Here is a 288,358-nt window from a genome sequence, read left to right as displayed (position 1 = left end):
TGAAATTTCGTTTCAATTTTGTTATTATTGGTTCATTTCGATAAAAACATTAAAATTCAGATTTTGTAAAAAAATAACGGCTCTTAAAAATGTCAACTGTTTTTTCGAGTGACTTTCGTCATCCAAAATTCACTAATTTGATAATTACAGCGCAAATAAAAAATAGTGAAAAATAGGCCTTTAAAATCTTGACATAGAAACGGTTTTTGTGCTAAATTTTCTGTAAAATAAAAATTTTTTTAATGTTTGAGAAATTAAATTAAAGCTTAAGCAGCTGGGCAAAACTCTATAAAAATAAAATTTCTTTCGAAATTTTTCTAGTTAAAAAAAACTGAAAAAATAAAACAACGGAAAAATTTGATTTTCCCTAAAGTTCGAATGCTTGGTATTCCGAAGGTACATAAAGTACAGAATCAAACCGCATCTTTGTTTGAAGTCCCCATCTTTTCAGAACGGAAGTTATAATAAAAAAAAACTTGGATAAAAAAAGATTTCGTGAAAATTTGTTAAAATCCCTGGAACTCGGAAATCCTTGAGATATGGCACCCAGTCCTGAACAAATGTTTTACCCATTTTCGAACCTCTAACGAATGGTATATGTTATTGTGTACCTTTCAAAACCACCCTGTATTAATAATGTACCCTCTTTTAAAACAAAATCAATTTTTTCAGATTAAAAATATATTCATTATATATTGAAAATTTATTGAGTTGTAAATTTTCGGTAATACTATATTGTTATGGTCACCAAGTACACATTTTTAATATTTTTTAAAAAAGGGAAATCTGTAATTTCTCTAACACATTCAACAGTTGTTCAAGAGTAATATTGTATACTTGCAAGCATAAGTATAAATATGCATATAAAGAGTATAAAAAAATGTTTTTATTTACTAACTGAATAATGACTACAAATTGTTTCTAAAATTTGGGACTTTCTTTTAAAGGAATAGTTTAAAGATGATGGATTGTGTGTCGTCAAATGTAACTACAAACTTAATTTTTTTATTTACGTAGCTATAGTAAACATTCAGTTTCAATTATTTCCTGTAATTTAAAGCAAACATTAAAACAAGCGTCGCCTAAACATATGCAATGTACAAAGAACAATATTAAAATTAAATTTATTACGAAAAAATCTTATTAAGTTAATAATAATTTATGGATTAATAAATTTTCATAAGAAATAAATAATAAATTTTAAAATTTTAATAATTTATTTTCGAAGGAATATTGTAAGCATGTATGATTCTATTGAAAAATATTAAATATAGAAACTTTAAGCTCATAAAATTTTCTCACGAAATTTTCATTATTAAAGCATTTTCTATTAAAGTACAGAAGGATATTAAAAATTAAAATAATTTTGTAATTTATTAATATTTATAAATTGAGAAAAGATAAAATATTAAACGTACATATATATATAATATACATATACTCGTATACATTGTACCAAAGCATAAATTAATAAGAAGCTAAAATAGAAATTTACCTATCGCTCAATATTTAATCAATATATATTTTTTTTTTTGGTTTATAATAAACAAAATATTTTAATATTCCGTGAGTATATCTAGTGTAGTGATATTAAGTGTTCAGGTACGTGAGTGTGTTCATATTTATTTTAATAACAATATTTTTTTTGTGTTTTTCGAAAAATCGCTTATAATATTTTACCTTAAAATTTATTTTATATACAAAATTTTTATTATGCTACAGAAATAATTCTTCATATATGCCAAGGGAAAAGAAAAGTAAATATCAAAAAAAAATTACTTTGATTAAAATTAAGTAATAAAAAAAAAACTTAATATACTCTTGGAATTCCATGCATGTGTGAAGGTACGGGCAATAAAAGAAAGTGAAGGTGAAAAAACAAAAAGAAAAAAAAAACTATTTTCTTTGAAATCATATTTTTTTCTCACTTCATATTAGTTTTTATTTAATTTACCTGTAGAGGTGTTTTTTGCATTTTACTCCAAAACTTATTCAAAATTCTGTAAGAATACCTTAATATTTGCGAATTGTTTTATTTTAAAATTTCAAATATGTACTCGTATGTTCAAAATGTATACAAAGTCGGCCGGTAAAATATCTACTTGCACTGAATACCTAGTAAACTTGGGCACTGTTTAAAATTTTTATCGTTTACACTTTCATAGTGTAATTGTTTGTTTTCTTGATAAAAATCCGAACTTTCAACAATTTTTTTTTCAAGAGGTATATTTTTGTTAAAACTGTTTGGTTAAATATTAAGTATAATAAACTGCAAGGGTATCATCAAATTGTACAACTTTCATAAATTACACGAAAGTTACCAAAAGATTACTATTCAATATTTATTACTATCCCTACTAATATTAGGGGAGAAGCGCTTTTTTTTAATAAAAATGTATTTTTCTAGCTTTTTTGGGGACCGTACTAGCACAGCTTTATCTAATTGTACCATGCTCTAGCTCTTCTAGATGTACCCGTACCTTTTAACACTTTAGAAGTAGCTATATATATATATAATGTAAAATGGGATGATTTTTGAAGAGTTATGCGAAATATGAATAAAATAAAGAATTAGAAAGGTCAGAGAGGTCCGTGGAAGTCTGATGACCAGAAGGTCATTAGATGGATGCTTGCCGGAATATTGCCATATTTTTCTTTTTTTAGATTATTTTTAAAAATATTTTCTTATTTTGTTTTATAAGCGCCTTAAGAGAAGTGACTGTATGTATACTAAAACTACAATTATATGTATATGCCCCAAACACAAAAATTTTTTAATAAAGTTGGGTCAAACCAATGATTTGTATAGTAGTACTTTTCCCTTCAACAATATTAGTAAAAATACTGCTTTAAATACAATCTATGTATACCTATCACACTATTAAAATTATTTTCATTCATATACAAAACTATTTCTAGGATTGCATATATTTAGGATGAACGATCTATTCAGTCTTTGAAATAAAGCAAAAATTAATACATAGTGGGGTTAACATAATGCTCAATTTTAAGGGTTAATTGTGTGAGTTGAGAAAAATAATTATATTTTTTAATGTCATGGAATTTGCCGTTAGCTTTTTGTGTTTATAGAAATTTGAAAAAGCTTGCGGTTTCGGAAATACAAGGTGTCAAAAATTCAAATTTTACAAATTTCAAGAGGCGATAATTTGAAAGGGGGTGGAGATAGAAAAAAATTTTCTTCTAACAAAATGAACTATTTATTAATGTCTAAAAGTTCCTAAAATTTTAAGCTTCTACAGGCTGGGGTTTAGAAGAAAAATGAAATCAAAAATTTGAAGAAAAAAAAAAACTTTATACAACGGTAAATTTGAACGGCCATTTTGTTTTTCTAAAGTTTAACTATAGTATACCGCGCTAGTGGAAGCAAGCCGCTGCCTTTCTGCGTTTGCAAAATTTCAAAAATGCTTATGGTTTCATTGCAACAAATAGTTAAAAAAGGCAATTTTTTGGGTTTTGGGGGGGTATAACTTCTAAAGGGGGGGAGATAGATAAAAATTTTGTTCTACGGAAATAAATTTCTAGTAAAGATCTATATACGTACAATTTCAATTTCAGCTTTCTATCTTCAAGGGTGTAGAAGTTTTGTAAACAGACACACGGACAGACGGACGGACGGACAGAGTGAAACTAGTAAGCACTTTTTTTCAAAATTTTTTTGGAAAAGTGCTAAAAAGCAACAACAAGCAATATTTAAATTGACTTTTTATTAGTAATTTCTCAACTAAGTTTATTTTCCGTGTTAGTCTAATAAAATTAGAAGTCATGTGGCTTTTTAAAATTTTGTTAATAAATTATAGCTAAAATGGATTTGAAAATCAAGTACACACACACATACTTATTAGAGATGTATACTACATGTATGTTGTATAATATGTGTGTATTTAAATACAAATCGAATGACCTGATGAAAACTTTTTTTTTCTGTTATTTTATTTATTGTTTTATTTTTTTTTTCATATAAAAATATTATAAACAAAAAGGCTTTTTATTTATCAACAAGTTATTATAATTGTATTTTGCAAATTTTGAATTTAATTTTTATTAAACTTATTTTATATATACACTTACATAAACAAAAAACTTTTTTTTTAGAAATTTTTTTAGATTTGATTGTAAAACATGAATATTTTGTTATTCTCATTCTATAAATACGCATAATTTTCTACTATTTGAACTAAGAGATCAGACGTAGTTTGTTGAGTAAGCATAAAATGGTAAATGACGTATTCACTAGAACAGTAATATTATATTTTCCGATTAAATTATTAATAAACACGATATAAACAACTGTACATGTAAATTCTCACTTGAAATTCTCAATCCTTCGCTAAAGAGAATTCTACTGAGTTCCTATAAATGTTTTAATAGGAAAAATCAATTGTTAATGAATAATGAACACACATTCTAAATCCTTTTTCTTGAAATTTCCCAAATCAAGATAAAAGAGATTATAGAAAAATTTAAAATAATTGAAATTTATTACACACTCACTTCGCGTGTTTCATTTGAACATTTATTAGTAGTTTTTGCTGTTTAGGTTTTCATAATAATAACAATTTTGTTTTACAATATATGAAAAACTATTCAAATAACATATGTATATATCACAAAAATATTTCATTAAATTTTTGCACTTATTTTAAAAATAATTCGTTTATTTCTGTATTTAATTAGAATTAATATTGTCGTAATTAAAGAGAAATAGAATTTAACAGTAAATATTTTTAAATTTTTTTATACTAAGAGTGTGTGTACGTATGTATAAAGAATATTAGTATGTTTATGTGCAACCTATATACATACTCTTACTATAATATCAAATTCATACGTCGTGGCGTCTATGAATACCTAAATATTTGCTATACAAAAATTGTCTTCTATTATTATGGTAAATTATGTATACAATAATATTTTTGTCGTAACATTTTCATTATAAAAGTAGAACTATTTAAGCTAAACCATATAAATTTTTTGTTTAGAAGAAAAATTACATAACTTACTATAAGCCTTATCCTTTTTTCATTTCAGAGGTGAAATAAAACTCAATTTTTTACTAAGAAATTTGAATGGAGAATTTGTGAGACAAAATTTGTGTCTAGTATTAAAGTAATAAATTTTTAATTTCAATTTAATTATCTTAATTAAAATAATGAGCAAAAATTATTTTTAGTTACTTTATATGTATAACATTTCAATTGATTTTATTAAAGTTATAAAAACAATTCTTATATTTAATATTTAAGTTATATAATTTCTCATTTACACTTTCTTTACATTTTTTACACTATCATGAAATTGAATTCAACTCTCAATTTGTTTCAGTTTTCCTACCACTATAGTTATATATTTATTTATTTCACGTAATTCATTAAAATAATTTATAGACATAAATTATAATTGTAATTAAATAATATTTTTTACATAATTATATTATAATATATAGGTGTGTACACTTATTGTTGAACAGAAATCGGGATTAAAATGTGAAGAGTAATTGAAAAATAGTTAAGTAGCTATGAATGATGGGATTTGAGACTTTTCCATTTCTTTTACCCAAATATTTAATATTCAAATTTAATCGGATTCAATAATGATACTTAAAATTACTGATTTTTTTGTTCCTGAATATTTGTTCTAAAAATTCAAGTTAGGTGTTTTTTAAATGGAGAAAAATTTATTATTTTTTTTTTTCGTTTTTTTTTTTTCAACGATAACATTACAAAAATTGTAGACAAAATAAATCCAATAAATAAATTTTTATATAATCTACCATACTACATACCATATACATGATGTATGTATGTATATATATACACATAATACACACATACATATATACACATTTTTTTCCTTTTGTAATCCATTTAGATTTATTTATTTTGCGTTATCATAAATTTTTTCAATTCATGAAATTAAACGAAAAAAAAAAGTTTTAAAGGATCCTAACGATAAAAGAAAATGTTTGGACTAGTCATCTAATCCCTTATGTAAATTTTATTTTACGCTTTCATATCAGAATAAAAGTATATTATATAGGTAAGTAAAACTCTATATTTTATTAAAATGAATAAAAGCAATAACGAGAATAAAAAAAAAAGAATAATGAGAAAAATTTCATAATAAACTTTTTCAAATATTTTTAGAATTTTTTTTTTTTTACAAAACTCTACAATATTCAATTTTAAATGTCACTGAAATATCAATTTCCTTCCTTTGAAAAAATTTTTTACGAAAATGTTAAAATTTTAACAAATTATTTTCTAAAAAAATTTTCTCCTCATTTAGATTTACGAAGCATAAATTTTAGGAAAAATGTAACTATTGTTGCAATTTTCACTGAAATTTGTTTCAAGTATCTATATGGGATAACTATTTCTTTTACATAAAGAAGTTAGCTGTGACACTAGAATGCGTTCACTAGTTCTTTTATGTATGACCAGTTTAGTGCTTATGGCATATAATTCTGAATAGGCTAACACTTTTACAACACTATACCAAAATTTTCTAATTTGTTTTAACAATCATTATTCGATTGTCGCAGGTTATAGACCCTGTGTTGTCGCAAAAAAAACTTTTGAACATACGCGACATTTTTGGCTTATCAATTTTATAAATAAGAAAAACTTTTAAATATGATGTACCCATTTCATTATTACGTCATAAAAAATTACCAATTGGTCCAATTGGACCTATTGGTCATTTTTATATCGAATCTTGTATTATGGACAATGATTATCAGTAATTTGAAACAAATAATATTTATGGTTTGAAATTCATTGTACCACCTGCCATACGACAACCGCAATCACGTCATATAATGATTCAAAAAAAAGTAAAAACAAGTGCGTAATAAAATTAAATTTCAACACCATTCATATACTGAAATCACAGAAATACAATCAAATAAAATAAATAATTCAAATAAATAAAGTTCTCCAAAGCTTCTCTAAAACCAAATATATTAAGTTCTCGGGATATGATATTTTTGGTTCCAGAAATTTATGTCGTAACTCGAATTTTTGGTTTGAGGTGGTAAAAAAAAAAACTGGTACCAAAATGTGAATTAGACAAACTATTTATAATATAATTCACCTGTTTATTTTAAAAAAATGTAACAAACTTAAAAAAAACAACAAAATATAATAAGGCAACCAAAAAAATTCAATTTTGTAACAAAAATAAATATAAAATAAAATTCGATTAAATTGAAGTGTTTTTTTTCTTTTTTATCCTACTTCGCTCCTGGGCGGAGCATAGGGCTAATACATGATATTGTAGATAACAATTACCCATTTTTTTGCGTCATTGAGTTTACTAATTAGGTGAAAATTCTACCGTACCGTCTGATTAAGTTAATATGTATATAACTTCAATTCATATTTTTAACTATCGACTAGTATTTTTAACTAGAAAGAGTTCATTGTCGATCTTTGTGCTTTAGACTTGCCTTATAACTAAATTCGGCATAGATTTTTATCTTCCTGTCAAAAAAAAAATTTTATCATCGTATCAGGAACCATGTCGTAAAACCGAATAAAAATTGTCCAAATTTATATCATGTTGTAACTGAAAATGTTCTATTAGAAAATTACGAGTCTCGAGGACTTAGCTTACAACACAAATTTTTCATACCAAACAAAAAAATCATCAAATATTTTCAAGTTCTAATTTCAATATGGTGTAATACCTAACTTATGGAGTAGTAGACTCGTCATCCAATAGTAAATCAATTTTAAAATTAAAATTAAATTAATCTTAAAAAAAATAACGTAAATGATATTATTGAAAATCGATTTTCACTTGCAATTAAATGCTATTATATAAAATAACTATATATATATATAAATTAATTTACCCACCATAAATTTAAAAATCCATTTTTGTAATTCAATAAATCTTTTCAATTCCTTCCTTCTTAAATTTTGTATTTCAATATAATATTGGAAAATTTATTAAATGCAATTTGTTGGAAAAATTTAAATACGTAATTTTTATTGTAAAAATTTTAATTTAATTTGAAGCAGTTGTTTAATATATTATATAACTAGTATTATTTGAACTATATTCTATTATATTATAACATATTATGTAATTTAATTGTTGAAAATAAAAAATCTTTAAAAATTTTCTTAAAATTTAATAGAACATTTATTTTTATGCATAAATAATTAAAAAAATTTTAAATTAAAATAACAGTTAAAAATATTTTATAAACTTTTAATAAAATTCAAGGATATTTTAAATAAAACATACAAGTATATACATATATAAATATTATATCCATATAAAACATCCTTATCCAAATAGAAAAATATTTTGTGTGTTTGTAATTTTTTTATATCGCACTTTTAAATTTAAAACTTTTTAATTTAAATTTTTATTATTAAACAATTTTGATATTTTCAATTTGAATTCTTAACAAATTTGTACTTAATAAAATATATTTAATTAATCACAATAAATTTACAATTTTTATTATTAAAACATTTTAATTTTAAATTTGAAATTAAAAACAAAAAAATTATTTTATTCACATTTTTTTTCCACATATTTTTACACAAATATCCTTACACTACATATTTATTTTACAAAATTTAAATATATTATATTATTATTTTTGTTGTTTTTTGTTTGTTTCACATTATTTGGATTTTTCACGAAAAGCTGGCAATTATTTAATATAGAATTATGTTAAAATATTTTATGAAAATTTATAAAACTCATTAATATTTTTTTATAAAATTTATAAAACAAAAATCATTATAAAATTTTTTATTTCTCAAAAGTACGAACATATTATTATTTTAAATATGAAAAATTTTTTTTTATTAAAAATAAAATGCCACGCAAGTACCGAACATTTGAAAAGTTCAAATTATTCTGATTGAAACTTTAATTTTTCATTCTTATTTATAGGTGTATATACATATTATATACTAAACATAACCATAAAGTATAAAAGAAGGAAAATTTTTTTTTTACTCCAAAAATTTCCTAATACATTTTCTTCTATTCTATAATATTTTGTTCAGATTTTCATTCATTTAGTATAGAATAAAAATTTCGTAAGTATACTCAGTTCATACGTTTATAATTTTTTGTAATTACTTAAATTATGAATATTTTATGCGACAATAATCGACTTTATCCGATAACTTCAAATTTTATACTGATAATAAGGAAATCTAAAAGATATCCTTAAAAATATAATAATAATAAAAATAGAAGAAAAAAAATTTTTTTGTTTTTGTTTTTTTAATTTCAATACAAAATTGATAAGGATGCAATTGAATTAAAATTGATCATACAAAAAATGCCGGTAACTTTCATAATATTTAAATTTTTCATTTTAGAACAATAGTAATAATTTGTTTTTGTTCAAACATAGCATTCAATTTCTATTTCAACTAAAATTAAATTGAATCACTTCCCCTTTTCAATAACAAAAAAAAGCGCATGTCATTTTAATTTTTATTTTTTTTTTGGTTTTTGTTTTGGTTCCTACAATCGCTAGTATTTGTTGGTTTAATTTATTTTAACAAAATTCATTCATAACAATATTATGAATGTTATTTTAAATACGTCGTTCGTTTACATATGATTTTTAATTGAAATATATGATTTATAAAAATTTTATGAAAATGTTAGCTAGGAACATTGATAATGTTAGCTAGAGAAATGTAAATAAAGTATTTTGAGCGAGGAGGGTCTGCCGTGTATACCTCTTTCGGCTGAACTTTAAATCTGAATTTATTTTAGTCATTTAACGGATTGATTATAGTTTTTGAGATATGTATTTTAGGTCTGCGAGACTGGACTTTTAATACAAACCAAATTTACATTCATGGTAATATCAAGAGAAATAATTAAATTACTTTCTTTGAAATTTAATATTTCAACTTCGGTTGTTAAGAAGATGAACCAGCATATTTTTTCAAAGAGATCAAAAATCACCAAAGGGAGCCATTTTTTATATGTTGCGCTTTTTGTCGAAATTTGAATGCCGAACTTTTCAAGGAAATTGAAAGACACAAAGTAGAGCTCTACTAAGAAAAAAAATGTACAAATTTCTAAATTTATTAACTAGAAGCTTGGAAACTTCTTTAAAATTTAAAAAAGTGCTTATGGAATATTTTCATAACCCTGTGTATCACTTTCGTCAATCCACATAATAGAACTAGCAGTTGATTTTTTACTGATCACTTCAAATTTTTAATCAGAATAATAATTGAAAAAAAAATGGAAGTTCGATTTTAACACTTTTCTTAAAACTTTTATTTTTATAAATTCTTTCATGTTTAGTACCTGAAAACAAAGTAGTGTAGTTTCTAGTGTACTCAAGTCCATCGAGGCTTATAACTTATTATTTTTTAAAGCGACCTGGTATCAGAAACTTTTTCCGCAGCAAGCGCAGCACTGATAATCAACAACTCTGATAAACACGGTTCATAATGAGGATTGGTATGAGCATATTGAAAGTCTTAGCATTACTTTATTGCGGTCCTACCTTAGTATTCGAATATTATGCTTTTAAACTCGTTCGATGTTTTCAAAAAGATTAACCACATTAGTGTTGATATGAAGCTTATATGGCAATGTGTAAATAATAATATAAGAGTGCAAATTAATAATTTGAATTATATGAACGCAACACGTTTCAAGGTATTACAAATATATTCAACGTATTTACAAATGTATTTTAATTTAAAAATTCAATTAGCTTCACAAATATTGTTACACATCGCCCTAGAAAAAACTTTATCTCCTACAGAAATATCAAATAAATTAATTGCTTAATTTCCCAAACAAAATTCAAATTTAAAATTATGAAAAGCAAGTGAAAGGTCTTTCATACATTTTCATACACAAAAAATTACAAAAAATAGAATGAAAAATAGTCATAAAATTCTTATTCAAATTATATACGATAAAAAAAAGAATTAGACCTAAAAATAATTTTATTAAAACATTTTAACCAATTTTCATAATTTTTATTTTTACAATCTAAACCAAATCATAAAAGGACTTTACCTTCGTTACTTCTCTTATGTGTTTAATCAGAAGTAGTATATGTAGTAGAATAAAAGTAGTAGAAACTTACATATATAAATAAAGGGTGTGAAATCATTACACATTCAATAAATGCAGTACACATACAACAAATTCTAGCCACATAAAAAATCAAAAAAACCGCTTGGAAAATGAGATTTCTCTCAATTTATAATTATAATATAATATAAGCTAAGCACATTTCCAAGAATCTCTTAGTTCATTTTTAAATAAGATTAAATAAGATTTTTATTGTCTTTTATTTACATATATCGTAATTTGAATCATATAATTTAATATACAATATCGGGAACACATGACTGCTGAAGCGAAATCGAAACGCTTCTATGACTAAAATGTCAAACATTAATATTCTTTAATTATTACTAATCAATAAATTTATCATATAATATCGAAATTGTCCCTAAAAAATTATTTTTTCAAAGTCTCATTCAAATTTTATTCTATAGGCTTTTTTGAGTAGTTTATTTTACAAATCATACGTATATGATATTAACTTTGTTCAAAATTAATCTGTGGCAATCCATTTTACACTTTTGTTTTAGTAATCAATCACTTGATAAAGAGCATAAAATATGCCAATGCCGTCCATATTATTATGTAATCATATACCACAGATATTTACACAATGAGTTGTTAAAAAACCCGTAATGTATGAAAATTCTTTGACATTTTTATACCCGTACGAACGTATGTTCGAAGGATATACTAAATTTGACTTACCGTTTGTAACGCTAAGAAATAACGGTCTTAGATATAGACTCAAGTGTATGTTTTTGATCAGCATCAAATTCTGAGTTGATTTAGATTTGTCTGTCTGTCCGTCCGTCCGCCCGCCCGTCCCAACGATAAATCAAAAGCTAACTGAGATATGTTCACCAAATTTTCACAAATGATTTATTGTAGTAAGTGCCAGAACCCTATTCAAATTGGACACGATCGGGCTACTGGTTCGGGTAGGACCAATGTGTCTCATAAAAGACTTTGAAATAACTTGGCTCCTTCTGGTACCTGCCATACAACTTCAAAAGTTATTTGACTATATCTCAGAAACTATTAAAGCCGATGTTCTTGATAAAATTCGTTAAAATTTCTTGGCTCTTTCTGGTAGCTGCCGTACAACTTCAATAGCAGTTTGGCACACACAGTATCACAGAGTTGACAAGGTCAACTCTATTTTTTTTCGTTTATTAACATAGTTGCAGAAAGTTAATTTTTTCGTCTGGATAAAATTACATTTTAATGTTCGTGATCAATATTAATAAAATCATTATATTTGTTAATCAATAGAAAATCGTAAAAATAAAGTAATTAACATTTTTTTTCGCCATTAAATCAGTATACAATAGAAAAATTGAAAGATTAAAATATTTATTGTGAAAAAAAGAATTAAAAAATTTTAAATATCAAGACGCCATTCAAGTGGAAGTCGCCTTATTAAAAAATTGAATTTGCCATAAAATGAAAGTACGAGTTCAATTAAAATTGTATTATAAAATTTTTATACTACTTTTTAGCATAACATAAATGGAAAATGCAATTAGCAATTTTGAACGCTAGTTAGCACATGGGTGGCGTATTTCTTAGTGTTTAACGTGTGCAATATTTTTATATAGTATTAAAAATTTAATTATGAAATTTATAAAAATAAACTTGATCGTGTAATGAATTTATTGAAAATTTGTTAAATGTTACATTTTTTCTTTTAAAACGTGATTAGCATAACGGCTGATAACCGAAAAGAAATATATAAGAAGAGTCTGCCTTTATCTTACTTTGTTTTTGATTCTTTAAAAAATTAAAAAAATAACTTTTATTAATTTAAATGGCACTAAAGATTGAAAATTTCACGTTTATGAGACTGTTTCTCAGAACCCATATGTGTAAGAGCACATGATTTAAACAATATTTAAGATTTTTCCAGCAGTTCAATATTTTCCCACATTAAATGCACTCTGAATTGCTTGTTATAAATTTCGTAATTCTTCAAAACTTCTTCTAAATGCAAATATATTTATTACAATGCCAATATTTAATTTATATTGTATATGTGTACATCGAAATACATATTTGCAAAGTTATAATTATATTTCAATAAAAATATGTTAATCCTAACGTGCGAAACTATTGAAAATAAAAAAACACTTAATTATTCTATTTCCTTTAAACTCTGACCACATATTACTTTAATTCTATATACCGACAACAATATAGTAAAAGAAAAATTTTTAAAGTTTTAGAAAAAAAAGTGAGAGAAAACTTTAATTGTAGTACTTTCAAATTATTTTAAAAATTAGTACTCACATATCATATACAAGACCGACAATTCAACATCATTAGTAACTCTATTAAAATAACAAATCTATTCATTCAATAATTAATACCATATGGCATCTAGTTTGCACATATCTATATTGAAATACAAATATAGAGTAGTAAACCAATTATTATTAAATATTCTCTTGATTAATACAAGATGATTCATAAGATCTCAACATAAGTACCGTTCAAAGGTCTTAACATATCATAAAGGAAAGTCAAAAATTTTATCCAAGTAAAGTTGAGTCAAACCAATGGTTTGTATTGTAGCACTTTTCCCTTCAACAAGTGAAAATACTGCTTTAAATACAGGCTACGTATACCACACACTAAATTAAAATTATTTTCATTTATATAGGTAAGAAACTATTTCTAGGATTGCATATATTTGGGATGAATGATTTATGCAGTCTTTGAAATAAAACAAAAATAAATTCAAAGAGGGCTTAACATAATTCTCGATTTTAAGGGTTAATTGGGTGAGCTAAGAAAAATAATTATATTTTTTAATGTCATGGAATTTACTGTCAGCGTTTTGCGTTTATAGAAATTTGAAAAGGTTTGCGGTTTCGGAAATATAAGCCGCCAAAAATTCAAATTTTACAAATTTCAAGAGGAGTTGGAAAAAAAATTTCTTCTAACAAAATAAACTATCTATTGATTACTGTCTAAAAGCTGCTAAAATTTCAGGTTCCTACAACCATCTAGAAAAAAAACGTCATCAAAAATTTATAGGTAACGGATTTTAGATAACGACAAATTTTAAAGGCAATTTTGTTTTTTTAGAGTTTAACTATAGTATGCCGCGGTAGGAGAAGCAACTTAGTGCCTTTCTGTGTTTACAAAATTTGAAAAATAGTTATGGTTTCACTGCAACAAATTAAAATTATTACAGCGTATTTTTATTCTTTGTCATATGTAGTGTAATTCCAAATCGGATGCATTCTTTGTTGATGAAATTTTCAGGTATGTAAGCGCATTCATTGTATTCCATTTTTCTCTTAAATATATTTACATTCTTCTTTTCACTTCTTTCGTTTGTCATCATCAATTGTCAGTTCATTCCTTAAATGTTAACTGGTTTTCTTATTTGTTATTAATGTAGATTGCTATTGTTTAAAATAATACTATTGGATAAATTGCATTTGTTTTTATATATATCAATAGATATAAAAAAAATAAACTGGTAATACAATAAAAAATATAATTCAATTATTTAGTCTTCGCTCTTTATTTAATATGCTTTTTGTACGAGCACAATAAATAAATTTTTACGTTTATAATACCAAAAATTTCAAAATGAAGTGAAGATAAAAAGTTGCATGCACCTATGTTTGCCCATACCAACCAACAATCTTTAAATAATATAAGTAATAGGATTTTTTTATGATTTTCTCAATAGAAAATAATAGAGCACATCTAATTCAGATTTGTGAATGCCAATGCAAAATTGAAATAAAAATATTCTGGAATAGCCAACCAAAATTTTCAACATCGCCTCAATAATTTAAAAAGAATAAATAAAAATAAGTTGCTTTTGAGCTTTGTGAGCGGAAATTAAAACATATCCAAACTTTAGTAAAATTATAAAATACTAATTTATTATTCAAAAGAAAAAAAATGTATGTAAACCAAGAAATATTGGAAAATTCATTGCCATTTTAAATTTCTCATAGATAGTAAGAAATATTTTGGTTTTAATTTTCCGAAGCGCCACGATTATCTTTTATTTATATTTTGTTATTGATACAAATCGATTTCATTTTGTTTATCCCACAAGTGAAAACAATATTGAAAAATCTATAGACAATATTATTTTCTGCGCTTAAACGCTTGAATAATTTATTTATTAGTTTTCCAATTATAATTTTACACGATTTAGTTGCTTTTTCCCTTAACAATAGTTGATTTTCTCATATTTACCTAGTCTTAAATTCAATTAAAGTAAAACGAGTATAAATTGAATTGATTTGACAAACTTTAGGATGTCAATGCATAATGTTAATTAAATTAATGAAATTTAATTAATATCTTGAAATTATTTAGTTACCAACCGAAATTGAATATGTTATAATACACGGTTTCGTTTTAATTGTACTTAAGTCAAAATTGTAATTCCTCAAATAATTTTAAGCAAATTTTGCTCAAAAAGTTAGACAAGAAATATTCTTACATGTTGGTATAAAATGTTCAAGCTGCTAGTTGATCTAGTCAAACTTAGACCGTAATTTAAGTAACGACTGTAAAAATAATTTTTTTGGAATGAATTAAAAACCTTGTGAAATTTTACAACCCTAGAAAATTTGTTTTAAACTTGATAGTCAAATTGAAAGTTAGTTAGGCTTTCAAAACATGTAGATACTGTTTGATTGTACTTAAGAATGTCTACTATAAGTTGCAAACAAAAATATAAATATATTTTAATGTACTCGTACCTCTATGCACATAGTTAAAATGTTGTTTTTAGCATTGTAAACGAAGGAGCAAATTTGTATAAGCCTTCAACAAAGGTCACATCATTCAAAAGAAATTTTACAACTGAAAGCAAAAAATTTTTAACTTAATTTATTTATTATTTCGCCTTTGGCTATAATTTTTAATTGAATAAAATGCATTTAATAGGTGACAATATTAAAAATAAGTGAAATTTTTTGTATTCAAGTTAATTCAAGTGAAATTTATTTAACTAATATGATTATTGTACTCAAAAACTCAATCATCACATCAAATAGTTTTAAATGAATACAAAAATGTTAGTAATATGTATACATACACATGTGTATGTTCATATACAGTTTTTATAAATTATGAATTAGTAAGTTTGAAATTTCAAGGAAAGAAAAAGGCTTTTTCATTTTAATGCTATACACTCATACAATATTGGTACTAATACTATGTTATTAGGAGTATTTGTTTCAAAATTGAACATTCTAATTTTATTTGTTTTGCCTCAGGTATCTGCAAAACGAATTATATTGAATTAATTTTTTTTTTCTAAAATAATATTTACATTATAGTGTACTTACATCTTTCGCAATCATTGTCTCGACCATGTACTCTCCGAATTTTTTGATTCTTAATATTTTATCCTCTTTACTTCGTGAGCTTTCAATCGATATTGGCGCTAAGGAGTGGACTTGCCTCTTTTCATATTGTTGTGGGAGTTGTTCTGGCGTTTGTGGCACTGGAACAATCTGTGCCACTTTTGGTGAGGGAGTCTTACTTAAGTTTATTTTTCGTGGCATTTCAGGAGTATTTGGGTAATGGGGTCTTAAGCGGTATACAAATTTATAAAATTATTTAATTTGTTTTTAAAATATTCAAAAAAATTGAGAACTTACGAAAGAGTTGGAGAATTAAGAAGCACATTGGCAAATTCGCCCAAATCTTCTTCGATTGTGTCGTTAAATGTGGAGGCATCAACAACATTTAAATTAATATTATGTGCTGTTAGCAAATGTTTTTTGAGGCAAGAGTTCCTGTTACCACTTTTTCTCCAGCATTTTTTCTTGTTTTCTCTCACGCACAGCAAGCAAAAATATATATCTTCCATGGGGTCACCTTTCTTTTGCCCCACATACTTCCACATTAAGGATCTTTTGTTTTTTTTTATGTATAAATCACAAAACTGAAAGTAAATGTTAAATAAATTAAAATTTATAATTTAAGAAATACTTACATCACTTTCTTGGAGTTTACTCATTCTGAAAGAAATAAATGTACATAATTAGATGAGATTATATAAAGATAGGTGAAATGTGCTTTTTTGGAAAGCTGTATTAATATGCTAACAAATTTTTGAATAATTTTTACAATTTGAAAATTGTTGTTTCTTTTTAATAAAAAGTTGAAAAGAAAAATAAAAATATCGCACATTGGGAAAAATAACGGCATAATTTTCTGTATTATTTTGTTACAGAGAAGCTTTATATATTAATGAGTATGTATACTCGAGTGTATATTATGTTATTGTTTTTGCAAATGTGCGATTTGAGTTTGGTAAAGGAAAGAAAGAATTATGTATTGGCATGTATGTATTAATGTCGAAGTCAATAATTAATATGTGTATATTTATGTATATGATTGATGTTATCAGTATGTATAATATGTATTATAATTACTCTATTTAATCCTATAATGATCTACTCAATGATCTGTATAAATAAGGAATATTGCGTGAATATAAATTTTATACTCATATAGGTATAAATTTTATACTCATACATTTCCTAGAGTATACACCTGTAGATCATTAAATTTAAAGATGGAGAGTAATTAGAAATTATTTTTTTTTTTTTATTTGTAAAATTTAATATTTTTAAAATGAAATTTTACTTTATTTTAATTAAATTAGTATAATTTAAAGTATTACTTACTTTATAGATGTTTTTTGTTTTTTCAAATGTTTTCCTGAATTCCTTTTGAAAATGTTGCTGTTTTTTTTTTAAAAGCACAAAATTCACAAAATTCACTAAAATACTTTTTTGTATTATTAATTTTTAACTATTTTTAACTTATTAAGTTATTATTATTATTATTATTTTGAATTTTAATTTAATTTTTTTGATTAACAAAAAAATTTTTTTTAATTCGCTAACTGAAAAATTTACAATTTCAAACTTTTTTAGCAAAGCTTTAAATGGTTGTTATTTTGTTGTTATGGTTACATAAGGAAGGAGTAATAGGGTTGCTTAATTAATAAAGTTCAAAAAAAATTCATCAGTATATGGTATAGAGTCATTCATATAGAGTCATGATATGTACGAATGAGTTACAAATTCAGTTATAAATTCATTAATTTGAAAGCATAAATGAAATATTCTTTAAAAGGTAAAAAGTTATAAAATATGTTAAAAATAAATTAAGGGGTTAGAAAAATAAGGAGTTAAGTGACATTTTTCTTAAAAATAGTTTTTTGGCAGCTTTAGTCTTTTTAAAAAATTACGCATCTTTTACACAAGTCCGTTTTTCGAAATATCAAGTGTATGCCACTCATATGTTAGTAGTAGTTAGTAGTAACTCTTATGTTTCCTATACTGAGTTTATGAGAAGTTTTAAATATTAACTATGAATAAATAACGGTGATTCATCTTTAATTACTTTAGTATCTCTTCTTTCTAATAATTTATTACATGTAGAATTTTTGATTAGCTTGATATATGTACATATATACTTATGTGAGTTTGATGTACCATTCGATATCACTTCCTCCATATTATGTAGATTTTGTATGTTTGTACATATATATAAAATTTTCTCTGCCCTTTCTCAAATTCTACCGTATTAAGTCAAAAACAAGTAAAAACGTTTCAGTCGGTATAAACCGATTGAATTATACCCTGCACCTTTCGTTATTGTGTAGCAATTACTCGAACCTGTGAGATCATTCTATAGAAACTTCACGGACATGTCTGACCTATAATTGGACATCCGACTGCCAAGTTTCATCAATCTGACCTTATAATTTTTCAAAATATTTAAAATTAGCTTTTGGAGTTGTATGGTAAGTACCTAAACCTGTCAAGCAATTCCATCAAAACTTCACAAATATATCTGATCTATAATCGGACACACAACTGCCAAGTTTCATGAATCTGACTTTATTATTTTTCCAAATATTAAGAATAAGCTTTTAGACTTGTATGGGATCTACTCGAACCTGTTAAGAAATTCCACCACAACTTCAGAAATATGTCTGACCCATAATTGGACACATGACTGCCAAGTTTCATGAATCTGACTTTATTATTTTTCCAAATATTAAGAATAAGCTTTTAGACTTGTATGGGAGCTACTCGAACCTGTCAAGCAATCGCACCAAAACTTTAGAAATATGTCTGACCCATAATTGGACACACGACTGCGAAGTCTCATGAATTTGACTTTATTATTTTTCCAAATATTTAAAATAAGCTTTTGGGGTTGTATGGCAAGTACCTAAACCTGTCAAGCAATTCCATCAAAACTTCACAAATATATCTGATCTATAATCGGACACACAACTGCCAAGTTTCATGAATCTGACTTTATTATTTTTCCAAATATTAAGAATAAGCTTTTAGACTTGTATGGGATCTACTCGAACCTGTCAAGCAATCCCACCAAAACTTTAGAAATATGTTTGACCTATAATTGGACACACGACTGCCAAGTCTCATGAATTTGACTTTATTATTTTTCCAAATATTTAAAATAAGCTTTTAGACTTGTATGGAAGCTACTCGAACCTGTCAAGCAAAAAATCATTTTCTTTTTTTTTTTCTAATTTCTGCAATTTGTTTCAAAATTGAACATTCTAATTTTATTTGTTTTGCCTCAGGTATCTGCAAAACGAATTATATTGAATTAATTTTTTTTTTCTAAAATAATATTTACATTATAGTGTACTTACATCTTTCGCAATCATTGTCTCGACCATGTACTCTCCGAATTTTTTGATTCTTAATATTTTATCCTCTTTACTTCGTGAGCTTTCAATCGATATTGGCGCTAAGGAGTGGACTTGCCTCTTTTCATATTGTTGTGGGAGTTGTTCTGGCGTTTGTGGCACTGGAACAATCTGTGCCACTTTTGGTGAGGGAGTCTTACTTAAGTTTATTTTTCGTGGCATTTCAGGAGTATTTGGGTAATGGGGTCTTAAGCGGTATACAAATTTATAAAATTATTTAATTTGTTTTTAAAATATTCAAAAAAATTGAGAACTTACGAAAGAGTTGGAGAATTAGGAAGCACATTGGCAAATTCGCCCAAATCTTCTTCGATTGTGTCGTTAAATGTGGAGGCATCAACAACATTTAAATTAATATTATGTGCTGTTAGCAAATGTTTTTTGAGGCAAGAGTTCCTGTTACCACTTTTTCTCCAGCATTTTTTCTTGTTTTCTCTCACGCACAGCAAGCAAAAATATATATCTTCCATGGGGTCACCTTTCTTTTGCCCCACATACTTCCACATTAAGGATCTTTTGTTTTTTTTTATGTATAAATCACAAAACTGAAAGTAAATGTTAAATAAATTAAAATTTATAATTTAAGAAATACTTACATCACTTTCTTGGAGTTTACTCATTCTGAAAGAAATAAATGTACATAATTAGATGAGATTATATAAAGATAGGTGAAATGTGCTTTTTTGGAAAGCTGTATTAATATGCTAACAAATTTTTGAATAATTTTTACAATTTGAAAATTGTTGTTTCTTTTTAATAAAAAGTTGAAAAGAAAAATAAAAATATCGCACATTGGGAAAAATAACGGCATAATTTTCTGTATTATTTTGTTACAGAGAAGCTTTATATATTAATGAGTATGTATACTCGAGTGTATATTATGTTATTGTTTTTGCAAATGTGCGATTTGAGTTTGGTAAAGGAAAGAAAGAATTATGTATTGGCATGTATGTATTAATGTCGAAGTCAATAATTAATATGTGTATATTTATGTATATGATTGATGTTATCAGTATGTATAATATGTATTATAATTACTCTATTTAATCCTATAATGATCTACTCAATGATCTGTATAAATAAGGAATATTGCGTGAATATAAATTTTATACTCATATAGGTATAAATTTTATACTCATACATTTCCTAGAGTATACACCTGTAGATCATTAAATTTAAAGATGGAGAGTAATTAGAAATTATTTTTTTTTTTTTATTTGTAAAATTTAATATTTTTAAAATGAAATTTTACTTTATTTTAATTAAATTAGTATAATTTAAAGTATTACTTACTTTATAGATGTTTTTTGTTTTTTCAAATGTTTTCCTGAATTCCTTTTGAAAATGTTGCTGTTTTTTTTTTAAAAGCACAAAATTCACAAAATTCACTAAAATACTTTTTTGTATTATTAATTTTTAACTATTTTTAACTTATTAAGTTATTATTATTATTATTATTTTGAATTTTAATTTAATTTTTTTGATTAACAAAAAAATTTTTTTTAATTCGCTAACTGAAAAATTTACAATTTCAAACTTTTTTAGCAAAGCTTTAAATGGTTGTTATTTTGTTGTTATGGTTACATAAGGAAGGAGTAATAGGGTTGCTTAATTAATAAAGTTCAAAAAAAATTCATCAGTATATGGTATAGAGTCATTCATATAGAGTCATGATATGTACGAATGAGTTACAAATTCAGTTATAAATTCATTAATTTGAAAGCATAAATGAAATATTCTTTAAAAGGTAAAAAGTTATAAAATATGTTAAAAATAAATTAAGGGGTTAGAAAAATAAGGAGTTAAGTGACATTTTTCTTAAAAATAGTTTTTTGGCAGCTTTAGTCTTTTTAAAAAATTACGCATCTTTTACACAAGTCCGTTTTTCGAAATATCAAGTGTATGCCACTCATATGTTAGTAGTAGTTAGTAGTAACTCTTATGTTTCCTATACTGAGTTTATGAGAAGTTTTAAATATTAACTATGAATAAATAACGGTGATTCATCTTTAATTACTTTAGTATCTCTTCTTTCTAATAATTTATTACATGTAGAATTTTTGATTAGCTTGATATGTATATGTATATACTTATGTGAGTTTGATGTACAATTCGATATCACTTCCTCCATATTATGTAGATTCTTGTATGTTTGTACATACATATATATATAAAATTTCAAATTCTACCGTATTAAGTCAAAAAAAAAGGAGAGCGACTTTTTTTTCGCCGCGGAAAATATCAGAATTGATATAGAAAACAAATATATTAAATAAAAAATAGCCAAAATTCCTCTTTTACGGCAGTCGGTTTCCATGTGTGTGCGCCATTAAAAAAAAAATACAATTGATTTCGCCGTTCCGGATTAAAAATATTATTTCTCCTCCGAAAACTATTGGAAATTGTTAATTGCATAAGTGTCTCTATTACTAACAACATAACCATATTGGTTTTTATATAAATACCGTTTATATAAATATCGTATTTGTGTCTTTATATAAATACTAGGAGGATCTTTTTTTCAATTATGCAGTCTTTATTACTAATAAACTCTAACCCTTACTAACTCTCCACTATTTTCTTTTCTCTTCTTCTTCTTCTTTGCCTTTTCCCACCTATCTGGGGTCGGCCCTCCTAGTACGCAATCGCCAGGTTGTTCTATTTTGGGTTGTCAATTGCTCTAGTTCGTCTCGTTGCATTTCCTTTGTTATATTGGATAACCATGTAGCCAGTGGGCGACCTCTTCCTTTGGGTTTCGTTGGAATGTTAAGCACCTTTTTAACAATGTGATCTTCTGATCTTCTCATAACATGGCCATACCATCGAAGACGCGTTTCTCTAAGTTTTTCGCTTATGGGTGCAACCTTGAAACTGCCCCTGACGTGAATATTTTTAACTTTATCCAGCCTTGTAACTCCGCCTGCCCATCTAAGCATTCTCATTTCATTTGTGCTCATCTTTTGTTCATGAGTTTTCTTTATTGTCCAGCATTCCGAACCGTACATCATAGTAGGTCTTACCACAGATTTGTATATTTTACCCTTAGTTCTGATTGGCATTCTTGCATCGCACATTACTCCAGATACAAATCGCCACTTCAGCCAGGCACTGTTGATTCTACTGGTAACATCGTCATCAATCTCAGCTTTTGATTGAAGCACTGAACCAAGATACTTGAAACGATCAACCTTGTTCACCATATCTCCTTGAATGTAAATTTCTTGCTCGCTTTCTTCTCCGTTTTCTACATCTTTTTCAAATTTACAAACCATGAATTCTGTTTTGCTCCTACTGATTCGTAAACCATTATTTTCCAAAGCTTTTACCCATTTGTCAAAATTTTCTTGTAGTTTTCCTACATTATCAGCAGCAAGAACAACATCATCTGCATATAATATGCACCATGGTGTCGGCATCTGTATTTCCTTGGTAAGATAGTCCATTACGAGATTGAATAGAAACGGGCTTATAGCCGAGCCTTGGTGTACTCTACTTATACCTGCATCACTCCTTATTTTCGTACTTATTTCTGCATACATGTCCCTTAATATATTGATGTAAACTTCAGGTATATTATGGGCCCTAGCTGCTTGCCACACAAGTCTCCTCGGAACTCGGTCAAAAGCCTTTTCAAGATCTATAAATAGAAGATATAAATTTTCATTGTTCGATCGATGTTTTTGATTTTCCTGGCACGAAACCAAATTGATTTTCTGTGACTGCTGTTATTTGCGAAAGTCTGTTGTTTATAATTCGCTCCCATATTTTCAAAGTGTGTGACGTAAGTTTTATTGCTCTATAATTTCCGCATTCGCCCACATCTCCCTTATTCTTGTAAAACGGAATAAGAAAACTGTTTCGCCAACTGTTTGGAATTTTGCCTGTCTCTATGATGGTATTAAATAATTTAGTTAGCCATGCAGTGCCTACTGCACCAATCTCATTCCAGATTTCAGCCGGTATCTCGTCTGGACCAATCGCTTTGTGGTTTTTCATTTTCATAACAGCTATTTCGACTTCTGCCTTTGAAATCTGTTCTATTGGTCCATATACTGGTGTCATTTCCTGCAGCTCTTCACTTGGGAATTCTTGATTTAGGAGACTCTCGTAGTATTCACGCCAACGTAGGTTAATATCCTCATTAGATGTTAGGATGCGCCCACTTTCATCTTTTATGTATTTGCTTCTTTTTATATCTATAGTTGATCGATGTCTATTTTTGACTATTTTGTAGATCTGATTTTTATTTGATGCACTATCAATATTTTCATAAAACTCATTTCTGGACTTGGCCTTGGATTCGGCAACTTTTCTTTTGGCGAGAGTTTTAGCTGCTTTATATTCTTGCAAATCCTCTTCAGATTTTGTCCTTTGCCATTTTTTAAACAACCTCTTTTTCGTTTTTAATATAACTTTTATTTCTTCATTCCACCAAGTGGTGTCCTTGTTAGTACTGATTCCACCTTTTGCAACTCCTAAGCTTTTCCTCGCCTCATTGACACAAAAGCTCTCAAAATTCGACCACATCTCCTCTGCGTTCTGATCACCTTCCATATTTCCGGAGAGATACCGTTCTGTTTTTTCTATTAAAACCCTTCCCTCTAGATTCTTTAATTTTTTCCATTTGATTCTCGCCGTCTTATCTGATGTTGTTCGGAAAGGTTTTACTAGTTTAAATACAGATACTAGTAATCTATGTTGATTTGTTAAAGCTTCTCCTGGTATAACCTTGCAATCGGTGAAACTTTTTACAAGCTTTCTATCGGCTAATATAAAATCTATTTGAGTCGAGGTTTTTCCACTTTTATATGTTATGAGATGCTCATCCTTCTTTTTGAAGAACGTGTTTATAATAGCAAAATTATGGGATATAGCGAAATTAAGAATATCTTCTCCTTGGGCATTCAAGGAACCGTATCCAAAACAACCATGGATTTCTTTATACGTGTCACTAGTTGCGCCAACATGACCATTTAGATCACCTCCAACATATTTCGCCTCTTCTATAGGGATCCCCTGTAAAAGACCATTGAAGTCTTCCCAAAATTCCTGCTTCTCTTCATTTGAGCTTCCCGACTGTGGTGCATATGCGGATACTATATTTATAGGAGATTGGTTTTCCACTGCAAGTTTGATTGACATAAGGCGGTCAGTTTTTCTTTCTACTTTTATTAGCCTTTCCTGAAATATTTTATCAATAATAATAGCGACACCATTTCTTTTGCTTTCACAGCCTTAGTATATGAGCTGATACCCATTCCCAATATCTCGTGACTTAGACCCCTTCCATTTCGTTTCTTGTAGACAGCATATATTTATTTCACGTTCCTTAAGGACGGAACTTAGTTCGTTACTACGTCCCGTAAGAGATCCTACGTTCCATGTAGCCAATCTAATTTTAGATATTTTATTTTGCAACTTTTCAATTTTGTTCGAAATTTTGTTGTTGTTTTTTCTCTTTTTTCCAAATAATATTTTTGCGTTTCTCTTATTTTCATTTCTTGCATTTATTTCTTTTTCAGAACCGTCGCTTTTGGGGGACGCCCTAGTATTTACAACTTTCTTTATTTTGGCTTGTTTCATTTTTCTTTTTGTACTGGAGAAAATGTATTGGCTTTAAATTTTTTTTTTTCTAAATTTTCTTTTCTCTTCTGTTCTCATCATATTATGATGATACTGCTTGTTTCAACATCGAATTGTTTTTTTCTGGCAATGCTATGACTTTAGAACTGGTAAAGAAACTTAAAAAATATTGAAATGCCTCCAAATATTTAACCTTTAATTAAAAATGTTGTTTAAAATCAAGGCATAATTGTCATAAATCTATTAAAATTCCGCCACAACTGCATGTAAAAGGCAGCGCAAAAATTAAAATACTTATAATTACATGCATGAATAATAACAGTAGGAAGATCACCATTTTAAGATATAATTATTTTCTTAATCGCACTCAGATTATTCATATTACGCATTTTAATTAATAGTTTGACTTCAGTTTTTTTTCTCTTTCTTTGTAAATAACCATAATGTAAATGATATGTAATTGAATATTGAAATCGAAATTTTATTCAAATTATCCTTTTATTTTTAAAACATAAAATTACCATAAACTAGATCTTATTTGCAACATTATTGAAAAAGTATTTACTAAAAAAGAAAGTTTTATTACAAAATTAATTAATTTATATAATTAAAAACTAAATGGAATGTGATTATGGTAATTACAAAGCGGCAAATTCCAGTTTGCAGAAAAGAGTTTTTGTTTTGCTTAAAAACGTAGCATCTAAATTTTTCTTATCTAAGAGACTATAAACACTAAAAATTAAATTATTGTGCTTTTATTAAATTATTTTTACTATTTTATACAGAAATTAAAAATATGCATTCATAAAGTCTCTCTACAAATTATACAACTTAATTAGTTCTGAATTTGTAAATAATTTTTGGGAATTGCAAAAAATAATTACAGTTTTGCAAAAATTAATGCCTTGTAGAACATCATATGGCCCCTCTTATTGATACAGTCGTGTAAGTCAGTTTTGATTTCCATAATGTTTCGATTAACAAAAACTTTTACAGATTCATAGGTAAAACACATGAAAGAGAAAGATGAGGGAAAATACTAGCTCTTTTATTGTGCACGAAGCTTTTATGCAGTAAAAAATTTACTATTTACTTTTTAAAATCGCTTTGATAGCAATTCGACAATAAATTCGAAAAGTCATGGATTGGAAGAGGGTCAACAGTCTAATGGCCAGCAAGATAAATCGACTTCGATACTTCCCTGCTCCAAGTCCTAAATTTTATACAGGCATCAGTTGGAAAACCTCGTTTTGCCTACTCATAAGGGCCTATACGATGGTATATAACAGTACACTTTGATAGGAGACACTCAATAAATTTGTTGCACTTTACAAAAATTGCTTAATTTGATTAATTTGATTTGATTTGTGTACCATAGCCTATATGATTGAAGAACCATTTGGAAAATTTTTACATTGCTGCTGTTCAAATTTTGGTTGCAATTTAAAAATTCACAAACATTACTTAAGGATCAAATGCATCATAACGTAACCATTATCTTAAAACGTAAAGGATGGCAAACATTTTACCCATAAGAACTTGAATAAAAGTCTATTTACTTTAAATTTTTAATAATTATGCAATATCTACAATATCACTGTACCATTATAGCTAACTTCACTCAAAAAATTTAATATTTTTTTGTAAAGTAAAAAATTATTGCACATATCCGTTTCAATTTAAGTATGTCAAGTGTTAAATTTACCCTTATGTATAGTTCAAACAATTTAATAAAAAATTTTACTTTAAATATTTAACAAAATTCACTTTTAATATTCAGTGTCCATGTACTCGAAAAACAATACAACAAATGCAAGACAGAAAACTGGAAATCAAAAAATGTGCATTCGAATAAAAATTTCTAATATATTTTTTATATTATAATATTAAAATTATGGTATACAAATACAAACGATCCATTTTTATTTTATGAACTTCAATTATTAATTAATTGGAAAATTTTTCATTCATTTACTAAAGCTAAGTTATTTTTTTACCGTATATGAAATAACAGTAGGAAAAGTATGAAATTTCATACTTTTATAGCCTCCTTTAGTTCAAAAATGGTGATTTATAAAAATTTTTCTTATATTTCTTTTGCATACCACTGATATTTATTCATATAACAAAATTTAGTTGCAGCTACACTGCTACACTGCATCTAACTTAAAAAATTTTGGATTATTAAACACATTCGATTTACTAAATGTCGTGTTTTAAATTATTATACTTTGTTCATATTTTACGAATCAATAAAAACATAATCATTTAAAGAAAGTTCGTTTTATTTCATTCGAATTGAATTATATCAACAAATCAGAATGTTTGACCAATTTAATTTTAAAATATTTTCTATTCAACGAAATATTCCACTAGACAGTCAAACGTTTTTCAAAATGATAATATATTTTAAAATATTCAAACGGAATAGAAAACAAAATTACAATTAAAAAAAAATATTGCCTCCAACCAAATGGTATTATAGTGCACACTATAAAGTCACCATAAAGATTATGTATAGCTCTAAACCATGTATGAATCAAGTTCAATATTGAAATCAAAATTTCGTGAAAGTTTTCTTTTTTTTCTCATTTTATTTTAACTTTTAACAATATTATTTCATTTAATAGCGATAAACAAGATTTCACAATGTGTAAATATCTAACAGGATAAAAATAAAGCTAGTATGTATTTTGAATATATAGCGCCGAAGCCTTTTAAAGCATTCGCAACTTATAATATATTTGCTATGGCAAATATATGTAGATTTGTTCATATTGAACAGATATGTTCACATATGAGCCTATGTACGTGCATAAGAAATATTATAAAAAACAAAAAAGATTCTTAGTTTTACAAGCATCTATATTATAGCATATAGATAAACATATTATAAGTAGATACAACAAAATGAGAGGAAAAATAAAATTACCAAGGTAATGATGCACTTTTAACTGGTTCGACTACTTTTGATTTTAGTTTTTATTTTACAATATATTTGTTGATATATCTTGTATTTACGTGCGGAATTAATTAAATTTTAAATATAAAAATAAAAGTAAATATTTGCGGATCGTTGCGCGTTGATTTTTAGTTTATGATATTGAAATAAAAAATATATTAAAAGTTAACTTATTAATTTTATCCGAAGCTTAATTCTGCAAAAATTACAAATGAAATATTCACTTCAACTAAAAAGAAAAAAGCATTACCGTATACAAGTCAAATATCAAAGCTTTCGCGAAACTCTAGAACTTGGCCCGGCACTACAGGTGCTTGTACGTTGTATGGTCCAGAATCCTAAAGTCTATTCAAAAACTCTCCTGAAATATTTTATGCGGGTCAAATGCTGAAGCTTGAATGGCATTAAAAAGTTGAAAATCATATTGCTTCGTTCTGTGAATTCAGGAAACCTGAATTATTTAAAGAATACAAAAATCAGCTCTTAAAATTTAACATTAACTTGCTACAATTTTGAATTTAAATTAACTTTCTCTAATAATCTCTTAAATTTAATTCTCTAACGCAAATTAGAAGTTTCATTTCTCCATTAGAAATCCAACGTTCACATACAACTTAAAGTTTGTTTTTGTCCAACAATTTCTATTATATTTGATTTTATCGACAAAAAAGTGAAATATTTCCTATATTCCGTTATTTTTTTGGCCTAAAACCAAAATCTAATTTTTTCCAGTGCAAGAGCGGCCTAACCCACATATGAAGGCTGCTGAGCCCCTTATTTTAGATATTCATTAAATTTCTCTTTCAAAAATAGCTTCATAAAATAGAAAATTTTATTAGGTTAAAAAACGAAATAGTTTTTTTGTTTTTTCAGGAATTTGTGAAATTTCACGAATTATTCGATTTTGAAGCACCAGATTTAAACTGCAAGTGAACTATTGCAAGATATACTGGAATACAAAAACACACATTTCCGCAATTTATAATAATTTACAATTTAGGTAAAATTCAAAACTGTAACAATTACGATACGCCAATCTGCGCATCATTCACATTAGCTAATTCACATTTTTGTTTGCCCAATAATTTTATAATGCTATGGAGCAAAAACAAAATTATATTTACATATACATACCAACATTAAAAGTTATTTAACAACACTTAGAATCCTTTTTTTTTTTGAATTTTAAATAAAAAATTTAAAACAAGTATTCAATAGCCGTGCCTTCATTGTATTTAAATTTAAATCATATAGTACAAACCCATTCATTTATGACAGTATAACATATTTAAACTTTTAAATTTATTAAGGGTCATAAATGCTCAAATGTATGTAAATATGCACCATATATTTATATTTACAATTTTTTAAAACGTAAGACATGAAATCCTTTCTCCAAGCAAACAAAAACTCAATTTAAACATTGTACGCAAATTTTTGTATCTTATTATCCTCAATAAACATGTAATTTGCAAATAATAACAATTACTATTATTTAAAGTATGAATGTGTGTATTTATTTAAAATTTATCAGATTATAAAATGCTAGAAAAATGCAAAAACAAATTAAAACAACAAAAATAACAAAGAAAAAATAAAAAGTGGTTAAAAAGTTGAGTTTTTCTTCTCTTACAGTTGATTGTGTTCGTAATTTTATTTTTATTTTTCTTTCTTTTTTCTAATAGAAAATTATATTTAGTAGAAAATTTGTGTCAGACAGTATTTTCGCGCATGAATTGACCTACAAAATCAGAACTCTTATAAAGACATGATTCAAATAGCACAGCTTCCATTTAATAAAAATCCATTGAACGTTATTGTTATCGTATAAAAATTAAAAGAAAATTCAAAATAAGAAAAAATTTCCATTTAAGAAAATTTTTAAGATTTTTAATTGTTTTAAAAACAAAAATTATCGTAAAAATCATAAAATGCCGGTAATAAAAAAGTGAAGAAGAAAAAAATAAAAAATTCTTTTAACAAAAGGGAAATTTTGTGATTTTACCATTGAAAATCTTTACGAGTAGAGAAGAAGTAATGTAATCCTTTACATTGTTAAAACGAAAATTTGATTTCAAAATATAAATTTAATAAGTGTCTTAAAATAACAACTTCTTCTGCAATAAAAGTTTAAACAAAAAAAAAAAATAATTTTAAATTTTAAATTATAAATAATGCCTAAATATATAAAATTTTCTCAAGGGACTTTAAGAACATTATTAATTATTTTTACGATATTATTTTATACAACAATTTTTATATACACAATAACATCAGTGCCATCAGTTAAAGCTACATCATCAATTAAGAAAAAAAATTTAGAAATATCAAATACAGCAATAATTTCTGATTTGAGTACAACAACAAATTTAAATGATACAATTCGTCAACCACCAGACAATTATTTGATAACAAATCAAAAGGAATGTTTAAAATCTCGGAATTTTTTATCATGTTTAAAATATCGTGCTTCAAAATTTATATGGTCATTGGCAACAAATCGATATAAATATTTTGATTCATCAAATAGTAGATCCTTAATTAATATAAATAAAAATAATTATAATGATGAAAATTTCAATGATGATGATGACAATGATGATGATGATGATTTAAGTACAGGCAGAAATGAAAAAACTTATAATAATTCAATTGTTAACAAGAAAAACTTTCAAATGAAATTTGTATATTTGAATACACCAAGTGATTTAGAATTATTTGAGGAAACTAGAACATTTCAAGGTAATATATTATAATTATAACAGTTATGTGTATAATATTATAAATATTCAATATTTGTATGCGACACAAAGGAGTTATTACATATATATTTACAATTTAATCCTCCCGTATTAGAGAGGGTATGAGCCACTCAAGCACTAGTTTTCTAGTATCTTAACTGCATATATACAGAAACGCATTCACACAATACAATTTGTGGTTTTATTTTCAAATTGAGTTCCTGCTATACATTAGACTAACCGCATAAATTTTCTTGAACTCATTGTTTATATATACTATATTTATACATTATATGTTTTAGCCTTTTTACAAGAATAAGCGTAAGCAAACTATTTAGGAAAACTCTATAAGGAAAAGTTTAAATGAAGGCACTCTTTATTAAAATAACTCATATAAGTATGTGATCAAGAATTTTTATCGAAAATGTAAAAAAGAAAAATGCTTTTCTTACAAATAAAATTATTCAATCTGTGGCTATAGGGCAAAACATTTCAAACATTCTTTGTCTTTCTTTTAGATACTTTACATAAACGACAAATTAAAGCCAAACTAAAAGTGAACGAAAGATAAATTGCAATAATCGAATAAATAATAAAGACATGTAGGCACTATAGGCACATTCTAAAACGTAAAATTTTTTTGCATAGATGCGACAGTAATACTACATCATATGCTTTGTTATGCTTTCCTCTTCTTGAGATTTCGAGATTTTATATCAAAATATAAGATAGCAAATTAATGAACTCACATAAATTTACAAATAAATTTTGACAATTATCCAATAGGATACGCCGTTTCCACAAATTTTAAACATCATCTTGATTATGATTACTAAGATGAAAATTAATTTTCCTTTCATGCAGTTTTGAACTTTAGACGGATGCAATGAGCGTATCACGGTTTTTTTTAATTACTCACCCCTACATGTCAAATAACTTCTTTTTTCTGCCGGTATTCCAAAATATCAAAATTTTTGAAATATCGGCAATATACAAATGCATGTTCTTTAGTAATAGAAAAATTACATGCTTGTAATTTGAAAATATTTGAAAAAAATTTAAAATGTGAAAAAGTACCACATTTAGATTTAGTAACTAACTTGGAATATTGCTTTAAAATATTCTTAAAATAATTTAATATTCTGTATAGAACAAAATTTCAGATACGACACAAAATTTTTAATTCTTAACGAAAAAAAATACTAATATACTTTTTACGGGTGTCACACTTTGTAGCAGTAAAATAATGTTAAGATTTTCAAATAAAAACTATTATTAATTTTACGCTCAAACATACATTTGAAACATACACTACTCACAGTTTCAATTATTCCAAATATTTTCAATTTTTAATATAAAAACTTTCTACTAAATATTTTTAAGTTAAATTTATTTTTAAGGTGACGGTGAAATATCAAAGGCGGTAAAATTTGTTAAACGTGCTATTCAAACATTCGTACAACATCATGGTTTACAAGTTTCACTGGATAGTCTTGGTGGATTTCAAGTATCCAGAGGTGGAAAAAATTTTATAACAGGTAATAAAATAAAATGAAAATCAATATGAAAATATTTACAATTTTGCAAAAAAAAATTAAGAATATTTATTAATTTTTATATTCCTTACTATATGCATATAAATATATAAGAAAACTTTCAGAAGCCAAATACGGAATATTTTATTATTTTTTTCATTTTATTATAATCTCTCTTTTTGTTTACTTTCAATTTTGCTGTACATCTCTGTTTATCTAAATTTTTATCATAAACATTTAAAATAAATGCATTACTTAAAGTCATGAGTATAAAATTCAATTACAATTCATGAGTATAAAATTTTGTTACAACTAAGTAAATTAATATTTTTTACCAATTTTATACCATTTTACCAAAATTTGAAATCTTGCCCTACTTAATTCAATAATACCAAATGCGTACCGCATAGCCATATTTCATAAAGAGAGAAAACATTAAGTATAGATTTCTTAAGAAATATTCAATTGCTTGTAATATTTTTGGTAAAAATTTTTTTGAAATTTTTAAAAGATCCTCAAATATTATATTCGCGACTATTCGGCTTTTCTGTTTTAAGATCTAATTATTTTATCATACACAATTATTAAGTATAAATGCTTTTCCAATATCTTCCCATCCTCTTTAAGAGTGAAACACATTTTTCTATTGTCAGCTACCACATTAATAATTTTATGAATTTAATTTTTTTAGATTACATCCGCTATTCTTATATTCGAAATTGGATTTGAAATATCCTGTCAAATATTACGAGTATCATATAGTTATTACATTATACATACATGAGAATTACCTTCATATCAAGTTCAAATTTATGGCAGAATTTTCTTTTTTTATTTATATCGTAGCTAAAAAAAATTGGAATAATAATGGTAATAAATAAATTCAAAAAATAAAATGCGCTACCATAAGTTTTCTACCCATTAATTATATTAAAATTTTTAAAAGTAAATGACATGTATATGAAAATGTATAATCACATTTATTTATACATACAAGTTTTATTAACTATTCTATTTAAACAAATAATGTAGTTAACGCCAGTAGACCATTTATGTAGGTATTTTAAAATTTAGTTTAATGGTATCATACCATAAAAAGTATATTATATTATATGAACTATGAATTTATTGCACTCTCTACCTATTGGAATAGAAAAGAAAATGAAAAATATGAATGATTTTCTCACAACATTCACAATCGGTTGAAAAACAACTCTTCTTCTTGTTCAGCAACATTTTTTTCAATTAAAAAGAAAAGTGGACTGTAATTTCCTCAACACTATATAAAATAAATAGAAAAGAAAAAAAAATGTAATAAAAATTTTTAATACAAAACAGGAGTCTCTTTATCAAAATCAGGTTTTCATTAAAAATTTCAACAATATTACCTACAGGCAGGCTAAATTCAAGTTTAAAATATTAGCAAAAATTTTAAACAAGTTTAATAATAACGATTCATGAATCATGGTTATGTTTCAAATGAAATTTAGAAGATAGTGAGCTAATGACTAAATTATGCAAAACATAGAAAGTGAACACAGTTAATATTGTTGCAGAATTAATTTCTGATACACATAACTACCATTTTTCGATTTTAAAATTAGTTATATATAGCCTATAGATTATTCTTCAGGACAAGCAATTAAAATCATCTTAGCTATTCTTTTATTGACCTTATTGATCTCTCTAAGTGATTTTACTTTTCTCTAAATTATTTTTAAAACATTATTGTAATTAAATTTTATACTCAAATAATTTTGGAGAATTTGTCAAAAACAGCATAACACAGCATTGCAATATAATTGCAGTTAAACTGCTTTTGACAAAATGCCTAAGATTATAATAAATTTATTTTTTTAATTATTTTTAATTAAGAATTTAATCCATTAATTCTTTTTATACGAAAAAAAAGTTTTAATAACAACTTATTAAGAAATTATTGTATCCATGCATGTATTCACATACCTTCAGCCACACAGTTTTAATTTTTAGTAAAAAAATCCATTATTTTAGTTTACAAAATATAATTGCAAGTCAAGCATACAAAAATCAATATGTATCAAATGTATAGTATGTACCTAATGCTATTTGTTATTGTAATACTATTGTTGATTGCCTAAGTTGCCTATTATGTAAGACTTATAAATATGCTATTGCAATTGAATGTTTTAAAATCAAAAAATTAAAAATTTAATTTTTAAAAAAAATTTATAAAATTTTTTTAGTACTTAAAAATTAATTTTCAAACACTATACTTACATTTAATTTGATCGTGGCACAAAAAGTATTTGTCAAGGTTCATTCATTACTCACTTTTAGTCTCACAAAATGTCAATTACATTTTTGGTTCACCAATGTTTTAACAACTTTCAATACTTATATTCATAGTTAAAAATTTATTTCACCTCTTTTGATGCATCTTTGTTCGTACATTCTAATTCGCAGTTTTAATTAAAATGTTTATTCACCAATTTTTTTTCTCTTTTTTTTTAAATTATTATATATGTATTATTATTCTATTTAATTACTTTATTTTCTACTTTATTTATTTTATAAATAAAATTTATTTATATTTCATTTTCTTTATTATTTTAAAATTACAATCAACTAACTACCTTATCACTTCTAAAAACTGAAACTTCAAATTTGATACCTCCCTGGAATGCTAACATTATAATATTTTAAATAATATACGTATGTATGTATGTACATATTAAAATAAATCACAATATAACACTGTTATGTACATACATTTATCAACAAGATGTAATTTACAACTTTTTAATGCTTAAAGGTCGTGGTCACAATCATAAGGAAGTGAAAAAAAGATTAAAATTCGCCATCCTGTTACCAATTATAATTTTAATAAAACTATTTCATTTTAAATTGACTGTTATACCGTTACTATTTTTAATGAACGGTCTTAACTTACTCTTAATTGCTGGTGGTACATATATTTTGTATTATTTAAAACATCATACAATATGTAAAATTAAACCACATTTATTGGAATCCCATTCACATGTATGGAATGAGGTACCATCGGGTAAGTATATTTAATGAAATATATCATAATAATAATTATTATACATACATAAATATTTATGTTTGTTAAGTAAAAGAAGATCTATACATAATTTATACATTTACTTTCAATACTTTTATAATATTAATGTATTACTTTATAAATTATGTATGTATGTATTATAATTTGAAATTTTACAAGGAAATTTTTACGATTTAAAAAAAACTGGGACTTAATATTTGAATAAATCTAAATTCATGTAAAATTTTTTTTTATATTTAACTAATTTAAGAATTAATGTAAACAATATTAATTATACTTACCCGTAAATAAAATATATGTATGTAATACCACCAGCAAAAATATAAAATTATACAAAGCCGATTACAATTTCATTATAACTTAAGCGATACGATTGTCAAAATTAAAGCCTTCTAAGCATTAAAAAATCATTAACTATAATATAAAATTTTATTTAAATATTAATTTGAATAGTTTAAGCACCAATAATTTTTATTACAACAAAAAAAAAATATATACCTATTTTTAAAGAATATCGTGGACATAAAAAAACTCGAAAGAAATTAAAATGGTTGATTTTATTCCCGCTGATAATATTGGGAAAAATAGCATCATTAAAAATGTCAATGGTTGTATTGATGTTTACAGTAATTGGCGCTCAATTAGCACTTGCTGGTGGTTTTGCATTTATTATATATTGGCTTAAGCATACTTATTTATGTAAAATCAATCCGAAATGGGCTGAAAATGTATCAGGACCAACTTGGGATGAAGAAAAAGGTAAATTTGGATAATTATACAAAATAATGTTTAATCATAAATTACATATAGAGATTCAGCAATTAAAAATAAAATGATGAATTATTTGCATTTTGCAAGTTATTAATTCAATTTTCTTTTATTTTTCACCTCAATAGAAGAAAGCATTTATATTATAAATTTAGAGCATTTTTTATAACATTACAAATTTATTCAAATTGAAATTAATAACATTATTGCTTAACAGTCAAAAATTTTTTAAATATTTTTAATAATAATATTTTTTTAATTAAATTGATTTGTGATTTTTTATACTTTGATGTGAGGTGCTGAATTTAACGTAATTGTATTTAGTACAGGTACACAGAAACAACAGAATTAAATTATACAGACAACATTTAATCTTTTCATTACTTATATAATAATAAATTTGTTATTAAAATAATCTTAGATTTTATAGCGCCTATCAAAACATTGAGCAAGTTTGGTTCTAGTATACCGTTATATTTTTCTGATTATTTTGCTTTTACATATAATTTACAAAAATGCAAATGAATTCCTATGAGATATAAATGTGTATGTGTTGATATAACTTCCTCATTTTGAATTTTAAAATAGTAGAACTCGCAGAATATAGTAGATAAAATATTTTTAAACCAATTTTTTAAAAATAAAGACATACTTTAAAATTTCTAAATCCATACGTAGTATTATTGTTATACGCAAGAAATGTACATAGTTATGAAAATTATATATAAATATAGTTCTTAGTGCGGTATAAAAGAAACAATTCTCAATTTACTACTTAGCTTCCTTATTTATATAAATGTAATAATAATTAATATTCCTGATTAAAATCAACTTGAAATAATAAAAAATTAAAAGCAAAAAATTATGTTATCAAATATAGGTCATTTTCGACGTAGTTTTAATGGGCGGACTTATTTGTCACCGAAAGGTAAGGTACCTTCGGAATTTAAAATTTGTATTTATATATTTATAGATAAGTATGAATATACATAATCTATTTACAAACACTTAGCTATTCCAGAACATTTCTATAAAAGCAATAATTCCCTTTTAATCTTACATAAAAGGTCTGGTGCTATGCTTAAAATATTTAATATTTATTGAACCCCATAATAAACTGGTAATTAATATACAATATTCCCGGTTTTAATATCTTAAAAATTTCCTTAATTTTACAAATAAAATTCATAATATAATAATATTTTACTTTTAATTATTATATTTTTTTGTAACTTTATTTTTTTTAATGAAAAATTATATTTTCATTTTGAACAGATTATTCATCATTTGGTTACCCTGGATCTGATTCAAGCAGTCCTTTTGTTTTAGGTAACAAAGATTGGGCAAGTTCCAAGGCATACAATGCGTACAACTATTTGGATACTATAAGTCGACCAATTTAATTTAATTAAATTAAAAAATACAAAATTGTACTTATCGAATGTCTTATTTAAAACAAAGATTATGTAATTAGTTATTTAGCGAATGTGTATAACTTTAGGTGTAGGTTTGTCATAAAGATCTTTTCCTAAATTTTTTGAAGCACTTAACTCTCTTCTAACTTTTGACTGTAATCACAACATAGCGTATATTATACAATAACAGTTAATATAAAGTAATCAGTTCGAAATTCATATACTTTTTATTCACAAACGAAAAATTTTAAAAAAAGGAAATATTTTATTACAAAATTCGCGAAACCTTCTTTAACCTTCGAAATATCACGTATGTTGCGAGAACCCTTCTTCCAAGTTTGATGAATAAATATTAATGTAAATTTTAAGCCGTAAGCTGCAAAACTGCCATTGGCACAAAAGTTATTTATTTTCAACTTTTATAAACCTTCAACTTTCCCTCTTTTTTAGAGTTAATTCCACAAAGTTATTTAAAAATTTCAAAGCAACACACAAATCACTACTTTTCAATAAAACCTGCAACTACCTACCTATTATTCTAAAAATCCTTTTCATTTCTCCTAAAAATCACTTTTTATCTATAATCAATTTGTTATACTGTTATAAATCAAAATTAAAGAGAGTTTGTCATTAACGTAATTTAAAAAATAAACTAAAGCCATTTTTTATTTTCATATATGGTGTTTGTAAATTTAAATTATTTTTACTTGTTTTATATAGATTATTTTTTAACCAAAAAAAATTATTAATTAAGGAATTTTAGTTGGTATTAAGTAGTAGGTTTTAACTTAATATTAAAATTTTTACGAGGTTCTAAATATAAGCGTTTTTTGGTGAATGCACTTAATGTTAGTTTTATATTGTAGGTATTGTGAATGTTAGTTTAAGTTATTTATTTTGTGATCGAATGAATTTTATACAGATATTATTTTTAATAAAAATAAAAAAGCATTAAATTTTATAAAAATTTGAACTATTTTTACTTTTTTAAATTTGCAAAGATTAAAAAAAATTTTAAACCAATTTAAACACAAGTTTGTTATTAATTTTTAATTACATATTTTTTATTGGCCTCTAGTATGTTTTACGCAGCGAAGTAGATGTATTAAAAGTAGATGTAGGTGCGTATGTAGATTTTACAAAAACTCCATAATATTTCGCATTGTTTCGTTTTAGTTTCCGTCTTAAGACAAATAGGACATTCAAATAAAACTCTTTAACAACTATGTCTTACATACTTCAGATTGGCCAATGTCATAAAATCAAAACGGTTCGATATTTTTAACTTTTCACTTTTTTTTATCCTTAAAAGTCCAGTGAACAACTTCCCAAACTCTAAAATTTTTTTAATCAAACCCATTTCTGCTATTTTTTACCTTGATTTCTGCTGTTATTTAAAGTTTTTAAAAAAATTTTATTTGAATATTTCGCGGATTTTTCGTAAAATCTTTCAATCCCAGAAATAGTTTCTGAACTCAAACACCTATTTTTAAACACACTTTTTATTTAATTTTTATTTAATGTAGAAATATACCAAAAAATGGTTAATTTATTATTATAGTATGTTGAATAAGTACATACATATTTTTCGTTTATACATTTATATTTTAATATTCAGAATTAAGCGGAGCAGAATACTCGAAATTAATAAAAAAATTGTACCATTTTTTGTCTGTGGTACCAAGATTTTGCTTTCTCTGTACAATATTTTGAAATTCAATCAATGGCAGCTCTGCTCCTTCGTGTAAATAAAAGATTTAACCCTTTCCGATTCGGCAAGATATTATAGAATTCAGATTATTTCAGACTGTAAAATCGATCAAAGTCATCGATATCAACCTTTTTTATCGTGTTTATTGCTATATAATCTGTATAAATATTTGATTTTTCCTTAAAAATATTTCTCAGTCGCTTATACTTAACCCCATCATTCATTCCACAAAGAGATCTTCTTCCACCACTAGACCACTAAAAAACCATTAATTTAAAAATATTAAAAATATATAAAAACCCTAAAAATAGAAGCCCACAACCTCTTGTAAAAATAAAGTCACATTTATGCAAGGTAATGTGTCGGCTATTTGAGACTAATCGAAAGAATTTATTTGGAAATCCAATTTTTATATAACAACATAATATCAAGACTGATAGCTAATATGAACAAATATATTTAAAATAAATCCATTTTGATATACTTACAATGAATCCCGATACAATTCCAACAAATTTTGTAACTCCAGCACTGCAAGATGTATCGCAAATATAGTTTGGTATTTTTGCCATGGTTTAAATGTGTCAAAATTCATAAATATTGGAAACTTCGATTTCATAGTACATTTATATTGGTTTTGTTTTTTAAATAAACAGCCAGCGCCATTTAAAAATTAAAATACTATATATTTGTAATTTGTTTCAAGTTTCCTTATCTATGATCGGAATCACCATATTCACCATATTCAAATCTTTATTGTTATTGTAATTGCTGAATTTACAGCTTCTAGTAATAATAATTTATAAATTTTGTAAAACAGAAAGGTTTGGATATTTGCTAAATATTCGTATTGTACAAAAAATAACTTTGTATTAATTTCTAAACAAGAGCTCCGAAAATAAAATTATTGTTTCAAACCAAGAAAATGAAAAACATGTGGAATGGAATCTTGGAATCGAGGCAGAAGTAATTCATTATGGAGTTATATGTAGTTCATTAAATTCCTATCTAGAATCATCTATATTGAGTTATGATATAACCAAATACGAATGTATATCAGCATAGTTTGTTCTACAAACTAAACTACAAAAAAAATTTAAAAATGTTTGAACATTTAACATTTATTCTACTTAAATACTGTAAAATAATATAAATGAAGTTGCTTAACTGTTAAAATATAAAGAATTTTTAAAAGTATTTTTTTGTGTAATTAGTAGAATAAAATATTTTTTTTATAATAAATCGTTTTTGGTATTACAGCCATAAATTTTATTTTGCTACGGCAACACAGTTCGATGTCATATCTGAAATTGTCAATTGCGTTGATTAATCAAAAATGAAATACATTACAGACTATCATTTGACTTTTATATTACTTGTACATTTTTTATAGATTTACTTTTTATTCAATTCGAAGAAAATTAAAGTAGAATTGGAAAAAAAAATAAAAAGTTTTTAGATACGAATTTTTATTAATATTCTATCAGCTATAATGTCCCAAACTGGTGCATCTGTAGCTCTTCAGTCAAATTGTACAAAAGTGTTTATTCCAAGAGACTATTCCGAAGGGACTGCAGTGAAATTTCATACGAGGCTGCCGAGTGAATTAGAAGGATTAGTAAGTAATGAAATCTTAATGATAAAAAGCACCTTTTCCATATTGCTGTAAAGAACTAGTTAAAACTAAGGTACAATATAGAATACATTAGATAAATGAGAGGACTCTAGACAAAAAGTTTTACGTATTTCTTGAATATTTGAACAAGATTTTAAATTTTGCTGAATTTTTTCAACTAATTATTAAAAAAATTTAGTTTAAAATTAAGTTTATTGTTTAAAATGCTTAAATTTAAATGAAAAAATTATTTTGTATAACAAAGATTTAAATCAATAATATTCGTACATCATGTATGTATATTATACATATATATGTATGAAAATTGGATACATACTCTGTTATCTACGAGATATTAATTGGGTCATCTACCTATTGTATTTAATTTACATTAAACAATTATGTTTACTGAAGTTTTCTAAATTGTATAAATGATTTTTCAATTGCATTTCTTTCGCCTATGAAAGTTTCTAAACAAAATTAAAAAAAAACAAAAATAAATAACCAGTCTATTTACTAAAATAGACTGGTAAAAAGAAAAAAGTCTAATAATGGCCTCAAAATATTTTCACATAAAACACCAAGTTTCTTATTAATACCAAGTGCACATTGTTTACAAACATTTATTGTTTGATTATTATTAATTTTAGATTGAAAGGCATGTCTTTGAAGCAACAATAACTAAAATGAATGAATTTTTTGCTGAGGCTGAGAAAGGATCATGCAGCACATATTGTGAAGGTTGTCTAGCTTGTATTACGGCATATTTGGTATATATATGCACTGAAACACATTACGAGAAGGTAATTTAATGTTCTTTTTAATTACTTTAAATAACAAAAGTATTATTTTAGACTTTACGAAAAATATCAAAATTTATTGCTTCCCAGAATGAAAGAGTATACAATCCAAAGGGCCTACAAATAACTGATCCGACATTCCGCGGTCTTAGAGTTATAGAAATATCTATTTTAGATCGTCCCGGTCGAACGTGACTTCCGCTTTCTCACTCCACAGAAGAATTTTTCATGTAAAGTGGCATAATTTATATTGAATTTTTTTTTTTTTTTGAGGACACCGTTGATTAATATTTTTAAAAAAATTTAATTCTGCATTATGACAAACGGGTGCCTTTAAAATAATAATATATTTATATGTATACTTATTTATTTTGAGTTCAATTTTTAAATTGAATTATAAGTTCTGCAATATAAAATTTATTTACAAAATTTTAGGGTTTTATAAAAAAAAAAAAATGAAATCAGGGTTATTTTAAAAGTTATAAATATTATAAAATGTACAACAAATATGTTACAAATGTACAATATAATTTTGAAAATGGTTTGTTTATTCTAACTACTAAACTTCTTGTAATTTATATAGATTCAAATCTATTGAATAAAGTAGGTATTTTTTATTAGCTTATCTTAATTGAAAAAAATTGAATTCGAATTCCGTTAGATTTTTGTTTTAGCATCGAAGAAAATATTTTAAATTAGAATTACGGACCGCGAAAATTGTGGAGTATAACACAAATATAAATTTAGTTATATTTAAATTATTCAATGCTGATAAACTAAAATTAAATTTAAATAATTGTAAAGTTTTTTGCTTATATTATAGAAAATTTGCTTTCGACAAGTCTTTAGTTCATATCTTTTCTTTGTTTTTTTTTTAAATTAAGGAAATTATGTATTGTTATTTTTAAATATTCAAATTTACTTTTCAAAAGAGAAAAAAATAAATGCTTCGGTACGTTGAAAGCTTTTTGAGCTCGTGTAATTAAGTAAAGAAATTTCTTCTGATTTATAATTAAAAACAATAATTTAATAAATAATACATTGGCTTTAGCTTGCTTATATTTTTTAGTGATTTAATAAAGTCGAAAGCAAATATATAAAATATTAGTGTCTTTTATAATAAAGGAACAAGTAAAACTATTACATATTAATATCAACCATCAAACAAGATCTTTAACTTTTAAATAGACACTGCAAGTTACTTACATAAATGTTAACGTTCTTGCATATACTTTTTATGCGACATATTATAAAAACATTATTCAAAATAATTTTAAAATAAAGTTGGAATCGTAATGTCATTCCAGTACATTATACTGCATGTGTACATATTTGTTATCAAGAAGAAAGTATGTAATTGCATTTGAAGGATAAAGCATACAATAACAAAATAAGGAATTAATAAAAAAAAAACCATGTTATAAACATTCATATATATTGTGTTTAAAATTTTAGATTAATTTATAAAGTAGGTAATATTTAATAAATTTATTGAATGTGTTTATTTTATATTATTATTGCAGGTTACTTCAAAATAATTAATTCCCCAAAGAATTCAAACTAAATTCTATCACAATTAATAAATTTGTATAGAAAAGAAATTGGGTAATGTGTTTGACCCAGAAATATGAATGAATTGGACGAGAAACTGAATTTGTTATTTTCAATAAATATTAATTTAAAATTATTGTTTCGTAAAAGATGAGCAAATTAAAATCTCTGCGCGATAAATATAAGTTAATAGGAACAAGAAATCAGATTGATAAAATAGTTCAAAAAGAATATTTTTCAGATGTATTGCGTACTATTTGAAATGATCAAGAGGAATTAACCTATACTGAAATTTTAAGGTGATTTTTTCCTTTTTGTTTGTCTAAATACCGGAGAAATAAAAAACGCAATAGGATTAGGGTTAAATGTGAAAAATAAAGATATTCACATATTGTGTACATCTTAAGTTTCAATAGTCATTCTGAATTTATTAAAAAAATTTTAACCAAATGATCCCGAATAAGTTATACAGAATAAAGAAAATAATTATAACCTACATATACACTAAGTCCTCGAGATACGACATTTTTGGTTCCAGAAATTTATGTCGTAACTCGAATTGTCGTTTGAGGAGGGAAAAAATGTATGGAAACAAAAAGTGAACTAGACAAACTGTTGTATAAAATAATTGATCATTTTTTTTAAAAAAGGTAACAAAGTTTGAAAAAAACAACAAAATATAATAACAAAACCAAAAAAATTCAATGATGTAACAAAAATAAATAAAATAAAATCTAAATAAGTTGATATTTTATCACTTCAATTCGTATTCATAACTACTAACTAGAATTTTTAACTAGAAAAAGTTGATTGTTGAAGTATGTGCTTTAGTCTCGTCTTATAACTAAATTCGGTATAGATTTTTATTCAAAAAACAGTAAAATCTGTCAAAAAAACAAATTTTTTTTTAAATTTTTCAATATCGTATTAGGAACAATGTCGTAAGCCGAATAAAAATGATCAAAATTTATATCATGTCGTAACTCGAAATGTGGTATTAGAAGATGTATCTCGAGGACTTAGTGTATTGCATATTTAAGCTCGGGAATACATAGTATATAATTCATTCAAGAAGAAGACATCCAATACAAATTTATCATCGCAAGTTATAACAAATTTTTTAAGTTTTCTACTGTTTTATTACTTACTTTTAAAGATTGAAAGTGAAAATATAAAAATTATTTTCAGAGAATGCTGCGTAGAAATGTTATAAAAAGATTTATCAAATAATGAAGCTATGTAAAGAAATAAATATTTCAAAATTAAGGAGTAGAAACGATAATCGACAAGGAATTTGGAACGTTTTAGAAAATTTTCAAAATTTAAATAAAAATCCGAGAATGTTTATATTTAGTTACTTGTATATTTACTTTCTATTTTGTTCACATATTATTTTAAAATAAAAAAAAATGAAATAATCATGTGACATTATAAATATTTTACTTGTTAACTAAAAAATCTGTTTTATGTAATCAAAATTTTTTTATCGGTTATTTGAATGTCTAAATTTAATATTTTTTTGACTATGCATGTTATATTAACTATAATAGATATTTTTAAGTTATATTGATTTTCTTTTTGATATCCGTTTCAAATAATGATTTTTTTATTTTAAAATTTGCTTTATGTAAGTACACAGATTTGCAATAGGAATTTATTTAAAGTGTTCTATTATATTTTATTAATTCATTATTATAAAAAAAAAAATGTGTTTAAATTTTATAATAAACACATAGATTTAACATAAATTTTGTTGTTTTAAAAATATAAATAATGGAGTTTGATAATTTTAATTAAATATCGTATTTGCATTCAACTTTGTATTACAAAATAAGTTTTATGAACTAAAAATTAGGGCATTATATATAAATAAGATGATTTATAAAATTAACGTTTAAGCAAATTTAACTGAAGCATTGTATGATCTTGTTACACACATAACTTTTAAAGGATTACATAATATGTAAATGTTAATCAGTTTTTTTTTATATAAGAGAAATTTAATTTAATATTAAAACAAAATTGGAATGTTTATTAATCTTATTATAAATTTGAAATGAATAACATTATTGTTGTAATTATAAATAGCTCGTTAAATTGGGAAATTCAATGCTTAATTATTTCAATATTAATTCCAAAATTTAATAGAAATATACAAATGATATACAAATGATCTTCCAATTGTTCCAATTCAAAACTTTTTTGCAATTGTGTACGAAACTTAATTGAACGTATGTTAGAGTATAAAATTGAATTTTTTTGATAAATCTTTTATATATAAGAGCTACTGCATTGAAAGCAACTGTTCGTAATATAGTTGGTCACCATAATTATTAATAGTGTTGAATGCATTTCTTGGTTGATAATTTAAATAATAACATTACCATAAATAAATATAAATTCAAAATTTAGAATCATATTCGTACTTAACATAAGTATCTTTTTTATATAGTATAGCAAAAAAAAATAAGTTTTTTTTTTTGTTAAATAACATGTTAACAAGAATTATAATGAAATATACTTAATATATATATGTATATTTGTAGTAATATTATTAATTTTTTTTATAAATAAGTAAATTTATTTAAGAATTTATATAATCTACATTTTTTAGCTACAAATAATTTTTTTCTTTTATTTTTATTAATTTATTTATTCTTAAAAGGGATGATTTTTTTTTTCTGTTTTTATTGCTAAAAGTTTCACATAAGTATATTTTTTATTTAGATTTATTTTTTTTAATATAAGTTTTTTTTTTATATTTAATGTGTTATGTTTTTTTTCTTTTGTTAAACTTTAATTAATATAAGGACGATACGATTTCAAAAATTTCATTTTTACTAAGTACATTAATTTTTATTTTTATTTTTTTTTGTATTAAAAGCTTATAAACTACATTGAAGATATTTTATATTATATGTTCAATTAGTTGTTTATCGATTCAAAATTTTGAAAATTTTGTTAGGTAATTAATTTTTATAATTTTATTATATTGATTGAATTTTTTACTTGCAATAAATAAATTTAAAATATTATTGAAATTTTTATAGAAGAATCTATAAATACATAATTATAATAATTTTTTTAAAATGTATATGTAGATATAAATATTTAAGAGCACAAAAAATAACAAACATATATTTTTGATTAATAAAAGTCAATGTTATCAAATTAATGACCAGTTTTGGACAGAATTGCAATCTTGTAAAATGACACTAGATTCTTTGAAAGTTTTCATGTAAGTGTAAAATTCAAATGTAATAATAATTTGTATAATTCAAAAATTTTGAAGCTATTTTATAATTTATTTTATAATTAATATTTAACATAAGCTAATATTCAACGTAAGCTAATATTGTACAAAGTGATAATGTTATTATAAATGAGCTTTTAATTTGATCTAGGAATATTCGAAAATCAAATTTGTTAAAATTCAAATATTACAAATATTTGTTATTTTTTATGATCTTAAATGGTAACATATATTTTTGTTTATACTAGAATAAGTATACATTTGTTTATACATAAAATTTTAAAAATTTACTAGTTTAAATTAATTGAAATGAGGAATTTATGTAAAAGAATTATTATTTAAGATTTAGAATAGAAGTAACAAAAAAATTTTCCTACTTTTATATATGAATTGTGATTTTTAAAATTTTAAGTACAGCTGTATAAAAGTCATAATAAAAACAAATATAAAATAAAAAATTCGAAAATTCAATATTTAATTATTTGGTCAATACATTGATGAATTTGAAGAATATAATAATAGGATGCATGAACTCTTAGAGTGAAATAAAGCATAAAAATAATTTAATATGTGCTTCTGGTTGTTTAAAGAAATTATTTTAATATTTATTGTAAAAGTGAAAATATTTTAATATTTTTAATGTGAACCTATTTGTGAACCTATTCTTTTATTTCTTATACTGTTTCATAATTCTCCATAAATTTTTGTGGGTATTTTACAAAATATCCCCAAAACAAGCAACTAAAAATGAAATTTCATATTGCAATTAAAATTTTTTTAACAACAAAACTCTAAATTTCAAAATATTATTTAAAATTGCAAAACATATTTTTTATATGTAATTAATTTTTGTTTAAATAAAAATTATATACCTACTTAATATTATAATTTAATATAGTAAATAAAAATTAAAATAAAATTGTATAATAACTTAGTGTATTATTTTATCTAAATTGTTAATATTATTTTCAAAAATACTTTTTCTAAAATATACAAATTTCGTTAACTTTCCTATTCATAAAGGAATAGATAAGTCTTATACAGGACATTATATGCATTTGCATATACATTAACTCATTATATACTCACTATATATAGAATTAGGTATATTTAAATAGATTTGTAATGAATATTTAATTTAAGAATAAATTTTTTTTAAGACTATTGCTTTGAAATTTTGAAACTATATAATTATATATTTCATACATTAACTATGTATAATAGTATATATACTTAAGTATATAACATACATTTTTTTCTTAGAGATTTTTAGAGAATGTTTTTCATATACTCGTAGTTATATAGCTAATATAATATTAGATTATCTATTTAAATTGAAGTCCATCCTATATATAATGCATAAGTTTCAATAGAATTTTAATTGTAATTTAATTTTAATGAATGAGCATAATTCTATATAAACAATCTCAAATTATAATTTTTTTTGTTTTTTTTTTTTTATTAATTAGAATAGTTTATTTAAATGATAAATTTGAGTTTTTTCATTATATTTATACTATAGTATAATTGTATAATTTATTTAAATTTTTCTTAAAATTTATTTATATTTATAGATTTTATTGATTTTTAATAACTCTAATTAATTGTTGGTTTTTGTGCTAGAAACATTTACAAAAATTTTACAATTTTTTTTTTGTTATTTCATATAATAACTATGTAATTTGGTTTTGTTATTTTTTATTTTATCTTTACTATAAATTTTGCAATATTTTAAATTTAAAAATAAAAAAAAAATGCAATAAATAATTTTTGTTTAAATTTTTCCTTCTATTTTTTTATAATTATAATTTCAATACTTTTAATATTAAATATTTTATTTAAATAAATTATTTTTTAAAGTTTTTCTTACATTATTTTTATTTTAAAATATTTCATATACATTTTTTTTTATTTATATATTTTATGTATTGTTTAAAATTAATTAATCAATTTTTATAAATCATTTTCAGTTTTTATTAATAATATTTTAATTTTTGTGTTATGATCTTAAAAATTATATTATTTTTATATCCTTTACACTTATACATAACATTATTAAATAAGTTATGTTTTTAGATATATTACTATATAATATGTTTGTATGTACATTTAACATATTTGTAATAAAATATATTCACAAGCATAATATAATTTTTTAAAAGATTTTCTCCCGAAATAGGGATAAAATTCTATACCAGACCCAAAAAAGAAAAATAAAAAATAAAATACTAATATTTCATAAAAAAAAATAAAAACAACAAAAAAAAAACAAGAAATATGAAAATATGAATAAAAAAAAATACTAAAGGGAAAGCTTAATAAATAAAAACACAAAAAAAAAAACAAAAATAAAGAATCCTTGGTATACATTTCTTTTATTTTTTTCTATATTTTGTTTTTTTTTGTCTTTATTTTGTCTTTATTATATTATTATTATTATTATCCTTAATTCAAAATTTTATCCTGTGATTTATGTCACAAAAGTGAAAAGAATTTTGATTTCTTTTTAACTTTTTCTGATTTCGGTTCACTTGAAGAATTTTTACCACTTGAAGTTGTTGTTGCTGCTGATTGTTGTGTTCCACCACCACTAATACCGCCGACGCCACCGCCACTACCAATTATTTCATCACATTCAAATGATTTTGTTTCATTATCTGGTGTTTTTAAAACCCTTTTATTACCAGCTGTAATTGTAGATGATGTTGAACTACTATTACCAGCACCACCAACTATACCAGTATTACTATTATTTGTTGTTGTATATGATTCTTGCATACTTGTACTATGCAATGATTTTGATAATTTTGATCGTACTGCCTTACCAAGTGCTGTTGTCTTTTTAATACTACTAAAACGAGAACGATGATGTTCTGGTGTTGGTGGATCACCATCTTGACTATGTTGACAATTTAATGTTACTGATGTAAATTCAATATCCTTTATCTCTTCTTCTTTGCATGCTATATGTATATATATATATATATATATATATATAATGTAATTAATATTTATTTAATTTTATGTATATAAAATTGTTATGTATATTAGTTATTGTTTAATTTTGATAATATTATAATATAATTTTTCATCATCATTTTAAATAGGAAATAAATTGATGTAGAAAAGAAAGAAAAAGCAATAATTATAAAAGAAAATTAATGTTATTATAAATGAGAAAATTTACAAATAAAATTTATTAGTGTTAATTTAAAATAAATAACAATATAATATGTAAAAAAAAAAATATAAAATTAACAAGTTAATTAAATTGGCTTATGCCATATATCTAGTGATTAAATGTGTTTTAATCGATTATTACACTTTGATATTTAAATTTAAAAATTATAATATAATATAAATGTTTTTTTCGTAATTTACACTCTATAAATTGTCCTCAATTAATTTAAATTTCCTACAAAATTAAACATAAAGATTGAAATTTTGTTATATATTTGATCTAAAGTCGGCAAATTCAAATTATCGGAGCATCAAATTACAACGAAAGTGCCGTTAATGTAAATATGTTTGATCCTCTCTCTATTTTTAAATAAACGAAAATAAATGTACAGTATTTCGGAAAAATTTACCCCAATAGAGAGTTGTTGATTTATAATTTATTTTATCGTAAATTACAAAAACCATTTAAATTAAAAAATTATTTTTTACCACTTAACATTTACATATAGTTTATTAATTAGTTTTTACTCCCATAGAACAAAATTTTTACTCGAATTACCATTACAAATTCTCTTCATTACCCTTTCCTACTTTTTTTCAGTATAGAAAACGCAAAAAATTATATATTTATTGGAAAATTAAATGAAAATATGCTCATAAAACTTTTAATGTTATGAAATTTTTATCATAAGTCAAATCAAATCTAAAAATATTCCTATATTACTTAATGCTTTTGATTTCTTACAATTTCGGAATTAATTCTTTTTTTCTTATAGTAAAAATATATCACATTTGATTGATGGTAAATGTCCCTTTATATGATAAAATTCATTCCTACATCAAATAGATCTATATTTTTAGATAATTTATGTATAAAGAAACTTACATAATATATACAATAGGTTATATATTATTTATGACTGTATAAGAAATTTCATAACTCGAATATTCTGCCACTTAATTAATGAGGAAAATATTCTTGAATATTTTTGAAATTTTTGCAAACTAAAGAGGCAGAATATAAAATTAATGATTAATATTTCACGATTTACGAACCAATAAAAATAAATATTATAATTTAATATTTTTTTTTCTTATATAAGCTTATGTTATAATTTTATTATTATATGAGCACAATATTTTTCATACAGATTATAATTATAAATGAGTAACTTCGAAATGAGTAAAATGAGTAAATTCGAACTCAACGACAATTTGTTTTATTAAACAATATTTTTCTTATATTAATAATATTTCAAATTGACGCTATAATCCTACTTTATACAATATATATTTCTTATTCTTTTTTCAATATATCTTACCAGAAAACTCTTCAACAGGTCTATCAATTGTATCATCATCGATCCATGTTAAACCCATTTCAACTTTTTCAGCTAAATCTTGCCAATTACTACGATTTTCTAATGTACCTTCATATAATGGTTTCATCCAAGGGAATGTATCACAAAGAACACGATATAATGGTAAACAGATTAAATCAATAAAACCAACTTGCATTTTTGGTAATTCATCCTTACGTTCTCTATTTATTTTTATAAAAAAAAATTATGAAAAAATTATTTTAATAAATTCATAAGAAAATAAAATTTTAATTAAAATTTAATTAAAATATAAAATAACTTTAATTTATTTTAAAATATTGTTATACAAAATTTATGTGTCTGTATAATATTGGTGTTATCGAGATTTTATTTTCATATTTAAATCAAAGAAAGAAAAATTGCTTAATGAGAAAATAATATTGTAAAATTGAAATTTTATTTTATATAAAAATTAATTAATTTTGTATGCTTTTCGTTTTATATTCATTAAAAATCTTTTTATAATAATTAAAATATTAATAACAAAAATTATTCTTCATTATACAAAAGTATAATTGGGTAGTCTCTAAAGTATTGATCATCATGATTGTCAATCATGTTATTGTAAAGTAGGTTGGCTAATTGAACTATTTAATATTTTTAATTGTGGGAATTTTTAACTGGGGCAAAAATGTTACTTTTATACATTCGCATAGTGATGCATATTATCATGCATATTGAATTGTCAAATCATGCATATTAAATTGTCTTGCATGTAAATCGTAGTAATAAACTGATACTGCTGGTCAAAGTAGAAAAAATAATTTAAAAATTTAACAAAAAAAATGCTTCCATTTAATAACTTTGAAAATTTACTATGAAAAAACTTTAATACTATTATGAGAATGGAAGATTCCGCCGTAACATGTTGTGGTGTTTTCAGTGCTTTAAAAATTCCTAACAGAATGCTTTACTAATGCAATTCTATTTATACTTTAAAATGCTTTCTCTGACAGAAAAACTTTTTATTCACACATATTAAAAAAATACAGTGGTCTTATTATTTAATTCGATTTTCGTATTCGGAAAAATGGTAAGGTAATACCAAACAATTTGTATGGTACTACCTTTCCACCTCTGCTAAAAACGAATTACTCGTACATAGTATGGCCCCAGTCTTAAATGTACAAAAAGAACTTCGCTTTAAAATATTTAATTCCCCTTTAAAAAATTTAAAATACTTTTACATAAAATATTTTTAAAAAACATATTGCGATTTCGAAGATTTAAATTAAAATTTTTGAATAAAATTTTGTATTTAAAATCCTTTTAAATTTAGTATCCTAGTGGGATGACCCTAGTGGGATTTCAGTGGGAGTCCTTTAAATTTTTACTAAAAATTACTTTAAATTTTTAAACAGAAATTTATTCGAAACTGCTGATTCTGAATTATGTAAAATTTTAGCTTATTGTCATAGATTAAAGTAATTCTAAAATTACTAAAGATAGTCTGTACTTCAATTCAAAATCGGACTTAAAGTACATTTCATAAAATACAAAAATCAATAAACTTTTAATAAAAAATAATAAAATTTTTTATATTTGCGTGTTAAATAAATGTTTTTACAAGTATACCTATGTATATGAGTGTAGGTATGTTTATTAAAATTGAACACAAGGAATAAAAACAATAAAAGATCTTAATATTTTTCTAAATGATATCTTTATATATATATATAATAACTAATAGAATATACAGAAATAAAAAAAATAATAAGTAAAATTAATAATTTTTGTAAATAATGAGTAATTGTTTACATGATATTAAAAGGTCAAAAATATTTTCTATTTTAATAATAGCGACATGGTACTCGTATATAACAAAAAGTCTTTTATTATCGATTTATTATATTGTCATCCTTCATCTTAGTTAGATACTGTATAATACATGTATGCATCTATGTATATAGAATTAAATGTACATAAGTACTAGTATATATATACATAAAGCAAAAATAGATTCTTTGTAAGAATTTTGATCCTTTTATTTTTATTTTTGAACAATATAATCGAAAGTCAATAAAAATAAAAAAAATTTGTAGAAATGTAATAAAAAAAAATATTCGAATAAAAATTATAATTTTTTCATATAAAAATATGTACATATAAAATTATAGAAGGTTTCTTTCTATTTTGCTATTTTTAAATATTCTTATATCGCTGTATGTACATGTATAGCTATATTTGACAATATAACCCGTTTTAAAGAGAAACTTTTCTATATAAAAGGTTTTAAGAGATTTTTCTTATTTAACTGGGAAAATAAATTCTCAATTAAATAAAGGAAAATATTTTAAATAATGTAAATTAAATATTTCAGGTCATCGTGTTTCCGATTCCATGTCGTATGGTTAAGACTTACGAATTTGAAATTTTTAATTTTATCATGAAATATCCTACAGCAGGGATGGCAAATAGGGTTTGATCAAAGTGCCAAAATTTGGGGAAATTTATTGTCACACTTTTTCCCGTGCCAGCACAGTACCAAGTACAGGTATGGTTAGGTAAATACAATATTATGACAAGTTGTAATAATATTTATTTATACATATTATAGTTCAAGGTATAAAAATTAATAAATACAGATAGAAAAAATATTAATTTAATTTTTTATCAGAAACTTTTTGTTTCATATTACTTGCAAGAGTTTTTATGTCGGGCTGGTACATTGTTGACTGCAGAGTAATACATGCTGCCGAATCTTCCTCTGTTAATCTGTTTCTAGTCTTTGAATGTACATGATTCAAAACGGAAAAAAGACTTTCGCAAGAGTAAGTGGAAGAGAAAATCGTTAACAACGAGATTGCTAATTTTTTGACAGAATAAAAGGTATCTGGCATACTATTCCAAGCTTCTAAAATTTTACTTTCCATGAAACATTCTGATTCCACATTTTGGGATCGATGGCTTTCTAAATCTTCAACAAGCTTCCGCATATTCACAAATTTATTTACCCAAATTGGATTGGATTGCAGATCAATAATTTGCATTTCTAAATTATCTAATCGCATCCAATTAAGGAGGTTATTGTCACAATCTTGCATATCAAATAAATCTGGGTAATTAATAATTTTTAAAATATTTTCGATTCTTTTAAAATCGAGAAATCTTTGTGCAAACTGTTGCTTAATAGAAACAAGAATATTTGTAAATTCATAGGTGATTTCGCTATTAGGAAATTATCATTTTTAGGAAATTTTTCATTCAATCAATTTTTCAACGAGTTTTTAGATTTTTTATTAGAAAAAAAATCTATATAAAAATTTGTCGAGGCACAACTATAACGTGCCATCAAATTTTTTTTCCGTGCCAAGTTTGGCACGCGTGCCCTTTAATTGCCATCCATGTCCTACAGCTCACATTTTATAAAAATTATTTTTGTAAAATATAGTGTTGTGATAATCGCAACTTTATTAATAATTTAAATAAAAATATTGTCTTTTTATAGGAAACTAAATTTCATATTCCTTGTATACAAATTTCCCCCATATTAATTTCACACTACGTTGGTGTGATGGTGAATTATAAAAGCACAATTTTATAATTCGTTCTTTCAAATAATGCTGATTTTATTATACGACAGTTAATACCCTCTAGGCCGAAAAATTAAAATGGAATTATAATGGGCTGAAGTTGTAATTATAGAGAACTGGTCACAAATAAAGTTCTTTTACAGGTTTGAATTTGTTCTGATTTAAAGTAAAATTTTATTAATTTTAATATTTACGATAGTTTTTTTATTAAAATATTTTATGATATTAGGGTTGGACACTTTACATAATTAAAACAATTTTTTAATAAGGATGACAAAACAAAGGCATATTAAGTATCAAATCTGTGGACGGGCTTTGTTGTCACTATATGATAAGTAAGAGCTAATATTAAATTTAAAATTGAAGGCAAATTTTCAATTTTACGCTTTATGTACATGTATTAAGTTAAACCGCTATAAGATGAGTTCCCGCAAGCTGAGCTTCTCCATAACGCTAGCATATTTACATATATTTTTATTTTTCATGCCCCAATTAACGTTAAGTTTCTCTATAGTACACAAATTAATTTTGTTGCAAAATAAAGGTCTGACTGTATAAACTGTCTGACTGTATTCCCGAATACTTATTAAAGTTTAAAAATAACAGTATTATGTATAACATTGACACAATAATGAAATTTATTATTATTAATTATGCTCTATAAATTTTATAGAATACTTTTATTATACAAATTTATGCAAATATATACATTTGTGTTATATACATACATTATCTTATTTGTATATGTACATATAACTTAGTCTCTTTTGAATATTATAACATACATATATATATGTATATATATTAATAAAATTAACTTGTTTTTTTGTTCAAATTACCTGTCCATCATAGCAACTGGTTGTGTATTTAATTGTAATTTTTCTAAATCACCCTGATCAAAAAATTCATCAGCAACCATTTTAGCAACACGATGTTGAACTTCCCATGGTTTTGCGATAGCGCTAACATCGCATGCTGTCATCATCATTCCACATAATACTTTTTTTTTTTTTTTTATTATTAATATTTTTTTTATTGTGATTTTATGATTTTTCAATTATTTTCATATACAAAATATACAATATATGTACATGTTGTGTATGTGTTTGTGGTCGTGTATAGTTTAATTTTTGTTGAATTTTTGATCATCGTGAAAATGAAAGCAATTTGTTTTGGTCCAGGAATATGAAAGGAAAAAAAAAATAGAAAAATATTGAAAAATTTGTTTAATTTTATTAAAAACAAGAAAACAAATGGACAAGAAAAATTTACATTGTAGTTGTTGTTTTTTATGAATTTTGTAACTTTTTTTTTGAATAATTTAGCGATGTAAAAATATTGACCATAATAAAATTTTAATAATGGTGTCACCGCATTGTTTATTCCTTTTGTTTTTTTTCTCATTTCTTTTTTATTATTTAAAATTGAAATCAAATTGTTTGTAATTTAAATATAGATTTTTTTGTTATTTTATCCCCTCCATTTAGAAAATTAAATTTAAATTTGAAATATTTGGTTTTTCGTTTTTTTATTGTAAATATTGAAATCAACGTTTCTTTTGTGGCAACTAGCTATGTAATGTGTAAGTATGCTTAGTACATATTTACTAATTTCAATTTAATTTATTTATTTTGTCCTTTTATCATAATTTAATATTATTCTAATTCAGAAAATCTTTTATTCATTTCTAGTTATAAGAAAAACAAAACAAAATATGTGGGAGTTTTCCTCTATATTACAACGATAAAAACTTCTCTATAGTTAACATTAAGATTATTAAAACTTTGCATTCAATGCTTGATAATTTTTATTTTAAGTAATATATAGTAAAATTGATAAATTCTCTTAGTCTCAGAATGGCTAATTATTTTATAAATGGCTAGATAGAATAAAAATTGCATACTTCTAGGGAACTGCATAATGTTGCATATTTTTACAAAGTAATTTTTAAATTCAAAATCTAGTTCATTCTAAAATAAATTTGAATTTTATTAAATTAGGGCTGTAATTAAAATATTTTAGTAGAGAAAAATATTTTATTTTAAAATCTATTGAGCCACCAAATGCACTATTTAAAATTTAATTTCTTCTACTTTAGCTTTCAATATCATTTTAAACTTATATTTGATTTTAATTTTATCATAATTTTCTAGTTCATTAAATTGTAATGTTTTAAAAAATTCAATTTTTTATACTTACATTCTTTTTTCTCTTGACTTTGCCAATCAAATTCACCATTTTCTACTAATTCGAGGAATGCATTACGTTTCTTAAAATACATTGCCAAATCAGTTGATAATATTGCTTTTTCTACAACATTCATGACCCTCTTATAATCTTCTGGTGATAGTGCCTTTAAAAAACAAAAAAATAAAATACATAAAATTTTTATATTAAAATTTTTTTTAAATAAAAATTAATTGAGAATTAAAATTTTAATTGTTCAATTCCTTTAAGGGTATTGTAATATCAGCAAGATAGAGTTTACAGATTGTTTGATATATAAATTTGTCTTAAATGTGCATTCTTATTGTAGGTTTTATAGAACCCATTGTATCTTGACCCATTCTTAATTACACTAAATTCTCAATTTTGAATTTAATATAGCTGAGTACTAAGGAGTGGCACAGTAATGAAATTTTGAAAAAATTATTAAAGATAACACTATTGAAAATTTAAATTATTACAAATTTTCAGAAATTCAATAGTGCAGACACGTAACGTAATGAATATGCAATATCCATTTGGGAAATCTATAAAAGCAAAACAGTTCATAAGATCAAATTGCGCTGCTAATAATAATTTTATCGTATTACTTTCAAGTTAGCAAAATTTATGAACAAACTTGATTTTCAAGATTTGTTTATGAAGGCACAGATTTCACTATAAATTGCAATGCACTGTGTTTATTAAAAGGTCTGTTATAAGAAATTAGAATATAAAGAATTGTTTTGATCCAACATTACAAACATAATCTTAATAATGACCTTAGTAAGAATAGGTTTTTGGAATAAAAACTAGAATTAGCTATTTGTTTATTTAAAATCAATTTTTAATTACAAGGCTGTCAACTGCACAAATAGTTTTTATAAGTCCAATTTGAAATATTTGGAATCATTATTTATTTTATTTACATTAATCGACAAATTTTTTGATTAGAATTTACAATATTTAAAATATTTATATAAGATTATAAATTTTGTGCCAATTTTGATAAATTTGATAATTTTTACATATGAGTTTAAATCATCTTTCCTCTCAATATAATTAATATTTTCAATGGCCACAGGAAATTTTAATTCGGTTTTATATTTAAAATTTTAATTCGGAAATTTTAATTAAATTGCTAACAAAACATTTTGATTACATTGGCAAGTACGAGGATTTTTCTGGAGGTGATTTAAAAAAAAAAAACTGTGTATAAGCTTTCTATGTCCGATTCGAAGTCTAGTTATTGTACTTGAGTTTTTTCTTGGGAGCAAATTAATCTTTTCCCAAGGCTTTACGCTAAATTTAAAAGTTTTTAATTTATTATTATTTATGTTAGCAAATTAAAATTCTTTTTGTTCTCGTATCATTTTGTTAATTAAAAATTTCGTATTAAAATTATGAAAAATATTAAATTCTGAGTGTGGAGTTTTTAATAAAGCGTTTTTGGCTAATTTATCAGCTGTTAAAAAATTAGAATTACATAAACTTTTAGCCACAAATTAAAATTTTTCCACAATCTAATGTCATAAATAAAATATATAAATTTTTTTACATAAAAATAATAACTTTATTTCATATAAGTGAAGATTGCTATAAGGGTAAGTTTTTGAACGAAAAGTTGATTATAAATGAAGGTGATGAAGATGAATGATTTTATACTCTAAATTTGATTTACCGTTTGTAACGCTAAGAAATAATGGTCTGAGATATAAACTTAAATGTCTGTTTTTGATGAGCGTCGAATTCTGAGTTGATTTAGCTCTGTCTGTCTGTCCGTCCCAGCAATAACTCAAAAACTAATTGAGCTAAGTTCACCAAATTTTCACAAATCATTTATTGCAGTAAGTGCCAGAACACTATTTACATTGTACATAATCGGGGAACTGGTTCGGGTAGCTGCCATACAACTTCAATAGTATGGCACACACAGTATTTTGAAAAGCACTGTACTTAAAGTCATAATCTGTCCCATAGTCAGTTATTGCATATTTATTCGCACACAGGATAACAAATTCGAACGGGTATCACAGAGTTGACAAAGTATCTCTGTATTTTTTCTCGTTTACTTTAAAATTATCTTAGAATTTAAAAAGGTTAATTATCTTAAGAAGATAAGATCAGAAATATTTTGCATATTATAATGTCTAGATGTGAGACAAAATCAAAATTCTATAAGACCAAAACCATCTACATTATAACCATCTAACCTTGACACAATAGAATTTTATGCGTGTGTACTACTTCAACATTTTTTATGTAAAAAAAAAAAAAATACGCAAATGTGTGAAATAAAAAAAAAAATTTTGTTGCATAAAATTTACCCTAATTTTGAAAATTTTTGCAAAAAAAAAAAAACGGAAATATCTGAAAGAGAACACATATATACACACATACATGATAATAGGGTATAAGATAAGTTGGAAGAACGGAAATAAAAAAATAAGAGCACATTTTTGCTTCATTTTTAATTTTTTATCAAGTTTTGTATTGCTTTCACTTAATTTCCAAAGGTATTTTTGTTATACCTTTAGGTTCCTTTTGGTTTTTCCATTGAAATTCATTTATGCTTCATTGTTCTTTGTTATCTTGTTCCATTTGTGGGTTTGAGTGTTTATTATTACTTTTGTTTTGTTTTTATTTTTTTTAAACCATTTATACCATATTTTTTGTTGACCACATCCTTTTTTTTTTTTTTGGTTCTTATTTGAAATCATATACTTGGTTATTTCCTCCGTATAGGGGTAGTATATTATATTATATACCTATAATTTTGTTATCCTCAAATAAAACCACTTTTGACAGTGTTATGCAAGTACATATAACATCAAAATTTCAAGTACCTATATACACATATACATTTAGTTAAGAGAGTCTTTCTATCTCTTTATAGTGTTAATAATTCATTTGATATAATTAAAAAATGTCACGTTCAGGCTTAATGGTTTTGCAGTTTTGACTTTGGTACCAAAGTAACAAAACAAAAAAAAAAAGTAAAGGTAAAATTGAGGGTGATTTTGTTTTTTTTTTTATTTTTTTTCAAATTCTTGGTCTCTTTTGTTTTTCTAAATTATATTTTACACCTTAAAGTTTCTTGATTCTATACAAGTGTGCATATAAATAAGTTTTTAAGGTAACCTTTTTTTAATAGGGTAAAAGTTTTTAGTTTAAACTGTCTAGTAAATTTTTTTTTTTGCAAAAGGATCAGAAAAATGTGTTTTAAGAAACTTTTGTTTTTTGTTTTTTTTTATTATTTACTTAAGTGTTATGTTGCCTTTTTTAGCACTTTTCCAAAAATTTTTTGAAAAAAAGTGCTTATTAGTTTCACTCTGTCCGTCCGTCCGTCCGTCCGTCTGTCCGTGTGTCTGTTTACAAAACTTCTACATTCTTAAAGATAGAAAGCTGAAATTTAATACGTGCATAGATCTTTAATAGAAACTTATTTTCGTAGAACAAAATTTTTACCTATCTCCCCCCCTCTAGAAGTTATACCCCCCCAAAGCCACAAAAATGGCCCATTTTAACTATTTGTTGCAATGAAACCATAAGCATTTTTGAAATTTTGCAAACGCAGAAAGGCAGCGGCTTGCTTTCCCTAGCGCATTATACTATAGCTAAACTTTAGAAAAACAAAATGGCCGTTCAAATTTACCGTTATCTAAAGTCCTTTTTTTCCAAATTTTTGATGTCGTTTTTCTCCTATACCCCAGCCTGCAGAAGCTTGAAATTTTAGGGGCTTTTAGACATTAACAAATAGTTCATTTCGTTAGAAAAAAATTTTTTTCCATCTCCACCCCCTCTCAAGTTATCGCCTCTTGAAATTTGTAAAATTTGAATTTTTGACACCTTATATTTCCGAAACCGCAAGCTTTTTCAAATTTCTATAAACGCAAAAAGCTAACGGTGAATTCCATGACATTAAAAAATATAATTATTTTTCTTAACTCACACAATTAACCCTTAAAATCGACCATTATGCTAACCCCACTTTATATTTATTTTTGCTTTATTTCAAACACTGCATATATGCGTCATCCTAAATATATGCAATCCTAGAAATAGTTTTGTGTATGAATGAAAATAATTTTAATAATGTGGTGGATATACATAGTTTGTTTTTAAAAGCAGTATTTTCACTTGTTGAAGGGAAAAGTGCTACAATACAAACCATTGGTTTGACCCAACTTTATTTTCATATAAAAAGGATAATTTGTGCACTAGTATAAAATCACTGTTGGGTTTTACATAGCGCAGGATTAAATATATTTTAATTTTAAAGTATATATTCGGGTATCTATACGGAATTAAATTAAAAAAACAATTTCGTTATAATTTGGTAATATTAAGTTGAAAAATATTATTTGCCTCTTCATATTTAAGCGTACACACTTTCATACATTAATCTTTTTAAAGAATAATGTTTTCTTGTTTCTTTGTTCCATTAATACTCTTTTTTTGTTATATAAGAAAAATTGAATTAAATATGAAAAAAATTTAAGAAAATTTTATACAAAAGCATTTGTGAAAATTTACTGTGTTTGTCAGTATAATAAAGTTGGATCAAACCAATGATTTGTATTGTAGCACTTTTCTCTTCAACAAGTTTTCACAAATAATCTATGCGCTACCTCATTAAAATTACTTTCATTTACATACCAACAAATTTCAGAGATTGCATACAATTAGAATGAGACAAAAAAAAATTTAAGTGGGCTCTAACATAATGCTCGAATTTAAGGGTTAATTGCGCAAGTTAAGAAAAAAATTATATTTTTTAATTGCATGGCATTTATTGTTAGCCCTTTGCAATTATAGAAATTTAAAAAATGTTATAAGTTTCGAAAATATAAGGAGCTAAAAATTCAAATTGGAGAGAGCGTGGAGCTGAAAGAAAATTTTCTTCTAACGAAATAAACAATTTATAGTGTCCAAAAGCTTTTAAAAGTCCAGGCTCTTACAACCTTCGGTCTAGACAAAAAACTATTTCAAAAATTTGGAAAAAACGGGTTATAGATAAGGATAAATTTTAAGGGCCATTTTGTTTTTTTAAAGTTCAAGTATTTTATGCTGCGGTAGAAGAAACCAGCCACTGTTTTTCTGCATTTTCAAAATTTAAAAAATGTTTTTAGTTTCGCTGCCAAAAATAGTTGAAAATTGACATTTTGAGAGATCTTTGAGTTATAACTTTTAAGAGAAGGGGGGACAGTTAAAAACTCATCTTTCTATAAAAATTTAGATTTCCATCTTCAATGATGTAGAAGTTTTATAAACATGTTCACGAACGAACGGACGGACAGATTAGCACTTTTTTCCAAATCTTTTTTTGGAAAAGTGCTATGAAGCAAGTAAATGAAGCAAGTCTATTTTAAAAATGTTTCAAATAGCTTATCATATTGAACTTTAACTGTGTATGCTGCTAAAATATTTAAAATATAAGAAAATCTAATAGTTTAAAAATAATGGCTGGTGGCAATACTTTATTTTGAAATACAAAATTAGTCTACATGGCACTAAACAGGTTATTATCGCGAATTTGATTTACTTCGACCATGGTACGGATTGATCTACTTTTGGGATATATCAGAGCTCGAGAACTGCACTTTCTAGAGGGTCTGTTTTACCATTTTGAAGAAAATATTCAACCACTTTACATGAAATTTCAAATATGAGCTATGCTCGGCCATTCGCAAAACCTCCTAACTTTTGGAAGAAATCAAGCATCAGCAACTGCACGTTTAATACGGCCCAAATATACATTTTTGCGTATACAAAGAGAAATAATCAACCGATTCTTCGTGTTAAAACAATGAACATGTAAATTTTTTGGAAAGATCAGGGCTCGAAAACTGATCTGCTGGCCGATTTTACATTTTTCACCATATCTACGGGACGATTTGATGGAATTTCTTGAAATCTGATATTTGAATTCTGGTTGTTTTCCAAACTAATTGGTGAGCATTTCAGGGAATTCGGGTAGCACAAAGCGAAACTCTGCTAAAAGTCAAATTTACATTTTTCTAGGTATGTTAACTATAATCTTACTAATGCCCCGAAAATTAGAATGAAGTATTTAACAGACATTTTAATAATATTCTGTAAAACTTTTACTTAACTAGGCAATACACAATGCGGTCGGTTATGTGCTAACCACATCAGATTTTTTGTTTTGAAAAACTGAGATAGAAAATATAGAAAGCTTCTATACTTTATTCAAAACTATAAATTAAAAAGCTAAAATAGTATAAAGGGACGACAGTACTGAAACCAGATTTCTAATTAATTTGATCAATTTTACAAAAAATGCGTTTGTAAGGTTATTTACAACTTGGAAGGAGCAAAATCTTGCTAAAAACGAAAATATAACGTATTTCTTAGAATATCTAAGAATTATATAGTTAAGATTTTTTTCCAATAACATTTAAATGATGACTAACAATTAATTATAAGGAACAGTAGAAATGCAAATTAGAAGAAGAAAATTGTTCTAAATAGACCATACATTTGAAGAGGATCGAAAATATTTAATTGAAGTGAAATTCTAAAATTGAATACACAGAAAACATGAAAAATCAAAAGAAGTTTTAAAACAGCAACTATTGAGCCAATGGAAAAAAATTATACATTACGAAAAATTATAATAGATTAGCGGAACTTTAACTCATCTGGGAAGTCTAAATTCCTCTTAATTTTCTCCTATCATTTCGCAGTATAACCAGTGAATACTTTTTTAATACCATTTTATTAAAATAAAATACTTTAAGTGCATATCATAAATAAAACTGCTGAGAAATGTAGCAAAAAAAGTTTACGTATGTAAAAATTAATCTTAAAATGTTACTGCACCCATTCGCTAAAACTCATTCATTTATTCTTTCTGGCTATTAGAGCTTGAATTTACAGTTTTAATTATTGTGAATTTTAATAAACAAACTGACAATTACAATTTTTAGGAAAAAAAAAGTTTTTTTAGAAGTTCTTGTTGAAGAAATTTTGAAACAAGCATAATGTTACTAAAATTTGAAGTTTTTTTGCAGTACAATAAACTTTGATAGAAATATTGTTTGTATTAACATAATTATAAATAAAGAAACTTTCTAATATTGTTCCTCTTACACTTGCACAGCTATGCTGTACATAATATTTCTAGTTTTCAAATTTTTATTGAGAGAAAATGTTAAAAAGATAGTTAAATCAAATAAAATACGTCCTGGCAATTTGCTCCCGGCACCTTTTTTTCGAAACTCAAATCTACTTCAAAATTTTTCGTTTAATTTACGAGAAGTTCAGCTATAAATTATTAATGTAAAAGTATTTCAAATTTTTTTTTGTTTGATTATTTCAATATAATTCGATTAATTTGTTATTTTATTTTCCTCCTATGGGGTTTATATGCGTATGTGTATGTACATATTTCAATAATTTCTAATTTTCTGATATTATATAATAAATAATGTCTAACATTTATAATTTGATATTAACTTAGTATTAATATTTAATACAATTTATTCAAGTAAAATTATTAAAACAAAAAAAAATTGTTAGCACATATAATAGAAAACGCAAATCAAAAGTTAAAATAAATATTTGAAAAGTTTTACTGTGAAATCTCTTTCGTCTCTTCTCTTGTGCCTCCAAACAGAATAGGAATTTAGAAATATTTTGCGAAATTATTCCTCTAACTATAATGTTAAGGAGAAAAAAAAGCTGTTAAAATGTCAAAAAAATTTTCATCAGTGCTTTCTAGGAGATGTACTTAGGTTATGAGGAGATGTACCTAGGTTAAATTGTAGTGCTAAATTTCAGTATTAATTGAACTTTTAGTGTTGGTTAACATGAAGAAACTTTGGTACAAAAAAAATACTGAAAATTGAGATAATAGGTTTTCTTTAAAATGCTTAATACCCATCTGCAGCCCACTCAACATCAAAACGCAGCCCATCATTCTCTTTACAAGAAAAAACAATATTCGAATGTGACCATTAAAATTTGAAAATTTTTTTTCAATAAAGTTTTAAGAACTCAATCATAAATAATATAGATATAGGTACATAAAATTCCCTACATATTTATTGTTTATCAAAGTAAAAACATCCATAAAATCTGTTGAAAATGTCATTTCTTCTTGTATATGCAAATAATATAAGAAATTCAAGTGGTCTATTCTCATACTCACATAGTACATATTTGCATACAACCCACAAAAGTTTGCCGACTATGGGCTTAACCAAATCAAATTTTTCTTCATCAATTTTTGTTTCACATATGTTAATGGTAATAACAATGTCAAGAGCATTGCCACGATTATAAATAAGTGAAACGATATAAGTGAGTGTCATACAATTAACAAGGTCTATTAATTTAATATTGTCACATTTTTTAAACACATTCCTTGCATTCATAGTCATATATAAATGACTTAATACTAAGTTTAGTTCAATTTCATATAGATTTATTACGTTTTTTCCGCTATTCGAAACTAAAACCAATCTTTCTAATGTCACTCCTCTATTATAGTGAAAAACAGAAAAAATAAAAGGATCAAAATGATGATATACATTTATATGTATTAATTATATCGCTACTATTACATGTAATAATTAGAAAAAATTAGATTTACTAGGTTGTAACAATAATCAATGAATTTGAAGCCTGGGACGTAAAAGTTTATAGAAAAAAATTATTTACATTCAACATGACACCATAAAATAATTGAGATTTTTGTTTTATTTCACTTATCAAAAAAATATGTAAGAGTAAATTGTATACACTACATACACTACAATATTAATTTATATATAGTATATTACATTACTTGTACTTATCATTATAATGTGTACATACATATATTTTCCATATACATATTAGTACATGTAAATATGTAAAATTTAATGGAACTAAATGTTTAACATACACCAGTTGTGAACAAGAGTAAAAATATTATTAAAATATACACATTATATAATGGGGTGGGTAAAAGTTAATCTAGTATGGTGAATAAATGTTTTTATTTTGTCATATAACCATTACCGTTCTACATATTATACGTTATAATATTAAAACTAAAGAATTTTATTCTATCGGGTAACATGTATGTAAATATTTAACAAAATAATGTTAAAAAAGGTTAATGTAAAAATAAATAAGAATTTTTTTTTCTTCTTTTTTTTTGCTATTTTATTTTCTGTTTGGTAATGTCGTAGGGAGCAAAATTTGTATGCTCTTAGAAAACAAATAAAGTAAATACGAAATTATTATAAAAATTTATGTGACAAATTATCTGATAATAAAATTGCATAATGCACATTTTATATTTTATTATTAAATAAATATTGATTCACAAACACATTTAATTAAAAGAAAAAATTGAATGTTAACAACAAGGAAAAACTCTGTTAGTGGAATTATTTTAGCTGTCCTCTGATTTTGTAAAAATGAATTAAATTTTAATATGAAGCAAATAATTTTGAACTAGTACAATTTTATTAACGCCATTTGAGTTAAATTATTTCTGTATTCGTATAAGTGAAAAAACTTTACAGTTATAATTTTAATTCTAGAATTTCGGATTCTATTAATGGAAAGGGGCACCGGCGACTAATATGGCATACTATATTTACTTAGACAATATTTACAGTATAAAGTTAATTATTATTCCAATTTTAATAAAGACTTCAACAGACAGCTTGAGAAATTCCATTGATCCTCTGGCAACCTTAAGTGAAATGTGTATGCTGCATAGAAATTATAATCTCATAAGTTTATTTCAAAAATATTTTATAAAACTTTGTGAGAAAATCTTTATACGAAATTGAAAATTATGAATTTTGTTTTTTCATAAAATTTTATATAAACGTTTTATTTCATACATACGTACAAATACTGTATTATTGAGCTTTAAAAATTTAAAGGGTACATTATTGGTATAAAGGTAACATACACTAACCTAAATTTAAACCTACCTATGCATTTATTTTATATTGGCAAGAAAGTAAAAATAACAAAATTTTAATTTAATAAAATTCTTAAAATATTTTACATACTTATAGTTACATTTCATTCTTCAAAACTTATTGTTATGTAAAAATTTGAAAAATCTATAAAATTTAATTAAAATATTTTGGAAATTTTCAAAAATCCTTTTTATTTTAAATTTAAAATAGAAGTTTTGGAAATAAGTACAAAAATATAACGAGACTATTGATTGTTCTCGCTTTCATAAAATTTATATGCAAGCCATATGGGCTTGGAATAAGAGAACGTAAATAACGTAATGTACTCATGTAAAAAAAAATTAAATTAAAAATTAACTTTATTTTTCAACAATAATTAAAACAAAACCAAAAATTTTGAAAATATAATCCTGCAAATTGTCCTTACACGCGTAAAGAAATTTTTATACCACATAACATTGATTTCATCCTAAATATATGCAATTTTTTTCAAAATTGAAATTTACTTTTTATAATTCGCTCGAAATATTTTAAAAGAGGATTTTTATCGGCCCTAATGTTAATTAAAAAATAGTGCTTGAAATTTAATAAAATACTTTTATTTTTGCTTTAATTATTAAATTTTTTTTATAGCTACAATATTATGATAAAAAATATTCGGGAATAATTGCGATTTTAATGTAGAATGTAGAGGAAAGTACAAAATAAGCAAAAGTTTCCTCCCTCATTTTTTTGAGGAAAAACAAAAACCCTATATATAAGTGAATAATTAATCAAAAACTGTAATAGATGTACGTATAAATTGTCAAATTTTTATACATAAATATATATACATAATAGAAAATGAAGTCTCTATATACTATAATAAGATTTGTAAATTAGAAAAAGCCTTAATTTTTTTTCTTCGTATATGATTAATGACCACTTTTTATACCTTTAATAACGTAATATAATTTATGTATATATATGTATATATATAAGTATACATAATTCTAATCTTTACATAAATATGTTATCCTCAAGATATTAAAAATTGTACTTTTATAATATTTTGTTATTTTAATGATTTCATCTTTTTAGTACCCTATAATAAAGTAATATTAATTTCCATAAGAAGAAATTTTTGTTAGGAATATATTAATGGGCAAAAAATAAATTTTATTAAACATACACTTTTATACAAATATTACTTAAATTATATTATAATTTACAACCATGTTTAAGTGCTTATATAGTGGACAATATAAAGAGAAAAATCAAGAAATTGTAAGAGTAACATTTTGACTTAAAATTGTTTTTATTGTTTCAACATTAAATTTTATTATGAGAGTAAAACTCTACAATTTTCACTGAAATAAGTATTACACTTGGAGATTAAATGTAATTTTAAGCTTTCTTAATATTAATTATAAAATCTTTTTTGATTTTTCTTTAAATATTAAGAAAATTTTATTAAATAATTCTGATTAACTTATCATAATATATCTTCATATTTTCTAATGGTTTTATTTCAACAAATTTCAAAAATATTACAAAAATTTCTGAAATTATTCACAAGGAAATAAAAATTGATCTGACAAAAACTTATACATTAAATATGATATAAAAAACTTTTGAATTCTAAAATATATTTGAATAAAACTACTTCTGATATAAGCTCTAGTTATCCGATTTCACCGTATATCCTTGAAGTTCAAAATAACTACATTTAATTAAAATACTTGAACAAAATTCACCTACAAAATTTTCATAAAATTAATTTTATCTTAAAAGTTCTAAAGTAAATATAAGATGCTTATTTTAGAATGTATACAATACGAAAATATCCATATAGAACATAAGTGATAAAATTAAGAAAATTTTTGGACAAGACAAGATTATGAAAATATCTTCTAAATTCTTACATAAAATTTTAAGAAAGTGGTAAATTTCTAGTTAATGTTTGTATAAATTGGACTCTTGGTAGAGGATAATTTTCTGGAGCTTGAAATCTATTCGTTAGTTTCATTGATTAAAATCCAAAAATATGTTAACCTTCAAGATATTTCGTATATTCGTGATCTAAATTGTAATATTGATTCTTAGTCAACACTTGTAAGTTGTAAGCTTGACCAGCTTTCATGTTTCCTAAAAATTTTTTTAGTTAGTTTTAAAATTAAAAATTAAAATATTTAATGTCATAAAAATTCTTAAATTATTTATATAACTAAGATGTGATCGAAAATTAAAATGTGGCGTTCAATATAAATTGAGTTGCGAATACCTGATTTTCTTGAAAAGTTATTCTCGGCCTGTTAAAATATTAGATGAAGCCTATAACTTGATATATACCTCAAAAGTTAATCAATAATTTATTTATTTTTACAACCATAAAATTAAGAGATCATGAAAATTTTTTAAGTCAGAATTGAGATGCATAAGGTCAGACTGAGCGACAAACTCACATTCTATGATAAAAATAATGTCTTGATGCTTCCATAATATCAAGCAATATATTTCCGTGTTGAAAATTTAATATATGTATCATCATAATACCTCCATTATTAAAAATGAATAGTGCACAAATAGTATTCAAAAGTTGGAAAATGTACAATATTTATTTATTTTTCCATATTTTTATAGTAAAGTGTCCTTTTTAATAACTTTTCATTATTTTACATTTTCGTCCTTCAAATAAAAAGTTAGCAAAATTATCAAACATTAATAAATTTTTTCTTAATTTAAAAACCTTAATAAAATTCATAACATTATTTCACTTGATAAAAAGTGTATGTCATAAATGATTACATTACTCATTTCAATTAGAATATTTTTATAAATTTCGAATTTTATTAATTCCTAAAGCTAATAATCATAAATAAAATATTCAATTTAATAAAAAATTTCCTTAATAAATTTCTACCGTATACACATAATAATGTTATAAAAGCATCAACGGAAAGAAAACAAAAAAAAATTTATTGACCAACACAAACAAACGCAATAATGTTTATAATATTTATGTATATACTCGTATGCATAGGTAGACGTTAGTTTTATATATAATCCTTTTTGATAAATTATGGTTTTATTTTAATATTAAAGAATCGATATAAAATAAAATTATTCTTCTTTTATACGTTTTTACTTTATAAATATAAATAAAAAATTTTCTTTATATACATGTATGTATATACCGTAATATTTTACCGCAAATTGAGTGTGTGAATATGTAATGAGTAATATTGCCGTTACCGCGTATAAATAATAAAAAATTTCATTTACCTGAAATATATTATTTCCTTCGGAATTTAATATCATAACACATTGATCGAAATGATGATGTTCCATTGTTGATGTTGTATATAATATTGCTAGAGGACTTTCAGTTTTTGTTTGAAATGCATTATTTGTACCACGATGATCTAAATCATGACAGAAACATGCAACTAATAAACCTAAAATTTCTAAATCTGTCATAAAACGTTCCATTTTTCCAGTTTTCATCATTGCAAACATTGTTTGAGCAACATTTAATGCATGACGCCAATTATGATATTTTACGGGACGATAATTTTTTCGTACACTCAATACCCAACGGCATAATACCTAAAATAATAATAATAATAACAGTAATAAAAAATAAGTAAAAATAAATTTAAAAATATTAATACAAAAATTTTATTTTGAAAATGTAAAAGCAATTATTATTAATTTTCGATTTTTCCAAGAAATTAAGGATATAAAACAAAAATTGAATTATAATAAATTTAATTTAGAAAATTTTTGTGAATTGTACAACTTATTATCCCTTTATAGTTAATTTTTTTTTATACCCTGCAACTTTGATATGTTGTTTGTAACTACTTGAAGGAGTCATTTGCGTTATATATATAATCTAGCTCAGTGTTCTGAGCTTAAAATTCTGTGTTAATTAGGATCTGCGTTAATTCCGCCCGTCTGATCGCACACTGTTTAAAAAAACAAATAACGCAAACAATACCAAACTTTCACAAACTGTTTCTTTTCTGGCAAAGGCCGAACCCAATTGTGACTAGACGAATTCCGCCAACGGGATCGGGTAGATGCTATAATACTCCAAAAACTAATCAAATTTAAATTTATAAAACTTGACAGTCGTGTGCCCATTTACAGATCGCACATATCCCTGAAGTTTATGTGGAATGGCTGGTTTAATACCGATGCACAATAATAAAGTTAGATTCATGATATTTGACAATTATTTGTCTAATTATGGCCCAGACGTATCTTTAAAGATTTTTGTGGAATTGCTAGACAAGTTCAAGTAATCATACTATACAACTATGAAAGCTGATTCTAAATATTTCAATGAGAAAATTTTATACTGTCAAGATGCAGGGTATAATTCCGTCAGTTCATATCGACTGAAAAGTTTATGCTTGTTGTATTTTCAGTCGGAATAACTTGAATAGTAATGAAAATATATTTCGAAAACTTTTTTTTAAAATAAAATTTAAAAAGAACTGGAAAGAACAATTTTTTTTCATTTTTGCTTTGAATTTAAATTTTTTTTTGTGAAATAATTTTTACAATATTTTATTCGAAAAACTTTTAGTTATAGCTATTAGTGCTCTTGTATTTTCAAGCGAATTAAAGGACTTTATGAAGAATATAAAAAAATTTATACTTACGTCATAAGGTATGTGAAATTGTTGAACTAAATTGCATTGAAGGAACATTCTTATTGCAGCTCTACATGTATCATCTTCATTGAGATCAAAATCTGTGTGAATATGAAAAAAACAAGAACCAATAATAATTTCAATTGTAAGTTAACAATTCATTTTCTGATAACTATTAAGTAAGTAGTTAAATACGAAAAAAAATAATGATGTCGTCATTCTTATTATGTTCGTTCATTGTTCTTATTTTCAGTTTTTGGTGGCTTTAAGAAAAAACTTACTACAATTGGCGATATAGAAATGATTCAAAAGAATGATTAAATTAATTTGATTTAGTTTTTTCTTAAAACGACGAATTTTTATTCATTTGCAAATTAGAGAAAAATTATTCATGTTTATGTCAGCAACTTAGAGGTAGATCTACGAAAATTTTATATTTTAATATTTTAATGCTCTTGAAATTTGCATTTGTGGTACTGAGTACGCATAAAAAGAGCGCATTTAAAACATTATTGTAGATTTAATAAGAAATGATAACGGTAGCAAAAAAGTTGTCCCAATATATTGCTCTAACTTCAACATCTTCCAAGCTGCTTGGAATTGTGGATATTTGTCAGATAGAATTTTTTTAAATCTAATTTTTTTTTTAATATTCTAAAACTAGCTTCAGTTTTAAAAGAGCAGAAATTGCAATGAACTGTCGCCCAAGAGTTTTAACTTCAATAATTCTTTAACTATATAAAATAATAAAATAGAAATTTTAAAACGCATTGTTACCCGTATTTACTTACCGATAAACTTAAAACTATATAAATTATACACTTCAGCTGATCTTATTGTATCCGAAACTAATTTTGATGTTTGTTCAGGTGTTGCTGTTGCATGATATGATAAACATTCTAATGCAACTTTTTGTTTTGCCATTAACTTACACGCATTTTCATACATTTGAGTATTATGTATACCAAGACCACAAAATATTGCAAAAGCTTCAAAAATTGAAACATCTGAATCAGTAAATGGTAATCCATTGCCCTGAAATTAAATAAAAGATTAATATTAAATAAATTTAGCATTACTGCTTCAAAAATTTCATAATATCAAAATACATGAAAAATTTCATATGTCAAAAATAATTGCCTACAGGGTGAAAATTAAAAAGGGCGTTAATTTAATGGTCAAATTTGACGAGTTGTGGTAAATAATTTTATTATTTTTATGGCATGGAATTTACTGTTAGCTTTGTCGTGTTATGGAAATTTGGAAAACTCTTAAATGCGTGGAAATAATTTCTTCAAGGAAAAGAATAGCCTGTAACACAACTAAAATAGTTATTTTTACTACAAAAATAATAATAACAAGCTATTAAATTTTTCTTTTTTTTACTTAGAAGACTTCAGTCTCTTAGTTACTATTTTCATTGGAACAATGCATTTACTATCCAAAACAGTATAACAATATTGAAGAAGAATGTTGCTCTCTTGAAGTTTCCTTTTCTATTCTAAATGGCAAAAATCCATTATTCTTATATGATATGAAGTTATTATTATGCTCTCCTTTGTCTTATATAAAAAATATTTCTAGGCACTATTGTTTTATAGCCTGAAGGCTACGTAAAAAACTTGAATTGAATTCAACTTTTTATAGCATCTTCCTCTTTATAAATTTAAAGAAGCATTTTCTTAATGAAATTAGCTTTTTTTGTTTGTTAATAGGTTATAGTTTCTTGGTTTATATAATAAAAACACAAATTTAAAATGAACATTTACAGATTTCGCCACTTAGTTTATTTAAAAATATATTTTATATAGCCTATGTTTCCTCATTAAAACCAGTAAACAAGGTATTGAAACTATATTATTTATTTTACATTAAATTCGTTTGTAAAATACAGACGGATATAGACGGTTTGTAAAATACAGTCTAAATTGACGGATTGGCAGAGGCCAACTTAAAGACTCAAGTCATCACACTCATAAAAACTTTCTGTGACATGCTACAGTAGAAACACCTTTTAAGTGGCATTTAACACACAAGTGAACCAATGTTTACTAGTCAATGCTTCGCAATACTGTTTAATATGCTAAGCTATCTCATCTTTATCATGAAGATGCACATGTTATCCGAATTTGTGCTAGTGATATATCCCAGTCTGCAATATGCTAGGCGGAATCCAACTCACAAGAATCACCTAGTTCTTTTAAGAGACGGCTAGAAATGAAGAGGTTTTCTTGTCTGATTTCCAGCACTCGATCCTCCTGTTCCATTTGCTTCGGCCCAAACATTTTCATATAACAACCCAAGAAATCATAAAAAGGTTTTTATAAATAAGGAAAGCATGATCATAGAATTATAAAGTTATTTTATATGAATTTCGAAAATTAAACAGAAATTCTTTACAAGTTCGAAATCAAAATTGTGTTATTAATAGAAGAATAATGACCTGCGAATTTCGAATGTTATAAGAAACCAAATTATATTAGTCATAAAACCAATAAGCGATCAGATTAATGTCTGAACTTTATGAAAAAATCATTTTGTAGTTGGTCCATTGAAAAAGAAATTTTCATATGTTATTTTTTTCCTGTAATTCAATGTAAATTACAATAAGGTTTCTATTAATGCTTTCTATTTAATTTTACATATAGACAAAAAATAAAAATAAGCGAGACTTGCAAAATTAACTAAGAACTATTGAAACGAAAAACTAAAAATATTTTTATCATAAAATATGAATTAAAATTTATCTATCTGAAAAATTTTCTCTTTTATTGTACGCTAATTGCAATATTTTACATTTTATTCTTAAAAAATTTTATATATTATATACGTTATGCTAAACCGGTGTACATCCATTAAAAAAACCAAAAAAACCAATATGAAATATTAAAGAGAAATAAAAATTAAAGAAATAAAGAGCAAAAAAACAAAAACACAGGATACTAAAAATAAAATATCGCGGTTCCGCAAATTTTCTTCTATATTATTTTTTCACGAATAATATACACAATTATTATGTACATAAATATACATAAACGTAAAACCGCAGTTTCATACACACACAACACCAATATTTTTTCTATAATAGATATGACAGGGTGTATTTAATATAAAAACTTCTCAAGGATAAAATAATTTTTATACTCGAAAATAAATTAAAGAATTTTCTCTAAAAATATAAAAAGAAAAAGAATAATGAGAAACAAGAAAAACAAAAAAAACCAGAATAAAACTTAAACTAAAATAAATTATAAAATGACGTGGCAAGATAACCGGTTTCACATCTCTATATTTTTAAAAGAAAAATTAAGAATACCTAGAAGAAAACCAACAAAGAAAAATATTATAAAAGTGAAGAAAATAAAAGAAATTTGAATGAAAAATTGGTTTGCAAAGTAGCACATTTGTAAGTAACATTGTTGTTGTACAAAACAACACTTCCAATAAAACCAGCCTATGTGATATGCAGCATTATTTAAGATAAGTAGTTATGTACGTTTACTCTGACTGACTTAGCGTGGATGACTTTGGTACGGAAAATAAATGTCAAATCTAAATTATCCAAAAGATTCACTTAATTGATACCCTGGCCAGTGAATAAACATTAGTTTTCTTAAATTTCTTTCTTCTATTTGTTCCCATATTTTCTATTTGTTCCCATATCCCATTTTTTCAGTAGTTTACATGAAAATAACATTGGCCGTATATAAGCGAACTCCGTTTTATTTTTAATTTTATTTCTGAACTGTGAGTTCAATGGAGTCACGGAATTGAATATGTAATGTTTGCTGTTATAATAAAGCCAGTTAGAAGCAAGTATTTTTTTAACAGTAAAATTTAATTATTCTCTTAATTGCATAATTTTTTCATTTACTGACTACACTTAAGAGAAAACGAAATTAAAAGTGCCATTATCCTTAATAAATGGTTAAATTTTTCTGAAGTGCGCTTTCTCATAAAAATTTGTTTTGATAAAAGGCTGAAATTATATTAGTACAGACATTGTCGTTTCAGATGGACAAAGTGAAACTAATAAAAAACCATTTTTTCAATGTGCTATAAAATGTAACAAGCATCTATTTTGAAAAAAACTCTTTTTTATACCCGTACGAACGTATGTTCGAAGGGTATACTAAATTTGCCTTACCGTTTGTAACGCTAAGAAATAACGGTGTTAGATATAGACTCAAGTGTATGTTTTTGATCAGCGTCAAATTCTGAGTTGATTTAGCTTTGTCTGTCCGTCCGTCCGTCCGTCCGTCCGTCCGTCCGAACGATAACTCAAAAACTAATTGAGCTAAGTTCACCAAATTTTCACAAATGATTTATTGTAGTAAGTGCCAGAACCCTATTTAAATTGGACGTGATCGGGGTACCGGTTCGGGTAGCTGCCATACAACTTCAAAATTTATTTGGCTATATCTCAGAAACTATAAAAGTTGTGGTATTGAAATTTCACACAAACGAATATGTTAGTAGGGCCAATGTGTCTCATAAAAGTCGTTGAAATTACTTGGCTCCTTCTGGTACCTGCCATACAACTTCAAAAGTTATTTGACTATATTTCAGAAACTATTGAAGCTATGGTATTGAAATTTCACACAAACGAATACATTAATAGGGCCAATGTGTGTCATAAAAGTCGTTGAAATTACTTGGCTCCTTCTGGTACCTGCCATACAACTTCAAAAGTTATTTGACTATATTTCAGAAACTATTGAAGCTATGGTATTGAAATTTCACAAAAACGAATATATTAGTAGGGCCAATGTGTCTCATAAAAGTCGTTGAAATTACTTGGCTCCTTCTGGTACCTGCCATACAACTTCAAAAGTTATTTGACTATATTTCAGAAACTATTAAAGCTATGGTATTGAAATTTCACACGAACGAATATATTAGTAGGGCCAATGTGTCTCACAAAAGTTGTTGAAATTACTTGGCTCCTTCTGGTACCTGCCATACAACTTCAAAAGTTATTTGGCTATATCTCAGAAACTATAAAAGCTGTGATATTGAGATTTCACACAAGTGAATATATTAGTAGGGCCGATGTGCTTAATAAAATTCGCTAAAATTTCTTGGCTCTTTCTGGTAGCTGCCATACAACTTCAATAGTAGTTTGGCACAACCAGTATTTTGAAAAACACATAGTACTGAAATTTTGCATAAATTAATATGGTAATACGGCAATTTAAAGTCATAGTCTGCCCCATAGTTAGTTATGGCACATTAGTTATTCGCACATAGGACAACAAATTCGTACGGGTATCACAGAGTTGACAAAGTCAATTCTACTTTTTTTCTCGTTTTTCTCTAATTTCTTTAAAAAACAAAAAACAACAAAGAAAAGGATGTGCATATTTATGTACACATATGTATTTATATATACTGAGTATATGTATATGAAGACATCCTTATTTATTTATACACTTTTGCTACCTATACTACTGATCCCAAGGTAGTTTTTATAAAATTATGTTTATAGATTTTTAATGAGCCTTCATTTCCTTACGTACCCACTTTGCAATTACAACACATCGACTATAATTTACAATTATTATTATTATCACTATTTAATTTTCTATATGTAAATATATATATAACATGAACTTATATACACACATCCTTACAGTGAAAAAGGAGGTATAGTAAAATATAAGAATGTATAAATTGTTTATTGGTGTTTTGTGTTGTGTTTTGTGAAAATTTTTTTTTAATGAAAAATGAACAACACAAAAGAGAAAAGAAAGAAAATTTTGAATTTATGTGATAATTGTGTTGTGTGAATTTTTCACATTAAAAAGTTTAAGAGCGCGACGAAATGTATAAGTATTTTTTTTTTATCTTAAATTTGTCATAAGTATTAAGTTTTTCATTCAATTTTTCTTTTTCTTTATTATTGTTTTTAAGCAGGAAAAAAATAATGAAAACTTTTAAAAATATTTTTTCATTAAATTGTTTTCGAATATTCCCAATTGAGTTTGAATATGGAGAAAGAAAATTAAAATAGCTAAATATAGAATTGATAATAAAATATTATAAAATTAAATAATTACAAAAATAAAAATATTTCGAAGGACTCTGTTAGAGTTTTTGTAGTGCTACACTATAAAAAATTTAAAGTTCATAGTTTGAGCTTTAAAATTACAATTCTGGAAGTAAGCAACAGAGACTGGGGTTTAAATTTTTTCTATGAGACAAAAAAAATCGGAATACCATATACTGTAGCTTACTGTGTTATTTACAGGGATTATTGAGAATATTATGATCGTCTGAAATTAAACATCTGTATACAAAAACATCAGTATTAATAATTTTAATATTTAATCCTTTAAACTTTCATATGCTTCTTTCCACAATTTGGAATTGAACGTTAGTCCTTCTTGAATGAAAAGCCAATATTCAATGCAAATCCAATACTCAATGTGTTTTTCTTTGTATACTAAAAAAATTTTTTAATTTCCTGTAAAAGTTGCTTTTTTATATTTAATTGATTTTATTTTCCAGTTAGCAATATAAATATCATGTTTTTTGAAGTTTTTTCCATTCAAATGGTGAAAAACAAACAATACACGCTTTGCTTTAATATATGCAAATGCAGGGAAAGTAGTCAACATACGGAATATGATAGAGCTCAAGGGAGGTTCAGATTGGGTCAGATTACGAAAATTGTCTCGCTATAGAGGTAAAAATATGAACAGAATTTACAAAATTAATAAAATTTATTAAATCTTTCTTTATGGTACTCGTATTTATTTTAAAATTTTAAGCTGCAATCGCAAGACCAAAGACAAATTTTGAACTCAATTTGAACTTGTCGATTTGATCAATAAAGTAATGCAAATTAATTTTTTCGGATTATTTCCTTTAAATTGGCCAAAATTTGTGGAAAAGTTGATCAAAATTAAATTATTCTTCCAAAAATTTACATAGAACAACATGTTGATCCAATTGAATTTTTATTGCCATTCTTAGTTACAAAGTTGGGTCGAAATATGTATTTTGAATCAAAACGATTTTTCCTAAAATAAGCGCTAATATAATTAAAAAACTAATTTACCAATATTCCTTGAATAGTTCACTGAAGTAAAATTTTTAAATTGAAAAAATTTATATTGAAGGACATAAAGTCAAAAATTTTATTAGAGGGTATGGAAGCAATGTAAGAATGAACAAGTCTACAATAAGTTGTTCATAATTATTATGAAAATAAAAAGCTCCATCAATCTTATTAAATTATTTTACATGCAGCTGCTATCCGAAATATAAAATTTATTAAGGTACATTTGTATATTGTACATACATATATAAATTTTTGTTATTATATACAAAACTGAAAATATTTCAACATATGAGATCATCGTATTAAATAATTAGTTTTCTTACTAAAGTTTGTTATGATTGTTGTGAAAAATTCTTCAATTTGCTTCTAATGATTCTTTATATTGCTTAAGAGCGTACTCAATATGAGGGCAAAATCCTAAATATTTTGAAAAATATCCAACACTTTTATATGAAAATCTTAATTTGTAAGAGAACAATTAACAAAGTTGGGTCAAACCAATGGTTTGTATTGTAGCACTTTTCCCTTAAACAAGTGAAAATACTGCTTTTAAATACTGTCTATGTGTACCTACCACACTATTAAAATTATTTTCATTAATATACGAAACTATTTCTATGATTGCATATATTTAGGATGAACGATTTATGCAGTCTTTGAAATAGAGCAAAAATTAATGTGAAGAGGGGTTAATATAAAGAGAGGACGGACGGACAGTGTGAAACTAATAAGCGCTTTTTTTCAAAAATTTTTTGGAAAAGTGCTAAAAATTAATAACCGAAATAAAAGAGAAAAATTAATGGAATAAATTGATGAAATTAAGAGTGAAACAACAATTTAAAGATTTTAGTCGTTTATCTCTTTCATTTATTCGTTATTATATTCTCATTATTTATTCGATTTTACTCGCCTCTTTCTCTCGAATGAAAGTACTTTAAAGATTAACTCAAAAAGCAATTATTTAATACCGCTAAAAATTAAATAATCAAGAATGTCATTTTTGCAGATTGGTTGAAAATGCACCACTGTATTCGTATTAATAGTCGAACTAGTTTTAAAATTCTAATTGAATATTCAATTAAAGTTAGAAATAAAGTTTTCAATTACAGAAAAAAATTCTGCCGAAATCAATTCAATGGAAATAAAATTGGTTAAAATGAATTAAGGAATGCTGAACAGTCAGTTTTGTATAACAACATGGAGATAAACTTTCAAAGTTATACCATATAAATTTATCTGAATTTCAATGTGAGCAATCAACATATTTTATTTAAATATATAAAAATTTTAATATTAGTAAATAATTACCTTATTAATTAGTTGTGCTACACCGACAACAATTTTCTTTGCATTAACAATTGGCATACATAGTATTGCTTTTGTACTATCAATTTCACAATCACTCTGTATTTGATTATGTTCACGTACCCATTCTCTAACATCTGCAATATTTAATGTTTGTCCAGTTGATGCAACACATTGTGCTATTTGAGCTAATGTAGAATTATTTAAATCATCAACAGATGGTCGTGATACATTTGCTGCCTGATTTTCTCTACCCAATTCAAATAATACAGTAAAACGTGCTCTGGTCTTTTTCTAAATTATTAAAATAAAATAAAAGGTTAATAAAACAATAAACAGAAAGTAAACATAAAATAATTTTAATAAATAAATTAATTAAATTTTTATAAATTCAATATACCTGATTTTCAATTATTTCTTCAACTTTAACATTTTTACTTGGTCTCCTCGTTAGAGCTCCTTGATTACTAGGCTTTTCAATAATTTTCTCTAAATGACTCTATTGTAAAATGGAAATGATGTGAAAATAAAAAATTAAAGAATGTTATTTTTTTCTAAAACGTTTTTAATTAAAGATTTATTTAAATATACCAACAAGTGCTTTATTGTTGAAATTTAATTTCATATGTATATGTATAAAACTAAAGCGCACTGACGAGGTGAAAATTGTTAACTACTTTTATTTTACAAAAATTTAATTTTGTAGAATAAGGTGTATTTGCATATTTGAAAATTGCAAAGGTTTGTGTCATGGAAAACTATTTCGTTGCCACATGATTTCTAATATTATGAGTTCATACAGCCTAATATTGTGAAGTCCACTACAATTGTTTGAAATTTTTTTATATCCTGAGCTAGAATTTCTCTTATTACTTATTGCGATACTTTTAAATAGGTATTCAAAGAAGACACTGAAAAACAAAGTGAAAAACCAAGAAATAAAATAATCATTTAATAGGGCTAACGAGAAATGAGAAATTATTCTGTCTCCGATTGAGAGGTAAATATAAGTTAATCGTATAAAATTTAGGATTTAAAATATATCACAAAAATTAGTTTGATTTTCAAAATTAATGAAGAGATTTAGAATAACAAATTAACGCCAACATTGTTTAAGTATAAGTTTTCTCCTTTCCCTTCTTTTAATACGTATTCGAATCTAAATGGCATTTAATTTCCAAAAACTGTGCATTAATTTTTATGTGAAATTGTGAAGATAAGTTTTGAATAAAAAACTTATTTAGTACCTCCAAGTATACGTGTATTTTAAGTTATTGGTCATCTGCAAAACTAAACTGTGTAACTAAACTTTACAAACTTAAGGATTATATGTAAGGACAATGAAAAGTTTCACTTAACTAATTTAACATAATATTCATTCAAATTAAAAATTCGAAAATTTTAAATTTGTTAAGTAACCATTTTTCACCAATATTTCCAAATAAATTGCAAATTGCATTACTTAAGAATTCATTGAACACACTGTAATTATTATTGTATAATACTTTTCAGAGCATTTATATACGGAATTTTATTCATTTATATAGTTCTTTGTAAACAAAAAACATAATGTCAAGGAATATTCTCTTATACAAACCATATATATTACATCATATAAACACATACATATAATATATATAATACATAATGTATGTGCTTGTGTTGTCAACACTCTTCAAATAAAACAAAAGCCATATTCATAAAAATTATAAATTGAAATGAAAATAAAAGATGTCCTTTGGTATTATAAACATCCCCATAATACACATACATACATACATATTAATGGGTACGTATGTATTATATGAATATATATACAAATATGTGTAATGTATAAACAACATTATAACTATTAAAATACGGTTATATAATAAAAAAAAATTTATTTGATCACAAGTGAATTGCAATATAATTTGGATAAAAAAATAATTTAAAAATTAAAATGAGAATGCATTTTTGAATTTTTCTAATTTATTTTTGGTTTTTTCTCTTCTTACTTCTCTTATAAAATATAGATGTATGTACAGAGAGCTGAAGTTTGTTTGATGATGTAATTTTAAATTTCCCTAGAGAAATAATTTTAAGAAACCATTTTGTATAATTTTATTTTCTCTCTCTCAATTTTTGTTTTTTATTTATCATGATTGAAATTTGTATTTAAATGTTTTTTTTTTTTAAATTTTTAAGAAAAAATTTTGTTCTATTTAATATACATGTTTGTATTATAATATATGCATACATATTTATAATATTCCAATAATTTTAAAACTGTGTACATCGTACATAGTAGTATGATGGTTGAGAAGACCATGGTGAATAGAAAGGTTATGGTTACAGAACACAATATACATAATATACATTACATATGTGAATACAAAATTTAAAAGAATCACAAAATTAATCCCCACCGCCGAGGTATGCACATCAGTAAGTATTTGAAATATTTATACAGGGCGAAAAAAGATATAGTTGACCGTGTCAACTCTGTGACACATCTACGAATAAATGATTTTAAATGCCGCAGATAATTGACATTCAGTTTCATACTACTGTATTTTATGATAGTTACCTCATAAATCCACAGAATTAAAATGAGTTATACTTAAAATGATAACTACCTCACCGAATTCCTGTGCTCAAAATTTCATTTTTGTAGCTAAGAGTTTTTGGGGTATAAAGAAACATCTCATCAAATTGTTTGGCAGCTACCGCAAGCATTCTAGAATTTCAACGACTTTTATCAAACATAACCGCTCTAATAAAATATTTGCTTCTGCGAAATTTCAATACTATAGCATCTATAAGATGTAGCCAAATAAATTTTGAACTTGTATTGTAGATACCCGAACCACTACCTGGATCATATCCAATTTAAAAAGGATTCCGGCATTTACTACTAAACATATGTGTGAAAATTTGAAAGCTTAGTTTGAATTAGTTTTTGATTTATTGTTGAGGCGGACGGACAGACATGGTCAAATCGATCCAGAACTCAACGCTGATCAAAAACATACATTTATATCTATATATCAGAACACTATTTTTTAGCGTTACAAACGGTAAGGCGAATTAATTATATTCCTCGAACATACGGGTATAAAAATAATTGTAAAATTAATTCCACTATTACTTTAGTACATGTATGCTTTATAATACGTATATATGTATGTAGACACAATTTTTATACCTTAAAATTTTGGCAAGAATTCCCATATTAATTTATTTTTCTTCTTTGTAAATTAATTCCTGAAAAATTTTTTCTGTTTAAAATTATAATTTTCACTTTATCGGCTTCCATTTATATTATGCAGTATTAATAATATATTTAAAACTGGAACATTCAATTAACAGATGTGAATTCAACCATATTTAGAACAGAAATAATATTTAATGCTTTTTATCGGCTTGTTTGGGAATATTTCTCAAAGTGACCATTAAAATTGATAATTTGAATATTTAAATTGAAAAAAATCTTATATAACATCTTTCATATTACAATGACTATTGCAATTCAATTTGACTATTACAGAATCAGTTGGTAACTAAATAGAATAACATAATTTAGCTTATACTTATATTGATAAGTTTTGCACTCGGGGTGCGAAGAAATTTCAGGTATTTTTGTCATTACGTTTGTTTATGGATGGTGTTATGTGTTGGAATAATGTTATAATCAACTTATACATTCCCCATATGATAGTTAATTCCTATAGGCCACAAGTATGTAAAGAATTTAAACAAAAATCGATAAAAAATATTATTTTTCTTCGTACGTATACAAAAGTGGTTAGGGTTCATTCGATTCTCTTGGAAACATTTTTCGTTTTGGTCCTTTAGAAATTTAAAAAATCCCCGATCTAAGAATCAAATATGTAATAATTTATTATATAGAAATCCTTATTTAGTAAATCTTTATAATTTTCATATCCTTAGTTTTACTTTTTGACTTTCTTGTCTTTCTTTTAAGTTAATTTTCAAATATCCAGGAAATGTTCCAGACATATAGTTTTTCTCTTCATTCCAAACTGATTTTTTCTTTTATTTTTTCTTCAGAAAATATTAGGGTCAACTGTTTTTCATTTTACGTTTTCTGAATAAATTTCATTTTTAGGAGAGAAAAAAAAATTAAATGATTTTATTGCATATTTATTCAATTCTAAATAGAATATATGGAATTTATCTATCTATTGAACAATATTTTATATATAAATGTGTAATATTACATACCATGTATAAATATATATATATATATATATATATATTTTACATGTATAATAAATTCAAACGAGATATTTCCAGACAATAAATTACATAACGTCATGTAAGTTGGTGTGTTACTTGTGTTCGTTCTATTTTCTTCTATGCGAAAATTTTTTTTTCATTCTTGATTTGTTCTCAAAGAAAATAAAAGAGAAGAGAAGAATTTTTCAAAATACTTGGAAAATTTTTATATAGAACATTTGTTTTTCATTTTTGTTTTTCTTCTACTCATTTTCATTGTAACTTTAATTTTTTGCATTTATTTTTGATTTTTTAAGTTATTTCAGTTATTTTCTTTCTTTTTTTTTGCTCTATGTTTTTGACATTTTTAATGCAAGAACGTGATCTTTATGATAAGATATAAATTAGCTTTTTCAAACAATAAGACAATTTTTTTGTTTTACAATGTGAAATTTATAGGAAATCAAGTCGAATAAGCGCACATACATACAAGTTTTCAATACAGAAAAAATGATTCTTTTCGAGTTCCTTTTGGATTATATTTAAAAAAATTTTTTAAAAAGAAGACTTAGGTCTGAATTTACTATAAGTTTTTCAGTTACTTTGCTAAACTACTGATTTATTAAGTCATGTAAATTTAAGCTTTCCGAAAATTTTTTAAAATTATGATTAGCAGGATTAATATGTTTCTTACATACAGAGTATTCCCTACAGCGATGAATTCGCGTTTATCGCTGTGTAGATTTTTGTTATTAAGAAGGAAAATTGGTCCACAACAGGTCTATATCGCAACCGGTTTAGAAGGTAGCAACTCTTAAATGCATTTTTTTTTTTGCTAATTTGTGTAGTGTGCAAACGTATATATCTTTGTTTGTGTTAGATAGAATGGTACATTTAGACATATACTAAAGAGAGGTAGTGCTATATGATAAATGGACAATGAAATTCATAATGCTCTTAGTTCAGATATCTGAAAGCGTTTAAAAATAAATTTTTGAAAAAATTTTCACTCATTTTATATGGCAACTATCAAAAATTTCCTTATATTTAGATCAAGCTTTCTGATTCTAATTCAAGATAATAATAGTTTTTTGCGTATCTGTTACGTTCAATAAAATATAAAATGTGTTTATTAAAAACTGATTGAATCGAAAATAAAATTTTAGGTTGTTTTCTTTTATAATTTTCTTAAAATTAAAAGTCTTTTAGTTATTTCCTTTAGAGGTCTAGAATCTGACAGCTACCGAGTGATCTCTTTTGAAGAATCAAGCTGACTATGAATTGAAATGAAGTGAAATTCAAATAAAATTAAAAAAATTGCATATTTATAGGATATTGTGAACAAATATTGTTAAAGTATTTTTTGTAAAAACACCCTAAATAATATTTGAAAGAAAGTTTCCGGTATTGATGGTCATAAGAATAATAGTAGCGGGTTCAGTGGAACAATTTTGATATTAGTTACTCAATGACATACCGTTAAACCGATAAAATCGCCTGCATCAGTGATTTTAAATAATTTTTATTAATTTTTTTTATTGTATTATTTCATTCAAATACATTACTTCATTTATCTTATTAATTTAACATGCAAGGGTGCCAACGTTTCCATACTAATGTCACGCCACGCTGTTGAATTTAACTTTAAATATCCAAATCCAATAGAAACCTAATACGTTTAAAGAATAACACAATTGTTATAATTATTTATTTATTTAAAAAAAAATATACGATATTTTCAATGATTTCATAAATATTAAAAGGATTCCAAGAGGAACACATTTTTTTTCTTTTTCAATTCCTAAAAAACCGATCGATTGTAATATCCTTATGGAAAAGGATACCTATAATAAGAAACGCACGTTTTACTATTTACTTTTTTTTATTTTCTCTATAATTTATGATTCGTATTGAAACAGAATTTATATTTTAGCGTAAATTAACGTTGAATATTAAATATGATAATAAAATTATTGATCCTTATTTTATATCCCGTTTGTAATTATTTAAGCATTGTAAAAGAACAAATCTTTCAAAGTTGAAATTTTAAATGAATACTTATTTTTCTATTTTATATATGTGCACATTAAAAATTAATAGGTTAAAAATATTAAATGCATGTATGTGTGTATGTTCGTGAACGGAAAATTAAGTCACAACAACCCACTAACAGAAAATTCTTGTAATTCTTGTGATTTAAATTTTAATCTTCCAGTTACCACTGTGGTACTTGTGTCAAAAATCGTGTTTTGATGTCTAATCTATAAACGTCTACACATGATTTATTTAAAAGAATAGAATAAACACTTAATCATATTCCAAAATATCAAAAGGATTTTTAATTAAAGCTGGGTTACAATAGATGCCGATTTACAATAGTTTTACCATCAACAGATTCATGAGAAATATTTTAAACGATCGGGAAATTTTTGTAATTTCATATTTTCTTCAATTTCATTTTTCATATCTCATACCTAAAATTTATATAAATCGAATTCTTAAATATTTTTAATAATTTATCAGATATGATATCGATTATGGTGTTGGTCTTCTTAAAAAAACAAAACAAAAACAAAATGAAAGAGAAAAACAGAAATAAAATAAGAAAATAAAAAATCAAACTTTAATGTGTATCTTCTGATACCCACTGAATTACTTTTATAGTGATCTAAAGAATATGCTGAATGAATTTCAATAGCATAATAAACAACTTGATTCCTTATTTATTTAATTCTTAATTTTAATTTTGCGGAAAATTTCCCGTTTATATCCAATGGTATGTATATAATCAATCGATCCTTATCCGAGGTTTATATTTTATCTTATTTATTTATGAGAACGTCTATTAAGGGGATGTTTATTATTTTAATAGGAACAAATATTATAAAATTTTCTTAAAAGAATATAATCAAGGTTATATAAAATTCTCATTATATTTATGTACATATATATATACATATATATGTATATATGATTCGAATTTAAAGGTTCAATAAAATTGAATGCATGAGTATTAAAAATATTTCAGGATTCCTTTTTAATTATTAATTAATTTTGTAAATATTTTTTTAAATTTTTATTTTTAATGGTTTTAAGTAGAAGGAAGAATATTATTTTCATATATGTACGTGAACATTGGATGTACATTAAATTTATATACAATTATAAATAAATCTACTCAATGTTCTTACAAAATTATCAAAATTTTAAAACACGTATGTGGCATTTATCGTATTTGTATCTTAAAATATAAAGATTTATACACGCTTAAAACGGAACCTCCAATGCTATAAGCCAGTCGTAAATCAAGTTAGGTTAAAATTGAAGTTATACAAAAATTGTTTTTTTTTTTTGTTTTTTGTAAGGGAAACATTTGTTTTCATTTGCAATGTTTAAAAATTTTTCAAAATATACAAGTATCCCAAAAATTATTTATGCATGAGGAAATTTTCGTGTTGTACTTATAATTGCAAGCTGTAAATTTTATAAAAATAAAAAAATATTTCTATATTCCTTTCAATTTAAAAAAATGATTGACGTAAGTATTTATTTTAAGCAAAAAAAATTTGTGTAATTGTTGGAGATAACTTAATACATCCCAATTTTATACTATACGGAATGACAATGGCCCTGTTTATAAAGCATGTATGTTTGAAACATATTTAAGTGAGGTCTGACAAAAAATTTTAGATTCGTCTTCTCAGAGCTCCGACTTTAAATTATAAGGAACCTGTATTATGTAGAACACCAACTACCACAAGAAATTAGTAGACTTACCCAAGATATTTGAGACTTCATTTTAAGTACATCTAAAACAATTGAAATTCCAGTTTTCAGAAACTTAAAAGAACCGTTTCCGAAAAGAATTCAAAAGGTTATATACTTCAAGGTTGCATACACTTTGTTAGTTATTGTAATTTTACTTTAATTTTAATTAAAATATTAAATTTAATTAATAATTTTAACTAATAAAATTCTTATAAAAATTTTTTCAATTTTAATAATTTTCTGGGATGTATTTAGAAATAAAAATCAATTGAAAAGACCATTTTGGATACAACAAACACACACGAAAGACAATTTGGATACAACAAACGCGAAAGAGACTTGAACTTGCTGCTCAAAAATATAAGAATTTTATGTGCTGTTCAAAATTGGTTTTGTCATTTGCACGTGACAATGAATTAAAAATTAAATATGAAAAACATTTTAGAAGTTTTCAAAATTTCTATAAGAACAAAAGCTAATTATCTCAATTATTTCTTAAATGAACCTTTGAATTCGACCATCATTACTAGCACTTCTTTTAATTTTTTTCTCATTCCCTAAAAGTATGCAATTTTTTTCAAAATATAATCATGGAATATTAATGAAGTAATTTAAGTTAACACATTATGAGCGGTTCGAGTACTAGTACCCGCTTGTGAAAAATGAGAACTAATCCTATTATAGGCAATATGGATGTAGAAATTTATTCTAAGCATTTTTTTATTCTTATATTTTTTTCAAAAACTAGTTATTTTTTGAGTGTTAACCGGATCTGGTTCGATTTATTTATTTCACATTTTTAAATATAAATACGGTTTTTGATTGAATAATGTTGAATATTTCAAGTATGTATTAAAATTTGATATAAAATAATAGTCTTTCTTCCTAAACATAATAAAAGAGTAATTTAATACAATTGAATCGCAAATTTTTGAATTTTTCAATTGAATTTGTGATAGCTCTATTCGAGATGATACTTATAACATATTTGATTTCCTATCTAGTATATTATGAATTAAATAAAAGATTACTCATAACAAAATAATATTTTGTTTCTCAATTGTTCAAATTTTATTTCAATTCCAACAAACACTATTATATTCAAAACTGAAAACCCAAACTAATAAAATATTTGAACACAAATCCTTGAAAAATAATAAAATATTTCAGAAACATGTACCTAAATTATTCATAAATTTTCACAAAATATCAAATCAAAAATTAATTTTAAACTTTATTTAAATTGAAAATTTTTCTCTTTAAAAAAATTTTATATTAAATTTTTGATTCGTCTTTCCGATGATGCAGTAAATACAGTAAAACCTGCAAATATTTTATAATTGGGATGTAATATGAAAATTGACTAATTGACGTTATTCGAGTAATTGACATACATGCAACTTCAAAGAAAATTTCATTAATTCTTCATTCCGATCACAAAAATTTTTTCATAAACAAAATCTTATTTGTTTGAATATTTATAGTACGCAGCTAGTTGCCTATTTCAATAACAATTCTCCAAATATTACAAGAAATTATTGAAAAATTGATATAAACATTGTAAAATTGTTATTTGAAGCAATTGGAGTGATTATATACAATTAACTGGCAATTCTCATGCAACTCATGGAATCAAAATTTCATAATTTGATCGTGGAGTTGATTGTATGAAACTATTGTCAGCTGATTGCCGTTCCTTACTATTAAGCTACCAAAAAATTTCTATGGCTCATACTTTGTATTCTGATGCTCGAAATTATTCCAAAATCAGCATTTCTTAGCGTACAATAGTTCAACAGCAAAATGAAATAATATATTAACCTTTATTATAGAAATTTTGAATTCAGGCCTTGTACAATAGAAGAAATACTAATTGAGAGTTTCTTCCTTTGTACAAGGATGCAAAACAAACACTGTTTTAAAGATCAATGTGCAATTTTAAGTATGTTATTGCCACTCAAAAGCTTATTTCAACTTTTATTCATTAAAATTGAAATATTTAATATGAAACGTGAGAGTGCATTCAAAACACTTGTGCACAATATTTTTATGCCATAGTGCTTTTCTTTTTGAATTTTCTAAAGAAAACTCAAGAGCATTAACAAAAATATTATTGAAAATTGTATTTTATTTTTTTATTTTGAATCTTTGTAGTTTGTTCAATACCTTAAAAGTTAATCTATATTTAATATACATATATTTATATGTATATTATATTTTTTACTTATTTACAAAAAAATGTCATTCAAGTTGGAAAAAAAAAGGAATAAATTTTTTTTATTTTTCGAAAATAATAAAAGTCATAATAATTTTTTTTTTGTTATTTACAAACAAAAAAAGGGATGTGAGAAGAGAAAAAAATAATATTTTAAAAAAAATTTTTTAAAAATAATTTTTTACCTTTTCAAAGAAAAGTACTTTTTTAAGATAATCCTTAAAGGAGGAACTGTAATCAAACTGAAAAATTTAATAAGTACACATGTGCAAAATACTGTAGAAATTTTTAATATGAAAATTATTATGAAAATGAACGTCTGCCTGTACCTACATGAACACATAAAAATCTTATTTTTTTTTCAATTTTGTATTTTATGTCAGTCAAATGTTGCATTTCTAAAATTGCAATTTTCTTTCAAATATGAATTCCTTTCGAATAAAATATGCTACCTTAGCTGATCTTATTTTAACTTATAATTCTAAAACTTCGACTTAATTTACTTTACAATTTAAAGTACGTATATGTAAACTATAAAAATTTAATAAAATTATATTCTTACCGCTTCACAACAATCCAAATCTACTAAAAACACAGCACATCTTTCACATTTTAATAATTCTCTAGCTTCCGTCATTATTTTTGTAACTAAACATTCTAAATTATTTTGTTCTTCGAAAATACTTCGAGCTAAATTTAATAAAATTTGATTACGACGATATTCCTGTACGGACATTTCAAATAATTGAGCATTTTGTATTCCAATACCACAGAATGTTAAATATCTTCGGAAAATTTCAACATCATGGTCATTGAATTCTGTTGAGCCTGAAATTTAAAATTATTTTTTAAATACATGTATGTATGCTATAACAGGTATGTATGAGTGTATATGTGAATAGAAAATTTAATAACATTTTTACAAAATATAATCTAAATCGTTGCAATCATTTTTCTTGGAAAAAATATTTAGCTATAATATGTTCATGTAAATATTTGACTATATTTTGTCATTCTCGGAAACGTGAATAACTTTATTAACTTTCATAATATTTCAATCTCATAATAAATGTGTTCCGTCGCTATTTGGTATGAATTTTTATTTTATTTTTCATTAATTTTAAAAATATTTTTCGCCTTGAAAATTTAATTAGCATTGACTTAAAAAACTAAGGAATAATAAATAAGAAAAAAATTTAAGACAAAATAAGCATGGTGAGATCAGAAGATTGCTATGTTTATAAAAATAATTAAGGCTAAATGTCTTTATTTTCTATTTTGATTGGAACTTAATTAGGTGAAACAAATGAATTAAAGTAGTGTGTTATTGAAAAAGAAACAAAAAGAAAATACAGTAAATTTTACCAAATATACATGAGGTGAATTATAGAGTATAGACAAAGAGAGAACATATTTATGAAATGTGAGATAATTTTGCTCTCATTAAAAATAAAATTTCGCTCAAATATTTAAATGTGTGAAAAATTTTAAAGTTTATGTAATATTTAAAATACGAGATAAGATAAAATAAATGTTTGGGCTGCGAACGCGGCGCAGCTTTTTGCTCCTTTTGTTTATGAGTGCTCCGATGCTCTACTGCTCAATAAAATACTCCGATTGGTAAATTATGGAGACTTAGAGCTCTTTTTTAATAATGAGTAAACATACACAACGTCTAATAAAAAAATTTAACCAAAAACACAAAAATGACCTACTAAATTTATAAGCAACATTGGAACGTGTTTCGAAATATGTTCCGTCGTACAGCTTTATTTATATATCTTGAAGATATCTTAATAATCGAATGTATACTATTTCCAGATAGAAGTATATGTGTGAGTGGCTTTTAGATGGATGTATAACGAATTAGATTAATAATCTAAAAACTGAATCTCGCAGTAAATTAAGTATAGTTAAGTGACAGAATAATAATTTACATGGAATGTTACAGTATTTTATAGCATTACAATATCTGGTAGACGGGTTCCCTTTTGAAAAATTAAATACGTTAACGTTAAAATCGACTACTCTGTGAAATTATAAAACCTTAATTTAGTACATATCATCCACTAGAGCATGTACCAATTTTCTTCCAACAGTCTGTGTGTTTTGTAGACGCTCATTTAAAAACAAACCATGTTAGAGATATAAAAATTTCAACAGAAGGATATTTTGGTTGCATATACAGATCGATGTTTTGCAGGAGAAACGTTTATAATGTTCTGATATAAATCTCAGAAAAAACACAAAAAAAAACGGTCATGGAACATTTTGTCTAAAAAGTCTCGAAATGCTTTTTTTTAAAAAGATTTCACTCATTAATCTTTTAAAAATTGTTTTTATAAAACTTTAAGATCCGAAAAGGTTTTATAATTGATCTGTTAAATTTTAACTGCGAGAAATTTGGAAATCTAATATCAACTAATGATTAAGTTTTTATAGAAATTAAATATTTCAATAAAAAATTTAATTTAGTATAAATTAAAACGTGCGAATATTTTACTCTAAAGTTCACTTTTACTCAATTTCCTGTTAATGAAATTTTAAAAATGAAATTTTGTAATCTATACGACTATACCATTTACTAACATTTATGTATGTATGTGTAAGTGTAAATTTTAAATTTTAATATTATTAATTTTTAGCACGCTTCAAAAGGTTTCATATTTAATGCATTTTTTATGAAATTTTAACACTAACCATAATTCATGGTCTTGTTATAATAAATTACAATTAATTTTGTGGTCGTAATAAATTCAAAATATTTAAATTTAATACACATGATATACGCATAACATTGTTAAGAGATTTAATATGACAATAAAATCAAATGAGATTAAATTTATAACTCCCATAGGTAAATTTTTTTTTAATTAAAATTCATTTAAATAAATATAAAAGGACTAGGATCGTGCATTGTTTTTAATAGTATGAATAATTTTATTTAGATGAAAAACAGTAGTACATAGTTTTTCTTTAATTGTATTTTTGATGTTAGAAAAATATTACGGTGTTCTCGGAATTTTACTTAATGCATTATGCAGTGCGAAGATAAACCCAAGGGAGTCATATATAAAAAAACAATACTCGTATTAACGTATGTGGATGTAAATTTTCGGAAAAATGTCAATGTTTTAATAATTGATAGTGTTAAGGTAAGAAAACGATATTAATCTTAATATTAAATTCAAGGATTTTGCTTAAAATTTGCTATTATTTACACTATTTCTCTGTTTAATTTCCTTGAATTATGCACCATTTACATGGAAATTTCATTGTATCTCATCACTTTTACACACATTAAATACTAACTAAACACTGTCGGATATGCAAGCATAAACCGTTAACTGGAATACATACATACATTATGCACATATATTAATCAATAGTAAAAATCATTATACATACATATATACTTACCATTAGTTTTATTAATAATTTGTGCTACACCAATAACATCACCTTCATAATTACAAATTGGCATACATAATATAGCATGAGTTTTATAACCAGTTTTCAAATCTATTTCACAATTAAATCTAGCATCTTTATATGCTTCTTTTATATTAATCATTTCTTTGGTTTCTGCAACTGTACCAGCAATACCAACACCAAAGGGAATTATAATTTCTTCGGTTCGTGCTTTTTTAACTGCTTCACTAAGTGCTAAAAATAAAAAAAAATTTGAAAAAAAAGTGTAGGTAATTAATGAAGTTTTATATTTTTTATTGTACGAGAAATTTATTATTTTAAATTAGAATTAAACGGTATACGAAATTTCAATGTATTGTTGAGCTTTTGAACGGTCATTTGAGAAAATGTGTAAAATTCTAGTCAAGTTGCCACATTTTAGTTAAAAAAAGGTTCAATTGACAAAGCAAATCATTTTTCGATTTATTTATATTTACAATATTTCTGATACAATAATTGATCGAATAAGGAAATGTGCTTGTTTTTTGTCAGTAAAGATTTTTTTTCAAAATAACGTAACTATAAAAACTTACTAGAGACTTATTATGTCTATGAGCTTAATTACGATATCTAAAAGCACAAACAAAAAATAAATTTTATCAACAATTTCTAGTACCGTATGGGTTCGCCGTATGTACTATGGGTCTATATGCAATATAGTTCAGTAAACAGTACTTTAACATAATACTATCCTTTAAGCAATCAAAAATGTTTTTGCCTGTTTCAATCAAATATTTTCAATTGCAATTCCAAATTATTTAAATTCTAAATGCACCATTTGTTTTTGAACCCTTGATTTTTCATTTTAAATATTTTATATAAGTTTGAAATATCTGTCTTCTTTGGAACGGAGCCATAAGCAAAAAGGTTTTAACAAGAAGAAATTAAAAAATCATTAAAATCCCGGCACCTTGCAGAGCTTTGAAATTTTACATCTAGCGCTAAATAACAATTTTTCCATTTCAATTTTTTATGCCCATAAACGATGGTATATACATTAAGGCGAGAAATACTGAATAACCCTGAATTATCACACACTTTTATCAAATAAACATCCTTTACCGCTTTAGTGGCAATAAAAAAAAAATATAATATGTAAACATTTAGAAATTTTATATACAGAAAATTACTGAACTGAAAAGGAAGTGTTTCGTTGTACATAGGCAAATTGATTTGCAAATGAACTGAAAATGAAGGAAAAAACTAAGTTATTTAATTTAACGTTATAGAAACACGTTCATTCCTAATTAATTGTCCCTTACAATGTTTTACTTTTTATCAAATTAAACCCCAATTAATTGCTTTTCCATGTAAAATAAATTATTTTAAGTGAACATTAAAGCATTTTTTTTTACTTTTATATTGAAAGGAAAACAAACGTTATTGTAATTAAATTATACACAGAAAAGAGAGTAGGCACAATATAGCAAGTTGAATATAAGGGGCAAGAATGTTACAAAGATAGAACAAGTTGTTGTTTAATATAAATAATTCTGTTGATAATTTTTTAAAATTGATTGAGTTGAGAATTATTTTGTCTATGCTACTACTTAAAATTGGCGATAATAACCAGAAGCGATTTAAGAAGATAATAGGGTTGGGCAAGAATTAGGCATTCTGTGAAGATATTGTAATGCTCTCGTTCGTAAGAGAAAGGAAATGCCGGGGAAGTTGAAGTACGCCGGGCATCATAAGATTCTCGGGTTATTAGGAAGTCGAGTCTTGAGCGGTTGTTGTAAAACATGACCTGCACTCAGCCAGAGGTCACAATAGACCCTTAGACTATTAAAATAAAAGAGTATAAATGAAATAATAAAGGAAAATGTGAAAAGGCAAAAGTAAGAATGTTAAAGTAATTTTATTTCTGTACTTTTATTGTTAATTGTATTTAAATTTTGGTGTAAGTATTTTAATTTAAAAAAAATGAATTTCAAGTACATACTTTTATGTCTATGATTTTGTTTCCAAAGAAAATCACCTAATAATTTTTAATTTTTCTCTGTTTAACAAAAGCAAAAATATTTAAGAAGGTTAACTGTAAAAATGAAATTATAAAAATGTTTTCATAAACGAAATTTACATAAAAATTTTCAAAATTATGAAAAGTCTAATCACCCATTAAATTTTATTAAATGAATTTTCTTAAGACTTTTTCACTCCATTTTCTTTACAATTTTTATTAAAAACGATATGAAATTTCATTGTTATTTAATTTTTTTTTTTGTTTCAATTCAGTGGTGGTGAACGTTTCAATTGATTAGTCCCATTGAAGGAATTATTTTGAAATTAGATTATTACCATTAAACTTTAATCAAAATTGTACTTAAAAAAATAAACTGACTTTAGCAGTAATTTTAAGATTCCAGTCAGAATATTTCACTGTATTCGAATCAATCCTAAGAAATCTGTTGTGTCAAAAATTTTCCGTATTTTATAAATGAAACGAATGATCTTTTGGGGTTAATATTATTTTATATTAAAGGTCCTCACGTAACTATACATCGATAAAAAGTAATATTAAAAAAAATTCTCGTATTGAAAAAGTCAAATTGCAAATCACAAAAATTACAAATGACTTCAATATTGATTGGTTTCTAGTGGTTCATTTCCAGAAATGTTTAATAGAAAAAATGTTATAAAAACAAGTTAACTAATAATTTTTTAGCAAAATGTTGGTCGACTTTATTATAGTTAAATTTTGTTTTGAAACTCTTATTTTTCTAGCCCTTTTTTCGCAATTCTTAAATAACGATCGTATTGTAAATAATATGGGAGGCTATTTGATGGCATCGAATTTCGGATATCGAGCTTTCCATTCTAGAAAAGCGTAAATAAACTATTTTTAGAGAAATGTCGGTCTGTGTGTGAACACGTGTATTCCTAGTTTCCCTCAACCGATTTTAATGAAATTTTAGAAGTTATCTTATTTCGGCTGTGTCATGAATTGGCAGGCCCGAGGCCTGCCAGGAACTGAACCTCTTTCTGGCCCAACTTTACATTTTTGTACAAATAAAGAGAAATTATAAATTTTTCTTTGTTATTTAATATTTAAATTTGGGGTGTTAAAACAATCAACCTATAAATTTTTTGGAAAAATCAGGTCTCGAAAACCGAATAAGGGTGGATTTCACATTTTTTATCACATCTATGGAGCTAACTGACAAAATTTCTTGAAGTTCAATATTTGAGTTCTACTTCTTACCGAAACTAATTGATGAAGCTTTCAGTTAATTCCGACATAGCACAAAGCGAAACTCTACTAAGAGCCAAAATTTACGTTTTTCTAGACATGTTAACTAAAAGCTAATTAGTGTCCTTAAAATTTTAAAAAATTATTTAAAACGCATTTTCATAATCTTCTGTTCACACTTTCACTTAATTCGGCAATATACATTGCAGTCGGTTATGTGCTGATCACATCAAATTTTTTTCTTAAACGGTATAAACCCTGTAGATGTTCATTTTTTTTTAAGTTGGAAATTTACACCTAATTCTATTATCAAAATACCGAAAATACAATATTTTTCTATTCAACTAAACTTTAATTTTTATAATATTAAAAGTTATTAAAATAAATAGATGCGAATCAACCATAAAAAAAAGCCAACATAAAAAATTTATGTGCATATGTATGTACATATACACTTGTTCCCTGATAATACAACTGTATTTATGTAAGTATATGTATGTACATAATATGTAGTATGTGTAAAATGAAATGACTAAAAAATAACAAAAATGACTTTATTAAAAGTCTTAAGCGGCAATTTGACCAAAAAAAAAACAAAAAACCGGGACAATAAAAAAAATTATACCGGTAGGTAGGTACCTACGTCGTTTTCTCAAATTTAATTTAATTTTGTACTCAAATAATCATAAGTTTAATACCATTTCTATTTACATTACTATATGAATGTATATGAATGTGTTCATGTGTTATGAATGTGAATATTTTAATATCAAAACATCTTCTATATAGAAATGGTTTACCAGATGTGACCTAAATTTTCTCTTAAATTATTAAAATCAAAAGAAAGCAAAAAAAAAAAAAAACAAAACAAGAAATCACCAAAATCATGAAAAATCCTTCTGTAATCGCACATTTTATATTACAATTTTCTGCTGAATACGTAAAACTTACATTATCTTATATAACTACAATAATAATATAATTTTTGTATATCCAAAATATTAAAAATGTATATGTATGTGTGTGTGTATGATTGCTTTAACATATAAGTAGAAATGTAGGTATTCTATATTTAAATGGAATATTATTATATTAAGGTATGTGTGTAATGATAATAGAGCCAAAATTAACTCTAGGAAAAAATAAAAATATAAAAACAAGTAAAAACGTTTTAGTCGACCTTAACTGACTGAATTTATATACCCTACATCAGGATAATCTGATATAATAAAATCAAAACCCGGATCCTTTCGTCGTTCATAAACTATTAATAAGCTCTTCCTTACCAAATTTTATAGAGTTACCTTTAAAGCTATTATAAAGAAAATTTTAGAAAATGTGTGGGCTTTTATTCAGAAATCACCGCTGATGTATCACAAATTTCATTCAGCTAAACCTTTTTCTTTTTCAAATGTTTGAAAATAGTAATTAAGGTTTTATAGCAGCTAACTGAAGCTGTTGTTCGAATTGGTACAATTAAAATAGTAGCCGTCCTTTGCAGAATACGAAAAGTTTCTGAAAATTTAAAATAGTAAAGATACAATTCCTTCTTGTGACCTCTTACAAATCTTCAACGAAAGTTAATATACTTCCAACTAAGGTGTCGGGTATAGAAAAAAAGATCAAAACCTTGAATTAAAGAGTAAGAGTAAAAATAAAATGAAAAAAAAAAAAAACAAAAGAGTAAAAATTGCAATTTTTCTTTTTCAATGTTTCATTTCCATTTCGTTTCATATTATGCCATTTTTTTTTTTCTTTTTCTACCAAAACAAAAGACGCAATCTTTGCTTTACACCGCATTTTACGAGAAAGGGATTTTGTTTTTTTTTTTTTTTTTAACTTTCAATCCAATTTTTTCTCCAATATAATTTTTTTCTCATGTTTTTTACACAAACGCACACACATAAATTTTATTCTTTGTTTTTTTCTCTCTTTTCAAATTTTTTTTTTTTGTTTTGTTTTTCGCATTTTATATTATATTTTTGCCTAAATTCAATTTATATTATCTTTTTACACCACATATGTACATTGTATAAGTATGTACATACTATTATTCACGAAAAAATAAAAATAAATAAAAATGGAAGCCACAAAGTAAATAACGATGGCATTCTACTGGTTAGAAAATAATCTTGATGGTTAAGCTTAAAACTGTTTAAATTAATGCGTGAATTTTATACGGTACCATATATGTGAGTATAGACAATATAAAATGATACACAGATGTACAATGGCTTGTGTGCACATATCTGTACAATAGCATATATGCGGCTAGAGAGCACCTACCTATTATAGTTCTCCGAACATTTTGAATAGATAAAGATCGAAATCAAAAGATTTTTAGTAAATTAATATTAAAGTTTTTATTTGGTTTAAAAATAAATAAATTATAAAACTTGATTTTCAGAGAATTAAGTTCGAAATTAAGATCTAAATCTTAATATTAAGACTATACTACTGCTAATTTGTTTTAAATTAATAAAATTATATCTGCTCCTAAGCAGACCCCAAAACCAAAAAAACCAAGGAGGGATTTGAAATGGATTCAGTTTTGTATAAAACCTCAGATTATTATATAGAGTAAAACGGTTAACTATACTATATCATTACCATAGTAGAAATCTAGCATAATGTTGTATTGGAAGGGCATATAATAATTTTTCCTTTCCATTTGTAAAACTAAGAAATAGCTGGCTCATATATTCATCAATACATTCAGCCAGCGAGTCTATCCGTTTGCACTACCGTCCCAATGATAGTTCAGAACCTATATTAAGTTAAGTTCATCAAATTTTCACAAAAAATTTATTATAAGAAATTCCAAAACACTATTTGAATTTTATGTGATCGAAGCAATTGTTTGGGTAAGCTGCTCTACAATTTCAAAAGTTATTCGATTTTGTTTTAGAATTCATAGAAGTTATTGCAAATTGAAATTTTCGCACAAGCAAACAATATTATTAGGACTTCTATAACTTAAAAACTATAGACACTATATAGTGCTGAAATTTGGTCATTATTTTCGGTAAAAATCTTTGTGGTCTTATGAGTTAATGTGGTAAGTGCTATATATACACAAAAAGGGCACTGTGTATTAGAAAACAAAAAGTTTAACTTCAATAAAACAGTACTAGAATCGCCGTGCAACTATTAAAATCATTAATTTGTATGGGTATAACAGATTTGACACAGCCTACTCTAACATTTCTCGTTTACAGTGTAATGGAAATGTATTAATAGAATTTTAATTTAATAGCTTATTAAACTACAAAAAGTTCAAATTCGTAATGAAATAAAAAAATTACTATTTGATTAAAAATTATTGCTAGTTTTTTAACAACCAATACTATCTGTGGTTACGAATTTGGTTAGTTGCTGCTCGTTACCACAGAAACATATTTGTATTTATATTTGTACTTTGCTTAAATATGTAAATGAATAAATTTTTTATATTTATACTTTTATGTGTGTACCTTCACATATATGTTAAGAATTTAAAGTACGATGAATTTTAATAAGATCATTTGAGAATAAAAAAACAAAACAAAATAACAAAAAAGCAACATTTTATTTTCTTTATTTTTAGATTCGAAAGGATAATAAAATAAAAGATTAGAATTCACTTTAATTTGAATGAAATAATAAATATTGAAAATGCCTTTAGGACTAAGTAAAATATATATTTTACAAATTATATGTGTGTGTACGTGTGTATCACATACACATAGTTGTATATAAATTTATGCAAAGAATATAAATGTGTACTTAATATGTACACATGTGGACTAAATAAAAAAAGAAAAAAGAGTTTTTTTGTTCATATGAATTTGATTTTCTTTTAATTAAAACGTAAATTTTATTACAAACATAAAATCGATAATAAAATTAAAAATTCTTTAAAATTTTCCTTCTAAAAAAAAACTTTTAAATTTTTATTTTCATTTTTATTTTTAAATTGATTTTTCAAATGATTTTAAGTTTAGTATCAAATTTGTAAAAAGTTCAGTATGCGGTATATGAAATTGTAGTTATGATCATTTGATTCAAGGATTTAATGTTTGATCTTTGATGCTATAAATGCAAAAACATGCTTATTTGCTTTGAGCGCATGCAAAAAGACAACAAATACTATATACGTGGGAGTAGCAACAGTAGCTATATGTGTGTATAGCTAATGAAATTATTATCTGAAAATTGCATACTTTTAGGGTACACATAAAAATTCTGAATATTGCAACAAAGAATGTTTCGAAATTTTCCAGTAGCAAAAGCTAGTAAGGTGATATTTTCATTATAGACCTGTTTTGGACAATGTTGAGGTTAATTATAAAAAAATTAATTTGAACAAATATGTTGTGTTAGCAAATAATCACGCAATAGGTTTTAAGAAAAAAATAAATCTGAAAATTGTGTTCCGAAAGGCAAATTCAATATTCAATGTATTTTGGAAAAGATTAAAGATATTCGGGAAAGATTAAGGAAATTTTAAGTGAATGTATTTTCATCTACAATTTGCGAATTCGAATTCGAAATAAAATTATATTCTAAACTCGACAAAGTTGTCATTTCTTTGTGTTCTTTGGACCTATGAATAACTTCAACTTGATTAATGCTATTTTTAAAAACTTGTCAAATTTGATTTGAAAAATTAGGTTTGAAGTGAGCCTTTTAGTGCACGGAAAAAATTCTATTATTTGAAATTTGATTATTTTTGAAGCCAAATTCGATACATTGTTCAAATTTTTTCAGAGTATGTAGATTTAAATATACAATTTTAAAGAATTCTAATTAATAACCAAATACGGGATTACCAAACTTGATTTGGCCATTTGCTGATTTTCATTACAGAATTAAAAAAAGTAAACTGACAAACCTAAACGAAATCTTTCGAAAGCAAGCAGTTTTAATTTACATATTATAAGTTTTTTGATGTCTCTTAAGACACTTAGCGATCAAAGCAGAAATTCGAATTGCAAATATGTTTGAATAAAAGTTCGATTCACAAATTTTTTACATGTACAAGTGAAAATTGCTTAACATTAAAAAATGTGCAACTATGTTGAAGTCTGTGTCTAGAAAACGATTCTATATTACGAATTTAACAACCATAACTTAAAGTGTTACTTACACTGTAAAAAAAAAATACAAAAAATGGCCTTACTTAAATGCAAAGTACCCTTCATACAAAGAGTCCTTTATATTCTTGAAAGCTGCATAATCTTTTTATTTAACAAAAATTTTCTGTCTTCTTTCATTATTTACTATGATTTTTAAATATAACGAAAAGAGAAAAATCAGCAATTCAAAAGCACAGAATTATCAAATATAAGGCAAACCAAAAATATAGTCACCTCAATTTCCGTTCATCTGTTTATTATAGTAATCCCCATTAGATTTTTAGCATTTAATTTTTCGGCTACACTTCATCTTTTATGCAAATAACTTAAAGACTAACACAAAAAAAACAAAACATACAAAATATACACCTGTGTTATATAGGTAACAACATTTATTAAAATAAAGGTTATAACAGCAGTAACAATAATACGGATAATAATGAAAAAAAAAATTATACTCGTAACAAAAGAATAATGAGAAAGGAGAAAAATGAAAGCTGAAGGCACAAAGGATTTTGTTTTTTATACTTCGGAATCAGAGAAATAAAGGATGATAATAAAAGATAAAATAAAAAAAAATATATTTTATGTATTTTCCTTGAAGAAAACATTATTATGTACGTATGTATGTAATTACATACATTCGAATAAATTTTGATAATAAAGGATAATGGAAAAAGGTATAAAAAATATTTTTGATAAAATATAAATGCATGTTTGTTAAAATAATTTTTAAATAATGGTGCATCCGATGTACATATACTTGTTTCCTATTCAAACATTAAAATGCATATTAATTCAAGGTCCTTTTGTACATTACCTACAATAATAAGTCCATTTCATAAGTTTTATCAAGCTAGAAATGTACTGCTATTATTCCATTGTGTGCTTCTTTGTGGCAACATTAAACTATTACACTTACTAGACCTAATATTATTTGTCAAGTATCACATTTTTGTAATTTTAACAATTCCAAAATGACAAAATCATAAGTAAATTAAAAATTTGGCAATAATGTTTTAAAAGTTTAGTCAAATATTCAGTTTTTTTTATAATTTCAGTTAATGAACTTACTGTTACGGATAAAAAACCAATGGTTTGTAATGTAGCACTTATCCCTTCAACAAATGAAAGTACTTTTTATAAAAAAAAAAAAGCAATCTATTATAGCTATTTAAATTACTCTTATTTAAATACAAAAATATTTCAAAGATTGCATACATTTAGGGGAGAACAAAAAAATTGGGAAAGTCGTTAATATAATGCTTCAATTTGAAAGTTAATTGCGTGAATTAAGAAAAATAATTATATTTTTAATGGCAAAGCATTTACCGTTAGCTTTTCGTATTTATAAAAATTTGAAAAACCTTGCAGTTTCGGAAATGTAAGATGCGAAGAATTCAATTTTCTCAAATTTCATGAAGCGATAACTTGAGAAGGGGTGGAGGTAAAAAAACAATTTCTTGAACGAAAAAAATTTTTTAACAAAATACACTATTCACTAATTTTTAAGAGTTGCTAAAATTTTAGGCTCCGAAAACTTACAATCTGAAAGAAAAACTATATCAAAAATCTTTTTCACTTAGTTATCCGTTAGACTTTCGAGATTGGCTAAAAGAATAAACCTGGAAGAATAGAGTTTTAGTACTGAAACGAAAATCTGAAATCAAATCGTTCAAAACATAGAGTCTCGGGCATCATTTTAAACAATATTACAGTTGATGCACTTCATTTAACTTTTACTTGTCTTCAAACGAAAAATTTTGAAACATCACACGTGGTTGATTACGGGCCAAAATGGGCTGAACCAGAGCGCAGTACCGTAATTAAATGTAATTTTCCCAGAAAAAATTTTTAATCTGAAATTTTGTTTAATTATTAAATTGCCAAGTCAAAATAAATTTGAAATATTCAAAGTCAAGTCTCAAATATTCAAAGTCATTCTTGGAAAAGTCTATCAGAAAAACTGTAACTAATTACACCCACAGAATAACTGGAACTATTAAAGAAAATATACAAATTAAGCCTAAAATTTTTATTTAGCAATTTCATTTTTTGCTTAATTTAGAAAATCTCTTAAATTTAATCAAATTTCTAATTTATAGCATATTGTCCCAAAAATCAGTTAATCAAATTTTTTGACAGTGTTTCCTTTTACTATAACTCTTTTCGAATTGTTCGAACCAAATCAAAATTTGCTTATTCGAAGACTACAGATTTAACCAGGAGCAAATAAACAATAATATTACAAATAAATAAAATAATTGGTGAAAATTTTTAAGCTACCACATCGAAATTTTCACCAATACTTATCCTAAAATTTCTGACATATATATGTATATTACAAATATTTGGAAACTGGAGTATATTATGAGAGAAAAAATTTAAAGTTTTTAATATGCAATTTTTTCTTTCTACAGAATGAAAAAAGAGAATAAAAATAAAAAAACAAGACCTATAAAAGAGAAAAACATCTAAAACTAAAACTAATGGTATTCTTAATGTCCTTAAATTTATCAAGGAAAAAAGCTTTTTGACTGTTATATAATATTTGTACATAGACACCTGAGCTATTAATTTTTCTTTCTGTTTTACTTTTCTTCCTGTTTTTGAAAATTTTAGTTTCTTTTATTTCCTTCCATGTTTATTCACTTGTTCTTTAAAATAAATAATTCCTAATATACAATGCTAGAACATTTTTCTAAAAATTTAAACAGTTGGTGCTCGAAATTTTGTTTCGCTTAGAATGAACCAAATATTACAGATTTTAATAGACCTTTTCATATTTTTATAGATTTGAGTCAGGTCTATTGAAATATATCAAATAAAAAAAGAAATTCAATATTGAGGAACGTTGACCTGGCACATATAAAATGGAATTTTGGAATACCATGCACAATGAAACGTGCTAAGAAATATCTGGATAAAGGAGAAAATTTCGTAAGCGTAATTCTCTTGAATTTTCCAATATTACTCATTTATATGTCGAGCTTTTATCAGTCTAATTTCAATACTATTGGGAACATTGTTTTTTAATAATAAAAATATTTGAAATTGTAAGAGCAACATATTCAAAATAATTACCTTTATATAAGTTGCACAAGTAGACCTTAATCGCTTGCTATTTATTTTATTCAGTTTCAATCCTATAAAAAAATTTTAGATTATATAAAATAGCTTGCACTTGATTAGCGTCAACATTTTATCAAATGATACCAAGACCAAGAATGAATAGAACATAGAATTCGACCTCAAACTGTACATTCTACTTTTCCTACAAATTGCTTCGAATATAACTTGTGTTCAGCTTTCTTTTTTCATAAATAAAACTTCATTACAAAAAAATTGGGCATATAAAATGAAGTACATACAATAAAAGGAATGGATTTCACTTATATTGTGAAGCAGAAGAAATTTTTTTGTTACTTTTATGGAATAAACGCGAAGAAAACAACATGGTTTTCCTGTTTTGTTTTTTTATTTTGATGAATTTTTATTCAAAAATTTAGTTAAAATCCAAGCATTTAGATGAAATACCATCTGTATGTAAAAGTATATCTTATGAGTACAATCTTAAAAGATTACTTCATCTCTTCATGTCCTTTTTTATTTTTTGTATATTTTTAAAGCACTTTTCCAATAAGTTTTTGAATAACGTGCTTATTAGTTTCACTCTGTCTGTCCGTCCGTCCGTGGACATGTTTACAAAACTTTTATGTGCATAGATTTTTACCCTCTTTAAAAGTTACACACCCCTGACACTCTAAAATTGCCATTTTTCAATTATTTATTGCAATGAAGTTATAAGCAAATGCCAAATATTTGCAAATGCAGAAATATATTAGCTGGCTTCCCCTACCGCGGCATACTATACTTGTACTAACAAAAAAAAGACATGCCGCTAAAATTTTCCGTTATCTGAAATCCGTTTTTTCAACTTTTTGATACCATTTTCCTTCTACACCGTACGTTGTAGGAGTCTGAAATTTTCGACTCCTGAAACTCCTTGAACATCTCTCGAAAAATATAAAATTTGATTTTTTGATACCTTATATTTGCGAAACCGCCAGCTTTTTCAAATTTCTATAAACGCAAAAAGCTAACGGTAAATTCCATGATATCAAAAAATATAATTATTTTTCTTAACTCACACAATTAATCCTTAAAATTGAGCATTATGTTAACCCCTCTTTAAATTAATTTTTACTTTACTTCAGAAACTGCATAAATTGTTCAGCCTAAATATATGTAATCCTAGTAATAGTTTTGTATATGAATGAAAGTAATTTTAATAGTGTGATAGGTGTGCACAGATTGTATTTAAAAACAGAATTTTCACTTGTTGAAGGGAAAAGTGCTACAATACAAACCATCGGTTTGACCCAACTTTATTTTTTTATTGAATTGATGTACAGTAGTAGACTTGATTATATTATATGAAATTTATTGTTAAAATAACAAAAAAAAAACACCAAAATGTAAGAGGAGATTTCGGAGTTTTAAGAAATTTTTCAAATTGTTCTAAATATTTTAAATTACATACATTATGTCAGTGTATGTATATGAGATAGCATAAGTAAGTCACGATTTTGATAAGGGACTAAATAAAAATATTACAAAGCCAAGAAGTGAACCTCTAAAAAATTATCATAAATTTTTTTTGGTTATTTTTTTACAAAACCATCTTTGAATTTTGAATTAATAAAAAAAAATTTTAATAAATTTTTTAACCTTTTATAATATATCTCGGTAGATTTGGAAAATTAATGAGTAGAATTGAATAAAATGACGGTCATTCATGTTATATAAATAAATTTTCAAAATAGAAAAATAGAATTTTAAATAAATATGAAATTCCATATTATTATGCCATGCTACTCAATCATATTGCAGTATCTTTAGGTGTTCGAAAAGGTATGGTCATTTGAAATACATATCCTCAAGTAAGCACATTTTTCAGTATAACATATTGTAATAAGTGTTATATATGAATTGCGAATAAGGTTTTCGTTTGATTTTCCGAAATATTCAAAAAAGCGAAGAGGCATTTTCAACAAAAATGCACTCAATTTTTATATTTCACATAAAAATAAATTGGGTTGACACATTTCAAAAATAAAAGAGCGATTTTTATATTTATAAGCAAAATTGGTCACGGTTTTAACAGCAAATTGGTTCTACACTAAAAAAAAATATTTTTTATTTTGAAACACATATGTAATTAATAACATTATTCCTAAATAATGAGATTATCATTATAATTCTTGTCGAATTTCAAGCAAAAAATCAAATTGGAGCCAAAATACAAAAAAACAAGTTAAATGATTTCATTCAGAGGTAAACGATAGCCCTCATTACGAATAAGAATGTTTTGTTGTATATTTGATTTTGTGTATAAGAATGTTAATTAAGTGCCGCAATGGTTCTTATACTGACTCATGAAATACCAAAGCCACCTGGACAAAATTGACAGCTATAATTGTAATGTACGAATGATATGAATAACTTCCATTTACTTCATTATAAATTTTATGAAAAAAATTAAAATATTCGGAACAGAAGAGTCTTTAAATTTCAAAAATTCATCTTTTTAAAACTTGGTGCTAGCTTATTACTCATTACTTACTTAAGACTACTTCATTATAAATGAAAAAATCTAAAAGAACATTTTTTTTTTCAATTTTAAAATTTTTTTTTTTTCTTGAAAATATTCTACTATTAAATTACAAGCATCAGGAAAACTATAATAACACAAAAAAGAGTTTCTACCAAATGTACTGCGGCGCTATAATGCAACAATATTGCATTACAAAGTCTTAAATTACAAAAACTTCTACATATATCGTTTTTTCCATTTAAAATCTGCCAGTAACAGAAAAACAAAAAAAATTTTTTTTAATAAAAGTTCCTTTTTTGTTTTGAACTAGCTTGAAACTTAATTCTTAAATAAGAAAACAAGAAACACAAATGGATTAAATGGAATATAAAGAGATAAAAATTTAATTTTCCAAGTATCGATAGCAAAGTTTCCTAACTACAATTTATTCTTAATCCAATGTACACAATGTACACACATACAGTTAAAATGTAGGTGTGTGCGAATATAAATGCATTGCTATACAAATATTTTATAAATATTTAAAAAATTTTGTCTGCAAATAATTATCTTTACAATTTTAAAATGCAAACAATTTATAAGATACTTGAATTCTCCTTTGTATTTTTTAAATGCGGTATGCCAAAAACCTTTGCGCTAAACTTACTCTTAATAATTTTATTTTGTTCCTGTTTTTATATAACACAAAAATAATTAAAAAACTTTATATTATGCAATATCTTTACTCGTGAATCTAACAGTAAATATGAAACCCAAAAATTTGCAAAATAATTAATGTAGTAAAATTAATTCAATTACAGTTAATTTTGTAAAAACTCAAAGTATAATTTTTTTTATACCTCGAAAGAAAAATTGAATCAGCGATAGCTATTCTATGGAATTAATTTTTTTATTTTAAAAAAAATTGCATACTTCTAGGGGCAGCATAAAAATTACATATAATTTTAAAAATACTCGTGGTATAAAAATCAAATTCAATTGCTTATTGATTTTAATAGGGTATCGAGGCCTTTTTAACCAGTAAACATTTTGTTACGTTCTTGTCATAGCAAAACTTATAGTTTTGTTCGGCAAAAATTATAGTTTTAAAGACATACGCAAGTGATTAAGAATTGAAATTTGGAATTTCCGAAAGATGAAAGAAATGTCTAGAGAATGTAGACTGGTAAAATTTAGGACACTTGCCAATTGCCTAATTTTTTTTAAAATAAAATAATTCTGTCAACATCCAATCGACAACACACTTTTTGTTTTTTTAATTCCTAAAACTGTACCCAGTAGAGTTTTCAAAAACTTGCATTTTCAGTGCTTTGAGAATTTTTAAATTCATTGGATGGAGTATGAAATAGAATTTTCGTTTTAGAAAAATAATTTTTTCTCCTAGATCTAGCAATTATTAGCTAAAAAGTTTTGTAAAAGAATGAACAAACGGACTGACATAGTGAATTCCGCTCGTACATTAAAATTTCGAAATTAACATTACAAGCAGCGTCGAAAACCTAAAATATATTAGATCTTAATAAAAAAAAAATTTTTCTAATTTTTTTTCCATTACGTTATTTCTAAAAATATTTTTCTATCTGTTTATAGCGAAATTAACGTGATAACACGTACCTATATACAAACATTGTAGAACAGAAAACTAAAAGGTTTTTTTACTTATGTTACATTCAGCATGATGAAGTCGTAAGAATTTGATTTATAGAGGGATATATGGGGATGGCGCTAGCAGACGTTTTAGAAATCGCTTGGACCGTCATACAAGTCAGAACTGGGACAGATTGCAATATAATACTAGTTCATCGTATTTCTGGTTTGATTGGATTCATTTTTCCATTACGAAATCAAGGTAATTATAAAAAAAAGAAACTCTCTAATAAAATTGTCATTAAAATTATTGAAACTCAACATTTTTTAGATTCATTTTAAAATTTCAAATTCACTTACAATTTTTACACATTTTCACTTAATTTTGGTTATTCCTTTTTATTAATCTAAAAATTTAACTACATATGTAGTATACACGTGCACAAAATTTTTATTTCTTTAAAAAGAAAAATGAAGAATCAAAAGTAATAAATGAATAAGGTAGAAATTTTTAGGAGTCATCATATATTCAGTCAAATCATAAATTTTCAATAAAAGGGAATGACAAATATCCTTGTCCTTTACATCTTTAGGATATTTTTGGAAAATATTAAAGTTGCAAATTTTTAAATTCGCAACAACAGCTAATAGGTTACAATAATATCGAATTTCAAAAGATTTTAAAAAATTTTTGAAATTAAATTTAGTAGTATGCAATTGTCCCAATTTAAATAATTTTAAAGGCAGTATAAATAGTACTCTGCGAAATTTGAATCATGTTGACGGAAGCTCATTTGTTATTTTTCAAAACTTCAAAAAATTGTGAGTAATAAGTGCTTTAAATTTTAAAGCCTTTATTACTCAAAATTTTCTTTATATTTTACAAATATTTTTGAAGTAGAGAAACAAAAACCGTTTTGGTAGTATTCTCAGTCTCAGTCCAAAACAATTTTTGCCATTTAAGGAACATACACGCACAAACGATGATTTTCAAATTTGGTACATAATGAGGTTGGCCCAAAAATTCAAAAAAAATTTGCCGCATATTACAAACGCAAAAATAATTTTATAATATCATACCTAAATATTGTTAGATGGGAGAAATAAAAAAAAAAAATTGAGAATGTGGCAAAATTAAAAAAGAGAAAGAAAATAAAAAATCCTGACGCGGCATATTTTGAGAATTGTTCCAATTTGATTTTTTATATTGGAAAAAAAAAAATCAATTTATTGTCAATATGTTTCTTAAATTGGGGTTTTATTCTTTCTGCGGAAAAGAGGCTGGTATGACATTTATATAACACCATTTACGTATATACCATCAAGGACTTAAAAATTCTTTGATAGAATTTTTTTTTAATTTTACGGCAATTTTTCTTCTCACATAATTTTCTAAAGTCCAGAATTTATCTTATCATATTTACTCAATTTGAAATCAAAATTAACTTCTTTATTTTCAAGATTTAATCGGAGAGGATATTTTTGATATACTACAAAAAATATATGTAATTTAATATATTAATTTTGTAAATATATTTTAGAAAATTTTTTATTTATTATATAACTAGTACATGTATATTACCTGTAGATTGTGTTACATCAAATAATTTTGCTACTAAATATCGATTTGTTGGTGATCCTTTTGCTAAAAATAAACTACCACGATCTGCATGTGTTAATAGGCCAACATTAACTAAAATCTTATGACATAATACATCAATATCCAATTCATTGGCAACATCACGTATCAATTCCATAAATAATTCACCTTGATCTAAATCTTGTAATTGCCTTCGGCTTTCAATTATATTACGACGTGAAATTGGATTTTGACGACAATTCTGAAATGATAAAGTGAATCAAATATATATATATATATATATACATATACTATAATATATGTGTATATGTAAGTACAAGAAAAATATTTAGAAACACGAAATTTGAAATAAAATTAAATTTATGTTATTGAGGTAATCAAAAGCAGAAAAATTAGATGAAAAAATTTCAACATCAATTTTCAACAATATTATATAGGTAGATAACGTATACACGTTCATAATTTTTATCTCTATGTCTTCCCTATGGTATTAGTAGATTTTTTTCCCCAATATTATTATTATAGAGAATATTAAATTAAAAAAAAAATTTTTTTTTTGTTTTTTATTATTGAATTTAGATCAAAAGCAAAAGTATATTATGTTTCAATTCCATTTCTATACATATATGTATGTATGTACTTATATCTGAATGTAAGTATATTTTTTTTTATATTCGAAACAATAATAAAAAAGTAATATGAGAAATATACATTTTTGTTTTATACATAAAAATTTAAAATTCACCAAGTCATGCAAATAAATAAGTAATTGAAATTTTACTCCCGATTCGAATTCGAAGTATGGTATGCCAATTTCAATTCGAACAAAATTATTCGAATATTAAAAAGTGAAAAAGCGATAACACAATTTATAATTTGCTCAAAGGAAACGGACCTAGTTTTATTCCTTTTTGAGCAGTAATTATTACCGCATAGGCGTGCAGTAAAAATTCATACTTCATGCTTATATTTCCCATAATATTTCCAATACAAAACCGGATAAAATTTATTAATTTTTCTAAACTAAGATTAGAATTTACTGATCTAAATGCGTTTTTCTTGAAGTGTTGAAAGAAAATGTGATTTAAGAGAAGAAAAAATATAAATTGAAGTTCTCCAAAGCACTAATTTTGACCCAATATTCCTTATACGTTCGGTACCATGGAAAATCAAATAAAAACAACTTATGTCAGTAAGTGTGATATTAACCGAAAATGTAAGAGATAGGAATTTGAACCGACTTTTGGGGGGTTCGGGCTGGTTCAGATGAGGAGCGGGAGGGAAGAGATCCAGCGATACCACAATGAACCTAGTTAGCCTATGTGTACTCTTTGGGGAGCCGCGCCAACCTAACCTGACTTAAGTGTGATATTTGAGTTTTCAATGTGTGACTACAGGAATATAATCAATGAAATGCTATGCTAAAAATTAGGTTTTGCGACGCTCTTAAAAACATTTGTTTTTTTTTTAAATGACCTTATTTTCAGACCAGCTAATTGAGGACTATTGGAATAAAATCTTATAGTTTAAACTGTCAATGGAAATTAATTTCTAATATATTTACATAATAATATTTTCCTCGAAAAGGGACCAGGGTAATTTCACTTAATAAGATTTTTAAATGTTAAGTAGATACATAGATTACAGCTTATAAGAAAGATAAATTTTTATGTTTTGGCTATATTTTGGACATTTATTTTAAATCTTTCAAGAGATTTTTTCTCTCAATAGGTGTTCGAGGTATTTTGTGCCCCATTAAGTATTTTATAAAGGTTTTTCCTTCTCACCACAGAGTTCATTTTAAGTGAATAACACTGTATTCTTAACAAAGAACATATTTTTGTATTTTTTCTCACGTTTACAATAAAATAATATTTTGTGCGATAAAACAAAATGATTTTTATTTTAATTTATTATAGTTTATGTTATTGAATTTTTTTTTAAATTATGTGCAAATGAAATTACTGATTTTAAAATGGGACCTATGCAGCTTCGATATGCAGCTTCCTATGCAAGGTAAAGAACGTTTTTTGTTTGCCGAAATTTGTTATGATTTTTTAATTAAAATATTGCTATAGATTTGTTATTAGAAAAAAACTCAATTCTTTGTCAAATTTTTAATAAAATTTTATTAGAAATTGAAAAATATTCGCTTTTTGTGCGTCATATTAAAAAAAAATTACTTCATTAATTGTGTATGTAAAGACGTTCCCGAATAAACATGTTTAACAAAACGTATGTATGAAATTGTTACATGAATTGGTGGCATCTATAAGTAACAGAAAAACTTTCTTCTAATAAAATTTATTTTTGAGCTTCAAAATATTATTTGAATCCATTGGTTTTACTTACTGCTTCTAAACAACTGTTTGGACACTGTTTTAGGCTAAATGAAAAAATTTCCTTATTTCATTTGAAAATTTTATGTGATTTTATTAAATTTAATGTAAAAAGCTCACAATTCACGTTTCATTTTCAAATTGTGTTTCAATGCAAAAATATTGCATACTTTCCGGAGAATGAACAAAAATTTAAAACATCATGTCGAACATAATAATCTAAATTGTACTTTTTATAACTGTGTTAAGCAGAGGAATTAAATTTTTTGTTAGTAACCATTGGATTTTTACTTTCATAAAATTTCAAACAGCTTACATTTTCGGTACAAAAATAGAAAATTTACAAATATGTATAAACAGTCGAACATTGAAATTTTACTAATTTCTTAAAGTTGGAAGGAGAGCTATATAAAATAAATCATTTATGAATGCTTAAAAGCAGAAAACATTTTAGACTACTACAAGTTATCCTCTAAGAGGAAAATTAGCATTAATTTGAAAGAATGAGTATTAAATACAATAGTTAATTTCAACGACCATTTTGTTATTCTAAATTTTTACTATACTGTTCCGCGGCAAAATGTATGGCTTGCTAAACTGCTTAGGGTTTCAATATACAACAAATAAATGGCGTTTATCATACTTTGAGGAATTTAATTTTTGCGGACAAAATAAGTGAAAGTTTTCTTTTAAAGAAATAAGTAGCTAGTAAAGATCTATTTGGGTATAAAATTTTAGTTTTCCAACAGATTGGTAACCGAACGGACAGACAAACGAATAAAGTGAAACGAATAGGAACTTTATTCAATTTTATTGGAAAAGTACTAAAACTATATACACGTACATATTTACAAACGTATGAACAATTGAATAAACTGATAGCTTTTCGTCTTAAAATATTTTAACCCCAATTTACTTCAAATTTAAAAAAATTAATGGTTGACTTAGGTTTTTTCAACTCCCGCCCCTGGATTTTTGTTTAAAAAAATCTACAATACAAAGAGCTATAATATGTCTAAAATATGACATTTTTCGCTTCGCATACTGTCACCTGTCTTCTACTGAAAAGGTAAAAAATCATAAATGATTTTTCATATCTATATTTTAACATTGACTGTTATACTTTACATGTATGTATATGTATGTATATGTAATTATTATTACATTTTATTATACAAGTTGTTTGTTTTTGATTTTAGCAAAATATTGTTTAATATTTTAATAATTACATGAAAAACAAAACGACAAAAAAAAGGCTAAAAGCTAATATTAATTAAATTAGATATCGGGGGAAAAGTGAAAGTTTCCTTTTTTTTTTCCTAACGCCAATTAGTGAAAGTGACATCTGTAATCAAAGCTAAAGTTTTATAATATTTTCTTTTTTGTTCGTAATAAAAGTTAACTAACATCTTGTACAAGTATTTAGTTTCTTTAGAGAAAAATCATATGAACACATTCACATATGTACAGTTGAACCCGTATATAAAGAACTCGCTTGAACAGAAAACACCTTTATTGGCAAAACAAAAGTGGAGTTAAAGATATTTTTCTATTTTCTTTTGTTCGCAATATATACGATTATAAATACATTGGTTATACAAACAAAAACGGGTCCATTTATACCTCTACATCGAGTCCTTTTATAAAAAAAAAATAATTTAGCAAATATTTTCCCAGCTCCATCTAACAATCAATTCAGAAATTGATTATTTATTATAAATTATATTTAAACAAGCTCAAACAAATTTATTAGAAATTCAATTTGCAAATTTTGTGTCAAGCAACGTACATGAGTAGGAAAATCGTCAAAAGTGTCGTGTGATGTATTCATACGCGGGTCCGACTGTATGTAATTTGGATGAAACATAATATTAAGTGCTTATCTCCATTATGGTATATGTAGCGTATGACGACTTTTGCTTCCAAGTATGTCAAATGTATGTATGTAATAATATGTGCACGTATAAATGTTCAATGGAATTATCATATTTTCTAAATTGGGATTTCATTAGCGTTTTTTATTACATTAAATGTGAATATGAAACCGAATCCATGTCATTATAATATTAAATTCTACTTTTGTGTGTATATTTATATTTTTTTTATAATACATGCATTATAATATGTGTGTCATTATCATGTACTTGTGTGTGTGTTTACCAAGAATAATAATATTATTTTGGTTATTACTATAATACTCGAACTCTGTACAAGAAGAAAAGAAATTCAGTTTTCTTTTGTGAAATACTTTTTCTGTGTATCTTTTATTGAAGGAAACATGTGTTGTCAATGTCTGTCTGCCTGTCTGTGCAATTACTTATAAAAAATTTTAATAATTTTCATTAAAATTTGGTCGCAATTTTTTTATAAGACCAAAATTACTAAAGTAAAAAAAAAAGTTGATTTCTTATCTTATCAACTACTTTAGAATTCGATCAATTCTATGGTATAAAACTCGAATGTAACTGTTGAGTAGAAAGGCTTAACTCTTCAAGTTTAAAGTTTAAAGTGGTTAGGGTTAAACCCTATTACAATTTTAATAATACTGATTACCACTTAATTCAAAATGTTACTTGAAATAACAACTCTTGCATTTGAAATTTAAGCCTCATTTTATTAAGAAATTCCTATTCTAAACAATACAAATTTATTTTTAAAACTTTATAATTGAAAATTTAAATTTAAACCACCAAATTCTGACTAAAAGATTAAAGAGTTTCAACTTTGAACTTTTGAGTTAAAAGCCAGCTCTTAATTAATATTTTCAAATGCTTTTTAAACTCACAAAAGTCAAGCTTACAAGTTTAAAATTTAAAACATAAAGTTTTGAGACCAATGCGTAAGACCAAAATATTCAAAACGTAAAATGTAAATTTTAAATTTTTAAATTTAAATTCTAAGTTCTTTGGTTTACATTCAATAAATATGAATCTTTTTGGTTTAAAATTCAAACTATGTTTTTGTTTTACAGAATACGTATTTGCATACTATTTCTGAAAATTTGTGAAGAATCACATACATTATGACCTAAATATACAATGGAGCCGCTCTTCAATTATGAAACTGCAAAAACTGCAGTGATAGCAATTAAATGCAAATGATAGCAGCTGAAAAAATAGTAAATAAATTAATTTTGAAGTTGCAGTTTGCGGTTGCAATTGTATGTGATTCCATCTGCAGTTTCAAGTGCTGCTTCATTGTGTTTATGGCATTAAGACAACATAATTGAAATCAATCGTGTCAACTCGACGTACAATGAAAAATGCTCAAGTTTTTTAAAACAGCACCTTTGCTTGAACTTTGAATATTGCATACTATTTTTATTAACAAATTTCTTATTTTACACATTAGATTTAAGTAGAAAGTAAAATTTTCTTGTATAAAAAAAATATTCAAATTACAAATTAAATATTATGCTTTATTAAATTTTTTCTTGTACAAATCAATCTTATGTGTATGGGATTTTAAGTAAAAATTTTTTTATTTTTTAAAAATTCATTAAAATAAATTCATTGTTTTTGCTACAAATTACACTCATATGTTTATAGTATTTTAAATACTTACATTGAGTGTGTATGTGCCATGTTTTTCAAATTTTTCAATCTTCGTCTTTAATGTTATTTTGTTTTTTTTATATTGTGTGCTTGTATTGAGCACGTATTACTAAAGATTTATTAGAAGTGATTTATTATAGAATGCCTTGTCATTACATGCATACTAACATTTTCTAATCCTTATCAATACAAAAGCTTGTATAATAAAGTATGTTATATAGGGTTTTTAACAATATATTTAACAAATATACTTAACAATAGATAGATAAGTATAACATATCTGTTAGATAATTCTTAAAAAATATAACCTTACTTTGTTTCGAAATTTTTATAACTCTCATACCTCCTATGAATTTTAAAGTTGCAATTTACATTTTTCAAATAATCGTGTTGGATTGTAAAAATATGTGTACAATAAGAATGAATTTTTTTTTTAAAGCACCTAAGAACTTAAGGATGTTGTCGCCTACATTAATTTTACTACAATTAGAAATTTTATGTGTACTATTGGGAAGTATACACAGAGATAGGTTAACATTAATATGTTTGTCAAAATTTCTATAGAAGGGTAATAATTAGAATAATTTAGGGTTGAATAGGTAATATCGAAATGTCGCAAGATCGATGCCTGTATTTAGTTGAAATTTTCTCGGTATTTACTCTTAATTATAACCCCAATATACCGGAATATCGATATTTTTTTAGCGACTTTTTTTCAATATCAGTTTTTTTCTAATATTAGAAGCTGAGTTGCAAATCATATTCAAAAATTCTCTTAAAAATAATTTAATATTTAATCTTCCGTTTTCAGTCCTTATTAATTTTTACCATAATAAAATAATTTTTCAATACAGCACTATTTGAAAGTAGTAGTACGGATCGAGAAAAATTTAATGGAAAAATTACCAGAAAAAGAATTAAATATAAATAAGTGTGTCAAACTAATGGTTTGTAAAAATTCTACGTTATTATTAAATTAATTTCATTAATATACAAAAACCTAAAACGTGTTGCATACATTTAGGATGAGGAAAGAAAAAAATTTAAAGAAGTTTTAACGTAATTGTTAAATTTAACAGTTAAATAAGTAAATTAGAAAAACTAATCATATTTTTGATGGCACGATATTTACCGTTAGCGTTCTACCCGATTATAGAAATTTGGAAAATACTTGCAGTTTTAGAAATATAAGATAAAGAAAATTCACATTTATAACAAAAACGATAACTTGAGAGGAGAACGAGTTAAAAAAAAAACTTCAACTCAATAAAAAGTTAAAATTATGATGCGGTAGTAGAAACCAATCACTATTTTCTTGAGTATCCAGAATTTCAAAAATAATTCTGGTTTTGCTACAATAATTACTTAAAAAATGCATAAAATTTTCTTCCACGGAATTAAGTTTCTAGTAAAGATCTGTATGCACATGAAATTTAAGCTTTTTATCTTCTAACTGAATGACGCAAGAAACTAGTTCATGGTCTACAATATAGTGCTCCTCTCAGGAGCAAAGTAGGAATAAAAAAAAAACTGCAGCGGTGTAGAATTTTTGTAAACGGGTCCACGGGTGGACGGACAGAGTTGAACCAATAAGCACTTTTTTCAAAATTTATTTGGGAAATTGCTAAAAAACCCAAAACTATAATTTAACGAAAATTAATTTTTTTGAACGCTTTGATTTCTCTAAACTCTAAACCAGTTATATTTTTTCAAATTTTTTTATCGAATTTCATTTTATGTTTAGATCAAATTCGAAATTAATTTATCGTTAAAGTGAATTTAGAGTTTCATTGACAATATTGTTAATATTATAAATGCATCGAGGGAACATTTACGAAAAAATATTCATTTGATATATTGCATCGGTATATTTTTACTGTTAGTTCCATTCTTGGAATGATTGTATTTAAAATTGCTTAAAATAATTTTCAGTCTAACATCGAATAAACTCTGCCTCAGTTTTTTATTAATTACCAATAAGTACAACTATTTAATTTTTAAAAATTTCGTAATTTTATCTCTGTGCATACCTTAACAAGTTTCAGAAAATCACAAAATAATTATTAGTTTTCGGATGAATTCGTTTACCAACTTATTTTTCATATGTCAAGTTCTGAGATTTTTTTTGAAATACTATATTTTCTTAGAATCTTATACATATATAAATATGTATATTATAATATAAAATATTTTTTTTCCATTGAAGCACATACAACCATATTATGTGAGTATCAATGATGTACAAGTATGGGTGGGAAAATATAGTAAAAACAAGTCGTAAGGATTATTTAATTTATTTTCTTTTTAAATTTTATTAACCTACATACATATATATAACAAAATTATCCAAAAATTTTAAATGAAAATTATTGACTGGAAAAGAAAAACCATAATTTAAGAAATATTTCCATAGTTTATAACTGACAAGGTTATAATCGATGTATCGAACTATTCACCCGTAGGTTTCTATCGTATATAATGTTTTTATTAACGGTTATTGAAAACTTAAACTTTGATTATCTATTTGAATGAATTTTAAAATTTAATCATGCCTTTTATATAATTATAATAAATGGTACAAAATTTTAAACTACTGAAAATTTATTGAAAAAACAAAGATTTGATCTTAAAAGTTTATCTGTATCCTGGCTTTATAAATATTTTTCTAAAGTATAAACTCTTAAAATTTAAAATTTACAAAAAAAGATTTGTAATTTATAAAAAGAAAACAAGATGCATTAAAGAAAGATGCACGGTAAAAGACAAATTGAGCAATCTGAAGAAAATGCTTGTAACTGCTATTGAAGAGAAGGTTAAAATGGCCAGCTCGCTGTCTACAGAGGTCTTCAAAGCGTCAATCACTGCCCTATATGATGACAACACAACTCTAGCGAAAAGGGTAGATTCCTTATTCTTGTATTTCAATCAAGATCAGTTGAACAGCATAAAAGAAATGATACGTTACCAATATAAAAAGGAAGATACCCTCGTTTCTGAAGTTAAATAATTGAGTATCCATGATGAGATTGCTAGTATTAATCGTTTAAATATTACTATGCAATCGAAACAAAAGGCTGCTATTCGAAACGCGTACAATACCTCGGATACCGTATTTAAGCTAGGTGTTAATTGGTCTACGCAGGATTAGTATAACCACATTAAAAGAATAAGGGATAACCAGGATTAAAATTTGCATTACCAAAAACATGATTCATTTGCCGATATTATGGTATTCCTGGATATTACTAGGAAAACAAAATAATTTGTGAAAATCCAGAAAATCCATCTCATCTCCGACTACATAGAAATTTAAATTTTACCCAATTTTCCACGAAAACTCATTGATCAGAAACAGAAATACATCAGTACCAGTTAAAGCGGATGTAACGATACTCAGATATGAAACGATACTTTAACATGGAAAAGCACATAATGCATAAACCGCAATTAAAGTTTAAAAATGTTAAAATTTGGCATGGAAAACAATACATCCCTTTTATTATACTCGTATAATGCATAGTAGGAAGGGAAAAGACGTATACAAGTTCAAAAATTCAAAATTCAATGCAAAGTACATTTCTGAGAAGAAATACCTTAGAAAGACGGAATACTCAACAATTTGAAATTAAAAGTTAAATGAAATATAATGAATTCAAAATGATTTAAAAGAAAAATTAGACAATTTAAAACACGCTTTATTATGCAAATTATTTCATAAAAAGTAAAACAAATATGAAACAAACTTAAGTATACAAGTATGTAAAATTTAAAGGAAAAAGGGACTTCTTCTATGTTAAACGCAGTACTGATGGTTTTTTTTTGCTTTAAATTTGAATAATTCAAATATTTTTTTTAAAACAGAAAAAAAAATAACACTGAGCAATGTAAATTAGTCTTACCCAATCTTTAAAGATTACTTGGATATTATAATTCGAAAATAGTATAAATGGTAATAATTGCATGGTTGTATTGTAAATATTTTCTACGTGACTAGCCATAAGATCCGCTATTCAGTTGTATAACAAAACAATAACAAAAAAATATTTCATTCTATTTAAAAGTTTAATATTTTATAAATTAAATGGAAATTTAATAGTGCTCAGAAATAGTACCTTAATGTGGCCATTTTGAAAAAATATACCTAATTATCAAATGATCAGTCTCTTTGCATTAGTTTTCAACAGGGACTCTCATTGAAATGAATTTGGAAATACAAGGTTTTCAAATTAATTTGAATTTTTTTTAAAGAATTTTATAGAAGTTTTTATAGAAATTTAAAGAAGTTTGCAGCTTTGAAAATATAAGATGCCAGAAATTCAAATTTTATGAATTTTGAGAAACGGAAATTTTATGAATTTAGTTCGTGCGTGAATGATGGTAGAGCAGCTTTTTCTCCTCATGCAATTGATTATTAAGAAGAAAAAGGATATCAAAAATTTAGTTATTGTAAGATTTAACGACCACTTAGATATAGTAGGGTTTGTTTATACCATATTGCAGAAGAAGAATGCAGTAGGCAGTGGCTACTTTTCTGCAATTGGGAAATTTCAAAATTGTTTGTGGATTCGTGGGGCTGGCATAAGCAAACGGGTAGGGGTATTAGTAAACATTTTTTTTTACGAAATAAGTTTCTGGTAAAATGGTTGCAAAATTTAAGCTTTATATATTAAAAAATGTAGAAATTTTGTAAACAGAAAGACTGACAAGCAAACGGACGGAACAGAGTGGAACCAATAAACACTTTTTTCCAATTTTTTGTGCAAAAATTTACTAAAAACAATATTAAATTCCGTAATTTATGGTATTAAATAAAGTATTCTATAATAGAAATGCTAAGATTTTATTAATAATAATTTTAGAACAAAATGAAAATAGAAGGAAAGAATAACTATTTTTTGCGGTAAAATAATAATAAATATATGCAAAATATATTTCAACTATGTATGTACATATGTATGAATGTATGTATACATATAAACAAAATGACAAATGCACGTATATCGGCTTCTGCTCACGTATTCGAAAAATAAGTATGTAATTTAAGTTATTATTTTTTTGAAAAAGAAAGATATTTGTTTTAGGTTCTTCTTCCTCATTGTATGCATATACTGTTGCCTCCTATATACATATTGTATACATAACATATATTTCGATTTAAATTATTAAAATAGAAGACAATAATAATATTCAAAAGAGAAATATGTCACAAAAATAACTTCAAGTATAAATACGTATATTGGAATAAATAGTATATGTATATACAATATATACTTACACATTATGTACATTATGTATATGTATATAATTCTGTTTATTTTCACTGAACATGTCAAAAGAGAAAAGTGTTTCTTAATAAAAATGACTTCGTATATTGTACCTCAAAAAAAAAAAAACAAATCATGTACTCGTACATTTTGCAAAATAAAAATAACATTGTCATTCTCTACATGTATGTATATATGTATACAAATATACATATACAAATGAAAGTTGTTAACCCCTAACAATAAAAATTTTCTAAATTAACTGCCATTCCGTGATACTGATATTTCATGCTATGCTATCATGTCCTTTTTCGTGTCGTTTATATTTGAATTTATTGAATTTTTTCCCTATTCTTCTTTTTATTTTTTAATTTTCTGCCACAAACAAAATTTGAATATCTAATATAGGCAAATAAGCATTAAATAAGACAATATTTTTATGTATGTGTGTGTATAATTTTGATATTCCATTATATTAAAAGCTTTTGCTACAAAATAAAATAAAAAAAATTATTCCAAAAAAAAAAATTGTATGAAATGAAAATTTTCACTTAAGAACTCGGGGTGGGTTCGGATGAAGGTAACATTTTTAAGATTTTAAATTATTTATGAAACCTTCATACTATTATAAACAAAACTGATTTTATGTTTACACAAAAATAATTTTAATTATTCAAAATCAGAATGGTTTAGGGATGCAATCTCAACTCTTCTATCCATTATTTTAATTTTATTAAAGGAGCAAATAAAAAAGAATTGCAGCATTTATGAAAATTTTTTGCAAATTCTTTAGATTATTAACAAAGCAAACAAGGTAAAATAATTGTAGTACATAGAGCATTTCTTAGTAGGTTTATCATATGGTTGCAGTAATTTCATTCCATTACAAAGTAAGTGATAATCGTGCACATTTCGGAAAGCTGGAAAAATACGACATTTTATTATTCAGTAGATTACTGCGTTTTACTGACAGAACTACGAGTAACAGATGTATCTTTTATATGGGTTAGCATCGAAAGAATGAAAAAAATTTCCGAGAAATTTCGACTTTCTAAAAAAAAAATAAAAAAAAAACAAAAATTCTGACTTTGGCGAGCTTTATTTTGAAACAATGGCTGAAATCATATCGATTGTAGGCCGAAAATAGAGAGCAATCGATCGCCTGTGAAATCAGGCTCCCATGGTTAGTCTGCGTCGTATGGTTCCGAAATTATAAGCATTTATTTACATGCCACAAAAGTCTCGTACCCTTTTTTTTATCTACCGGAGTATATGTGCGCTCCGTCCCCTACCCATAGAATTTTTTGTTGGACATTGATCCAAGAATCATCCCTAAACTTATTTGCCACCTTATGCAAAACATCCTGTATATTATTTACAATTATTTGCCATATAAATGTACCACATGATCAAAATCGCGGGATTTTTAAAAAACTTCTCTAGGACCTTGGGCTATACAAAATCGGTATTTAAGTATATCTCTGAGTGAAAATGTCTGTATATCTCTCAGCTTTGTATAATTTTTTCGACGACATGCCACATAATCATAGAAATTTTTTGGCACTGTTATTTTGCTGAAATTTTTTTCATTTTGGGTTCCAAGTAAGCTTTACTATACCATAGTGTTCATTTTTTCACAAAACATCCGAAACCGCGAAAAATGGTAAATCAGAAATTTAATAGGCTCATTTTTTTTTATAAAATTATTATTTTAAAGAACGATCCTTCTTATTTTCAGGGCAATAAAAAGGATAGTGGGAAATTTTTTCAAAAAAATTGCCATTGCAAATTTGTTATTGTTTTGTGAGTATCTATATAGATTACAAAGATTTTTGATTTAGCAACTTTAATAACGAACACTCTTACGGTCTAAAGGGTATCTATATGTGTGTTTTGGTTACTATTTTTAATATTAAGGTACCTTTTTGAATTTAATTACTGTAACGAACAACAATTAGTCCTTGGAACATGAAATTATTTTCGATTACTGTTATATAAATACAAAAGTAAATGGGGATAAGCAGGTCTCTTGATAAAATAAAACTTGTGATAAATAAAAAATTAAACATTCTAAAATAGGTGTACAAAAATTATATAAGAATATCTTAATCATTCAGCTTTGTTTTATTAAAATCTTTGTCACTTTGATTAATTGATCTAGTTTTATAGCAGAATTTTTAAGTTTTTCAAAATTTTTCTACTGATTAATTACGATAATTTATTTTCATTTTAATTTAATCATTTTGGCTTTCATCAAAACAATATTTTATTTCTTCAATAATATCGAAACTTAATTCAATGTCTATGAGTGTATACGTGTATTTTTGTGTGTTTGTGGATATTATATCATTATCAATGTAATTTATTTTGAAATTATTTAAAGATAATTAATTTGTTTTGCTTTAAAACATAATTAGGATAATTAACTTTAAAAAAGATTATATTGGAAAATGAAATTGTTCTTTTTATTTCACACCCACAGTTTAAAAAATGAATTATTAATGTTTAATGATAATACGATAAAAAAATATGAAAACATCTAACGATTGGGATTGATTTACTTAACTATAGGATACTCGTACAAAGTTTTTGAAATTTAGATGACGAACTATTTTTTGTACTGATTTTAGAAGAGTAAATTTAACATAACTGACTACGACTGTAAAACCGATATCCCCCTTTTTAAAAATTGAAACCTGGAAAACATCTAAAAATGTCAAATTTTTGAAAATATGTAACGAAACCACATTTTTTCTCAATTCCGCAAACAAAGATAAGTACCGATTAGCTTCTCTTATTGTTAAAGTGTTAATAGTCAAATATTAAATTACAATGACAAACTGATTGTTGAAATTAACCGTTAACTTAAACCTAATTTCCCTTTAATTGCTTTTTTCCCTTTGAAAATTTCACAGCGTCTAGAAATTGATAAATAATTTATTCCTTTAAATTAAAATTGTTTCCAACCTCTCCTTCTAAATTTGCTTCTGAAATTATTAAAATTTCGGACTTTATATTGCCAAAAAGGAAATCTTTTCTAAATTTCTATAAAAGCTAAAAGCTATCAGTAAATGTGATGCTATTAAAAATAAATTATTTTTTATGTTTACACACGTAATTACCTATCGATTTCGGCTATTATGCTTATAATTTTTGTTCCTGCCCCAAAAGATATGCAACATTTTTTTTTTGTATAAAATAATTTTCGTATATTAATGGAGTAGATTTCAGCAGTATCTAGCTATTACATTTTTTTAAAAAAAGTATTTTAACTTATTTAAAGGGTAAGCCGCTACTTTGCAAACCATTGGGCTTTAATTCGAGTTTATTATATTATTTTAGAGCATAGATTAAGGTACGCAGTACTATGATGCTATGGTAACTTTGTTCTTTAGAAATTATTGCTTTATTATTTTTACAATGGAACCTTGAAAAAATTTTCTCACCGATTAAATTAAGACACTGAAATTTTTTTCATTCTAAAAATAAAAATTCAAATGCCGCAATCTAATAGCTTTTCCTAAATTCACAAATTTCGTATACTAAGTTACACATTTAATTAATATACGTCAACTGAAAACAAGTTGCCAAATTTTATACATATTTTCTAATCTACAAATACAAATTGTCAGACAATAAATAAATATGGATCATAGGCATTAAATTCAGTCTGTCTCCGCACATATTTGTTAAATACATAAATACGTCATGGTAAAAAGCATTTATGTTTTCCATCCAACATCATCATTAGAAAATGTTCTGGCATCTGACCAAAAATAAATGTTACCAATTAATATTTTAGTAGAATATTTGAACCTAGTAGCTGAAATTATTTAAAAAAATTTTTAACAAAATTTGTTTAATGATGAAAAAATGTGTAAGTGCATTCCGCCTTGTGCTCAGAAACGAGTTAAATCTAACGCATGGTTTTTAAAATAGCGCATTTTGCTCTAAAAATCATACACTTAGGGCTCAACAATGAAGACGATGTTTTATTGGAATATGTATGTAATTACTTTATTACTATATAATATTACATACACTGAGGATGAGCCATAAAATATAATTTTTCAAACAAATTTTATACCATATATCAATAGCTTAAGGATATCACTTACGACTGAGATTCTTCAGGAGAGGCTTTGTGGCCTCTGCGAAAGTTTCGCGGTGGCCATAATACTGTAATTTGTCAGTATAAAGGTAAAGTAAGTGGTGATAAGAATGAAAAAATCCTATTGATCGGCAAGAGAATGGCCTAAGGGAAAAAACAACATAAGGATCAAATTGCATGGATTGAGTTATTACTAAAATTGTGGCATACAAGAGAACAATTACTATTATACATTTGCTTTTAAAAAATTTTTTATTTTGAAAAAATTTAATAGGAAAAAAACCAATCATTTTGCAAAATACGGGTTAAGCATGAGATTTGTGAAGGAAAAGAGATAGCGAAAATTTTTTTTCTAGAGAAATAATGTCTTCATATATTAATATCTTCCCTACAAAATTTCAGCTTTTTACTTCAAACAGTGCAGAAATTTTGTTAACAGATGCAAGGAAGAACGTACAAACGTAAATCAAAGTAAAGTCACAAAATGCATTCTTTTCAAAACTTTTTGAAAATATGCCAAAAAATACAAAATAATTTTTAAAAGTTTAAAAAATTAAATGTTTTTTAAAAAAAACCACCGCAAAATTTCACACAAATTCAATACAAATCGTTCAATATCCTTACGAGTTGAAAAATGCACAGCACCAAATTACTTTTTATTCCCCTATTGCCTCAAAACATTTTAATAATGAATTTTTGAAATATTTCTGGGCAATGCTGTTAATACACAAAAAATTTTAAAATATTTTTAAAAAAAAAACCAACGAATACAAATTGTTTTAATTTATTGCATTTAAAACATGCTGTTCGACCATCATATGGTATCTAAAGGAGATTAAAGAACAATATTGAATAAGCTTTATTGTTATTATGCTACATTAATCTGCAGTGTATTATGTAATATTATAAATTATATATTAATGTTATATTGTACATAAAATGTAGATTACACATTTGCATTAAGGGAAAAGCACTAATATAATAAATTCATATTTTATAGACCTTCGTTAATAGTTATGGTTCTCAGAACGCATTTATGAAAAATTTACAATTTTTTTTTAATTTTAGCAATAAAGATAAAAATCCATTAACTCACATAAGTGATGACATGATCTTAATATGATGGGTATGCTATAGTACAATAATGAATATTTTCATTGTTCAAAATTGGTCTATATGAAAAAATTTTCCTAATTTACAGAGTGTTAATATTATACAGGGTGATTCAGTAACCAGGGACATAATATATATCATTATTTAAGACATCAAAACATGAATAAAATTTATGTTCAGAAATAGTTGTCAAATCTCAACGGTTTCCATAGAATTTAAAGAATTTTAACAAAATTTTTATTCGCCAAAGCTTTTTTGCTAATAACTTTCCTTCAACAAAAGATAGATGCCCTTAATGATGATAATAATGATTTAAATATGTATAAATTTTTTCTAAAATTTTAGAATTTTTAATTTAAAATTGAGATTTAGATTAAAATTTAGTAATCCAAAATAATGAGGGGAACAGGTTTACATCTATTTATTACTACTGTATTCTCCATTAGTTATTTAATATTAGCTCACTTGTATAAAAATCAAAGATATCAAAAATCTATTGTCTACGATTTTGTAATGAGGACACTGTTCTGATAGGCAATATTAACCAGGGTAATATTAACCAGTGATGTGAAGAGATACCCTACAAGATCTCTGTAACATATTATAACATTTTGTCCTCTCATAAAATAAATGAATTATACGAAACTTATTTTATAATATTTAATTAATAATAAAATTGATATTTCATATTTAAAACGAAGCACAAGTTAACCCTTTGTATATTTTAATAGTATAATGATTTTAATAATTTTAATCCGATAAAGGACTTCACTCCTATACCTTTATATATTATAAGTTTCTGACTCAACATTCAAAACACATGTATATAAAAATCACATTCTTATTTATATATTTTTAACACTATTATTCTTATAATAAGGGACAAAATATAAGAAGAATTTACTATATAAAATTATTTCACATTCTCTTGTTTTATCTTTTGTTTTTTGAAGATTTAAGTGCACTTCTATTGCTCTCTTTCATTCGTAATACACTTAAAATTCATAATAAGACTCTTTTGTTTTGCATTCTTAATTTCTCTCCAACCAATTACTATAGGTACAATATTACTTTCTCATTATACAAGATTTTTCATTATTAAATCATAATATTCATTGAGTTGGCCGTCAGATATAGAAAATGCGATACAACATTACTTATTCTTAAATTCTCCTGAGCACAACACTCAAACTGGCAGTACAAGTGTTCAAATATTTAATTTTTATATTTAACACTGCCACTAACACATCCGATATTATTTATATAAAAGTCTTTGTCAGTATTAAAATAATGGCAAATTTCTCTTTCAAATATTTTTTGCTTTATTATTTTATTAATGCAAAAATTTCAATTTATTCGACCTTGATTTCGAAATTGATCTTTATCAAAGGAGTTATTTGTAGGAGTTTGAATGGGAGGCAAAAAAACACATTTCAAAAAATATTTTTCAAGAAAAATGTTCTAATCTTCATCTTTATCTTTCTAAAAATAATATTATTTTTCTTTTTTAAAAGAAAATATTAAATCAGAAAGAGAATTTTGAGAGACATTAAGGTGACACATGAATGACTCATGTGAAAATTTATTTTTCTCTCAGAATTAAAAAATTACTTAATTTCTAACACAATCCTTATTATTATTCTTAAAACAAAAAAAAAATTTCCAACAAAAATATTTAAAATAAAAAATTCAAGAATTTTTAAAATTCTTGATAATTACAAAATTACCTAAAAAATCTTCCAAATAAATAATTAAATATTCTGGTGTTACGAATGAAATAACGAATTTAATATATCACTTGAGCATACAATTCGTGTGAGAATTCAAAATACAAGCTACATAAGCCTAAAGGGATTACAAAAAAAAATAAAAAAAATTTTTAGTTTAAAAAAGCCCAAAACACAATCAAAAGATGCCTTTACATACTATTGTAAATGTATCTTTGTTTTTATATACAGTCAGACCTCTACAACACGAATCATATATTTTATAACGAAATGAATTCATGTTAGAAAAAATGCAGATATAAAGGAGTTTGAGAAATTAAAAAAAAATAATAATTTTCAAATCCATTTAATTTTATATGCAAAACACTTTCTTTCCAAAAATTATTCTTTATCTTAATTATCTTAATTGAGAAAAATAAGTTGAAAGCACTCACAGAATTTAGAAATCAAAAGTTGATTACATTGAAATTTAATTAAAAAGAAAATTTTTATTTGTTAATTTTTGTTTCTGATACAAAATTCAACAAAACAATTTGTATCAAAGTAGAATTTCGTTTACCGAAGTCCATTTTGCAAGGATTTTACTGTGCATACATATTTAATAAAAATAAAGAATAAAAACGAAAGAGATAAATAAAATTTTCTCTCTTTTATTGTTTTGATAAAAATTCTATTGTTATGATGATGATTATCATGATGGTAATGATGATGACTATGATCATCATCTACTGTTTTGAAACGTTGACAATTTCATTGTGTATTTTGCAAAAATGTACAGTTACTGTTCAGTTATCCTGGATTTATAAATGTATTTTATTCTCCAACATTGCGTGTATTTAAATTTTTAATATCAAAAATAGAGTTGCCAGAAATTTTGAAAAAAAAAAATTATCAATACATAAACTTGGTACTTCGGTTTTTTTACGACAAATGAAAAAATAGACAACAGTTTTTAATATAAACCCAAGTTTAATATGCATAAGGTTCATATCAATTCTTAATTATCTAATAAATAATTCTTCAAATTACATTTGCTACAACAATTATTTTGTATATCAAGACTGTATAACTTTTCGAAAATAATTATTAGCATTAATATTGCCTCAATAATGAAACTTTTTTCGGCCCTATATTTGAATACAATACTAGAGCTAATTTCAGTACTTACTCAAATATTCCAATATTTTTCCATTTTAGAAAAAACACTAAAATAACGTAATATACGGCAACATTTCCTTATGCCAAATTTTAATATTTGAATTTATGTACCTTTTCCATTTCAATATAATGAACAATTTTTAAAATTGATACTATTTTGAATGCGATTGAATAAACTTTATGAAATAAGTACATTTTATAGATTTTTGCGAAAGAAATGTGATAAGGAAGAAAGTCTGATGTAGCCAAGAACATAACCGACCGCACTGTTAAAGTGTTGCATATAAGTTTATAACACTGTCCTTTAAACATTTATTTCAAATTTTATTATAAAAAGTAGTGAATAGTATTTAATTGATGCACCTAGAAAAATGTAAATATCGTTCTTAGTAGAGGTTCATTTTCTGTGACACTCAAATATTAAATAAGAAATACCTTCAATTAGTTTCCTGAATATGATAAAAGATACAAAATCGGCCCTTAATAAAAGCTCTGCTTTGGGACTGTAATATTTCCTAAAAATTTGCTATTTATTTCAAATATCAAATTTCAAGGATTTCAGGTTAATGATTTTTCTGTATTAATAAAATTGGGTCAAACCAATGGTTTGTATTGTAGCACTTTTCCCTTCAACAAGTGAAAATTCTGCTTTTAAATACAGTCTATGTATATCTACCACACTATTAAAAATATTTTCATTGATGTACGATACTATTTCTAGGATTGCATATATTTAGGATGAACGATTTATGCAATGTTTCAAATAAAGCAAAAATTAATATAAAGTGGGGTTAACATAATGCTCGATTTTAAGGGTTAATTGTGTGAGTTAAGAAAAATAATTATATTTTTTAATGTCATGGAATTTACCGTTAACTTTTTGCGTTTATAGAAATTTGAAAAAACTTGCGGTTTCGGAAATATAGGGTGTCAAAAATTCAAATTTTACAAATTTCAAGAGGCGATAGCTTGAGAGGGGATGGAGATGGAAGAAAATTTACTTCGAACGAAATGAAATATTTGTTAATGTCTAAAAGCCCCTAAAATTTCAAGCTTCTACAGGCTAAGGTCTAGAAGAAAAACGACATCAAAAATTTGGAAAAAAAGGACTTTAGATAACGGTAAATTTGAACGACCATTTTGTTTTTCTAGAAGTTTAACTATAGTATACCTCGCTAGGGGAAGCGAGCCGCTGGCTTTCTGCGTTTGCAAAATTTCAAAAATGCTTACGGTATCATTGCAACAAATAGTTAAAAAAGGCCATTTTTTGGGTTTTGGGGGGGGGAGGGGGGGGGGGGGGGGGGTATAACTTCTAGAGGGGGAGAGATACGTAAAAATTTTGTTCTATGGAAGTAAGTTTCTATTAAAGATCTATGTACATATAAAATTTCAGCTTTCTATCTTCAAGGGTGTAGAAGTTTTGTAAACAAAAAAAATGTCCACGGACGGACGGACAGAGTGAAACTAATAAGCATTTTTTTCCAAAAAATTTTTGGAAAAGTGCTAACAATGTAAATTTTCTCCGTGGTGATAGACGATTCATTTACAATTGATTTCGTCAAAAAGTTTGGAGACTTGTTATGTATTTGAAAAAAAATTAGGAAAACCCATTGATTTTATTTTTAAAAATGGTCAAAAAGGTAAACAAGCTCGCAGTAAGCAAAAATGATAATGGTCATTATGTCCCAAAAATAATAATGGTCATTTTCTCAAAGTAAACTGAGATATAAATTTTCGTAGGAATTATTGCAGTCGAACTTGAGATACAGGAGTGCATAAACAACAGAAATTTTTTTAAAAGTAGATCATTTTCGCTTCCCTATCAAGAAGATATGCATTTCTGCTGAAAACTCGACATGTGGAATTTGGTACCATATAGTTATCACATAGTCTATCTTATTGTATACAATGCGGTCGATAAAAAAAATTTTTTTGAAGGTTGTTCTTTTATGGTAACAACAATCGTTGATCTTTTTTCACTTTAAATCCATATTTTTCTTTTTTTGTTTCCTTAAAAATTTTTCTTTGAATATTTTTAATATTTTGTTTACCAAAATATATTTTAATAAATTATTAATAGAGGTAAGTTTATTAGTTACCTTCGTAACCAAAAAGGTATAATAAATAAATAGAATTTTCGATTGAATTTTAATATTCAAAAGTATATTTTTAAATAATAAATTATTTTGTACATAGAAATGACACATAGTTTACTGCATTTAAAATTTTTCAAATAATACTTACAAAATTTATTAAATTTACCTTCATCAATACGAAGGATATCAATTATTAATTGCCAATAACATTCTACTATTTAGATTTTAATTTAAAAAACATAGAGATGGAAAAATTTCTTGTAAAATTCTAATTAAAAAAATTTTTATATTAATTAAATAGGTTTCGATAAGATATTTATTATAATAAAGTCTATTTTCATTATTCTTCCGTAGTACAAGCGCAATAATATTTATTTTTAATATTTAAAATTTCTTACTCCGTAGATATTCATGCATACATAATTCACAGTTCATACATAAGTGGGTTTTCAATTAAGTTCTATATTATTTTCATATGACTTACTTTCCCCAAATATACCACAATATTGTTAATTTTATGAGCAAGAGTTGCCATCTGAACTTTCTTTTATAAATAAAAAAGAATTGTACTTCGTTTCGATTAAGATTTGGGATTTTCTGATTTTGTAAAGTTTAACTTTTATTTGCTTTATATTTTTTGGCAACGAATCTGACAAATAGCAAAATTGAAAAAAAGTCATTTAAAAATAAATTTTTTAAGAAAATCATATGAAATTGGACAACCAAATAAACCAACATATCATCGGCTGAGTAATATTTTGATCCATAGGCCATAACTTTTGAATCGTTTGAAGTTTAACAACACATTATGTCAAAAATAAACGATGGGATTTCTTAAAATTTTGTTACTAAAACTATAATAAAATTTTAAGAATTTGACTATAAAGTTTTGTGCCATTTCGACCAAGGGATAAAGAGTTATAGCAAATCAATTAAAGAAGGTCCTTTGCGATTTTGATCCACATCCACTTTTTCGATCAAAAATGTTCGCTTTGTATGACGAGGATCAAAAATTTATGGATATAGATCAAAATAGCACAAACTTAAAAAACAAAATTTGTTCTCAATGTCCCATAATTTTCCATATAACATAAGAAAATAAAACATAGCAAAATATGAACATTTATCCTAATTGGATTGGAAGAATTTGAACAATGGTTTTTACTAGACTAATAATTCGGTATGCGAAAATCTGATTACATATATACTGAAAGATCATTGTCGAAAATCTATGAAAGTGGTTTTAAGTCAGAAATTTCGAGAGTGGCGTATGGATCAAAGTAGCACTCAGCCGACGATATATCTTCCTCAAAATATAGCTCTTCTCTATCTATCATTATACAAGCCCAAATTATTTTCCGAAGTATTCCGAACTAACAAAGTTAACAACAACAATCACTGATTTTTCATATTCTGAAATCTTCTGATTAAAATATTTTTGTTCAAATTTTGAGTTCAAATTTTTATTCATTTAATTTTTTTTTTCAGAAATTATTTTTTTTTCTTATTTATTCGCAAATCAGGAGAACAAAATAATTGAAGTTGCTTTGAAATTTTTTTTAATTTTTAAATTAAAAATTCATACCTTTAATTCAGCTATCCATTTGGAAGATAGGAAGGCTCTCATGCAGTCAAATTTTCAATTAATTTTTTTTTCAAATACATTTTTTCTAGCGAGTTTTCGAATCGACTTTTTCAAAATTTGAATTTTAATTATTCAAGAATCAAGTATATAGAATCAAGTGAGTTAAAAACATTGGCTACATTTCATCATACAAATAATTTCCAATGACCCTTGTGATTTTCATATAAATTTGAAAATTACTTTTTATTTACTCTTTGAACTTAATGGGCCTACTCTTCACCTTACCAGCTGCGGTTTATTGTTCCAATATTACTGAATTAATTTGCAAATTTTGATTAATTTGGAATTTCTGAAAATCTTATTTCTTGAATTTATTGATTAATCATAAAATAATTTTTACAAATTAAAGAAAACGTCATAAAAAAGTTAATCAAACACAGAAGTTAAGCTATTTTAAAGAAACAGCAAATCTTTATTTTCAATAAAACCATTGTATATTTAGTTTACAACGATATACAGAAGACAATTCTTGTAATTACACAATACAACTACTTTTTTTTAAGTGGTACTGTTTGCATGTAATTAAAAACTTAATACTCACCAGCGCTCTTCAAAAGCGTAGCTTGTTCTGTAATTACAAAAATTGTCTTCTGTATAACACTATAAATTTTATATAAACACAATGGTAATACTCACAAATTTATAAAAATAATTTTTAAAATTCCAAACTTTTTGTACAACATGACTTATTGTGTGATAATTATTAAAGGTCAACAACAAGTAAGGTCAACTTCAATATATTTTATGTCCGGCTAGTAGCGCATAGAACAACAATTAGGCTAGTACAATATCGTACGACTTATAGATTAATATACAAGATAACATTTGATTAAAAATTTCTTCTTTGTATCGCTAGATAGAGTTAAATATCTAAATACACACAAATATATACAAATACTTAATATGCTGGTACTGATATCATATAGATTTATTAACAAAAAAAAAATTAAACATTTGGCCGATAGTAATCAATTTTGGTTTTTATAATTTACGTTTTAATTCTCTTTTCATTGTTATGGACATGTAAACTGTTATTTCGTACAACAGCCCCAATAATATTAAAATAATCGATTTATAATGACAATCACTTCTATGATTTATTCATTCTCAAAGGAAAATCAAGAATTTCCCATTTCCATTTAAGTTAAAAGTATATAAAATAACATTTTTGTTTTTTTAAGTCAACACATGAACTCACCCCTATAAAGAATTACCCGTACTATTATGGATACTTTATCATTTTTTCTAACTACTATTAAGAACAATTGTTTGTACACTTGTAATTTTGATTTCTTTGATAATATGCTGAAAAAATAATATTGATTAACAAAATAACCGGAATTAATCCAAATAATTTGATTCGATTTCAAAAATTATAGAGGAAAAAAATTTGTTTGTCTATCTGTTTAAACGGAATCCGACATCAATTGTACATATTGCCATTATGTACCAATTGAGAAAAAAATTTCTCTAACTTCAACAGTTTCGAAGCTGTTATAAATAATTTCCGGAACTATCTTTAAATATCAAGTTCCCTCCACACACACGAACGACTTTTTTCTTAACAAATTTTCCAAAAAATCACGTCACAAGGCCATTTCTGGGCCTACTTATGTATAAACTAAATATTTTCGTAAAAAGAAAAAAGAGAAAAAAGGATTTTATTTAGTCTTTTGTTTTAACCAACAAAATTTCATAGGCTGCTCAAGCCAAATGTGCTTGATCAAAGGGAAAATAGCCAAAGTATGCCTATTTTTCCATATTTTAAAAAATTAGAGGATCTTCTTAAGTTGATTTTTGAATTTGATTTTACAGTCAGTGATAAATTTAAATGATTCCTTAGAAAACCTTTTAAAGTTTATGATTGGCGAATTAGAAATTTTGTAAATTTTGTAATATTCAATTTCACGATTCCCAAGCAATTAACATATTTCAGTGTATACAAGGAAAATATTTGGGTAATATTTGAGCGGTTATAATTAACATTGTAATTCCGAACCTAAACAAAAAAATAGCAAACTTTTTAATATTAAAATTTCACAAAATAAATACATATACAGGGTGATTAAGAAAACTCTTTTGATAAACCCTTTTGAAGATGTTTATTTAAAGCAAAAAAACTTGGACAAGTAGAAATTTTGTGAAAATTCATTAAAATCTCTGTAACTCGGAAACCCTTGAGATTTGGCATATAGTCCACAACAAATGCTTTACCAATTTTTGACCTATAATATCTAACCAATGATATATGTTATTGTATATCTTTTTGAATAATCCTGTTTAAAATCAAAATGATCTCCCAGATTTAAACGCGAGTCATTAAAAACTCATTCTATTATATAAAAATAAGATCTGTTTCAGCATTTTTGGAATATTTCAATTTTCGCAGTTAAAACATTTCGGTTTAATTTATTGCTTCAAACTTGGAAACGGTGATGTAAACTCACTCTATAAATTAATTGCTTTTGTTGTAAAGAATACAAACATGCATGCATACATGTACAAAATGCCTCTATGTAAAAATAGATTTGAATATAAATTTTGGCTTATAAAACAAGCAAAAAACCAGGAGAAATAAATGAATGTGTAAAAATTTGATAAAGGTAAAAGATAATTCCCTAAAGTAGAGAAAATTCATACATAATATATGTATATAAGTTTTTCCTATTTAAATTTTGTTATATATTCGTTCTGCGTCTATGTAAATTTTTACATTAAGTTTCTCATTTTCTATACAATATTAAAATTTTCCCAATTGGATAATTTATCTGGATGTAAGTCATCATTTATACACATTTTGAATATTTATAACAACATATAACGTACATATATATTATATATATGTACGTTATATGTATAGTATATTATGTAAAAACAAATACCACATACCCATGTAGATGAGTTTTGGTATTTAAGTGTATTGTCAAATATGTGATAAGCAATTTAAATTTATGTGTTTTTCCTTATCCTTATTATATTTATAGTATTTTGTTTTTACTCAACTTGGCTTAATGCTTTATATGTCACGATCTTGCTCTTTTAAAGCTTTTAAATATTATAAAAAAAAAATTCTTAAAAAATTACGAAAATCAAATTTTAAACAAAAATTTTTTTTCTATACATAAACACACATTCAAATCAAAGTGATTTTATTAAGAATTTCCTCGTAAAATCGTTGAATTTTCATGATGCTTTTTCAAAACAAATTAGATTGCAATTCCATCAAATCTCATTAACAATCGAAAAATTTCGTAGAATTTGCAATCTTGAGATGAACTTCACTTAAAGTACACCAACCAAATTTGCTTTTATTAAATTAAAGTAGTTTTCCAAAGCCGTTTATTGAAAATGGAGTCATTGTCAAATTTAATAAAATTTAAATAAAATTAGGAAAATATATAAAAATTAGAAAATTAGATTCAGAACTATGATATGAATACTTGATTTGGGAGCAAATTTGTTTTTGTTGAGGATCACAAATACTTATGACAAAGGCAAAGGTGTTACATATGTAATACAACTTTCAGCAACATTTACATATAAAATCTAAAAATTTCAATTTAAGTGCTTTCAAACAATGAAAATAAAAAGTTTTACACTTTAGTTCTCTTGCAACCATATAGAGTATGAAATCTCTAACGAGTCATGTTTCTAATTATTTGTGGTTGCTATGATAACTTTTGGACTAATTACCTAAAACGAATTTAGTAATCAACAAGTCTAATTAATCATTTCTGGATTTCCTGTTGTTAGATTCTCACTACCTTTAAACTTGAATTCTAGTCCTTATTGTAATAAAATCCAAATTTAATTCTATAAAATCATTTATTGTGAATTAAACTGTAAACTAGTACAATATTATTTTTAGCTTTCATATTGAAAATGTTAACAAACTATTTTATACTATACTTTTTTGATTTTTTTTCGAGTTTGAATGATTGATTAATAAATGATATATTGTTATATTGATTTATGATTAAAAAATTTTTAATTGATGCAATGACCTCTAAAAGAAACCGCATTTGTATGGAGAATTAAAAGCTTATTTTCATAAATACTTTAAAATTTTTTCAATCGCCAAAATACATTTCGTCGGCCTGGTGCTCATTTGTCGTTTACGCCAAAAAATAGTTTCCTATAAAAAAAAGTTTTAAACTACTCAATGAGATTCTTCTGAACTTTCAAGAAATTTAATTTACTAATCTAACATCAAAAATTTTGCGAAGATTAGAATCTGCATAAAAATGAAATTCTTCAATTTTCTTAATTTAATAAAATTTCCCGCGTATATACCTTGTTTTTAGTGACTAATTTATTCGATATGTGCGACGTTGGGCATTATGCATAAAACAATGTAGCACTGATTTCAAAAATACAATTAGTTACGAGTAATCGGGGTAAAAGTCAGAACTAGAAAATATAATAATGAATTGGACAGAAATGGTTTTTTTGTTTTAACAAAAAAATATATTTTTGAATTATATTTTAGTTTTTCAATCCTAGTTGAAAATCCTAGGACCACATAATTAAAAGTGATAGACTTTTTTGTATACCAGCGTTACTTGGAACAAATATACAAAAATTTACCTACTAATTATATTTTTTCCATACTCACACTGCCATACATATGTAAGCACTTAAAATTAAAAAAAAACTTGACGTGAAACAAATTTACAACTAATTATCTCAGAAATAGATTAAGATATCAAAAAGTTGATTTCAAATTCAAAAAACGCTTACCCGAAAACCTGTAGTCCCATCTAATCTCAAAAATTGTCAAATGTCATATGCGACAAATAAGCACCAGACCGACGATTTATTCAATTATACAAAAAATTCAGAAAAAAAAATTGCTTAATAACTAATTATAATTACAAATTCGAATAATATGGGTGTATTTTATAGTCATATTATTAAAAAGTATGAACCAATAATTTTATTAATCATTAATAAATTGAATTAGTATGAGTACATACGCACAATACAATAAAAAATTGCATATCTACTTATACATGAATACAACAGTAAAACAAATTGTACTTTTACCTTTCATTACCTACACCTTTATCAATATTACCTACATTTAAATATATTGTTATACAGCATAATCGATTGTATTAAAATTTATTAAATAGAAATTTTTTTTTTGGCCGATAAATAAATCGATCACGTGCCAAATGACATAACATTTTCGTTTAATACTCTCATTTTTTATTTTCTCCCCCCTCTCTGTATTCTTTCATTACAAAAGTAAATAAAAAACAAAATTATTTTTTGTTTTTACTTTTATAGCTTTTATTGTCGAGAGAGAATTTTGTATAACCAATTTTACTCTAAGATACTTAACTGAAAATAGTTAAAAAATATTTGTTTGTTTATAATAACTGAAATTTTCTATGTCAAGTATTTGAATTTATTTATATCTGAAAATAAATTTGAACTGTCATAATTCCGTACGACCAATATTTACGAATATAAGTACAATTTTCCAAAAATTTAGACTAAATTTTACGAGTGACTATAACAGCCTCCTCACATGTTAACAAAATAATGATATTTTAAAAATTCAAGTTACACTGCTCAAGTTTATCTCAAATTTTTAACCAATCCACTATTAAAAACACAACAATTACTGGTAAACGAATTACCTGAATCGTGTTTGATTTTTAAAATCAAAAAATAATTGTCATCTAATAGACGAATATGCAGATGATTTTGAAATTGATGATTTTAATTTGATTTCGAGTTGCATAAACTCTTTAACAAAGGCGCCTTCGTAATATTTAAATTATCTAGTCCAGTAAGTCAAAAGAGCAATAAATAAATATGTTACAAAAGTAGGTCAAAATTAAGATTACAAAAAATTAAAATTTTCACATACAATCCTCCAGAATGGTATATAATATATCAAAAGTGCTATAACAAAGTCAATATACCTAACTAAAAGTAAAACAAAAGTTCGTGCGCGAATAAAAATTAAAAAATAAATCGATATTAAAGCAAAAAATAAAAAAATGACAATGAATGGTTTTTTTAACGTGTTAAACAATAGAAATGGTTGAATTTCTTTAATTTTTATTTACCCGATAAATTGAACCCCGATAACACACACGACCCAATCTTTTGCAATAAAATTAGTTCTCGTTAGAGAAACTTAGAGACAATACACTTTAAAGAGTAGAATATATTTAAAAATTTTTCAACCCAGATACGCAAAGTTGTTTTACAAACTAGTATTTGTTTGGGTTTTGTTTGAGAAAAAAACTTCGACATTCTTCGTTTAAATTTCATGTCAAAGATGTGTTCAGTTTTCAAACATTTTTGTTAATTTTCTATTTGGCATTAAAATTAAATCAAAACTGTTTGTGATAGGAAGAAATTTAGTTTATGTACAAGAAGATTTTGTAAATGATGCAAAATTCAACATAATGTTTCGTTTTAATTAGGATTTCGTCTTATAAAAGTCAGTGTTATAAGGGCTCAACTGTAAACCAAGTATAAAATATTTTTTTATGAAAATTTGAAAGGTTAAACAAAAATAATGTTTGATCAAAGTTTACAAATATAATTTTAGAATAAAGATAATAAAATATTTTTAAATATATTTGATGAAGTTAGCCTTTACTTCTATTGGAACTTTATTTTTTTTTGAAATAAACATAATATTTAAATAAATTTAAAATGGCATTATTGAAATAATCTATTCTAGGAGTCATCTAGGTGTCATTGCTAATTTATGTGTTCTATCAGGAATCATTAATAATCAGGAATTTTTTATTTCATAAGTATTAATAGAAGTAATAAGTAAAGTGTACTTAAGGTACAATAAATATCTACTCCCAAATTTATGCAAAATTTTAATTTTACAAAAAATTAAGAACCCTCAAAATTAAAAAAGAATTTTTTTTTTCTAACAAAAAGCTTAAATTGTATCTAAATTATTGTTAAAGATTATATTAATTAATAAATTATAATACCACAGTGTACGAATCATAAAAACTCTTAAAGGGCAGCACAGCTATAATATAAAAGAAGAATTCGGTTTGAATGAAATGTAACTAATTTGCCCTTAAAACTGACACTATTTCGCTACAGAAATTCGAAGAATTCAAAATTTTGAAATTTGGAGATTCAAAAATTTTCCTCTAACGAAATAAACCCTTTAGTAGCCTCTAAAGGCTGTCTAAATTTCATACTTCCACAACCTGCGGTCTAGAAGAAAAATGACATAAAAAATTTAGCAAAAAACTAAATTTTGCATAACTAAAAATTAAGTTTACTTGAGTTTAATTTAAAGTTAAAGTATGGAGCAACGCAAATAAACTAGCCTCTGCTTTTCTACATTTGCAAAATTTTAAAAATGCTCATGGTTTTGCTGCGATGAATTGTTAAAAAATGGGATTTTTAAGGTTTTAGGGGGCTATAACTTTTAGAGGAGGCGATATTTGGTTCTTCCGGAACAGAAATAATTTCCTAGCAAAGATCTATGTGTATACATGAAATTTGAACTTTCTATCTTCAAGGGCGCAGAAGTTTTGTAAATACGGCTAGAGTTGACTTGATAATTATTACATATTCTGGTAATAATTTGAAATACATTGTAGTAATACCTATATTGCCTAAGGGAAAATCAATTTAAAAATCAATTTAAATGCGAAGTGAAATTATCTCTAAAATAGACAACAAATTACACCAATCACTTAAACAATTTTAATATTGTATTCGTAAGATATTCAAAAAGCTAAGGAATCATGCTCCCCCCCCCCTCCCAATGTTCCGCATTAAAAATTTTTAAATACAATTACTTTATTACTACTTTAAATTTAAAGATCAATTCCTTATACCAATCTTTTTCTATATTTTTTGTACTGTACTTTTCTATATCAGAGTAAACAAAATTTAATTGACAAAAAAAAATTTTTTTTGTTGAATTTATAAAGAAAACTGCTTTCATTTTTTATTATTTCTCTAATTCAAACTAAATTAAATAAATTAATGTAGGAAAAAGGAAAAAATATAAGCAGCAATGAAAACAGAAACCAAAAAAGGAAACATGATAGAAAGCAAAATAAAATTAAAAATTGAAGTGCAAAAAGGATAATAATTACGAATGAAAAATACAATAACGAATTGACTCATTATGCTATCAAATTAAATTTGCAAAAAGAGCAGCCGAAAAACAAAAAAGAACAATAAAAGAACACGTGAACAATAGGATATTAGAAATAGAAAATGCTGTACAGGATAAAATTATTATCCTTTGGTATATTCGTATATATTCAAATGATATTTTTCATGTAAAATAAGAATTTTCATTCAATTTTGTTAGACGATAGAATCTAACAAAATAAAAAAAATATAACAATTAGAATATAAAATTCTTAAGAAAAATAAATTCAAACAAATTAACGTTATACACTTACAAATATTTTTATTGTTATATACACAAGATTTTATTAAATGACTCAAATATATTGCCTATTTTTAAATAAATAAAGAACTCTCGCCTATGTTTATATAACCTTAAAATTTTTGAAAGTATTCTAAACTTTTATCCAAAATCATTAATTTCAGTTAGATTTTTATAAGTAAAACCTGGTCGTGTAATCTTTGAACTAGAAGATTTGTAAATTAATAATAGAATATAATAGATGTAGTTAACAATTCCTGTATGTTTTATTCGTTCAATTACAGAAAAATTCCACTCAACTTATAGCCAGAATTTTGTGTCACTTGAACGGATGAAAAATTTCTGTACCGCATGCTCTTGTTGAACAAGTTTATCTTACTTTTTGGCCAAATAAGTAGTTAGTTTCAAATAAATAACAGGTTCAATGCCAAAAACTACTTAAAATGTTTCACAACACGAAGTCATTATACCCGTCCGAATAGAAGCAGGTCTTCATCACAGTAATCACAGTAGCTATTTAATTTAATTACTTACATAACAAGTAATTAGGTAGATAATACAGATTGTTTTTATTTTTTAAATTATAGCATACTTATAGGCAAATTATTTCATTTTATTGCCTACTTAAATGTAAAAGAAAACAAGAAATTGTTTTGAAATTTTATTAAAATTTATATTCCAGTTAGATATTTTATTATAGACTGTATTATACAATTATAGTTACAAATTTTTCGGCCTTCATAATATTTTCATAATATTATATGTAAAACCATTAATAATTATTGCGATTTAATTGCATACTCTTTTGAGTGCAGTACACTTAAAAATTCTATTTTAAAATCTGATTGCGCTTTCAGTGATAATATGGTAAAATAGTATACGACATACAATATATAATTACATCTACACATATATGTGCTACACATATTGCATATATTAATAATAATGATTGCATCAAAATAAATTACAATAAATTTAATGGTAGTCACCGGTAATTTTTATGCCATTCATGTGGTATAAAAATTTTTTTTTTTGTTTTACTAAATATATATATGTATGTGTATATATATATACAAATAATCATTATAATATATACATTTTTTGTAGCTTTAATAAATTAATAATATTAACATTAAGAATATATTTCTATATATACATAGCAATATTATATAGTATAAGTTAAGGCAAAAAAGGATATCAAATAGTACAATTCTATTTGTTATTTGTTTTCATTTTCATTGCCTTATTTTACATTTTACTACTGTTGCTGCTGTTAATTTTCCTATTCTGTTCTTATTGTATACGTCATTCGTAAAAACAGGAACATTATTGTATACAGGAAAATAAAAATAATAATGATAAGTAGTACTGTAAATTAGTATAATTTTGTTTAACCCATTATAAGTATTATGTAGCCTTAGAAATTATAAGAGAACAAAAAAAAATTTTTAAACAGAAAGGAAAAGAAAAGAAAAATCAAAAACAATAAACATGCAGGATATTTTATTAATAAGGATTAATGCAGGTAATAAAATACTCTTAGGATATTAATTTTTTATTATTTTAAGTGTTGTTCTTAATTTTGTTTTTGTTTTCTATTTTACTTGTGTTTTTTTTATTGTTATACTATTTTTTTTATTAATTTGTTTTTTTTCTACATCCCGTTCCATTGAATGAATTTTTTTTTTATTATGAATAGAATAAAGAATATTGTTCTTTAATCATACGGCATTCCTACTTACACATTATAATTTATAAAAAATTTTATAAGTTTGTAAAATTCTATATTAAATAATATTCAGAAATTTGAATAAAATATTAACTATATATTAATTAAAATACGCATAAAATTTACAAGGCATTGGAGTTTTAAATTTCAATGTTAACAATAATTATTGTGTATGTGTGTTATTTGTTTGTTGTTTTTATAATGTAAAATAAATGTAAGGAAGTGGAATAAGTTCAATTTTTTATAAGACTAAGTTAATGGTAATTTTGATGAGTTATAGACACCTTCTCCCCACTATTTACAATCACAATTGAATAGAGTTCTATTTAAACATAAAATAAACAAATTATTTTATTATGGCCAATATTTTTAAATTGATTCAAACGCAAGCCCTTAAATATCTAAATATATGAAGAAATGGACATATACCACTTTAAAAAAAACCCATTTCATACAATAATTTTTAAATCTATTTCTAAGATTTAAAGTAAATTTGAATTGAATGTGTTATCTTTAAATCAATATTTTTGGACTAAACAACCTTAAATGCGGGTGTACTCATATAGTAAAAAATCTGATGTAGTCAACACATAACCGACCGCAATGTGTATTGTCTAGTAAAGTGAAAGTATTGCGAAATATTATAAAAATGACTGTTAAATACTTCTTTCCAATTTTTAGGACATTAGCAAGCTTATAGTTAACATACCTAGAAAAAGGTAAATTTGGCTAATAGTAGAGTTTCGTTTTGTGCTACCCGAATTTTCTGAAATGCTCGCCAGTTAGTTTCGATAACAACCAGAACTCAAATATCAAATTTCGAGAAATTCTATCAATTCACTCCGTAGATATGGTAAAAAATGTAAAATCGGCCTTCAGATCAGTTTTAGAGCCCTGATCTTTTCAAAAAATTTATATGTTCATTGTTTTAATACGAAAAATTTAAATATTAAATTTCGATGAAATCGGTTGATTTTTTCTCTTTATATACGCAAAAATGTATATTTGGCCCATAGTAAACGTCCAATTTCTGACACCTGATTTTTTCAAATTTCAAGTAAATCGGTTAAATATGTTTCTCAAAATGATCAAAAACGTGAAAGAGTCCCGCTAAAAAGTGCAGTTCCCGAGGCCTGATCTATCCCAAAAGTTGATCAATCCGTATTGTGAATACCTATTGTATTTACAATACGGTCGGTAAAAATATACTTGTGGAAAGAATGCGATGAACTTATGCAATATTTATTTAATGGACGACTGAAATCAATACTTTTAGACTAAACAGTCTGAGTAACAACATCACTGATGGTAAAATTTATCTTAGTATATCTATTAGAACTGTTAAGATTTTATATAGGGGGTATGGTCTAGTACGACTGGAATTGTATTTTGACTAAAACTGTATTTTACATATATTAGTTTACTTAAGTGTCTACATTTTTGCAAAAATAAGAAATTATCCCAAAATTATGATGCGAGACATTACTTTTCTAGTCGATATAACACCATTTTCCTCTAATCGTAATTATAAATTTAAAGCAATGACATATTAATACACTTAAATTAAAATTCATATTTTGCTTGTAACGCTTGCTTAGTTAACTTGATCAAATAATTAATAGCAACATCAAGCTTCAAATTGTTAGCAATATTGCTGATTAAATTTTGCACCTTATTTAAGTCAAATCCATGTAACACCAGTTTGAGGAAGACGTAATTCTCCTTAATACGAATTGCTTTATTGCCTTTTCTTATTTGTACCGCATAACAAGAATTCTTTGTAAGATGAACGGATCTTGTTACAGAATCGTGATTCGTGTTATAAAAGTTTGACTACATATTAGGATACAATTATTTCAAATATTTATTTCAAATTATTACGATCATAAGTACAGTGTTAGCGTCAGCTTGTTAAAAATTTTGTATTGCTTTAAGACATTAAAATATTTAATTTCACATATTATTTTACTTAGTTTAAATTTTATTGTTCTTATTTGTTTTAAATAATATTCGATGATGCTTTCAAATTCAACATCACCACATTGTCATTCATCAATATATTATTTTATTCAAAATCTACTATTTCAAAATATATTTTATTTAAAAGCTTACTTATGCTAATGAAATATATACCCTTATTTATATTTAGCACAGATTTATTATCGGTATAAATAATTTCATAGGACATTAATAATTTATACTTTAAAATTGTACTTAAGGTGTTATACAAAACGAATTTAACCGCTAATCCGAATTGACGAAAATGAGAATAATTTTCTTGATTTTGAAATCTCTTTAAAATCTCTCTTATTCTGCAAAAAAATTAAGAATGGTTTCTAAGAAGCAATATTCCCAAATTACAAAATTGAATATCTGCATTCAGCGATTCGCTTATATTTTTAAAGTGTTGCTTATAAATATTACGATGATGTTTCCTGCAGTAAGCCCAAAGTGAAAAATATTAAAATTTTTATTTGTGCACTGTACATTATACTTTGAAATACATTATTGTATTATACTGTAAAAATCACTTAAAATAATAATAAATGTGTCTTACTCCTTTGAATTTTTATTGCTTATTTGCATGATACTTTAGATTAGTACACCAATAATATTTTGTATTAACAAAAACGAACTTAATCTTCAAATACATTACAATTTTTTACATTTTATTACGACGCTTTCTCTATAAACACGTTTGCATTTGGGCATATTTTTTGTTATGCTACAACTAAACAAGTGAGAGATTTAATTGATATTACCATTCCAAATACCCCAAAATCATTTTAAATTGAAAACTACATTATTGCATTATGAATCAGGCGGGTTTTTAGATCGTTACATAGTTGATAATATTGATTTAATTAAATTTGAAAATTTATGGAAACTAAAAATGAAAATCACTTCAAATCATAAAAGAAAGCACACATAATTGAATTCTGCGTGTTATAAATGAATTTTAAATAATTTTCCAATTATTTGTATATTACATATTATTGTTACATACATACATGAGAAATTTCTTTACAAAATTTAAAGATATTACAAATTTCATAATGAATTTTTTTACGTGTTGAAGTGATCTTTGCATTTTGAAAATGAGAAATTTTTTTGTAATTGTGAATGAAACTTTTTCAATTATTTTAAATTTTTGTGCTTTTTTTAATTACTTTTGAAGTGAAACAAAAACGATATATGTATGTATGTGCACTTCAAATATATTGCATCTCAATATCATCTTTTGTTTTTTTTTGTTTTTTTTTTTTTTGGAAACTTACCGACACTACATTTTTACTCTGTTCATTTTCATAAAGTAAAAGTTTCTTCAGACTTGCTTCGTCTATTGATTTTCGATGTAAATTCTGAGAAAAATAATAATTATAGAAAAAATTAAAAATTAAAAAAATTTTCATTTTAAAATAAAATTGAAAATAATTTAAGAAAATTGGAAATTTTTAAGGAGAAAATTAATTGCATGAGATAAAAGTTGCATATCTGAAAAATATAAATTGAAAACTATAAAAGAATATAATGTTTAAAGCTGTCAGGGTATAGAAAGAATAAAAAAAAAACAAATTCGATTTTGGGTTCATTTTATACTTACATAAATTAATTTTAAAAATTCTTTGTATACCATTAAATTTCATTACTTTTTCTAATTAAATATCACAAATGAACAATTACAAACCTACAATAATTGTTTTTTTCCACTATTTAATTTTACTTATTACCAGCATTCAGGATACATTTGATACCCCAACAACAAGTTCCAAATAAAATATATTAAGTATTTTATTTTAAACTATAAATATAGACTAAAGACATATGAGTGCCATTTTACTTTCAAGGAATACACGTAATAAATCAGAATCACATCGAAAATGTCGTAAATTTTAAATTCCTCCCACAAAGCGCAAAAAAGATTGTGCTCATTTATCGCTGCCACATGATTACTTTTCTCTTAATTTGAAATTGAAATAGACTTTGACAATGTGTATGTACATATATAATTCATAATATATGTATATAGCTCACAAAATATGTACTACACAGCATCATTCAAGTTCGTATACTGGCCTTAAATTGCTCTAAAGCATGAACTAAAAAACTATCCAGCGCAGTCACATTATCAAGAATTTAAAAATTTTGAAAATGTTTTTGTAAAATTTGTTTAATTTTTAATGTAATCACGAAAAAATTTATTCAATTTATTTACAGTAACAGAAAAAGAATCACAATAATGTAAGTGGTTCAATAGTTCATATAAATTCGTATGATGCATTTATTATTGAGATGCGTATACTTTAGAGGGAATATTCGACAATATTTTCTTACGACATTTATTTCTATGGTACAATTGATAACATGCCCAAAATACCACTTAAATATTTCATATAATTTTGAGGAAAAAGAGATCAACAATATTTAAGCTCGACTATTATCATAAAGACTCAATATCTCAAGGGATAAAATTTTTTGTATATGATCAAAAGATCGGCTCCAAAGTATAGCCCAAAATTTAAAGTACAAATATCGTTAAAATCACCTTCAATTATTAAAAAATGTGTTGCTTTTCAAAATTTCAAGTTCTCTAAATGTTTGAAATACAATTTGCACTAAAGAGTTATTATATTTTCAAAAACTGTCATTAGATGTCGCAAAGCACAATAAAAATACTTCGAATATAACATTCCTGTGGCAAAAATTTCCTTTTTCTTTTCCTTCAATGTAAACCAGAATTATGTTAAGTTGTTGATTTAAGCAATTATTTTTAAATTACAATAATTACACAGAGACATTAATTTAATTATTTTTATATTTTATTAAATTTCAAATTATTATTTTTATGATTTCGTTTTACGTTGACTTTAGTATAAAATTTCAACATTTTAATCATAAAATTTCATTTACATTGCAAATATTAAATTTAATTAGTTAGTATTTTATAACATTCTTTAATTTCTCGTTGAAATTTAAAACGTTCCAATAAATTTTTTATATTTTAACTGTTCCTTTTAGGATTCCAGCTTTATGTTTAGTTGAAAAATTAAATTTAACTTATTTAAACTCATTTTTCCGGTAATAAATTTTTAAGAAAAATTAAAAGAAAAAAAAAATTACAAATTGATAAAAATGCCGCAAGGATATAAAATTATTACATTTTTTTTTGTTCGTTTTCTTTTTATTTTTATAATTATCCTGAATAATTTTATTTTATTTTACATTTCGTTTTGTGTTTCTTTTTCTTTTTCTATATAGTTTCAATTAGTATTCAATCGATATTGCTATTCATTCAAACATGGAAAATTTATTGGTTTTGTATAAGCTGGCATAATTTATTATACCAAAAATATAAAATTCAGTGTTGTTCCAAAAAAAAAACATTAAATACTCGTATAAAGAAGAGAAGACACAGTAAAATTTAAAAAAGTATAGCGCCTACAGGAATACAATTTTATCAGTGAAGACTGGCGCTCGAACATTTGCTTTAATTAATTCAAAAAATATTTAAAAAAAATGCAGTCGGAGAACATTTAGCGATTGCCGAATTAGATTTGACACTTCCAAATGCAATATTGAGCGTACCATTGGTGATATTCAGAAAGTATTACAAAAAATTGAAACATTTCAATTAATCACTTGAATTGTAGTCGTGCGTAACATTCAAATTGTATGTAAAAAGCAAATGGCTACTATCATCTCTATCATTCTATCATTCTTTTGAATATCCCCAAACTTTTTATAATAAGAGATCATAGTAAATTATTATATTGTTTTTCAATAATTATAAAAATATAAATATCAGAGAACTCTCTTCATTTCTCTTCCCAATAATATAATGAAACAAAAAATGTTAGATTAGAAAGCAATATAGTCAGCCACCACTGACTTTTTTGACTTTATTTTCTAACCTTTATAATTCTCTCTCCCTGATTCATTAAATTGCGACGTGTAATTTTGATTTGAATATTATACATTCTCTTATTTAGAACGTGACAAAATTATTTTAATCAAATTTTTTTATTTATATGTATTATTCATGTTTAATAAAATATTATTGGAGACTAAAAAAAAAATCCAATATGCCAATTTATAATGCTATCATGTACGTACACATACTGCCATTCATACAAGTATTTCTCTTTAAGATTTATTATAGTGTTATCAATAAATTACATAAATGGGGATTACAATAATAATAATGAATATAGCACACAGTAATTAAATACATTAAAAGGAGTTTCAAATAATTAGCTATATGGTTGTTTCTATAGAAAAAATTTATTGCAATATTATAGAAAAAATTTCAAATTTTTATTTGCTATAGAAAATATAAATTCAATTCATGCAAACAAATACAATTGTACGAGTATTGAAGTGCATATCAGTCATTAATATTCACAATAACTAATTAAAATTTTCAGAAAATTTTTTACAAAAAAAAAATTTTAATAAATTTTTTAATCAATTTAATATTTTCAACTAAAACATTTAATTTTAAATATCTTTATAAAAAAATTTTTTAAATTTTATTTAAAATTAAAAAGTGGCGAAAATACGTCATATGCCTCTGGGAATACTTTGCTACTACCCCAAAACTAGAATCGATTTCTGAGCAACAAAATTACTATAGAAGAACTGAAACAAGAAAATATGTGAGACTTCTGTATTATAATCAGATTGTGGTTTGCATATCAAGCATTTGACCAGGCAATTCAAAAATGAACTCAATGTTATTACTCTCGTAGCTGTCTTTGGTAATCATTATGTACAACAACAGCCTAATATTAGGTGTACACCTAGGCAAAATTATATAAATTTCATCTAAAAAAATAACAACCTTTGTAATATTTCAAAGCGCCATAACGGTAACGGGAGAAACTTTTATAGATAACACATTTGATCAATAATAACCGAAGTCTCAGAATCTTGATTTGTCCCTCCCTGTATGTTAAGAAGTATAGTACGGTTCGTCAAAACTTTAAAAATTCAATCTTTTCACAGTTTAGTATGTCAAAATCATAAAAAACGCAAAAAAATAACTACTTGATTCTACTAAAGAGAAACAGTGTAAACAGGCAAGTGCTAGAAGAATGACATGACCGTTGAGGTTATTCGCCATTTTTCAAATTTCTATCATTTTAAATTTTTTCTCTTATATGATAAATTAAACCTGTCTGAAATTTTAGCAATATCTATAGGTATTAATTAACAGTTTGATATATGATTGAAATGATTTCTTTTAATTTTGATCTTATCCGAAAAGTATGCAATAATTACAGCAGTGTCTATATATAGAACGTTTTAGTGAAGAATAAACTAACATTGGTATCAAGTATCTAATCACTTAAAATAATCGTCTGCAGTATGAATTTCTATATATAAATTCTTGCTCAACGTAAAATTCTGGATTAATTTAGACATGCCCTCTGTCCGTCTGACCTTACAATAATTCCATAATGAGCAATGCGAACACCACCAAAATTTTTTCTTTCTTTTCCCAAGGACGGATGCTATTGAAAAAGTTTCTTTTGAAAATTTCGGAAATGTTCTGATTCAGAAAATATTGATTTGATTAAAATTAAACAAAAAAAAAATTATATTACTCATGAAAAATTTTGAAAGCCCAAAATAATTTTCTTAACAAGTTTTTCATTGAGCTCATTCAATACTGTGGACCTTTGAATAGTTTTCTATACCAATTACTCTATTATCTGCTCTACATTAGTCTATTTCGTATGACTATTCAAAATTGATTATAAATTGCTACTGTTACAAGAGAAAGCACTTTAAAATAATCCAATAATCTGATGAAAATTTGTATTTGAACCTAGGGGAAAAATTTAACACTTAAAGGAGACATTTTGTATAAAAGAGTATTCAAAAATCTTCAACGCATTCGAATATCATTTGAATAGCCTGCGATTTTATTAGAATTTAAGTTTTTTTCTTAACTAAATTTAATATTAAATTTTAGTTTTTCAATTTTTAAATATAGTTAAGGTTATGTGCCTTTAAAATTTGACATTAAAATTTTCTTAATAACCTATTTCTTTTAAAAGAACTTACAAAGAAATTTTTTTTTGTTATTTTGAAACAAAAATCTAAACTATCATCAACAATTTTCACTCTTTTAACATTTGACACTTATTTTGTCACCTTATATTAACCCTATAACCTTTAACTATGCATTCCAATCTTTATAAGTGTGTCTACATTAAATTCATATAAGTATAACATTATGATTTTGTATTGTATACTGAATAACATACATATCTACATGATATAATAAGAGACCATAAGAGAATATGAATTAAATTTTTATACATATCTACAACTCACAATCAAACCTATATAATAGAACATGTATACATACAAAAGTATGATATAAGAGCGCGTAGCGCAATTTCCACTTTATGCTTTATAAAGAAGAAAATTTACTTAAAATAATTTCTTTCATTAAAACTCGACAAATTTATATTATTTTGAAATATTCTTATATAAATATATCTACATGCATATGTATTTATGACAAAAATATTTTTCTATATTCATATTATGTATGTATGTATGAAATATTATTATATTTATTTAAGTATTTATATATACATAGCGTTACAGAGTAATTTGACCGAACCTTTCTTATAGGTATGGCATATTTATAAAAATCAAAAGTATATGAACTTGTATAATTGTGCAAGTATAGGTGTAAGACCAGTTTTGTGAATTCAATGGAAATAATTTGTTCTTCTTGTTAGTGAAGTTTGTTATAACAATATACCCCACCACAAAATATTATTCACATATACATATATACAAAACTTTTAGATCATCAAACACTCCTGGAATCTACAACCAGTATATCATATAGAATATAGTGTTCAAGTTTATTGGAAATACTTGTCTGCTTGTTGTCTATTGAAATAATAAAGTTGAATCAAACCTATGGTTTAAATAAATTTTATTCATATTAGTAGCAAAATATTTCAGATTATTGCATATAATTAGGACGAGGGAAAATAAAGTTGAGAAATGCTTGAATTTAATGGTTAATTGTGTGAACTAAGAAAAGTAATTATATTTTTTGACTGCATGGCATTTAACTTAATTTTTTTATAGAGATTTAGCAAAGATTGCAAATTCGAAAATTTAAATGGTTGGAAATTTAAATTTTTCGAATTTCGAGAGGCATGAAAGAGGATGAAGGCGGGAAAAATTTTTCTTTTAACGAAATAAGTTATACATTAGTTTCTTAGCAACTTTAATTTCAGACTCCTAGAACTTACAGCCATTTTGTCATTTTAAAACGACTTGACTACAGTGTATCGCAATAAAGATATATATTTTTTTACACAATTTCAGCTTTCTATCTCAAAAGGTGTAGACGTGTTGTAAATAGAAATACAGACGGACCGATGGACAAATTTAAACTAATAAGCACTTTGTTTCAATTTTTTTTTTTTGAAAAAGTTCTAAAATTATGAAAAATACTTTTACAAATTTTTAACCTAATTTCTTTTTAGCTACAAAATATTCAAATAGATAATAATTTTATTATCACTATATACCCACAAACATACATTATGTTTACTACAATAAATAAACTATTTATAAAATATTCCACAAATATTATTTAAAGGCAAGTGTTTAAGCCTTTATTTAAAATTAATAAAATCAATCAAAATAAAATAATTCAAGGTATCAAATTCATATATGAGTAGTTGAAATTTTCAAAATTATAAAAATTTCAAATATAATATTTATATTGAAGTGACATAATAATGACAAAGGCAATCTGTCGAAAAGAATTTTCATGGTACTTATAAAGAAACAAGATTTCATTTTGTTAAGGATGAAAAAATTCAAAATTTCACCGATCTTAAATTCAAATTTATTTAACTAAAGTTTTGTATAAATGAAATATTTTTAAATCAACAATTCTTGCCCTGTATAGGGATAGGGACTTTAAAATATATTCATATACTGATTTCATATTATCAACGCCATAGTTTCTGTAAAAAACTCATGGTCGTGGTTTCGAGTTTCTGAATCAAACTTATTGTATTTCTATCATATTTAATTCTGAAGCAAAGAAATTCAAGGAGATTAAAAATCTTATCATATTTTCTTCTTATCCGTAAATCCTATCATAGTTTTACGGATTAAATCTGATTTTATTTCGAATATATTTTATGTCCAGCCAGGCCCGGTTCTAACTTGTGTGGCGCCCTACGTGTTTTCCAAAAAGTTTATAAGAATATTTTAGAAAAGAAAAAATTTTTAAATAGCACGTAATGGAAAATATTGGAAAAAATTTTTATTTTTTAAAATTGCAAAAACTTACTTTGCAAGAATTAAAAACCTGGCACTGCGTCCCCCTAATATTATATGTCATTAAAAGTAAAATATTTTTTATTTCTATTTCCAATACAAAAATTGAAATCAAAAGAACTAGAACGTTTAAATTACATTTGTTAATTAACAACCTATAAGTTTCTAAGATACAGTTAATTTATGTATCTTCTTCTTAATATTTCCGTAATGTTTACAATCAGATCCGCTTATAACAATACCGAAAATTGCACCATTTTTCGTTCATTTTTCTTATAAACAAGTTCAGTTATAAGAAGAAGTTTTTCTTCTAAGCAATTTCTACACTCATGGACGTATACTCATGATAACATGAAACATATTGAAAATTTGAAAATTTCCAAAGAATTCTGAAACAAAAATTTAGGCACTATTCAGATAAGCAACTCTTCGAAATGTAAATTTCAAAGGACATTCTTATTTTTAACAGCCTAAAAAATAAAAACAACTAATAAAGAACACCCCTATAAGTTGTGTGTTTACCCTAAGTTTACATATTACCCCTATATATACATAAATATAAAATAAACACCTTTTACTATCAACTTTGATATTGTTAGAAAAATGTTACAAACAGTTTAAATTTAAAAGTTAATTAAAATATTCGCGAGAATTTTGAAGACAAAAAAGAATTAAAAACAAAAAGCTACAAAAGACAGTTTTCTCTCATTTGTGTTTTCTTTTCTTATTTTCTTGTGCACAAAAGAAATATTTAAAATTAATTTTTTTTTTTGTTATTATTTTGCTTTTCAGATTTTATCAAAAATGAAAGGGCTCATGTATAAATGAAATAAAAAAAAAGTAAAAATCAAACCAAACAAAATTTTCAGTAAAAAAAAAATTTTTTGAAAATTAAGGATGTTCCCATTATAAATAATATTTGAAATTATCTTTTTTTTGAAAATTACAAGCGGAAGAAGATAAAAATTATATATTTACTCTCATAATGATTATAACCCTAAAAAAAAGAAAAAAAAACAAATAAAAGGAAATGTAATAACAAGACCAAAAACAAAAATATTGAATTTTACCAGGAAGAAAGGATCCTTTTTATAAATTCTTTTATTATACTTTTTCCTTTTTTTTCCTCCTTGTCTCTATATTTGGCACTTTTTCGTTATTATTTAACTTTTTGAATATCAATTGAAAAAACTTAAATATATATACAGGGCTCCCAAGACTCATCTTACACACCCGAAGTAGGGTGATAGAATGAATTCATAAAATTAAAAAAACATACAGTCACATTTTCATTCTTAGGCCCTCTTTCTCAAGTTATTAGAAGTTGAATTTTTCGAAAAACCGCCCAATTTTTATATTTCTATCAATAATTCGCGAAATACAGCATCCATTCAATACGAGGTTCACTCATTTTAAACCTCATAGAACTCTCCTTCTAGTGGTGTATTCTTTACTGTCAATTTTTAGATATATTTGAGAGGGCAATGAAGGCAAATTCGTTTCATAATTTTAAGTAATAAAGTTAAAAATTTTCTGTTTTTGTTCCGAAAATACTTTGTTTTTTGTATTTTTTTAATGCTTTGATCTCAGGCTTTCGCCTGGTTTTTGGATATTATTTTTTACTATAAAAATGAAAGCCAGAATACCAGACAAAATATTCTGTAAAAAACCAAAAAGTTATTAAAGTTTATTTCAAAAATTTTGATTTTGCATCTAAATATTTTTCAAATTAAGAAAAAAAACTTCGATACCAATTATATACACACATCAAGAAATAAAATCTATTGAACCTTAAAATTCCTCATATTGATATTGTGTCAAACACAAGCCAAAATGTGAGGCGGCGCCATAACTCAAGAATGAGAACCCAAAATTCAGAATGTCCCTTTTTGTTCATCTACTCGAATTCTATATAACTTTGCTTCTAGAGTACCATTAAGTTTCGAACATCTTGTATTAAATTTATATAATATATATGTAAATATATACAAAAGATAATTTAAAAAATATTTATTCAAAAATATTTATAAATTTTAAAAAAGTTTTTCTTCTACATTACAATTTTCTTCTATTTCGACTGCACAATTACGCTTTTCTTGCGCTGGTGTATTTTTCAATTCTACCTTTAAATTTTTTGAATTGATTCCCTTCTAGATTGGCCATTAGAAATTTCTTATGTAATTATATATTTTAATTATATACTTTTACTCAATTGAAAAGTTTTAGTAAATTCAAAAACCGGTTGGCAACTTTATTGTTCACCTTTATTGTTCATTTTAAAACTCAATTTGAAATTTACTCAATTTAATAAATAAATTCGTTATTACAATGTGGCATTCAAATCAAAATATTAAATATTTTTATTCAAATAAAGTAAAGTAAATTCTATAAAGTAAAATTACCATATTTCGAATATGGTAATTTCGAAATTCAAACGTTTTATTTCAAAAAAACAAAAAAAAAGCAAAAAACAGAAAAAATAAAACAAACAGGAAGCAAGGAAAACGCGGTGATTTTCATAAGCGTGAAAAATTTTGTAACTTGTAATTTTATGATTTCAGAAAAAAAAAACAAAAGAAAAAAAAGGTATTTTGTTGAACAAAACCAAAAAAACATAAAACAATAAAAAAAAAAACTTAAATTTTAAGAGTTGAATTTCATTTTTTTTTTGTCTTTTGTTTAAAAATGCAAAATAAACTTGAAAATGTTCCACGAAATTCATTTTGACTCCTTGAACAATAAAATTGTTAGTACCCACCGATATTTTTTCTCTTTCTCTCTCTCTGTCGCTCTCTCTCATATTTATCCACTTTTGTACGCCCTTTTTTTCTGTTAGCTTTTTTGCTTTTTTTTTGTTTTCATTGTTTTTTCTTTGATTTTTTCTTTTCACCTGTGCTCTTTACATATTTACCTCACTCATACTTTGTTCGGTATTATTTTTTGAAGGAAAAATAAAATTTTGAAATTCATCAGAAAATTGGCAAGTCAAAGTAAGTAATAAAAAAAATTAGGAAATAAAAAAAAAAATCGTAATTTATGATTTTTTTTCTTTTTTACCTTTACAAATTTGTGGCTTTCAAATTTTGATTTGTTTTTTTTTCGAAAAGTTTTATTTTTGATATATTCGTAATTTTTCATAACAATTTTATTTTTGATAATAAACGGTAAATGTATGACAAGTTTTCAAAATTTCATAAAAAGAAAAATTTTATTTTGTTTTCCCTTTCCCATTCTTTTATAATCACTGTAAATGCCATTCAATATATTTAAATTTTCTAATTTAATTTTGATTTATAAATATTTTGTGTTTTTTTTTTTTGAGTTAAAAATTTTCTAAATATAAATTTTTTGAATATAATTTATGTACATATTGTATGTGTGCCGATATATAAAAAAATTACATTCAACATTGAATTCAAGAGATTTAAAAAGTTCTCTTCTCAAACACAGTTGCGAGTTTGCATAAGATGCCTGATTTCTCAGTAAAAAGAGAGTAGATATGGTTGATCATGTTGATAGCCTTACAAATAGATATGGTTGAGCTCTAAGATACCCTTACGAATAAATGACTATAAATGGCGGAGATAAATGACATTCAGTTTCATGCAACTTTTTGCTTTTTATGTCGAGTACTATTTTAAATATATATATATGGTGGTTATATATCAACTTATACAATTTTAAAGAATTTTACTGAAAATGATGGCCACATGACTAAATTTCAATTTTGAAACTTTATTAGTTATACCTCGATCGGATAAAATTTAAATACAGACGGATGGACAGTCATAGTTAAATCGGATCAGAATTTTTCACTTTAATCAAAAACATTTACTTAAGTATAATATATATCAGACCATTATTTCTTAGCATTACAAACAGTAAGGCAAATTTATTTCAAATCAATGAAATTTTGAAAATCAATGTCAAGTTTTTTGTTTTACTTTTTAAAATTTTTAATAATACTGCCCGCCAGATAGATGCAACATTTATGATTTAGAAGCTCAGAAAAAGTTCTTTCTCTTGAGTCTCTACATAAGTTATAACGTTTTTAGATTTCTGAATTACATGACTTTAAAAAACCAAAAATTTTACTTTTTCAGTTTATATTTGCAAAAACTGTTAATTTTTTATGTGACGAAACTTCTTCCAATTTTAGGAAATCGGGTATTCCTGATCAAAGTGAACATTAACTTAGAATATCAACCATCTGATACGATTATTTAGTTATTAAAGAAAATAAAATACTGCAATTTTTTTATTAGTAAACCTTGCATGTATGTAGTTATGAATTTTTAACTTATATACGAAAAGATTCAATAAGATTAATAATTTTTGTACTTTTTGAAATAATTTAAATTTTTTATATTTAATGATTACAGTTAGCACACCCTCTTAAGTAAATTAATAAGACAACATTATTAATATTTAATAAAAGAATAAATTCAGTTTAAAATGCAAGCATAATGATTATCATCTAATCTTTGTAAACTTGGTACAATTTACCATAAATTATCATAAAAGTTAAATTAACTTTTTCAGAAGGGAAGTTATAAACAAAAAAAGGAAACAGTTTATATTTCACGTTTTTGATCCCCTAAACAATGGTATATAATATAATACAGTTTACTGAATCACCCTGTATACAAAGGAAAAATAATATTCAATGTAATTATGAGGCCAGGGTTCAAGTAGGATCGTGGCTAAATTATTAAATTGAACGATTTGATTTTGTTCGATATTTTGCTATGAGACTACTAAAGCTCCAATAGAGTGCTAGTAAAAGTAATTAAAAATTAAAAACTGAGAAACACCTCGTTAGAAAAAGTATGTACCCTAAACAGTTTTCAAATGCTGTTTGGATGCAGGTATGTGTATCATTGTATATTCATATATGAACGTTCTCTTTGATTTATTAATTTATTAGTCGTTTAAATTGTTCTAATCATTCTATTACAGAAAAAAATATAAAGATATTTATTTTTTTGCATCTTATTGAGCAATATTTATTGCGTCAAAATCTAATATAAAAGTAAAACTGTATTATTAAACTGTCAATAGAGAGCTGATCTTCTAATTTGAATTTGATCTTAATGACAAAATCAAATCATACTTTTAATTAGAACAATTTTTTTTTCCTCTTTACTCTTAGAGGGGCTAGTGCCTGATATCATAGATAGTTATTTCCGAGTCTTTCCATAGTGATAACATCATAGACAGTCAAGCCCTAGTTCATTGCGTCATAGAGTTTTAACTAGGTAGGTGACTAACATCCTGTAGTTTTTTTTTATATCAATTATTTAAGGTTATTAATATTTATTGTTTAGTTTTCTTAGTTTTTAATATCGAATATTATGAATATATGAAAATTACTTGTATACCATATTTATAACTGTTGTATATTAAGTTAATATAGAATTTTAATAATGACCTGACCGGTTTTTGAACCCGAGACGCTTCGGTTAAAGGATCGGTGCATCATAACCACTGCTCCAATGGTCAGATAATTAGAACAACAAATAAATTAATAAATTTTAATATTTTTTTTTTTGAAAATCTATTCTAAATTAATGTTAATTTTGTAATTTATTTCCGTACAAACTCAACAAACCATATTTCACTTTCTGATTTTTCAGTCCAATTTTATAAATTATAACATTGTGCTACTTAACCTATTTATCAAATATAGAAAATCAATATCATTATTATACAATATAGAATTATTAGTCTCAGATTATATGTAAAATTTATTGCCCACAATTTTAAAGTTATCTAACATGACCTTTTCTGTTCTAAAATAAATTTTATTTTTTTTCTCTCTGTATTTCAATTATTCGAAGCATTTTAAAACAAAATAATTTCTATTTACTCAGCAATTTAATATAAAATTTAATGATAATATCAAAATAACCATGTTAAAAAATAAAAACACTTTAATTGAAAGCTATTGATTTATTCTTATAATTTACATAATATAAGAGCTCGTAAATTATATAATCTTATAAGTTTTGTGTTTAAGCATATTACATGATAAATATTTGAACAAACTAATATAGTATAAACAAATCAAATATTCAATAGAATTCATTATTATAAATTATTAATATAACATTAATAGTCATTATACAATATACATAAACGCATACACATATATATTTTTCCATTTAATATTCATATTCTACTTTAAAAGTTCAATCATTAAATAAAGGATATTTCAAGCGCCCTACACATATGCTATTATATTGACCTACACATATGCTATTATATTGACCAATCTATTTTGTGGCTGAAAAACGAAATATATCTATATATACATATATGTATGTCTAATGAATTTTGATTGATTGAATCAAACTACAAATAAGTTTAGACCTTAAATAAAAATTAAAAGAAAATAATAATGGAATAATGGAAAAATATAAGTGAAAAAAAAATTATTTATTAATATTTCTGGGTAAACTTTAAGCATATATTGAGGAAACTTTTCAAAATAAAATAAAAAGTATAAGAATTTATATTTTAAGTTCATTAACATATGAACTACAGACGAATATAACTCGTATTGTAAAGAACTCATTTTAAAATGCGATTTTTCAGAACTTAAATCGAATAATTATTATTATTAGCTATTCCATAATTAAAACTATATTCCAAAAATTTTAATCTCATACACAATAATTATAAATAGTAATAGAATTGAATGCCTAGAAATCAAATCTAATAATAGTTACTAAATTATGGGAATTTTAAATAAATTAACTAAAATTCTTGATTCAGGCTATTATTTAGATAAAATAAAATATAATTTATTATTATGATATTCATTAAAATATTTTAATATCGTAATATCTTGTACAATATGTAGATTAAATTCAACCGTAGAACTTATAGGTTCCAATATTATATTCGAAACACAAATTTTTTAGTAAATAAATCCATTTATAAAACTAATGATTAACTATCATACGAAAATTAATTTATTCAATAAAAAGAGATTGCATACTTTTCGGGGAAAGGACAAAAATATAAAATGGCTTTAATATAATGGATAAATTTTACTGTTTATTAAGGGGTCTAAAATTAATATTTATGTTTTCTGATTATAAGATATTTACTGTTAAAGTTTTGGTGCTATAGAAATTCGGGAAATCTTCCAATTTTGAAAATATGGGGTTAACTACGTGCGATGATAATTTAAGGGGGAGGGAGATGGAAAAAAATTTTCCTTTTTCTTTTAATTATGTATAATAAATTACTTATAAATGTCCAGAAGTTACAAAAAAATTCTCATGCGTCTCATGTAAGGATGAGTATAACTCACTACTTTTTGGAATTTGAGGAATTCAAAAAATATTTTCTAGCTTCGATTGAAAATGACATTTTTTATTATTTTGAGGGTTATAACTTTTAGAAGCTGGCAAGTAAAGATATTTTAGATATTTTAAAGTAAAGGAATTTATGGCAGGGCGATAAAACACACTAAAACAGACACAGTCAACAGTTTTGTAAACAGACACATGAGCAGAAAGTTTTCTTAGACTATAAAAGTTAATATATAATATTATTTATTACATAACTATATTGACAAATATTTGTTGTCCTTTAAATTGTCATCATGGACATTTAATTATATGTCGCGTATAATATGTAGCTCTCCATGTATATATGTAAATACATATATATTTTTATTTGGTTATATCGAAAATAAATTTTGCAAAATTTGAAAATTAATTATAAAAGGATAATACAATCTGTTACATATATTAACATGTACACGCATTGTGAATAATCGTTTACGGAAACACAAAGTTATTTACATTGACTCTCTGTTATTTGCCCATGCAACAAAAATTTTTCTATAAAATTTAGAATTATACAACCTTAATAATGTACAAAAAATTTGAAAAATAAAAACGAAGATTTATACAAATGCTACAAGTGCAATATTATTTGAAAAGTACTCAAATCAAGATTTCAATTACTCTTTAGTCTATCTAATACTACTGCTTAAAAAGCTTAAGATCTAACCGACGTCTATATATTTATATAGTTCTCTTATATAGTTTCACATTATATTTAGAAGAAATAATTTCTAAACTTTCTGTGTTTATAGAATTATTTTTATTCTAATTTTGGTTTGACGTTGTACATAATAATTTATTAAAACGCGAAATTTTTAAAGAAATATATTTCAGGAAGGGGGCAACAACACGCAGGGGGGAGCAACAATTTTACTGCAGAAAAATAAAGCATTTACTATTATTATTTCTGTACACAAATTTCATCTTTCTATATTAAAACGTTTAGCAGATTTTTATTCAGACAGTGCAAAATTAATAGACAAATTTTTTAACAAAATTTTTCTGAAAACATCCCAAGAATAATCTGGTAATTCAAAACTTAATTAATTGTTTTTAGACTCATTATTGTTTATAGATTTGTTTCAAATGTATATAACAAATTAAAACTTAATCAACATTAATTGCTTTAGTTAATTTACTTAATTATAAATTAGGTAAAAAATTCTTGTTAGAATTTTCTTAATTAAAATTTTAGTATATTTAATTAATGTATTCTAAGACCAAGTACATTAATGAAATATATAGCACATTAATTATAGAGCTGTATGAATGAGAAACGCCATTTGATGTTCTCTTGCCCAGTAAATTTTACAAATGTAAGGAAAATTTGGTCTTCAAGTTAAACATGTAAATAACAGAAGACAGACAGCATTTTGAACGATTATTGTAAATTCTTCTAAAACATTGAAGAAAAAAATTTGGTACAAAATATGATAAAATTTGCTATTTTTCTCAATAACAAAAAGACGTAGGAAGATGACCTATATACCGAACTAAAGGTCTATATACATGGTTGCTATCAGTGCTAAAATTGGAAAAACTCCAATCTTACGTCACGTAGAAAATTAACATTTTTCAAAAATGGAAAGTTAAAATTTAAAATTTTTTGATTTTTAAAGACACTCGATTCCAAAATGTGAACAGATTATAACTAATGTAGATAATAATGAGAGAGCCCTTATTTTGAGGTTTCCAAATCATATTTAATAATGCGCCTATTTGACACAAGTACCGAGTCATACTTAAAAATTCAAAAAGTAAAAAATTCAGTTAAAAGATTAGTTTACTCATAATGGTTTATACAATGGTATATATGCAGTGCACTTTGTTACGAGACACCCTGTATACTAAATTAAGAAATATAAAATAAATTTTATTTAAAATTTAATGAAAATTTAATTCATGTCCTATAATAATCGTTTTTTCATTGAAAAATATAAAAAAAAGTTACAAATTTTTTTTTTTGTACACAAGCCCCAAATTCCAGCTGGTCTTATTCCACCATTACTTATATCACTGATTTATTACAAGATCAAAAACGGCACCGAAATTTTAATAAATTTTTTTTATTTCTACAATTAAAATTCAATTAAAATTTCTAGTATTATAAAATTATGATTTATTCGGAAAAAAAAAGTTTTTTAAAGAAAACTTAAGAAAAAAATTTAAGATCAAATATTTGTTATTTAATTACTCTATTAGACAACAGATTATTAAATATGAAACTATTTAAAAATAACAAAAATATTTTAACCCACTCTATACTCCTTGTATACCTTCTTTTGTTTTTAATCTTGTCTCTTTAGGTTTGAAAGTGAAACAATTTAAAAAACAAAAATAACAAAACCCGAATTCCTTATTAATTTCAAAGTTTTTCTGCTCGTTTTATCCCAAATGACAAAAAAAATAATGAAAAAAATTCTATTGATTCTATTTTCTTTAATATTTTTCATTTCTTTTCTCGCACATCTTTCGAAAGTATATGAAATTTCTTCAAACCAAAAGTTGATTCTAAATTGTTATAACTAATTAAAAATTATATTTATCTAAGCCTAAATCCTGCTTCCTCTTTTTTGTTTTTCTATTTTCTTATGTTTCTTTTTCTTGTTGTTTTTGTTGTGTATACCAAAAGGGAAAAGAATAAAATTCAAAAATAATTTCCGACAAATTTCGTTTTTTTTTTTTTTCATTTTCTTTTTTATGGAAAATTGAAAAAGTTTGTGATAGAAAGTAAAGTTTTATGTATTTTCATTATCCTGAAATAAAATACAACAAGGGGAAAAAAAACAACAAAAAACAAATCTATAGAAACACATTAAAAATAAGTTTCCAAGGATGACAAAAGGGATAAAATTAAAAAAAAAAACAAAAAAAAAGGGAATAACAATGAAATCAGTGTTTTTTTTTTTTTTAATTTTTTTGGCACCGCAAATACAATTTTCGTATTTATGTACGAAATATAATTCACACATCTATATATAGCAAAATTATTAATTTTTATTTATATTATTATTTTAATTATTTTATTTTATATATAAATATAACATATACATATATAAATTTACCTGTACAGGTGATGATGCCATCCATTGTTGAAATAATTCTGAGCTAACAGAAGTTCGTTTTGGACTCTTTTGTGGTAATAATAAACTTCGACTTTCAATAAATTTATGTAATTTTGATACAACATCAGGTTGTGCACGTTCTGTTAACCATTTTTCAAATGCTTCCGGTTTCTCTTCAAATAATCTAGCAATATCATCAACATCTTTTGATGTTACAATTGCTATTGTATTCATTTTATCATTATTATTATTTGTTTGTATTAAATTTTCATGATTTATTAAATTTTCTTCTGTTGTTGTTGTTGTTGATGATGGTAGGGTTGTTACTATTTGGTTTGATGATATTATTGATTTATTTTCTGTTATTTCTATTTCATTAGTAATCGGTGATATTGATGATGTTAATTGTAATGGTGGTGATGCTTCATTAATTTTAACTGATACCATTGTATTATCAGTATTATTTGTTGTTGTAGTTGTAGCTGTTGTTATGGTATTTGTTGTCATTTCATCATCAGTTAATGGTGAATTTATATTTGTTGTTGTTGTTGTTGTTGTTGTTTTAATTGTATTATCTGTTATCATTTTTATATTATTTGTTGTTTCATTTTTAATTAATAATTCTTTTGGTATTATTGTTGTTTTATCCATAGTTGCTTTAATTAATGATGAACATTGTTCATCTGATACATCTATTGTTGGAATTTTTTCTATTATTGTATCACAATCCATTGATGGCACTATATTATTATTATTAAATGTATTATTATTAACTAATTCATTTGAATCTAAAATTTTTTCATCTTTTAATTTTAATTCAGTTTCTTCCATTTTTATACAATTATATTCTTGTATTTTTAATAATAATTTTAAAAAATTTTTTATTATTTTTATTAAAATATTATTATTATCTTTTTCGTTGTTTTTTATATTTAATATTGAATTTTTCTTTTGACATTTCAATATTATATAGTAATAATAATTATTTATAATAAGTTTATTGAAATTTTCTACATTGAATTTATTTTTACTATTATTTTCATAAATTATTATTTTAATTGATTTTACTGTTATTGTTACAATAATAATATTGGAATTGTAATTATTATTTGTATTATTTTTAGTAATAATTATTAATGAAATATTATTGATATTTTTAATAGATTTTTTATATTTTTTTAATATTAAAGAAGAATTAAAAGGACTTTCATGTCTTGTTTTTAAAAAAAAACTTTCAAACATTTTATTCAATATTAAGAAATTCTTATTTTGATTTTTCTTTTCAGTTTTAAGTCATTGTTTTAATAAATATTGAAAAATTTCATTTGAAAACATGAAAAATACATAGAAAGAACACAATATTCTTGTACATAAAATTTTTCATAGAGGACAATTTGCCGGTTAAATTTGCATGTAATTCATAGGAAACTAAAATAATAAAAATAATATATTTGAATTCCGGTTCTTTTAATGTCAACAATTTTTTTATAAATTCTTTATTTTACTCCTAAATCATCAATAATATTGTTTTATTTTCTTTTTTTCTTATTTACTTGATTTCTATTTCTTGCTAAATCATCAGTGGAAAATTGTTAAAGTAATAATTCAATACATACATATACAAACACAAAAAAAAAAAATAAATATACATAAATCGGAAATTAGACGTGACTATTGTAATTTACTTGCTTGTCTTTCTTTCCTTCTTCCCTTTCATTATTATATCATTATAGTATTTTCTTTTTTTATTTGTTTTTATTTTGATTATCATCAGATGTCCTTTTCAACCAATATATCTGTCTTTTATTATTTTATTTGAAATATCCTTTTTGAATTAGTATATTAATATGTAATGTATATAGGTGGAATAACACACACATACAACATTAAAAAAAAAACCTATAATGTATAACATAATAAAAATATAGAAAAATAAAATTAAATTCAGGAATTCTCAACTTTTATATCCTTCTATATTATTGCTTTAAGATTATTCATACGAGTATATATGAAAAAAATTAGAAAAAATATACACGAATAAATCAAAAATTAAAGTTAAGTATAAATTTATGAATCGAAGTGCTTTACTTTTCTTTTATATACATATATAGATACATATTTTACATATACAAGTGTGTATGCATATATTTTATGTTTTTTTTTTTGGTTTATTTTACCCATAAGAAGACCAGACAAATCTGAAAGTAGAAAAAAAAATAATAAAAATAAATTATTTATAGTCATTTTTATTTTTTAATAAAAATTAATATATTTGTATAATATGTAAATATTTTAATATATAAAAGATTTCTTTAAAAACCTTAATGAATTTATTAAGTGCTGAAATTTACACATTCCTCCTATCGCCCCCGACATTTTATTATATTAGATTTTATAAAAATGTTTTTATCAACATTGAAAATTAATTCTTATAAAAATCTTCATTTTTTCCCGAAAATTTAATTCAAAAACCGTATATACTTGTACAAAAGTATGTACGGCAGTTATTGTACATGTATATATCATATGACAAACAGTACGATGTATAAAAACTAATAAACATACATATATTTTTATAAATTTATTATAAAAAAAAAATGAAATACAAACAATAAACTTGGGCGAAGTAATTTAATTGAAAATCAGCACATTTAGCTAAAAAATAGTAGTTTTATTCAAAATTTCTCTTTACACTCGTGCGAACAAGTGTTTAGAACGCTTAGAAAAATACGTATGGGATATAGACGTTAAAGCATATGTTCTTAATCAGTTTTTTTTTAAATGTTTTTTCCTGACCGCCTGTTCGTCCGTTCCAGCGATAACAAAAAGGCCCTAAAATAGGCTAACCAAATTATTAAATTTTTCTTACATTGTTAACAGAACCTAATATAATTTAATAATATTCGGTTGCAGTTAGATAAATTATTTTAGAATCATTGGAAGGCAGTATCTATCTTACAATTTCTTATTTTACATAAAAAATACTGTTTTCAAATTTTTCATAAAGAATTGAATTAATAAAGCTAAAATTCTGATTGAAATTCATAGGGAACTTAGTTATATGAGTACTATATGGGAAACTAAAAGCTGTAATGTTTAATGTTAATAGGTTGGTTCCTGTTGCGCAAGTATAATACTTAAAAGGTGGCAATCTCAATTCATTCAATCTTTAGAGAAATCGGATTCTTACAAATATTAATTTTTCTTCAAAAAATGCCTATTTTATTCTCAGAAAGAACAAGTACGTATGTTTCTATCTCACACGGGCGAATCGATGAACATACAGACAGAATGAAACTTGAAATCAAATTTTCTTTTAATTTTTTTGGTAAAGTTCTAAAAACTTTATGATATTAAGATCTTTTGTCCTTTTTCATTACTTTTGATTTAGTTGATTTTTTTCACTTCCTCTCTCTCCCTCTCTCTCTCATTCTCTCGATTCTTTCGAATATAATAGCTGATTAATATTTTTAATGCCAACACAAGAGGATTTTATTACGGATAAGAGAAGCTTTTATGGATCAAATATTTCTTATTTTTTGTTTTTGTTTTTGCTTTTTTTATATTTTTCATAAAGTTAAAAATATTTTTAAGAAAAATATTTTATAACCTCATTTAAGGAAATTTTTTTCTTTGCTGGTTTCTTTTTGTTTTTTTTTTTTGTTGATTTTCTTGTTTCCAATATTTCACTTCATAATACGGTATAAGATCTCACTTAAAAATGAGTATAATTTATAAGTGGCCAAGAGCTTTAAGTTTAAATATGCAATTCTTGAAATTTTCTAAAATTAATTTAAAAAGTAAAATAAAATTTGAGTGAGTGCCATGTTCAGAATTTTTTTTTGACAAATTGAAAAAAAAAACAAATTTTTTCTAAACGCTTGTTTTATTTTGAACTTTTTTAATTAAAAAAAAATATTTTTATAATTTTGTAAAGAACTTTGTAATTTTTGATTATTGTTATTTTTTGTTTTTTTTTTTCAATTAATTTCTTTGACTCTCATTAATTTTGTTTTGATTCCATTTAAGAGTTAAAAAACTTTAAGAGTTTTTTTCTAATTAAAATTTTTGAGTGAAAGCATAAATAACAATTTTAAATTTAAAATGCCATAAGACACATGTAATAAGTATGTACGCGCACAATGTTAGTAATTGGTCGTAACCGCACTATCGTTATTTCCCTTAAAGTTTTATCATTCAAAGATTCCTCCATCTTATTGAATTTAAGATAAATAAAATGTTTTACAACCGAACAATATTGAATACATTACATACACATATATAATATTTATGTACATAATATGTTTTTGCTTGTATATATTATATAATATGTGTATTTGCGTATTACATTGTGTTTATGTATATACAAAACTGGAAATGTTCAATCCATAACAATCTTTCGCCCTAAATCGTTATCTCCTTTCTTTATATAACTTAAAATACTTATATGTATGTTTGTATATGCTTTGTATGGGTATCTTACTTAAAGATATTTGAATCTTACAAGAGTCTCATTTTTCATATTTTATATGTACATAAAAATATATTAATAAATATGGTTTTGTATATATAAGAATCTGTGTATGATATTTTTACATAAGGATATTTTAAAACACACATATCTTTTTCTGTTTTGTATTGGCATTTTAAGTATTTAATAAACCTTAATCTGCAAATTTTTAAATAAATTTAATATCCTTAATGGTGGGCTTATATATGATTTTATAATGTAAAGAATTTTATTTTAATATAATATTTTTATTGTGCATATTATTGTACATTATGTATATTTTACGTATTTTCGAAAATATTTAAAAAGTATGTACATAGGGATAAAATTAAAGTTTTAAGAAAATTTGTAAAAGAAAACGCTACTTTTGCTAAAAGAAAATTGCATACTTTTAGGATGAGAGGAAAGTTTAAAAAATATATTCCATGTTCGACTTCCACGAATCGATGAGTCTGTACGGCAACACTACAAACTTTCTATTGTAAAATTTGGATTTCAGGTAGAAATTTGCTATTACTTTGTATTTTTGAAATTTAAAAATGGTTGTGGTTTCAACGCAACTACGAGTATTTGTCAAAAAATTGCATTTTTAAGGATTTGATGGTGTCATAACGACTCATAGGTTTAGAGAGGTGGAAATAGGCTCAAATTTCGATCTAAAATTTGGGTTCCTCAGAAACTTTATATAAAATATCAGTTTTTTATTTTAAAGGCCATATAATAGAAGTAAACAAACGCATGGTTGAACGAACAAACGCAAAGTGAAAATAATAAGCAAATTTATTACCAATTTTGATAGAAATATGCTAAAAGTACGAAAAGAAACGTCTTTATGTACGTATTTATTTTAAATTAAGGGTTCGTTCCAAAGCAAGTTTCTCCTTTTTTCATTTTTACTGACCACATTACATATAAAAAAGGAGGTTATGAGGCGCCAATTTCAAATGTTGGGTTTTCATAGTAGGGAAGCGTATGTAAACTATTTTTAAAGAGATGTCAATTCACATGTCTGCCGATTCGCCTGTATGTCAGTCAGTGTATACTCGGGTTTTCTCACGCGTGTTCGGCTGAACAAATGTTAATGAAATTTTATATGTAACTTTATTTCGGCATTGATTAACTTTTGGGATTTGTCAGGTCTCAGAACTGGACCTTTTTGGGGGCCGATAAAGAAAAATAATCAACCGATTTATTTGAAATTTATTATCTAAATTCGGGGTGTTAAAACAATGAATCTGTAAATTTTTTGGAAATATCAGGGCTCGGAAAATCGAATTCTTAGTTCCATATTTTACATTTTTAGCATAACTACGAGACTAATTTATACAATTTTTTTGAAATTCATTATTTGAGTTCTGGTTGTTACCGAAACTAACTAGCGAGCTTTCCGCAGCATTCCGATCGAACAAAACTCTAATAAAATCCAAATTTACATTTTTTGAAGAAAATTAACTAAAAGCCTACTAGTGTCCTTTAAATTGCAAAGAAGCACTTCAAACGCTTTTTCATAATCTTCTATAAGACTTCCATAAAACTAGACAATCAATTCAACTTGCTTTAACGTTCTTAGAAGGTTTATTTTTCAGTAATTTTTTCTTTTGGGCTCATTGTAGTTTGAGTTTTATGAATGGTACACGACATCACCATAATTAATATTTGAATTTAATTACATAAACCCACGTTTACAAATTAAAATTATTTTTAACATTAATATTAATATTAAAATTTATCATAATACAAAATATAATTAGCTATTATTCTTTCTCTTGTACTCAATTATATTTTTGAATATTTGAAAAATTCCAGTTACTAAAGTTACGGTAAAAATTACGGTATCTGGTACATTTTATTTAAAATATGTATAAGATGAAAAAGAAACTTTTTTATTCAACAATTCAAAAATCTATTAATTTAATTCGTCTTTTATACAATTTATTTTATAAACCAATTAAATGACTCAATCAAAATTTTATTATTAAATAAAAATTTATACCGAAAAGAAAAAAGCAAAAGTTAATCAGTTTTTAAATGCCACACTAAAATTTATACTTTTATGAGAAAAAAATAAACATTTTACAAAAATTCTCTTAACGCTCTTTAATTTTAATTTCAGAAAAAAAAATTTTACTCTTCATCATAAAGGGTTTTTAACATTAATACTTTGACATTATTTTCATTTACTTCCCCTTTTAAAAAATTAAAAGCCAAAATATAAAAAACCAAAAGAAACATTTTTTACAATTTAAATATAAAAAGAAAAACTAATATTTTGTTTGTTATTTATTTTTAGCACTTTTTCAAAAAAATTTTGAAAAAAGTACGTATAACTTTCATTCTGTCCGTCCGTCAATTCGTCCGTCTTCCCATGTGTCTGTTTACAAAACTTCTACACCCTTAAAGAAAGAAAGCCGAAATTTAACAGAAAACTTATTTCCGTTAAAAGTTATAGCCTCTCAAAATCCAAAAAATAATGACTATTTTCGACTATTTTCTATTTCGCTGAAATTTAGTGATGAGCTTTTTCTACCGTGGCGCAGATCTGTCGTCGTTTAAAAAACAAAATGGCCATTAAAATTAACCTTTTTTCCGAGATTATAAATTGTAGAACTCTGAAATTTTAACAGCTTCTAGATACTAACAAACATTTTTCTAGAAGAATATATTTACCTTACTCGATCTCCTCTCAAATTATCGCCTCCCGAAAATTGTAAAATTTTAATTTTCAGCGCTTTAATATTTCTGAAACCGTAAGCATTTCAAATTTCAATAGATGCAGAACGCTAACGGTAAATATCATGCTCTCCAAAAATATGACTATATGAGTTAAGAATACTCAATTGCTTAACCCCGTCTGATTCAATCAATACGTTAATACTTCTTTCAATTTTTTTTTTTTTCTCGTCCTAAATGTATGCAATAATTGAAATATAATTGAGTACATATAGTGAAACTAATTAAAATAATGTAGTAGATATATAGGTTTTAAAAGTAGAATTTTCACTTTTTGAAGGAAAAAGTGCTTCCTAACAAAACCATTAGTTTGAAACCAACTTTATTAAAATTTACGTCAGCCCTTTTATCATCAAAAACATAATAACTATTTAATAATATTTTAATTTTATGACAATATTTTACCATAAAAGAAAATCTCCTAAAAATATAAAAAAAAAAATGAAACTTTAAAAACTTATAATTGCCATCAAGGGAAATATAAATATACACATACATATATATATATACAGTTTTAATGAGAATTTAATTGAAAGGACTCTATAATTATTTCACTTTTAATCCTTTATTCCTTTTTCTTTTATTTTTTATTCAGATTCATGTTAATTTATATTTTTTTTTTTTCTGTCGTAACATTAAATTATAAATGAAATGCTATTTATATAAATATACTTATGATATTAGGCTTATACAATATAAAATTAATGAAAGAAGGTATATAAAACAGAGAGTTCTAAAAGGTACCTATAAATAAGATTAGGGAATGAAAGTAAAAATGACCCAACATAAAGGTAACTCAAAATGAAATATGACTATTAATATAAAACAATAAAAATATATTTTATTAAAACTTTATTAAACTTCAGAACTTATATAATAAAGTTGATATAATATAATGATATAAAATTAAGATTTGTATAGCATACATGTGCCTACGTATACGTGTATATTATGTATAATAAATGAATATGCATAAATGTCCTCAACACGTTTTCTGGAAATCTTACCAAAACTACCGGAAGGAAGCTCTATATATTTTAAAAACAAAATTTCTAAAGTAAAGATAATATTTCTAAGTAACCACGTCGAAAAAAATTTTGATATTATAGTAAAAAATTTTGATCTAGTATAATTTTAGCGTTCGTACGAACCCCAATAAATCTTTTGTTCTGCTTTATTTATATTGTAACTTTAAAGAATCCTATTCCCAATTTGCATGACTTTCTTTATTTGTGATGTATTTAATTCTTTCAAAAATTCAGTTTGGTAAAGTCGCTAAAATTATTCAAAACAGCAAAGGGATACGTCAGAACCCTTAAGTCATTTATCTAATTAATTTTTACATACAGGTTCCTATAGCAATTTGTGTTTGTCTTTTTTGTTCCTGTTTCGGTTTCACCGTGTTACTCTGGTTACACTGTTTAATATTGCATAAAGTGGCCATTTATTTTGCTTTTTTAATATTTTGATAATGGAATATTTAAGACTCTTTTAAAAAAGAAAATGAGGTGCATAGAAACCCCAAAATTCATTAAACAATAAAAAAAAACTTCTAGAGCGTAAAAAAGCAATCGATTCATATGACAGTAATAAGTTAGTCTCTCAATATCTTATAAAAATATCCAACTTTTCATTTAACCTTTGATTGACCTTTAAAATCCTTTTTTGTTTCTTTAGAGGTTCTTAATTAGAAATATTATAAAAAAAAGCAAAGAGGACAAGAACAGCTTTTATTCCGTCATAGGCTATGACGTCACAATACACAGGTCGGTAAGCAAGACCCACTAGAGCCATATTATTTCCGAAATTGGTAGTCAACTTTGTTTTTTTGCATGCAATCAACATAAATTAAATAAAATACCTGAAAATGATTTCCAACCTGAAATTATTAATTAAAATTCTACATAAATTCTTTAATACAATCAAATGACTGTAAGAGAAACTCTTAAATATTACTCATATGTTGAAATACAATATTGTATACGTGGAATATTATTTTTTTCATTTTGATAAATATTATACATAAATAATAGGTACATATATAGTGTAATACTCTCAAAATTCATATCCATAATAATAAATAATTACCTATTGTTTCAAGACCAAGTTACGCCTTCATTTTGTTAAGAAATATTAATTTTCAAATTATATGTATAAATATATTCGAATACGTATACATGTATATATTTACATGATAATATAATAGCAGAATTTAATAATACATACAAATGACACTTGATTGCTACTCTAAGATATTCAAGTAGAAATATTGAAAATCTTATTTCCTTTAAGGTTATAATAAAAATGATTGAAGTTTATACAAGTACATACATATTATATTTTTTATTTTTTTCAATTATGCATAGCTATTTATATTTGGTATGTACACGTAAGCATATATATATACGTCATATTTATAGTTACAAAAGGAAAAACGCCAAAATATAAGAGGAAAATGTCAAAATCAATTGAAACAAGCTGTGTACAAAGTGCAATAACAAAAGAATATTTATATTTTTTATTCAATAAAGTTATTAAAGGTACTAATAAAGAAGAAAATTAAAGAAAAAGAATTTTTGTTGAATGGATACTTCACGTAAATTTCATTGTTGCATAGGTATTTCATCTTGACAATCTCTTATATATTGCTACTACAATGCTATGCCGTATAGAAAATTTATATATGAAGCAAGAAAATAATAAATAATTTGAAAGGTTTTTGAAAATACTACAATCGTATTTATATTTTATGTTATGCAATCTATATAAAGTGTCATAAATTGAAAGAATAAAGAATTTTTTATATGCAAAATTAAAAATCGTTTAACATACTACCCTTCACATTTAACATAATATTCCTGAAATATGTGAGGGAATGCCATTCTTTTCCAAATTTTCAATATTTTTTATATAGCTAAAATCCACAGTTAATTAGTAATATTAACCTTCAACTGAATTCTCTGTAATTCTACAATATCCAATACACCCAATTGGCAATAAGTATATGTGGAAAATGCACAGGAGAGTTTTTCCATATTCCTTTGCTTCTCAATTGTAAAAACCAGTTTTTAATTTAAGTATTATTTATGGTTTTTGATAGTAATGGTAAATCCACGTGAATTCACTGATACAACACAACATAATTTCCAAAAAAAACTTATGTAAAGCATACAACTCCTACGTGTTAAAAACAATGAAGATTTTATAAAATTTTCATATTTCATTTGCGCATAAATATTAAGTACATAATTGTATATATGTATACATACACATACCTGCAAATAAAAAATGAAAATGAGCCAAACATGTTTATTGATCCTTAAAATATTGGCACTAAACGCGCGTTAATCTTGTGAGGAATAAGAAAAGTTTAATATAAAAAAATAAAAGAGGGCAATTAAAATTCATATAGACTGAATATAAAGAGTGAAAATTATCGTAAATGTATGGCATTTTATAAAAAAAGTGTGGAAAGTTTTCAAAATTCTTATTAAGTCTCAAATTTATTTCGGAAAGCTTAATTATGAGACTCTAAATTTGAAACAAACAGAACGTACTTTTTACTTTAATTTAATAATTCTAATAAACCTTATTTCCATATTATTTTTTAAGCAATTACTTTCTATCACAACCGGTTCTATCTTTTTATCTGATCCGGTTCACTTTGATCAAAATTTTGCTTACTTTATATGTATAATAAGATTATTTGAGAATAATTTAAGAAAAATCTGCCGCAACTATAAATAAGATTTTATTATTGTTAGGACAAAGTCTCATTACGGTCATTACAGACATTCACACCTAAAGAACACTGTATTATAAATTAAAATATCATTTTGTGCATGCCTAATTTCAAAATTATACTGTAAGATCTTCACATAGAATTTTTTGTATTATACGATAGAAAATCAAATATCGTTAAAGGTCCTTTATTTTAAAATTCTCCTTCTCATATATTCATATATTTTAAGTAAACTTAATATGTACTTATATTAACACAATATGTAAGAGTATTATATGAAAAAGTATGATCTCATTTTCTACTTAAAGGTCATTTTTTGGGACTCTTCCGAAAAAAATTCGAAAAAAGTGCTTATTCGTTTCAATCAGTCCGTCGACAGACAGTCGTCGTTCTGTCAACGCAATGTGATAGCAACATGCGTCGTCTACCATGGAAATAAATATACGGAAATTCATCAATATCTAAATGCCGCTTTTTTTCAAATTTTTTATATCGTTCTTCCTCTATTGACGGCAAGCTGTAGACCTGTTAAATTTTAGCATCTTCTAGGGGCTAATAAATAATTTAGAAGAAAATCAATTTTCACCTTCAGATATTTTGGTATTTAAATGAAAATAATTTAAATATCCTGTAAATTTTTTTTAAAAGAAAGTAATTTCATTAGCACATGGGGAAAAGTGCTTCCTTACAAACCATTGTTTTCATTTTACTTTATTATTTTGTAATTTTATGTATATCAATTCAAAATCATCATTCACCATAAAACTGCTATATACCTTCATAAAAGTTCATAAAAATTCATTAAAAATAAAAAAAAAAGAAAAATGGTTTATATCTCACCTGTCGTAACATTTAAATAAACGTATAATATCCATAACAAGTGCAACCCACATAAACAATATTCTCTTATTTAAATCTTAAATTTTTTTAGTAATTTACAAGCATTATATAAGCCCACTTTTATATAAGAGAGCATTAAAGATAAGAAATACAAAAGCAACAAAAACAAGATTATTAAGTGTCTACCTACTTTTGTCTTTCATATACTCAAATTATATAGTTATGAATAGAAGTATAAAAGTACTAGCAACCATATAGAAGATGCTTTATTGATAAAATGAAAAAATGAAAATGCCAGGTATTCTTCAAGTATGTATAGAATATATATACATCATTATATACTCCTATATACTCCAGTTTATTCTTACTAGGGGCCCCTGTGGTTTGCTTATAAGCAGCATTATCTGTTGTAAAAACAGGATTGTGGCAATCAATTTTAAAATAAGTTTAGAAAAATATGGCATATGTACATATTATGGCAAACATATGCAGGTATATACTTGTATATGCATAAATATCATATTGGTTTGAATACTAATGATAAATGAAAGTAATGGAAATATTTTTAATATAATAAATTTTAAGATGTAATATGTGTCGTTGTTAATTACATAGATATGATTAAAATTCAAATTAAGAATTAGTTAACAATTAAGAACGAAAAATTTCCATATAAACAACGTTATCTAGATAAGTACGTAACGTAACGTTATTCGTGTTCTTATATCTCTCACAATTTTTAGTTTTATTTTTTTTAATTCCATTCCATGTTAAATACAACAACAAAAAATTATTTTACTCTTACTTAACTCATTTAAAATTTTTCGCTTCCTTTTGCTTTTTATTTTTGTAAAGCAAAAAAACAAAAAAAATATTACTACTCTTTTTTTATTCTCTTTCACTTTTCGCTTTTCGCTTTTCATTTTTTGTTTTTTTTTTACAGTATGTATAATCAATTGAGTAATGTATCTACCCAGTATTCTCTTTTGCTATTTTCGTTTTTTTGTTTTTGTTATTTATTAGATTATATGTATACCTGTTCATGAACTGGAAAAATCTTGTAAAATATAATATAGATATATACCATTTATATAATATTAATAATTATGTATATGTGTGAATATGTTTAAGTAGATCAAAAATTATTTAAAATTAAATAAGCCGAAAAAATTTGGGAATATTTAAAAAGTAAGTCTATGCTTATATGCTATATACGAGTATAGTTATGTTGCAGTAATAAAAGAATTTTAAATCTTGTTTTGTGCAATATTCAGGAAATTCAATGGAAATTGAAGCCAGAAAATTATCACCTGAAATCTGCTTTAGTTAATTTAGTTATGAGGCCGCGTTTTCTGCAGCCATCAATTTTCGAAATCATCGAAAAGTTATGTGATAGCTTAATGTAACTAATTTTTATTTATGATATTGTAATACCGTATCATTGCATACTTTTAGGGAAAGATCAAATTGTTTAAAATTGAAAAATTGTTTATTTTGTTAAATTTTTAAGTTTGTTTCGTTGTTGCATTCAATTGCTATTTTTTTAAATATACTTTAATAATAAGAAATTTATTTTTATTACAAACTTGCTTTTTACATATTTCGAATAGATTGTGAATAAAATGACTATGCAGGTTTTAACACTAAAATTTTCACAAGACTTATTTTAACACTGCTTTGAACATTGCAATATAAAAAAGAACATTCCAATGTTATTGATTATACACTCAGTATTTGTATGCATGTATATTATATTTGTATATAAGTAGTACCATTTAGTTATAAGCATGTATATGTACTTTAATATAAACTTTAACTAAGAATGATTCTTAATAATTTTTCGTTAAATAACTTTTCAATTTGCACTTATATGTACTTTCAGTTTTATTACATTTCATCTTACATCGAAACATTGTAAACATTATTTGTACATACTTGTATGTATATATATACATGTAAGATATGAGTAAGTATTATGTATGTATATACAGAACCCATATAATTTATAAAATAATTACGTATATAAATTATATAATGTACATATTTATAAGTGAATTTTAAATTCAAAATATATTTACATGTTAAATTATATATATGTACCTATATATTAGATACATACATGAAAGCAATGGGGTTCCAACTTTGGTAATACATACGGACGAGAGTAAATATTATGTGGCAAAATTTTTAATATTATAAATAATTCGTACTTTACATTTCCTGCAAATTACTACACATTTTAGAGTATAACAATGTTTTAAATGCGATTAAAATTCTAATAGAACAAGAAAATATTATATACATTATCAAACTATACAAAAGTCTGAATATGCTAAGGTTATCTAAGGTTTGACTAATAGTTTCCCACTAATCGAGGGTTTCCAAACAATTTCCCTAGAATTGTTCATAGGAGCTCTCTTATTTCACTTTGATAAGAACTGAATTTTTTTTAGAAATTCAGATTCAAATAATTCAGATTCAATTCGAAAAGAATCAAATAATTTAACATCATTTTAATTTACAAATAACATAAACATATACCCAAGTTACATAAAAAATTTTACAATTATTGGAAATTTCATCAATTAAGTCAATTGAATTACAGGTACATTTACTGATCTTTCTCGTTTATAAAACACAAAATATTATATGAATATTTTAAAAAATAAAATTTCTATTCACAATTTAGGTATAAATAGGTCTTTAACAGCAAAATGTTTACATTTTACTGTCCATTTCCAAAATTTTTGAAATTGTCGATATAGAGAAAGAAAAGAATTCAAGAATGGATTAAAGTGATCAAATGATATTATATTATTATATCATAGTGTTCTTACATCTTATTAGTTCTGAGAATTTTGAAAATTTCAACATTTCAATATTTCAAATTAAAATGTTGATGACACAGCCTGGAGACGATCACATCTTATCATTATTTAACTGCATACATACATATGTAGGTAGAAGCCTATGCTAAGGATTCTTAAACATACATTAAAAAATTGTTCCTTTCATAATAAATTATTTTGTTTATCGCAATGAAATTATCGAATTCACTGTTGCTTGACGGAAAAACAACAAAATATAAAGACGCATAACGTAAAAAACATTTTGATTAATTAATAAAAATTAATTTTTTAATTTCAATTTTATAGGTACACTTTACTTTTTTTGTTTTTTATACGTACACAGATGTATGTACAGCATATATTAATAAGGATCTACATAAACGTTACATATTTTCTAATTCTCTCCCTCTCTCTATAACACTCAATTTAAATTGAGTTATGCCATTTTGTATTTAAAAATGAAAAAATTTTTTTTGTTTTCTATCCGAAATAAAATATTGAAAAAGTGACAAAAAAAAAAAGAAACAAAAAACTGAAAATATCAAGAGGGCGGATTTGTTGAACCAACCTTTTTATAAACGTTTTAAAAGATAAATAACGGTAAATTGATGAAATCTTCCATCAAAAAAAAAAGAAGAGAAAAAAAAAATTAAAAAGAAAATGAAAAAAAAACTATGCCCTTAATTTTGCGTTTTTCTTCAAACCGCTTGATTAGAATTTTTTCTCTCTTCCTCTCTTTCTTCTCTTTTTTGTTTCTCCCTTTGCAAAACTTTCTTTCTTCCTTTTTCACTTATATATTTTTTTATTTATTTATCTTTTATTTCATTCTTCCTTCAGTCTCCCTTTCATTCATCTATGTTTGAAAAAAATTATGTAGACTTGCTGCGTTGTTAACACAGTATTAATTATAGCGATTAAAATAAACGCTTTAAGTAAAGTTATTATAATTATTATAACAATTAATTCTGCGTTTTTCAAATTTGAAGAAATTAAAAAGAATTAAAAAATGTACAAATTTCAAATATATTGAAAAGTCTTAACAAATTGAAAATAAATAAACGTTATTATTTTTTTTTCTCGTTAATTTGTTTTAAATTACATCTTCTGAATAAATTTTAAAAACTCCTCCAATATAAGGAAAACTTTTAAAAGAGGGGCATTAGAAAGTAATGCACATAATATTTTAATGAAAAATCAAGAATACTTTAATTTTTCTAAGCTTAATATTTCAAAGGTAATATCACGAATTTCATATTACATAATGGTTAAAATTTCAATAGATTATTAGATTCGAACATTTCAATTCGAGAATACAGAGGAAAAGATTATGAACTACATATTATCATTGCCATAGTTCCAATTAAATACAAAATGTTAGGTGGGCAATTATAGTAGATTACTTCTTGAGAGATACAGTTTTGTATAACATTTTAAAATTAATATAACATAATAAGCCAGTTAAATTATTAAGGTCTGTTCAAAGTCAAACAAATGGCTTTTGAATTAGTGGAAAGTTTTACATTTTATCATTCTATTACGACATCGTAAATTTAAGTAAAAGTTTTCATTGGAGTGTCTTAATTCATAAATGAGGAATTGCATATTATTCTAAAATTTTGAGCCTCTATAGAATCCAAAATATATTGTTATTACTTAATTTAAATGTCCATTATTATTTTTTTAATTACACAGATAGGTGTGACCACATAAGGGACCATCAAAAAATCCCTTAAGGAAAATTAAAATTCTATACAATGAAAAAAATAATAAAAAATTTAAATATTTTTTTTGGATCCTATTTTTTTTAAAAGAACAATTTTTAACACAATTTAATGGTAATATTACAGGTAATATTTAATGTCCTTTAAGTGCAATTTTAAAATAAAGTGTGTAATTAATTATTAATATTAATGTAAGAAAATTCCTCTACCTTAACTATAAAAAGATTAAATTTAACTGTAATGTTTGGTATATAAATTTTAAAATTGTAAATGAATTGAAAAAATAATATTCCCTTTAATACAAGAGTCAATGTTATGCAACAACTACGAATCTCATAATTCATACTATTTGAGGAAAATATTAATGTAGATGATTTGATTAAACCAATTACTTGAAATTAATCACTTATTATTAGTGACTATATTACAATTCAGTGGCTTCAAGCACAAACGACTTAAGTCTGTTTTAGTGATTTCGAGATAAATGCATTTTAAACTTTAAATTAAATTTTGAAAAAAGTTATGAAGTTTTTTGAACCAATTTTTTTTTTGATTGAAAGATAATTAAAAAAGGAAGCGATTAACTCATAATCTGAAGTAAAACAACTAATAGTATTCTCTTAATTATGAAAAAAGAGAGATAGGCGGTTATACACAATTTATAAAAAGTACTTTGCAAAGCATAACTCGACTTAGGCGATTTGTGAAAAATTACTTTTGCATTTTCGTCAAACTTAAGTCGACTTAAGCTGTTGTTGCAAAACTGAAAATATGGTTTTAGGTGACTTAAGTTATATTGAAAAGGGAAGAAATATATGTATTTTTTCTAAGTTATTTGATTTTTCATTTTTTTTTCAAATCATTGTCATAAAAAACAAAAATTGAGGTAAAAAATGAATAAACTTCAAGTAAAAATTATTTCTAAAAGTTTAAAAATAATTTTTTCATTAAATTTAAGAAAGGTGACAGTATCTTTTATTCTCTCTCGGATTCTCCAACTAAATATGGATGAGTATCTGCTAAATATCCAGTCTTAATCGTTTTGTAAAATTTGTAAACCAACAGATTAAAAAATTGCATCAAGTACTCTAAGTTTTTCTTTTTTGGTACTAATTTTCTCTTCTTCTTCAATTTGGAGCATGTCTTGAAAATCTAACTAATTAACACCTCGTCTTAAAATATAAAAAATCTTTGTATAAACTGTTCTTGTAAAATATTTTTGGAAGTCAATTTTTTGAAATCTGTGGTGCGACTCTTTCCACTTAAGAGAATTTCAAAAAGTAATTCAATTACAAAAAGGCTTCATTGTGCAACGGATCTGACAAAGTTGTTACATTATTGTAAAAATGAGCACATAAAGTAATCTCTAAAATGAGTTTATGAGTTTTGTGTTTGTTATTTTATTTATGTACTATAGTCCATATGACTTTCTTACTTGTTCATAATGATACTAAATCCGAATTAATTAAAATTTTTAAATTAAAAACAAAATGAAATCGAGTGTGAGTCATTACAACTACTGTAATGAAAAGTCAAATTTGATACTGAACTCGAACTCGTATAGAAAATAATAATTCGATACTTGTCAAAATTAAATCTTGGAGACGTATTATTAACGTATAGAAAATGGTTTGTTCGTCAGTTTTTCTCCAAGTTCTGCCGTAAAAAGTATATAGATCTCCGTAAAAAGTTGTGGCAAAGCAAATTGGTTCAGAATTTGCTCTCCTTTCATAGAGTATATAAGTATTTGATTATCAAATAAACAAAAAATATTGTAAGTTTGCACGACATTTTTATTTTAGCTGTCAGCATTTACTTTTCAATTAAGACTCCATACAAATTGACCACGAGTCAGTTTCGAGCGTTCATGTACTTGAGTGCATTGAGGAAGCCCGGTCGCGAAAGATTAAGCGAATTTTTCTAACCGTTCGGCAAATTGTAAAAGGATTTTTCTTAAAAGAATAAAAGTAGAAAGCCTTTCATATTTTTTTATCTCTACAGATATGTTCACATGCCCAATAGGACTCGAAAACTTGCTTTTGAATGTTGTCAATTTTAAAATCAGGATCATTAATACAGTCACCACGATCAAAGTCAATTGCGGTTTTCAAAACTGTATTAACTTCGGTTTTCAAAGTAAGATCTGTTGATACTTGTTTATTTACTATAGGACCAGTTTCGCTAATTTCTATACTTAAAAACACTTTGAATCCGTTATGTTAATTTCAAATATATTGCAATACATCTAACATCCACCACAATCATTTCAGCTCGCCTAGCAAGTTCCAAAATTTTTAACGTACATTGATTAAGCGTGGATAAAGTTTATATTGGATAATTTTTATATTATTTAACAATTTCCAACATAAGCACATTTAAAAACAATAATAAATAACTGTCTTTGTAAAAAATACTTCCTTCGAAATAACAAAAATATCATAAATATTTGAAAATCGAAGAAATTTGAACTCACGGAAATGAGTAATAAAAAGTATAACAAAATATTGTTATTCCCAGATGTACCAGTTTTATTTATTGAAAAAAAACCCTTGCAAATTATAATAATTTGAATTTCCTAACAAAATGTGTTTTACTAGTGTATAATAAAAGTGTTGCTTTGTAATACAATAATTAGAATAAAACCTCTTGTCAAACACAAAAATTTGTTCTTCCTAATAACATTTGTTTTACAAGGGCATAATAAAACAACACTTTGTTTAATAATACAATTAGACCACAAAGGCAAAACAATCTACCATCAGGTAGCTAGCCACGTGTCATTTTAACATGGGAACTCCGTCAATTGAAAAAAACATTTGTCGCAGGTAAATCACGAAATGACCTACAAGATTATTTGTTAAATAAAAAAATTCAAATCTTAAACATGGGATATTTGGGTAATTAGAGCATTAATAATGCAGGTAACTTGTGCAGATGTTTTATATTTTGGGTTAAAAAATACAACTATCTTACTTGTCGCTGAATGTAAGATTTAATTTTAACTATAGTGAACAAGTTTTAAACCATGGAAATAAAGTACCTACACTATATATCACATAAAATAATATGTTAAGCGTTATAAAATATTTTTTATTATAAAAAACTAAAAAATATTCTATACTGATCATGTATTATTTCGAACACTAAACGCTTAACTTCGATGTATTGTTCTTATTTGCACGCGTTATAAAAACCTAACTCGACATAAGAAGCCTTTTGGAATATAGTTGCATTTGCAATAATCGCCTAACTCGAGATGAGTTTAAAAAACCACCAATTATTATTTTACACAAATCGCTTATGTCGAGTTAGTATTTAAAAAAATTCAAAATTAATTTTGCAACAAAAGCCTAACTCGAGATAAGCGGTTGTAAAAATTCATACAAATAAAAAAAAATGTCACTAATTTTGATTTGCAACAACAGCCTATCTCGAAATAAGTGGTTTGTCAAAAACATAAAAAAGATGTTTTCTGATCTTAACTCGATTTAGGCGATTAGTGCAAGTGCACATTGTTGCCATTTCGAGTTAGGTCATGTGTGAATTCGACAATAACTCCGGCTACAACAGTCGTAGAACCACCAAATTTTGTGAGCATATGAAACTCAAAACGGAGAATTCGCTGGTAAACATATCTCATTTTTGTCTTAACTCGAGTTAGGCGGTTTGTGTTTGAGGCCACTGAATTATCGTTAACGATGTATTTCATTTCGCATATTTCACCCGCAAACATATAAAACGGAACTAACATTAACAACATTATGCACATTAAAATTTTGTTGAGTGATGAGAAGCCTCCACAATTTGTAAAATAAATATGAAATATGTATACTTTAATTTAAATATACTATAATTTAATTATGTGAAACAATAAATGAACTTATTATCAAAACTTGAAATATAACACATAATATATTAGTACAGTCAAATAACGTGATACGATCTGAGAGCGTATCTAGAAAGAATATGAAAAAGAAAATTAGAAATTGACAATAGCAGCTGTCAACTCAACTGTCAGAGTACGTTAAAGAATATTTATTCGGTTAATTATAAATGAAATTCTTGAAATTGTGCAAATAAAATAATTTTTGTTCGACATTAGCATAAATCTTAATATAGATTCTTAAAATTTTAATAAAATAAATTCTTAATAAATTTTTACATATCTAAGCACTTATTATATAAAAATCACTTTTATATAATGTACATTTTTCGTAATATACTGCAAGGAATTGATTTCATAAATGTCATATTTATACGCGCGTACACAAGCGCATCTTTTACTAAAATTCCATATTCGAAATTTTTATTATAAATGTCATTGCAAATGAATATACAATAGAATTAAATGTCAGATTTTGTTTTCTTTTCTTGTTTTCTACATTATTTTTTTTTTTATGATGACATTTTTTTGAAAAGGGAAAATGATAAACTAAAGTGAAATGATGCCAATGTCATAAGGAAATAAAAACCATTGTGATGTTAAAAATTCATTTTTAATGGAAATTTTCTGTTAAAATAAAATATGGAAGAAAACAAAGAACATTTTATTGTTTTTACTTTTTCTGAGAAAATTTTTTCACGTATTATGAAATCACTACAACGGATACTATCACGTACATACACATATAATAAACAAACATACATTATAAGTTAACAAATTTGTGTATATATGTGTGTGTAAATCATATTTAATAACTAATTAACATTTCCTGGCATTTAATGTAATTATTTTATACGTAAAAAGTTCGGAAACATTTTTGAAAAAACAAAGTTTAGAAAAAAAGAAATTGTATCAGAGCAGTTGAATTCTTTAACGATTTAAACTTTAATTAACTTAATTAAAAAGTTCTTTCAAAAAAAAAAAAATATTAAATTTGTTAAAATCGTTTTATTATACCAGTACGAACATATCTTCGAAAGGTATTATAAATTTTCCTTAGCGTTTGTAAAGCTAAGGTATGAAACAAGTATTACTCTGGAATTTAGAAATAAGTGTATGTTTTAGATCAACGTCAAATTTTGAATAGATTTAACTGTGTGTATGATCGTTACATCTTCCGTACCAATCATAGCTCAAAAACTACATACAAATAATTTATAATAATAGACACCAAAACCTTAATTTGGATATTAATGCGGTTGAGACAGTGGTTCGCGCAGTTGCCCTAAAAACCTCGAAAGTTATTTGACTATTACTCAGAAATTATTAAAGCTACAATTTTGAAATTTCTCTTAAGCATTTCTGTTTCTTATAAATAAAATATGATAAACTGTGTTATTCTCATAAGTTTATATAAGTTCATGTGGTAACTACCATATACATTATATGAGGGGCTCAGAAGCAGAGTGGCGTAAGCCACAATGTATGCCACTTTGCTTTTAAAAAATCAGAAAATTTTTACAAAATCAGAAAATTTTTACAAAAGCAAAAGTACTTTTGTGAAAAATAAATAGGAAAAGAGCTTGTTTTTTACTGGAAACCAATATTACTGATTTAAGAAGATGAACATAACCGATTGCAGCAAAAAAAAATTTTTTTTTTTATTTGTGGCTTACCGCACGCTGCTTCTGAGACCCTGAATATAAAATATATCCAAAAAATAACTTTTAAAATCATTCATTCGTACGGGTATCGCAAAGTTGACACGGTCAATTCTACCGCTTCTCATTCTCGTCAAGTCAAAGAAAAAATCACAATATATTTTTCTTTCTTCCGTCGTCTATTCGAATTATGAATGGCAAAAAAATTCAACTTTTTCAAAAATACACTCTTTTAATGTGCACTAGTATGCTCTTCTGCACTCGAAATTCAAACAAATATAGACTATTATTTCTTCCTAACGGATTATAAAATAAATTGAAACACTTTTAGTGCAACATTTTATTTGTTTTGAAATAAATGTTTAATTCATTAATTGTTTTTAGTTTTAAATAAATACGTTTTTCACGATAACCGGATATATCGAACTCCGATTCTCCACGTTAGGTCCACACTACCATATTTTTAATGAGATATCGCATTGAATACGCCTTTTTCTCATGGTCAACTAAATTAGTTTTCAAGAAAAGTTATATATTTTATAGTTTCGGGATGTGGGGACTCGAACAACTTTTAAGCCACTTTAAATCTAGACATTTGAGACTCTACTTACGATTTGATTTGACATTTTTTATTATATTTAAAAAAATAATTAACGGAATTTCTTAAAATTTTATTTCTGGGATTTGTTCATCATCGAAATTAAATAAAAAAGTTTTCAAGTAAACCCGACTCTAAATATTGAATGTATACTAAGAACCAAAATTTAAATTTTTAGAATTATGTTATAACTCTCAAAGGTTAACAATTTTTTTTAAAAATTATAGAAAACATGTTTTTAGTCTTGTGTATAATCGATCTTGTAGCTAAACTAGCGAAATCTATTGAAATTCCGAATTTTATTTAGAAAATAATCAACCACATTAAATTTTGCAAACATTTGAACTAGAATGAAAAGACTATAAAATTCAATTTCTTACACTTACCCTTAACTCGGATAAAAAATAATTAGTGAATAAATTGCTTAGCCCTACTTTAACTCTAAAAGTTAGTTAAATCAATATTTCTGTATTATAAAAAAAATTATAAATTTTCATATAACACACAATTGATATACCCTTTACCCATAGTCTATAAAATATTGTATTTAAAATTCTCTATATAGAAACAAAAATATTGTAATAAAACACCTGCCTTTTTCTATTTTTCCCATATGTATTTTATGTAGCATAAAAGTCTTATACATAGCAAAGACACCATGTAGATTAAACATTATAATCTAGATCTTTACATCACTGCAAGGATTTGTTTTCTTTTTTTTCTCTCCCAAAATTTTACCCACATTGTTTTGAATAGATATATATAAGAAAGAAAAGGTGAAAGAATTTTACAATAAAGTTTTAGAAAAAGTTTTCAAAAAAAAATATTTTGTAGCTATTTATACACGCAGATTTCAAAATATTGTTAAGATTTAATCTAGTTTGTATTCCAAAAAAAAAAAAAAAAAAACAAAAAAGTTAAAAAATTTTAAATTTAATATTACATAAACGTTCACGCTTTTTTATGGAATTGCTTAAACCAAAAGGATACAGATAAAAATATTTGAAAATTTTATAAGAATATTTTAATTTATTTTTATTTCGTAGTTCAGGATAAGAAATTCTCTATATACACATACATGATATGCAGTCGTTTCTTAAAATAAAAAGCGAAACAAAAAAAAACAATTCTTTTACAAGCTCTCTATATGAAATGAAAAAATTTAAGAAAATGAACGCACAAATGATGAATATAAATGGAACGCCCGATATGTTTTATTTAATGAGAAGTTGAAATGTTTATCATCAATTGGTAAAAGGAAAACGTATCTCAACATACGAAATTAACACAAAAAGAAAATTTATATTCCATTATAGTACCCGAAGCCAAAAAAAAAAAAATAAACCCACTTAAAAATATAACAGATGTACCCATTTTAAATGTACTTCATGTTTCATGATATCCAATACAGAGCATGTTTAAATCATTAAAGCAATTATACATACATAATATACTTTCATTATATAATATCGAAAAAGCATAGCAATGCGCCTACATTAAAATAAATAATATGAAGGCAAGTACATATAATTTTAGAAAAATTTTAAAACTTTTTAACATAATATTTGGTATTTAAATTTTTTCAAAACTATATAGGTCCATTTACAATACCTTCTTAAATTCCTGTACAGCATATTGTTTGAATAATCATTATCAACTGTCTTAATCGTTTCATTTGATTTTAAATTGGACACATTTACGAATTGTATTCTAAATTTAGTTCTAAAAAATTTTTCAAAAAGCATTTATACAATTAGTTTTTAGTAAGTTAACAGTTTGAGAACACTTAATAAACATTTTGTTATTCATTTTATATATAATATATTAATAAATATGTATAGAAACAATTCTATAATTCTGAAATAAAAATGAAATCTAAAAATGTTAGCAATTTAGATTATTAAAAAAAAAAAACAAATATTTTACAAAATAAGAGTATATAATATAAGCGGCAGCATTCATATGTTAATTTTGCAAACACATACTCTTACTAAAATATTAAAATATCAAAATCCGTAGGTAATCCAATGTCATATGTAAATATAAAACTTTCCAGGTAAATTTATTAAAATTATTTAAAAGTAAAAATTTTTATATTAAACTTTTCTTGTATCCTTTGATACATATAAAACATTTGCTTAACACTAGGAGTCATCAAATGATTATTTTTCTTCAAAAATATTTGAAATATAGAGATCAAAATATATTAGTAACATACACATACAAATATGTATAAGTAAAATATGAATAACATTATTTTTCGTAACATAACACGTAACATTATATTAAATTTATATTAGAAGAGAGCGGATAAAAGAATGTAATAGAACATTTTTTTAATAAGTGACAGACAGAGCACTGCCAAACGTACTATTTTCATTACATTTGTATAAATTTTGTTATTCTTGTGCCATGGAATGGAAAATTTTGAAAATTATTGATTGTATATCTGCAAAAAAGTCAAACTTAAAAAACTATTCCATCTCAAACACCATTTTGGGTCGCGTTCGCTTATTTATTTTTCATTGTATTTCGAGGAGTCTAATGTGTAATTCTTAAATAATGCAATAAAACAATTGAAATTTCTTCATACCTCTGTGGATCATTTTGTAAAGCATCCGCATAGAAAGCGGTAGGTCACTAGTTCGAGTCCAGCTTGGGGAGAGAAAAAAAAATTTTTAACAGATTTTTCTGCCTTAATTAAACAATTTTTTTCCTTCCTTATTTCTTTTTTAATGCGAAATCCTATTTTAATTTGTACCTATTTTTAAAATACTTTTTTCACTTTAATTAAAATGCCTAAGATTTCAATTTATTTTTACTATTATCGGTGAATTTTTTGTTTTAAGAATTGGAATTCGAAAGTTTCTATTGAAATTCAAGAGAAAACCTTTTTATATTAAAGAACAATTTCTTTTGAAATTCCTTATTATTATTATTTGTTTAGGCTTTGTCCTATATATAGATTTTTCTTAAAGATTATTCGAATTTTAAAATTGTAAAATAAATAGAATGAAATTCTGAATTAAATAATATAAAAATAATATACATTTATGCACATATACATAAACACAACAAAATTTGAGAAAAACTAAACTATTGCCAATAAATACGTTATAAATAATTTCGATTTAATCCAATTTAAGAGAATCAGACAACAATCTTCCTTAAATTAGACAAAAGGTTTTGAGCCCGTTAATATCGATATGCTTTAAATTTAACACAAACTTGCTCCCCAACTTGCAAATTGCAATAGTATTCAACTTATGAATGGTAATTAATAAAAAGCGTATAGCAATACAATTTTACTACATAATTTTGAGTTTTCGGTTTCTTGGAATTACAGCGAAAAAAATTTTGATTTAAATTTTGTGTTGTTTTTTTTAATTTGTGACTGAAAGAACACTTGTTCAGCAAATTGAATAATTTTTTTTTTTCTGTTTTCTCATGAAAATTTCTTGTGAATACTAAGTGAAAATAACTATAACGCAAGCTTGCTGTTTATAGTAATAAATACAAAGTTTTACATTTAAAAAAATTGTTCATATAATTTGCTTTTCCGTTGCTATTAATGGCAAAGTTCAAGTACTTAAGTCCAAAGCTTATAGATAATTTTAAATACTTCACTTAAATTTCAACTCTTTCAACCCAATTTCAACAAACTTTGATTTTGATCAAAATTCATCAGCAATTCTTCACAGTTTTTGTAAAAAAATCCACTTAAATATCAAGATTTTGGCATTATTTATATCAAGTCATCATTACATACAACATTGGAAATAGTGTCTCTGTATAGTCGCACCAAATTTCGTAGCTTATTTTTCAATTCCAATTTAGAGAGACGTAGATCAATTATTCTTATTCAGACGTTCGCTATGATTTATCGATCGGAGCGATTTTAATTTCAATCATCAATTGATAAAAGGAAAACGTATAATGTTCATATTATTCAGTCATTCCTCAGGGGAATTATTCCTCTTTATTAAGAAAATTAATCAGTAAATTTTTGACTATATCGGTAATAAAGAACTGGAGTTATGCTAGGGATTCATTTTACATTTTTAACCAAAATTAGCACAATAATGAAAAAATAAATTCACAAAATTCGCTTTTAATATTTCGTGTATATTATTTATTCCTAAAGTGATGAGAGTATTTTTAAACCAAATATTTTAAGTAATCCAAAACTTTCCCGCTTATATAAAAAATTAAAAAAAAACCAGAAAAGTTTCTAAGTAACATTAAGAATGTTTCTTCTTACCTCATGTTATGAGTGTTTAAAAATTAAAAAATTAAAAACACAATGCCAACTAAAGTGTATTTTATATCACTTAAAATTGTAAAAGATAATAGAGAATTTCCTGAAAATATTTTTTTTCTGAACTTGTTTCGAATGTATGACAATTATTTTTTATTAAAGTGCATTCTCAAAATTCAATTTTAAAAAAGTTTTTCTTGAACAACACAAACAATATTACCCTCCAAGACATTATGTGGTACACCATAAGCAAGTGATTTCACGCAGTTGCAAGTAGAGAATACACAAGAAATGTCAAAATGTTGGACACAAATTTACAGATCCATCAACTTATTATTAAATTCTAATTTTAATATAAGGTGATAGTTACAGCCGCGGTATGTCAGACAAGATCCTCCTATTAAAAGTATATCTATCGAGTGTCTTTTGGAATGGTCTTAATTCATATGTTGCAGTTTTCCTTATTAAGAAAGTCATGTAATAAATTTGAAAAATTTGAAAGCTTTCATCAATTGTCCTATCTAATAAAGTGGTAGGTTTTAAAGGTAGATTTTCATTGTTCGAGTTTCTTTTAGATCTAAATTTTTTCAATTTCTTCCGCATTTTTTCCGATTTATAGTATAAACTTATTTCAGATTACCATTTTGGGAAGAGTTTATACAAAAAAAAAAAGCAAAAAAATTCTCAATTTAAAATTTTCAATTCGTTCTTTATAAAATTTAACAGTATTTGATCTGTATACTATTAAATTCATTTGTATATCAGTTCAAACAAAAAATCTAAATGTATAGAATATAAAAGAAAATTTTACAATAAAATTTTTCATTCACTATTCATTAAAAGAACAATCAAATCGTAATAAGAATTTCATTATATGTACATGGCCTATACACAAAGACAATTCTTTATTAAATAGTCTTTATACAATTCGCTTTTATGTATATAAGTACATACATACATACGTTCAAACAAAATTTAACAACAATGGCAACCAAAAATAAACACGAAAGGAAAGTTATAATACTTAAAATTTATGCTTTTAGCCTAAAGTACATTAACTTGTACAGCAGGATAACAAACAAAGAACATGTTATAGAACAACAAGAAAAAAAAACGCTTAATGTTTTAATTTCAAAGTACAACAAAACGCCTACATATTCACATGTAAAATTTGTTAGTATATATATAAATTTTATTGTTTGGTTTTTTGCATTTCTTTCTTCCAAATTATAACAGAAGAAAATTTTTAAAAAATGACTATCTCTCAAAATAACATTCCTTTTGGTCTGCTCTGTGGAATATCCGATTTTTTTTAAGTTGTAAATCAAGGCGTAGATCAGTGGCTTGGCTTCACTTATTAACTTATGAGGGAAGTTATAAAGATGTGTCACAATCCAATTTAATTAGATAACCAAATTAGCTCTAAATAAAGAGGTAAAGAAAAACAGTACTAAAAATTTTATAAAATTTTAACTTACGCATTAAGTGCAATGTTAATGCTTCTCAAACAAGATAAGGCTAAAAAATATTACATTATTTCCAAAAATTTATACTCTTACAGGTTATAAATTATTCAAACCACTTAAAAAAATATAAAATCTTAGTTCATAAGTTAAAACACAGGAGAGTAAACGAAATAAAGTAAATTTCCGATGCGAAGGAAAATGTTAATAACCAAATTTTGGTGGATGCTGATCAAACAATTTACTTACAAACAATAAGATATAGTTTGAGACTTTATGTTCAACCTTAAGTAGCGGAAAAAAAATCTGTAGAAAATATTTTTCAAGTTTTAAAAAATTTCATACGAACTTGTAGTCGTAAAAAAGACTAAAAAATTAAGGCAAAGGGAAAAATTTCAGTTTTTCTAAAATTAGAACACCTGGTACTCGTAAATACATAAAATAAAAAACAAGTAAAATGTTGATCTAAAACCCTTTCTTAATCCTTTTAAAAACGCTTTGTTTGAAGCCTCTATCAAAAATTTTCTTAATCCTTTTAAAAACCCTTTCTTAATCCTTTTAAAAACCCTTTCTTAATCCTTTTAAAAACGCTTTGTTTTAAGCCTCTATCAAAAATTCAAAATAAAAATTATAAGAAAAAAACTTGGAAACATTCTTATATTTAACAATTTGGCAAAATTCTTATATTTCAGAAACCTTTAAGATTTGACATCTACTTCCAGATTTTATCTATCTTCCTAAACGATTATGTATCAGGTAAAATCACTGATTACCGAAGTATCCTATATGTTCAAGTTATCCCTTGAATTATGTGACTCTCAAGAAGTTTAAATTCATCCATATTAATTACAATTTAATTGGAAATGTTTCATTTACCAAAACGGAATCTAACAAAAAATTTTTAATCTATTAAACTTCAAAATTTTCATAATTAAATAGCAGTCATATAGCTACCATTATATAGCTCTTAAGTCAATTTAAATTTTTAATTAATTTTTTTCCATTAATATTTATTTTAATTAATTCAATTGTAACAATTTAACACCATTTTATTAAAATTTACATTCAGTGTATAAGGGTACGTATTTGATCTTTTGCAAACGTTGCAAAATTATTATTGTGTCATTTACACATTTGTGCCATAACCGTTTTTTTGTTTAGTTTTATTGAAAATTGTATTATTTTAATGTTATGTGCGGGTGGTAAATGTGAAAACTGTATCGCAAATTTTGGTGAAATCATTATTAAATAAAGTTGGGTCAAACCAATGGTTTGTATTGCAGCACTTTTCCCTTCAACAAGTGAAAATACAGCTTTTAAATGCACTCTATGTATACCTATCACGCTATTAAAATTATTTTCATTCATAAACGAAACTATTTCTAGGATTGCATATATTTAGGATGAATGATTCATGCAGTCTTTGAAATAAAGCAAATGTTAAAGTAAAGAGGGGTTAACATTATACTCACTTTTAAGGGTTAATTGCTTGAGTTAAGAAAAATAATTATATTTTTTAATGTTATGGAATTTACCGTTAGCCCTTTGCGTTTATAGAAATTTGGAAAAGCTTGCGGTTTCGCAAATATAAGGTATCAAATATTCAAACTTTACAAATTTCGAAAGGCGCTAACTTGAGAGGGGGTGGAGATGGGAAAAATTTTTCTTCTAATGAAATAAAAGTTGTTAAAATTTTAGACTTACAGAACCGACTTCAGAAAAACGACATCAAAAATTTGGAAAAAACGAATTTTAGATAACGGTAAATTTTAACGGCCATTTTCTCTTTGTAAATTTAAATATAGTATGCCGTTATAGAACAAACTGCCCATTATATTTCTGCGTTTGCAAAATTTGAAAAATATTTATGGTTTTACTGCAATAAGTACACTTTTAATATGCAACTTTCACAACATGTAACAGCAATAAATATTTTTAAATTGAGGAATTATAAAATAGAGAGAAAGAGAGAGAGAGAGAAAAGAGAGCCTTCATATCGCTTCGTTTATTTGTACATAAGTAATGACATTTTTGTCAAGTACTTCATTTACTGGAATTATTTATTATTGTTCAAATTAAATATGTAAGTGCGGAAACATGTTAACTAACTTCCGGTTCCTCTTAACTGTAAACTACAGAATCCCGATTTAAAATTCACATACTTTTTGAATTTATTAACCACTTGCAATTGAAGAATTTAAACAACCAATAATATTTCTATAAATTATTTTGAAAACATCGTCGCTTTTATTTTAGATTAGAAATAATATAGTTGTATGTGTTTAAATAAGTTTTATATTCAACTGGTGATCATATACAAAATAAGTGTTGCCAATTTAAGTTTAGAAATCATATAATAATTATTAACATTTTTTTTTGTTGGCGTTTAATATTCAAATATCGTTTTATGGCACCTTATGTTATACTCTTGTACTTTATTGTTTATTCATATGTTGTACATGATTTAAGTTATATAGCAAATTTTTAATATAGTATAATAGCTAAATCATATATCCATGCTATAATCAATATGTATACATACGCAAATATATGTTATATATAAAATTGAAAATCGCCAATTGGGTAATGTTATGCAATTTAAATTTTATACAGCATTTAATTTTTTTATATTTAAGTTTAATTCTCATTTTTTTATTTTTAAGCAATAAAATTAAAAAACGTGATATGAAAATTAAACCCAAATGGGTTAAATTTTAAATAAAGCATATACATATATACTGGGTGTCACTTTCATGAATTGAATATAAATATGATAACTTAATATCTGCTTCACAATTTTATATTCCTACATAATGTATAACAACTTAATTACATATACATAATATAAGAAAAAATCTATAACATTACGTCATATTACAACTTAATTTTGGCACACTGAATTTAAATATATCAAAAATGGAAAGTACTCATGTAATTGATTTTGTTTTTATTGTCTTTATTTTTACACAAAATAAAAATCTTTATCAAGTTATTGAAAGTAAAATCCTAGTAATTCAATTTTTTTGTTGGAATGGCAACTGCTCTTGTATTCAAAATATTGTTTTTTTAATAAAAATATCAATTTTAGGAAAGACAAAATTTAAAAAATAAAGCACATAAAGCATAAAAAGTAATAGAGGTCATAAATTATTATCAATAATTTTACTACAGTGCAATCCGTTTATACAAAACTAAAATTTACACAATAATTTGTTTTTTCCTTTGTGCGGTGACTAATTCCACATCTCAACTCTAGCATACAAAAAAAAAATAAAAGAGTATTACATTTTTTTTAGAAAACATTTTCGGTAGAGAGAAATTAAGTAAATTCAGTTGAAAATAAATTTGTGTCAAGCCAATAGCTTGCAAATTAGTTATTTTGCCTTAGCGAAATGAATTTTATTTTTTTAAGTAATCTACCAAATTACCACTTCTTTTAATAAGTAACAAAATATTTTAAATTATTACATACATTGAGGATTAAAAAAAAATAAAAATTGAAATAAACGTTAACATAATAAGCCTATTCAAGGGTTAAGTAAGTAAGTTGAGATAAATAAGTATATTTGGTATTTATTAAAATTTCGAAAAGCTTGCCGATTCGGAAGTCTATTAAGTATATATTAACTGCCGAAAATCCAAATTTTACTAATTTCGGCAGCTTTGGAATTCAATTACCAATTTGGTTCAGACACAGCAGATAATTGAATATTTATAGTAAATAAATTTGTGGCAAAGATTTATAGATTTGTTAATTTTAATAAACTGTTATTAGAAATATATTTCTTTTAATAAAAGAAGGTCGACATAATTACTGTAAAATCGTACAAGCCGTGACATTAAAATCGTTCCTGGATTGCAAAATTACAAAAATCTAGCTGTATGCATTTATTTATTTTTTAAATTTATTCCCACTGCCGTAGCTCAGTGGAATTTCAAATTTTAATATATTATACGTATATATATTTAAATATTAATTACAAATAATATGTAGCTTAGATGGTTATTGTATGTGTCGTACACTTAAGTACTTACTCTCAAATTTCAAAACGATGGTCACATATGTATACCTATATGTATAATACAGTGGAATCTGCGTAAAATCAAATAGCATCACAATCCGCTCATTTAGTTTAAGTTTAATTCGACACTTTAAGTAAAAATTAATACAACTCCATTTATTTTCACAATACATGCAAAATTTGGTAAAACCTCGTCTTCTTTCACAAAATATGATATTAAACGGATCATGTTTATTTTCACAACTAGGTTAACATCACAAAATTCTGTGCATTTTTCGATGTAATATTAACTGAATTCTACTGTATTAATATTTTTCATAAAATCAAATTTTGAAAATTAAAAAATAAGAATATTTATTAAAACAAAATGTTAAATTAAATAATAAAAATCGTCGAATAGGCTCAATTTTTAAAAAACTAGAGAATTTATATATTATGCTCGTTTCTAGGTCTGATTTCGTTAGATCTAATTTCTTATAATCAGATTACTAATCAATATAAATAAAATATTTTTATAATTAATCAAAAATTTAAATTTAATTTCTAATCTATAAAAATTTAAAATTTATTTCTAAAATTTATCATTTCAAAGTAAAAATACTTCTCATGTACAAACCAAATTTTGTATAATCTCATTTTTATAAAGCTGTCCACTGTACTAGAGTTAATTTAGAAAAAAAAAAATTTGCATTTTAACAACCTCAACTTTTTATTAAAAATATGTTTTCAATATTAATTAATTTTTTAAAATAACCCTGAATATTAATTTATGAATTATATTGGGCTGATTGTTACCAGCAGATGTATAACAATTCTTATATTCAATATATTATGTATAATAAAAATTATGTATGTTCTCTTGGACTATATTATATATAAATTTACATAGTTATATGTATATAGTAACGAGAGTTATAGCACATTACAGGATGAAGAAGAAAAATTCAAAAGGTCAAAATTTTATTAAACATTTCAAATTTTTTACTCATATTTTCTTATTTAATAAAAAAAAATTAAAATTAACATATAGATTACCCAAAAATTAAAAAAAAAATTTCTTCAACTTCGATTAGCATTCAATAAGTACAAAAAGATATGATTTAAAAAAAAAAACAATTTTAACCCAAAAAATTTCATTGCTAGTGCTTTAACACTCGTAGGTTAATTCCTAGAAATTTTTCAAGAAAAAATTATTCTTGTGGAAGAAGGGTGAACTCGAACTTCTATACTTTTTTTTCGAAAATGTATAATTATGTGTTAAAGTTATTTTCCTTATTATTCGAAGGGTATAATAAATTTACCATTCCATTTGTTACACTACAAACATTTCAGAAAGTATTCTAAAAGAGATAAAGAAGGAAGTATATTTTTAGACAACGTCGAATTCAGTGTCGATTTAGCTATATTTATAGACGAGCTCGTTAACAGGTTGCACTTGCTCGAGTACTTATGCTATATGGCTACAAAACAACTCCATAAACCATTTACTTAAATTTTAAAAATTAACAGGCTAACACAAATTTAATAAGAAGGCTAACATTTTAATAAACTATTATTATAGGAACTACAAACAGGATTAATTTTATCTCTTCTCATTTTATTATTTTCATTGTTAAACCGTTCATCATTTATAGGCAGTTTCTATTGTATTTTGTAATTATTAAGAATTTCATGTCAATATGTGCAATATTATGTGCCACATAAGTCGGATTGTTCAATTATTTTCATAGTATTCTAGAATTCCAATATGAATTTGTACCAACATTAACACAAAATTGGAATTTATGTTCATGTGCATTATGTCGTGTCGTCATATTTTGTATGTATTTCTTCATTATAATAATATATTTTTACTTTTAGCTACTGGAATTATTTCTTTCATAATATAAATATACCAAACTTTTGATTCAGAATTGATCTTTTATAACTTTCAAACTAAAAATTGTGTTTATAATTAATTACGCCGTTTATTGAAAGTTTTAATTAAACGGATTGATATTAAAAATTGTTTTCCTTATTATATTACTACATACAACTGATTGAATAGCTTAGCAGATTAGTATGATCCAATATTGCCACCTACATTGCCTCTAACTGAAGCAATTTTCAAAAAAATTAAATTACAGAAAATCAATCTACTCAAAACTAAATTTACATTGTTCTTTGTATATTAACTGAAAGGTCATTAGTTTCCATAAAATTCATAATAATAAAAACGAAAATTTCAGCAATCTAGCGAGACTTCATCAAGCTTATAAAAATAAATTAATATTATTCACAAAGTATACAGATTGTGGCTTAACAATTCTTCCGTGTGATACTGTAACAATATTTGTAAATTGCTCTGAAATAATGCAAATTTAAATCTATTTCACTTAATCTAAAAATCTAAAATATTTCAACTTCAATTACATAATCAGCTAACATTTTAAAATATTATTTAAAATTCATTATATTTCATATTATTTATAATCCATTCGCAAATATAAATACCATTTATAATATGCACGCACATATGTTCATGTGTAACTTAATAGAATCAATAAAACTCATCAAAATCCTTTGTGATTTATGTATATGTATAAAATTAAATCTTTTTAAAAGATCAAATCAAAATTTTCGAAATTGATACTATTATTCTTTTAATGTTATAGTTTGTATGTTATTTACAGACATACATATAGGCATGTTTTACAAATAAAAATACACAATATAAAAATTTTATTTCTTTCTATTATTACACACATATATTTTTTAGCCAACATATACACAAATATATATACTCACATTATGAGTATATATAAGTATATATAAATATTTATTTTATTATATACATTTATATAGAACAAAATATATATAAATACATTTTGGTATTTGATTATTTCAATTGAATTTAAAAGAACAACCGAAATAAAACACAAGTAAACAAAAGAAACAAATAAATAACACCCACATAAACCTTTTGTTAGAGGTTATATAAAAGAAAACAAAACAAAATATGGCAACACTATATTTTCTAAATTCATAAAAATTATAAAAAATAAGTAAACTGCGGAATACCTCTTTCAACTTTAACACCATATTATTAAAATCATTTTACTTGTTATCTAAGATTGAAACCAATTTTATTCTAATTAAAAATGGTTGTGGACTAATTAAATTAAAATTCTTAATTTAATAAAATAAGTAACTGTAGGTAGCTCACAAAATATTGGGTTGAATTTCATGTTATAAAATTTATTTCAGAAAAAGGTAGCAAGAATGAATAAATTCAGATCAAACTAGGTTTGATCTGAATAAGATCAAAATAGGTTTGTACAGTAGAAAATTTCTTTTCAACAAGTGAAAACATATTTAGAAAATGACCTTTTCCTTAAATTATTCGCATTCATATACCAAAATAATTCATGATTATTGCATACTTTTAGGATAAGAATAAATATTACAAGAAACATTAAAATAATGGTAATTTTCAATGGCTAATTAAATCAGTTAAGATGCGTAAATAATTAGATTTTTTAATGGAAAGGCATTTGCTTTGATCTTTTTTATCTCTTTTGTAATAAGTAAACGCAATTATTAATTTCTTCAAATTGTCAGATCTTAGATTTCTGCAAGGCACACGGCTTAAAAGAAAAACAATTTTAAATATTTGAAGAAAAAACGTGCGTTTAAGAGGGTTAATTTCAATAACAACAGCTGTTTTATCATAGAAATGTTTGACTATTTAGCAATAAAAAAAGCAAGTTGTTATGCTTCTGAACTTAAAAAATTTTCACGGTTTTGATATAAAAAAATTACAAAAAGTTGTATTTTTTAAATTTTTAAGCATCTAAAGGGGTTTCAATAGTTCTAACAAACAAATTTTTTTTCAACTTGTAGGAAATGTGGTAAAATGCACAAATATTTTCGAGCTCTGATAACTTAAAAACTTTAGCTGAATTCGACTCATAGTAAAAGATCCGTCGCTGATATTTCGTCTTCTCGAGACATATTACCTTATTCTCGGAGATCTAGTATACATATATCTAAACAGATGATCATAGTAAAAATAAACTCTGAGATATGAATTTTGTTTAAATCTCGGTTTAGCCCAAATTGGTCTTAATATAGTTTGTTTATGCTTTACTACCATGGAAACGTTAATTTCCGCAGAAATTTCGAAAAGAGAAATTTGGTGTAAATCAGTTAAAAAATCATTTTAATATAACGAATTTTCTTTGGGATAAAAGCATGCAGACGATGCTGTATTGAAATATAGTGGCAGGACTGAGGATGAGATAAGAAACTCAATAATTGAGAATCTGAGGGTTATTGATGAGTGGCTTTCCAAGAATCGTCTCTCATTAAATATAGAAAAGACGAAGATATTGCTTTTTAAAAATAAACAATACGTACATAGGATTTTCTTTTTTGGGGGCTTACCCATTGAGGTGGTCGAACATTTCAAATACTTAGGACTTATTCTAGATTCTAGACTCAGGTATGACCAACATATTAATTACATTGCGGAAAAAATTGCACCATATATATATATATTACGGCGTCTTAGAAAAGTGTTTGACGCTCATACTTTGTATGTGATATATTCGGCATATATTATGTCCCATTTAACATATTTGAATCCCTTGTGGGGAAATGCTGGCAGTTCCTTATTGAGCAGATTGGATATTTTAAATAAGAAGGCAATAAAATGTATCCATTACTACCCAATTAGATACCCTACAAATAATTTATATACAGGCCCATATATAAGTTTTGAAAATATTTGTGAACGTGAGTTGTATATGATCGCATTTAAAATAGTGCACAATTTAATTAAACATAATTTTATTCTTAATAGAAATATCGATTTTCATAGCCATAATACGAGAAACAAATCAAATTTTTACCTTTCGCTTTTCAAAACAAATAGCCAAAAAAAAAATTGTTTGTATAACTGCTTAAATTTATATAACAATTTGCCACAAAATATAAAAGCAATTGAAAATATTGGTAGTTTTAAAAAAGAAGTAAATAGGTTACTTAAGTAATTAAAAAATGCTTTAAAAATTGTTTAAAAAAAAAAAAAAAAAAAAAAAAATTAATTACAAAAAGAAATTTACAAGAAGAATGTTAAGAATTGTAATATCTTTAATGTTTTTTTATCAATTGAATTGTATTTGCAAAATTTTGAAATATACTTATATTGTTTTTTTTTCTCATTTGATATTCACTTAGTTAAATACTTTTATAAGACCAGATAGCTAAGGCTGCGGTCATAAAAATTGTTAACTTTTTAAATGTTTTTTGAAATAAATTTGATTATGTATATTTTAAGATAAGATAATTATACTGAATTACAATATTATTTATATAGTTTCAAAAAATACAATAAAAGAAAAAAAAAAAAAAAAAAAAAAGCATCTCGTCACGGCCAAGTTTAAAAAACATTTGAAAAAATTCAAAAATACATTGCACAGATTTTTTAATAATTTATTTGCATATCTAAGTTACATTCAAGATAAGCCCGTCTGCAATAACAAGTGTTCGCAATTCAGTTCTATTTACCTTGTATTTTCTTACAATGTTTGAAATTATATACAAGAATTATTGATAAAAATAATTAATTTCCAATATTATATTTGAAAAATCTATTAAAAGTGTACTCAAATCCTTACATTTTAGGAGTATCGTAGGCAAAACCTAGAAAGAATATTTTTTGTAATCCATTTTATTACTTTTAAAGTTCAGCAGTTGGTAATAATATAGAGAACTTGTGTTAAATGCTGCCCCTAAAAATATGCAAAATTTAATCCAACAAATTATTTTGTGACAATTTAATCTCAGTTAGCATTAATAGTTGCAAGTAATAATTCAAAGTCATACTTGAAAGCATTTAAAGTATTTAACTAAAATCAATTTAGAAATATTTGAATTCGGCATTTTTAATTTTTATTGATTAAAGTTTCGAAATCATAACATGATCTTCTAAAAATTCAATAGTATTTAAGAAAATTTTTTCCGAGGTATTTTCATACTCTATTCCGATCATCTTAGAGTTGATTTTGGATAGCTATCAATAATAATTATTTTATTTAATTTTAATTAATAAATTCACTTTTATATCGATACGCCCTAAAACCATTATGAATATATTTACTAAATAGATACATATTATAGTACAATTTTATATTATATATATACAAAATATAATTAATATGAATGATTTCCTATCCACCTACACAACATTTAAATATGAAATATTAATAACCTACATAAAATTAAGCTTGAAAGATTGTCAGCTACACACATTTTCATATATAAAATTGATTGATTTTAATTTTGTAATTTTGATTTCTAATTATAAGATCAAAAACAAAAGATATACTTTTAATTTTATTTGTAAATTTAAAATTGCTTCCAGTTATTTTATTTTAAAAATTTAAATTAACTAGAATCATTAAATAAATTATTTATATATAAATAACTATATATTCCTTTCCTCTCAGATCAATAGCACATATACACATATTCGCACATAATTATTTAATCTTTTTTGTATTTAATTAAAAATATCGAAAATTTTCATGAAAATTTTCTAAATGAAATGACATTTCAAATCATTTTCATTTATATTTTAAAATAATAAAGAAAAAATAAAATTTGGAAACAGTAAGGAGTAAATCAGTAAAATAACGAAATCAACCTACTCAAATATTTATATATAGACATGTATATAGAACAATCAGCGTCAAATACATTCATTATAAACAAAAGAGAATATAAAACAAAAATATATATCCTTTGTAATAATACTTTAAAGCATACTCGATGATTTCAAATTTTTTTTTCCTTTCTACTGTGTTTTCCTTTTTTTGTTATTTCATTTTTATTATTTTCATATATTTTGGTATCCTGATGTAAACAATATAATACTATTACAATTGCAATATACAAAAGATGTTATATTATAACTATACATCTTTATTTTACTCATATATATACATAACATAATATACACTAACAAACATTTATACATTTGAATACTAATAAAAGAAATATTCATTTAGTTGAGAAATGGGTATGAATAAGTTTTATAGCAGGGGGTTCGAATGTATGTTATATACACATGAGTTCGCTATTCATGCTTTACTTTTTCCTTAAATACAAACACATTTCAAAATAAATTTACTTATACATTTAAATTAATTCGCATTTATACATATACATGTTCACGAAAATATGAATTGAAAATAAGGGAAAATCTGTGCAAAATATTCTCTGTATACTATTAGAATATAAATACATACATATGTACATATGCATTTTTGATATTCTATTCATAGGTTCTTATAAGAATCCTTTTATTTCTTTCTTATTTTTTACTTACATACATATTTATTTTATGATTATATTCTATAGATTTTGAATGTAGCTATCTAGTTTTTTTTTTATTTTCTTTTACTTTTCTATTTTTATCGGATTAATGCTATTTTTATTGTGTTTACAGTAAATTTTCTAAAAAAGAATTTTAACGTTTTACATTTGTATACAATAATATTAGTTTAAGTTTGCTTGTCTGTCTAGAATATGAAAGTATTATATATGACTGAAATGTTCAGTTTCTTGAAACAAAAATTTTTTTAATTTAAAGCAATTGTAAATAAAAGTAAAATATTTTGAAACTATCTAGTTGCTTTTAATTCACCTCTAAGAATTTATTAATATAAGAATATTTTTCCCAAAATATCATAGTTTCTTCTTATAATTATTTGTTTCGTATAACTTCTAAGATTGAAATATGAAGGATTAAAACCAATACCTTTGTTTGATTCTAATTTTTTTACTAATATTCTATTCTACAAAATTAAAATTCTGATTCTTATACATTTTTTAGTATAAGTATTGTATAATAGAAAAGGTAAATAAATTTAAAAGAAATCAAATAGGGAAAGTATGCAAAATTCTTCAAAGTTTCTGAAAATAGCAAACCGACTGCGTGTGTACCTAGCTATTCAAATTTCATTTTTTTTCTCGAAAATTTTCCAACAATTTATGTAAATAGAAAATATACAAATATAAAATTTCACTCTACCTTTGCTTCAGCCTTTCAGTATAAAAGAAAATGTGCTTTTCTCCAATTCATTGATTTTTCTAAACTTGTTATATTTTCCGTTTTATATTAAAACAAATAAAATCAAAACAAGTGTCTCATAAATTTGTCTCACCACTTTTAATACAACAATTTTTTTATATTTTTTTTTTTTAATATGGAATGAAAATATTATACCTTTTCATATTATAATTTTCAAATAAATTTTACTAAATAATTCAGTACCTCTTATCATATGAAATTAAAATAATTCTATACAAGTTATAAATTTCATTATTTAAATTATAAAAACATATGTATATGTATAGATTGTATGTAAATCGTTATTATGAAAGTAATAAGATTTGTCGTCATTATAAATAAAATTTACTTGTACAGGAAATGAATTACACTTTGAATATAGTTAATCTTTCATGAACGATATTAATACGAGTATAAAGGAAAATATATAGGCTCTCATATTATTTTTATAAATTTTCTTATAGATTTGAACTGCCCTGTTTACACCGCCCTACACACAACATGTTCTCATGGAACATATATTATGTTACACTGAAATTTTGTCTTAAAGCAATACTGCTTTTTTCAAAATATGATTTGAAAAAATTACACGTATAGTTAAATATTTTAGTTTCCTCTGCACATTGAATTTAATTCTTCCAAAAATTTTTTATTAGTACATTTTTATTTGAATTGAACCTTTTAAGAATAGAACAAACTTCACAAGATCGTTTCAAATTTTTATTTAAACTAAGAATATTCATACCTATTATTATTAACATTTTTCAAATAAAATTTTCCTAATTTACACTTATTAATGAACTCCAAAAAGAGGGAAGTTCAAATGTAAATTAATTGTTAATTAATTTTAAAATTGGAATATTTCAAAATTCCAAAAAAAAAAAAAAACAAAAATGTAATAAAATATTTTTCGACTAATTTTCAATATCTTTTCTGTAAATTTATTTTAATAACATTTTTTATTTTGTCCTTTATTTATTTCCTTTTTCTATTCTTATATAGATATTTATTATATATTTGTAGTTTAATACGCTAATATAAAATTGAGTGCCCACTTATACAAGAAATGAGAATAAAATAAAATTAGATGTGCTTTAAAATATGTCACAAAATAGTTATTTTCTTTATAATTTCTCTTTAGACATGAGATATTTTTGTTGTCCTTTTATTTCCCATTATAATTCGAAAAGGATAAGATAATCCTTATGTATATGCAATATTTAAATTACAACAAATACAAACAAAATATCGTAATATTATTTTGAGAATATTTATGAATTTTATCTTTGTATTTGTTTTAATAAAGAGGGAGAAAATAAAGCTTTTTAAAGCATCACACGACTAAAAAACAAAAAAAAAACGAAACTCAAAGTGTATAAGAACGTTTGTTTTTTATTAGAATCCTTTTTAATAAAATATTCTTAAATCTCTAAATTTCATAATAAAATTTAATGTTTAAATTTATTTTAAACAGTTTTCGTCCTTTAAACTTTTATATTTACAAAATAATATATTAAATGCTTTTATTATGATAGCGTTCTCAATGTATATATACATCGAACATACAGCCACAGATATTTAATATTACATGATGTAGTTTTTTTAAAAATGAAGATATACAAAGATTTTATAAGTAATTTTTCTTTTAAAGTATTTTATACAATACCTCATATATATATAGAAATACAAGAATTTGTAAACATGTGTTATGTGTACGAATATGTTTAATCATTATGCAATTAAATTGTAAAATTACGACTCGATCGCTTAAAATTATTAAAATAAATATTACTACAAAAAATGTTCCTCAAATCTCTTCCAATTCCATAAATTTAAATAATTTTCATTTTTAGGGTAAAGAAATTTGTTTTTTTTTTTCATTAAAAATTGCAATAGAATTTAATTTAAATTATTTCAACTAATTTCAGTTGTGAGTCTTATGTCTGCACGCATGTTGAAATTAGGTCAAAAATTTGCGTAAACAATATAATTAGGAACCCTTACAACTTACTACAGTCTTATTAAGATTAAAATATTTCCAAGAAGATTATTTTGATTTACTCTAATAAATTCAAAAACTTAATAAAAATAATAAAATTTAACGAGGCATTTCAAATTTGCAAGATAATTGAAAACGGGCCAGTTGTAAAATATTTACCAAAATATTTATGTAAAGCTATATTCAATGTCTATATATAATGCGTATGATCTCATTTTTAAGTAATTTTTGGTAATTCAGAGAATGAAACTTATACAGTTAAGAAAAGATACTTATGAGTTTCAATCTTTTTGTTCATTCTTACAAAAGCTTGTCCATCTATTTTCAAAAGCAAATTAAACATAAATGCAATTGATCTTTGTTAACAAATTATTTTTCTCTTGAAAAACTTTTTAAAAACCCTTCCTTTCTTCAGCTATTAAAAGACATAAGAATTCACACTTTTGACAAATAACTCTATTCAAATTTGAAAATTCGGTACATACAAAGAAGTTATTATCATAAAAAATGGCTCGCATTTGTCAGGCTGTTAAATTGTCTTATGAAATTTATTTTTATTTGAAACCGGATTTTCGCCCATTTTCCTGTTTTTGGATTAATTTTAAACCTTAACATTTTATAGGTACCGATAAACACTTTTTTTCAATTTAGAATTAAATTTCCTTGTGTATTTTCTTCCTCTCTCTACTTTCGGACCGTTCACCCTCAACGGCTTCAAATCCAAAGAGAAAAGTATTTATATAACAGCCGCCTTTTCCACATAGATAACCTGGCGTCGTAATTAAATTAATTAGTGTCTTTTTTACATTAATTGTAATAAAAAAAATTTTCTTCAACAAGTCGAATGACTTTTCTGTCATGTGGTGAGATTTAGTACTATTATTTAAAAAGTAAAAATAAAGCTATTCTTTAACCTATTGTGAATGAGTTTAAATCGAGCAATACAAAATTTTTTATCGCAATTAAAAAAAAACATTATTGGTAACTAGAATAATATGACCGCTATGTCACTAACACTCAGTAAGTATCATGACCCTTAGTTCAATTGTTTTATTTAAATAACCTATATTTTCAATAAATTATTAAATTTGTTATTGCAAAACTTTCGGTGATAATTAATTTTAAATACTATTTAGAATATTAAAAAAGAAGTGCATATTTCATAACTGGGTCTATTGATTTTTTCTCAAACAACAAAAATTACTCGTACAACTTTATTTTCATTTTTATACGTTCTATATCGTATTATTTATTATAGTGTACATATGTATATACCATAATAGTAATCAACCTATGAAGTAAATTTTACAGCTCTTATAGCACTGGGCTATAATTAAATCTAAATGAAAATTTTAAAATCTGATGTCCTAGTCTCTGGCAAACGCATATTTATTGGAAGTAAATATGAAATAAAAATGAAGAGAAAGAGAAAAAGAAAAACAAAAGAGATTCAAACAATAATGAGATTGCGATGTGAGTGATGAAAATTAATGAGAGAAATTGAAATGAAAATATAAGTAGAGAGAGAGAAAATAATTAAGGAGAATATTTTCAAAATTCAATTTTTCTTTTCATAAAAAAAAATAAAAACAAAAAAAAATAAAAAAGCAAAATATTTGAACTCTCCTTATTCTTGTTTGTATGTTGTTGTTTTTACTCTATCCTGAGTGCTGACTGATCTGAAGGAAGTCTCGTATTTTCATTCCATCAAATCTCCATTTTCATCTCCTTTTTCTCTTTTTTCCTTCAAAGATTTTATTTACAATATGGATAGATATAAAAAAAATTTTTTTCTACTTTTGCGCTTTTCATAAATATTTACACACATACAAACATGCATGTATAATTTTATGTACATAAGTTGTGTTTTGGGTATTCATTCATATAAAAATGAATAACAACAGAACCTGAAAATAGAAACTTTTTTTATTTATTGGGGGGCCAACAAGAAATTTAAATTTTTTGCCTTTTTTTTACCATAATTTCACTCTTTTATTTTTTCTGTTTCCTTTATTTGTTTTTACTTTTAAACTCAATTTCTTTTCGTTTCACCCGGGATATTTTAATAAACCCGAAATTTTTTTTGTTGTTTCTTCTTCTTATAATTGTTGTTTGTGTGGTTGTATATTTATTTATTTATTATTATTCTGTTTTTAACCTATAACAATTTAACTACCTATATGTCAAGTTATTTAGAACTTTGTGTAAATATTTTCATATTATGTATATAAATTTATATATATAAATGTGCATAAATATAGACATGAAAGTGTAAATGTATTTACATATTTTATAGCACTTAAGATAAAGTACTACACATTTAATATTAATCAGATTTAAAATTTTAAGGTATTTATATGGAAAACACCTTTAAATACATTATACATAACATTTTGAAACCATAATATCTTAAATATCTCAGGAAATAAAATAATGATGATTTCTAAATATAACATTAAAGTAATATGGAAAGAAAATATTCTTCGTTCATTAAATTGAAAAAATACACTATGGATTTTTTTAAATTTATAATATGTCATCATGTTTTTGGGGGAAAGATCGCAAAAATATATTTAATAATTCTTAAAAATCAATTTATTTATGAGCATTTTTGATATTATTCATAATGACATATTTATATATAGTAATAAGTAGTATACCATAATTTAAGGTATCAAAAATGAGTAAAATTCTTCTTCAGAACTAGGTATGAAATATCAACGGTTTCCAAGGTACAGAGATTTTAAAGAATTTTCACGAAATTTCTACTTCCATTGCGAAAAAGATAGAAGCTTCAAATTAACAGCTTTTGAAAGAGCTGGTATAAGGCTTAACATGTTACTTAAGCAACATACTATTTGATTTTTTATTTTAGGTTTTTTTCGCAATACCAAACATTAACATACTTTAAAAAAAATCAAGTTTTTTCGTTTTTTTATTTTTTTCAGTTTTCTCTAATCCGTTAATTTCGCACGAAATTTTTTGAATTTTTAAATTTACATAGCTGCATAACGTTAAATTTTAGTCATTAAACATTAAAAAGTTCATCATAGTACAGAAGATATAGCAATTGATTTTTAAGGCCTTAGTAAAACATAGCAATTCAAAAAATTATCCCTTTTTTTTTGATTTTCATTCATTTTAAGTGCTGTAATCATTAACTATCATTAATTTTTTATCACAATGGTCACTCTAAAAAACCGTCGACAATTTATAATGGTATATGTTATGTCACTGATTACTGAATTACCCTGTATATTGCAAAATAGATGTACTACAAACTGATCTTTCATGTATAGTCGTAGAACCATTACAGTAGGCAAGATATTTTTCACTGCTTTTTCCAACAGAAATTAAAAAAATATATAATTATAATTGAACAAATTTATTTCTGTGAAAGTATTTGAGAATGAAATTGAAGTAGATGTCTTGACATTAGATCAGGAATCTTGTTCCATTAATTTATTAATAAATTCAGATGTAGATTTTCTTGATTCATTTCTAATTTTTATGCAGTTACTATTTCATTTAAGTTAAAAAATATTTTCTCTCTTAGATTTTAGATTTGTATAAGTACATGCTTTTAATATTGGTATAGAAATTAGAAAAAAAAACATTAGTTTACTCCACTTTCTCGTTTTCTTAGTCATATTGTTTTTATATTTTTATCCAATTAAAAATCAGTATAACACTTTTAAAAATTCACTCAGTTTACTGTTTTTTCATTCCGTGAGAGTTGAATATAAACCAAGAATGGAAAAAAAAAATTTCTAAAATTTAGAACTCTTGAAAATATTAAAAAACTTACTATGTTATGCAACTTACATTTTTTATTTGGAAAAAATTGCAAATTGATTACAAGATTTTAAAAATATTATTTTTTAAATTGATTTGAAACAATACTTTTAATATTTATAGTTTTGCGATTCCAATTTACTAATATTAAGTTTTGCTATCTCCGCATAATATTTAAATTTCATAATTTGATTTTGATTTGCTTTGAAGCATTTTAATTAAAGAGGGGCTGGAAATATCGGAAAAAAATTAACAAACTCATTTTAAAATTATTAAAGTTTTATAATTTGAATAAATGTATTGTACCCAAATATGACGGCAATGCAGCATACAAGAGCATTGTTGCTTAAATTTAAAACTTAAGCTTCAAAATATTATCGAGTTAATTTTTTTTAATATTCCTACACCACATATATTATACATTTTTCAGAAGTCAAGGGAATATGTCTGGAGATGAAAAAAGGACGATTATTCATCATAAAAGTGAAAAAAGGCTTTTCTATAATAACAATTTTATAATAAGAAACATTTTTCTTTCTATATATTTAATACCTACCGTAAATATACCTATAAAATATACGTTTACGCATTATAAAAAGAAATTTCAATAAATGAATGAATAGATAAATAATAATTGAGAAATAAATATTTTTATTATAATATTATACACATTATAACAATTTATATGATATGATTAAATGAAAGTACTCTTTATACACACGATTAATAGATTTTTATAATAAAAGAAAAAAAGGGATCCTTTTCTTTTTTCTATAAAATTCTATTCTTTTTCCTACTTCTGTTGGTTCCCATTATTGTATAGGAAAACCTTAGGAAAAAATATAATATATTGAATAAATTTTTATTATATAACTTTTCTTTTGATCTCGCAATCTATATGGTCATGAGGCGTAAAATCTTTTGCAGCATTTAGTTAGTGTTATATATTCATATAACAATATAATCGTATTTATTTTGCTTTTCCTCAACAAAATTGGTATTTTGCTCTCAAAATTTCTAATATAAAAAAAAATTATTCAATGAGTAAAAATTTATAAAAACAGTGAATAAGCGTTTAAATATTGCCAATTGAGTAACTAAGCAACATGAATTCTACAATTTTTTATAATTAAATAAATTGTACTTTTCCGAATTATAGCTATATCCGAAATTTAAAATCTTTAATAACACAGTATAGCAAAATCTGTTGTAAGTAAAATGGAACATGTTTCTTTTTCGGAGTTGCAGTTTTGGTGTATCAATATAAAGTTCTTGATTTTAAAATCTAAATATGACAACTGAATTATCGAAAATTCCAAATTATTTTCCCAGATTTTATACATTGGTATTTTATATTTCTTTGAAACGTAACTATTTACATAAATTTTAAGTAATTTTAGTATTTGATTTTATATTCAGGAATTTAGGAATTAAGCAGATATGAAATTTTTAGTTTTTGCAAATTGCCTTTCGCACATACTTAAGCAAGTAAACTATTTTAAATTACTAAACTACAGTCAGTTTGTAAAAAATTTCAAACTGTTCGATTGCTTAATTTCAGGCAATCATTATGCAATTTTCATAGTTGTATATAAAGCAATTGAATTCTAATAAACAATCAAACAGAGATGTTAATGGTACTTTAGGATTTTTAATAATTTTATAACAATATTATAATAAGTTAAAAAATTTGAAAAAAATTAATTAAATCTTATGAATTTCATTCTGCTTCTTCTCCAATTCGTTCGTGTGTCTGTTTATAAAACTTCTACACACTTTACAATGGAAATTTTATAAACAAATAAATTTTTTCTTGAAACATATTTTTGTAGAAGCAAATTTTTACCTTTCTTTCCCTTTTTAAATGCCATTTTTTGATTATTTCTTGTATCAAAATAACAAATATTTGTTGTTTTTAATTCTATAAACACAGAAAAGTATCAATTATTGCCTTCTTTCACGAAACACCGTATTACAATGAAACAATGCCGTTGGGATTAACCATTACGACTTCTTATCTAAACGCCGGTGACATAGCAGTTATCTAAACACCGTTTCCCTTTTTTCTAATTTTTTATATAATTTTTCTTTTAGACGGTAAGTTGCAGAAAATTTACCTGCCTTTAGATACTGATAAATAATTTATTCCAATAGAACAAAAAATTTTTCCACCATCTTCTCTTTCGTCACCTGAAATTAATATAATTTGAATACATTTCCAAAATTTCAAAACTTTCAAAATTTCGATAAAACCACAGAGCTAATGATAAATGCTATTCCATCAAAAAATATTATTATTTATCTTAACTTGCTACTACAATAACCCTTTCTTTAATTTTCTCATCCTAAATTTCTGCAATAATTTGAGATATATTTTGAAAGTAATTTCAATAGCAAAATAGTAGATTCTTTATAAAAAAAAAACCAAAAGTATTTTCATTTTTTTTCAATAAGGGCTAAAGTGCTACTTTCCAAACCATTAGTTTAAACCGAATTTTTATTAGACAATTTCTTAACTCTATCTAGTTTTCAAAACTTAACTAAATTTTTAATTAACCACTGTAACCACTTCAAGGAGTCGTCTCTGGTATGGACATATATATATATATATTTTTGCTTAGCGTAAAATTCTGCGTTGGACGATAACTCAAAAACGAATAAAGCAATGGGCACCAAACTTTCACAAGCTATTTCTTCTGTGCAAACGACGGCTGCTATTGTAATTGAACCAATTCGGACAACGAGTTCGGGCAGCCGTCATACAACTCCAAAAGGTAATTCTAAATATTTGAAATAAATAGTCAGAGTCATGAGATTTGGCAGTCGTGTGTCTAATTATAGGTCACATATATCGATGAAGCTTTGGTGGAATTACTAGACAGGTTCGGGTAGCTGACATAGAGTTCCAAAAAAGTTTTAAATATTTAGAAAAATAATAAAGTTATATTCAAGAAACTTGGCAGTTGTGTGTCCAATTAAAGGTCAGACAGATGCATGCATTTTCTATAGAGTGGTTTGTCAGGTTCGAATACTTGGTATACAACAATGAGAACTAATTCTAAATATTTTAAAAACAAATTTTATAGTCAAATTGCTAAGGTGCAAGGTATAATTGGGTCGGTTTATACCGACTGAAACGATTTTATTTCTTTTATTCTAAAATTACATTCAATTCTTCATATTTGCTACTTTCACATAAACTTTTGAAATATTTACACTTTGTTATTGCACATTTTCACATAATTGCATATATATCTATGCAACTATATATGATATGTAAAAGTACGTCGAAATATCCGATTAATTTTCCAACAAAACAAACAAACAAAAATTTATTATTAAATTTTAATTTTCGAACTTTAGTTTTACTATTTTTATGAAAACATCATAAATTTGAAAATTAATGAGAAAATTTACAATCTCTTGAAAATCAACACTGAAAATCCTAAAGAAAAACAAAAGAAAATATAAAAAAATTATAAACTTAAATAAATCACTAACTAGATTTCATATTTTTAAAATCGATTTTGTGTTATCCTTTACACCAATAAATTTTCAATAAATTTTAAAATCATTTCCAATAACAAAAACAATTCAATAAATTATGTCGCAAATATACTCTAAGGGTTTTCTATACATTTTCTCTTTTAGTCTTCTAATTTTATAAATGTAATATAAATTATTTTAAAGAAATTTTTCATTATTTGAAAAATTATTATGCGGTCTTTCTTTGTTTAAGAAAACTCCTATGTTGGATGCATTATGCGTTAAGAAAAGTTCATTGCAAAAACTTTGTGAAGCGAAGAATTTGCGGAAAAGTATTATACTCACTTGAATGCTCAACCGACGATCTCACGATCAAGAAATACGTAACAGGTTTCCTTCTCTAGGTTACCTAAATCTACTGTAAAAACTACATCTGGCTGCCTTTTAGAAGATGATTTAGTAGTTTGAATGTGTTATTTTGCGGTTAGCGAAATGGTGACGTTATTCGAAGGAATTTCTTTCAGCAGAGTTATTGATATTTTATGGAATGAATGAATGCGATATTGGAAATTTCTTTACTGGATATTACCCAACAAAAGCCGAATAAATCTGATTCGACAAAATATCCCTTGCACATGATATGCATTCAATACCGTATTTTTCAGCTCAGGATTTCCTTCGTTTCGAACAATCCTTATTTAATTCTCTTACGCTTGTTTTTGGATTTGTGCTTAAAACGATAAACATCAAACGAAGGAGAACTACAATAAGTCATAATAATGACCGGAAAAATTCTGGAGAAAAAGATTTGTGCTTCCATATATATATTAAAAATTTTTGAGTTAAAAGTAATAATCGAAATAAATATAATCATCCAACATTTAACAAACAACTAACAGTAATTGTCTTTTATTTTTTAATATTTCACCTTATTCGCATTCATATTTTTTTTATTCCTAAAAACACTTATTATGAAACGATTTCATCCTTTTGATTTCAGAATAAAAAACACAATATTTATTCAAATTTAAATATTTCCGCCATCGTTTTGTTTTACCGTTAATAGCTATAAAATGAAAATCTGATTTTTAGCTCCTAATCCAATAAATTTGAATTTTCCACATTTTCATATTGCAAAGGAAAAAGTAAAAAAAGAAAAATAAGAAAAAGTTTATGTGTACTTATAAAGGAGCAAAGAAGGATACACAATTAGACGAGAAAGAAAAATAAAAAATAAAAAAAAAATAATGGCACGGTAAAGAAGATTATTTTTGTATATTTACATATACTCAAATATATATATAGATAACTATATTCACAATGTATATATTTAATAAAAATGTAAGCACTGATATATTGGTGCGAGACAGAGAAAATAAATAGAAAAAAATATAGTAAAAAAAATTATAACTTCGATTATAATTGGTGCCGTTATGTTAATATAACACCAAAATTAGAAAAATATTTTTCATTTTTCTTCCATTGATTATTATTTTTTCCTCATTATGTGCACAAAAATAGATTTATTGTGCCCCATTGAACTTAATTTAAATTGGAAAACGGAATATTTTTTTCTATTTACAAAATCTATAGGGAAAAATTATCAGGATTTTATTCTTGTCAAATACAAATTTGTCGTTTTCATAATTTTTCATTTATTAAAGCGATTCTTCAATTACAACAAGAATCACTTGATTTCAAAGTTTAAGTTAATATTAGGAATCTGAAAATATGGTAACAAAATTTAAAAATAGTTAAACTTTATACGCAAAACCACTATTATGCAAAGGTTCTTAGAACTCTGACGTTGTTGAGGATCATAATAATATTTTGTAATTACAATCCTTTTTTTGATATCGAAAAAATTTTTTCATTATGAGTTTGTAATTTTGAAAATTCAGAAATTACAACATACGTTATTTAATTAAAATTTTAATTAGATTTCGAATTACAGCATGGCCCAAAATCAGCCTATTACTGTTATTTACATTTATTTATTTCTATCTTATTCCAGCAACGATATTTATTTTTATAATAAATAAACTATAATAGCTAGAATAATATAGAAATAAAATAATTTTGTAAAGCAATTTAATATTAATTACTACCATAAAAATAAAACTAGCCAAATAGATGAGTATAAGCTCTAAATAATAATTCTTGCATAGTTCAAAAATTTGCAAAATTTGAAATCAGCAAATATCGTTTATCAAGCACATTATAAATTTTAGATGACAATAGATAAAATTTAAAATTATTGCTAACGTTATCTATCAGTGATCAACCCAGAAGCAACGTGTATGCAGATGTACCTAAAACTACTATTCTGATTTCGAACAATTTGCAAGCTAAATAATCTTTTTTAAATACTAATACTTGAATTATAAATGGGACTCAAAACATCACAATTACAAATAAAAAGTATAAAATAATTGTTTTAAAACATTGCGTTATTTTGTCAAAAACAAATAATTTTCGAAAATAAACAAAAAATAAAATTTTAAATCCAAAATTATTTCTCAAAATAAGTTAAGTTAGTGATACATGTTGTTCGAAAATCACGAAGTAAATCTTATATTTTTTCATACTAAAAGCTAAAAAGAAATATCAGGTTTTTGAATTGGCTCTTGAAATCTATTGTTATCTTACAATGATTTATTCGCAATAATTTTTGTCCTGCACGACAACTCTAATGCGTTTCAACACTTAACAATAAATATTTTATATTACTAGAATAAAATTCGTTTTATCACCTAACCCTTCAGAGTTACTATAACGCAGATTTTGCAAATTTAAAGATTTCGCGTTTCTTCAATCTTACAAACGCTTCAAACTTCTATAACAGAAAAAATGTGACAGAAACTGTACTCTTATTCGAATATATATAATCATTAAGAGCTAAACAATACAATGACAAAAATTATAATTATTACTCTTGATTAGCTAATTACGCAAAGGCATCTATTATTTTTTTTCTCCCAAAAAGTATGCAATAAGTTTTATTAGAGCTACCTACTACTTTCGCACAAAACTTTGAATTGTGTGCGATTCATGTAATGAAGAAAACAAAAACAAAATAATTTAAATTTGATAATGATTTGAATTTATTTCATGTAGTTTAATATGATACCATCAGTGCTGTAGTCGTAAAATTAGCATAGGGTATACGCTTGAGAATATAAATTTTTGGTAAAAATAAACAAGGTTATTTTTAATTATATTTTTATTTGAAAAAAAGACGTAAAATATTACATACAACTTTTACATAAAAATGTCCCATAATGACTGCCGAGATGCATCTGTATTTTTTCTGGCACAAACTCTTGACCTAGTGTCAGTAGATGATCTATGATGTAAAAGCCATGATTGAACGTATTTTTAAATATAATTAAACATAAATTTCCTGTCTTCAACCAGCGGTCCATAATTAAACAGAAGAGTTATTTTCGAAAGCTAGTATAAGTACAGAAAATTTAAATTTCACTTATTTTAACATTACCAAAATTTAGATACTTACTTAATCGATTTGTTTTGAATAAAATCTTTATTTTATTTATTTTTTTAAAAAACAAACACCAACTTTTCATCAACAATTAAAAACAATTTAAATAAGCTTTTAAGCCAGTATCAATAAACTCACTTAAAGAAGTTTTCAAAATTATATTTTTTTGAAAATCAATGTTATTTTGTCAACAGCTTTTGCTAACTTCAAATAAACTAAAGAATATGCAAAATTAACGTCCACAATAACGTAGTTTAGCATGGTTACCATAGCAACTTTAGTTAAAGAAGAGTATTTGATAAAATTCAAATATATTTTCAATTGTATATAATTAGAAGAAAATCGTTTTAAATCGAAAACCAAATTGTTTATGTATTAGTTTACTTCACTGCTGGATAAATACAGCATTGGTAATAAGAGAACATCTATCTTGAAGAAGTCGTTTTTACCTTTTTTTGTAAATGATTTTAACATCAGAAAATATAACTTTATTTTTATTTAAAATTTAATTTTTTAACATATTTTCTATTAAGCAAACATAACTTTTAAATATTAGGAAAGTTTAAAGTTTTCATTTCATTGTGGTTTTAAACAAAATTACCATTTTCAAAAATTAAAGAATTCTGTTATATTCGTTTTCCGTTTTTCGTTAAAGGAGGCTTGTTTGATTATTAATTTGAATATAGTTGATATATTTTTCCCAAGAAATTTTTACTAAATGAATGAAATATTTTGTGTGAATTGTTAATTTGAAAATTTTTTGCAATTTTTCAGTACAATTTTTATCATCATTTTTTTTACTATTACAAAGAAAGAAAATAATAAATTTTTAATAAAGAATTTGAACAAAATCATAGGGTATACGCTATTTTTAAGTAAAACCACTAGGTATACGCTATCTAAATTTTAAAAGCATAGGGTATACGGCGTATACCCCCGTATACCCTCCACTACAGCACTGGATACCATATGTTTTTGCTTTTATAGTTACTTATACTTAGACGCCAAAGAAGTGACAATTCTTGAACTACAATATAAGTATAAAAATAATATTATGATAATTTTATTTTATTTGGGACAATCTTATGAAGTAATGTCATTAAATTTAAAGACACCAACAATTTTTTCAAAGATTAGCATTTTAAATTCTTCTAATTATTCAAATGAAAAAAAACATACCCTGTATACGATAATTGCATATTTTTTTGGCAATATACATTAAAATTATAAGATCCTATTAAATTTATTTTCCTATTATTGCTGATTCTAATATTAAGAACTTTATGATAGTATATAAACCAAAATTCGTGTTTAAAAATAAGATTAACGCAAATTTTCTTGCTACCCTAATTTTTCTCGCCATTCTAATATCAAAATTTTACTTTTAAAACAAATCTGATATCAAATCTTTTCAAATTTATGCTTTTTTTTCAAATTATAACAAAAGTTGGAAGTCTATGTATACACGTAAGCGCCTATAACTATGATAGAAAATTTAATAGAATAATAAAACTTTTAAAAAAATTTATTTAATTTAAGTTGTATAAGAATGATAAATATTTGGTATAATTAAATTCGAATTTATTTTTGTCTTTAAAATATGGTATGATTGCCCAAAAGAGCTATGTATAAAATATAAGATTGATTGATTACTTAAACGTGGAGAGCTTTTTATTTTCGAAATATCACACATATTTCATAATATACAATATACAATATTATTTTAGTTATACATATATTTACAATATAAGAAAATTTCTATATATTATAACATTAGATTTGCGTATTATAATGAGTATATTTATATACATATATATTTACATAGGTACTATAATATATGTATTTATATTATTATGGATTGTTGAACAATTTTACTACTATTTATTTCTAAATCTATATACAAAGAGATAAAAGCCAATAATTCTAATACATTTGAAAATGTTTATAATAAAATAAAAAAAATAATCACCAAAAATTTAATTTTACTTTCTTGCTTACACACATATTATGTGTATATATATTAGTACAGAAATAAAATACAAATATGATCTAATTACTTATACATATATATACTTATTATTTCATTATAAATAAATTGAGAAATGTTATTCTATTCTGAGAATATTGTTTAAATAAATTGAATTGTTTTTCCAATCAAAAACATTAATAAGTTTGAAATTTTTAGATACTACAATGTTAAGATTATTTTTAATATTATAGATTTGGAATCCTTAATTTAAAATATATAATAAAACCGTGAAGTATGTAGAGTTTCTTAAATACATTAGAGTTAAAAACAAATTTAATAGTACAAACTCGTCTAAATAGTTCAAATTACATAACAAATTTACACAACTCTAGCTAAAGCTTATTCAAAAATCATATGTGTATTGCAGAAATATTCTTAATCTTAATATAGTTCTATTACATTATTTTTTAAGTTCTTTGAATAATAATATTTGGAGAGCCTATATATGAAGCTAAGTTCAAAATGAATGCCTTTTAGGTTAATACGGGTCTAATATATGTACATATATTCTATCATTCTATTATGTACGTAGACTTATCTTTATTATTTTCGAAATCAATATGTTATTTGCTCCTCTATTAAGAATATACACAATATGGCTGTTCGTTATAATGAATTTTTTTTTTCAATTAAAATAATCATCAGTAAATAAAAGCAAACTCAATTTTGTTTTTATCTATATATTATTAGAGTGTTAATTTTCACGAATACAAAGTTACTGAGTACCTGTTAAGTTATCACAAGTATTTAAGTGTTTTTTATTAATTTATTGGCAACATATGGAAATATAACATATATACATATTATACACGACGTTTATTTCATAATAAGGTGTATATATATAGCGTGTATATTATAAATAATTAATTGTTTATATAAATTGATAAATTTGTTTGATGTATAAAAAATATAATCAATTGTTAATTTTAATTATTATTTTATAAGATAATATATTATGTAAACATTACATAAATATTGCATACTATATTGTAAATATTATTTGTATAATAAATGTATAATATGAATATATTATGTATAATATACGAATATTATAAAAACTATAACATGAAATATACATAGTATTCTACTTTTAAAATTTAATTTTCAATATTAAAAGGGTAATTCAATATAATTAAATATTACGCTAAGAAAATCATAATTAAATATATGAACTTAGTACTTATATGGAGATCGATATTATTTCTGTAGATTTTTATTAACAATCACAATGTTATATTTTAATTTATACAAGACAGAAGAATTATCGACCATTTATAGAACAGAACTAATTATATAATTATAATATAATACATTTATATGATATACATATTTTGGACAATTTATTTAAATAATTTTAATAATAAAAGAAGAAACTTTGAATTTTTTAATTATATTTACTTTTGGATTTTTGAAATAAAATGTAGTAAACGAGAAATGCATCAATTTGCTCTTAATAAGCTTAAAAATGTTAAGAAATGTTCTTAAACTTATAATAAATTTGCTAAGAAAACTATTACAGAAAACTAAATTTTAATTGTTAAAAATTAATTTTATAAAATGGACAATTATAAACTAATAAAACCAAAATCAAAAACACTTCTTAACATATTTTCGAGAGTAAAGCGAGAATTTTACAGGAAAGTAAATAATAATGATGCGTACATATTTAAAAAATTGATTTTAAAGCTCAAGAAATTCTTTATCCAGGATCCATTATACTTAAATGGAAGTGAATAACGAAAAAATTAAAATTCAAAGACAGGTAAATAAGTAATCAAATAAGTAAAGCTACCTGATTTTCCCTAAATATCATATACTTAGTTCTAAAAATAAATTTAACAAGAAGATCAATTTTAATAGTAATAACTCGAGAAAGATACTGGAATAAATTTAGTGTCTGATCGTTTATCTCGCTACTTTACTAGACAAGTGAGAAGAAAGTAAGTAACTGTTATATATTTGTATAATGGAATTTTCGAGTGAAAAAAATTTCGTTTTTTTTTCGAAAATCGCTTTTTTCCTAAAATGTGTACAAAATTTATTCACATTGTTTTTGAAAGTGGGACATCCAGTCGATAATTTGAGAAAAATGCGGAAATCCAATTGAAAAAGTAAGTAATCTTATTTGAAAAATTAAATATCTATTAGAAAACCGGTGAATTCTGATTTGAAAGTCAATTAAAAGTGAGTAAAAAAAGGGTGATACCTGAATCTATTCTATAATACAATTTCGGAAATATTATTTCAGACATTTCGAAAGGGATTTTTTTTTTAAGAAATTTTCAATGTTTTAATCAATAAAATAAATAAAATATTTAAAATTTTATACTTTATGAATTGTATGTATAAATAAGATTTACCTTACAATGTTTTCAAAAATTTCATTTTAAATAATGAAAACTTTATATTTGACTCCTGTTATGGTTATAATAAATTATTTTTAATATTTATAAGTCTATATTTTTGCACATCATTTTAATAATTTAAAAATTTTATTATATTATATTATTATATGCATACATTTATATAGGTATATATATATATGTTTTTTATCATTATTCTTATTTATATATAATATACAAATTATATAATTTTTATATTATACATTTTATATGCATATATACATATGTATGTATAATATAAATAAGTTTTAAATTCAAAATATTTATTATAATTTCTTTTTTGTAAATTTAGATTTTAATTAATTCACCAATATACATAATTTGATTTAAGTACATTTATATATATATATATACGTATGTATCCAATTATATATTTATATATATGTATGAAAACATATGAAAAAATTTGATATATAATATATAATATTTCACAATTATATATTTATTATTTTTGTTTACTATAAATAAAATATAAACATATATGTACATATATATATATAAATGAACTTTAATTAAAATTGAACTTAAAAACATGATAATATTAGGAAATATTAATTATATAAATATATGTTTGTAAAGATATGCACAGGAATATAAATGATTGTATATTATGAAACCATAATTTTACTATGTTTTATATATATATACATATACATAAATATTTATATTATATGTGTGTATGTACGTATGGAACAAAAATATATTTTTACATAAATAAATTATATACATAAGTATGTGTTTATATGCTATTTTTTTCGAGGAATTTGTATAATTATACACAGGCATACGAGTATACATACATACATATACTAATATATGGATGCAAATAAGTATTTGTGTTATTTTTTTTTTTAATTTTCTCTGAGTAAAAACAAAATTCCTTTATCCTGTTCTTTTTCTATTGTCTATATTTATAATACTTTTTTTCCAGTTATTATTTCGTCCTTATTTTTTTTTTCATGCATATTTTTTTTCTTTCCTATTATTTTTTTTCAGATTCTATTAAACTTATATAAACACCCACTTTAATTGTTCCACCACAAAATTAGGTGATATTAAAATAAAAACAAGAGCAAAAGCTAATTAAATAGAAAATCGGGATACAAAAAGAAAAAAAAAGAAAATCAAAAGTAAAAAAGAAAAAATAGCAAAGAAAAAAAAATTTAACCGGGACACTTATAAAATCTTTCAAATATTTCTCTTAAAACTTGTAATCGCATATATGAAGAGAAAAAAAAAATAAAATTTTTGTTTTGCAAATATTTAATTTTCACTTAATTTATTTGTTTATTTAAGCACATTAAAAATTAAATTTATTTTTATTTTTATATTTCCAATTTTATTTTATAGATTTTCAATTACTTTTTTTTTAATATCACAAAATTTATTTAATAAAATTTTTTTCCATTTACAATTATAATCAAATACATATAGCCTTTCAATTTATATGAAACAATAAATATAATATATATATATGCATATATACATATTATAATATTAAATTACACACCGTCACCTTCAAATACCACTGGTAAAAATTCTCTCAATTTGAAAATATTAAAAAAAAAAAAAAGAGAAACAAACGATAACGAAGTAAAAGAGATAGAAAAAAATTCAATTGCAAAAAAAAAAAAAATTCCTTTTATATTTTAAATTTTTCTTTTTGGGTTTTTTTTTAATTTTATTTATTTTTTAACCGGTTATAATAGTGTATCCGAACTAATTTCAATATGTTTAACATACTCAAGAGCGTTTCGAGAACTAACTGTTTGTATACTCGTATCGTATTATAGAAAATTTACAATAAAATTTGCTCATTAAAATATTATTATGAAAAGCTCTCCCCAAAAATGAAAAAAAGAAAACAAAAAAATAAAAAGAGACAAAAATATAAACTTTAAAAAATTTTCAATATCAAAATAACCGAAAATAAAAACAAATTTTTACAGAGTACATTTGTGTTAGTTTTTAATTTTTTTATTTTTGTTTTCAATACATTCTCAATAAAAATCAAGTATTTCATATTACTTACCACCACATAATATCACCATGAGAAATAATATTCCGAAATATTAAGCAAACATTTTACATAAGCCAGGACTCGTTTTTTTGCTTTTGGAATTTATATTTTTTTTTTGCAAAGGACAAGATAAAAAAGAATATAAAAACGTGCTGCACAATTCAAATATTTTGTATATAAACATGAGTGTAATAAGGATAGCTATATATGAATTGGCGTGTGTACTAAAATGGAAAATAAACAAAAAAAAGGAAAAATTAGTTTTTGTAAAATGAAAAATACATGGATAGTAAAAAAAGCTAAAAAGCTTCTTTTAACTGTGAAATTAATTGGCTTTTGTTTTTTTTTTATGGTAAGAAATAAATTTTACTAAAATTGTACTAAAATATTGTGAACAAACAAATTCGAATTTACATATATGTACGTATGTATGAATGATATACTTCATACTGATATACATACGAAAAAATAAAATGTTAAGCTTTCAATGTTTTTTTTATTTTATTTTTGATTTTAATTTAGTACTTATTTTTATATAATATAATTTGTGTTCTTTGAATTACATATATAAGTATATACATATAAAAGTATATGGAAAATGCATAATACAAGATGCTCTGTTCTAAGTATTAAAGCTCTGCGGAGGTAATTCGTTGGAGTTTTTTGGGAAATCGTGTGGGTGGGTGAAGGAGAGTGGGGCGAACTCAGAAATCTATAAATACTTACAATATTCTATAGCATTCAACCAAATAACCGATATTGTGAAAAATAACATAAAATTATATTAACACCAATTAATATTAAAATCAAATAAGATGGTCATTTAATTATTTTCTCACCATTTCTCACTATATATTTATCAGGAATAAAATTTTTTAGTTGACTTTTTTTTTAAAATATAAAATTTAATTTATTAAAAGTTTAATAATAAAATTTTCAAATATAAAATATTTTATAAGTTCATGTTTTAAAAATTAACAAAATTTTCAACAATTGAATTTTTATATAACAATATATACAAAGGAATAACTAATTTACAGAATCAGCAAAATGAGTAGCAAAATAATCAATTATACAGAGAATGAATTTTAATAAATTTTTGTAGAATTCTTAATAACGCAAAAAATCGAAAAACAAAAACATCTATTTGTCATTCATTTTTTAGTATGTTTTTTAAAACAAAACTTGAACTGGTATTAACTTCAGAAAACGTTTAATTTATTATAGTTAAAAAGGTTATTTCTAAATTTCCTTAATTTCCTTAATTAACAAAAATATAAAGTATTTTAATTCTAATAACGTTATTAGAGCAATATTAAAAATGCAGCATTAATAAAATTTTTAAGTCAGGGTTCTTACTCCTTAACTTGTTTTTTTCAAATTCTGTTAACAGCAAAAATTTGACGAATTTCAAATCAAATCATATAGGAACATTCTATATTTGTTTTTTTGTTTGGTACTAAAAACTAGGATTCAATTCCTGCTTTGCTTTTAAAAGCTTTTAATTTTTCTCTAAACAAAAACTAAAATTTAAAAAAGCCCTGCGAAGAAATAATTTAACAATGCGGCAACTCTGCTTTGCCATAAATAATAACAATTTTAATTTATTTTAAAAGCTCTGTAAGTGTTTTCGTGTTACGCAAAAATAAACATTTTTATTTATTTTTTGTTGTTTATTATTTTGAAAAACAATTAAAAATTTTTGAAAATATGAAGCTTTTTTTTCAAATAACGAATATTTTGCTTTTGAATACGTTAGTTGTTGTAAAGGATATTATAAAATTTATTCATCTAAGCTAAAATATTAAATTCATTGAAAATTAAAAATAAAATGCAATTATATCAACCATTTAGGCAATATAATTTAGATTTAGACCTTTGTGTGTAGTGTTGATGAAAGTATCATATTGAATTGTGAGATAAACTCTTCTAATACTTTAATGAATAAATCTTAATAGAGCTTTTTATGTACATGTGTTGAGTAAACATGAGTGAGCATTGAATACATTCTTGGAAATTCTAAATTAAAACTGCAGTCGCAACCCGTTACTGTTGTTATAAAGCAAAAAGCAGTCCACTTTAATTTGTAGCTCTGCAAAAATTTTGCAGCGAAATTTGTAGCAAAAATATCAAATATCACCACTAGATTAGATACACGTACACATATTGAATGTTGCCCTAAAAATATGCAACAATTATGTAAAATATTATTTTTTACAAATTTTTTAACATTACGAGCTATAAGTTTCAAGACCAATGTAATTAAAAGAAATATTAAATTATATAAATGTATGTGTAAGCATAAATTACGTAATTGGTTTCAAAAAGTTTTCAAACTGAAAAAACATTTCATTTGTCAAAATCAAACATGTATGCTCATATACTTATAAATATTAGGAATATTTATTTAAACTTAAACGTCAAACAAAACTAACAGAATCAAGTGAGTCTAAAAGTTAAAGCATGGGCATACAATAGAAAACAATTAATGCACATGTTTTATATTTTGATTTTATAAAAAGATTAGAAAAAAATCAAAGGTGAAGTACAAAATGATATGCTGAAAAAAAAATAAATTAACATGTTTTTCAATAAAATTCACATTCAAAGTTTTTTGATATAGAGCACAGATGCATATAAATGTACTTTCATTTATAAGATAACCCGGGTATTTTATATTTCAAGGCATTGTCGATCAGTACCTTATAATAATCATCGTTATTATTGCTATAAAAAATTTACGATGTACACGTAGTCAAATTTATTAACTAATTAGTTATAATAACGGTAAATATATAATATTTACCATTAGGCTTCTGCATTTATAGAGATTTGGAGAGCTTCCAATTTCGGAAATATAAGGCGTCAAAAATTTGAATTTTATGAATTTTCCTAGGCGATAACTTGAGAGATAATCGATGTAAAAAAATCTTTCTTCTAAATACACTGTTCAATAGTATCTAAAAAGACAGAACTAAACTAATTAGGACAATTTTATTAAAATTGTTTTGAAAAAGTGCTAAAAATTAAATTAAACTTAAGTAAACCATATGAAAATAAATTGAAAAAAATACTATGGGAAGTTTACACAGTATTCATAAACTTGGCTATCCTTCATCAAAATATAATTGTACAAAAAAAATATTTTTTTCTGTGATGAAAATTTCCATCAGTGAGGAAGTTTTTCTTAACAATAAAATTTTGTGTCAGATTTTTTCTTAAATTTTTAAGTTCTACATAATTTTTTATTTCTTTTTCACCATTTAGACAGGATACAGAGCTCTTGTATGATATTGTAGAATGTAGATAGTCATGCCTCAGTTTCGTAAATCATCGGGTTTTTAACTAAAGGCAGATTACTTAGCTGCCATACTTTTCTTTTATATTATACACATTTAAGGTTATTGCTCTATTTGTTAATATTAAATTTCGAAAATTATGGGAATATGATAGTTATTTTTATATTAATTATTTAATTTACAGTATCGTACATTATGCTATATATGTGCATATAATATTGAGTATATTTTTTATAGTGGCGAGACCGAGGTTTGAAATTGAGGGGTTTTAGTTGAAGGTACGGTACCATAAAAATTGCACCATTAATTAGGTTCTACATAATTTAAAATTTACCATTAATAATTCTTAAAACACAGATTTTTCTTATTATTATATTTGGTAAAAGATAAATTTCAATAATACTTGCAGCTCTTATAGTATACATTTATATTCCTTGAACAATTTTCGAAAACAGTATTTGTTTTTTAGCTCTAACTTTAGTTACTTATTTCTTTAGAAACCGAAATATTGAAAACAAATATTTTCATTAAATTCACATTCTACCTACAAGCAATAGAAAACAAATTTTTTCGGAGAACAATTAAAATCAATAGATATTTTCACTATTTCCGCACATGGATATTTTATTTTATTGCATTTTATTAATTGATTTTTGAACAAAAATTGCTAGACGTACACAAATAATTATATATGTATACATATGCCTACATATAAATATTCATTAAGTTTTTAAACAAATTTTATTCTTTTCTAAATTAAGTTCAATTAATAATATACTCTTGAATATTTCATTAAATGTACAAAATTTCAATTCACAGAAATAGATTCTAGGTCAATATAAATTTTATGGAAACTTCCAAGGAACTGATAACTTATCAGTATGTTTAATAAATCTCAAGCTTCCAACTTAATAAATAATACTTTTTATATACTTAATTTTCTCTATATTTTTTCATCTATATATACAAATACAAACTTTACGTTATTAAAACACTAGATTAAAGTTTATTTCATTTTTTATACTTATACGTTTGTATGATTATTACCAACCTCATTGCATATAATAAGGTTGGTTATGTGATGGCAACAAATTTTACATATCGAATTTTCAGTGGAAACTCACTTCTCCATAGTTTCGAAGCGCAAATAAACTATTAGAGAAAATTCGGTCTGTCTGTCTATGTGTCTGCTGGCTATGTGTGCACCCATGTATCGACTGTATCAAATTCGACTGAATCGATTTTAATAAAATTTTATATTGGAGTTTACTCTGACAGTACGAACATATTTTTTGGTAAAGATTTCAATGATCAGGAACTGAAATTTTTCTAAGGGCCAAATTTACATTTTTGCTCTTCTAAAGAAAAATCTTCAAACGATTTCCTTGAAATTTAATACTTAAGACCAGGGTGTTAAAAAGTTTGTAAATTTTCTGAATTTCTTGGAATTTAATATTTAAATTTTGTTTGCTACCAAAACTAGCTGGTGAACAACTCTACTAAAAGCCAAATTTAAATATCTCAAGAAATGTTACCTAAGAGCTTACTAGTGGTATTAAATTTGGAAAAAAGTGTTTAAAGGCATTCATACAGTAGCTCAGTTGGTAAAACGTTCGCCTAGAAAGCGGAAGGTCACTAGTTCAACCCTAATTCGAAGAAAAAAATTTGTAAATTTTTCTGCCTTATTAATAACTCGTTCCTATGATTACGTCATTAAACTGCTCTGCAATGTTATGAAGAAATTTCCATTAGGTTAATATTATTAATGTAATATAGGCAAAATACTTAATTAATTAATTAAGCGACTACACCTTGTATTAGTAATTTAGTAATGTTTAAAAGCATTTTTATAATCTCATGAATATGTGCTGTCCGCATTAGATTTTATTCTTCTTTGTAATCCAAACATAAAATCATATATACCCACATATTATGTATGTATATAACGTTATGTATACAATCTCATTCATATATAGAGATGTGTACGCAAACAATACTTTATACCTTTTTAATATATGAGTATTCCCTAAATAAATATCTAAGTTAATAATAAAACAAAATGCTTGTAAAATTATAAAGCTTATATTATAATTTATGAAAAAAGCAATGATAAAAATTTAAAATGTAGGTGTGATTTTAAAAATGTTTATATAAATAAAGTTAGGTACTTATAATATTATACCATAATTAAAGTAAATACATTATGTATTTGTTCTATGCATATTTTTCTATATATTTACTTGTTTTCAATTCACATTCATATATACGTTTTATAATAGGCATACTATTCCCAAGTACACACAAATTATTCTATTTATATGTACGTGAGTATAAAAATGCAAAAGCAAAATTTCAGTTCAATGCTCTATAAAATTTCAAGGTTTTCATGAACTACTTAAATTAGGTTAAGTATGAAAAGTATAGAATTTAATACTTTTTCGTATATTTTCAACTTACATAAATAAAATTTAAAAAACAATAATTATAAGATGTTTATTGCACGATATATGTATGTATGTAGGCATTAATGAAAAAAAAGTTCTAAATAATCATAATTTCACTAATTTAGTGTGAATTTTTTGGTGTCTCACACATTTAAAAAAAAAAATCTGATATATCAACCACAATGTGTACTTTTAATTCACATTAAGAAATTTTAGGTAAGGAATTATTCTTATTATAGTATAACGGAAGGGTTACTTACCTTCAAAATTGAAAATTTCGCTCTTAGACTAGATTTTTTTTTTATGATCGGTTATCAAATATTTCGTCTACTAATTCCAGGTAAATGTTTAAATATATAAAATTGACCCTTACGAAATTCTTGGTTTCCAAATCCTGATATATCAAAAAAATTGCTAGATCATTGTTTTGATAAACGCAGTTAAAATAATAAATTGCACGTTTAAATATTAAACTGCAAGTTGATAATAAAAATATTTTTAATACTGTTATTTGAGATAAAAGTATAGATAAGTATATTTGGTAGAAATATATTTCACCATATCATACTCGTATTAAAGTAATAAATGAATAAAAGGAGAAAATATATAGGGTCGACCATGTCAAATGTGTGATACCCGTACGAATTTGCCATTCTATATGCGTATATAAATATGCAATAGCTGACTATGGGACAGACTATGGCTTTAAGTTGCCATATAAGCATATTAATTTATGCAATTAATGTTTCAGTACTGTGTTCAAGAAATTTCGATGATTTTTATTGCAAATAACAGCCCTAATAATAACCTTGTTTTCACGAGATTTATATATTATAGTTTCAATAACTTCTGAGACAATGCCAAATAACTTTTGGAGTTGTATGGCTGCTACCAGAAAGAGCCAAGCAATTTCAACGACTTTATCAGACACATTGGCCCTACTAATATATTCTTTTGTGTGAAATTTCAATAACATAGCTTTTATAGTTTCTGAGATATAGCTAAATAAATTATGAAGTTGTATGGCAGCTACCCGAACCAGTTTCCCGATCATGTCCAATTTAAATAGGGTTCTGGCACTTACTACAATTTGGTGAACTTAGCTCAATTAGTTTTTGTGAAAATTTGGTGAACTTAGCTCAATTAGTTTTTGAGTTATCGCTGGGACGGACGGACGGACAGACAGAGCTAAATCGACTCAAAATTCGGCGCTGTTCAATTATTTCTTAGCGTTACAAACGGTAAAACAAATTTAGTATACCCTTCGAAGATACGTTCGTACGGGTATAAAAAAGAAGACTTTAACACAGTCTTCTTTTTTATACCCGTACAAAATTTCACCAAATCATTCTATTTATTAAAAAATATTAAATTACACTGCGAAGGATATGCATTAGTTTGCTATTTATATGTATATATTTTATATATATATTTATATATATTTTATATATAGAAAAATATTAAATTTAAGAGTTCCTGTCTTCAGTTCCTGTTTTAAATCTGAAATCTGAAATTTTTCATTGTTTTTGTTTAAAATGGATTTAATTACAGTTAGACTTACCTTGTTACCTTAAAAAATTCACGAGGAAGATTCAAAAATGACTTTACAATTATGACTTCGAAAAACAACGTAGTTTATTTTTTTTTCTTATATATACTTACGAGAAATGTGTTATTTTCCTATATTCTTACGAAAAATGCAAAAAAATATTATTAAAGAACGGTTTATTTTGCAATAAATAGATACTCCAAATATTTTGACTTATGATCTAATTCTATACGTTACCTTGATTCTATCATTGTACAATTATAAATCATTATTTTGATTCTATAGAAAATTGAAATTGCTCATTGTTTATTTGATTTAGTACTTTTTTAAGCACATTTCCAATTTCTTTTTTATGTATTCATATCTAGAATTTCAATAAATCTAAAGTTCGGCATTATATCAAGAGACCTATAACTTATATAACACCATATCTCACATTCACTTAATGCTATAAATTTATAGTTATGAAAAAATTTCTCTCATAAAGAAGCTTTTTTATTGAAAGTCTCCGATCTACTATGGAATTTTCCGAAAAATATTTAAATGCAAACCTCGTATACGCTTAACTTCCTCCATACTTTAATATTAATTAACATTACTTGAATTTTGTCATATATTTCAAAAAAAAAATTAATAATATTCACTATTTTTTAATTATTCAATAAAAAGTTTCAAGAATTAAAATAAGAACATTAAACGATAGTAAATTTTTGTTTTTAAAGTTTACTCCAAGACGTAATGAAAGAGTATTTTAAAACAATGAAAATTTGTGTTTATGAAAATTTCTTATATAAATTATTATATAAACAAAATGGTTCATTTGCCGTTAATATCAAGTGTAGAATTACTTACCCTTTTGGGTAGTAGACAAACCTTTTTAAAAGATTTTACACAAAATTGAAAAATAATATCTCTTCATTAATTTCAATAAGTCTCTATTTGTTTTAACGAATTTGTTTAGAATATTACATACATTTTTGATACCAATGATTTTGTAGATCTAATTATGTATATCTGTCGAAAAAAAGTTTGCATATAGTTTCCTATATAAAAGTTACTCTTTAAGTTTAAAAGTGTTTGAGCACTTTCTGAGACTGGAAAAACCAAAAAACATGCTTCCTTCTCAATGAAAGCAAAAAGTTGTTTAACTAATAGTTATCTAAATTTATTTAATTAATAGCAAAAAATTAAAATAAGTTAATTCAATCTTAATAACTCTTCAATATAGTTATACTAATGGCTTATTTTAATTTACAAAAAGACATATAGTTGGCAACACCAAAAATAAAACTGCCATTTTTTCACATTCTCTAGATAACTTACTGGCAACACTTGATAAATTCTACTACGTCAGCTCTTTATTCTACTACGTCATACAAATACTTTATTGAGATTTCTTATTTGACCAAACACAACCATCTTTTTTAATGACATGTCAGCAACCGTTTGCTTTTTCCTTTAAGAGAAATTTTGAAAAACTAATAGTTTCGAAAATATTATAAGTTTTACGTTGTTTAATAAGGAAATGTGCTACTTTACAAACCATTTGTTAGATTCGAATTCATTTTTAATTTTTAAGTTTTTTCCAAACTAAACTAATAAAACAAAATTTTTTTAATTGAAAATCGAGATTTTCTTTTTTCTTTTATTTATTAATTTATTATACAAATTTGAATGTATATGTTTTATATTTATGAAGTATGTATGTGTGTTATACATCATTATATACATTATGTTACTAAATGATTTTTATTACAGTAAAAACTTTCATTTTGTTTTTTTAATAAAAAATTAAAATTTTTATTCACAATAATGTAGAATATTAAACAAGTAGTACAAAAATCTGTTTGATTTATTTTTTTTTTAAGATTATAATTTTTTAAAATATTCGTGCGTACAGTTTATTACAACATAATAATTTGTCTTAATTACATTTTAATTTTTTTCCATATATTTACTAAATTATTAAAATTGTTTACATAATACAAAACACTAATATTATACATTCATTATGTAAAAATCTTTACTTATTAAATAATTATTATAGTACATGCTACATTTGTATATATATACATACATATATTTATTTAATTATCCCACTACGTATTTATAATTATTATGTACTTATTCAAATTACAAATGATTTTTTTTTTGTTTGTATTTTATTTATATAGTATAGTTAAAGCTTTATTCTTAAAATAATTTGTTTTATATAAAAATATATTTGACACATCATTATTCATCATCATAAAATTAATCTTTAATTAATAAACAGAAAAACACATACATAGTATACACCTATATATATTAAATAAAAACCCATTTATTGTAAATAAGTAAATAGCAAAATTTATTGTATTATTTTATATAAAAAAAGAATTTAATTTAAAAAATAATAAGAAAAATATAGCTAATATAAAAAATGAATTTATATACTCAAAATTTGATATAATTTGTGCTAACAAAACAAACTAGAAATTTTATAAAACTTATCCTTTTACCTCTACAATTAGATTCTGTCTCAAAATATTTTACATACACACATATACTCGTAGATAATGTAATTCACAAACGATAGTTTAACAAAAAATTAATTGAAAAACTTCTTAATACTATACAGAATCTAGAAATTTACTAGAATTTTTTGTTTTTGAAATTTTAGGAAAGCTGTAGTATGCATTATGCATATGAAAATAAATATTGGCATTGTCTTTTAATTTTAATTGAAATTTGTGCTTTATAAGTTTATAAGGAATTTGTGATCAAAAAGGATTTATTAAATAGACAACTTAAGTATTTACAAAAAATAAAACTTGAGTTGTGAGGCTTAACTATATAATTCGATTTTCGTCAAATGATTTTCGCATTTACAGAAATGGAAAGGTAGTGCCATACAATTTGATTGGTTCTATCTTACCATTTTTCCGAATACAAAAATCGTTTACATGAAAATCGAATTACAAAGTAAGGTCTGGACTTATTATGTTGTACAATAAAATGTATGCAATAATACACAATAAAAGAAATAAGTATCAATATAGTATAATTAAAGTTTAACTTTATATTAAACTTAGAAATTAAATTATTGTTAATTTAAGTTATTATTGAATTAAGTTGTTAGAACTTGCAAATGTCACAAATACTTTTCGATAATCATTATTACAATAATAGTAATCTAATTACAGTTTATTTTCACTAAGTCTTTTAATATAATATATATATTTAGATGATTTCCAAAGAGAAAATAATCATCAAAATATAATATCAAAAATTTATTGTTTTTATACAAAAAAATTGAACATTAATTTCTTTCGCTACCATATAGATAAGGTGACAATGCTCTCCAAATAAATTTCAAATTATTAATATTTTTTGAAATTCTCATTCAATGTATGGAATTCTCCTTTATACAAACGTGATATTAAGCATTTCTCTTATAAAAAAAGATTTGGTAGTGAAAGAGTTAAAAAAGAAACCAAATTAAATTCTAAATGTGCATATACGATAACAATTTTTCACAGTTCAATTTATTTAATCGAAGAAAGTGTTATCACACTATATTTTCTTAAATATAGAAAAGAAAAAAAAATTAATTGATAATAATTTTAATTTATGGTTTTATTCACAATTGTTTTAAATAGCATTGTGTTACATAACACATTACACAAAATTATCCATAAAAATACAAGACCTCTTACATCTGTTGTATATAAACTTTCAATTCAGTATAAATTTCGTACAGTCTAAACAGTAAACGCTTTTTGTTTACTATTTCACAACTTGGCTAACTTTGACATGACAAAAAAACTATAGAGGAAGGAAAATGATAAACTCTACATTTATACTTATTTGATAATTATTATTAACTATATAATAACTATTACAAACAACGAGACATATATTTTCGTAATTAAAAAACTGTTTTTTATTTAACTTTGAAATTTTTATTTTGAGCAATGCTTTGAAAAAACAAACTAGTGCTTTTCTTTTCAAACCACTAATTATATATGGTAACACTAAATTTTTCTAAGAAAATAACGGAAAGTATAAAGAAATTAATTTATAAATCGAAAGATCAAACAGAACAATTATTCAAAATTGAAAGTTTATCATACTGTGTAACGAACTTAAATTGGATTTTAATTAAATTATTGTTCATTGCTTTCGTACACAAATTAAATACTGTGCTTAAGGGCCATTTTGAATATGATTATGCAATAAAAATTTTTTTTTTATTAATATCAAAATGTTCATTTTTATTCTCTAATATTTATTTGCGCTTTGAAAAACATTTTGAAGAAAAACGAAAATTAAATTTTTATAAAAACGAATCTTAATAAAAATGTTTTATAGTCAATTTAAGAAATTGAGAAATGTATAAAAATTAACACATTGTGTGAATACTAATTTAAAAAAAATATATATTTATACGCTATAATTTGTATTTGAAGATAGAGAAAACAAATTATTACAGATATTTAGTACATAAATTTAATAATATATTAACAATGTTTGAATAGACCTTAAATTATATTAAATTCCCAAAAATGTATTAGCTATTAGATACAGGCCCGGTCTGTCCTCTATGGCGTTTCCAGAGAAGGCGTCACACCTCTCCTTTTTAAAGTAGTAAATATTATAGAAAAAACAGAGCACACTGCGTAAAATAAATCATTTTCTTGAAACTTTGTCATGCTGATTTCAAGATAAGTTATAAAAATAAATAAAATTTTAGGTTTTTGTTTTGTAACGTTTGTATATGTGCTATGTTTGTGGATGTTATCTACTTGTCTTCGCTGTAAACAGAAAACCTAATTTTCAAAACCACATAATGGAAAAAATTTAAAGGAATTTTTATTTTTTTTAAATTTAGTGATTTTGTATGTTTTCAATGGCGCCCCTGTTTCTGGTGCCCATTGCGAATGCTTACTTTGCATATATGGTTGATCCGCCGCTGATTAGATACAACATTAAAATAATTTAAATGCCAGCTACTTAAATAAATTTCTATTATTCAAATTTTGTAAATTATGGAAAATTTAAAAATTGGATTTATTATTAATTTAAACCAAGAAATATAGTGTGATTCAAAAAGGCATACAACAATATATACAATTGGTTAAAAGATCAAAAATGGGTAAAACTTTTGTTCCATAGTATGTGTGCCAAATCTCAATAGTTTCCGAGACACAGCTATTTTAACGAAAACTTGCCGATATTTTTGCTCTTATAACCTGAGTTCCCAAATTTTTTCAATATTACTCATATGTTTCATAATTTCTGTTACGGTACAGGAGATGTAGCAAAAAAAATTATTTGTAAAATGTGTACTAAAATTCACGCAAGATTTGAATTTTACACCATTTTGCGCCAAATAAAATGCGACATTAATTCGGCGTCGTGGTCAAGAATTGGACATTTGGAGAAGCTATATCAACAACATATTCTCAATTGACTTAACAACTGAAGCCTACTGACAACGCACAGCGAAGAGAGTTCGTTTAATGATTTATGTAACAACAAAAAGTGGATGCTGATTTTTCGAGCAAAATCAACTCCAGCGATAAAACTCACGACCACCCACGCCTTGAATGAGGTAATAGTATCAAAGCGCTGTATTCACGAAATTGAAACACATTTATGCAAAACAATCATGGGAAATTTCAACAAAAGAGTGCTAATGTGCCAGCAAAGTCGTGGAGGCCATTTACACTAGGTAAACATGCTATTCCATACAAAATTTACAATTTTTAATTATAAAGAGATAAAATGATATTGTCTTTTCTCCTTCGAACAATTTTTTTAAATAAACTTTACAAGAGTTCGTAGTTATTTTTTATTTTCATATAGCTTTGATATTTACAAGATAGATATCAATAATACTGATAGATATCAATAATTCTTTCTGATACTTTCTAGCTAACTATCTTTAAATATTGGGAATATCTTTCAAAAAATCTAATAACTGCAGCAGTATGTAAATTACTCAATAAGTATTAAATACAAAGTTATTAAAATAAATTACAATAAAATTTTAAAGTGTCTTTTAAATACCATTTCACTCAGTGAAAAACACGTTGTAACAAGCGATTTTAAATAAACTCATATATTGTTATGTATATCACCTCGGGTACTTTTTGATCTGCACTACCACTTTTCAGAATATAAACTTTGGTCACTATGAACCTATAAAATTTGAATATAGACAATATATTATTAAAATAGTTACTACAATAAGAAGAATATTCTTTTGCGAATCTTATAATAAAAAAAGAAAATACTACTTATAATGTTTAAGAGAAAAATTAATATTTTGCATTATTTTCAGAATGTATTGGCAATGTACCATTGGCTTTAGTATTATCATTTACATTGTTTTTTGAGTTATTTAATAAACTTAATTCTTGAGCATTTTGTGCGTTTTCTATTTCATGTACTAATTTTTCTTTTCTTTTTCCGAAATTTTCACATTCTTCTATAGTTTCTAACATTGGTTTATTTAGAGTTTCTGGTAAAAGAAGTGATAATAAACCACCAGTAAATGCCATTCCTCCAAAAATTATCATTGGAAATGGTTTCCATATTTCTCCTAATAAATTAAAATATGGGGCTAATATACCACCTATCCTAGCAACCATAGAAGATGCACCTAAACCAACGTTGCGTATAACAGTTGGAAATTGTTCAGCTGAAAATATATAAACGGTACCGTAACTAGATGTAATAGCTAATTTTCCTAACATAGCTAACAGTACTATTAACCAATTTTGGTCCTCAGGTACTAACGCAGTTAATAAAAGCATTGAACCAGCAAATATCATACAACCACATAAAATTGATCTACGTCCCCAACGATTTAATGTAAATAATAAAAATGTATAAGCTGGAATTTCAACAGCACCAGATATTACAAAATTCAATAAATCATTACCACCTAAATTGCTAGTATTCCATGACAGACCATAATATGTACCACTATTAACGAACCAATCAAAAAATATCAATAGGGTCTTCCGTCTCAAATTTGGATAACGAAACAAATCAAATACAGAATCTTTGTTTTCGTTTATTTCCTTTTTGTTAGTATCATCATCTAAGAGATTATCGAGTAACTCATCAGACAATGAAACTTTATTTTCTTTGGCTGCTTTGAGTATTAACTTTTTCGCTTTATTTTTATGTCCCTTTGATAGCAGCCAACGAGCGGACTCGGGTATAAACCAATAGTAACACATAAATAACGCTCCAGGTAATGTTAATGCAATTTGTAATTGCCTCCAATCAGTTATAAAATATGCGAAGCCAGCGGTTAACATAAAACCGACGGAAAAGAACATCATACAAACAACGCCAGCAAATAATCTATGACTTGCACCAACCATTTCCATCGCTATTACATATGCAACTAGAAAAACTCCTGACGTTGTTGCCCCAATAATTATTCTTGATATTGTATATGTTATATATTCTGGTGCTATGCCAGCTAATATTCCAAAGATTAATTGAATGACTAATGATGCAAAAAATATTGGTTTTCTTCCATATTTATCACTCATTTGACCAAATATAATACTACCTAATAATACACCAAGCATAAATAATGAATCGGATGTTGCCGTTAACCATGAACGTGAACATACCATATCCCATTCTGTAACAGCACTATTCTTATATTTACTTTTATCATAAACCCATTTTGAGCAATGTATTGTACTTTCATTCCAAAAATATTCACATTGTGAATATTTACCAAGTAAATTATCATACGGATATGAAGTATTTAATAATGATGTTGGCAATTCATATTCAATTGTTTTAGTATCATTTTCAAATGGTAAAAGACATCTATGTTCGGGCTTTGCTAATAAAAATACTCCAGCTAATTTATGAAATGCACAAGAAATTGCAGGTAAACATATTAAAAAGTAAATACGCTTCTGATAGCGACCAAATTCGCCTAAATGTGTAATAACATCGTCAAAACCCATAATGAACAGTTTAATTAGAAAAAAATTATAACTTTTAAAATGTTTTCTTCTGTTCGTATTTCTATACAAAATATTTATTAACTTTTTAATTACAATTTATGTTCACAATAAGTGATAAAGCTCAAGCTAAAAATATCTTAAACTGCCTTTTTTTGTTTTGTAGAGTGTTTTTTGTTCTAAATAATTTTGTAACGAAATAAGGTTAAAAACATTAATAAAAAATTATTTTTTTTTATTATTAAATATTTTAAAATTTTAAATCAACCTTTTACTAATTACAGAGCATTATTTAAATAGAATTTTGCGAGTTTGAATAAATTTAAAAAGTTGTGTTGTTAAAAGTTTTGTGCAACCATTATATTTTTATTTTTTGATTAATTTTTTTCAAACTTATTGTTTCTTGGTTATTAATTTCCACAGTGTTCAACTAAACTATCAAACAAAAACTTTCTTATCACACATTTTTTATTTATAAATAAATAGGTAAGCATATGTAAATAAGTCTTTCATATTAATTCTTATTATTTACTTCATTTTCTTAATAGTTGATCATTTTGCGGTAACTACTATTAAAAAAAAGTTCATTTCTCATATTGCATTATGAAGTTTACGAATAATTTTACAGTTATTTTAAAAATTATTTTGCGAAAAATATCAAACAAAAAATGTCTAATAAAAAAAAAATTAATTTAAATTTAACGATTTTAGAAAAAGTTTATACCAAGTGATATTTTTTGCTATTTGATTAGTCATTTGTCACTCAGTTCAATCTATCATTCCAAACAATTGAACTTAAATTATTGAACTTTCGGTAGGTAACAAATTTCATGTTTTGAAACCTTTCAATTTGCCATCTTTTTCATAGGACTTTGACATCGAAAGCAACTTTTAAACAATATATTGAATGTGAAAATATGAAAATGATTAAATGATATTCAAACTTAAGCTAAGGAAGAAAATTAATTAAGAAAGAATAAAATTGAACCCTTCGAATAGATCACGTAAAACATAGTGAAGGCGTACATTTGTACGAAATTAGTTTTAAAAAATATATGACAATGGTTTCTGTTTAAATAAAATTTACAATCTGCATTAAAAAAAAAGTAAATCATAATTTTTTATCGCAATTATGAAATAAAATGCTATCATAACACAAAAAACAGTGAAAGTAAAATACTTAGTGTTAAAACGGAATACACACTTTTATTTACATGCTTTGTAATACGTTTTGTAAAAACAAAAATCCTTATAAAATTTGTTTCTTCAGGAAGTTTTCATCTTTACTCCTTTATTTTTGTTAAGAATTTGAAAATGAATAACTTTCAATAATTAAGTTTTTACAGTTTTTGCAATATCGTGAAAATATTAAATTGAGCCTAAAACATTCAAAACTTTAATGTTTACAATGTGACAGTATTATACCGTGTAAGTGCAATTAATCTGGGCAACAACTAAAAACATTGTGGTATTTATTGAAGAATTTTAAAAACACGCAAAAAAATTTATTTATTCACATTATTTTTAAATATAGCTATAAATTTATTGTACACATTTGATTTCAAGGTAAAATTATACAATTATTTTTTTTTCTCTATACTTTATCATTCACAAATATTTTCAAATATTTAAAATCTTTGCTCTTTTTTTTACACCAAAAATCGAAAACCGGCATTTAAATTCACGGCAAATTCTAATAAAAGTTATAAACTATTGTCCCTTAAATTTAAGCACGTTTTTAACATAATTGTTACAAAAAAAAGAGTAAGAGTAATTTTAGACATGTTTTGTTGTCATTCCTTTTAATTTCTATTTTAACTTCAAATGCAATATGAAAAACAAAAGTTTCAACAAGTTTTTTCTTTTACTATTTTATGACTACAACTAAATTTTAATTACACAATTTTTACAAAATTCTTTGTTTTCATAATTATTTACTTTATACTACTTATAATTTTTCAATTTCTTTCTTTCAGATTGAAATATTTTAATTTCACGTACCGCACTACGATATTTTAATAGGAGTGTGTTCTTATTTATTATTCGTATGCTTTTTTATTAAAAATTTATTGTTCTATTTATTACTTTTCATTAATTAATTTGAAAGTAATTTATTTTCTTTTTTATTAAAAATATTTAAAGAAGAAAAAAATAAAGGAAATTATTGTGCTTTCAAAACTATACTGAAATTTATTATCAAAATTTATATGACGCGCCCTTATGATGGCATGTTGAAAAATAATCACATGTTGTATTGTGGCGTTCTTGCGCAGAACTAAAATAACAGAATTAAATGGGAAAAAAAGAAAAACATATCTGAGAATATTTTTTTTTAGTATGTAGTAGTACTGTACTATGTACCATTAATAAAAATAAAAATACTATACAGGCATTTATATATTTTTTAGTATAACAAAAAAAAATGTGTTATATTTTGTTTTTATTTACATTGTAATATGTACGTAGAATATAGATATTTGAATAATTTTTATAGCATGAAAAATACAATATGTAAATACACACATTTATATTTTTATTTTTACTGTTGCAATATTTTTAATAGTATTCTATTCATGCTGATGTATTGCGGAGCAGAGTAATAATTTGTATAATATGTATCACAATTGCTACAAAAACGATAAATATGTCACACTTTAGCTTTTTTCTGAAATAAATACAAAAAATCTATTTTATTATAATCTATACTCAAAAATTAGTTATATTTTAGTTTTCGTTCTTAAACGGATATGATTTCAAGTAAACGAATTACTCACAAATTCTGTGCAATAGATTTGAAGTAATTAAATACATTTTAAGTACTATGTGTTTTAAGTACCTATACATTTTATAAGTTCTAAATAAATTTTATTGACAAATAAAAATGTAAATCATTTTATATGTCATACAATTTTTCACTAAATTTTTAATTACTCGCTTATTAATTTAAAATTAAAAATTTAAAATTGTGGACTTGCAAAACGTCTTTGAATCAACTTGTTCTAATCGAAATTCAAATCTTCGGCTAATTTCTATTTTTAAATTTTTTTAAGCAATCATATTTTATATTATTTTATGATAAAAATTCTTATATATGTACATATGTATAATTTGGCTATAACTATACTAACTATTAAAAATATAATTGATATCTTAACACTATCCACAACCACATGAGAAAAATTTATAAAACATTTGTAATTATAAAAAGGACTTTTTAATTTATGTACTTATGTGATAATTTTATTTGGAAAAATATAATAGAATCATAATAGATTGAATTTATAATAGAGGTATAAAAAATAAAATTATATCGCAACACAATTTAATATACAACAGGCCTTAAACACAAATTGTTATCCAACTATAACAATGAATATGTAAAGTTACAAAATTAAATATTAAATTATTTATTCCTATTTTATTTGAATTAAACAATTAATATTTTTCATCATTTTTGGAATGAACTGATTCCCTAACGTTTTCTTTGGAGGAATTTTGATTTATATTCTTTTTTAAATTGTTTAAAAGATTTAATTCTTGACCATTTTGTGCGTTTGTAATAATGTGTTGCTCCAAATTCTTTGTTTTCTTTCCAAAGTTTTCACATTCTTCTATAGTTTCTAACATCGGTTTATTTAAAGTTTCTGGTAAAGAGAGTGATAATAAGCCACCAGCAAATGCCATTCCACCAAAAATTATCATTGGAAATGGTTTCCATATTTCTCCTAGTAAATTAAAATATGGAGCTAATATTCCACCTATTCTAGCAACCATAGAGGATGCTCCTAAACCAACATTACGTATAACAGTTGGAAATTGTTCAGCTGAAAATATATAAACAGTACCCAAACTTGCTGTAATCGATAATTTTCCTAACATAACCAAAGCTACAATTATCCAATTTTCTTTTTCAGGTACGATTGCAGTTAACAAAAGTGTTATTCCAGCAAATATCATACAACCACATAAAATTGATCTACGTCCCCATCGATTTAATGTACATAGTAAAAATATATAAGCAGGAAATTCAACGGCGCCAGATATCACAAAATTTAATAAATCATTACCGCCTAAATTGCTAGTATTCCATGACAGACCATAATATGTACCGCAGTTGACAAACCAATCAAAAAATATTAATAAAGTCTTACGCCTCAAATTTGGATAACGAAACAAATCGAATACCGAATCTTTATTTTCCTTCACTTCCGTGTTATTAATGTCATCATCTAGGAGATCATAAAGTAATTCGTCTGGCAACGATACATTATTTTCTTTGGCCGCTTTGAGAATTAATTTTTTTGCTTTATTTTTATGTCCTTTTGAGAGTAACCAACGAGCGGATTCTGGTATAAACCAATAATAACACAAAAAAATTGCTCCAGGTAATGTTAGTGCAATTTGTAATTGTCTCCAATCATATATTAAGTATGCAAAACCAGCTAATAACATAAAACCAAATGAAAAAAATGTCATATAAAGAACACCAGCAAGTAATCGATAACTTGGACCTACCATTTCCATTGCTATTACATATGCAACTAAGAAGACTCCTGCTGTTGTTGCACCAATAAATACTCTTGATATTGTATATGTAATATACTCAGGTGCTATTCCAGCTAATATACCAAAAACTAATTGCATTACTAATGATGCAAAGAAAATTGGTTTTCTTCCATATTTATCACTCAATTGACCAAATATAATACTACCTAATAATACACCAAGCATAAATAATGAATCGGATGTTGCCGTTAACCATGAACGTGAACATACCATATCCCATTCTGTAACGGCACTATTCTTATATTTATCATAAACCCATTTTGAGCAATGTATTGTACTTTCATTCCAAAAATATTCACATTGTGAATATTTACCAAGTAAATTATCATACGGATATGAAGTATTTAATAATGATGTTGGTAATTCATATTCAATTGTTTTAGTATCATTTTCAAATGGTAAAAGACATCTATGTTCGGGTTTTGCTAATAAAAATACTCCAGCTAATTTATGAAATGCACAAGAAATTGCCGGTAAACACACTAAAACATAAATACGCTTTTGATAGCGACCAAATTCACCTAAATGTGTAATAACATCGTCAAAACCCATAATAAATGGATTATTTTTTTTCAATTACTTCACAAATACGTAAAATCGTATGGAATGTTTCATTCGTTTTATTGTATGTAAGTATATGTATATGTTATTTCTTTTTTTTTTAATTTTTAATTTTGATAATTAGATTTGATAATTACTGAATCATACTTAAAGATTCACATAAATGTTAGAACAAAAAAAAAAAAAATATCTCGATTTTGTTTATTTATTTTTTTTTATAATATTGTTAATTAAAAATAATTTTCTAATATTGATTTAATGAATATTTGCACAAGTTTGAATATTTTTTTAGAAACTTCATGTTATAGAAAAATAAATTGAGAATATCTGTATTCCACTTTTAATTTATTTTTTAATCTCAACTTCTTAAGTATTTAATTGGAATTTTTTATTAATAATTTTATTTATAGAATTTTATTTGTATGCATTCTTATCAACGACTTAAAAAATATATACTTAAATTTAGACACATATTATTGGTATTTACTTTTATATAGACTTATTTAAGTTGATATTTATGTATTTAACATTAATTCTACATTATCCACTAAATTGGTATGCATATAAGTTTAGATGAACATACATACAAGCATATTAAATATCGATACTCTACATTTTTAATTTAATTGTAATATCGTAATGGTTATAAAAAGTAATATGAATAAATAAATGTAAATTATAAAATGAAACACATAAATAACATTTTCAAATTTATTATTTTTTATCGATAAGTAGTGTAGACGACTGTCCAACACGCGAAAGTAGATATTTCTAAACTACATTTTATGTTGTAGCTGCATTTTGTTGAATTGCAAAAAATGTTGTTTTTCTTTTTGGTTTACGAATAAATAAAAATTTAAACTGGGAAAAATAATTTCATAATTTTTTAAAGCAACCAAGTTTTATATATGAAGTGTAAAATATTTATAAAATATTTTTTACTTATATTCACTCATTGTCTTGTGCATATCACATGAATTGCTATAATCATGCAAGGAGTATTAAAATATAATATTATTTAATTTTAAACTATTAGCTATCGCAAATATCGTCTAAAATATCAAAATCTTGTCATAAATTTTAGGTACAACACCATCACTTTTGAGGCATTTTGTTCCCTAGTACAAAAAGGGGTTTTACACTGTTTTTTTTTTGTTTTTTAATATTTTAAATAACTTAAATTACATGACCTTTAAGAATTACATTATGTTTTCTAGATCTTCACTTTTTTTTAACATTGAATACATACATACATTCATAATTATGTATGTTTCTTCCAAACTTTTTTTTTCTCTTTTCAACACAATATAAACTTTATAAATAGAACTACAAAGAATCGCTAGACTTCAGTTTTTTTTTTATTGTAAATATGTAAAAAAATTTAGTTGAATTTATAAAATTTGTAATTTTTATTAATCGATCTGCAATTTAAAATTAAAATTTTATTTTTTATCCTTTTATTTTCTTTTCATATTTAAACAAACATTACGCACTCTGCCTATACGAATAAAATATTGTATTCAGAAATATAATCACATACAATATACTGTGGTGTTGTATTGTTGAATGTTATGCAGAACTAAACAAAAAAAGTTGAATATAAAGTTAATATTATTAAAATCGTCTGAGAATTATAACTTTTTCTTATATGTAGTTGTGTGGATCTTTCATATCTTATACTATTTATATAATTACGCCTAAAAGTAGAGATTAAAATAAACACAAAAAAAATTTTAAGTACTCATAATATTGTATAGTATAGCATAAAATAATATTTTAATCTTTTCTGGTTTTGTGTGTATTTGTGCGTCATACTCTTAAGATACTTTTTTAATTTGATATATATATATATATATGTATATATATAAATCCAGTATTTATATAGAACATTTAAATTTAAATACATATAAAAATTATGTATTATATTAATAAATACAAATATACTAGTAAACTTATATCTTATTATACCAGTTTTTATAAATCAAGCGATAATTTTATAGAATAGTTATATCTATACATACATATATGTATTATGTACATATATACATAATAAGTTCTAGACTCTAAGAGAGCAAAAGAGATCATTAAAAATCGATTATACCGTGTTCTTATTGGAAGTCACTTATTAGAATAAAATTTTGCAAATATTCAATATTATATAATTTAAAAGTATTTAAAGGAATTATTAAAAAATATTAAAATTCAATAATTTTTGTTCTATTTTTTTATTTTTTTTACATACTTTAAAATTTTCGAAATCATGTATGCATGTATTATAATCATAAACTTTTAGCTAGAATTAAAAATTTTGATTTTTATATTTAGTTTGAATCAAATTTTATTTAACATTTTTTTTATATATAGCAATAAAATATACATATGTACATTATACACACATTTACAATATACAAATAATCAAGAACTATTTTCATTTAGAGTCTGATCATGTAGGTCGCTTTTTATTCAATTTCCATTCAGAAATTTCATTTTTTTAATCGGATTCGTTATTTTTTAATTGGATTTTACAATTTATATTCAAAATATCGGCTAATTTTTTCACATTCATAAACAATATGAATTAATCGTGACTTAATGTAATACACACTCACTTTACACACCTGAATATACGATCGAACATATGAGGCACCCAGTTTATCATTTGCTGTGTGAATAAGATTTTGTTCAAAATTTTCATGTTATCTTGTAAAAAAAGGCTTGATATAAAATTTGATCTTAAAAAATAATTTCATATAATACTTATGTAAGTATTGTAAAGAATTAAAAAAATAATTAATAATTTATTATTCAGTAAAAAACAAATGTCAAAACTATATTTGCGTACTTAATTAAAACCTACTATTCTTATATATGTATGTATGTATATCTCAGCGTAATTGATTACAAAAGTAAAAAAAATAAATATTTAATTATGATTATATATAAGAATATGTACTCGTATATAGAAAATTGCATATAGAAAACTCGCATATGGAAAACAAGAACAAAAATTGTACAAAATATAAAAAACTCAACTAGTATAATGCTATATTATTTTAAAAAAATGCCCTATTGTTATCTTCTACTTACATGCTAAACGAATATATTATCATTAATTTAAAAAAAATAATAAGGTAATCATTATTTCTAAGATTGGATAGGTACTGCGGTTGTTTCACTATCTTTAATATTATTTTCATTTAAATTCTTTTTTGAATTGTTCAAAAGCTTTAATTCTTGACCATTTTGTGCATTTTCCATATCTTTTACTAAATTCTTTGCTTTCTTCCCAAAATTTTCACATTCTTCTATAGTTTCTAACATTGGTTTATTTAGAGTTTCTGGTAAAAGAAGTGATAATAAACCACCAGTAAATGCCATTCCTCCAAAAATTATCATTGGAAATGGTTTCCATATTTCTCCTAATAAATTAAAATATGGGGCTAATATTCCACCAATCCTAGCAACCATAGAAGATGCACCTAAACCAACATTACGTATAACAGTTGGAAATTGTTCAGCTGAAAATATATAAACAGTTCCCAAACTGGATGTAATAGCAGCTTTTCCCAAAGCAGCTAAGCTTACAATTAACCAATTTTTATCTTCAGGTACTACCGCAGTTAATAAAAGCATTGAACCAGCAAATATCATACAACCACATAAAATTGATCTACGTCCCCAACGATTTAATGTACATAATAAAAATATATAAGCAGGAAATTCAACTGCACCAGATATCACAAAATTTAACAAATCGTTGCCCCCCAAATTACTGGTATTCCATGACAGACCATAGTATGTACCGCTGTTAACGAACCAATCAAAAAATATTAATAAAGTCTTCCGCCTCAAATTTGGGTAACGAAACAAATCAAACAATGAATCTTTCTTTTCATTCACTACTTTTTTACTAATATCATCATCTAAGAGATTATCGAGTAACTCATCAGACAATGAAACTTTATTTGCTTTGGCTGCTTTGAGTATTAACTTTTTCGCTTTATTTTTATGTCCTTTTGATAGTAACCAACGAGCGGATTCTGGTATAAACCAATAATAGCACATAAATAACGCTCCAGGTAATGTTAATACAATTTGTAATTGCCTCCAATCAGTTATAAAATAGGAGAAAGCAGCGGTTAACATAAAACCGACGGAAAAGAACATCATACAAACAACGCCAGCAAATAATCTATGACTTGCACCAACCATTTCCATCGCTATTACATATGCAACTAGAAAAACTCCTGACGTTGTTGCCCCAATAATTATTCTTGATATTGTATATGTTATATATTCTGGTGCTATGCCAGCTAATATTCCAAAGATTAATTGAATGACTAATGATGCAAAAAATATTGGTTTTCTTCCATATTTATCACTCATTTGACCAAATATAATACTACCTAATAATACACCAAGCATAAATAATGAATCGGATGTTGCCGTTAACCATGAACGTGAACATACCATATCCCATTCTGTAACAGCACTATTCTTATATTTACTTTTATCATAAACCCATTTTGAGCAATGTATTGTACTTTCATTCCAAAAATATTCACATTGTGAATATTTACCAAGTAAATTATCATACGGATATGAAGTATTTAATAAAGATGTTGGCAATTCATATTCAATTGTTTTAGTATCATTTTCAAATGGTAAAAGACATCTATGTTCGGGTTTTGCTAATAAAAATACTCCAGCTAATTTATGAAATGCACAAGAAATTGCCGGTAAACATATTAAAAAGTAAACACGTTTTTGATAACGACCAAATCCGCCTAAATGTGATATAACATCGTCATAACCCATTATTGGTAATTTATATCAACCACATAAGTATGATGAAAGTTTAAATCGACGTTTTATATAATTTCTTGTTATTATTAGGTATAATTTATTAAAAATTGTTAAATTATTAAATATTGGATCGAAATAGTGATAAGAATTTCTTTATAGTTTCACTTTTATAGAATAGTTTTACTTTAAATCACTGTTCAACAAGAAGTTTGATTCTTAAATAGAATCTTATAACTTTAATTTCTAAATACTTGCCTATCGAATATTTATTTTTTCTGCATGCATTGTAATATTCAATTTTATTTAAACAACATAAAATTTTAATAATTCGATAAAATTGTACCCTTTAAAATAATTGTTTAATCACCAACTGTTTTATTTTTCATTTCTCTCATTTACTTTTTGAATGTTCAGAACTCCCAATAATTTTATCAAAAAATAATATTTTTATCACAGACTTTTTGAATTATATTTTTTATATTGAATAAATTTCATATCTATTTCGATTATTTGAGTTTTCAATTGTGTTTTATAACTTTTTTTTTTCTTTTAGATCAACTTAAAGAAGCTACATGAAAAATATATTACTAAAAACAAATAAATAAAAATAAATAATAAAAAGTTATTTTCTGTAAATTATTAATTTTGTTTCATATTAACACATACATATATAATATGTATACATGATTATACACATACATAAATACACGCAACATACTTTCTATACATCCTATTTAAATACGAGTAACTCTTTTTTAAACATAAAATTTTAATGAAGAGTAGATTAAACAAGAAGAAAAATGTGTTTTAAAATTTTGTTTAAATTTATTTGATTTGGAAACCAAGCTCTCAAGGAGCCTACCTATATAAGACCCTTTTTTTATATGAAGATCATTCTTGATTTGATAAGAAACAAAATAAATCCACCAAAATGCACCTATTATAAATACATATATAAGTATAAATGCACCTACATATATTATATTAAATGCAAAATGCGAATAAATTGTTTACCGAGCTTTTAAATTGTGTACTATTATTGTTACTAGAGCTTTGAAGACACGATACTTTTTACATGCATGAATTGGTGAGTGAAAATGTAATCTATGAAAGTACGTTTTGTTTTTAAAATTTCCTCATTGTGAAAAATACTTATTCCAGTTACATTTTATTAGGCTCACAGTGGTATTGAATAACTTTATAATATAATAGTTATATTGTTGTATAAATCTAAATCAGTAAATAAACTGAAATAGTTGTAGAAGAAGCAAATAGAAATGAAAAAAAAATTTTCTGAAATGAAAAAAAATTTCCTACTTCTACCTAATTTGTTCAAGATTCAAAAAGCTATTTACTCAAGAACGTTGCTACTAAATTAGTACTTGGAAAAATAAAAAGGAAAAAAGCTTGGAAAAATATTTTTTATCTATTCTTGTTAAATTTTATACCAGCTATCTTTTGAGTGTTACACAAATTTACTGTTACACTATCATAAATAATAATCTTATCTATAACACTTATGCCTCGCATTAAACGTTTTTAGTAAAGTATAAAAAACACAAAAAAATCACTTTATTCACTTTTTTTTTTAATTTCTTTTAATTTTTCATTAAATATGAATATTCAACTAAATATTCTGTTATTTTATCATGTCAGCTAAATGTTGCACCATATCTTAAAATCAAATTCTTTAATTTTAAATATATGTATATAATTAAATTTACATAATTAATAATTATTTGTAAATTTTAATAGTTTAATTTATATTCTTCCTTTTAAGTTTATACTTTATTCATTTACTTTTAACAATATTTCAGCCAAATACACAAAACACATTAGAGTAATTCTGTATAATTATGTACGAAGAACAAAATTTTCTTTGCATGTGTACATTTTGTTCTATACTCTCAATAGAATTGTATTGCTTTATTTTTTTTTTTTTTGTTAATTAAACTTTAAAATCAACTGATGTATTTATTATAATTAAGCATACATTATTAAATTTTTTTATAATTTTTCAACAAGAGTGAAATTTATTATCAAATTTATGACACATTCTTCTAAAACTATGACACGACATAACATATTATTTTTTAATATGTTATTACTTACGAATTTTGTTATGACGTTCTTGAATGAAACTATAAAGTAAAGTGAAATGTGAAATTGTAAAAGGTATTAAAAATATAGGGAATATATGTAGATAGTTTCATTCCAAATATGTAGTGGTTTCTATTTGTTTTTATTTGTATTGATTGACAAATACTTTTTAAATAATCATTCTTAAAGTGTTAGGAATACATACTTTAACTTCATTTATACACATACTCGTATTTACATTGCAACATTCACAATTCCCATATAAATTCCCATTTCCCATATATGAGGCAATATTTTTTTATGCACACACATGGGTATATTATATATAATATAAACATATGGTTCTTGTAAAATTTGTAAACAAATTAGTTTTTTACTATTTTCGTTATTATTTGTGTCAAAACAAATTCGAAAAAAGTTAATTAAAATCGAAGAAAGTAAAAAAAAATTAAAAATGAGATATCTTTTGCAAATATTATTTAATGCCTTTCAATATTAATTGTACATATGTATGTGCTTAATGACTCTGCCTAGGAAATCACGTTCATATCTCGTTGCATAAACACAACGATCAACAAAATTCTCAACTGTTTATCTATTCGAGCAAGGAGTTTAAAAAAAAATAGAAAAGTTGTTTTATTAACAGAATTTATGCATCAGCTGTCTTATAAAAATTGTAAAATTCGATTAATAATGTTGAGACACTGTATGGATAAATTCATATACATACATACATGCCATGCCAGTATGTACATATGTATGTTCAACTTTGTAAATTTATAGCAGATCGACAATTACATAATATGTATCTATTTCTCAAAACGAATTACAACGAGGAAACAATTAAACAATAAAAAATCGATCGTTTGGTAAAGTTATTTGAACAAAGAAATAATTTTTACAATTGCGCTGTTGAATAAACTATTGTTTAACAGGTCTATTAACATGTCTAATAACTTCAAATTTTACAAAACCGAACGAACGAATATTTGTTATATTATAGTAATCGTTTCTTGACAAAATACAAATATAAATTAGATACATACGTACAAAGGCAAGTAAGATGCGGGTATAACGTAGGCTTAAATTATTCAGCAACAAGGTTTTAAATAGGCGGAATCTGCATAATGAATAAACTTTTTTCAATAAAAAAATTTTTTTTGCTATCATATGTACATCTAATGACATGTGGTTACCATTTCTAAAAAAAATGCTGATCAATACTAGTTCAAACAATCATTTACTCTAAAAATTACTCTAATAACAAATCTGTTATGATGTGAATGTGTTGTAAACAGCTGTTTGAAAATACATACATTTGTATATCCGTTTACATCTTTTGTTACTATAAGCACGTCAAGAAAATTCATCAGCCGAAAACCATTTAAAAATTAAGAATTTGTATAATAATATATGCAAACATGCATTTATATACGTATGTATATCTATGATATTAAGTGAAACAGTTTCATTAGTTACTAATGTGAATAAATAAAAATCTGCATGGTAAACATTAAAAAAATGTGCACATGCACACAAAATACAAGCTTATACTTTTACTGTATAGTCGATACATGAGATACATACATATATTTTGAAATGAGTATGTATTACGCGAGTGCTTCATATTGTGTTTTTTATTAAGTACAAAACCATAGCAAAAAATAGAGGTTTGGACATTAATTTTGAGCAATTTGCTTTAACTCCTATGTTAAAATTAATGAAAGATAATTAATATAATTAATGAAAGATAATTATTAAATATTGATATAAATACATATTAAAGAAAAAAATTGAAGAGGGAATTAGAAAATAATATCTAAAATACAATCAAATGTTATTTTTCCAATACAAATTTTATATGTATGTAGGTACATATATTTCTAAATTTTACCTGTATTTTTTTTTCAGAAAAATTTTTAAAATTTAATATATTACCTAAGTAAAAAAATATTTAAAAGGTTTTGGAAAAGACAATAATATATTTTTTATAACCGAATTCGAATATCTTTTTTATTTTTGAAATAAATAGTATCTTAGCAAATGACTCAAAAACTCCGATTGTAAAATGATAGGTAGTAGGTACTGATGTAAATTTTTGTCCGTTTGCGTTAACTATTAAGATTCATAAACAGGCGGGGCCATTTTATAAGTAGATTGCTCTTGTTTACCTGGTAATAAAATGCAGTTTTAAGTTGAACTGCATTTTTGAAGTTCAGATATATTTGCATTTAATGCGGAAAGCAAGAAACATTAGGGCTATGAAAGTTCATTAAAACTATAATTTTTGCCTTACTTATTTAATTAATTTTTGAAATAACAATTCATTACAAACAACCATTCATTTATCGTTCATTCATGTATTCATTTCTGGTTTCATTTCGGTCGCGATAGACAGTCTAACATTTTTGTCTTACCAAAATAAATACCTGGAAATTTGTGCTTCCACTAGGCATAATATAAGTTATAACAAAATTTATGCCTAGTCAAGAAGAATGATATAACAATAATCTTGTAATAAAACAAGAATCTTATAAAATTTATTTCTCTTATAAAACGTTTATTTTATGTTTAAACTTCTAACACAATATACATATCTTAGGATTTGAGCCATTTTAAAGCAGTACTAACCGGGTGTTGCATTTAAAATTATCACGTTGACAATTATTAACTCCACTTCATATTAATAGTAAAGTATGTTATATCTGTAATAAGTAGTTCGACTTGTTCCATTCTGTTAGTTTTCGTTTGCATTTTGCTTCCAAATTCTTAAAATATTCCTTTTTTATGTAGAAATAGATGGTAAAAAGAGTTGTGTAGGCAAGAAAGAAACAAAATATTGTAAACAAACGAGTGTATCAAAAACATTGAACTGAAATAAAATTAAATTAAGTTAGGTAAAAATTTTGTTATTTTTATTTTGATAACAAAAATTTTTTTTATTTTTCATGTCATTAAAGTTAGGTAAAAACATTCGAATCTATGAAAGTAATAGTTATAAACTTAAAATTTCATACTATGTTATACAGTACATTCCTATTCAAGGTAGATTATACAATATGATATAGTAATATGTATGTACCCCGTTTATATGGCCGGTTTCTGACCTGAAGCCGGTTTCGCTCAAGTCGCTTACTTTACTTAAAATGTTAATAATGATTCGAAATTTAATAGCTAAACGTCGGGCTTTTAAGCTAAAATAGTAAAAACGCAGCTTGAGTTTCGAGCCGATTTCGCAATGTAGACGAGGCGTAGATATTATTATTATTCCCGATACGCGTGTATGTATGTATATAAATAAGAAATATTTGTTTTAAATTTTTAAAACAAAATATAAATAAAAATAAAAAACTCATAGTTTATATTACAATAAATGTAATAACAATTACTAATTACAAATTTTAAAGTTTTTGTTAATATTATTTGTCTTTTTCAAATTATATACATATATTTAATATGTAAATTTTATTATAAATCGCTTCGCTTTTATAATATGGATACATGATTTCTGCCACCTTGTACTGGAATAATTTACAGATATAAAACTCCAGCTTTTAAAATTCTTAATATTTTTTCCTATACTTTATATACGAAAAAATAAATAACGCCCGCTTTTAAAAATACATTATAAAAAAACAGGCACACATCTATTGCGTACTTTTTCCCTCTCCCAAAAATTCTTATGTGTATAAAAACGAAAATAAGAAGGTATACTGCTTAACTCTTTTTTGGATACAAATATTGGTGAGTGATTGCATTAGTGTGATGTAAACGGAGAGTCGAATTACTTATTAATAGATGTACTTTGATTAATACCTTCTCCTAGCAATAATTTGACATTTCAAAAATAAATGACACTTAGTATTGCACAAACTTGCTTGGTAATAATTGGCCTTTGCGAACACTAATATGAATTTTGTATAGAATAACCGTCAACCAGCAATTTTAAAATAAATTAATCAAGTTGCATTTGTAATTGGCAGCACTGACAGTCAAGTAAAAACTGTTCTTAAATTTCTAAAACTGTTTTGACACCTGTCAAATTCAACTGTCACCATTTTTGCTTAAATCATAAGAGGAAATATTTAAATGTTGTAAAACATAGTCAAGCAGTTCCTTTTTTTGCTATATATTATATTGTTTTCTATATTGCAATTGTAATTATGGTGCAATGACCAATAATTAATATTAAGCATTTTTTTTATATTAAAAATATCAAAAAATAAAGTAGTAAAAATTAAGCAATGAATTCAACCGCAACATTGAAAGTTTCTGAGTTAATGCGTAACATTATTGTGTACGTAGAAGTTAGAACTGAAGAAGACAATCGGTCTGAAGGCATTAAAAAAGTAATTTCCAGCCTTGGTGCTAAAGTTAACAATCGACTAACAAGAAAAACTACGCATGTAGTCTTTAAAGATGGATTGCTATCAACATATAAAAAAGCAAAGCAGTTAAATATACCATTAGTATCAATACTGTGGATTGAAGCTTGCAAAGAAAATTTTAAAATAATGGATCCATCGCTTTTTCCAATTTCCAATATCGACCGCTACGAATTTCCTGAAATGTATGACAAGATCAAAAGAATAAAAAATATGCAACCTGATGCAATTGATAAGAAAACAAGATTAAATAGCATAAAACATGTACAAAGGAACAATTTAAAACAAATGGAAAGCCCACACACTGCAAAACTTAGATTACCCAGAATACCAAGGACCCCTAAAGATAACTTAAATAATATACTTACCGAATTTCAAGACAAAATAATGTCCACACCGGATAATGATGAAAGTTTAGTTTTTAAATCAAAATTATTACAAAAAATACAAAGTTCGCCATTTACGCCAAGCAAAATAAAGGAACATTCTAAAGGTTTTGGTAAAACAAATAAAAATGTTACTGAAAACGTTTCGAGTGATAACGCCGAAGACAGTTTAAAAAGCTCTAATTCGGATAACGAAAATTCGTATGCAAAAAAACCTAAGATCAATTTTGTTAATAAAATTTCTAAAGGAAAACAAAGTTACCGTAGAAAAACCATTTCATCCACTCCAAATCAGAATAATATTGCAGGTATAGTTTTGTAAAGCACATTGTTGCTTATAAAGTACATACTTGAATTTTAAATTTCGCTTTTTACAGGTTCTAAAAATTTGTCATATTATTTTACGCCCACCACAAGCAAAGTTTTTTTACCAACCGGAAACAAAACAATAGAGAGTTCGAAAGACCAGAATTGCAATGATATTTCAAATGCAATATTATCAAAATCTAACAATCAAGTTTTTAAAGATAATAACGAGATAGACAACTCATCAATTGTACATAATGAAAAAACTAGTCGAAGAACTTTATACACACCGCAAAATATGGAAATTTCAAAATTTCATTCTGCTCGGCGTATAACTAACAACAGAAGAAGAACATTATTTGATATTTCTTTAGATTTAATAGATAAAGGATTAAAGAACATTAATGAACAACTGAAAACAAATAAAACGATTGCAGAGGAATGCACGATTAATGATCAGACCAACATAAAAAATGTAGATGATTCATTAAAAATTTCTTCTACTCCTACAAATGATCCCGAAAATACCCCTATCGTGAAAAAGCGAAAACTTTTTATGCCAGATCAAGTTGAATTAACTCCATTAACTGAATTAAGTAAATCTTTATTATCATCCAAAAAAAGAACTCGCGACTGTGAATTATTATTAGACCAAAAAAAAAGTAATAAAAAACGCAGAACTACAGTCAATGGTTTGATAATACCAACTTTTAACAAAGAAAATCGACGAAGTTCGTTTGATTTTGATAAATTTCCAAAAAAGCAAATAACTTTAACGCCACAAACGGACAGAACCAAAATAAAGAATATTCTTGTTTGCACAAATATGCATAAAGAACAGCTTGAATTTGTTGAAAAAGTCGTCAAATCATTAGGAAATTTCGAAGTTGAAACCCAAGTTACTGAAAAAACAACTCACGTTGTTTCCCTTGAATGTCGCCGTACGATTAACATAATTAAAGGTATAATTCGAGGATTGTGGATTTTGAAATATGAATGGGTAGTCGATTCTTTCAATAAAGGTAAATGGTTGCATGAAGAAACTTATGAGTTACGTGAATTTTCTCGAACAGTGGAAATATGTCGTTCTGAAAGGCAAGCTTTTGGACCAACATATAGAATGGAGTTGTTTGCCGATTTAGCATCTATTTATGTTTCAAATAAATGTAAAGTTCCAGTTGATAGTTTAAAAGATGTTGTTAAATTATGTTCAGGTCATTTAGTTAAGGATCCAAAACAGTGTAAATATGTCATTGGAGACTACTTTGAAGGAAAAATATGTCTTGAACCTCAATGGATATTAGACTGCATTACAAATAATAAAATAGTAAAATTTTTTAAATATACAATTAAACCAGAAAATTAAATGCATCTTTGAATTTTTATCTTTATTAATTCAAAAATTTAGACTGAAAAAGTAATTTAGAAATAAAATTTGAAAACTGTTCATTTCAGCACTAAATTTTTATATGATTATTACAAATATGTATATTAAAAATTAATTCCTCAAGATGCTAGACGTATGTATGTATGTCTATTTAGCCGACTTGGGGTTTTGATTAATTAATAATCAATAATTTAAAGCTAAAAAGTTTAAACATATAACGTATTTTTAAAGTTAGTTAAGTTGTCGAAGTTTTGCATTCTAATTAATTTTATGTATTTAGAAGCCGAAATGTACTTTTAACTAAATTATATAAAAATTATATTAATATAAAAAATTTCTAAAACTCAAAAAAAGTTACATATAACACAGTAGTAATTTATTTATACATAGCAAGGGAGTTTTCGTTTATGCACGCGGCGCTGAAAGTTCTACATATGTACATATATTAGAACTAAAATTTCTAGTAAAACTTTAGCTGAGGTTTTTTTGTTTACGCAGTGTACAAATTCTGAAACTTCTAAATAAATAAGTAGTTCGAAAATATCGGAAATGGCATTGTTTATGAAATTGTATCCCAATACATTTCGCCTTCCAATTCGCTACAAAACAAGGATATTTTAACAAGATTTGACTTAAAGAAAACTTCAATATTTCTAGAGAAAGAATCTGTCATCTGTCAAGTTAAATAAAAAAGAAATTTCATGAGGCAGCGACAAAATTTAAAATAAAACTCTGCGCTACATTTCTTTATTACAGATCAAATTTCCGAAGGCACTTTTTACAGTAATCCCGATAAATCGCGATAAATCGCGAGCTTTCAAAAATTTTTTTATGCAGGTATACATTATTTACATTAAATGAGTGATAAAATGAGAAAATATGATTACTTATATACATGCATATGCGTAAAACGTAGGTAATGTCCGTATGTATTCATTTTCATATGTATATTTGTAAATGTATAAAGATGTATGTTTACTATAAGTATGTTTACTTGCAACTTCAAATTCTCTAAAAAAAAGGGAATTCCCCTTTTTCTATCTTCTAGATTCAAAAAAGAATTTCAGAAACCAAATACAAATTAGAATATTTACATGTGTGTATGCCTGTACAGAATATATTATGTACATACATACTTATAATTGTTACCTTATGTATGCACGTAGGTATATATGTATGAATGTGTTTGTTGAGTTATCATGTACATAGGTATGAAAAAGAAAAACGAAAAAAATTGATAATTTTGTAGAAAGAAAAATATGTACAAACATATGTACCTATATTTGTATGTGTATGCATTTTCGTATTTTTATGATTTTGATAATATTATTTTTATTGTATTGTTTTTATTCTATTTCTGACTATAATTGCCTGTACGGAATGAATTGAACCTTATACGAAAAATATGTAGTATATACCTACTTACCAACATAAATCTCCCATATTGTTACTCGCATCCATGAGGTGATAGCTTATGTTACTCAAAAGTATTTGCTTTTCGGTACAGAATTTCAAATTTTGGATTTTTTTTTTAGAACATTACAAAATATTTTAACAAAATGTGGTTCAAATAACATAAATGTGCACACATATCATGTATGTACATATGTATGTAATTATATCATATATGTACACATGCATATTGTTATTCAAAATTAGTATACAATGCAATATTACAAAATATATTATGTAAGTGGGATTTTCGAAATCATTACAACATTTCGTTTATAGATTTTTAATAGTTCATTTATTCGTTTATTCTCCAAAATGCAGTAATACATGCCGTATTATTGCATTTAGAAGCCAGGCTACATATGTATGTATGTAAAAATGTATATTTTAAACAGCTTTTGTAGTAATTACATATATACATATGTATATGTATACATAAGTGTTTTACACTTATACAGTTTTTTAAAATTTACAATAGAATTAAAAAATAATGCTCAAATTTTCGATGAGAATGCCTAATAATTTAAATTGGAAGAGAATTAAAAAGACCAAACATGTAAGGTTGAACGACAAACTGAGCAGGAAAAACAAATAAGCACTTAATATAAATGTTATATAATAGCTACACCCTGAAGCAAGTCGATTTTATTGTTTTTTTAAATAAAGTTCTTGTATACGATTTAATTCATAGCTCGAGAAATATTAATGGAACTCCGACGTTATTTACACGACGTCTACAATTTATGGACAAAGCATCATACCTCACTTGCTTCATTCTGTTTATGTATGAATAATTTTGAATCTATAATCAAATTTCTTTTTAAATCTTGATTTTTATTTAAGATCATAAATTTTATAAATTGTTACAAATGAAAGTAGAAAACAATTTTATTTCAAATTTCTTGCTTCGAATAACAATATTACAAAAGTTACTTCTTATATTTAATATTTTAATTCTAAATTTAAGGTATACTTGAAAAACCTTTTTTTTACATTTGTAAACAATTTTCATTAATAACGAATTATTTTTATAATTAACATTTTTACATAATTTTCTGTCTACAAAAATTAATATTATTTAAAAGACTGTTAAATGAAAATTTAAAATTTCACCTACCTGTAAAATATTCTATAAGAAATACATAAATTTTTACTTTCTTAAAGTATGCATGTAATGCAATTGCAATAATTCTTTGTATAATTGGCAAATAACAGAATGTAATAAGAATTTGAACATTTTCAAAATAATTTTATTCTTGAATGTTGAAATTTTTTTAATTTTATAAAACTATCAAGCACAGAGCTATAAAAAAACTTGTAAAATCTTATAAAATTTCATTTACTGTTGTAATATTTTATTATACTGTTGATTCATAAGTACAGGAAACACATAAGTATATGTGTTTCCTGTAACTTTGTACGTACATTTACTATTTATTTTTAAAATAACAAATTTTTTATTGAATGCATACAAAAACTTATAATCTAACGGTAGAAAAATTAATAGTATTTTTTTCTATATATTGTTTTTTTTTTTTTGATATTTTTAATTTTATCATATTCCGTACAAATTGGATGGTAAGTTTCGCTGTTTATTTTATTCAACATTATGTAGTATGTGTAGATATGTATCTGATACAAAAATGGGTCCTGTAACATTCATACTGCTGGTTTGGTTTTAAGTTACTTGTTATGGTATTCCTTATTTTGTTTCCCCTTATTTTAGCCTTCTTCTATACTCTTAATGGGATGGTTATATTGGCAACACTATGCACTTAAATTTAAAATAATTATGAAAGCAAACCATTTTTTTATGCTTCAATTGAGCAGAATAGTTTGTGTCTTCCAAAGTTTGAAATTTTCCATAACTTTACTGTTAAAACAGTTTTGGTAGTTTCAGATTGCTAATGATTGTTTTTATTTTACAGAATCATTTAATCAATATTATTTTTCAACATTTTGTTGTTCAACCTCTTGCAATTTTATACTGCAAACGTTTCAGTGTAAAAATCAAATTAATTTAAATTTCAATTCCAAGAATATCGAATTGAAGAATGAATTAATTAATGAAATTTACGTGTTTGATGTTAGTAACTAATTTTTTCTTGGATGACATCAGCTTTTTTATAAACGTGTTTCTACACCAAATTGTCTTTCATTTTGGAATGAAAACAAATCATAAATATTGAGCTATCAACCAATAAACCATGCTGTTAAATTTTGTTTTTTTCATCAGATTTAATCTATTTATTTTGTTCTTTTCAAATCTTTTTCAAATGACTCTTCTAACGAATTCTTTACAAATTTTATTTTCCAAAAAACAAATTTGAAACGTCAACCATTTTAATCCTTTCCAACATCAGTTTCCAACTTCATTATGTTTAACATTATCCAACAGTAGAAATTTATAATACACATAAGATTTCGGAAATAAGAAGAACAATATAATATGTAAAGCCATTTTTTTTATGTTAGTTACTTAACGTAAGTATTCTAGATTAAGATTAATATTTATGAAAATCAAGCTGTACAATCATTGAATTCAATTACTTTTGAATAATAATAATAATAGTTAAAAATTTTTTAATTTTTGCTCATAATTATATTAATACGTATACAATCAAAGATTGAAAGTAAATATTTAAAATTTATTTTTTATCATACTGTATTCATTGTTCCGCCTTACGTATGCTGTAGTTGTGCATGTGTATTTTATTTTACAGAAATAGAAAAATTAAAGCGTCTTTTAAAACAGATTGCCTTAAAGAGACAAACCAATGAATTCAGCTTTAGTTTTTCTATTTAATTGAATAGTATTTCTTCTACTGCATTTCGTGCAAAGTTTACAAATACTTAAAGTTAATGTCGTCGCTATTATTGTAATTTTTAAAAAACCAATTTTTTTTATATTTAAAAATGTACATTTTCCTTTAAATTTTTATGGTTTATTTTTTTTTACAATTTGAAAAATTATTTTAAAATTTAATGAAGAATAACAAATTTAGTTTCTCTAGAAAATTAATAGAAAATTTGTAATCACGAATTTGATGACAAATTTAATGTGTGCCAACAATTTATATCTGATTCTGTTTTCTTATAAGGCTGTTTAAATAATTTTAAAGTTTAGATTGCAAAAATATTTCTTTAATTTAAAAAACAGTAATATTTTTAGTTTTATTTTGCAAAAATTTCTATACAAAAATTTACATTAACCATTTTTCCAAAAATATAATTTAAACAATTTCTATCACGAATTCGTATAAATTGTTGGGTTGTTGCTTGAATCTAAAAGCATTTTCATACAAAAAAAAAAAATTTTACATAAATTTTAGTTTTTACTGCTAAAATTTTTTTTTGCAAAATCAATGGAAAATCAATGGAATCGTGTGGAATTAATTTAATTTTATAGTGATGCAATAATGTAGATTTAATAATATTGTAATTTCTTGGCACTTCTAAATAGTTTTTACAAAGTTCTTTAACATTGTTATTCTTAAAATTGCCATTAAATTACAAATTTTCTATGCCGAAATTCAACGAAAAAAGTTAAAAAAAAATAGTATAAGGTCAATTTAAATTTTAACCAACTCATACTGAAAATACTTTATCGTCAATACTTAACAAGTATCTAGAATTTTTTCCAAATGGTGTTTTCTGTGCGTTTCACGACGCATTTTGTTCAATTCAGAATGCTTGACTTACACTTTTTTTTAAATTATTAGAACGTATCGTAATTGTATCGATATTTTGTAAAAAGTCATTATTTTTAAAGCATTTCATTTCTACAAAAATATAAAAAAAATTTCAAAAAAATTAGTAAGGCATAGTTTTTTGGGACTTTCTCTCTGCTTGCTATAAATTTTTCTCACTTAGAAATACAGGCAGTATTTCACATACTTAGGATATTAACTGCAAATTGGAATTTACAATGAATATTTTTTTTTAAATAAAATCTTTTAATTTTCGATCCGCACATTTTGCATCATTGAAAATTTGAAATTAATTAATTATTTTTAATTTTTTAAATGTCGATACGAAAAATAAAGATATTTTTTTTGTTCTCATTTTTTTTTTTTTTTTGAAAGTGAAAAATGGAGAAAAATTTTATTATCAACGTTTTTAAAAATTTTAGAAATCAACGTTCTTGAAAAAGTGAAAACAGTAAAATTTCCTGATATATCGATCTAGAAATCCTTTAGACTTAAGTCTACCGAAAAAACTTGAAATTTAAAAATGTTAGAATAAAATCTGGTGTTAAAATATAAAAAAAAATAGTCTCCTCATCTGAAATAAATAAAAAGAATGTTATATAAAAAATTTTTGAAATAATAAAGGTTTTTAAAATTGAAAATAAATTATGCGTTCTTAATATCAATTTTTACATTTTCCTCCTTTTTCGTTTTGAAGAAGCTTTTGAATACACATCAGCTCCTTCTGATTGGTAATATCCCATTTGCCCCTGTCTAAAAATTTCCTCTGGAGAAAAACTTCTGATTGTACTTATTGCACTTTTAATTTGTTCTTTTTGTTTAATTGAAAAATTTTCTGAGTTATAATTCTTTTCTAAAACGTCTAAATAAGATGTTCGCATTCCTTCTATATTTTCACGATTTTCCAAAGCTGATTTGCTGAAGTCACATTTATACTGATTTTGGTTATTGAAGTGGTTTTCTTGATATTTGTCAATATCTCCGCCAATACCGTGCCAATCATTCCCATACTGTGGTACCATATGAGTATGACCCAAAATGTTGTTAAGTTCTTGAGAATGTTTTTCGTGTTTCTTCAAAGGTTCAGAAACTTGACCTCTAACCACGTGTGCAGCTGGGAATTCTACTAAACCTGAACGATCTTGAGTTTTACTCCGACCCCCTTTGACGATATCATTTCTTTCTAACGATACGTTTGGGTCTTCAGAAATTCTTTGAATTGTCCCGTCTACACGCACCGTACGTAAGAAACGATCTACAAAGTGAGTATCAACATGTTTTATTCCAAGTTCATCGACAGATGTTGGTGATGATTCTGGATCACTAACTTCGCAAGATTTTCTTCTTTTTTTTTCTCCACCAAACGCGCCTAGTTGCAAAGGAACCGAATGCCAATTTTGTTGAATGTGGTATTGTATTTCAGGGTCTTTTTCAATATGATCTGCAACTGCGTTCCTAAAATCTTGGCTGCTTATACCTCTGAGCTGAGGTACGGCTTGTACTAACGCTTCATACAAGCAGTTATTCAATGAAGAATCGTCTATATTACTTGATGCATTATTATTTTCAGAAAGAGTAAAATGATTATCTTTAATATTTAGTTTAATAATTTGAGTTTCACCTTCATTTGATGTTGAAAAAGTTTGTTGTACACCATTTTCTGTTTCAACAACAACAGTTATATTCTTATTGATTCCTTGATTTTTTAGTATTTTAGTTACTACTTTAGCACATGCGCCAACGCAAGTTATATCCATTTCAACATTTTCTCGAACTATGGCAGCAAATAATTTTGGATTTTTAGTTTTAATAGCCAGTTCTCGTAAACTTTTATGATATTTCTTTGTAATGTGATTTTTAACGTCAGAATCGTCCCCAGATTTTTCATTATTTTGCAATTCTTTTTCATAATCGTTTTTAAGATTTTTATAACGATTAAAATATTCACTTTCTTTGTAATATCTGTATGCCTCTTTCAATTTTTCCCCAGCATAAGTAATTAATTTATGGGTTCCTTTAGTAATAACAGGTTTGACAATGTGTTCTTCTATGAACTGCTCCATTTTTCCACAAATTACTGCTTTTAACTGATCATTTGCATTTTTTTTAAATGTTTCAAAATCTTTTTCATTCCCTTCCATCTCGCATTTGGGATTTTTGTCAGTTTTTATTTTTGATTTACTATTAATTTTTTCTCTAATTTGTATGTCTATGGCATTTAAAGAATCAATAGTTACTTGAGATATTTTCATAATATGATACCCACGTTCTGTCCAACGTAAAGCTTTTGTTAAAATGGTGATAGTAAACATGAAATCATCATCTCTTTCGTTCAATTTTTTGAATCCTTCTCCAATTCCACGAACTAAACTTTCTGCAGCTTTGTTGTATGTAGATAATAAAGTTTCAGTGAAATCTTTTTTTTTTAAATGAGAATCTAATACTTGTCTTAAAATTTCATTCGCTTTGTTTTCACCAAATGTATCGAACAATTCTTTTATACTGGCAGAAATTTTATGATTGTCTATTTTGTTTTTCGTGTCTGATAAAATATCAAAAGCTAGCCGTTTGCAATATGTTCGCAAATTGTTTTCAATTACATAATCAATCCCAGCATTAGCCAAGCTAAATGTGATACCTTGAAAAGTTTTTAGCATAATGCGCTTAGTTACGGCAACTCCTACAGATTTTAAACCCACAGCTTTAATAAGTTCTGAACCATACATTTCTGCAACTTTTTTTCCTTTTATAGTAATATCCGGACCAGCCAATTTGCGTCCATACCGTGAAACTTTTGTGCCAGCGGAAAAAATTGCACCTACACCTATAGTGGCAGCTGTGAACGCTATACTCTGAAGTTTGTGAGTTCCATAATCTTTCCAATTAAAATAACCTGATTTTAAAGCGCCAGCAGCAAACATAATGTCGCTTATGCCCTCGCTAATAACACCAGATGCCAAGTGAGTTGCAAAACCACCGAAGTATAATTCTATTATTGAACCTATAATTATTTGGCTGATTCCTAGTGATATTACTATAAGAGTATTGAAAATCATTTCTCGAGTCCATTTTTTCTCTTCTAGTTGTATTACATCGTTTAATCCATTCAAAAAGAAATTTTCCATTTCTTCTACATTTGAAAAATCGCCTTGATCAAAAAACTTTGTCAATTCTTTTAAATTAAATTCGGGAACTTTATATGCCTTCAATGAACTTCTTACACTCTCTAAAATTTTGGTTACGTTGTTAATAATGTCTTCTTTACATAATTTTTCATCAATAAGATTGCGATTTTTCAAATTGTTTAAAATAGTTTTAATTTCTTCATTTAAAGATTTTTTTGTTCTCAAAACAGTAGCTAATTTAAAAAGCCTTGCTTCCAAAAGTTTAGCTAAGAGTTCACTATAGGGATTACTAGCTAGATTTATCCAAATACAAGAATTGTTTTCTTTTTTTTGTTTTATAAGTTTTTGGAAAGCAATTCTATAAGTAAAGCACGCACGTAAAAGTTCTTGAACAGAATTTTCATAGACAGAACTATTTAAGTGAATGTTTTCAATCTCATCATATTTTATTTCCAGTTTATACATTGTACTTTCTCCGGCATTTTTTATTTTAAGAATATTGTTTTCTACAAGTTCTAGTAAAATTTTTTCTGCCTCATTTCGTTTAATATCTACTTTAGCAAAATCTTCTAATGTGATAAAATCGAAAGAAGGAAAGTTTATAGAATCAATATTACTTAAATCAATCATTGCAGCCTTCGCAAGATTTATCACTCCATCCTTTTCAAGTTTTTCATACACATTTGCTTCAATAAACTTTAAAAAACAGTCTTTCTTGAAAATTTCGAAGTCGACTTGACCAAATGTAACTGCTTTTTCTACATCAAAAAATACGATTCCGTCTTCAAAGTTAATTTTTTCTTTCATTAAGTTGCTCTTATTTTTTTCGTCAGTTAATGTTGGATCCAGTTCATCAAACTTTTTCTTATTTAGTACAATATATTTGGATTCATCTCTTAGAATATTTTCCTTTAATAGAAATTCCCAAAATTCTTCCTTATTAGGTAACCTTATTTCTTCCTTTAACATTTTTTCAAATTTTTCTTCACTGCTAATATTTTTACATTTTAAAAGAAAATCATTCAGCTTTCTTGCTGATATTCCATAACCTACGGAGATGTTTGCAATTTCCTTTTCGGAAATATTTTTTTTTACATGTGGCTTTTTTAAAATATTTTCTTTAATTAGTTCTTCATGTATACATTTGGATGATTTCTCATCAGTTATTTCATGAAATTGTTGCAAAGTTATAAACTTACCAAAAATTTCATCAATGGAACTTGAAAAAAGTTGATATAAAGCGACTTGCTTGTTTTTTTGTTCTTCATATGCATTAATTTGAACAATGCCTTTACTCTTATTTTTTACTTTACCAATTACTCCAGCGTAATACATAAAGAATTTACAATTTTCATCGAAAAGTTTCGCAGCTTCACGTAATTCATTTTTGAATTCTTTAACACTTTTCTTATTTTTTTCTGCCGAAGACTCCCAATCAATTTGTTTGGCAATTGTATATGCTTTATAATAATGTGCCGCCTCGGAAAAGCTTGGCTCTTGTTTGATTATATTATTGAGTAAATTTATACTTTCGCCAAATTTTTCATTACGAGTAAAAAACTTTGCAAGTTTAATCATTTTAACCGGACTATCGCTTACCCAATCTTGTAAGTTTTGAACACTATCGCATTTTAAATTTCTTAAACATTGAAGAAATTCTCTCAACGAATTGTTAAAAAATATTGTTACTTCACTATTTTTTAATGTTTTTATCTGCAAACTATGTTTATTGAGCCAGAATGCCCACTTGTCCAAACAGCTTTGTAGAAGAAGCTCTCTAAGTTCATTTTTGTATTTCAGATTTTTCAAATCATATTTATTTGGCATTTCAGTGAGACCCAGAGTATTAGCAACATTAACTGCTACATTTTCGATTTCTTCAACCACCGATTTATCTTCCAAGGCAATGGATAATGATTTATTCAACTGAATATATTCCTCTTTGAAATTTTTAAAGCAATTTTCTTCAGTAATAATTTGAGTTTCATAATAAGCTTTAACTTCTGATATATGATGCAATTCTTCTGCGTTACGTTCAGCCTTTAAAGCAAATATTTTGGAATTATTTAAGTTTTCTTGTGTCGCAGTTTTAACAATCAATTGGCCTGAGCCTTTATCGCCACATCTTCCTGCCCGACCAAAAGCTTGTTCTTCTATGCGAACATTTTTGGGTAAGTAAGTTAAACAAACATGCAACCCTCCTGCCTCTTTTAATTTCTCTTTTAGTTTTATATCTGTTCCTCGACCAGCTAAATTTGTTGCAATAATAATTTGATTTTGTTCTAATTCTTGATTTCCTTGAGCAATATTAAACTCTTCATAATCTCGTGTATATGTATAAATTTTATTCTTAGTTTTTTTCCCAATAAAGTTGTATAAAGAATCAACATCATTCACAGTCTCACAAATTATCAAAACCGATCGATTTTCGTTTTCCACAATGGATTTTGTTTGTTTATAAATAGAATTTATCCACTCTTCTTTGGTTGAACAAACGATATGTTCACTTTTAACAAACTGTTTTGATCTGGCTGTGGGAATAATAACGAAATCAACGTCATGTAACTCTTGCAGAAAATCCTTTTCTCTTTGTGATCCTAAAGTTCCTGTCATCCCATAAAGTTTTTTATACATTTTAAAGAAGGATACGTTCGAGATAAAAACTGCTTTTAAATTTTGTAGCGATAGTTTACATCCGTGTTTAAGCTGTAAAAATTGATGCAACGCTTCATCCCATTGTGAATTTGATTGATCTGTTCCCGTATCCCTATCAATTATGGTAATATTAGGATTACGATCAGGGTTCATTTTTGTTCTATCTACATCGACAACGTAATCCTGTCCAGGTTTCATAAAAAATGCTGTGATGGCACTGGAAATCCAAGTCTCAAGATGTTCTTCCACAAATGGTTTTAAATAATTTGGGAGTCGAACTTGTTTTTCTCTTTCCAAAAATTCCTTAAAAAAATAATACGCACATTCGGTATAGCATTCAAATTCAGTAGAAAAGGCATTAATAAAATTTTTCTGAGTAACATTTTCCTTAATAATTACACCATGATGATCTAATATTTCAACTCTCAGAAGCCGTTCCCAAATAACTTGTATTTGTTCTTGACTTAGTTTAGAATCAAATTTCTTTATATCGTCTCTTTTGACTGCATCATATAATTGAGATAAAATTGCTTTTTTTATTACTTTTACGTTAAATACATTGGACAGTTCACTATAAGAACTTGCTGGTTTATTAACCCATTGCCAAATATAAACGTAAACCGACTCTAGTTTATCAAAATCTGGCATGTCATGTGATAAATATAGCATGTTATTACCTTTATCAAGCAACATGCTGTCTACTTCGTCAACGATGATGTTTTCACGAGCACGATCACCCAGAATATTTTTTTGATAAAATTCATGTAGCAAATAGTCCCGTTGAAAATTAGATAAATCTCCATATACCACATTACTCCAATAGGATTTTTTCCTTATTTCGATATCCTCATTGCAATTATGTGATACACTAATATTAAATAGGCTATAAATATCTTTATTTTCTTCAGCGTCTCGTTTTGCCAAAACAGAAGAACTGGTTATGATATCGACTTTTTGGTTACAAAGTGCTTTGGCAATCGATATTGCTACAACAATTAAAGATTTACCTTCACCAGTACAAACTTGTGCTAATGTATTACGTTTATTCAATAATAAAGTTATTACAGCTAATTTTTGTGTATCACGAAGCTTGAACTTTCTTTTCAATTGTATTGCTCGATCGATTACTGCTACTACATCTTGAATATTTTCAAGAATAGCACTACCTTTGGCTTTCTTTGCCCAATTCTGAATATGGCTTTCTTCAAAATTATTTGAAAAATCAGTAGGAAGCAATATTAGTTTTTCAATTTTTGACAATATTTCACAAATTCCTTTTGACGTATTAGCATTCTTTCTTATTAATTTGTTTAATTGGGTTACATTGCGTTCTCTTTCGTTAACGAAAAATTTCTCATCCATTTTTTTGATCCAATCTTCAATCTTGATGTTTTTTATTTCATTTACCTCTTCTATACCCAAAATCCATTTTTCGTTGTAAAAATTGAACAAAATATTAATGAACACATGTGATGATGTATTTTTATTTCGAAGAACTTTTAAAAATTCCTCTATTACACTAGTTCCAGTAACATTTTCTATAGAAAGGAGAAAATAAGTAGCTTTTGATATATCTTCATCATTAATATTAGTGATTAAAGATGATATTTTATGTCTCCAATAACTTTCTTTAAGAGCATATGGCCACTCAGATAACTCTAATTTTTCTAAATTTTCGGTTGATTTCAGTGGAATATTACTCAACAAATATAAAGTATCTTCAATACACTGACAAGAAATTGAAATTCCACTACTACACTCGTCTAATTTTTTATAAAACAAAAGCAATAAGGTTTTATTTTCAATTCCGTTTAAATACTTCCTCCACTTTATTTTCTCTTTCAACAATCTTTTGAAATAATCTTCAATTTTTAACAAAATTAATTCATCTATCCAATTTTTTTGAGAATGAGCTGATATAACCCAATCCAAGATATTTAATTCATTTTTATCTTCTGATACACATTCAAGAATTGAGTTTATTAAACAATACATTTCCTGACAAGATATATTTCTCCCCTCATACATGAGACGCTGTGATATATGAAATAAAATGTCACTATTCCCAATGAACGTCAATTTTTCAAGCCTTGAGTTTAAATCAATTTGCTCATTTTCAGGAAAACATTGTGAGATCGTCTTCATATATTCTTTTTCATGCAAATGTCGTTCTTTTTTTATTTTTTCATTTTCAATAAATCTTTTATAGTTCAAATTTTCTAAATAGCTTAGTAATCTTTCGTTTTGCTCAAAAGATCTATGATCAATAAAAACCTTCGAATACAGCATTTCTTTTGTTTTTATTTTTCGACTAGGGTTCAAATAGTTTTCACCAATAAAAAATTGTGTGAATTTCTTATCTCTATACAACACATAAATACTTTGCTTGGAAAATGGGTTGTGATTATTTTGCAAGACTAATTTATTTTCTTTTCCTACCATATAAAGATTTATATTAACGTCATATATATATGCCAACAATTCTCTATAGCTTTCCGAAAATAATTGTTGTTTTTTTATATGCTTTACATATTCCCTGTATATTGATTCATCCTTCAAATAATCGGAATTTAAATCACATAATTGTGCACTATTACTCAATAAAATCTGCTCTTTTCTAAGCGAATTATGATATTTTTTATAAAGTTGTTTTATAATGTCATTTGTTTCATTCGAATTTCCGACTTCCAAAATGAAAGTTCTTAAGGAACAATACAAGCTTTTAAAATCTATTTCAAAGATATCGAAAGTTTTGTTTTCATTGAAAAATTTATTTTTTTCTAAATAACTATCAAACTCTTCTTTTTGTTTTAATTGATAAATCTCGCTTAAAATAGAAGCATAAAAATAGTTTTCCTTTAGACGACTTCTTTCAAGCTTGAAAAAATTTTCATCAACATGTAATTGTATAAATTTTCCAAACTCAACTACTAAATGAACACTATTTTTACAAGAAGGATTATGATTGGTCAATAAAAAGGATTCCTCCTCATCGTTTTCATACAAAATGATATTTACATCAAATATACGAGAAAGTATTTCCCTATAGCTATTCGATTTTAAACCAATCTTTTCAATGTAACTAGTAAATTCTTTTAATAGCAATTCATTTTTCACACATTCGTCTTCTAATTCCGAATATGGTTCTAAGTCTGTACTCCATTGCAGCTCTTGGTTTTTCAAAAAATTTTTCAATTTAATATAATATTCTTGAATAAATTTTTGTTTTTCATCTATTGCGTTAGTTTCTCCCAATTCAAACACAAATATTATTAAGCAACGTTTTAATGTAACGTATAGTCCTTCATCTTTTTTAATGTTAAGACAAAGTTTAGAGATTGTCTTGCGCAGTTCTATATTATCTTCATTAAAATATCGAGATAATGGTTGCAAAGCAGGATGAATAATGCTGTTACAATTTTCTTTTTTGTCAGTCAAATATTCTAATAAGTCAATGATACAATCTGAACTATTTTCAACACGCCAATCAATTGGTAAAAATTTTACCATTTCTTCCAAAGAAGCTAATCTATATTTCTCGATTAAAATGCTGTATATAATACGTTGCAAGCTTTGAAAATTGTCACGTTCTTGGACATTATGTATTTTATTCGATAATATTTGAAAAAGTTTATTAGCTTCCAATATATTTATATTAATATTTTTTATTTTTAACCATTCCTCGGTAACGCAAGGATTTTCATTTAAATTTTTAAACAAAACATCATTTTTAGTGTCTTGGTTAAAGATTTCGCTTACTTTATTGACAGGCGCTCTTTGCAGTTTGTTTGTTTTTCTAGGATTAAAAGTTTTTTGAATTCTTATTTGTATACTGCGGTTCTCTTTCTGTTCTTGGTTATCAATAATTTTTTGTAAGCTTTCTTTAGTATTATGAAATTCAGATGTTAAATTTTGAAATTCAGATGTTTTTACAGAGGAAAAATAATGTGAATATTTCGCTAAAATACTATCTTCCGATATAAATTTTTTTCTCGTAGCACTTGCATGCCTCTGTCGATCACTAACTAATTTGCTACCAGTTGCTTTCTTAAAATTTTTCTCATATTTCTGAACATTCCTACGAGTTTCAACTGTAAGATACTTCTCTTTGTAAGAGCAATATATACTACTACCAGGATCATTATTGCGATACACAAGATTACACTTACTATCTTCATTTTTACCATAAAATATCGGCTCACTCCAAAATTGATAGTCAATATATGCGATATCCCAGCCATCTTTACCCCATTTACCATATAAACCTCCTTCTCCGTTCTCCCCATCATTTCCTACGTATTGAATTTTTTTGACCTTAATATTTTCGTTATTTTGTGTATTTTTGATGCATATGTCACCAAAATATCCGCCTTGACCACCCAAACCGCCATTACCACCCTTCCCACCTGGAACACCTGGTGTTCCTTCGTACAAAATACAGGCTCCCATTCCTATCTCACCTGAACTTGCATTGAAAACGAAAGTAATTTTATTTCCCTTTTCGGTTTTTGCTTCCATAAAAATAGCACCTTGAAATATATTACGATTACTGCTCCAATTCGTTAATATTTTTGTATTATCCCTCACGCTTTCAATATTTTTATCTATAAGGGCTTTTCTTCCATATCCAAACTTAAAGTCAAATAATAAGCATGGTGGTGGGAATGCATTCTTAAATTGATACCAACGAATACCATCACCATCTTCACCATTCCTTCCGTGACCTCCATCTTGTCCTTTACTACCATTTCCTCCTGTCGACCATATCGTAAAATTTTCAGAATTTTCTATTATTTCTGAAAGTATTAGTACATTTCCACCACTCTCGCCAGCATATCCGTCTTTCCCCTCCTCACCATTACCATCACTTCCAGTGGACGCATTTTTGGAATAAGCGAAATTCTCGGGTTTTCCTGAAAAGTTCCAAGTAACCTTACCATATATTTTTATTTTTCTGGCATATATAACCATATTTTTTCCATGCCAAATATTGTTTACTAAATCCCTATCAATATGAATTAGATCAGCACCAACAAGCCTAACTTCTTCAATTCTAGAATTTTTTGAAAGCAAAAGCTCTAATTCTTTTAAAATTCGACTAACAAAAATGTTTTTTCCATTTATTTCAATAATTAAACGACCATCAATTTCTTTGGTTTCAAAACTTATTTTTTTAGTATAAGCACGTATGACTTCTTTTAATTGATCATATAAGTAAAAACCACTATCTTCAATTAAGCAAACGGCGGAGTTTTGTAGCGGCAAAAATTTTTCTCCACAAACGCGTGCATCGAAATTTCTTATAACATTAATTAACATCGGCAACGGTAAATCAATATCATTCAGTTTTTCTAAAGCATCAATAAATGATTGAGGATAGTCACATGTTTTTAGGAAATCTATGAAATTATGTAAAAATGTCAATTGATTTTTAAAACTATCACTATAAGTAGACAATTCTTCAAGGCAATTCCTTTTGAAATAATATATAATTTCATTCTCATCCATATCATTTAGTAAGGCAAAGTGATTCATTAAAATTTTGTAGTATTCCTGTTGGTTTAATGATTTTGGAATATCTTTTAAATAACGCATTCCACCAACTGAACTGAAAATTCCTTGAAGAATTGTATGGCAATTATTTCGATCATATTCTTTTAACAAATCAGTATTTCCTTTAAGCCAAAGTTCAATACAATTTTCCAAAAATTCTCTTTCGATAAAGGCACTGTCAACGTTATTGAGTGTTATTTTATAAAAATCCGAAATAAAAGTTTTAATTTCTTTTAAATCATTTTTGTATTCTTCAATTCTTGTTTTGATAATTTCTTTAACAGTACGTTCTTTATTTTCATTTACATTTGTATTTAGATTTGCACACCGTACAAAAAGATTTTCAGCTGCTTTCACATATTTTTCACTTATTATATTTTCATTCCCTAATTTGTATGCTTCTGATAAATACATTGATACATCCGCCATTAACCACAAATCTTGAGAACTATGTATTGCTAACATGTCTTCCAATGTTATAATTAATCTTATTAGTCTTAAAGACTGCACTTTACTTTCAAAAACAGTTTTTTCATTGCAAGATAGGCGTTCGAAATTGATCTCATCGATATACCCCAAATTGACACATAACGTAATATATTCATTCAAATTTAAAATTGAACATTGAATTAATTTTTCTTTTTTTTTGTCTATTTCAGTTAAAAACTTTTCACAATCATCTTTTAATTGTTGCGTTTTTTCAGAATATTTTTCTTTTGGAATCGTTTTTAAAATCTTGATACATTTTTCAAAACACACTTTAACGCCTTCCAAATCAATTTTATATTTTTCGAATAAATTTTTATTATAATAACAAGCTATACCGTAATAATGATAAGCTAAAATTTCACAATTTTGTAAAAGCAATGGAGTTGTTTTACTACAATCTTCTTTTAAATTTTTCTTTAATTCTTGATATTTCTCATGTATTTCTTGTAAAAAAGATGGTAACAAGAGTTCATGTTTTGAGAAATTCTTTATTAAATTTAAATATTCAATAGATTTTTGATAATTAAATAAAGGATGTATATTATTTAAGTTATTTATTACTTTTAGTTTTGCAACTTCAAATTGTTCTTGTCTATTATTTACGTTCGACGCGGTAGATAACATTTTTACCGTATTTTTGCTCGTATTTAAATTAATTTTTTTTATATCCCCACGTAGTTTCTCTAAAATATTATCCTTTTCTATAATTTTTTTTATAAAAATATATAACTATAAAAATACATACTTTATGATCGTTAAGCTTTTTTTTGTTACGTTACTTCAAAATATAGCACGTGTGCTTACATGTACACCTACATAAGTAAATCTATTTACTTGTGTTTATTTTCACTCGTAAATTTCAATTTAGTTTATAAATAAATGTTTTACAATATAATTTTATAATTTATCCAAAATAAAAATTAAATTTTTTTATATTAATTTTTAAAAAATTTCAATAAATTTTATTCACAAAATAATAATAATATGCGGACAAAATACAAACGAATCAACCGAAATACCAAAAAGTACTGGACTTAGTATATTTTATGTGAGATTATTTATAAAAAAAAGCTTTTCAAACAAATTGGAAAATAGATATGTGTGTATGTATATAAGTACATACAAAATTTATTATCATAAACTTTAATAACGATTATGTATAATATATATATATTTTTTATTTACATAAAATTTCTAAGAATGTTTGCAATTTCGCACATATTATGTACATATACGTATAAACTAGGGATGTACACAAACAAAAATATTTTTTAGTACAATAATATAACTAAAATATAAATTAAATGTACATACAAAACTCCAAAACTTCCATCTGTTAAATTTGAAATTAATAAAAGGTATTTGGACCAGTAGTTTATTAATGAGCTATATACTATAAATAGATATAAATTAAAGAACTTTACGCAACGTAAATAGACTTCTCATGCATTAGAAATAAATTTTTGGAAACATATTTATAATGCCAATTAATATAGAAATGAATAAATAAAATTTTTGTATTGATTAATTAACTCAAAACTCAAACACTAAGTACTTCTGTGAGCTTATCGAAAAAAAAGACTAGAAATTATTAATGTGAACAAAGAAATAAATTTAAAAAAAATAAACGTTTTTTGATAGTTCCTCGTATTACTTAATGTGATTATGTGATTTAATGAAAGGAATTTTATGGTATTACACAAAATATGTAACCATTACTTTGTTCCATCTTGCTCAAAGATATAAATGTACTTCACATATAATATACATATATGATACATACCTAGATATATTTTTTTTTGCTACATACAAATATCTACATATTATAGGAATAAAAAATAACAAAATTATTGTTAATTTTCATCAAAATTCCTCTGCACATACATATGCACATATATTTACTTTTTCTTATTCTACAACATACATATATATTTATATATATATGAACATATAACGGATTAAAAATGTATAGTACTAACATATTAACTATAGTAATAACAGTATACAGTGAACGGTAAAAGAACTGCTCACTGAAAATATTTCCGCTCGAGTTTCAAAGTCCTCTTTTGATTATAATTCAATTTGAAGAGTAGATGATGAAACGAATAGAGCATTTTTTGTTTCATTAAATACTTTGTTACAAATAAAATGCACTATTCACTTTAATAACTATCTAATAATAAACGCAAAAGGTATCAATGTTCAAACAGAAAAAATTTTAGAAACCAAATTTCTTTTAGGATCACTGTAAGTATACATATGTATGTATGTATGTGGTAAAGCTTTTTTATACATTACATTTCTGACTTTGAACTTGAAGACAATGAAAGAAATTGTGTTCAAAGATACTTAAGTATTCTGAAAATATGCATGTATGTACATACATGTGTAAATGCAAATATTTCTGTTATAGGAGACAACGTAACTGCCAACTTTTCTATTGAAAATGGGAATTCCCCCTTTATTAAGCAGCATGGATTTGCACTGATTTCAAGTTGACTTGTTACAATAATTTTTCTTATTCGGTTGGCACACATTTCCTTAAAACCACAATTGAAGATACTGATATCTACGATTGACTTTTCAATAATGTGCTATGAATTTCCTACTTAGTTACAATTTCCCTCGCAAAAAAAAAGTATTTTAAAAAAAATTTTAACAGATGTTCAATATAGGTATGGCTTAATATGAAAGGTCTAAGACAAAAACTTATTTAAAAAATTTATTAGTGTTTCACTACATTAAATTACACTACATTCAATATAACAACGAAACGAAAAAAAAATCTGATTTTCTGATAAATATGAAAATGTTTTTTAAACACTTTCTTCAAATTTTAAAACTTTTAGTTAACATACTTAGAAAAATAGGATTTTGGTGCTTGGAGAAGAGTTTATTGTAGTTTGGGCGCTTTGAAAAATTTGTCAACTACATCCAATGGCAAACTCCAATATTAAATTTCAAGAAATTTCATCAATCGTTAAATCAGCCCCCGATTTAATTCCAGACTCCTTATATTCCCAAAAAATTTATAAGTTGATTGTTTTAGCCGAGCTTCAAATACACGCGTGCACATACAGACCGACATCTTGCATTCCCTATTATGAAGTAGTAGCATCACATAACAAGACTTTGCATACAAGATTTTTCAAGACTTTGCATTCGATTAGGGAGCAATTGTATGCAAAGTCTTGAAAAATTCCAAACATATATAAGTGGCGATAAACATTAATTTAGCCATACTTAATGCTCATGTAATGTCAAGCAAAATATGTTTCAATTCATATAAAAACGATTAAAAGAATATTGTTCCATTTGTAGAATATTTAGTTTCCTCTCAAACATTTTTTGGAAAATTAAAAGGAATAATTTTATAACCAATTGAAATTTACAAATTTATTAAATACATTCACATGTATGTACATGTGTAAATATAAAATTCACAAAGTTTTTGTGAATACCGCACTTTCAAATGTTTGTGCATCATAAAGGAAATTGTTTATAAAAGTGTCAATTTTGGAAAAGATTTCATAATTTATTAAAAACGGTAAAAATATAATTTTATCAAATATTTCTGTTGAAATAAATAAAAATCGCAATTTTATGGGAAAAAAATACTGGTCACAAGTAATTTAAAATAAAGGCTGGCTGTGGAAACTATGTAGAAAACTTTAAATCTCCTATTTTCGCATTTTTCAGTTAATTCAAAATATATTTTAAAAAACATTTGAAAGCCTTGATTAAAAAATTGTACCAAATTTATAGTACTGCTAAGAAAAAAATAAAAATCAATATTTAAAATCTTCATACTTTTTTATTAATCACTAAGTTTTTTTTCTTTTTTTAACATGTGCCAACGAAAATGCACTTCAGTTTTGTTTTAAATTTCTATACATGGGATTATGACAATCCCATTGAAGAACATTTAATTTTAATTCTAAAAAATTGTTTGCATATATTTTTAAAATACAATAATATAAGATTTTAACACTCTAACTTTTACGATTCCTCAAAATATAAAAATAGCGATATTGGAAAAAAACATCTTAAGGGGTTGAGTAATGTTACTTTTAATCTGCATTTTCATGATACGCATCTTTATGTTGCGATTTTGTAATTTTAAATCGTTCTTTTACTAATTTCAACGTGGTCTTTTTCTAAATTAAAGTTTCTTCTGTTTGCAAAAATTAGAATTTAAATTTTCCAGAACCCCAAAGCGAAAATTTAAGGTAAAAACATAAATTGAAAACTTTGTTTATAAACTCAAACGTAAGGCTGCAGGAATTGTTTTATAAACAAACATGTAAAATTTAATAAGTACAGAGACTCACTGTTCTGATTTGTGATTTTCCTTATTTAAACTTGCTTTTATGTCAAAAATTTATTTATTTTATGTCATTAATTTATTAATTGATTATATTATTTTCAGATGAATTAAGTAAAAGTTTGCAGACGTTTAGATATTTGAAAAATCTTGTTTTTTTATCTAAACTTTTTTTGTCAGACGACTATACGTTGAAAATAACAGATTTCTTTACATCTCACATTTGTAGCAAAAAATGGGTATTTCAATATCCTTTTTAATTTACACAGCTATTTTATTACAGCTAATTTGAACGTTTTTAATAAACAAGATTGTTCTTTAATTTTTTTATAATTTAGATCGAAAGAAAACGCTAAAAGTTTCATTCACTAAAAACCGCTGATAATTTTTGGCAATTTAAATAATTAGATGCCATCATAATAATTGCGATTGTACGTTTTACCTACAAATTCTAAACAACAGCAATTTTTAAAAATATTACAACGGATCAAAGTGGCCTGAGTGCACCTTTTGAGGGAAAAAAAAACTTAATGGTAAACTTTTAAAATTCGTAATTAAAAAACATTAAGTGTCTCTAAATTTGAAGCTTAATATTCTTTACATTTTAAAGTTTTGCATTTATTGTTATGATTCCCTAAACCAAGAAGTCTCTAAACATGAAACACAATTTTTTTAAGTTTTGAACAAATATTATTATCGCTGATAGCTAAATCAATACACGAAACCGCAAGTTATCAAATGGTGCTAAATCGAATTTTTACTTTAATGTTAAAATATTAATTTAGTAAGGAATTGAGAAACAAAACACTATAAATTATGTAGAAGTTTTTTTGTACATATTTTAGATTATAAATTTAAAAATCAAATAATTTTTCGGAAAACTTATATAAGCAGCTATGTATGTATGTATGTACTAAACTTAATTTTATAATAAAAAATTAAGAATTTGAAAAATTTCTGACAATTTCAAAGTATGGATAAGTTAATGTACACACGTTAGTTGAAGATATCAGAAATCATGATTCACATCAGTCATTTCATGAGCTTTAGAAAAAAGCTATATATTGTACATTGTAACTACATTGAAAATTCAGAACATACGTTAACTCGTTTACAAAAAAATTATTTTTGATTTGTTTTTATTTTATCATGAAATATACAGCACATTGTTTATTTCAAAAATTAATTGACAAAATGAATACAATTTCATGTTACTTTAAATGCAATTTTACTCTGCTTTTAATATTAATTTTAAATCATTATTTTGAAACTCTCCCAAAAACATATAATCTATATTAAGTTTTGTAAGCGATAAATTAATCTATCAATATTTAGTTGTAATTGTAATCTAGAATTGTTTTCATTCAAATTCCAAACCTTTTTTTTTCTTTTCTACTAGGTGAAAAAATCTCGAAAAACGAAGAAGTAAATGGGTCCATCAACGCCGATCTACTATGCTCTCGCAAAGAATCCATGAGACCAGCATCCGAAGAGTGTAGATTTGCCAGCATTACTGGATTACCAACTGGGGTATACAATCCTTGTGTTTTGTTCATTGCATTTGTTTTTTTTTTATTTCGTAGTTTTCTAGACTTTGAGAATAATTCCCTCGTGCAAGGCAGCACATACAATTCTGCCGTCTTTCAAGGATCAGCCGCGGACCAGAGAGCCGCTCATTGTGAATCCGTCGCGACTGGATTTCTTTTACTCTTAGCACAAGCATACCTCACTGCGGATATTTCGTGGCCCAATCCGTCCTTAAAATTCCAAACTGATAACCAATCAAAAACTTTTGTCAGAAACTGAGGCAAAAATCATTTACCTCACTAATTTCGTTGTTCCACTCATCAGTTGTTTCATTTCCAGAAAATTTCTCTTTAGTCCCACCATTTCTTAATAACTTCGCAAAAATCTGCAGTTGATTGCATTTTTTCAATTTCTTTTAAAGTTTCGATTGTAAAATGATGGAAGATATTGTCAACTAACTCAACATTTGGGACTCAAAATCGCACTATCGGAGGATAGAAAGGTGATTGAAATAAGCAAAGTTACATTCGTATCGTGGTCATATCTCGTGGCAAATCCCTTGCTCTGTGAATTTCGGCCTGATATCTTTACGTCAGCTAACGACAGGCGTCCCAAGTCAAGGTGGAACAACATATGCTGATGATCGCGTAGCTGATGGGGAGCTTAGTCGTTAATATGTGAACTCTGGATACCAGGCGCCCTCCAATTTAAATTAGCCTTCCCCGAGCATGTTCCTTCCAAGTTTCCCGGCTAGATATCACCTGTGTAAACTGGGGAAATTGGGCTCTGCCCAGTGCAAATTTCGCGGGGACGGTGATGAAACTGCCGTGCACGAACTTTGCGATTGCCCGGTACTGGATGTCCGGCGGCGCAATTTTTTTGGACAGGATTTCTTAAGTGTTCAGGAACTGCTGTGTAACTCCCTTAGGAATATCTCCGGTTTCATACTTGGAACGGAGATATTGCAGGAGGGGCGTAGGAAGCTACAATAAGTCTCGAATGGCTACGGCGGCCCGGGGAATACTCCTGACTTTTTTACAAACTTTACCATGTAAATTAAAATTACTTTAGCAATTTTAGGGGAACTATTCTCTTGTACGGAATCTGCCTTTTCTGAATTACTTTTGTTTGAACTCCCTAATATTTCTGCATTACATTTTCCAGAAACGTTGTTTGGTTTAGATTTGATATTTTGTTTTTTGAAGATTTGAAATTGATCTATGTGTGTTTCTTCTATTAAAATTAAAAGATAATCTTTGAAGATGCCGCTATACATATACAAGCATTATATAGATACATATATGTATAAATTTTTTCAAAGAAGTGTTAGTTTTCGTTCATTGAGAACAACTGAGTGTTTATTTTAAAAGCACTTATGTACCTAATTTAAAAATATTATATGAGAGTTTAATTTACATATAAAATTTTTTGAGGTTCCTTTTTTTCTGTCACATCTCAACACATACATACGTGCATACATGCATATATGTATGTATATGTAAGTCGCATGCCGACTTTTTTAAATTTTTTCAATGCAAAATGATAACCAGATATTATTTAGGTTCTTACACATCTACCTAAGCTCGTATACATACATATGAACGTAATTTACACAATATTATGTAAGACATATGTACTAAGTTAAAATGCTGGTAATATTAAATCGGGAAGTTGCTTGATCTTCAAAAAATGTTATTTGCTGGCCGAATTTTTTAAAAGAAAATAAGAAAGATACTTTCTTAAATGAGTACTGTCTCTTCCTGTGTTGAAATCTAAAACATTTAGGCAAGAAAGGGCTAGAAATATTTTGGTGTAAGCTAATTGTAACGGAAAATGCATTGACTGTACATATTTTTTAAAATTTGCCCGTTTTCATGATGAACCGTCTTTACCGCATAGTTCAACAAAAAGAGAACGTATACATATGTATTTTCTGGCCCTAACGTTTACATTTATAATAGAAGTTGCATGTAATTTCTAAAAGAATTTGCTATAAATAACAAAACTCATATTGTGGAATAAAGCAAATTAATATTAACTATGGGTTAATTTGTACAAAATTAGACGACTTAGTATAATAATGCTATTTTAGGAGATTGGGTACATTTTGTTTTTACCGAGTCGGAACACTGATTGTGTATCTACCTTAAATATGTATAAAATATAAATTTTAATTTTATAACTATTACTTTCATACATTCTAATGTTTTTACCTAAATTTTTTGTGAAAAATAAAATAAGAAAAAAAAATTTTGTTCTTATCAAAATAAAAATAACAAAATGTTTACCTAACTTAATTTAATTTTATTTCAGTTCAATGTTTTTGATACACTACTTCTTTATAGATATACTTTGGTTTCAATCTTGACATTACAAAATATCAAGGCCTGGACCTTAGACTCCTATTATGTACAAGACATGTTAATATTTTTGTATTTGTGTCTATTGATTATTGTACAAAACATGAGACTATGGTATTCTTTAGTCCATATATAAAATTCGTACGGGAAGGCTGCGTCGCTGTGCGGTAAAATAATTTATTTCCTGTTTAAAATTTAATTTTAATTTAAATTTATTGAATAATTATATTAATTTTTTGTGTTATTAAATAAAATAAAGATTTGTAATTTATATTAATTAAATTTTTCTTTTGTTCGTCATATAAGGTATAAAACAAAAGGATTTTGAAAAAATAGTACTAAAATTTATTTAAAAAGAAAAATCACTTAATAAATTAGTAAGATTTGGTGTATTTTTTAAAGTAATATATTTAATGTAATCATATTTAAATAAACTATAATAATACATACATATATTTGATTACGTTCATATAAATAGGTGTTGTGTCATATAAATGCCACGAGAACGTTGCATACTTTGCCTTACAAGAACGAACTTATCAGTGATAAATGTATACACGCATTAGGAGAAACGAATTCGATACCACCGAATTATTTTTAATTTGAAAGAACTTTAAATTTTATTTTGTTGCCTGTTGCAAATATAATTTAATCAATTACCTCGTAATGTTAAGATTTAAACCATTTAAATAAGTATGTAATTTAATCTCTTATAAAAGAGAATTAAAAAATTTTGTGAATTTAGTTGAATACACAAGTACATTTATGTCATAACATTTATTGTTTTTCTCATCAAATATTACTAGTTTTAAGAATAATATTGATTAAAAATTTTACTTTTTTATGTAAATATTTCATGCAGTTCATTCAAAAACAATTTTGTTATGTATTTATTATTTTGGTTTTAACAAAAAAGAAGTATTTTTTGAAAAATAATACCTGTAATTTATTATAATGTAATTTGGTACCTGTAATATTTTGTAAGTAACTATTTTGTAAGAACAAAAATTTAATTTTGTTAATATTTAAACGAAATAAAATAATTTCTGCATATTTTTTGTATTTAATCGTTTTTTATTTTACAAACATCCCAAATCACCATGAACGTTTCTAATTTATACGAAAATACCTAATATAAGAATATATTTTTTAACAAAAGGTATGGTGATAAGCTTTGTAATACACCGTATGTAAACATTAGTAAATTGTGCATTACGGAGTCTTGAGAATAAAGATGTATGTGGATTACGAAGTCTCGAGATTAAAGATGTCTGTGCTATAACGTATTTAATCTAAAAAATTTACATAACCGTTTGTATACATATGTAGATATAATACGTTAATTATATGTACATATATAACTTATAAATATGTGCATAGGCAACTTCAAGTTCTCTATAAAGCAAGAATAGATATTTAGTTGACCGTGATAACTCTGTGATACCCGTACGAAGAAATTATTTTAGGTGTCGGAGATAATTGACATATAGTTTCATACAACCTCTTGCTTATGCCTAATATCATTTTATACCTACATTATGTGATAGTTACCACATAAATCTAAAGGAGTTTTACTGAAAATGATGGCATCACAAACCAATTTATTCAAATTTCAGCTTTGCAGCTTTAATAATTTCTGGGTTATAAACAAATAACTTATGAGATTGTATGGTAGCTACCACAATCACTCGGGAAATTTTAACGTCTTTTTTCAAACACATTAATCTTACGAATATATTCGCTTGTGCAAAATTAAAACACCATAGCTTCTATACTTTCTGAAATATACCCAAATAAATTTTGAAGTTGTATGGCAGCTACCTAAACCAGTACCTCGATCATATTCTATTTGAATAGGGTTCTAGCATTTACTATAATTTGCTAAACTTAGTTCTATTAGTTTTTGAGTTATCGTTGGGACGGACTGACAGACATAATTAACACGACTTAGAATTTGACGCTGATCGAAAAAATATACTTGAGTTTATATCTCAAACCATTATTTCTTAGCATTACAAACAGTAAACATAAATCTCCAATATTGTTGGTCGCATCATTGATTAGGTGAAAACTTATATTACTCGTATATATTACGTATGTATTTTGTTTTCCAGTACAGAATTTTAAATATTGGAATTGTTTTTATTTAGAAAATTACTAAATATTTTTACAGAATATGGGTGATGCAATATTATAAAAAATATTTCTAAATTTCGAAATCATTACAACATTTCGTTTATAGATTTTGATTTTAATAGTTCATTTATTCGTTTATTCTCCAAAATGAAGTATGTATGTATTACTACGGTATGTATTACTGAATTTAGAAGCCAGGGTACATATTTATGTATGTATGTTGTATAAAATTCTAAAATAAAAGACTATATTTTGAACAGCTTTTGTAGTAATTATGTACATATGAAGAAGAAGTAAAAAATAATGCTCAAATTTTCGATGAGAATGCCAAATAATTCAAATTGGAAGAGAATTAAAAAGGCCAAACATGAAAGGTTGAACGACAAACTGAGCAGAAAAAACAAATAAGCACTTGATATAAATGTTATATAACAGCTACACCCTGAAGCAAGTCGATTTTATTGTTGTTTTAAATAAAGTTCTTGTATACGATTTAATTCATAGCTCGAGAAATATTAATGGAACTCCGACGTTATTTACACGACGTCTACAATTTATGGACAAAGCATCATACCTCACTTGCTTCATTCTGTTTATGTATAAATAATTTTGAATCTATAATCAAATTTCTTTTTAAACCTTAATTTTTATTTAAGATCATAAATTTTATAAATTGTTACAAATGAAAGTAGAAAACAATTTTATTTCAAATTTCTTGCTTCGAATAACAACAATATTACAAAAGTTACTTCTTATATTTAATATTTTAATTCTAAATTTAAGGTATACTTGAAAAACCTTTTTTTTACATTTGTAAACAATTTTCATTAATAACGAATTATTTTTATAATTAACATTTTTACATAATTTTCTGTCTACAAAAATTAATAGTATTTAAAAGACTGTTAAATGAAAATTTAAAATTTCACCTACCTGTAAAATATTCTATAAGAAATACATAAATTTTTACTTTCTTAAAGTATGCATGTAATGCAATTGCAATAATTCTTTGTATAATTGGCAAATAACAGAATGTAATAAGAATTTGAACATTTTCAAAATAATTTTATTCTTGAATATTGACATTTTTTTAATTTTATAAAACTATCAAGCACAGAGCTGTAGAAAAACTTGTAAAATCTTCAAAAATTTCATTTGCTGTTGTAATATTTTATTATACTGTTGATTCATAAGTATGTACATATATATGTTTCCTGTAACTGTGTACGTACATTTACTATTTATTTTTAAAATAACAGATTTTTTATTGAATGCATACAAAAACTTATAATCTAACGGTAGAAAAATTAATAGTATTTTTTTCTATATATTGTTTTTTTTTGATATTTTTAATTTTATCATATTCCGTACAAATTGGATGGTAAGTTTCGCTGTTTATTTTATTCAACATTATGTAGTATGTGTAGATATGTATCTGATACAAAAATGGGTCCTGTAACATTCATACTGCTGGTTTGGTTTTAAGTTTCTTGTTATGGTATTCCTTATTGTGTTTCCCCTTATTTAAGCCTTCTTCTATATTCTTAATGGGATGGTTATATTGGCAACACTATGCACTTAAATTTAAAATAATTATGAAAGCAAACCATTTTTTTATGCTTCAATTGAGCAGAAAAGTTTGTGTCTTCCAAAGTTTGAAATTTTCCATAACTTTACTGTTAAAACAGTTTTGGTAGTTTCAGATTGCTAATGATTGTTTTTATTTTACAGAATCATTTAATCAATATTATTTTTCAGCATTTTGTTGTTCAACCTCCCGCAATTTTATACTGCAAACGTTTCAGTGTAAAAATCAAATTAATTTAAGTTTCAATTTCAAGAATATCGAATTGAAGAATGAATTAATTAATCAAATTTACGTGTTTGATGTTAGTAACTAATTTTTTCTTGGATGACATCAGCTTTATTATAAACGTGTTTCTACACCAAATTGTCTTTCATTTTGGAATGAAAACAAATCATAAATATTGAGCTATCAACCAATAAACCATGCTGTTGAATTTTGTTTTTTTTCATCAGATTTAATCTATTTATTTTGTTCTTTTCAAATCTTTTTCAAATGACTCTTCTATGGAATTCTTTACAAATTTTGTTTTCCAAAAATTTGAAACGTCAACCATTTTAATCCTTTCCAGCATCAGTTTCCAACTTCATTATGTTTAACATTATCCAACAGTAGAAATTTATAATACACATAAGATTTCGGAAATAAGAAGAACAATATAATATGTAAAGCCATTTTTTTTATGTTAGTTACTTAACGTAAGTATTCTAAATGGAAATTTCTAATTTGTGACTTAATATTTATAGATTAAGATTAGTATTTATGAAAATCAAGCTGTACAATCATTGAATTCAATTACTTTTGAATAATAATAATAATAATAATAATAGTTAAAAATTTTTTAATTTTTGCTCATAATTATATTAATATACAATCAAAGATTGAAAGTAAATATTTAAAATTTATTTTTTATCATTCTGTATTCATTGTTCCGCCTTACGTATGCTGTAGTTGTGCATTTTACAGAAATAGAAAAATTAAAACGTCTTTTAAAACAGATTGCCTTAAAGAGACAAACCAATGAATTCAGCTTTAGTTTTTCTATTTAATTGAATAGTATTTCTTCTACTGCATTTCGTGTAAAGTTTACAAATATTTAAAATTAATGTCGTCGCTATTATTGTAATTTTTAAAAAACCAATTTTTTTTATATTTAAAAATGTACATTTTCCTTTATGGTTTATTTTTTTTTACAATTTCAAAAATAATTTTAAAATTTAATGAAG

At 24.9% G+C, this 288,358-nt stretch overlaps 8 protein-coding genes across 15 annotated transcripts; 3 read left to right on the top strand and 5 right to left on the bottom strand.

Annotated features, from left to right (window-relative positions):
* Nucleotides 1–16,302: 16,302 nt before the first annotated feature.
* LOC129613016 (uncharacterized) lies at nucleotides 16,303–17,419 on the bottom strand. The gene is made up of 4 exons (XM_055526896.1): nucleotides 17,090–17,419; nucleotides 16,752–17,038; nucleotides 16,437–16,680; nucleotides 16,303–16,368 (listed from the first exon to the last, which is right to left on the bottom strand). The coding sequence occupies exons 1-4, from the start codon at nucleotides 17,111–17,113 to the stop codon at nucleotides 16,303–16,305; spliced, it is 621 nt and encodes a 206-aa protein (XP_055382871.1). The 5' UTR covers nucleotides 17,114–17,419.
* A 12,933-nt stretch (nucleotides 17,420–30,352) lies between these two features.
* LOC129611253 (uncharacterized) lies at nucleotides 30,353–38,227 on the top strand. 6 transcript variants are annotated; one of them, XM_055524333.1, is made up of 6 exons: nucleotides 30,353–31,145; nucleotides 32,545–32,682; nucleotides 36,257–36,505; nucleotides 37,395–37,442; nucleotides 37,527–37,634; nucleotides 37,790–37,885. In XM_055524333.1, the coding sequence occupies exons 1-5, from the start codon at nucleotides 30,578–30,580 to the stop codon at nucleotides 37,616–37,618; spliced, it is 1,095 nt and encodes a 364-aa protein (XP_055380308.1). In that variant the 5' UTR covers nucleotides 30,353–30,577; the 3' UTR covers nucleotides 37,619–37,634; nucleotides 37,790–37,885. The 6 variants fall into 6 exon arrangements, with proteins under 6 accessions (XP_055380308.1, XP_055380298.1, XP_055380289.1 ...); XM_055524323.1 differs by lacking the exon at nucleotides 37,527–37,634 and having other exon boundaries at nucleotides 37,790–38,227; XM_055524314.1 differs by lacking the exon at nucleotides 37,527–37,634 and having other exon boundaries at nucleotides 37,395–37,469; nucleotides 37,790–38,227.
* Nucleotides 38,228–40,991: 2,764 nt separating this feature from the next.
* On the top strand, nucleotides 40,992–44,218 carry LOC129611021 (golgin subfamily A member 7). Its single transcript, XM_055523928.1, has 3 exons — nucleotides 40,992–41,258; nucleotides 41,906–42,058; nucleotides 42,110–44,218. The coding sequence occupies exons 1-3, from the start codon at nucleotides 41,133–41,135 to the stop codon at nucleotides 42,248–42,250; spliced, it is 420 nt and encodes a 139-aa protein (XP_055379903.1). The 5' UTR covers nucleotides 40,992–41,132; the 3' UTR covers nucleotides 42,251–44,218.
* Nucleotides 44,219–48,924: 4,706 nt separating this feature from the next.
* On the bottom strand, nucleotides 48,925–165,695 carry LOC129608123 (cGMP-specific 3',5'-cyclic phosphodiesterase). 2 transcript variants are annotated; one of them, XM_055519450.1, is made up of 14 exons: nucleotides 164,817–165,695; nucleotides 147,337–147,420; nucleotides 110,895–111,153; nucleotides 93,751–93,996; nucleotides 90,893–91,158; nucleotides 80,527–80,625; nucleotides 80,130–80,420; nucleotides 72,547–72,790; nucleotides 71,765–71,856; nucleotides 70,377–70,700; nucleotides 57,154–57,307; nucleotides 55,794–55,953; nucleotides 51,362–51,582; nucleotides 48,925–49,822 (listed from the first exon to the last, which is right to left on the bottom strand). In XM_055519450.1, the coding sequence occupies exons 1-14, from the start codon at nucleotides 165,645–165,647 to the stop codon at nucleotides 49,335–49,337; spliced, it is 3,759 nt and encodes a 1,252-aa protein (XP_055375425.1). In that variant the 5' UTR covers nucleotides 165,648–165,695; the 3' UTR covers nucleotides 48,925–49,334. The 2 variants fall into 2 exon arrangements, with proteins under 2 accessions (XP_055375425.1, XP_055375430.1); XM_055519455.1 differs by lacking the exon at nucleotides 147,337–147,420 and having other exon boundaries at nucleotides 48,926–49,822.
* A 70,741-nt stretch (nucleotides 165,696–236,436) lies between these two features.
* On the bottom strand, nucleotides 236,437–242,414 carry LOC129608175 (organic cation transporter protein-like). 2 transcript variants are annotated; one of them, XM_055519531.1, is made up of 2 exons: nucleotides 241,658–242,414; nucleotides 236,437–239,898 (listed from the first exon to the last, which is right to left on the bottom strand). In XM_055519531.1, the coding sequence occupies exon 2, from the start codon at nucleotides 239,720–239,722 to the stop codon at nucleotides 238,040–238,042; it is 1,683 nt and encodes a 560-aa protein (XP_055375506.1). In that variant the 5' UTR covers nucleotides 239,723–239,898; nucleotides 241,658–242,414; the 3' UTR covers nucleotides 236,437–238,039. The 2 variants fall into 2 exon arrangements, 1 of the variants encoding a protein (XP_055375506.1); XR_008696872.1 differs by lacking the exon at nucleotides 236,437–239,898 and adding an exon at nucleotides 240,215–240,288.
* A 740-nt stretch (nucleotides 242,415–243,154) lies between these two features.
* Nucleotides 243,155–244,936, bottom strand: LOC129612948 (organic cation transporter protein-like). The gene has a single exon (XM_055526812.1). The coding sequence runs from the start codon at nucleotides 244,835–244,837 to the stop codon at nucleotides 243,155–243,157; it is 1,683 nt and encodes a 560-aa protein (XP_055382787.1). The 5' UTR covers nucleotides 244,838–244,936.
* A 2,890-nt stretch (nucleotides 244,937–247,826) lies between these two features.
* Nucleotides 247,827–249,724, bottom strand: LOC129608078 (organic cation transporter protein-like). The gene has a single exon (XM_055519401.1). It carries the CDS (start codon nucleotides 249,662–249,664, stop codon nucleotides 247,991–247,993), a length of 1,674 nt encoding a protein of 557 aa, XP_055375376.1. The 5' UTR covers nucleotides 249,665–249,724; the 3' UTR covers nucleotides 247,827–247,990.
* Nucleotides 249,725–255,836: 6,112 nt separating this feature from the next.
* LOC129609953 (microcephalin) lies at nucleotides 255,837–258,629 on the top strand. The gene is made up of 2 exons (XM_055522227.1): nucleotides 255,837–256,831; nucleotides 256,901–258,629. Exons 1-2 carry the CDS (start codon nucleotides 255,997–255,999, stop codon nucleotides 258,193–258,195), a joined length of 2,130 nt encoding a protein of 709 aa, XP_055378202.1. The 5' UTR covers nucleotides 255,837–255,996; the 3' UTR covers nucleotides 258,196–258,629.
* The last annotated feature ends 29,729 nt before the right edge of the window (nucleotides 258,630–288,358 follow it).

The sequence above is a fragment of the Condylostylus longicornis genome, unplaced genomic scaffold (assembly GCF_029603195.1).
Source record: "Condylostylus longicornis isolate FDR11 unplaced genomic scaffold, ASM2960319v2 ptg000004l, whole genome shotgun sequence".
NCBI lineage: Eukaryota > Metazoa > Arthropoda > Insecta > Diptera > Dolichopodidae > Condylostylus > Condylostylus longicornis.
The sequence above is the reverse complement of the archived record's forward strand: the minus strand, read 5'-3'. Positions and strand labels throughout refer to the sequence as shown.

Excerpts from the sequence above, each read along its gene's own strand:
- LOC129613016 (XM_055526896.1), bottom strand. The coding sequence starts at position 17,113 with ATGAGTAAACTCCAAGAAAGTGAT. Across the intron at positions 17,039-17,089 it reads GTAAACTCCAAGAAAGTGAT|TTTTGTGATTTATACATAAA; the intron begins GTAAGTATTTCT and ends ATTTACTTTCAG. Across the intron at positions 16,681-16,751 it reads CTTAATTCTCCAACTCTTTC|ACCCCATTACCCAAATACTC; the intron begins GTAAGTTCTCAA and ends ATACCGCTTAAG.
- LOC129611253 (XM_055524314.1), top strand. The coding sequence starts at position 30,578 with ATGCCTAAATATATAAAATTTTCTCAAGGGACTTTAAGAACATTATTA. Across the intron at positions 31,146-32,544 it reads GGAAACTAGAACATTTCAAG|GTGACGGTGAAATATCAAAG; the intron begins GTAATATATTAT and ends TTTATTTTTAAG. Across the intron at positions 37,470-37,789 it reads ACCTTCGGAATTTAAAATTT|ATTATTCATCATTTGGTTAC; the intron begins GTATTTATATAT and ends CATTTTGAACAG.
- LOC129611021 (XM_055523928.1), top strand. The coding sequence starts at position 41,133 with ATGTCCCAAACTGGTGCATCTGTAGCTCTTCAGTCAAATTGTACAAAA. Across the intron at positions 41,259-41,905 it reads CGAGTGAATTAGAAGGATTA|ATTGAAAGGCATGTCTTTGA; the intron begins GTAAGTAATGAA and ends TATTAATTTTAG. Across the intron at positions 42,059-42,109 it reads CTGAAACACATTACGAGAAG|ACTTTACGAAAAATATCAAA; the intron begins GTAATTTAATGT and ends GTATTATTTTAG.
- LOC129608123 (XM_055519450.1), bottom strand. The coding sequence starts at position 165,647 with ATGGAAGAAACTGAATTAAAATTAAAAGATGAAAAAATTTTAGATTCA. Across the intron at positions 91,159-93,750 it reads AATTATTAATAAAACTAATG|GCTCAACAGAATTCAATGAC; the intron begins GTAAGTATATAT and ends TTTAAATTTCAG. Across the intron at positions 80,626-90,892 it reads ATTTGGATTGTTGTGAAGCG|AGTCATTTAGAGAAAATTAT; the intron begins GTAAGAATATAA and ends ATTTTACAATAG.
- LOC129608175 (XM_055519531.1), bottom strand. The coding sequence starts at position 239,722 with ATGGGTTTTGACGATGTTATTACACATTTAGGCGAATTTGGTCGCTAT.
- LOC129612948 (XM_055526812.1), bottom strand. The coding sequence starts at position 244,837 with ATGGGTTTTGACGATGTTATTACACATTTAGGTGAATTTGGTCGCTAT.
- LOC129608078 (XM_055519401.1), bottom strand. The coding sequence starts at position 249,664 with ATGGGTTATGACGATGTTATATCACATTTAGGCGGATTTGGTCGTTAT.
- LOC129609953 (XM_055522227.1), top strand. The coding sequence starts at position 255,997 with ATGAATTCAACCGCAACATTGAAAGTTTCTGAGTTAATGCGTAACATT. Across the intron at positions 256,832-256,900 it reads AAATCAGAATAATATTGCAG|GTTCTAAAAATTTGTCATAT; the intron begins GTATAGTTTTGT and ends CGCTTTTTACAG.